Genomic DNA, 288,358 nt, shown 5'->3' on the forward strand with positions numbered 1-288,358 from the left:
TGGGTTTTATCACTCGCTCCAGTGTGGGCGCTCTCGCATGATTTCTCAGGCTACACCCACTCCAGCGACTTTTAATTGTGACGTGGATGCCAAAATACTGTCTTTTATGGTAACAAGTTGTGTTGGTACCTCTATCAACGCTTTCCAGCTGCAGGTTCTTCGTTTGTAGTTGAGTGGTTGACCTTCTCCCTGATCCATCAACCACTGTAGTCTGTTTTACTCTAGTCAACTATTTGCTGTGCTCCTTTTAAGTGTCCTCTATTTTGTGTTACTGCGGTGTTCATTTTATTGATGAAATGATGAGGACAACACGAACACACAAACTCCGGCCGGGAATCGGACCCGGGACCCCATGATCCAGAAGTAGCAACACTAGGAGACTACGAGCTGCGAAGTTGACATGCAGGGTGAAAGTTATTGAACTATATGAAAAAAAACGTAAATTAGTTACAAACTACGGCGTGTATACAGTTTATTCAACATTTAATATTCAAATGTTCAAATGTGTGTGAATTCTTAAGGGACGAAATTGTTGAGGTCATCGGCCCCTAAGCTTACACACTACTTAACCTAACTGAAACTGACTTACGCTAAGGACAGCACACACACACACCAATGCCCGAGGGAGGACTCGAACCTCCGACGGGGGCAGCCGCCCGGACCGTGGCAAGACGCCTCGGACCAAGCGGCCAACATGTAAACGTCACTACATATATTTCCTGTCGATGACCTCTTGGACGGCTGTTTACAGCCCATCAATGGTTTTGGACTTTTTGCTGTACACCTTATCTTTAATATAGCTCCACAATAAGGAGTCGCTTGTGTTCAGATGCGGAGAATATGGTGGCCAATCGAGGCCCGTGGCAGTTGTGTCTTGGTATCCTACAGCCAGAATGCAGTTCCCAAAGTGCTTCTCCAGAACGTGACACCCCTACTTCGATGGGGTCGAGCTCCGTCTTTCGAGAACCACATTTTGTCGAAATCAGCGTCACTTTGGATAATGAGGATGAAATCATCTTGCTAAACCTTCACGTAGTTAAAGTGCCATCAAGGAAGAACGCATCGATTATTCCGTGACTGGACATTGAACGCCACACTGTCACCCATTGAGGGTGAAGAGACTTCTCGATTACGAAATGAGGATCCTCTGCCCTCCAATTGCGCCAGTTTAGCTTATTGACGAACCCATCCAAACGAAAGTGGGCTTCCTCGCTAAACCAAACCGTGTATGCGCAAACTAATTCCCATCATGCCCCGTGGCCAACTGTCACGTTTGAACGTCCTAACGCAAACCGTTCAGAAGTAATGACGGTTTTATTTCATACAGTTCAGTAACTGTCAGCCTGTGTATATCATATGAGCTGACAGGTGCTAGTTGCGCACGCTCGTGAGTTGTCACCATTGGAAGACAAAGAATAAAATATTCCCCCCCTCTCGATTCTAATAACCCTCCAGTGGTTGAACTAGTTGCCATCCTTCCCCTAAAGTATGTGGCAAGCTTTCCTTGGCTCATGACCACATTCAAAAAATGGTTCAAATGGCTATAAACACTATGGGACTTAACTTCTGAGGTCATCAGTCCCCTAGAACTTAGAACTACTTAAACCTAAGGACATCACACACATCCATGCTCGAGGCGGTCGCGCGGTTCCAGACTCCAGCGCCTAGAACCGTTCGGCCACTCCGGCCGGCAACAAGAAGGAATGACTACCACCAAGGTAGAAGAACGCCACCCAACTTACAATCAAGAAGCTGACCAACTTACCCTCCTCACCATACAGCGGCGGCAAGGCGAGTAAATGTACACTGCCCAGGGCAGGTAACTGGGGCGTTAGCGGACACAAGCCAGAAAAATACCGCTGGTTGAACTTAACAATGTAGGAAGCTGAAAATACCAAATAGTAATTAGAAGGTCAGGAAGGCTAATCAGATCCGCCTTCCCCAGGTGCTCCACTCGCCGCTTTTCACCTCGGCGACACTACGAACAGCAACACGACTCCAAGTCACTGGAGAATCTTGAGATTTCACAGTGGTATACATTTCCTCACGAGTTGCTGACTACGGCACACGTACTGCCTGTGCATTACCACCACATACGAGGGTTGGAACTTTAATAGTGGCAACTAATTATTTACAGTTCGTACAAAATACATACGTGCTTCAGTGTTTACCGACTTTCAAAGCAGTCACCAGCATTGTGTACAACCCGTTGCCAGCGATGTGGAAGTCGTAGGATACTCTTAGCAGGGCCAGTTGTTTTGACAGTTCGAGCGGCGCGGCCTATCGCCCGACGAATTTGTAGCAGTTCTGAAGCGAATGCCGTGGAGTGTTTGCTTCAGTTTAGAAATCGAGTTGAACTCAAGGTAGATCAACACCTACAAATAATTCTATGGCGTGAGTCTCCCAAAGAACCAATCAAGTCTTATCGTTTAACAACAGTCACATATGGTAAGCAGCAGCTCCCTTTTCTTAGCAACAACATATCTATTACAACTAGCAGAAGGTGAGAGAACATATGCGAGGGCTGCAAACACACTAGAAAGGAATTTTTATGTAGACGATGTTTTGAGCGGAGCTGACACCACAGCGGGCGCACTCAGTGTGCAGGAAGAGCTTATTAGATTACTTCACAGTGGAGGGTTTCCTATTCGTAAGTGGTGTGCAAACGATTCAAGATTTCTGGCGAACATGCCACCTGAACATCTTGAAGAGCAAATAGCGTGGAGTCTGCGCAACGAGCAGCAAGAAACAGTGGAGACCTAGGGTCTGTTGTGGCATCCTCATAGCGCTACCTTCCAATTCCTACCCACTGATGCAGAAACTGGTAGCGCAAACTGGACGAAACGACATATACTTTCTCGGGTTACCTCCACATCCGATCCACTAGGACTTCTGGGATCAGTGACAATTACTTGCAAGGAGTTCCTTCAACACCTCTGGCAAAGACAAATAGAATGTCACACGCCGTTACCAGATGACCTAAAGAAACAGTGAGAACAGGTGAATAATCATCTACCATCACTGAATAGCATTCATATCCAACGAAGAGTGATCAGCAACGGAGCAAAGTGGCTGGAGCCACATGGATTCTCAGATGCCTCCGAGCAAGCATATGGAGCCTGCGTTTACCTTAGAAGTGTCTATGAAAAAAATAATTTCTCTATCTAGCAACAGACTAGCACCAATGAGTCAAATATCACTGCCAAGACTTGAACTGTGTGCAGCCCTACTACTGGCTAGATTAATGGCGAAGGTTAAATCTGGGCTACACTCGAACATTGCCAAAACTTACTTTTGGACAGTTTCTACTGTTGTCTTAGCACCGTTGGCGAAAGAACCAACGTAATGGAAAACGTTTGTTGGAAATCGTGTCTCTGAAATGCAGCAACTCTTTGCAGTAGAATACTGGAACCACGTATCCTGTAAGAGTAATCCTGCTGACGTCATTTCGAGAGTAATTGCACCAGCTAGGTCACAGTAAGCTATGGTGGACAGGTCCTCTCTAGCTCCACCTGTCGCCATTAGCATGGCCTGTTAACATCATAAAGTATGCAGACGAATTAGTTCACGCACCAGAGAAATGTATTCAACAGGTTTGCTTACTCGCAAATACTTGCATTGTGAATGACATAGCCCAACATTAGTTTTCATGATCAAAACTGCAAAGAGTCACGGCGTATGTGGTGATATATATAGAGAATCATAGGTGGTAACCCGCCGAGAGGCACAGTGGAAACCTAACAGCAGGAGAACTTCACACAGCATCGAAGGCAGTCATTCACACAGTACAACATCAAGAGTATTACGAGGAAACTGAAAAACTACAACATGGCCGACCAATCTCCAATAACAGCAAACTGAACTCACTTCATCCCTTTCTGGACGAAGAACAGTTGTTAAAGGTGGGCAGCAAATTGGAACAATCAAAAGTTTCTTATAGTCAGAAGCACCGCACGATTCTTCCTCCTAAGCATCATGTCGTTGAATTAATAGTCATGAACGAGCATCCTCATTTACTGCATGCAGGATCTCAGCTGTTCTTAGCAAGCCTCAGAGAAAGGTACTGGATACCCAATGGAAGATCTGAAAGCAGACAAATAATCCACAAGTGCCTTCCTTGCTACCGCTTGAAGGCAACCACTGTAACACAGCTCATGGGACAACTTCCTTCAGTCAGTGTAGAGCAAAGAAGACCTTTCCTTAATTGTGGGGTTCACTGTAAAGGGCCGCTACACGTAAGGAACGGAGCAAAAGCAAAACTAGGACAAAGGTCTGCATCGCCTTGTTCGTTTGCATGGCAACAAAGCCAGTACACATCGACCTTGTCACTGATTTGTTCTCCTAAGCTTTCACTGCTGATCTTTGCAGATTCATTTCACAACGACGCGTTTGCACAAACGTATACAGTGGCAAATGGAAGACGCTTGTGGGTGCAAGGAATGAGCTGAGTGAACTGCATAAACTGTTCAGTTGTCAGTTTCACAGAACACAAATCCAGATTTATGCATCGTAATATGGCATACACTGGCGTTTTATCCTGCCTCATGATCCGAATTTTGGTGGTCTTTGGGAAGCAGGCATAAAATCCACCAAGACACATTTTGAAGAGAGTCGTGGAAAACCGAGAAGAATTATATACACTTCTAACACAAATTGAAGCACGTCTGAATTCCCGACCCATTACGCAACTTCCTGACAATCCAGATGAATTCTCATACCTTACTCCATTTCCTTATTTGTGAATCCTTAGCAACTATCCCAAAGCTAGGATTTCTTTCGGAGCCATCATCCAGGTTTTCAAGATGGCAACAGTGCAAGCAGCACTTGTGAAAAAGGTGGTCAAATGACTCCCTATCAGAGAACTAATGGGTCATCAACAAAGGACAATCTACAGCCAGGTACATTGGTTCTCCTGAAAGAAGACAATCTACCATCACTTTTATGAATCATGTACTTTCATTTTCAACCGCCTTTCCTTCACAACGAGTGCATGCTTTCGTTTGGACTGTGGAAAGAGCGAGGCACCGCAAAATTTACCGATCGTTTTGCGGCTGCCTACACAGTATATCTCCTCTCTGTAAGTATTTTTGTTTGTTATTGAGCAAGAAAAACACACTCTTACGACCCCTTAGCGTTAGGTGACGTTTTTGGAATCAGCTGTCAGTTGTTAAGAGCACATTATTGTAAAATACGGCTGAGGACCGCGGCCGGCACACAGGAGTAAGCGGGCCGCAAGTCGACGGCTAAGGATCTGCATTAGGGACCTCTTTCGCTTATTACCATTTTGTTTCCATGAAAGATGACCTTCCTGACTCGCGAACACCAGCTGGCCTTTAGGCAAATACTTACTAATAACGAGTAACTTGATCATTTCTTTTCATGTGGGGTACACAGCCATGTTTAAGGACGTTGCAATGTATTTTATCCGTCTTCTCCAGCAATTGTAGTTGTATATTGTAAGACTACGTGGTCTCCTGACCTTCATTGCTTACATATTCCGCCCTCACAATCATATTCCTCACATCAAGACGCTTCATTCGAACCCGAACTCGATAAGATAAAGTCAATGTTGTATGAATTCATGTAAACGATATGCAAATAACAAGTGTGCACCGGGGTTGAAATACTCGAGGCCGGCATACACACATACATTCCAGACACGACGGTCACAGGAGCTTTTAGTTCGAGAGTGGCAGACCACACACCGGGAGGCTGGTCCCTTCAGAGGACGAGTCAACCTCGGCTGCCCGTGGAGCAGACAGTGTGTGCCCAAGTGAAAGGGAGAGCAACCCTGTGTTTGGCTTAAAAGCAAATTCCGCTACATTGTGTGGGAGGGTCAAAACTACGCATTCTTTACACATAGCATGCAGTTTCAGAGATTTTCGTAGGGAGACAGCAAACGCCAAACGCCAATACTAAAAATTTTTGGATTGGTCGCCTTAAACGAAACATCATTCCCCCATTTTAGAATAGCAATGCTGATTCGCAGATGATATATCTGACGCCTTGAGATGAAGGAGTAATGGAAGAGACCAAAAGATATACCCCTTCACATCTGGTGTGGAGAGGCGCCATTCCGTTGTCGCTCTTGGAGCGAGGAACAAGTCTTTCCTCAGTACTTCACTGGGAGAGCAGCTCTGTCGAGAGTGAATCGGAGTGCGACTCTATATTGAGTCCTAGCGATTAAGCGTTGTTCACTGTGTTGGCCACCACACTTATTGTGCAGTGTGAACGGACAGAGTTATAGTTAAACGCCTGCGAGCGAATTTTTGAGTGGCATCGCGGTGGACTGGTTAACTGACCGGTGTACCACACCAATAGTTTGACTAGCAGCGAATTGGAGTCCTTGACTTCATCAAGGCATAGGGAGAGTTTCATTGGCGAAGGTCAATCCAGCAGCAAGCGGCGCAGACAGCAGTCATCCCAGCTTACGGTATTGTGCGCTACAGCTCTTCCGAGCCCCATATTTCCTCCACAACAGTACACTTCACTGCATTTCACATGCGACAGCCTCGACCGTACCTAGCAACATTCTGAAGGATAATTATTCAAGTTGAGTAGGCGCGCCTCTCAGCCGTTCTGCCAAGTCAGTAACAATCTTAAACTTTGTATAGGAACTTCATTAGCGAATCCTATCCTTGAGAGGTAACTTCACATTCCGAAAAGAACCAAGATATAACTTGTTCAATTCATAACTAAAAGTGCCATTGTGATTTCTCAGAATTTTTGCAAAATAAATAATAATTTTCGTTAGTTTCACTTTTTTCTTACACTAACTAGCACTACTCTAGTACCCAAGTATCCCACTAGTTACGTAAGAAACTTTGTGAATTTTTGTGTCATTTCCTTACAGCAGACGACTCCAGAAGATATTTATTGCTGAAAGTTTTTCAGGCATTTCTCTTTAGAACGTTAAGAGCGTCTATTTGACTTCTGTAGTAGTGTGGGGGTGGGAATTGCATCTTGCAAGAGCCACAGGGTAAAGGGTACATCTCAGATTAATCCGTTGCGCAGAATAACAGAATAGCAGATCAACCCCAAACGCTCGCAATATATCGAATTACACAGCAGCCAGTTGCACAAAAGAAATTTAAGTTCTTAACCAGTTTCAGGCACTTAGTGCCATTCTTGATAAGGTGGTACAGGGAAATACACCACTAATAAGTAGAAGTTAGATAACGGTATTAGAATTAAGGACGAAAAGTTTTTTTTTTTTTTTTTAATTTTAAAATTTTAAGATAAAAGATGGTAGATACTTATACCTATCGCATTATTTGCGAGTGTCAACAATGAGAAGTATGCAGTTTATTGCGGTAGTCCTAAAAATGCAAGAACAGTATGTAATAGAATAATTAATACATTAATACTGTAAGAGCTCGTAAATGCTTACATGTGTTTCATAGCGTCTGTACAAAAATTGTAATAAGAAGCTGAACAACAAGTGCAGACATCGTGTCAGAAGTGGCGGTAATCAGCTAATGAGATGTTTATCTTGAAGTTGAAAGTACGATAAAATAATAAAATAAAACCGTACACAACTATAATTGTCATACGGCATAGCCAAAAACGTAAGTGCTCGTAACCAACGTAATAAGTGATTTTATCGAAAACTATCTGTAATTTGTGACAGAAGACTGATAGTACATATCGACAAAAAGGGCAAACATAATGGAAAAAGGGCACAAAAACTGAACATAGAAACATGTTTATGTTTTGTAAACGGAGCTGTAGTGCGAGCTCCATCATGCGACCAGATGAGAGGAAAAACAAATGCCGACCAAAACGGGAATAACAGTAAGCAGTCACTTATTTACACAAAAAAGAGCCACGAGCTGTTTTAAAATCTGCAAATAATGTATAAAAACAAAACTGCATCATTCTTGATCCCACTGATCATGCCTTTAAGTGAAAAAACACGAAACGCGTCTGGGAGAAGTAAAACACAGCACAGCAAGGAGAGGCAGTTTTTATTTACAAAATAAATATTTTTGTGCTTGCTGCGGAGGAGGACCACGGAAAAAAATCTTGTTACTAATTATATCTTAATCATGACCCTTTTAATATGTGTGTTATCGCTTTCGGAACTACCATGTGTGCAGCTTTACTAGGATTATCACAACGTGTTGTCGGTGAAGATAGCCCTTTAGAATTACCTGTAAGTGCGACATTCGTCAAACGTGCGAAACGTAATGAAGAAAATACTAATAAATTACGCAGCAGCCGGATGGAACTATTACAATCTCCTAGAAAACAGCTTGGAACATCTGGTTATTTTACAAATGAATTAATATATTAAACGTTTGCCGTGAATCATGTAAGCGAGAAAAAGTTGAGAAAACGTTTTACATTAGATTATTGGGTTCTGACAGTAAAATACCAGTAAATTACCCACCTCCCATGTATAAAACTGCTTCAGACGTCAGATTAGTTTACAAAAGAGTTTTTTTACGCACTGAAGTGTTCATGATGCCGAATCTCGTGAACTCTTGTGAACAATTATATAATTTTCCAGGTACATTGAGCAATACATTTGGAGAGCGACAGCAAAATATGTTGCTAATAGAGTTAGTAATGCACGAGTAAAAATGAAGATGTGCCTGACTCTGAAGCTATACTGTGTGATCAGCGAAAACGTATTAAATAATAGCCGCCCGGAGTGGCCGAGCGGTTGTAGGCGCTACAGTCTGGAGCCGCTGCGGTCGCAGGTTCGAATCCTGCCTCGGGCATGGTTGTGTGAGATGTCCTTAGGTTAGTTAGGTTTAAATAGTTCTAAGTTCTAGGGGACTGATGACCTCAGAAGTTAAGTTCCATAGTGCTCAGAGCCATTTGAATCATTTATTAAATAATAAACGTATTTTCTTCGACCATTTTGTGTGGCGAGTCAGAGAGAAAAAGTTTAGAGAATGTTTGAAATTACGTGTAAAGTTTGTTGGCAGTCGCTGTGTGCTGTCATTCTCAAGTACTGGATGCATAAAATCTGGGTGATTTGCGCCCAGTGAGTTACGCTGCGTCACGACACACATACAGTTCTGACTCTACTGCTGCACTTATTGTGTTGAACCTTTAAAACAAGATTACACCTCTTAATGTTTTACATTTGTAAATTCAGTCAGTAATCATACGGAATACTGGAAATGAAATATTTGCTGCCTCTGTGTGCCTTTACCTAGGCAACCAGCAACTCAGACCGTCCGAGAGTTTGAACTGCGGAAATGTGTAATGAAGGGCGCTATCATGACGTCACAAACTTGAAGCCGACGTCCGCCATGTCTGTTGCCCCATACATTGGATTCTGCTGCAGTAACAAAACGCACCATATACGAGTGTACTCAACGTTCTGGTTACAGTCTAAAGAATGAATTATAAAGGATTCACATGTGATTATAATTGGGCTCGTTGAAGCGATATTTTCTTTTATGCAGACGAATTTTGGTTGTAGTGATTTCTTTTACCACAGAGCCTTCTGCCATTCTATTTTAGATTTCCTGTCACTCCTACTCTGAAAGCTTCCTGGTGAATGCTGTGAGATGGAGAGTTTTGAAACCGACCAAACATAGTAAAATATGTTCTCAGTAATTCAACAAGAGGACGTAGACTTAACATCAGTTTCGTCAGTCTGCGTTAAGGAATATGCTGGATGTCGTAAGTAACCTTGTCGCAAATCATACTTCTCTGTATGTTTATTCGAAATGTGTAATAAACACAGAGTTGGAACTTCCTGGAAGATTAAAGCTGTGTGTCGAAACGAACTCGGGACCTTTGCCTTTCGCGGGTAAGTGCTCTAACGACTGAGGTACCCAAGCAAGACTGACGGCCCTTCCTCAAAGCTTTAATTCCGCCAGTACCTCGTCTCCTCTTTGGTAGAGCACGTGCCTACGAAAGGCAAAGGCCCGAGTTCGAATCTTAGTCCGGGACACAGTTTTGATCTGCCAGAAAGTCTCGTACCAGCGCACACTCCACCGTATAGCGAAAATTTCATTCTGGGGACACCAAAAGGCTGTGACTAAGCCATGTCTCCGCAGTATCCTTTGTTCCAGGAGTGTCAGTCCTGGAAGTTTCGCAGGAGAGCTCCTGTGAAAATTATAAGGTAGGAGAGGAGGTACTGGAGGAAGTAAACCTGTGAGGACTGGTCTGGAATCGAGCTTGGTTAGCTCAGCTAGTAGAGCACTTGCCCGACAAAGACAATCGTCTCAAGTTCGAATCTTGGTTCGGCATACGGTTTTAATATGCCAGGATGTTTCAGATCAGCGCAAACTCTGCTCTAGAATTGAAACGCCATAAAAAATCTGAAAACGCCTTCCTGATTCTGTATTAATCGCGAAAGCACAGCTGCAACTACTGTTTAAAATAGTCATTGCGTGGTATAAGGAAACGCTACCGCTACGCTATGGAGGCTGACAATTTTCTATTACTCTACTCTTTAAGAATACCTACACGCTCCCGGGAGAGCTCTGATTTCACTTATTTTATGACGATGATCGTGTCTCCCTATGTAGGTCTGCATCAAAAAAATATTTTCGCATTTGGAGGATATGTGATGGAAATTTTGTAAGAAGATACCGCCGCAACGAAAGACGCTTTTGTTTTAATGTTTTCCATCCCAAATTCTGTATCGCGTGCCACTCTCCCCTATTTCTCGACAGAACTAAAAGTGCTTCCCTCCTTGGACTTTCTTGATGTACTCCGTTAATCCTATGTGGTGAGGATCCCGCACCACGCAGCAGTAGTACAAAAGAGGACGGACAAACTGTCTTCATTAGATCTATTGTATCTTCTAAGCGTTCTGTCAATAAAACACAGTTTTTGGTTCGCCTTACCCACAGCATTTTCCGTGTGTTCTTTCCATTTCAAGTTGTTCGTAATTGTACTTCCAAGATATTTAGCCGGCCAGTGTGGCCGTACGGTTCCAGGCGCTGCAGTCTGGAGCCGAGCGATCGCTACGGTCGCAGGTTCGAATCCCGCCTCGGGCATGGATGTGTGTGATGTCCTTAGGTTAGTTAGGTTTGATTAGTTCTAAGTTCTAGGCGACTGATGACCTCAGAAGTTAAGTCGCATAGTGCTCAGAGCCATTTTGAACCAGATATTTAGTTAAATTTACAGCCTTCAAATATGATTGATTTATAGTGTAACCTAAGTTTAAACGGTTCCTTTTAGCACTCATATAGATGACCTCACACTTTTCATTATTACGGCTAATTTCCAATTTTCACGCCATACAGATGTATTGCAGGTGGTTTTGATCGTCTGATGACTTCACTAGACGATAAGCGGCATGATCACCTGCAAACAAGCTGAAACGGCAGATCGCATTGTTTCCTAAAAAAGAGTGTCAAATCGTACACGTTTCACCGCCTGATTTTGTAGTGCTATACTGCGGCATCCTGAATCCCCCGACCGACATGTAGCACGATCGCAACGTCGGTTCCGACCAGTGTAGGGGACCAGAATTCAAAGACTGCTATCTGCAGGTTTCTGTTTGATACAGCTATCACTTCACACACCTTCTACCGACTGGTTACTAAATCGTTTATGAAAACAGGGAACGGCAGAGGACCTACAAAATAACTTCCAGAATGCCAGAGATCAGTTCTGTTTTACTCGATGAATTTCCGTCAGTTACTACGAACTGTGATTCCTCTGACAGGAAATCACCAATCCAATCGCCTAAGTAAGACGATATTCCATATGAAAGTTAAGTGATTACAAGCCACTTGTGAGGCATGGTGTCGAAACCCTCCCGGAAATTTTACAGTACAGAATCAACTTAAAGTCCCTTATCGATAGCACTCAAGACTTCGTGTGAGTGAAAGTCTAATGGTCTTTTCTAAATCAGAGTTGACTGTGTACCAATAGACCGTCCTCTTGGACGTCATTCATAATGTTGAAACGTAATATGTATTACAAAATATTGGTGGATATCGAGATTAATTATATGTGCTTGTAATTTAGTGGATTATTCTAGCTGCATTTCTTGAATATTGGTGTGACCCGTGCAACTTTCCAGTCTTTCAGTACGCATCTCTTGTGGAGCATGCAGTTGTATACGATAAGAAGTGTGCAAATACTGCATCAGCATACTCTGAAAGGAACCTAACTGATATAGAATCTGGACTGGAAGTGACTTAATTTGCGTCGTTACTAAGAGGATATCACCTTCTGAGTTGCTCAACTTGGCAGCTGTTCTTCATTCGAATTCTGGAATACATACATTGGAACTTAAAAAGTGACATCACTGCTGTGGAGACAGTATGCAATGGAATCTACTATTGTCGTTGATAGCACACGTTGTTGGCATACCTGCCTAACCTGCGAGCAAATGGACTCGCCCGTCCCACGTCACCGGCGTGCGCACAATCGAGGGAAACACAGTCACTTGTGAGCGAGCGGTCTAACGTAGCGGTGTCACTATGTTTTCTAAACAGGAACAACGGAGTTAGGTCAAGGTTGACTGTGCCAGAGGTCCTACAGCAGGACACCGTCATCGAGGTCTTTAAGAGGCGTGCGGGCAATCGGTATTGCCGTACAGAACAGTGACACGATGGGTAAAAGCCTTCAACGAAGGTCGGCAGACTGTGGCAGACTTGCATCGGGCAGGTCGTCCTAGCGTCTCTGAAGAAAAAGTGCATGCTGTTACCGCGTTAGCCGGCCGCTGTGACCGAGCGGTTCTAGGCGCTTAAGTCCGGAACCACGCGGCTGCTACGGTCACAGGTTCGAATCCTGCGTCGGGCATGGATGTGTGTGATGTCCTTAGGTTCTAGGGAACTGATGACCTCAGCAGTTAAGCAATAGGCAGAAAAGATTGGTTAGTTTCTATCAAGTTTATTCTCACCTATACTTATGTGAGGTCAATAATTCAAATCAGTCTTAATCGCATTTATTATTATCATTGTACCGCCAACCGGTTTCAACCAGACGTAGGGGTCATCTTCTGGGCGTTTACACTGTGAAATTATAGATATCCGTCAGAAAGGCTCTATTATACAACAGCTAAAATTACGTAAACTTAAAATATGTTACCTATTGGTCGATTGCTGGCGGTGTCACTCCTGTCTGCATAACGGCACGAAACTATGCGAGACTAACCCTTCGTATGGGCTTAAATAGCGTGCTGAGGTGACGTGAATAGACGGCAACACCCCCAGCGGCGATCAACGGCATTTAATGCAGTTTATTATATGTAATTCCTAGTCACCTTGGTTTAACATAATTTTAACTGACAGTAAATATCAGAAAACGGAACGATTCCATTTAAAAAGTGTTACAATATAGTGATAATTATAAAATACTAACAAATATTCCGTAGTCAACTCGTAAAATTCGTAAAAGTATATTACATTGTGTGCCATAATATAAAGTAAAACAATCTGTGACACACTAAAACTGGTGTCGGCTTTTATTACAATATATCTACTCGTACATTTACGTAGAAGACATTTGAGTCAATTTCCTAAAACGGTTAATATGGAAGGACTACAACGCCCTCTACTCCTTGTGGTGAGGACGCCGTAGCCATGGATTACAAAGCGTATATCAGGCGCCCTCTAGTCTGTGTAGCGAGGACGCCGTCGCCATGGTAGCAGCTGGCGTGTTCAGATGGAGTTATCTTTGCCCAGGCCACGGCGTCCGTTGCCGTAGTAGCGGTATGTCATGGCTCTTCATCCACAGAGAAGTTGTCACTTATTTGAGGTTGTGGAATATCGACAATAAAAAATAACCTAAAAAATCTAAAGATAGGATAAAATACGAGATGTTTGTAGTACCCGTTAAAGGAATTAAAGTGTTAAAACAATAAAAGGAAAAGTAGTATCATTGCGTACAAATAATATTTTCGAATAGCTCGAAACAATTTTTTATCGTGACTATTTGTTCATTCAGCATCGCTGCCGGATTCCGTTTATTATGTATAAAAATTTCCAGGCTCTCTAGAATATCCATCATAGATCCTTTTTGGATTACATGCAGTATATTCATATTTTCCCTTATATTGATTTCTGCATGTTTTTCCATATCTAAATGCTGTCCCAGAGTGATTTATTACGTGCTGTTCCAGTAGTATGTTCTCTAAATCTAGCATTAAAACTTCTCCCTGTTTGCCCGATGTAAATTTTGCTACAATCTTTACAAGTCAATTCATAAATTCCTGATTTAGCAAGCAACTTGTTTCTACCATCTCCTATACTGTGCCTAAGACTATTAGCTATGGCATTTGTAGAGAAAGGAATCGTAACACCCGAGTTCTTGAACAGTTGATTTATCTTATCCCTATATAGGCCCCATATCTTCGCAAAAGTTCTCTTTTCGGGTATTTTCGACTGTCTGACGTGTATTTTCTGTTGTATCGTCTCTATTATATTTGTGTTATATCCCTTAGATATCGCAATTTGCTTTAATATGTTAATCTCCTTCTTTCTCTGTTCTGGTGTTAGTGGTGTTTTATTCAATCTATGTATCATCATGAAGAAGAAAGCTTTCTTATATCTATTTTGGGTGGCATGACTTTGCAGGGATAATGGTATCTGTAATGGTAGGTTTGCGATAGATGCCAATGTTGTGGTGTCCGTTATCGTTAAAAATAGTTAGGTCTAAATAATTGATAGATTTATGTTGTTCATGTTCAAGCGTGAAAGTAAGTTTCTGGCGTATGCTGTTCAACATTTCCCTCAAATTATTTATCTCCTCTATTGTACCGTCAAATAATATTAGAATGTCATCAACATATCGCTTATGGTATATAATTTTTTGGCGTATGCGCGGATGATCTTTCAAAAACATAACTTCTTTATGATTGACGAAAATGTCGGCTATCGTTCCTGCCAGTGAACTGTCCAAAAATTTATGTGAGGTGTTGGATAACAAAACCCTTAGTAAGATTCAGTCTATTTATTCGGACTTGCTACTTCAAAACTAATTGCCGGTACCTATAAGAAACAAGTACAAAGCTATCACTTGTTCTTGGTTAGCACTGAAATCTATCTAAGTAATTGAGACAAAGACTGACAGCCTCTGTTCAACACTATTCCAATGAAACTCTAAAAATCCTACATGACCTGCAGTTCCTGAGCGTCCACCAGACTCTATCACCGTCTTCTCGTAGTTGAAGTCTTTATCAGCTGTATCGGCCCCACTGGCTCTCCAAACTGCCGGCACCAGCTCTGAACCTGCATCTGAATCTCTGCTCCTAGCTACTCCGCTGCCTGGCCTTCTACACTCCTGGAAATGGAAAAAAGAACACATTGACACCGGTGTGTCAGACCCACCATACTTGCTCCGGACACTGCGAGAGGGCTGTACAAGCAATGATCACACGCACGGCACAGCGGACACACCAGGAACCGCGGTGTTGGCCGTCGAATGGCGCTAGCTGCGCAGCATTTGTGCACCGCCGCCGTCAGTGTCAGCCAGTTTGCCGTGGCATACGGAGCTCCATCGCAGTCTTTAACACTGGTAGCATGCCGCGACAGCGTGGACGTGAACCGTATGTGCAGTTGACGGACTTTGAGCGAGGGCGTATAGTGGGCATGCGGGAGGCCGGGTGGACGTACCGCCGAATTGCACAACACGTGGGGCGTGAGGTCTCCACAGTACATCGATGTTGTCGCCAGTGGTCGGCGGAAGGTGCACGTGCCCGTCGACCTGGGACCGGACCGCAGCGACGCACGGATGCACGCCAAGACCGTAGGATCCAACGCAGTGCCGTAGGGGACCGCACCGCCACTTCCCAGCAAATTAGGGACACTGTTGCTCCTGGGGTATCGGCGAGGACCGTCTCCATGAAGCTGGGCTACGGTCCCGCACACCGTTAGGCCGTCTTCCGCTCACGCCCCAACATCGTGCAGCCCGCCTCCAGTGGTGTCGCGACAGGCGTGAATGGAGGGACGAATGGAGACGTGTCGTCTTCAGCGATGAGAGTCGCTTCTGCCTTGGTGCCAATGATGGTCGTATGCGTGTTTGGCGCCGTGCAGGTGAGCGCCACAATCAGGACTGCATACGACCGAGGCACACAGGGCCAACACCCGGCATCATGGTGTGGGGAGCGATCTCCTACACTGGCCGTACACCACTGGTGATCGTCGAGGGGACACTGAATAGTGCACGGTACATCCAAACCGTCATCGAACCCATCGTTCTACCATTCCTAGACCGGCAAGGGAACTTGCTGTTCCAACAGGACAATGCACGTCCGCATGTATCCCGTGCCACCCAACGTGCTCTAGAAGGTGTAAGTCAACTACCCTGGCCAGCAAGATCTCCGGATCTGTCCCCCATTGAGCATGTTTGGGACTGGATGAAGCGTCGTCTCACGCGGTCTGCACATCCAGCACGAACGCTGGTCCAACTGAGGCGCCAGGTGGAAATGGCATGGCAAGCCGTTCCACAGGACTACATCCAGCATCTCTACGATCGTCTCCATGGGAGAATAGCAGCCTGCATTGCTGCGAAAGGTGGATATACACTGTACTAGTGCCGACATTGTGCATGCTCTGTTGCCTGTGTCTATGTGCCTGTGGTTCTGTCAGTGTGATCATGTGATGTATCTGACCCCAGGAATGTGTCAATAAAGTTTCCCCTTCCTGGGACAATGAATTCACGGTGTTCTTATTTCAATTTCCAGGAGTGTATTTCGTTTCTCATGTACTTGGGTGCATGCGAGTTAATTTGTTTCACACGACTCTTTCATTTCTAAGTGATCGGCCTGTGCAAGAATGCCTATGGTTCCACACCACACTCTCGTTTTTAATTGGTCAGGTTGCTCAAGAATGCCTCAGTTCCACACGACACTTTCGTTTCTAGCTGCACACAACTTAATTTGGACATGTTCTGAGGCATCAAGGGATCACCAATTTAGTATTGGAGGGCAGCGTGGAGGGTAAAAATCGCAGAGGGAGACCAAGAGATGAATACACTAAACAGATTCAGAAGGATGTGGGTTGCAGTAAGTACTGGGAGATGAAGAAGCTTGCACAGGATGGGGTAGCATGGAGAGCGGCATCAAACCAGTCTCGGGACTGAACACCACAACAACAACAACAACAACAACATGCCTATACCGGCTTCCTTGGCGCTTCAGTTTAGTGCCTCCACCTACCGGAGCTTCATGAAACCGTAGCGGCTGATGCGGGAATATTGCATGAAATCCCACAGCAAATTCCGAATTTTTTCAACCGAAACTGGCCCAGGAAAAAATTGAACGCCCCTCGCAGAACAAAAAAAGGGAGAGAACGTGCGGTTCCTCAAAAGTGCGCTGATTAGGGCGGGGGAGGCAGGGGTGGGGGTGGTGATGAGCGACGGCTGGGGGCTCGTTAGGCCTTTGTGTGGCCCGCTGCGCTGGCCGCCCTTTCAGAAAGTAATGGGGTGTGGGGGAGTAGCGAGCGCCCCTGTGCGGCCGTCGTAGGACAGTCTCGAGTTAATGAGCCGGCACGTTTCTGGGGCCGGTTTTGTTCTCAAGTCTGCACTTGGCGCGTCAGAGGCTTGGCGCGAAAAGACAGCTGCTGTCAGTTATGCGGAGAGTCTCGTAAGGTAAGCGTACGTCAGGGACACGGCCTTTCAAGGAAGTAAGAGCAGATCTGATTCCAAAAGGAATTTAGTGTGACCAGACCTCAAGCGCAGACATCCAGATGATTGGTTTATGAAGTTTTTTGACACTGAGAATGAGATTTTCTCTCTGCAGCGGAGTGTGCGCTGATATGAAACTTCCTGGCAGATTAAAACTGTGTACCGGACCGAGGCTCGAGTCGTGCTTGGATAGCTCAGTTGGTAGATGACTTGCCCGCGAAAGGCAAAGGCCCCGAGTTCGAGTCTCAGTCCGGCACACAGTTTTAATCTACCAGGAAGTTTTTTTGACATTGTCAGCCAGGTGATAGGCGATCCATTGTAAATTTTTTATTTACGTTACGGACTGAAAACCCATGAAGACGAAATCGTACGTGAAATCGCCTTTATCTGGTCCGATTTCTAGTTCCTTTAACAATCTAGCCATCTTCATATCCTAAAAATTCCTTGAATTAGTGTTGGTGCCATTACGCCTTCACAAATCGTTGAGATATTTCTTAACATGACTACACTCATACATGGCGTAGTTAAAAACAGGTTTTCATCGTTCGTGACCAGTGTAATTGAATGGTCATAAAAATGGTGCTGTGCCGTTACCACATAGTAACTGACTCGATCACTTTTTACATTATCTCATAACAGAGATCACCTCAGCTATGTTGCTGTAGCGTCGTACATGTGAGTAGTATGGCAGTTGATGCCCATTACAACGTCCAAGAAACGCAACATTCGCCATATGCGTAGAGCACACGTGTGTAGCCGGTACTGAAGTGAAACTGAATCAATCCCATACCGGTCACATGTACCATATTACAGCAACATACAGGGTGAAAAGTATTTAAACCGACAAACTCAGTGGATGTAGGGGACATCAAAACAAATTTTTCTCCCTAATGTCATTTTTTCCTATGAGGATTATTTCAACCGTTGGTGGCCGTATTACGCTCGTCAGTTGATAGAGGCCGTATTACACTCTTCAGTTGTAGGCAACTGCTGTCCACCAGTGTAGTAGTGCATTGTCTCTGTTTACTAATGGAGCGATACACCTGGAGTGAGTACACTGATATGGTTGGTGCGTACTACGTAGCGCACCACAACGGACGAGCTGCACTGATGGTTTATCAACAACAATATCGTGATCGCCGTATCCCGCATCACACGACCTTTGCTGCTTTGTACCAACGTCTGCGTGAGACCGGGTCATTTAGCAGATTACCTGGACAGGGACTCCGTCGCACGGTAAGAACGCTGCAATTTGAGGAAGCTGTCTTGCAGCATGTGGAGCGGGATCCTTCAATCAGTGCAGTTCTTCGTTAATGTGTGGGTCGGTGTTGTTGGGGACTGTTTAATTGGGCCGTATCTGCTACCTAGGCCATTAAATGGCAGGCACTATTACAATTTTCTCGCCAGAGCCTTGTCAGAATTGCTGGAAGACGTCCCGCTCCCTACAAGACAACGCATGTGGTTCCAACATGACGGGGCGCCGGCACATTTCGGTCGTCGTGTGCGTCGATTCCTGGACCGACGGTTCCCAGAAACGTGGACTGGCAGAGGTGGTCCTGCACCGTGGCCTACTCGATCCCCAGATATTTCCCCTCTGGACTTTTTTGTGCGTGGCTAGATGCGCAATACTGCTTACGCAACTCCTGTTGCATCAGAAGAGGATCTGGTTGCCCGGATAGTAGCAGCAGGAACAATTCAGGATACTCCTGGGGTTTTGCCCGTGTCAGACAGAACATGATCCGACGGTGTAACCTTTGTTTACGTGTCAATGGAGGCATTTTTGAAAATCTAATGTAACTGAAATTGGGTTGTGTTAATGTGTTGTATCTTGGTCATAAAAAAATGGAAAAGTGTTTGTTGGTTTAGTTAATTCGCGACCAGAGAAATCTTCCTCTACTGGTTTAAATACTCCTCATAGGAAAAAATGACATTAGGAAAAAATATTTGTTTTGATGTCCCCTACAACCTCCCAGAGTTTGTCGGTTTAAATACTTTCCACCCTGTATATGTGGTGATCTCTGTTAAGATATAACATAAAAACTGACTGTGTCACTTGCTAGGCTTCAACGGCATAACGTCTTTTTTTACGACCACCGTTCAATTGCACTCGCCAGGAACGATGAAAAGCTGTTTTAACTATGTCATGTATGGTTGTTCAGATTTTAACGATGTGTGAAGCTATAATGGCACTAATAACAATCAAGAATGTTTTACGATCTGAATATGGTTACGCTGTTAGCCGAATCTAGAAATCCATCCAAATAAAAAGTATTTCCCGCGCGATCCTACTTCGTGGGTTTTCAATGCCAAGAAAAAAAAAAAGAGTTCTTCTGCGAATGTAAAGATGAGAAGTTGTGCGAATTTGGTGAGACCAGTAGAGAAATACTCGGATTAGAGAGTGTGTGAGGCAGGTGTGCAGTGTTATCCTTTTATTGTTCAACCTGCACATCGAAGAATACTCTCTGTCCGAACAGGCTCAACGGTACGGACCGACCGCCGTGTCATCCTAGCCGATGGGCCGTCACTGGATGCGGATAAGGAGGGACATCTGGTCAGCACACCGCTGTCCCGGCCGTTTACAGTTTTCGTGGCCTGGGACCGCTACTACTCGGCTAAGTAGCTCTTCAGACGGCGTCACAAGGGCTGAGAGATCTGAAAGCAAATCACCAGGTCTGTATGGAGAACCAGCTCGATTTTACAAAGAGTACGTCATTTGATCCTCCCTAGATTGCATTTATTGTGAATCTCTGACTCAGCACCAAGTCCCAAGCGACTGGAAAAAAGCGCAAGTGACTCCGGTATATAAGAAGGGTAAAAGAACGGACTCGCAAAATTCCAGACAAATACCCCTAACTTCTGTTTGCAACAGAATCCTTCAACATATTCTCAGTTCGAATATAATAAACTTTCTCGAAACTGAGTAGCTTACGTCCACGACTCACTATGGTTTTATAATGCATCGCTCGTGCGAAGCTCAGCTTGCCCTTGTCCTTGTCTCACATTATATTCTGAGAACTATGGATGAAGGGCAACAGGCAGATTCCGTACTACAAAATTGTTAAGACTTTCGTGGCCACTTGTTGACAAACTGCCTATTTTCTTCTGTCTCGGTGTTTTTCGGCCGACGTTCGTCTGATGATTTTACTGACGTTTCACTAGCACAAGTGGTTGGCATTGTCAAAGCTTCACCCTCCATTGCCGGTGGTGAACTGGAGCCGAGCTCATGGCCGCAGACTATATGCACCTGACGCGCCAACGTCCGAGGGATTCTCCGCGGTCATTTCCGGTGCGGTTCTCCTCTTGCTACCTGCGACGGTGGTTCACTGCAGTACGGGAAACGTCACAGAAACTGGTATACGCATGCATATTCAAATACAGAAAAATGTACACAGGCAGAATACGATGCTGAGGGCGGCAACGCCTGTAGAAGACAACACGTGTCTGGCGCTGTTGTTAGATCGTTTACTGGTGCCACAATGGCAGATTATCAAGAGTTACGTGAGTTTGAACGTAGTGCTATAGTCGACACCCGAGCGATGGGACACAGGATCTCCGAGGTAGCGATGCAGTGGGGATTTTCCCGTACAACCATTTCACGAGTGTAACGTGAATATCAGGAATCCGGAAAAACATCAAATCTCCGACATCGCTGCGGCCGGAAAAAGATCCTGGAAGAACGGGACCAACGATAATTGAAGAGAAACTTTCAACGTGACAGAAGTGCAACCCTTCCGCAAATTGCTGCAGATGTCAACGCTGGGCCATCAACAAGTGTCAGCGTGCGAACCATTCAACGAAACATCATCGGCATGGGCTTTCGGAAACGAAGCCCCACTCGTGTACCCCTGATGACTGCACGACACAAAGCTGTACGTCTCGCCTGGGACCGTCAACTTCGATACTGGACTGGTGGTGACTGAAAACATGTTGCCTGGTCGTACGAGTCTCGTTTTAAATTGTATCGAACAGATGGAGGTGTATGGCCATGGAGACAACCTCATGAATCCATGGACCGTGTATGTCACAGGGGACTGTTCAAGCTGATAGAACTCTGTAATTTTTGGACAACATGGTTGTGGAGAGAAGCAGCGATTAGTATGATTAATCAATAATTCAAGAACAGTTATGTAAACAGGAGTGACACCACCAGAAGTCGACCAATGGTGTAAACGCCCAGAAGATGACCCCTACGTCAGGTTGAAACCGGTTGGCGGTATTGTAACAATAATAAATGCGATTAAGACTGTTCTTGAATTATTGAGCTCTGTATTGGGCGTCTGGAGTTGGAGTGATATGCGACCCCTGATAAGTCTGGATCCGACTCTGACAGGTGACACGTACGTAAGCATCCTGTATGATCACCTGCATCCATTCGTGTCCAATGTGCATTCCTGCGGACTGCGCAATTCCAGCAGGACAATGCGACATCCAACACGTCAAGAATTGCTACAGAGTGGCTCCAGGAACTCTCTCCTGAGTTTAAACACTTCCGCTGGCCACCCGACTCCCCAGACATGAACATTATTGAGCATATCTGGGATGCGTTGCAACGTGGTGTTCAGAAGAGATCTCTACCCCTTCGTAATCTTACGGATTTACGGACAGCCCAGCAGGATTCAAGGCGTCAGTTCCCCCCAGCACTACTTCAGACTTTAGTCGATTCCATGCCACGTCGTGTTGCGGCACATTTGCGTGCTCGCAGGGCCCTACACTGTATTAGGCAGGTATTCCAGTTTCTTTGACTCGTCAGTGTAGTTGCCAAGTTAACATCGATTTGCCAAATGCAGGTAAATGGAGACACGTGGCGTCTCTCAATCAGTGTCAGCGACAGTGTCAATACAGTAGCAACACCACCCCAAGACAGCATAGGGAATATGTGTGCAAAAGGAGTGACTGGACATTCTGTAAGTGATCCTAGTTATCGTTCAACGGATTCGCGACTAGACCAGATTTAAAGGAAGATGAGTGAACGTGAACCTTACACTACAGTCACACTGCAGCTTTATACTAAAGTTAAGTAGTGTTACATTTCTTTTAATAAATTATGTTAAACTGATGCTAACGTGCTTTGCCGTCATTTTACACAGATGTATAGCCGCTGAGTACGACCAAGCCACCTGATAACAGCAACTACTTTCGTTGGCAAGGGGTTCTCTTCATGCCATCTTATTATGTTCGATAGTATACGTATTTGGGGAATACAACAGAATACGTTTTGCGTTTTGTACTTATGTACACATGAACAGATTAGCACAAAATTGAAAACGATGGATAACAGCATCAGACTAAGATTCTCGCAAAAATAAAGACTCATCTGGTTTTAATGGTGCTTTCAATATACTAAAAATTTGTCCCCATATAATAAGACCGTTATTATTTGAAATTTGCAATACACCAATAACTCAATGCATTTTCCCACAGAGATTGAAATATGCAACAATGATGTCCTCAGAACATCACAGTTTCAATTTCAGAAACGTTGTTCCACTGAGAACGCCATTTACATGTTTACTAACCATTGTTTTTACGTACTAAATAACATAACGGTGCCGGTTCGTATTTTCTGCTACCTATGTAAGCCATTTGACTGTGTGACTCAGATTATCCCAGTTAAATTGAGGATTTATGGTATAACCAAACAATGGATAATGTCATAACTAACCAAAAAATGCGGAAAGTTGTACTTAGTAATTCAACCAACATAGTCTGGTCACATCATTCTGAGTGGGGACAAATCACATATAGATCTCTCAAGACTTATTCTTAAGGCCACTATTGTTCCTCATTCATGTAATCCATCTTTCATGTAATATACAACAAGGAGAATTAGTTCTTTTTGCAATATTTTAATCAATCCAAGCATACATACAGAAATAGAAGAAATAGTAAACAATGTCCTTAAAAGTATCATTGGTTGGTTTCTGCAAATGGATTCACCCTCATTTTTAAAATCACGCAACACATTCAGTTCTTGATGAAAGGAGAAAATGCAAAAATGCAGTAAATGAAGCAGGTAAAAAGGAATAGAAACGTCTCAAAAATGAGATCGACAGCAAGTGCAAAATGGCTAAGCAGGGATGGCTAGAGGACAAACGTAAGGATGTAGAGTCTTATCTCACTAGGGATAAGATAGATACTGCCTACAGGAAAATTAAAGAGACCTTTGGAGAAAAGAGAACCACTTGTATGGATATCAAGAGCTCAGATGGAAACCCAGTTCTAAGCAAAGAAGGGAAAGCAGAAAGGTGGCAGGAGTATATAGAGGGTCTATATAAGGGCGATGTACTTGAGGACAATATTATAGAAATGGAAGAGGATGTAGATGAAGATGAAATGGGAGATACGATACTGAGTGAAGAGTTTGACAGAGCACTGAAAGACCTGAGTTCAAACAAGGCCCCGGGAGTAGACGAACATTCCATTAGAACCACTGACAGCCTTGGGAGAGCCAGTACTGACAAAACTCTACCATCTTGTGAGCAAGATGTATGAGACAGGCGAAATACCCTCAGACTTCAAGAAGAATATAATAATTCCAGGTGTTGACAGATGTGAAAATTACCGAACTATCAGTTTAATAAGTCACAGTTGCAAAATACTAACGCGAATTCCTTACAGACGAATGGAAAAACTGGTAGAAGCCGACCTCGGGGAAGATCAGTTTGGATTCCGTAGAAATGTTGGAACTCGTGAGGCAATACTGACCCTACTACTTATCGTAAAAGAAAGATTAAGGAAACGCAAACCTACGTTTCTAGCATTTGTAGACTTAGAGAAAGATTTTGACAATGTTGACTGGAATACTCTCTTTCAAATTCTGAACGTGGCAGGAGTAAAATACAGGGAGCGAAAGGTTATTTACAGTTTGTACAGAAACCAGATGGCAATTATAAGAGTCGAGGGGCATGAAAGGGAAGCAGTGGTCGGGAAGGGAGTGAGAGAGGGTTGTAGCCTCGCCCCGATGCTATTCAATCTGTATACTGAGCAAGCAGTAAAGGAAACAAAAGTAAAGTTCGGAGTAGGTATTAAAATCCATGGAGAAGAAATAAAAATAACTGAGGTTCGCCGATGGCTACGTAATTCTGTCAGAGCCAGCAAAGGACTTTGGAGGAGCAGTTGAACGGAACGGTCAGTGTCTTGAAAGGAGGATATAAGATGAACAACAACAAAAGCAAAGCGAGGATAATCGAATGTAGTCGAATTAAGTGGGGTGAGGGAATTAGATTAGGAAATGAGACACTTAAAGTAGTAAAGGAGTTTTGCTATTTTGGGAGCAAAATAACTGTTGATGGTCGGAGTAGAGAGGATATAAAATGTAGACTGGCAATGGTAAGGTAAGCGTTTCTGAAGAAGAAAAATTTGTTAACATCGAGTATAGATTAAATGTCAGGACGTCGTTTCTGAAAGTATTTTTATGGAGTGTAGCCATGTATGTATGTGACACATGGACGATAAATAGTTTGGACAAGGAGAGAATAGAAGCTTTCGAAATGTGGTGCTACAGAAGAATGCTGAAGATTAAATGGGTAGATCACATAACTAATGAGGAGCCATTGAATAGAATTGAGGAGAACAGTAGTTTGTGGCACAACTTGACTAGAAGAAGGGATCAGTTTGTAGGACATGTTCTGAGGCATCAAGGGATCACCAATTTGGTATTGGAGAGCAGCGTGAAGGGTAAAAATCGTAGAGGGAGATCAAGAGACGAATACACTCAGCTGATTCAGAAGGATGTAGGTTGCAGTGTGTACTGGGAGATGAAGAAGGTTGCACAGGATAGAGTAGCATGGAGAGCTGCATCAAACCAGTCTCAAGACTGAATACCACAACAACAACAACATTCAGTTCTATACATCTAGAGGTATTATACCAGCGATAAAAGTAACCCTTAATGAGGAAATGATAAGTAGAGTGTAAACTTCAAAATTGATATTTGCATTTAGAATCATTGCATAGCGTTAGGAGAGACAAATTAGTAAGTTGACATACTTTCCACATCTCATTCAATAATGTCATCCAAGATAATATCCTTGGGTAATCCATCATTAAGAAAGAAAATCTTTGTTGCCCAAATAGGTGCTCTAACAGTAACATGTGGTGCACAACCACGATCATCTTCTGCACTTCGGCTTAAACAGGCTTCTATGAAGTACGTTGACTTTCGTTATGTTTGCGTGTTCTCTAGTTTATCTCTTCTTTTCACTACACAGAATTTACCACCCAGTTAGTAAACAACATACAGCAAGCAATAAAGAAATTAAAGCGTAATAAGACTTCTGGCGAACACAGAGATAACTGCAATTAGAACTATATTTCTTAACAAATAATGGTAAAAATTTGAAAAACACATACCTTACCTGTAGACATGTACCCGATGTTTACTTATATCTACCTTCATAATCTGCCATTTTATTTGAATCAGATGGAAGAATTCGTCTGTTTGCAGGTGATACAAGCATTGTTGTGAAGGCAAGCAAGGAAGCGAAGCAACCAAAATAGTAAATGATATTTTGTGAAAGTTACTGACGGTTTTGCAAAAATTGGCGAGCTTTAAACCTTGAAAAAACTTAATTCTCCCCGTTTTGTACTGTCAAAAATACCCCTCCCCCTATTAACGTAGTATACCAACAGGAAATAATAAACAGGGTACAACATTGTTATTTCGTAGGAGTGCATTTAAACGGAAATTTAAACTGGATAATCCATATAGCAAACCTATTAAAACGTTTAAGTTAGGTTCGGCTACTTCTTCTGGAGAGTAAATACCAACTTTGGGGATGTGGAGGTAAGTAAATAAATATAATTTACGTATCATTCATTCATTCATGTCTCATGCAATAATATTCTGTGGTAACTCGTCACTTAGGCGAAAAGTATTCATTGCATAAATGAATGTAATTAGAAAATAGGTGTTGATTTCACAGTACTGAATCTTGCACGTGTATGCTTAAGCCGGTGAGAATTTTCACTACAGTCTCATAGTACCTTTATTTACTTACGAAATTTGTTGCCAACGATTTGCCTAAGTCTGAGAGTAACAGAGAGGTTTCTATCTGTTTGAGATATTCACAAGTACAACACTAGAAGCAAAAATCATCTGTATTTTTCTTTAATGAATCTAGCTTTGGCACAAATGCTGAAATATGCAGCTATGAAACAATTTGCCCCTCTAATCATGGAAATAAAATGTCTAACGGATAGAAGCAGTGTTTTCAAAAATAGATTAAATAGTTTTCTTCTTAACAACTCCTTCCATACCATGGAGGAATTCTAGAGTACAAATAAGCAGAAATTTAAACAAAAAAAGCCAGCATGCAACTATGTAATTATTACTTTATATTTCTTATTTACTTGCATAGACTATAAGTATCTATATCTATATTTGTTCTGTTTACACGTTGCACATCATAACGTTTATCGTGAATTTGATCTAGGGAATTAATAGCTAAACGCCTAAGGAAGAGCCGTCCTTTTTGGCCGAGCGGTTCGAGGCTCTTCATTCCGGAACCGCGCTGCTGCTACGGTAGCAGGTTCGAATCCTGCCTCGGGCATGGATGTGTTTGATGTCCTTAAGTTAGTTAGGTTTAAGAGTTCTAACTCTAGGCCACTGAGGACCTCAGATGTTAAGTCCCACAGTGCTTAGAGCCATTTGAACCATTTTTGAATTTAATGAAGACGACTGCCTTGTGTGCGATAACTACAGAGCAATCGTTTATTTGACGTCACATACAAAATACTATGGGTTAGCGTGTTAAATAAGTTCATCCCCAAACTGAAGAAATAACTGGAGTGTATGAATGCTATTTCTACAGAGATTCATGCACGCTCGATCATTTATTGACAGATTACTGAGATGTCGTGGGAATTCAGTGTAGAGACCCGTATACTGTTTAGATATCTTAAAGTGACCCATGGCAGCATACACATCAGACACTCGTAATCATAACGAACGAATTAGAAATCCCCTCGACATTAATTCGATAGTTAAAATGTATATGCCGTATAAATCCACCAGTAGGATAAACTGAAAATTTTAAGACGTACACTGGGCTGATACAAGGGGAAGTCACTTCACATGCACTATTTCGCCTCTTGTTAGAGACGATCGATACAGAAGGCACTACAACTAACTCACAATGGATCCAACTGGACGGTGAGAAGATTACTAGGCTTGCCTGAAGGAATGACGTAGTACTAACAGGTAGTCCCGAAACAAAACTACTCAGAGTGATGGAAAACTATTACAAAGTGCCTGAGAAAACAGGATTACGTGTTGATTAAGTGCGAAAATTGGTAGTAACGCTGCTTAGTTTGCAGATGGCTTCACTTTCAACACAGTTGTCCGCTTCAAGCAATTAATGAGTCTTCAGCAATGACAATAGAACGATTATAGAATAAGTATCGGTCTGATAGCTAACAGAACACTTTAAAATTGTACCAATATCTTAAGAAAACGATCAGATAGTATTAATATTATTTTATATGCATTAGTCCACAGTCACTTTGAATTTATTGAGGGTAGTCGTTTCCTTGCGTGGACAGTATTATTTTTTAAAGAAACACTTTATTTTACTGTTTAGCTATTAGCTAATTTCGCCCCCTTGGGCAATATCAAGCTATCTGTTGGTAAATACAGTATCAGCAGCTACAGAAGCTTAAAGAAGAAATGAAAGTTAAATCAAAATTATGTGCATACAAAAATTTAAACACTCGATTAACTGCGCCACAATCAAAAAAATGTAAGCACATGGCTTGTTACATTCCACACACGTGTGGAGGAAACAGTATGTGATGGTCTGGCACTTGGACCAAGAGTGAGTTGGTGCAGTTACACTATGTGATCATAAGTATCCGGACACCCCCAAAAAACATACGTTTTTCATGTTAGGTGCATTATGCTACCACCTACTCCCAGATACTCCAAATCAGCGACCGGAGTAGTCATTAGACGTCGTCAGAGAGCAGAATGGGGCGTTCTGCGGAACTCACAGACTTCGAACGTGGTCAGGTGACTGGGTGTCACTTGTGACGTATGTCTGTACGGGAGATTGCCACACTCCTAAACATCCCTAGGTCCACTGTTTCCAATCTGATAGTGAAGTGGAAACGTGAAGGCACACGTACAGCACAAAAGCGTACAGGCCGATCTCTTCTGTTGACCAACAGAGACCGCCGGCAGTTGAAGAGAATCCTAATGTGTAATAGGCACACTTCAATCCAGATCATCACACAGGAATTCCAAACTGCATCAGGATCCACTGCAAGTGCTATGACAGTTAGGTACTAGGTGAGAAAACTTTGATTTCACGGTCGAGCGGCTGGTCATAAGCCACTCATCAGTCCAGTAAATGCCAAACGACCCCTCGCTAGGTGTAAGTAGCGTAAACAATGGACGAGTAAACGGTGGAAAAACGTTGTGTGGAGTGATAAATCACGGTCCACAATGTAGCGATCCGATGGCAGATGGCAGATGGCGAATGCCCGGTGAACGTCATCTGCCAGCGCGTGTAGTCCCAACACCAAAATTCGGAGGCGGTGGTGTTATGAAGTTGTAAGTAGGCTGTTTAGGTTTTTTTATTGGTAACGCCACCTCTGTATGAAAATCACTGACTGTGCTGTGTGCAGTCTGTGGCTGCTTTGCATTGTTGTAATACTCGCCATTGTAATGTTAGGCAGCTGGCTGTGAACAGCGCGTAGCGTTGCGCAGTTGGAGGTGAGCCGCCAGCAGTGGTGGATGTGGAGAGAGAGATGGCGGAGTTTTGAAATTTGTCATGAACTGCTATATTTATACATGATGATATCAAGGTAAATACATTGTTTGTTCTCTATTAATATCTTTCATTTGCTAACTATCCCTATCAGTAGTTAGTGCCTTCCATAGATTGAATCTTTTATTTAGCTGGTAGTAGTGGCGCTCGCTGTATTGCAGTAGCTTGAGCAGCGAAGATTTTTGTGAGGTAAGTGATTTGTGAAAGGTATAGTTTAATGTTAGTCAGGGCCATTCTTTTGCAGGGAATTTTGAAAGTCAGATTGCGTTGCGCTAACAAAATATTGTGTGTCAGTTTAAGGACAGTCGTGTAAGAATTGTTCAAAGGGGACGTTTCAAAGTGGTCGTGTTTCTCATGCACCCCGTTCATGCAGGCAATCACATGCATCCCTTGTTGTTTTGGGTGGCACTATCACAGCACAGGACTATATTGATGTTTTAAATACCCTCTTACTTCGCACCGTTGGAGAGCAATTCGGGGATGGCGACTGCATCTTTCAACACGATCGAGCATCTGTTCACAATGCACGGCCTGTGGTGGAGTGGTTACACGACTATAACATCCCTGTAATGGACTGTCCTGCACAGAGTCCTGACCTGAAACCTATAGAACACGTTTGGGATGTTTTGGAACGCCGATTTCGTGCCAGGCCTCACCGACTGACATCGATACCTCTCCTCAGTGCAGCACTCCGTGAAGATCAGTCTGCCATTCCCAATAAACCTTCTAGCACACGATTCACGATTGAACGTATACCTGCGAAAGGGCAAGCTGTCATCAAGGCTAAGGGTGGGCCAACATCATACTGAATTCCAGCATTACCGACGGAGGGCGCCAGGAACTTGTAAGTCATTTTCAACCATGTGTGTCTGCGCAGTACTTGCTGATTAGTATCTAGTGTTGCACAACAACAGAGAGAATTGGCGGCCAGCACGAATTGTCTGAGATGTGCACACGTGTTGAATGGGGCTGGGTTGGGTTGATTTGGGGGAGGGGACCAAACTGCGCGCTCGTCGGTCTCATCGGATTGGGGAAGGAACTCGGCCGTCCCTTTTCTAAGGGACCATCCCGGCATTTACCTGAAGTGATTACTTTTGGATACACTATGAGATTGGCAGTGATCAATGTGTTACAAATATTTACTATTAAAAACAGTCTTGATCACGATTTATTTATCAAGGTGACCGGTTTCGACCACTGCTGTGGCCATCTTCAGACCACTGAGTAGGAACCTATTTCTGTTCGAGAATCAGTGATTCTCCAACAGAAAGAGGTTCCTACTCAGTGGTCTGAAGATGACCACAGCAGTGGCCGAAACCGGTCACCTTGATAAATAGATAGTGATCAAGAGTGTTTTTAATAGTAAATATTTACCTGTAGTGATTTAGGGAAATGACGGAAAGCCCTGCAGCGTGCTCATGCTGAGGGGCGCACCTGCTGATGTGCACGACGTGCCCCTCCTGGACCTGGCGGCGGCGCATGGAGGCCACGGCCTCCCTGGTGCACAGGCAGAGCGCCACCACGTTCACGTCCAGCAGGCGCCGCCACTCGGCCGGGGAACCGTCTGGAACAGTCCCAAAGTGTCCAGTGTGTACTCGTGCTCACAGATTAAGGATAATGCTGATACATGGAGAAACAACGCTCTGGTGGGCGGTTTGCGGGTTTAAATCACCTCGGGGTGTGACCGTGCGGTGCACTTGGCCTGTGGTCGTCGCACGGTGGCGCTGGCAGCAGTCCACATACCCAGAGGTGTGTTGGTGCATGTCGGAGTACGATGCAGCGAGTAAGTGTTTCAGACGTGCTAATGGTGACTGTCTGTTGAAAATGGCTCAAAGAACACATATTTATGACGTTATGAGGTGTAGAATATTAGGGCGACTGGAGGCTGGTCGTACACAGCAGTTCATAGCACGGGCCTCCGTGTACCACAAAGAGTGATCTCAAAATTATGGCAACGATTCCAGCAGACAGGCGCTACAGTGCGGGACGTTCACAGTGTACAACACCATCAGTGCCCACAGACGGCCATGGGGTACTGCAGGTAGCCTTGCTCGGGACCTTACCGCAGCCACTGCAGAAGTTGTCTCCAGACACACAGTCTACGGGCGACTGAAAAGACACGGTTTATTCGCCCAGAGACCTGCAAGGTGCATTCCACTGATTCCTGCTCACAGGAGAGCCCGTAAAGTCTGGTCTGAAGAACACAGTCTATGGTCATTGGAACAGTGGTCCCAGCTTATGTTCACGGAGTCCAGGTATAGTGTGAACAGTGATTCTCGCCAGTTCATCTGGCTTGAACCAGGATCCAGATACCAACCCCTTAATGTCCTTGAAAGGAACCTGTATGGAGGTCGTGGTCTGATGGTGTGGGGTGGGTATACAATTGGTGCACGTACACCCCTTCAGGTCTGACAGAGGAACTGTAACAGGTCAGGTGTATCGGGATGTCATTTGGCACCAATATATCCGCCTTTTCAGGGGTGCAGTGGGTCCCACCTTCCGCCTAATGGATGATAACACACGGCCCCACCGAGCTGCTATCGTGGAGCAGTATCTTGAAACAGAAGATATCAGGCGAATTCAGTGCCCTGCCTGTTTCCAGACCTAAACCGCATCGAGCACATCTGGGATGCTCTCGGTCGATGTATCGCCGCACCTCTTCAAACCCCTAGGACACTTCAGGAGCTCCAGCAGGCACTGCTGTAAGAATAGGAGGCAATACCCCAGCAGCTGTTCGGTACCTGATCCAGAGTATGCCAACCCATTGTGCGGCTGTGTATGTTTGCACGGTGATCATATCCCATACTGATGTTGGCGAAGATCTGTAGGAAACAGTGGCGTTTTGTAGAACATGCGTTTCGGGACGCTTTTCTCAACTTATCACCAATACCGTGGACTTACAGATCTGTGTCGTGTGCGTTCCTTACATTCCTATACTATGAGTACAAGTTTTGTGTAGTGCCACGTTGTGTGGAACCACATTCTGCAAAAATGGTTCAAATGGTTCTGAGCTCTATGGGACTTAACTTCTAAGGTCATCAGTCTCCTAGACACTAGAACTACTTAAACCAAACTAACCTAAGGACGTCACAAACACCCATGCCCGAAGCAGGACTCGAACCTGCGACCGTAGCGGTCGCGCAGTTCCAGACTGTAGCGCCTAGAACCGCTCGGCCACTCTGGCCGGCTCACATTCTGCAGTTATCCTTAATTTATGAGCATGACTCAGAGGGGAGTGCAATGTTGTTGTAGTCCAGAGGTTCCCATTAAAGATTGAGACAGGTTAGGAGAGGCAGTCATAAGAGCCTTATGCAGGGGTGGGGAGGGGGGAGGTGAGGGGGAGATGGTGCGTCTTCCACCCATTCAGTGGTGGCCACGTGCGGCAAGGTTTATGACCAGCCGTTGTTCACCCCTGTGATTTATGGCCGCCGGTGCTGACCAGCTGTCGTTCACCCCTGTGATTTATGGCCCCCGATGCTGACCAGCCATCATTCACCCCTGTGATTTATGGCCCCCGATGCTGACCAGCCATCGTTCACCCCTGTGATTTTGGCCCCCGATGCTGACCAGTCGTCTTTCACCCCTGTGATTTATGGCCCCCGGTGCTGACCAGCTGTCGTTCACCCCTGTGACTTATGGCCCCAGACGCACCACAGATGCCTCGGCGATAGCGCCATTTCACAGTCCACGGTGGTTAGCTAGCAGTGTACAAACTTGGCCGTTTCGAAAATGTTTTCACCCTTAGCCCGAATGCCAATGGTCAGGCACGTTTGGGCGTCAGATAAATTGCTCCGTCTTTGCATTACGACAACAGCCGCACTGTTTTCTGCATTCCCCTGACACACTACAGTACACCCTGCACTGCTAATTCCGCCATCAGCCGTCTATGAATGGTTGTTGCAAGCTGACGTCGAACGTGGGTAATGGTCACATTATAGTGACTTGAACATGGATGCGTAATCGTAAGTTCAATTAATAAAGGCTGTTGCTGTTGTTGTTGTTGTGGTCTTCAGTCCTGAGACTGGTTTGATACTGCTCTCCATGCTACCCTATTCTGTGCAAGCTTCTTCATATCCCAGTACTTACTGCAACCCACATCCTTCCGAATCTGCTTAGTGTATTCATCTCTTGGACTCCCTTTACGATTTTTACCCTCCATGCTGTCCTCCAATGCTAAATTTGTGATCCCTTGATGCCTTAGAACATGTCCTACTAACCGGTACCTTCTTTTTCTCAAGTTGTGCCACAAACTCCTCTTCTCCCCAATTCTATTCAATATTTCCTCATTAGTTATGTGATCTACCCATCTAATCTTCAGCATTCTTCTGTAACACCACATTTCGAAAGCTTCTATTCTCTTCTTGTCTAAACTATTTATCGTCCATGTTTCACATCCACACCACTTACAAATACTTTGAGGAACGACTTCCTGACAAATTTATACTCGATGTTAACAAATTTCTCTTCTTCAGAAACGCTTACCTTACCATTGCCAGTCTACATTTTATATCCTCTTTACTTCGACCATCATCAGTTATTTTGTTCCCCAAGTAGCAAAACTCCTTTACTACTTTAAGTGTAGCAGTTCCTAATCTAATTCCCTTACCATCACCCGACTTAATTTGACTACATTCCATTATCCTCGTTTTGCTTTTGTTGATGTTCATCTTATACCCTCTTTTCAAGACACTGTCCATTCCGTTCAACTGCTCTTCCACGTCCTTTGCTGTCTCTGATAGAATTACAATCTCATCGGCGAACCTCAAAGTTTTTATTTTTTCTCCATGGGTTTAATACCTACTCCGAATTTTTCTCTTGTTTCCTTTATTTCTTGCTCAATATACAGATTGAATAACATCGGGGAAGGCTACAACCCTGTCTCACTCCCTTCCCAACCACTGCTTCCCTTTCATCTCCGTCGACTCTTATGACTGCCATCTGCTTCCTGTACAAATTGTAAATAGCCTTTCGATCCCTGTATTTCACCCCTGCCATCTTTATAATTTGAAAGAGAGTATTCCAGTCAACATTGTCAAAAGCTTTCTCTAAGTCTACATGCTAGAAACGAAGGGTTGCCTTTCCTTAATCTTTCTTCTAAGATAAGACATAAAGTCAGTATTGCCTCACGTGTTCCAATAATTCTACAGAATCCAAACTGATCTTCCCCGAGGTCGGCTTCTACCGGTTTTTCCATTCGTCTGTAAAGATTTCGTGTTAGCATTTTGCAGCTGTGACTTATTAAACTGATAGTTCGGTAATTTTCGCATCTGTCAACACCTCCTTTCTTTGGGATTGGAATTATTATATTCTTCTTGAAGTCTGAGGGTATTTCGCCTGTCTCATACATCTTGCGCAACAGATGGTAGAGTTTTTTCAGGACTGGCTCTCCCAAGGCTGTCAGTAGTTCTAATGGAATGTTGTCTACTCCCGGGACTTTGTTTCGATTCAGGTCTATCAGTGCTCTGTCAAACTCTTCACGCAGTATCGTATCTCCCATTTCATCTTCATCTACATCCTTTTCCATTTCCATAATATTGTCCTCAAGTACATCGCCCTTGTATAGTCCCTCAATATACTCCTTCCACCTTTCTGCTTTCCCTTCTTTGCTTAGAACTGGGTTTCCATCCGAGGTCTTGATATTCATACGAGTGGTTCTCTTTTCTCTAAAGGCTTCTTTAATTTTCCTGTAGGCAGTATCTATCTTACTCCTAGTGAGATAAGCCTCTACATCCTTACATTTGTCCTCTAGCCATCCCTGCTTAGCCATTTGGCACTTCCTGTCGATCTCATTTTCGAGACGTTTGTATTCCTTTTTGCCTGCTTCATTTAATGCATTCTTATATTTTCTCCTTTCATCAATTAAATTCAATATTTCTTCTGTTACCTAAGGATATCTACTAGCCCTCGTCGATCTTGATCCTTTGCTGCCTTCACTACTTCATCCCTCAGAGCCACCCATTCTTCTTCTACTGTGCTTCTTTCCCCCATTCCTGTCAATTGTTCGCTTATGCTCTCCCTGAAACTCTGTACAACCTCTGGTTTAATCAGTTTATCCACGTCCCATCTCCTTAAACTCCCACCTTTTTGCAATTTTTATTCAGTCTTAATCTACAGTTCATAACCAATAGATTGTGGTCAGAGTCCACATCTGCCCCTGGAAATGTCTTACAATTTAAAACCTTGTTCCTAAATCTCTGTCTTACCATTAAATAATCTATAGGATACCTTCTAGTATCTCCAGGATTCTTCCATGTATACAACCTTCTTTCATGATTCTTGAACCAAGTGTTAGCTATTATTAAGTTGTGCTCTGTGCAAAATTCTACAAGGCGGCTTCCTCTTTCATTTCTTCCCCCCAATCCATATTCACCTACTATGTTTCCTTCTCTCCCTTTTCCTACGCTTGAATTCCAGTGACCCATGACTATTAAATTTTCGTCTCCCTTCACTATTTGAATAATTTCTTTTGTCTCGTCATACCTTTCATCAATTACTTCATCATCTGCAGAGCTAGTTGGCATATAAACTTGTACTACTGTAGTAGGCGTGGGCTTCGTGTCTATCTTGGCCACAATAATGCATTCACTATGCTGTTTGTAGTAGCTTATCCGCATTCTTATTTTTTTATTCATTATTAAACCGACTCCTGCATTACCCCTATTTGACTTTGTATTTATAACCCTGTATTCGCCTGACCAAAGGTCTTGTTGCTCCTGCCAGCGAGCTTCACTAATTCCTACTATATCTAACTTTAACCTATCCATTTCCCTTTTTAAATTTTCTAACCTACCTGCGCGATTAAGGGATCTGACATTCGATCCGTAGAACGCCAGTTTTCTTTTTCCTGATAATGACGTCCTCTTGTGTAGTCCCCGCCCGGAGATCCAAATGGGGGACTATTTTACCTCCGGAATATTTTACCCAAGAGGACGCCATCATCATTTAACCATACAGTAAAGCTGCATGCCCTCGGGAAAATTTACGGCTGTAGTTCCCCCTGGATTTCTGTACTAAAGGCTAAAAAGTCTTAAAACCCGATATTCATTTTGAAACACCCGGTACCTTTAAAGCTGTTCCAATTTAGGTCGATCCTAATATCTACTTCCAGATGTTTTACGGTTGAGTGCTTTTCCAGTGGCTCTCCATCAGTCATGTAATCACAAAATAATTGGCCTTCCTGTCTGCTCAGTACATTCGTACAGTCGTTTGTGCTGAGCGTCGATTCCCGACCCTTGCACCAAGCGCCAATCCTCTCCAGGGCTTCCTGCATTCACAACACTTCTGTGAGTTTGGTACTGGCCTATAGTTATGCGAGGTTTTCTCACTTCAGGGGGAACGGCAGGGTGACGGACGAAAATAATGCTAATATTCAGAATTTATTTTTCTCCGTTCTGGAATTTAGTAGACAAATGGCGTTTCCTTTAACGAATAAAGCATACACTGAAGCTTTCATTGGTATTTTTTTATTGAAGAATATTAATATCTTGACTATGTAATTGGGAATTTCCCGAGGCAGCTCTGAAAGGAGGTAAACCGACGGTTGTCGCTATAATTCGGCTTGTGGTTATCTGAAACATGAAATTAACATACCGCCCTGATCCTCACATTTGTAATTTTAGTTCATCGTAGGAGTTTGCGTAAAAAATTTTTGGGTAAAATTTTAGATAATTGAAAAAACTGAAGCGAACTTAATTTTCTTCAAAGGACACCAAAAATCACTGAAATAGGATAAAAATTGTAGCTTGGCCAACGACAACCATGCCGAGAAACATGGTTTTGAGAAAAACGCATTTAAAGTTTGACAAGTATTTATTATACAAAAAAAGGGACAAAGCTTGAAACTTACTGGATATCGTGACGCCCGATGCACAATAATTGTAGCCCCGACAAGTGGATGTCCGCTTTCTGCTACTTTGACCTGTTAAGCCATCATTTTCGTTCTCAAAGCCCTTTTCGTTGCTCAGCGAATCGCCGCCGGCGTCTCTATCTTCACAGAATCAGCGCATTTCATCGCCGGTTTTGCTCTGAAGGGCATCTGCTACGTGCATTAGTGCAGTATGGCCTACACTGAAAAGACATAGAGCCAAATTTGAAGCAGTGTTGACAATTTCGCTTCGGCTGGATGTTACTTTAGGGGCATATCGCCAAATGAAACTACTGAAACTTTCTATCACATTTTGAATAAAACGACCCAAACAACGCTCCAGCAAACCAGGTTTACTCAGATCGGTATAGATAGGCGTGATAGCATCGATAACGTCTTGTGGCAACCGGTTTTGTAACGCCGAGACGTATCGCGCACTCCCGGCTTCAAACGCTCACGGAAGCGTTGATTTTTGCAGTTCGCGCATCTACATCTACATCTACATCCATACTAGGCAAGCCACCTGACAGTGTGTGGCGGAGGGTACCTTGAGTACCTCTATCGGTTCCCCCTTCTATTCCAGTCTCGTATAGTTCGTGGAAAGAAGGATTGTCGGTATGCCTCTATGTGGGCTCTAATCTCTCTGATTTTATGCTCATGGTCTCTTCGCGAGATATACGTAGGAGGGAGCAATATACTGCTTGACTCCTCGGTGAACGTATGTTCTCGAAACTTCAACAAAAGCCCGTACCGAGCTACTGAGCGACTCTCCTGCAGAGTCTTCCACTGGAGTTTATAGATCATCTCCGTAACGCTTCCGCAATTACTAAGTGATCCTGTAACGAAGAGATTTTTGTAAAATACGTTTACTTTCGTTTTTTTGTTGCATGTTCTCTAGTTAATAAGATTTCTGGCGAACACAGAGATAGCTGGAATTAGAACTATGTTTCACATTAAATAATGGTAAAAATTTGGAAAACACATACCTTACCTGTAGACTGGAAAACTGTAGTTATGTACCCGATGTTTATTTATATCTACCTTCATAATCTGCCATTTTATTTGAATCAGGAGGCAGAATTCGTCTGTTTGCATGTGATACAAGCATTGTTGTGAAGCCCAGCAAAGAAACGAAGCAACCAAAATAGTAAATATTTTGTGAAAGTTACTGAGGGTTTTGCAAGAATTGGCTAGCTTTAAACCACGAAAAAACGCAATTTTCCCAATTTTGTACTGTCAAAAACACCCCTCCTCGTATTAACCCAGTATACCAATAAGAAATAATAAACAGGGTAGAAGATTGTTATTTCCTACGAGTGCATTTAAATGAAAATTTAAACTGGATAATCCATATAGCAAACCTATTGAAATTTTTAAGTTAGGTTCGACTACTTTTGCCGATGAGTAAATACCAACTTGGCTCCAGTAACACTCTTCGGAATTTAGACACTTCCGATGGCCACCAAACTTCCCAGACACGAACCTTATTGAGCATATCTGGGATGTCTTGCAACGTGCTGTTCAGAAGAGATCTCCATCCCCTCTTACTCTCAAGGATTTACGGAAATCCCTGCAAGATTCATGCTGTCAGTTCCCTCCAGACCTTCTTCAGACATTAGTCGGGTACATGTCACGTCGTGTTTCTGCTCTTCAGCGTGCTCGCAGGGGCCCTACAAGATATTAGGCAGGTGTACCAGTTTCTTTGGTTATTCAGCGTATGTACCACTATAGATTTTGGTCCTAAATAACAAAAATAAAATAATAAAATAGTAAATATATTCAGTTGATCTCAATTATAACAGGACAGCAAAAAAGATCTTCACTGAATTGCTATAAAAACAACTGCACCCGCGAAACGTTCATTAGTTTGGAATTTGCTGTATACTGAGTTTAACTTAAAGAAAAAATATTGATGGTGTAAAATAGGTACATACAGCTTTACTGTATGATTAAATGATGATGGCGTCCTCTTGGGTAAAATATTCCGGAGGTAAAATAGCCCCCCATTCGGATCTCCGGGCGGGGACTACTCAAGAGGATGTCGTTATCAGGAGAAAGAAAACTTGCGTTCTACGGATCGGAGCGTGGAATGTCAGATCCCTTAATCGGGCAGAAAGGTTAGAAAATTTAAAAAGGGAAATGGATAGGTTAAAGTTAGATATTGTGGGAATTAGTGAAGTTCGGTGGCTGGAGGAACAAGACTTTTGGTCAGGTGACTACAGGGTTATAAACACAATGTCAAATAGGGGTAATGCAGGAGTAGGTTTAATAATGAATAGGAAAATAGGAATGCGGGTAAGCTACTACAAACAGCATAGTGAACGCATTATTGTGGCCAAGATAGATACGAAGCCCACACCTACTACAGTAGCACAAGTTTATATGCCAACTAGCTCTGCAGATGACGAAGAAACTGAAGAAATGTATGATGAAATAAAAGAAATAAGTCAGATAGTGAAGGGAGACGACAATTTAATAGTCATGGGTGACTGGAATTCAAGTGTAGGAAAAGAATGAGAAGGAAACGTAGTAGGTGAATATGGATTGGGGCTAAGAAATGAAAGAGGAAGCCGCCTGATAGAATTTTGCACAGAGCACAACTTAATCATAGCTAACACTTGGTTCAAGAATCATAAAAGAAGGTTGTATACCTGGAAGAATCCTGGAGATACTAAAAGGTATCAGATAGATTACATAATGGTAAGACAGAGATTTAGGAACCAGGTTTTAAATTGTAAGACATTTCCAGGGTCAGATGTGGACTCTGACCACAATCTATTGGTTATGACCTGTAGATTAAAACTGAAGAAACTGCAAAAAGGTGGGAATTTAAGGAGATGGGACCTGGATAAACTGAAAGAACCAGAGGTTGTACAGAGTTTCAGGGAGAGCATAAGGGAACAATTGAAAGGAATGGGGGAAAGAAATACAGTAGAAGAAGAATGGGTAGCTCTGAGGGATGAAGTAGTGAAGGCAGCAGACGATCAAGTAGGTAAAAAGAAGAGGGTTAGTAGAAATCCTTGGGTAACAGAAGAAATATTGAATTTAATTGATGAAAGGAGAAAATATAAAAATGCAGTAAATGAAGCAGGCAAAAAGGAATACAAACGTCTCAAAAATGAGATCGACAGGAAGTGCAAAATGGCTAAGCAGGGATGGCTAGAGGACAAATGTAAGGATGTAGAGGCTTATCTCACTAGGGGTAAGATAGATACTGCCTACAGGAAAATTAAAGAGACCTTTGGAGAGAAGAGAACCACATGTATGAACATCAAGAGCTCAGATGGAAACCCAGTTCTAAGCAAAGAAGGGAAAGCAGAAATGTGGAAGGAGTATATAGAGGGTTTATACAAGGGCGATGTACTTGAGGACAGTATTATGGAAATGGAAGAGGATGTAGATGAAGATGAAATGGGAGACAAGATACTGCGTGAAGAGTTTGACAGAGCACTGAAGGGCCTCAGTCGAAACAAGGCCCCTGGAGTAGACAACATTCCATTGCAACTACTGACGGCCTTGGGAGAGCCAGTCCTGACAAAACTCTACCATCTGGTGAGCAAGATGTACGAAACAGTCGAAATACCCTCAGACTTCAAGAAGAATATAATAATTCCAATCCCAGAGAAAGCAGGTGTTGACAGACGTGAAAATTACCGAACAATCAGTTTAATAAGCCACAGCTGCAAAGTACTAACACGAATTCTTTACAGACGAATGGAAAAACTAGTAGAAGCCGACCTCGGGGAAGATCAGTTTGGATTCCGTAGAAATACTGGAACACGTGAGGCAATACTAACCTTACGACTTATCTTAGAAGAAAGATTAAGGAAAGGCAAACCTACGTTTCTAGCATTTGTAGACTTAGAGAAAGCTTTTGACAATGTTGACTGGAATACTCTCTTTCAAATTCTAAAAGTGGCAGGGGTAAAATACAGGGAGCGAAAGGCTATTTACAACTTGTACAGAAACCAGACGGCAGTTATAGGAGTTGAGGGACATGAAAGAGAAGCAGTGGTTGGGAAGGGAGTGAGACAGGGTTGTAGCCTCTCCCCGATGTTATTCAATCTCTATATTGAGCAAGCAGTAAAGGAAACAAAAGAAAAATTTGGAGTAGGTATTAAAATCCATGGAGAAGAAATAAAATCTTTGAGGTTCGCCGATGACATTGTAATTCTGTCAGAGACAGCAAAGGACTTGGAAGAGCAGTTGAACGGAATGGATGGTGTCTTGAAGGGAGGATATAAGATGAACATCAACAAAAGGAAAGCGAGGATAATGGAATGTAGTCGAGTTAAGTCGGGTGATGCTGAGGGTATTAGATTAGGAAATGAGACACTTAAAGTAGTAAAGGAGTTTTGCTATTTGGGGAGCAAAATAACTGATGATGGACGAAATAGAGAGGATATAAAATGTAGACTGGCAATGGCAAGGAAAGCGTTTCTGAAGAAGAGAAATTTGTTAACATCGAGTATAGATTTAAGTGTCAGGAAGTCGTTTCTGAAAGTATTTGTATGGAGTGTAGCCATGAATGGAAGTGAAACATGGACGGTAAATAGTTTGGACAAGAAGAGAATAGAAGCTTTTGAAATGTGGTGCTACAGAAGAATGCTGAAGATTAGATGGGTAGATCACATAACTAATGAGGAGGTATTGAATAGGATTGGGGAGAAGAGAAGTTTGTGGCACAACTTGACCAGAAGAAGGGATCGGTTGGTAGGACATGTTCTGAGGCATCAAGGGATCACCAATTTAGTATTGGAGGGCAGCGTGGAGGGTAAAAATCATAGGGGGAGACCAAGAGATGAATACACTAAGCAGATTCAGAAGGATGTAGGTTGCAATAGGTACTGGGAGATGAAGAAGCTTGCACAGGATAGAGTAGCATGGAGAGCTGCATCAAACCAGTCTCAGGACTGAAGACCACAACAACAACAACAGTCATAAAAAAGTGAAAAGTTTGTTTTGAAGATGTAAGTAGGTTTAACATCTGTGACGGTCCGGAAATGAACAAAAAGGATAAGAGCGGTGAGCGATACAAAGTAGTACTTCTCGAATGCCGTTCTAAGAAGCTTACGAATTCACTATTTATATGAATCGATAAATAATTGTCATCAGTGTACAGATAAGAGTTTGAAATCGTAAAACTGGTCGACTAATGCATAAAAGTCCATAACAAAATGTGTCGAGCGGAAGAAGTTTTGAGCTGGGTTACTGTATTATCAGAATGTTTCAGTTGTGAGCAAAATTTTACCGCTACAGCGTAGAAAGAGAGCAAATATTATTTTGCTGTTAAATTGTTTTGTGTTGGCGTGAGTGTAACTGGTGTTTCAATAAACACGCAGCGCGAACTAATTAAAATTCTGGTGCCTGCAATGTGCGTGTACCGCCTTACATCCGCAGTTCATTTAATGTAACTCCTGTCCAATTCCAGAAATGTTGTACTGTCAGTTTAGAGAAATGTTTGAAAAACAACGTACTACACTGTCTGCAGCGAGTACACACATCCAGAAAACATTAAATTGATTGAAACTGGGAAATACTAAACCGGTGCGCCATATTGCGATTACTTGTCACGCAACTTGTGGAAGCCGCAAATCGACTTTAGGTAATTGTTTTTGCTGCCATGTGTACAGATGATTCTCGAATCGATTCTCCTAGGCCTATCCAAGAATGGTTTTTCGAGAGTCGGCAATTTCAAATGGATGATGTCAATGAATTACACTACTGGCCATTAAAATTGATACACCAAGAAGAAATACTGATGAGAAACGGGTATTCATTGGAGAAATATATTATACTAGAACTGACATGTGATTACATTATCACGCAGTTTGGGTGCATAGATCCTGAGAAATCAGTACACAGTACGTGTACAGGTACAGCTACCCATGCAGCTTCAACACGATACCACAGTTCATCAAAAGTAGTGACTGGCGTATTGTGACGAGCCAGTTGCTCGGCCAACATTGACCAGACGTTTTCAGTTGGTGAGAGATCTGGAGAATGTGCTGGCCAGGGCAGCAGTCGAACATTTTCTGTATCCAGAAATGCCCGTATTGGACCTGCAACATGCGGTCGTGCATTATCCTGCTGAAATGTAGGGTTTGGCAGGGATCGAATGAAGGGTAGAGCCACAGGTCGTATAACATCTGAAATGTAGCGTCCACTGTTCAAAGTGGCGTCAATGAGAACAAGAGGTGACAGAGACGTGCAACCAGTGGCACCCCATACCATCACGCCGGGTGATACGCCAGTACGGCGATGACGAATACACGCTTCCAATGTGCGTTCACCGCGATGTCGCCAAACACGAATGCGACCACCGTGATGCTGTAAACAGGACCTGGGTTCATCCGAAAAAACGACGTTTTGCCATTCGTGCAGCCAGGTTCGTCGTTGAGTACACCATCGCAGGCGCTCCTGTATGTGATGCAGCGTCAAGGGTAACCGCAGCCGCTGTCTCCGAGGTGATAGTCAATGCTGCTGCAAACGTCGTCGAACTGTTCGTGCAGATGGTTCTTGTCTTCAAAACGTCACCATCTGTTGACTTAGGGATCGAGACGTGGGTGCACGATCCGTTAGAGCCATGTGGATAAGATGCCTGTCATCTCGACTGCTAGTGATACGAGGCCGTTGGGATCCGGCACGGCGTTCCGTATTACCCTCCTGAACCGACCGATTCCATATTCTGCTAACAGTCATTGGATCTCGACCAACGCGAGGAGCAATGTCGCGATACGATAAACCGCAATCGCGATGGGCTACAATCCGAATTTTATCAAAGTCTGAAACGTGATGGTACGCATTTCTCCTCCTTACACGTATCACCAGGCAACGCCGGTCAACTGCTGTTTGTGTATGAGAAATCGGTTGGAAACTTTCCTCATGTCAGCACGTTGTAGGTGTCGCCACCGGCGCCAACCTTGTATGAATACTCTGAAAAGCTAATCATTTGCATATCACAGCATCTTCTTCCTGTCGGTAAATTTCGCGTCTGTAGCACGTCATCTTCGTGGTGTATAAATTTAATGGCCAGTAGTGTAGGTCTCCGATTTAGTCTGTGAGAAGATGCTACGTCAACACTGAGCTGTGGGGGAATCGGTGACGCCAATGATTATCTTTTTAGTCGGGAGAGAAACCCAGGTTGTTCTGGCATGCGTGTTTTCTCTTTGGATTTCCTCTTCTGGCCGCTATTTAAGCGCGGCGCTTCTGCCAATGTGCTACTCTCCCGGATGATTGTCCCTCCATTTATTCCTCCTGTCAACTATGATCCTCTCTCCCTCTGTCCTTTTCCGCAGCTCCCTCTTAGCCCCTCTCACCCTTCCATCCTGTTTTCCCTCCACCTACCCACTCCTTGACTCCATTCTCTGCCCCGAAGTTCTTTTTCTTTCCCCTCCACTGTCTTCCGCACTCCTGTAGTGCTCAGTGGTCGCTCCGGCAGTGAGCAGTGACGTCGTGGGCACGCCCGGAGTTTCGAGGTTCGCTCAGCAGAGCAATGCGTGTGGCTGATCGGTCGTCGGCCCCATCCGACTCCCGAACTGTGACGACTGGAGACGTCGGCGTGGCAGACCGCCGTTCGGAGGAGCGTGCTTCCCTGGCAGTCCCGTCTGAGCCGCCGCCTACAACGACTCGGCCGTCGACAGTGGACTTGGAGTCGGGGAAGAAGAAGACGATGACGTCACCACGAATATAGACGACTTCCTGCCAGGGAAGAGTGCGCAACGGACAGCGGCCAGCGGACTGCAACTCCCTGTTGGCGGGCGTCGCAAACGGCCGATTTCCACGGCACAACACGGCGCTAAAACGGCGCCCGAGAAGAAGAGGCAGCCAAGTGTCTCAACTACCGGAGGCAGAAGACGCGCCATCCCAGGCGCCACCTGGACGACCGACGCGTCCCGACAGGCGGCCAGACCCAGGGCCACGCCCTCCTCGCCTCCCACGTCGACTGCAGACCGCTTCGGCGCGCTCGCAGACGACGAGATGCCGGAGCAGTCAACGTCCTCGCAGACGGCGCCCCTACCGCTGCAGAAACTGGCTGCTCGGACGACGGAGGAGAGGCAGCCCCCACCACCGGGCGGTCTCATCGACGGCCGCCGCCTATCGTCTTTGAGGTGGACGAGACTGCGAGGGCTTCCTGCAGCTCCAGAGACAGTGGACGACTGCAGACTTGAGTTTACGAGCTGCTTCGGGGAACCTTGTGCGGCTGCAGGACTCGAACGTGCTGGATTACATCGAGGTGACGAGCGGGGCGTCGAACCAGGGACTACACTGGTACTCGCACGCCGCCGTCCTCTGACAGACTGCTGAAGGTAGTCGTCGAGGGATTCCCCTCGGCGGCTGAGCCGGACTTGCTAAGAGAAGAGCTGGCGGATCTCTATTTCCGCGTCCGGAACGTGACGCGGGTCGAGTCTGACGTCACACACAAAGAGTCGCCTTCCCTGCTGGTGTCACACCAGAGAACAGGCGGCTCTACGAGCTGAAGAGGGTGGCCGACACCACGGTCACCACTGACTGGCCCAGTGCTTCCGCTGCCAGGGGATGGGACACGTGGGTCGCCACTGTTCCTTTCCCGAGTCACGTGCGAAGTGCGCCGGCGCCCCCGCGAGTAGGCTCTGCCCACTTCCGAGGTCGCACGCGCCGAAGTCTGCGAACTGCGGCGGCCCGCACGTGGCGAGCTATCGTGGCTGCCAAGTGTTGAGAGCCGCGGGCAGCAGCCACACAGGACTGCGAGCCGCTCCCTCGGCCGTCCGCGCCCAGCCCGAAACCGGCGAGGCGGCAGGCAGTGACGAGGGGCGCCTACCCCGATGCGTGGAAACACGCAGAGGTGGTCGCCATTCCGAAGGCTGGCAAGGACCCCAGGCTGGCGCACAACTATCGCCCGATAAGCCTGCTTCCCTCCCTCTCGAAGACCTTCGAGAGGATATTCGCCAAACGTCTACAGCGCCACGTCAGAGAAGAAGGCCTGCTTCCTGACGAGCAGTTTGGCTTCCGCAGTGGGAATTCAACGCGGCGCCAACTACTGCGACTGGTGGAGCAGGCGATGGGGACCCTGGAGCGTCGCGAGTACCTCGGGGCGGTACTCCTCGACGTCTCCAAGGCCTTCTCCAGTCCTACCTGCGAGGGCGCACGTTCCATGTGCGTGCAGACGGTGGCGTGTCAACGGCGCGCCACATACGTGCTGGAGTGCCGCAGGGGTCCGTCCTTGGCCCCCTGTTGTACACTGCCGACGTCCCGAAGACGACGCCGAGGGTTCATGTGGCGCTCTACGCCGATGACACCGCGCTGTACGCGCGCAGCTGATGCGCCGCCGCCTGCAGCTCGCCTGCAACGAGATTGGAGCCTGGGCCACCAAATGGCGGCTCAGGTTCAACGCCGGGAAGAGCCAGGCGGTGGTGTTTACGCGCCGCCGCATACCCGACGCGCTGCCGCAAGTACGGATCATGGGAGGCCCCATCCCGTGGTCGCGTACTGGAAAGTACCTCGGCGTCACCATGGATCGACGCCTGACCTGGGGTCCACGCATCAGGGAGCTGAGGGGCCGGGCGCCTGGACGGATGCGCTCGCTCTACCCCCTCCTCAACCCCACGACGACACTGGCCGCCCACTGCTGCCTCACGCAGTACCTAGCACTAATCAGGCCAGTGCTGGAGTACGCGGCCGTGGTGTGGGTAAATGCCGCAGACACACACATCCAGATTCTGCAACGAGTGCAGAACAAAGCCCTTCAGCTGGCGCTCCACCTACGGAGGGACTACGACCCTCGTACGCTCCACGACATCGCGGGAGTTCCGATGCTGAAGCGCAGCTTCCGCGCGCTCGCAACGAACTTTCACGAGTCGGCGAGGACGTCCAGAAACCCGCTGGTCAGTTGACTGGGAAACCAAATCCACTGGCGTCCAGCGACCAGATGGCCGGACCGGTTGCTGGAATAATTTCCGTGCAGCCAGAGACGATGACCAGCATTCGTGACAACGAGAAGACAAAGAGAGGACCCTATTATAACAAGTGAATCCACGACGCAGGAACAGCAGTTGCTCTGCTTAACCTGCTCCAAACCGTGCAGTGAATTGCACTCGAGTCACGCAGCAAGCGAGCAAGCAAGCAGGCAACGACGAGGTGGACGCTGGCAGCTGCAGGAGCCCACGACGCCCGCACTGCCGAGGGGAACACAAGAACCTCTTCGAGGGGGCACACCAGAGGACGAGCGCGTTGACCCCCTCGAGGGAAACATGCGTGGAGGCAGGAGTGGCAACACGCCAGCCGCCCCCCGACACTCTGCTGCAGCCAGACAAGGCGCCGCAACCGCAGCGCAACAAGCAAGAACAAACGCTGGCTGCAGCCGTCTCTGCGCTCTCTCTGGCCATCGACGACGCCGCACACCTTTCGGACTCGGTGCAGCGTGTTGAAGAGGGAGTGCTGACGGCTACGATACGCAAATTCACGGAGCATCGTACTCCCGTGTGTTGTAGCGCGAGCCGATCGCGCCTTGCGTGCTTCTGCCTGGGTGAGTTGGAAGTTGTCCTCTCGGCAGAATCTTCCTCACGGTTGCGTTTATCCTTTTAGTTCATCTTTCTCATGTTGCGGCGTGCCTTCACTCCAGCAACAGGTCTGGCCACATTGTGGTCGGGCGCCAGTGGACTTGGTGTCCCAAGTTGCGTATCAGATCGTTCTCTGACACCCGGGCGGCCGCGTAAAAACCGTGCGCCCCCTGCCGCTGAGCAGTGGGACTCCCGCTACCCTGTGGAGTTCTCCGGTGCTAATGGCAGGTGAAGCGCTAAGCTGAGCGGCTTGTTCTGGACCGTCTGCAGCCTGGCGATGGACGAGTCGGCCACGCTGCGCCACACCACAGCAGCGTACTCCAACACAGGCCAACGAGTGTGAGGTACAGAGCAATGCCACAGTGCGGGGGCAGGGTCGTCGCTGGGTTGACTAAGGGGTACAACAAGCGGAACATGCCAAGCGCTTTACCCCTCACTTCCCTGACGTGCGCCTTCCACGTCAGGCGTCGGTCCAGAGTGACGCCTAGGTAGCGTCCGGTGTTCGACCACGGGATGGCGCTCCCCGTGATGCTGAGTGGCTGCGTTGAACTTGAGCCACCATTTGGTGGCCCAAGGACGTCGCAAGCCGATTCCAGGCGGTGACGCCTCAGCCTGGCGTCGATGCTTCTGCCGTAGAGCGCCGTATCGTCCGAGTACAGCGCAACGTGCGCCCGCTGCCTCCTCGGGACGTCGGCGGTGTGCAGTGAGTAGAGCAAGGGGCCGATGACGGACCCTTGTGGTTGCGGTTGGGTTGGGTTGTTTGGGGAAGGAGACCAGACAACGAGGTCATCGGTCTCATCGGATTAGGGAAGGATGGGGAAGGAAGTCGGCCGTGCCCTTTCAAACGAACCATCCCGGCATTTGCCTGGAGCGATTTAGGGAAATCACGGAAAACCTAAATCAGGATGGCCAGACGCGGGATTCAACCGTCGTCCTCCCCAATGCGAGTCCAGTGTCTAACCACTGCGCCACCTCGCTCGGTTTACCCTTGCGGTACTGCAGCTGCTATGGGGCGTGCTGTCGACGTCCCGTCGTCGGCGCTCACGTGGGAGGTGCGCCCAGTCAGGTAGGATTTGAGGCGGCGGGCGTGCGACACCGGTAGGCCTCGTGTAAGTACTTCATACACGAGGCTGCCGTGCCACACGCTGTCGAAGGCTCTGGAAACGTCCAGGAGTACCGACCCGAGATACTCGCGACGCTCCAGCGCCCCCATCGCCTGCTCTACCAGTCGAAGCAGTTGCTGCTGCTGCGTGGAGTGGCCCCTCCTGAAGGAGGCCTTCCTCCCTGGCGTGTCGCCACAGCCTCCTGACATACAGCCTCTCGAAGACCTTGGAAACTGCTTGCAACAGGCAGCCGCAGGTCTTTCCCGGGCTCGGGAACAGCTACAACTTCCGCACGTTTGCACGCAGATGGGAAGCTGCAAGTCCCGAGCACGGAGCTGAAGAGCTTCGTCAGCTGCCGCAGGGCGCTCGGCGGCAGCACCGTGAGCAGGTCGCTGCCGATGTCTCCGCAGCCTCCTGCCTTCCTCGTGTGCAGGCGAGCGAGCTGTCGCGCGACCTCGTCCTCCGTCACTTCCGCGATGACGTCGTCCCCGTCTCTGTGCTCCAGCTACACAGGGAGGCGCTGTCCCACCAAACGGACGTGTTCGTCGTCCACGAAGTCCTCCACCGGCGTGAAACTGGCGACGAATGCGTCTGCTAACGCGCCGGCTTTCTCGTCGGGCTCGGTGACGTCGTCACCGCCGACCTGGAGCGGCGGCACTCGCTGGCGTTCTTGCACAGGAAGCTTTCGGTCACCCTCCAGGCGGATCCGTCCTCTGTCCTGAGAGTGGCAATTCTTCCAGCCCAGTCGCGGTTGCGGTGCTTTGCAATTGCTTACTTAATTTCGCGACGCATGCGTTTGATGGTGGCCTTCGTTGCCGGCTGCCGCCTAATGTGCCACTCTCAAAGCTGAGGGCGACGCCAGCGGACGCCAAAGAGCCGCTGCAGTGAGGCGCTCCGTGCGCCGTCCGCGCCGGGAGAAGTACAGGCGGCCCGCCCTGGGCCAGCACAGTCGACCGCACACGCGGGCAACAGACAAGTCAACAAACTGCTGAGAAGGGCAACGCGAAGACAAGAGAGAAACGTGAAGGCTCAACCAACGCAGCAGAACTGAAGACTTGGAGGCGATGCAGGGGGATCCTGCAAGAAGTCCGCCCTTCTAGGGGAAGAGGGGGTCCGTGACGAAGATGCTCGAGCGCGGTCCACTCCTTTCTCGCGTCCGCCCTTCTCCCCCCTCTTTCTGTGCCCTGTCCCTCCATCGGCTCCCCCCCTTCCCCCCCCCCCCCCCTCATTTGTCCGGGTCCTCCTCCCTCCCCACCACCTATACCCGTATCCAATCGTACTCTGCAGTGCAGTGCTTTCTGTGAGAGATCAGTGTTGTGCGCCCTCTTTTCACAGTGCTCTGAACAGAAACCAGACTGTCACTGTTGTGTTGGCGGAAAGCCAACACCGTGTTACTAGCGGAGGCCGAAATGCAAGCGTTTTAGCTCACGCAGGCTGGCGTGAGGAGGGAAGAACTATACTGACGTGGGGTGTGGAACATGACAAGGAACTAGAATTCAGAAAGCGGACGTAATTAGTTTGATACTTAACTTTAATCCATCAATGATGAACGTCGCTCTTGACGGTACATGTTTCACAATATTATCTGTTTAGAATACATTCAGTAACTCAATATGGCGCCCTACTAGGTCGTAGCAAATGACGTAGCTTAAGGCTATGCTGAACTGTCGTCTCTGCAAATAAGAGCGTCTGTAGTCAGTGAACCATCGCTAGCAAAGTGGGCTGTACAACTGGGGCGAGAGCTAGGGGGTCTCTCTAGACTAGAGCTGCCGTGTAGCGGCGCTCGGTCTGCAATCACTGATAGGGGCGACACACGGGTCCGACGTATACCAACGGACCGCGGCCGATTTAAAGGCTACCACTTAGCAAGTGTGGTGTCTGGCGGTGACGCCACAGTCACCGTGTTTTTTCACAGTGCCTGTCTATTTCCTAAGTGTTTTTAATCAGCATCACTGTCCTCTTAGCTTTTTGTTTCCTTCGCAACTTTTCCCCCATGTACCATTTTAAACAGTCACCGTCGCACCCTTTTTTATTGTTGTATCTCCTCATTATGTTTTTTTTTATCTGTAGGCTACAGAGCGGCGTATTACGCTGTTGCCAGCCCGTGCCCTCCTCTGGAGGCAATCGAAATCCAATAAAGGAAAAAAAGGCGATGTGAGTTTTTTTTTTACCGCTCCGGAGCGCTAGAGGTGGTGCTTGTTCGTGGTATAGGCGTAGGTTGTGTTGTGGAGTCTCGCAGTGACCGTCATGTGGAGCGTCGGTTGCTCATGGCGCCGTTTTATGATTTGAGAAGTGTGTCGGCGCTAGTCTGGTGGTGATGGCCTCTAACGTACCAGCTGGAGTGTGTACACAGCAGTACGACACGATGCTGGACGCCTTTGTGCGCCATCTGGAGTCTCATCGCTTGCTGATACTAACAGTGGGCACACGCTATTTCTTTCTTTCTTTTTTTTTAATTCTACATTGGTTCAAATGGTTCTGAGCACTATGGGACTTAATTTCTGAGGTCATCAGTCCCCTACAACTTAGAACTATTTAAACCTAACTAACCTAAAGACATCACACATCCATGCCCGAGGCAGGATTCGAACCTGCGACCGTAGCGGTCGCGCGGCTCCAGACTGTAGCGCCCAGAACTCCTTCGCCACTCTGGCCGGCTAAATCCTCATTCAAATCAATAATATCATACATGATAACCCACCACCCGCTATTGTATTTGAAATGGCATTGGTCAGCAATAAAGTCATGATTTGTGTTCACAGCCAGAAACAGTGTTTGACAGTGATTATCCCCACTGAGGCGGAAATAAGGAATTCACTCTTGCTTCTGGTACACATACATGCTGGTCCATTGATGCTGACCGAGCCAAATATCTCACGAAATGAGCTTCAAACGAAATAAGCTTCAAACGAAAAAACTACAAAGAACGAAACTCCTCTGGCTTGAAGGGGGAAATCAGATGGCGCTATGGTTGGCCCGCTAGATGGCGCTGCCATACGTCAAACGGATATCAACTGAGTTCTTTTTTTTTAAATAGGAACCCCCCATTCTTTATTACATATTCGTGGAAAAAAGAAATATGAATGTTTTAGTTGAACCACTTTTTTCGCTTTGTGATAGATGGCGCTGTAATAGTCACAAACGTGTAAGTACGTGGTATCACGTAACATTCCGCCAGTGCGAACGGTATTTGCTTCGTGATACGTTACCCGTGTTAACATGGACCGTTCACCAATTGTGGAAAAGGTCGATATCGTGTTGATGTATCGCTATTGTGATCAGAATGCCCAACGGGTGTGTGCTATGTATGCTGCTCGGTATCCTGGACGACATCATCCAAGTGTCCGGACCGTTCGCCGGATAGTTACGTTATTTAAGGAGACAGGAACTGTTCAGCCACGTGTGAAACGTCAACTACGTCCTGCAACAAATGATCATGCCCAAGTAGGTGTTTTAGCTGCTGTCGCGGCTAATCCGCACATCAGTAGCAGACAATAACACACCACTGCACTCTTCGTACATAAGTCCATAGGTCTGGTGAAACTTTTTCATAATCAAGTAAGCGTAATTATTGTAATACTATTAAATATTTGTCAGAGATGGAAAAACGTCATTAAAACTGATATTTACAGTGTTGCAGGAACCACTAGCTATTCCAGTCGCTCATTAAAGAGAATGAAGCGTAGCACCCAATACTTCCCAAGGCTTCGCTACCTTGGAAAGCTGCCGAGGGTGGAGAAGAAAATTTTACTTTTAGGTGATATTGCTGAACAAGCTGTCAGGAGACCGAGTCACAATTTCCATGGAGCTCGTGTTTTCAGTTTCATATAGTCAGTACCATAGTACACAGTATTGTCCGTTGCACTAAGTTTTTTTATACACCTTTATTTCACGAGATTTCCTTCGTCAGATTTCTTTTGATTTGGTCGATCTTTTGTTTATACAACTGTTTCTTTTTCAGTATATTGATCAACTACGTAGAAAGGAACTGTGCCTACCTGTCCTCATCGATTTCGTCCCAATTTTCGGTACATGCAGGACTTGGCCAGAAACCAAAGTGACAAATGGCAGCTCCAGACGGCAAAAATCGTCTATTACTGGAGTCGAGAATCTGGACGGTTTTTGCCTGTTATCGAGATGGATACTAGCAAGATATTGCTGCCACGGATTCCAAGACTTTAGAGAACGTCTTAATGTCAAGCTTGAAGTCGGATAACAAACGACAAAAAATATTTTTCCATGTAACAAAGGTTAGCAATATTCTCATTTTTTTTCCTTTACTTGTACTGCGAAATTTTTCTTCTAGCCAACATGCATGATTCTGTGACAAAGTCCAGTACTCTGTAGCTTTTAAGAAGTGAGTTCGCATCAAAGTACGGGACATAAATGGCCATATCTTATGACTGCACTAAATTAGAAACTTCACTTGTTTTTCATCGTCAAGGGACCGTACACCTTAGTATGCGGCACGAATTACAACTTGACACGTGTACTCATTCCTGAGAAAAATGACAACCACCTTTTGTGCGCAGGGCAAGCGAGGCATGAAACATGCACACATCAAAAGAAGTTTTGCAACACCCCGACTCCCAGAGCTCCTGTAGATTGACGTTGACTGTGGATATTGTACCATAGACACAGTCCCTTTGACCGTTCAGAGACGTCACTAAATCCGTCCAAATATGTAAACAACCACGCATGAGCAGCGCCTTTTAGACGGAGGGAGTCCGACTCCCGATCAGTTCCAGCCATTCCCCCAGGGAGGAGGTACACAGATCGTGTTGTCTGTAGTTCAACCACGCCTAGACGGTCAATACTGCGGTTCGATCGCGTCCGCATTGTTACTTTGTGCCAGGAAGGGCTCTCAACAAGGGAAGTGTCCAGGCGTCTCGGAGTGAACCAAAGCGATGTTGTTCGGACATGGAGGAGATACAGAGAGACAGGTACTGTCGATGACATGCCTCGCTCAGGCCGCCCAAGCGCTATTAGTGCAGTGGATGACCTCTACCTACAGATTATGGCTGCTCGGAGGATCCCTGACAGCAACGTCACCATGTTGAATAATGTTTTTCGTGCAGCCACAGGACGTCTTGTGTTACGACTCAAACTGTGCGCAATAGGCTGCACGATGCGCAACTTTACTCCCGACGTCCATGGCGAGGTCCATCTTTCCAACCACGACACCATACAGCGCGGTACAGACGGGCCCAGCAACATGCCGAATGGACCGCTCGGGTTTGGCATTATGTTCCCTTCACCAGTGAATATCGTATATGCCTTCAACCAGACGATCGATGGTGACATGTTTCGAGCCAATCCGTTCAGGCTGAACACCTTAGACACACTGTCCTGCGAGTGCAGCAAGGTGGAGATTCCCTGATGTTTTGGGGTGGCATTATGTGGGGCCGACGTACGCCGCTGGTGGTCATGGAAGGCGCCGTAACGGCTGTACGATACGTGAATGCCATCCTCCGACCGATAGTGCAACCATATCGGCAGCATACTGGCGAGGCATTCGTCTTCATGGACAACAATTCGCGCCCCAGTCGGGCACATCTTGGGAATGACTTCCTTGTGGATAACGATATCGCTCGACTAGATTGGCCAGGATGTTCTCCAGACATGAACCGTATGGAACATGCCTGGGATAGATTGAAAAGGCCTGTTTATGGACGACGTGACCCACCCACCTCTCTGAGGGATCTACGCCGAATCGCCCTTAAGGAGATGGACAATGTGGACAAACAGTACCTTGATGAACTTGTGGATAGTATGCCACGCGAATACAGGTATGTATCAATGCAAGAGGACGTGCTACTGGGAGCCGGTCACGGTGGCCGTGCGGTTCGAGGTGCTTCAGTCCGGAACCGCGCCACCGCTAAGTTCGCAGGTTCGAATCCTTCTTCTGGCATGGATGTGTGTGATGTCCTTGGTTAGTTAGGTTTAAGTAGTTCTAAGTCTAGGGGACTGATGACCTCAGATGTTAAGCCCCATAGTGCTCAGAGGAGGCAAACGTGCGGTATTAAAGTGATTCTTGCCAAACATACACCGCTAGCCCAGCCACGTCATGTCTGTTTTTATCTATCTTCATCAATATTTTGCAAAATGATGCGTTTCGCGTGGATTGCTGCCATACTGTGCGATGAAGGATAACATTTTATGAATGTAATCCTGTGGTGTCACCGCCAGACACCACACTTGCTAGGTGGTAGCCTTTAAATCGGCCGCGGTCCATTAGTATACGCCGGACCCGCGTGTCGCCACTGTCAGTAATTGCAGACCGAGCGCCGCCACACGGCAGGTCTAGACAGACTTACTAGCACTCGCCCCAGTTGTACAGCCGACTTTGCTAGGAAAGGTTCACTGAGAATTACGCTCTCATTTTCCGAGACGATAGTTAGCATAGCCTTCAGCTAAGTCAATTGCTACGACCTAGCAAGGCGCCATTTATCCTTTGCTATGTATCTAATGAAGCATGTACAGTAACAAGACCAATGTTCACCAATTGTGGATTAAAGTTAAGTATTCCAGCAGCTACGTACTTTTCTTTAGAGCATTCATTACGTATCCTGTTTCAGACCTCACGCCAGCCTGCGTGAGTTTAAGCGCGTGCCTTTCGGTTACCCGTCATTGTGGACTGGCTGTCTTGCCAGTCCACAACAGATCCAAATTTGTTTTTCTATAGAATCTTTCAAGCAACTACGTAATCGTAAAAATTTTTGCATCTATAACGTGTGCAAGATGCCGGCAATATTAATGCTACCCCAGGTTCTACGACGAATATCAACCCAGCATACATAAATCATCAGCCATAAAATAATAAAAGTATCTACATGTACATACGAAATTCTCGTGTATAGCTTAAAATTCTTTTTTGGTAATTTAATACTGCTATCTCAAATTTTCATTAGCCTTCCTTTTTCATAGCTCTCACAGAATAGTTGGCAAATACAATATATTGAGCATTATTCTGACGTATCTGCAGTGTAAGTAATGTAAAAGTAGAAAATAAAAAAACAACAATATTTTCGCATTAGGACGCGCTCCACGACGCTCACGTTACGGTTCTGCACTCTTTCCGATGGGCAACCGCTGTCTGCTTCACCTGCCCCATGCCAAAAACTTTCTTTCTAAACGCTTGGAGATGTGGAGCATGCACTTCTGTCAGTTGTCCGCAGCTCGTGGTCGTGCGGTAGCGTTCTCGCTTCCCGCGCCCGGGTTCCCGGGTTCGATTCCCGGCGGGGTCAGGGATTTTCTCTGCCTCGTGATGACTGGGTGTTGTGTGATGTCCTTAGGTTAGTTAGGTTTAAGTAGTTCTAAGTTCTAGGGGACTGATGACCTCCGATGTTAAGTCCCATAGTGCTCAGAGCCATTTGAACCGTTTTGAACTTCTGTCAGTTTCTGTTCTTCCAAAGAGCTGCCAAGACCATAAATTGGGGCGATGTCTGTGATGACCAGTAGGCGCACGCCCGCTATCAGATACATGACTTGTTAACATAATCGTTTGCAGACTCACTAGAAATAGCTTATAGCTGGGCTTCAGTGGTCGCAATGTTCCTTGCCAATTGTGAGGTGTCCGTTCACAGTGTTGCCCCAGTCCGCCCCCCTCCCCCGCCGACTGCCATTGTGACCTCCACTACTGCACCGTCTGCGCAGGAAGGAGCAGTTATTTTGTGCGCAGTCTACGTCATTTGGGACATCTTCGAGTGCTACTGCAAAATATTTTGCTTCAGCACATGTCAGACTTTAAAATCCTCCGATATGTGTATACGTGCGGAAATAAATTATTTTGCAGTACCGCTTGAAAATAGCCCAAAGACCGAAATTGCAATTGTGAAATAAATAATTTCAACAGTCAATGGCAAATATGATGTCCTTTAAAGAGCTGTACTTTACTGTGAACCCCAACCGTGGGAAGTTAATCTGCTGTTTCCAGAATGAGATTTTCACTCTGCTGCGGAGTGTGTGCTGATATGAAACTTCCTGGCAGATTAAATTTGTGTGCCCGACCGAGGCGGGAACTCGGGACCTTTGCCTGTCGCGGGCAAGTGCTCTACCATCTGAGCTACCCAAGCTCCACTCACGCCCGGTCCTCACAGCTTTACTTCTGCCAGTATCTGGTCTCCTACCTTCCAAAAATTACAGGAGCTCACCTGCAAACCTTGCAGAACTAGCACTCCTTCGCCAATATAACGACCGCATCTTCGAAGGAACATTAATCCCGAGGCTTTCGGCAAGTCCTCGCGTAGTAGGAAATTCAAAGTGTTCGTGATAGTAGAAGAACAGAAAACTGGAATGTGTCTCAAGCTGAATATGTGCAGCAGAAGCAAAAAACCACCCGGCAGGTAGACTTCACCTCACGCAACCTGCATCGGAGGCGGGTGCATTCCAGTCAGAGAGTGACGAGTTGGCCAGGGCCTCGCACTCACCCAGGAGGCTGCAGCTGGAGGTGACGCCGGCCGCGTTGACGAGGACGTCGACGCCGCCCAGGGTGTCGTCCGCCCAGCGGAAGGTCGCCTCGACCGCCTCGTCCTCGGTGACGTCGAGCTGGCGCGGCACCAGCTGGCCCGGCAGCGACAGCTGGCACACCTCCTGAGACAGCTCCTGCACCCACCACCACCAGTGCGTGTCAGCGGGGACGGTCCATTTGGACAACGTTTTTGGGTAGTCTAGGCTGGAGACGTGTCAAAGCAAATGAGCACCTCGGGCACCGCCTGACACAGCCCCTGCACCCACCACTGTCTCAGGGACAGTCCAGACTACACTCCATTTGCACAACTCCAGGAAGCACCATATCTAGTCAAGTCTAGAGATGTGTGAGTGCAATGTAGAAGCTGAGAGACGTCCTGACACAGTTATTGCACCCACCATCAACACCAGTGTGTGGCAGCAGAGACAGTCCAGACCATACTCCATTCGGATAACTTTTGGGGACATCATCTAACCTGGAAGTATGCCAAAAAATGAGTGTCAGGTGAACTACCTCCTGAGACAATTCTTGTCCCTACCGGCACCAGGGATACTCATGAGTGCACTTCATTTCGAAAGTCATAAGCAGTTTAAGCCAGAGAGGTTCCCAACAATATGGGGAACCTATATTTGGAAAAACACTGAAGTTAATAGTTTAGTGGGCCCCACTTTTGATATCATTGTTTTGGTGTGCTCTGGAACCGTAAAGGTGGGCGCCATATTATGTTGTCATCTCTTGTCCTATCTCCTCTTAATCACTGCTTAGAGCCAGGCCATCATACTTCTGGAGTTTGAAACATTACATGCAAGAGGAATTCGTAACAGAGAAATAAACAGAGTTGTCCATCCTCATTTGGAATACTGCTGTGCGATCTGGGATCCTTAGCAGATACGATTAACGGAGTACATCGATAAAGTGACGAGAAGAGCAGAATGTTTCGTACTATCCGGAAATGTCACGGACTTGATACAGGATTTGGGGTGGACATCATTAAAACAAAGGCGTTTTTCGTTGCGGCAGAATCTTCTCATGAAATTAAAATCACCAACTGCGTCTTCCGAATGCGACAATATTTTGTTGACGCCGATCTACATAGGGTGAAACGATCATCACAATAAAATAAGGTGTTCGTTTTTTCAGCACGGTGTTCGAGAGTGAAATAATACACAATTATTGAGATAGTGGCTGAATGAACCCTCTGCCAGGCATTTCAGTGTGATTTACAGAATATCCATGTAGATGTAGATGTAAAACCATATACCTTAAAAGAAAGAAAGAAATTTAATTATTGCATGACACATGTCGGAGAACTTGGCCCGGTGCAAGATTTATTGCCTACTACTTATTCGTTTTGGGCCTTAATTCAGTTTCATGATACATTACAAAGTTTCACTGAGTAACTGAGTGAGATGTATCCCTGGTGAAAATGAACAGTTCATCTCTTGTGGTTCTGGTCGGTATTATTCATTGACAACCATGTCCGCCACGATAGCTGACTGGTCAGCCAGCCAGGTTCGATTCCCGACTGGGTCAGGCATTTTCTCCCCTCAGGGACTGGGTGTTGTGTTGTCTTCATTATAATTTCATCCCCATCCGGCGAGCAGGTCGCCCAGTGTGGCGTCTTATGTAATAAGACCTGCACCAAGGCGGCCGGACCTGTCCCGTAAGGGGCCTCCCGACCAATGGCGCCAAACGCTCATGTCCATTGACAACCATGTTGAGGTAAGCGAGGATCTCACAGAGCGATTTCTCAGTGCACTGCCAGTCACACAAGGTCCTGATGAGGTTCATATCTGTCGAACATGGCAGCATGTCAGTGAGTGAGTAGCAGTGGGAGATGGTCCAGAAACCTCATGAGACAGTGCCTACACCAACCAGTAGCTCAACATCTCAAGAAGACACCAGACTGCCCTCCATTTGGATAACATGTCGACTAGGCTTGAGGCATGCGAAAACAATGTAGCAAACTTGTAGTTGGGGATTTATTTTAGTAAACAGTTTAGCAGGATCCAACCTGGTCGCTAGTTATTTTCTGGCAGGCTTTGGAAGTCCCACATTGGACACCAAATTACCTTGTGATGCTGTTATCCTATCAGCGCTTTAATGATTTATCTGAGCCAGGTCACCGAAATTAAAACAAGAACCATCAAATCTTAAGGAGTGAGAAGAGATTATTGAAGGAAACGCTTACCATCGCAAACTACGTACATTAAATGAAAGAAAGAAATTGTAATATTGTCTGGTAAGTCACATATCACTTGGCCAATGAGGGCTTTATTGTATGTTAATAATTACAAACGGACATGAGTGCAGTTGTGTGATACAAATAGTCTCTGGGTAGGTGAGAGAGGCGTGCCCCCGATAAAAACCAAAAGTTCTGCTCTTGTAGTTGTGACTATCAGCCCACGTCCTCCATCTCGTTGAGTTATTAGGCAGCCATATAACTGGCCTCGGAATGTCTTAATGAGACGGGTGTACGTGGAGCATGGCAGAAATTCGGCAAGTGAGTATCAGTGGGTTGTGATACTTGTCATCCACCTCAGATGACTGTAGAACAGCTAAGAGCGACATCACAGCAGACAAGTCATCCAGCCTTTTTTAATTGTGTGGTGTCCCTTCTCCCGTACCTCATCGCTACCTCAAATGACCCCATCATTAATAGGGCTTTAAATCCCAATCTGCACTGCACTCTCTGGGACACCAGATTTCAAGCGTTTGTGTGCGATTCGTAAAAAATAAGACCTTATTGTATCAGTGGCGGCAGCTGGCAGAGTTTGTTTGAATTTCTAGCTTCTCTTCAATTTATCGGCAGTTGGCGTAAAAAGAACAGCCTCAGGCGATTACATTTTCCCAGTAGTTGTACAGCGAACGGGGGATGTGTCTAGTATGATGTCAGACACGTAACTGTAAGGGTTATGTAGCTGATGAAACTGCATGCTGCTTGAATTGCTTCATGCGGCGTCTAGTTTCTTGATATCGACACAGATGACAAGCATTTGTAAGGAAGTACCGAGAAAGGAACACTGATACACCATGATTTTACAGCGGCTTTATTAAGGGATTTGTGTAGAGAGATGTATTGTTGCCCTGACAGTCCTCACACAGTAGGACAGGCAACGTAGTGTTCCTAGGAAAGTCTACACAAACTACTTGGAAAACATCACACATTTTTAATAAGTTCGAATACAAAGTCTGGCACACACAAATGGATAATTCGATGTCTGTAGTTGGGAAACGTCGCCTAATTCATTTGCAAGAATCCGACAATGTCCTTCAAAGACAGCTGCCATAAGAAAGTGAGTAAAGTCGGGAGAAGTGTGGTCACAGTACTGGCCCACACCTCCCAATCGAACAGTTGGGGAAAACAATGTCTAGATGTAAGTTTGCAGGCTTTCGTGGTCGTTGTCACTGAAGTGAAAATTTTCTGGGTTATTAAGCCGCGACATGTATCTTCTAAAATGATCGACGTTTCGACCCCTCTGTGGACACCAGAAGATCCTGAGGGACATCCCAGCAGAGAGGTTGAAACGTCGATCATTTTAGAAGAAACATGTCGCCGCCTAATAACCCAGAAGATTTTAACTTCAGTGTCTAAATGGCTTCTGACGTCAACAGCAATGTAAGGTGGGGTCCGTTATTCTGGAACCTTGACTGACTAACAGTGGAACATTCTCCAGTGTTCCTGGTATTACTTCATGGAGAAGGATGCGGTAATTTCCTCCATCGAACGTGTCTGCCGAATCAGATGGTGTTGAACAATACGAGTCCGCACTCTTATGGTACGAAGGGCGTTTGAAACGTCTGTGCAGAAATAAAAACTACTTACGTGTTTGGGTAAATCTTTTGTATTCTTCGACATAGTCTCCTCGTAGACGTATAGACTTCGTCCAACGCTGTTCTAATTTGTTGATCCCTTCAATAATAGGAATTGTCCAAGTCTGCAATATGGGTTCTGCGATTGCTTACGCTTGACCAAAAACGGAATCGAGTGAAGGAAGAATCCGCAGGCCTTAAGCGCCGTTTCGTCACTGTGGACCAAACATGGATACATTTCTGTACGTCTGAGGCCAAAGAACAATCTAAACAGTGGGTTACTCTTCTGTCATAAATCGCCATATCACGGATTTGAATAAAATCTTTGTCCCGCCAGCCATTTCTTCAAATTGTGCAACAAGCCAAGTCTGGAGAACAGGGGGGATTTCCATTAATTTCCATTAATTTTGCGACTACAACTGCTGAGGTGTGTGCTGGTGCATTGTTGGGTTGGAAAAGCACTTTTTTGCGGTCCAATAGCCGGCGCTTTTCTTGCAGCTCGGTTTTCAAACGGTCCAATAAAGATGAATAATATGCACCTGCAATAGTTTTGCCGTTTTCCGGATATTCGATGAGGACTATGCCTTGCGAATCCAAAAAGACAGTCGCTTTAACCTTTCCGGCCGAAGGAATGGTCTTCGCCTTTTTTGGTGCAGATTCTCCCTTGGTAACCCACTGTTTAGATTGTTCTTTGGCCTCAGACGTACAGAAATGTATCCATGTTTGGTCCACAGTGACGAAACGACGCTTAAGGCCTGCGGATTCTTCCTTCACTCGATTCCGTTTTTGGTCAAGCGTAAGCAATCGCAGAACCCATATTGCGGATAGCTTTCTCGCGTCCAAATGTTTATGCAAAATGTTATGTACCCGTTCATTAGAGATGCCCACAGCGCTAGCAATCTGACGCACCTTAACTCTTCTGTCATCCATCACTGTATCACGGATCTTATCAGTGATTTCTGCAGTCGTAACCTCCACAGGGCGTCCGGAACGTTCAGCATCACTTGTGCACATAAGGCCACTCCAAAAATTTTGAAACCACTTATAAACTGTTCTCATCGAAGGTGCATCGTCACCGTAATCTTTATCAAGCTTCTCTTTAGTCTCCCGAGGTGTTTTGCCTTTCATAAAGTAATGTTTAATCCCCACGCTAAATTCTCTTTCGTCCATTTTTTGACAATCACTCGACTTTCTTGGCTCACACGAATGCCAAACACAAAGAAATAGACCAATATGGCTGAAACTTGGCGCGCGTTCTTTGCAAAGATGCTCCTAACTAAACATGGCCTCGATACGCGCCGCTGGTGCCATCTCTCGGACTTCGCACGGATTTTTCAAATGCCCCTCGTAAATCTCTATTGATGGTGGAACACACGAGTTGCCTTAGAATTTTCCAGTTATCTCGAGGGGTTCGAATGTTGCTCTGCCGGCCGGAGTGGCCGTGCGGTTCTAGGAGCTACAGTCTGGAAACGAGCGACCGCTACGGTCGCAGGTTCGAATCCTGCCTCGGGCATGGATGTGTGTGCTGTCCTTAGGTTAGTTAGGTTTAAGTAGTTCTAAGTTCTAGCCGACTGATGACCTCAGAAGTTGTCGCATAGTGCTCAGAGCCATTTGAACCACTTGAACTGTTGCTGTGGCCAACACACTATCCAGCTCTCTTACCCAAATGGTTGAAATGGCTCTGAGCACTATGGGACTTAACTGCTGTCGTCATCAGTCCCCTAGAACTTAGAACTACTTAAACCTGACTAACCTAATAACATCACACACATCCATGCCCCAGGGAAGATTCGAACCTTCGACCGTAACGGTCGCGCGGTTCCAGACTGTAGCGCCTTTAACCGCTCGGCGACTCCGGCCGGCTCTCTCACCCACTGCAAACACAAACTTACGGGAAAAATTGGAATACCCCAAAATATAATTAATGTAGAGTAATGAACTTTCGGGAATACATTTGTCTAGCTAACATATTTAAGCGATTAACATTGCAACGTCACAGTTTAGCGTAAACGCGGAAAAAGCCATTGCAAAGATGAAATGCCGGTACATTAATTGTGGTGTCACCGCCAGAGACCACACTTGCTAGGTGGTAGCCTTTAAATCGGCCGCGGTCCGTTAGTATACGTCGGACCTGCGTGTCGCCACTATCAGCGATTGCAGACCGAGCGCCGCCACACGGCAGGTCTAGAGAGACTTCCTAGCACTCGCCCCAGTTGTACAACCGACTTTGCTAGCAATGGTTCACTGTCAAGATACGTTCTCATTTGCCGAGACGATAGTTAGCATAGCTTTCAGCTACGTCATTTGCTACGACCTAGCAAGGCGCCATGCTGTAAACATGTACCGTCAAGAGCGATGTTCACCATTTATGGATTAAAGTTCAGTATTCCACAGCTACATCCTTTTTTGCTAGTCTAATTTCCTTGACCTGTTCCAGACCTCACGCCAGCCTGCGTGAGGTAAAACGCGTGCCTTTCGGCTTCCTCTCATTCCGGGTTGGCTCTCTTGCCAATCCACAACATTAATAACCATTGTAACTTCTAGAATGCGTGTGCGAGGACTGTGATAGAGAAGGTGAATGATCGACTTTAATTTATTGGGAAAATTCTGGGAAATAGTGGTCCACCTGTAAAGGAGACCGGATATAGGACGCTGGTGCGATCTCTTCTAGAGGGCAACTGGAGCGTTTGGGATGCGTACCAGGTCGGGTTGAAGAAAGACATCGATACAGTTCAAAGGCAGGCGGCTATATTTGTTACTGGTAGGTTCGCACAAGACGCAGTTGTTACAGAGATGCTTCGGCAATCCCTGGAGGGCATGCGACATTCTTTTCGACGAATGCTGTTGATAAAATTAAGAGAACCGGCGTTTGAAGCTGACTGCACAACGATTCTACTGCTTCCAACACACTGCGCGTAAAGACCACAAAGTTGAGATATCAGAGATCAGAGCTCATGAGGAAGGATATGGAAAGTGGTATTTCCCTGCTCTGTTTGCAAGTGGAACAGGAAAAGAAGTGACTAACAATGGTACGGATAACCCTCTGCCACGCGGCATACGGTGGACTGCGGACTGCTTATGTAAGTGTATGTAGATGTAGCGTACAAGTAGAGCGTGTCGGTTTACAACAGCGGTATTTGGACGAGCGTTATCCTGTTGGAGAACATACCCTGGAATGCTGTTCACATATGGCAGCTCAAAGGGTTGAGTTAGCAGATTTACGTACGTATTCGCAAATCAGAGCGCACGGGATAACCGCGAGAGTAGTTCTGCTGTCGTAGGAAATTACGTGTCGGACTGTCACTCCGGGTGTAGGTCTGGTGTGTGTAGCACGCAGAAGGTTTGGTCGCAGGCCCTCAGCCGGCCCCCTTGTACCATCACAGGCACCGAGGCAGAACCAACTTTGATCAGAGGACGCAACAGACCTCCACCCTGCTCTCCAACGGGCTCTCGCTTGACATCAATCAAGTCGCAAATGGCCGTGGTTTGGGCTCAGTGGAACGTACGCTACAGAGCGTCTGGCTCCGAGCTGGCCTCGAAGTAACCGGTTCGTAACAGTTGGTTGTGTCGCTGTTGTGCCGCCTGCTGCACAGACTGCTGCTGCAGATGCAGTGCGGTGCTGTGCTGTGCTGTGCGCCGGGGCGAGACGCCGGAAACGACCGTCTTCCCTGTCGGTAGTACCACTTTGCCGCCCGGAGACCGGTGGACGTATAACACGTGGCTTCAACACAAACAAAGCAACAGGGGCTTTCGACCGTCTATGGCAAACTCAGCGACGCGGGATTCCCCGACGGGCTGTGCGTCTGATACACTCATACCTCACAGACACGAGTTTCAACACTGACGTGCAGGGAAAACAATCAACACGACACGGTATACACGCGGGAGTACCCCAGGGAAGCATCCTAGGGCCCCTACTGTTTAACCTCTACATAAACGATCTCCCAACCACACACAACACAACGATGGCAATCTACGCGGATGACGCAGCCATCCTCGCGCAAGATTGGAAACCATCAAACATTACGTCACGCTTACAGACTGCACTCAGAGTGGCTGAGCCTCGGTTGGAGAAATGGCGTGTTAGAGTAAACGTCGACAAGTGCGAAGCCGTTCTGTTCACTAGAAGACGGAAGCAACTGCGCAAACACCGCTACTACAGACCAATAACTCTGCATGCACGGCCAATACGTTTCCGTGAGAAAGTCAAATACCTCGGTGTCTGGCTGGACTGGAAATTACTCTGGGGGGACCACATACAACACATGACCAACCGAGCTAGCGCGAGGCTCAAACAGCTCTACCCTATGCTCAACAGTCGTAGCACACTGAACAGGAAGGGTGTCGAGGTCCATGTACACGACACTTATTCGACCCCTGATGATGTACGCAGCTCCCGTCTGGGGATACGCTGCGCCTACACGCCTGCGCCGTCTGCAGTTCATACAAAACAAAGTACACAAAATCATAAGCAATGCTCCACGATACACACGCATCGCGGACCTTCACCGGGAATACCGACTTCAGACTCTCACGGAGGTAATCCACAAACTCACCACAGGACTATACAGAAACTCCAGACATTCGCAGAACCCGTTTATTCTGAATCTGGGGAACTACGACCACAACCATAGATGGAAACATAAAAGACCAAAATACATACTTGTAAGGACCTAACATCTATGGCCAAGCACACGCAAACACAACGGTACAGGTGAGCCCCTGTTAATCAGACGCCATTACTTGATATCCAGCTGGAACACACTGCCGAATAACTGGCACCACGCAGGGAAGCCGTACCGTACACTGCATGCAGACAAGCTCCACACATCCCCCACACAGTGAGATGATCTATGGCCGATCTCCCACTACCATATAACGGTTAGGTTAGGTTAGTGTTGTTTAACGTCCCGTCGACAACGAGGTCATTAGAGACGGAGCGCAAGCTCGGGTTAGGGAAGGATGGGGGAGGAAATCGGCCGTGTCCTTTCAAAGGAACCATCCCGGCGTTTGCCTGAAACGATTTAGGGAAATCACGGAAAACCTAAATCAGGATGGCTGGAGACGGGATTGAACCGTCGTCCTCCCGAATTGGAGTCCACCATATAACGATCTCGATTGTTCCAGGAATGCAGCGGCTGCAGCAACTGGGATACATCGCCATCGCTTGCCACGGTAATGATGCCCGATACCCATACTAACAAATCCAACCTTGCATGAACTATCGCAGCTAGTAAGCCACTACTGCTCTTACTACCCATCCCACTGTCGCAGAGGTTTTTTTACCACGGCACGAGCCTTGGCACTTTTTTCCCCTCTGCTCTTCAAATTGCTACCCTCACTCGCGTCTCGTCCACTATCTGTCACCTGATGGACCGTGTTAATGCGTAGTCTTACCCAGACGCACGGACAACATCACAGCCCAGCATCCTGTGATCCACCTATTAGATAACTAACACGTAGACGGAGGTGACAGTAGAGCTTTTGGTCTGGTCACCACGTTGGTGCGGGCGTGGAGGGGCCCCAACTCTATACAGGTGTTCTTGTGACGGTACATTTTCGTGACCACCGCTGCCAGCAACCATTTACAAATCTAACCATTCGTTATTTCTGCTATTCTGCATACACACAATAAATAAAATTTCGTTATTTGTTATCCCTTGCGTCGATGCAATTTTAAAGGCCATCAGCGCGGAATATCCTTCGCGCTGAGTACTAAACTTGCATGGAAAGGCAACTTCCCCTTAATATGTGTGGGGCTCATTTGTAATGATGAAATTAAAGCAGCGTTTAGAATCTTTGTTTACAAGATAACTGATTTGTCAACTCTGTAAAAAAAAAAGCTTGTGCAGTCAATAATTATTAGTCTAAAAATGATTAACGATTTCAAAACAATAGGTTCAAAAATGGTTCAAATGGCTCTGACCACTATGGGACTTAACATCTATGGTCATCAGTCCCCTAGAACTTAGAACTACTTAAACCTAACTAACCTAAGGACAGCACACAACAACCAGCCATCACGAGGCAGAGAAAATCCCTGACCCCGCCGGGAATCGAACCCGGGAACCCGGGCGTGGGAAGCGAGAACGCGACCGCACGACCACGAGATGCGGGCAAAAACAATAGGTTTTACGAGAAAATCTTTTGTTTATTCACATTCTGATAAGTTGTTTTTTTTTCATTTTTTAAACACAAACCGTGAATATTGTCATTATTTTATATAAATTCTCACCCTTGTATGCCCCATAGCGCAGTCTATAGGCCGAAAATACTGGCAAAACCTAATGCATTTTCACCGTTTTGCCATTGCAATAGCGTAGGATGGAAAGTACTGCATATTAATCTCTGATACAAACTGAGTAAACAATTTATATTTGTCATTGTACGTAACGACAAATTAAGTAGCCGTTCCAAACTTAAGGCGTACATACTCTGATATTTTCGGAGAAGCTTCAGCAAGAGTTGCTATTCCTTCCGTAACATTATTTGGTTAGTCATTAGTATCCGTACTTGTTGAGTTTTCATTCGTTGTTCGTGTGGCATTTTCGTTTATAGGATTCCGTACTATAACCGATAAAATTGAAATCCTTATGAAATCACTTTGCTCACTGTCTGTTTCTTCGACTGTTAAAACCCCTTTTTCTGAGGAATGGGTAGATATAACAAGTTGAAATTTATCACATAATAAGGTCCACGGTTCGTTGGCAGTGTGAACAATATAAGCTTGTAAATCAATGCAGTCAAAAGATACGGCCATGTATGTCACATATTCTGATTCAGTCATCAAAATCTATAGGATACTCCCCATTGACCTAGAATCATTAAATTTGACGAGAAGTAAGATTTCACAGTATAAGTAAAGGGAAAAATCCCAAAATTTTCAATTTTTAATTATATCACATTAAAAAATATTCTTTTCCATTTTCGTCCATCTGTCTTCCTCTCCATCGTGAGGACGCCTTTTTGTCAGGAGCGGGTGGAGGTAAAGAATTGAAATTTATGTCAGGTATGAGTACCGCCCTATGGCAGTTAAGTGCACTGCTTAAAGGATCACTTTTTCGGGACCCCATAATTGTTTCCCATTGAGACGCAGGTATTTAAAATTTGGTTCAAACGTGCCTACACCCATCCGCTGTAACGGTGCAAAAGTGCACCGCCCTGTGACTTCAGCCCCGACCACTCTTCACACAGCAGGGAGTCGACATAGGCGAGAAAAACACCACAGCTGGCAAGTTCATGTAAGGTGGAAGGTGCGTTAATGACGTCACATTGGCACCAAATTTCACCACAATTCTGAACAACGCCACCGCGGACGTGTCAGACAATGGCAAGGTCGTCATACCTCCTGTTACCCACAATTCACCCCTCAGTTCGACGCCTCCGTGGTGGATATCAGAACAGCGTCACCCAGTGTTGAAATCAAGCTGTTTTCTTGCGGGTGGCCGAGGAAAACATTTCCGATACACTGTTACTCAGGTTCGACAGGAAAAGGATTCAGGGGGTGGCATAAACGGCATTATTAAGACCACCGCTTCCCACGAGGCGTTGACTGCCACACATTTAGCTGCCGAAAACGGCAGTTCGCAGTTTGATCAGCAACTAGAAGATGTTTTTGACAATCCTTGACGCTTCAAAGCTTCTCTAAGGACATAGCGGGCCAGCAACGCCACTGAACGTCGTCACACTGCTCTGGAGTGCAGTGTGCCCGCAATGTTTGCTTTCGTGTACATGTCGAAACCGCTAGGAACCGTTCAAAACCGTTTCGATGAAACTTGAACGTGATCTGAAGCCGCAAGGGGCGTTTATAGAATTTTTTGTCCTTTTTCGCGCCCTCCTGTGGCGTGATCATGGAAACGTGTGACAATTAGACAGTCGTGAATAAAACGCAAATGGTTCCTTTAAGGCCTTCGCTCCCCCCCCCCCCCCCCCCCCTCATTTCCATGACCAGCCTAAATAATAGACTGCGTATTGTTAACCTCGTCCATTTGAAGCTCTGAAGTCGATCCATGGTCACAATGTCAAATCCCAGACCTAGGACTGAAACAATGGCCTTTGATCCAGAGTATTCCTACTTCGACTAATACGAGGTGTTGCTGCTTCAGAGGAATCGTTGAGTAATATTAATCTGGTTCAAAATGGTTCAAATGGATCTGAGCACTATGGGAATTAACTGCTGAGGTCATCAGTCCCCTACAACTTAGAACTACTTAAACCTAACTAACTTAAGGACATCACACACATCCATGCCCGAGGCAGGATTCGAACCTGCGAGCGTAGCGGTCGCGCGGCTCCAGACTGTAGCGCCTAGAACCGCTCGGCCACTTTAATCTGGTGACCGTTTTTTTTTTTTTTAATTAAATTCTTGTTCATTTTTAGGCGCAACTTGACGTCTAGCCTCGCATCGAACGAAATAGTCAATTACCGTGGGAAACGCAACTCTGCGCGTTCGTGAAATTTTATCTTAATCTTACCTATCAGAAGAAAACATGCGCACGTATTAATTGAAACGATTGAATGGATAAATACCGCATGAGGCCAAAAAATAATTATATTTATGTAACGCATTATGCAATTTCCGGTCCTGTGGATCTACACTAAAATTCGACTTTTCTTACAGCGTGAACATCGGTATTTTTACCTCTCACGGAATTAACCAAACTTGCTGTGTCCGACTCAGGTGTATTGTTTCAACAGTGTGTTTTTTCACGTCACTTGCATTCGTCCTGCAAGTTCCCAGTACGTTTCAACATCTGCTTGAAGGCAGCTATCTATCGTGGCATCAGCATGGCTTCAAGAAATAAAGGTAATTTATTTTTGTTTTTGCTAATTTTGAGCTAGAATCTATTTATAATATGCTGTAATAAGCTAATATATCCTGCATAATCGAACAACTGATTGTTTATTTCACGACTACAATACGGCTAAACATTTTTTTCGGCATTGTACTGAGTTTACATTCGACAAGGAGTTATACTTTCGCAAGCACAAGGCAGTATTCAAGACGAAGAAGAGAAGGTTGAAGAAGAGAAGGTTGAAGAAGAGGAGATGGAATGTAATGACAGAGAAGATGCAGTTCCAATGAAGAAGAGTCACAGAACACAAAAGCCTGTGCCATCATCAACAGCAAAGAAATCCTATGCCGTCCATATGCCTCAGATGATAAACAAAAGCTAGAAAAGGCGATTCAGATGTAGGCTGCCAATTTTAATTGTTTCACATTTGTATATTGCGCTGAATGCAAAATATATCTCTGTTTCACGTAGGAAACAAACTACTTTCATGCTATTCTATAAAAAATATTAGAATTATGAAAAATTTTCTGATTGCATTTTCACGTAATAACAATAAACAAACATTTTTTGGTATGTACGTAACTGTACGAGGGCTATTCGGAAAGAAAGGAACAATAGGTCGCGAAATGGAAACCACAATGAAAATCAAAACTGTTTTATTTTCAACAATTAGCTACAACTTCCAGCTACTTATCTCCATAGTCGCAGATCCGAATTAGACGTTTGCCGTAACGTTGTGCCAACTTTCCAATACCCTCGTTATAGAAGGCAGCCGCCAGTGCTTTCTACCAATTCTCTATGCTAGCCTACAGCTCGTTGTCTTGCCAAAATGTTTTCTACACAGCCGGCCGGTGTGGCCGAGCGGTTCTAGGTGCTGCAGTCTGGAACCGCGCGATCACAGGTCGCAGGTTCGAATCCTGCCTCGGGCATGGATGTGTGTGGTGTCCTTAGGTTAGTTAGGTTTAAGTAGTTCTATGTTCTAGGGGACTGATGACCTCAGATGTTAAGTCCCATAGTGCTCAGAGCCATTTGAACCATTTTTTTGTTGTCTTCACAGCCAACGGTTCATGTGACCAGAGATGAAAGTCAGAGGTAGACAATTACGGGCTGTATTGTGGGTAATCAAACATTTCCAACTGAAAACGATGCAGGAGCATCTTCATTGCCCCTGCAGAATGAGGCTGAGAATTGGCTTGAAGAAGAAAACGCACGACAGTTACGTAATGTTGGCTGCTAAGCTTCAGGCGAAAATTCTCACCAGGCCCTCGTACAGCTACGTATCTTTATGCGCTCCCTGTGTGCTCAGAACTAAAGAGAGCGACGTAATGCGATCGATGGGCATACTGGGGACACTGCCCAACATACCTGTGCAAAACTTCATCGGATTTTCACTGTGGTTTCCATTTCTCGACCGATCGTATTTCTGTAGTCAGTTTATAAATAAAATCCGCCAAAGCAATCCCTAAAACAATCCATTACTAGGATAAAAACGTATTTGAGACTAGATGCTACCTCTATATTCCATGCCTTATTATAGGGATAATCAAAAAGAACCAATAGTTTTCAAACATTCGTTGCTTCCAAACTACAAAAGATAGAAAAACAATTGCAACTTTCCTGTAAACAAAAACGTTCAAATTTTATGCATTCAATGTTATCGAATTCACAGCTTCAACAACGCGTTGTCGCAGACTTTCAAGAGTGTCAGGCATAGGGGGATAAAAAGTCGGGCTCACTCCACAGATAAAAGTCACAAGGTGTGATGTCTGGGACGCTGGATTTGAAGAAAAGGAGCAAAACATGAACTTCATCGCCGGTGGCTTTCCAGGTCTCCACAGCTCCCACCTTGTGTCTTATCTGTGGGGTTACATAAAAGACGGCGTTTTTATCCCCCCTATGCCTGACACTCTTGAAAGTCTGTGACAACGCGTTGTTGAAGCTGTGGATGCGATGACGAAAGTCCAGCTGCTTGGTGTGTGGAGGGAGATGTGCTGGCGTTCTGATATTTGCCATGTAACACATGGTACTCACATTGAATGCATAAAAATTTGAATATTTCTCTTTCCAGGAACGTTCGAATCGTGTTTCTATCCTTAATAGTTTGGGAGCAATGACTATTTGAATTCTGTTACTTCTTTTTGAATAGCCCTGTAGTTTTGTGAATAACACTAAATGTAAAATGTAGTAGTATTTCAGCCTCATTTTGACCCACAACAACGCACTGACCACCAATGTATACTTTTCATTCATAAATTCCACCCTCGATACTGAGGAGGTTAAATAATTTCTTAAATTGGGTATTAACAAAATCAGTGTTACAGTATACGTATAGAATATTTCAACACAAACAGGTTATTTTCATGAATACAAAATATTTTTCGCCAAGGTAGCTAGTTTACATTGCTTTACTAAGCAGAATTCGAAGAGGAAATGGGTGAGATACAAAGCAACGCAACGTCACAGGTACGTTTAGTGATAGCGAAAGCGTTACAGCTCGCCAGACTCCCGTGGCATACGCCGGAAGAGGCGCGCTCATCCAGGTGAAGTGTACTGTTAAAAATTACAAATCAATGATGTGCTTCTTCCTACACATATCTCGTTGAAAGAGAGTGACGGAACATTAGAAAGAGGCCAGCGAACACTGAGTCGCTCTTACCGTGAATGGGCGCTGATGACCGTGCAGCTCAGCGCCCAACAAAACCAAACATCATCATCATCATCATCATCATCATCATCATCATCATCATCATCTTCTTCTTCTTCTTCTTCTTCTTCTTCTTCTTCTTCTTCTTCCTGTGAAACGTTAACGACTGGTACAGGAAAAGGGGAAAAGTGACAGTGGTATACAAAATATCCTCTGCCACACACCATAAAGTGGCTTGTGGACCGTAGATCCAGATGTATTAATGGAAACAGTCATTTTCCGCTGTCTTCTTACCACTGACCCTTTTGCACGTACAGTGCAAGCTGGTACTGATTTGTTTGACTGATGGGGCTGCTAAGTGCTATACCACCTACTGCACTCCCCTGACTTAAGCCCTCGTGACTTAAACTCGATTTCTAAACTGAAGGAAACACTTCACGGCATTCGCTTCAGAACTGCTACAAATTCGTCGGGCAACAGACCGCGCCGCTCGAACTGTCAACACAACTGGCACTGCTAAGAGTATCCTACGACTTCCACATCGCTGGCAACGGGCTATACACAATGCTGGTGAATACTCTGAAGATCAGTAAAACTTTGAAACACGTATCTATTTTGTACGAGCTGTAAATAAATAGTTGCCACTATTAAAGTTCCAACCCTCGTATATTCGATTTTTACTAATTTCTCTTCTTCAGAAATGATTTTCTTTCCATTAACAGTCTACATTTTATGTCCTCTCTATCTCGGCCATCTTCAGTTATTTTGCTGCCCAAGTAGCAAAATTCATCTCAGCATGACCTGATTTAATTCGCCTTCATTCATTACTCTTGTTTTGCTTTTGTTGATGTTCATCTTATATGTTCAACTGCTCTTCCAAGCCCTTTGCTGCCTCTAACTACAATGTCATCAGCAGACAGCAAAGTTTTTATTTCTTTTCCCTGTTCTCTAATTCCTAGTCAAAATTTTTCTCTGGTTTCCTTTATTGCCGGCCGGTGTGGCCGAGCGGTTCTAGGCGCTACAGTCTGGAACCGCGCGACCGCTACGGTCGCAGGTTCGAATCCTGCCTCGGTCATCGATGTGTGTGATGTCATTAGGTTGGTTAGGTTTCAGTAGTTCTAAGTTCTAGGGGACTGATGACCTCCCATAGTGCTCAGAGCCATCTGAACCATTTTTTTCCTTTATTGCCTGTTCGATGAACGGATTCAATAAAATCGGGGATGGGTTACAACCTCGTCTCACTCCCTTCCCAACCACTGCTTACCTTTCACGCCCATCGACTCTATAACTGCCGTGCGATTTCTGTTCAAGTTGTAAACAGGCTTTCCCTCCCTGTATTTTACCCCTGCAGCCTTCAAAGTTTCGAAGAGAGTGTTCCAGACAACATTGTCGAAAGGTTTCTGTAAGCCTACAAATGCTATAAACGTGGGTTCGCCTTTCCTTGATATATCTTCTAAGAAATTTCGCAGTACTGACACGCTTATCTCTACATATCTCCAGGACTCAAACGATCTTCACTGACCTAAACTATCATTTTTTCCACTTTTCTGTAATGAATTTTTGTCAGTATTTCACAACCATGACTTACTGAACTTATAGGTCGGTAATATTCAAACGTGTCAGCATCTGATTTCTTTGTAATTGGAAATACTATCTTATTCTTGAGGCCTGACAGTATTTAGCCTGTCTCATACATCTTCCACAAGCAGAATGATATTTAACGAACTCTAGAAACCAGGAGTAGCGAAGAAGAAGGAAGACTGATGTTTTTCGGGCTGACAGTTGAATGGGAATAACATTTGCTAAGGAAACAGCATGGTAAACAACAGCGCGATCCGTTCTACAGAACGTCTGCAGTGGTTGGGGTCCTTACTTCTTGAGTATGACAGTAGACACCGTGGGAACTCAGAGATTCGCTGTTAATATCGTACTACGTCAATGGTAGCGGAACAAACACTGGTAGCAGTTACTACTGTAAAATATCTGGGCGTACGCGTACGGAACGATTTGAATTGGAGTGATCGTATAAAATTGTTGGTAAGGCGGGTGCCAGGTTGAGATTCATTGGGAGAGTCCTTAGAAAATGTCGTCCATCAACAAAGGAGGTGGCTTACAAAACACTCGTTCGATCTATACTTGAGTATTGCTCATCAGTGTGGGATCCGTACCAGATCGGGTTGACGGAGGAGATAGAGAAGATCCAAAGAAGAGCGGCGCGTTTCGTCACAGGGTTATTTGGTAAGCGTGATAGCGTTATGGAGATGTTTAACAAATTCAAGTGGCAGACTCTGCAAGAGAGGCGATCTGCATCGCGGTGTAGCTTGCTCGCCAGGTTTCGAGAGGGTGCGTTTCTGGATGAGGTATCGAATATATTGCTTTCCCCTACTTATACCTCCCGAGGACATCACGAGCGTAAAATTAGAGAGATTCGAGCGCGCACGGAGGCTTTCCGCCAGTCGTTCTTCCCGCGAACCATACGCGACTGGAACAGGAAAGAGAGGTAATGACAGTGGCACGTAAAGTGCCCTCCACCACACACCGTTGGGTGGCTTGCGGAGTATAGATGTAGATGTAGATGAACATATCACATGCGAAAGTGTAGCTAACCTTCAAGAAATGAATGACATTGCGCTGTCTGTAGTAATATAGTCTAAGACAACACAGACGACGCACCACGAAGGAATTACCCGAATTGGACGGAAATCGGTAGATGTGCAGACGAAAAGACTATTACAGTTTCACAAAAATTAGATAATTTATTCAAGAGAAAGCTTCAGAAATCGAGCCAGTCATTGATGCTTTGGTCCGCATCTGGTCCTTAAGCAAGCAGTTATTCGGCTTGGAAATGACTGATAGATTCGTTGCATGTCCTCCTCACGGATTCTGTGCCAACACAGCGATTCATTGGCAGAACACTTAGAAGGTGCAACAGGTCTACTAAAGAGAATGCTTACACCACGCTTGTCCTATTCTGGAGTACTGCTGTGCGGTGTGGGACCCGAATCAGGTGGGACTGGCGGATGACATCGAAAAAGTTCAGAGAAGGGCAGCTCGTTTTGTATTATCACGAAATAGGGGAGGAAATGTAGTGGCAATCATTAAAATAAAGGCGTTTTTCCGTTGCGACGGGATCTTCTCACGAAATTTCAATCACCAATTTTCTCCTCCGATTGCGAAAACATTCTGTTGGCACCCACATACATAGGGAGTATTGATCATCAGGATAAAATAGGAGAAAGCATGGCTCGCACAGAAAAATTTAAGTGCTCATTTTTCTCGCGCTCTGTTCGAGAGTGGATCGGTAGAGAGACAGCTTGAAGGTGGTTCACTGAACCCTCTGCCAGGCACTTTATTGTGAACAGCAGAGTAATCACGTAGATGTAGATGCGGATATATGTATCTCTCAGACTTCCGACCCATCAGTCGGCAAGACTCAGCTGAGGGACAACGCCTCTTAAGACATTAGGAGCTGAACAGTTTCGTTGGACCACGTCCTTATACTCCGAACTGTTTACCAGCAGCAATGTCGTACAGTCGTGAAAGACCTCACTGAATCACCTCGTGTTGGTGTACGAAGCGGCCCAGCTGGACAGCGGATGACCAGAAACGGGTGATTTGGTGCGATGGACCACGCTGTACCTTGTGGCAATCCCATGGAAGGATATGGGTTTAGGAAAGCCTGCCGTCATGTCTAATGGTAACAGTGAACTATGGAGGACGTTGTGTTACGATATGCGGTGCTTTTCGTGGTTAGGGAGTGGTCCCCTTATTGCGCATAAGACAACACTAAATACCGAAGTACATGGACACATTTTGCGACATTGTGTGCTGCGTACAGTAGAAGAAAGGTAGTAGGAGTAATGCACTACGTTACAGGCCCATATCATTAACGTCGATATGAAGCAGGACTTTGGAGCATATATCGTGTTAGAACACCATGAATTACATCGAAAGGAACGGTCTATTGACACACAGTCAATATGGATTTAGAAAACATCGTTGTTATGAAACACAATTAGTTCTTTACATACACGAAGTGTTGAGTGCTATTGACAAGGAATTTCAAATTAATTCTTTATTCCTAGATTTCCACAAGGCTTTTGACACTAAAACACAAGCGGCTAGTAATGAAATTACGTGCTTATGGAATATCATCTCAGTTATGCGACTGGATTGGTGCTTTCCTGTCAAAGAGGTTACTGTTCATAGTATTGACGGAAACTCGTAGAATAAAACGCCAGCGGCCGTGCCGCAGTGGTAACACCGGTTGACGTCAGCTCCCTGTAGTTAAGCGCTACCGGGCTGGGCAAGGACTTGGATGGGTGACCACTCGGTCACTGTTGGCAAGTGGAGTGCACTCAGCCCTTGTGAGGCAAACTGAGGAGCTACTTATTGGTTGAAAACAGTCTTGGTTGCAATTTTAGTTTTTTTTAATTTTTCAACGACGCGTTCCGCCTTATTTAGGCATATTCTGGTTTTCTGCAGAGAAAACAGAGAACAAATACATCTATTTAAGAATCGCGATCGCGTTTTGCAGACTTGGATAACCTATAAACATGTATAAACAGATCACCTATTGAAAATACAAACATCTACCTCTACATTATTACTACGTAATTCCCATTTTTAAGTGCTTGGCAGAGGGTTCATCGAACCACAATCATACTATCTACCATTCCACTCCCGAACAGCGCGCGGGAAAAACGAACACCTAAATCTTTCTGTTCGAGCTCTGATTTCTCTTATTTTATTTTGATGATCATTCCTACCTATGTAGGTTGGGCTCAACAAAATATTTTCGCATTCGGAAGAGAAAGTTGGTGACTGAAACTTCGTAAATAGATCTCGCCGCGACGAAAAACGTCTTTGCTTCAATGACCTCCATCCCAACTCGCGTATCATATCTGCCACACTCTCTGCCCTATTACGCGATAATACAAAACGAGCTGCCCTTTTTTGCACCCTTTCGATGTCCTCCGCCAATCCCTCCTGGTAAGGATCCCACACCGCGCAGCAATATTCCAACAGAGGACGAACGAGTGTAGGGTAAGCTGTCTCTTTAGTGGACTTGTTGCATTTTCTAAGTGTCCTGCCAATCAAACGCAACCTTTGGCTCGCCTTCCCCACAATATTACCTATGTGGTCATTCCAACCGAAGTTGTTCGTAATTTTAACACCCAGGTACTTAGTTGAATTGACAGCCTTGAGAATTGTACTATTTATCGAGTAATCGAATTCCAACGGATTTCTTTTGGAACTCATGTGGATCACCTCACACTTTTCGTTATTTAGCGTCAACTGCCACCTGCCACACCATACAGAAATGTTTCTAAATCACTTTGCAACTGATAGTGGTCTTCGGATGACCTTACTAGACGGTAAATTACAGCATCATCTGCGAACAACCTAAGAGAACTGCTCAGATTGTCACCCAGGTCATTTATATAGAACAGGAACAGCAGAGGTCCCAGGACGCTTCCCTGGGGAACACCCGATATCACTTCAGTTTAACTCGATGATTTGCCGTCTATTACTACGAACTGCGACCTTCCTGACAGGAAATCACAAATCCAGTCGCACAACTGAGACGATACCCCATAGGCCCGAAACTTGATTAGAAGTCGCTTGTGAGGAACGGTGTCAAAAGCTTTCCGGAAATCTAGAATTACGGAATCAACTTGAGATCCCCTGTCGATAGCGGCCATTACTTCGTGCGAATAAAGAGCTAGCTGCGTTGCACAAGAATGATGTTTTCTGAAACCATGCTGGTTACGTATCAATAGATCGTTACCTTCGAAGTGATTCATAATGTTTGAATGCAGTATATGCTCCAAACCCCTACTGCAAACCGACGCCAATGATATAGGTCTGTAGTTCGATGGATTACTTCTAGTACCCTTCTTAAACACTGGTGCGACCTGCGCAATTTTCCAATCTGCAGGTACACATCTATCGGTGACCGAGCGGTTGTATACGATTGCTAAGTAGGGAGCTATTGTATCAGCTATTGAAAGAGCAAATACCTTAATTTGGTATTTCTTAAGAATCCTTTAGTCAGTGTAGTCAAAGGGCATCGTCGAATATATCAGGCCAACACCGCCTTCGTTAAGCTCAGTAAAAACTAGAAATATAAAATAGTAAAATCATTACCTTTTCTAGATGGACGCGAGAGGCATCAAGATCTGCATAACGCGTTCCCGTTCACAGGAGCGAGTAACAGAGTAAGATGGGGGGCTCTGGTAGTAAGCATAATGCGCCACAGCGTCGTGTGCCAGTACTGAAGCCTAATACCGAATCACCTCAAGAGGTGGCGCTGCGACGCAGCAGTAATTAAAAGTGAGAGATCGTAAACTGGATATACATACTCACTAAAACTTTATAAATGTAACACACATAAAACGTTGATAAGATGGAATTACTAGGGGCAACACCTGTGCTTAACTTATCCTAAAATTTTGACGAAGTAAAATACAAATGAAGGCGGTAAATTTAAAATGAGAAAACGACTTGCATAATACAACACACAGATGCAGTACATAAACAGATTTTTCGTATCATATACCACTAGAACGAGAACATTAAAAACACAGGACCGTAATTTCAAATAAAGAGGCCGCCCATATAACAATACTGCGTCATTCGGAGCTAGAAGGTCTAGCAACATCTTTTTTATAAAATACAAGTAAAATTATTAGGCTTAAAAAACACACACCAACGTGGAAGACGGACGTCATGCGGGTACACTCCCCCCCATTTTTATATAGCTACATTGAAATGTGTAAAATGCATCATCATTTAAAGCGACATCTTAAATAGATGTATTTGTTCTCTGTTTTCTATGTCGATAACCAGAAGATGCCTAAATAAGGCGAAACGCGTCGCTGAAAAATAAAAAAACTAAAATTGCAACCAAGACTGTTTTTAACCAATACTGTTAAGCACTGGTTTGCTGTTATGCCACACATGGACTGAAATAATTTCTGAGGAGCTACTTGATTGAGAAGTAGCGGCTCCGGTCTCGTAAACTGACATACGGCCGGGAGAGCGGTGTGCTGACCACATGCCCCTCCATATCCACATGCGGTGACGCCTGTGGGTGAGGATGACACGGCGCTCGGTCGGTACCGTTGAGCCTTAATGGAATGGGAGGGTGGAGTTTAATTTTTTTTAGAGTAAAACAAAAGTGATTTCCGGCGATCGGGACAGTGTTCTAGGCGCTTATCTACAGTATGTAAACGATTTGGGATACAACCTGTGCAGCCGTCTTAGGTTGTTTGCAGATGATACTCGTTTATCGTCTAGTAAAGTGATCAGAACAAATTGCAAAATGATTTGGAAAAGATATCTACAGGGTTATTACAAATGATTGAAGCGATTTCACAGCTCTACAATAACTTTATTATTTGAGATATTTTGACAATGCTTTGCACACACATACAAAAACTCAAAAAAGTTTTTTTAGGCATTCACAAATTTTTGATATGTGCCCCTTTAGTGATTCGGCAGACATCAAGCCGATAATAAAGTTCCTCCCACACTCGGCGCAGCATGTCCCCATCAATGAGCTCGAAAGCATCGTTGATGCGAGCTCGCAGTTCTGGCACGTTTCTTGGTAGAGGAGGTTTAAACACTGAATCTTTCACATAACCCCACAGAAAGAAATCGAATGGGGTTAAGTCGGGAGAGCGTGGAGGCCATGACAACGCATCCTCTTCCATGAGCTGTTGCAACCGCGCCGAAAATTCAAAGCGTTTGACTTTGTCATCGGGTGTCAAGGCTTGTAGCAATTGTAAACGGTAAGGCTTCTGCTTTAGACTTTTCCGTAAGATTTTCCAAACCGTCGGCTGTGGTATGTTTAGCTCCCTGCTTGCTTTATTCGTCGACTTCCGCGGGTTACGCGTGAAACTTGCCCGCACGTGTTCAACCGTTTCTTCGCTCACTGCAGGCCGACCCGTTGATTTCCCCTTACAGAGGCATCCAGAAGCTTTAAACTGCGGATACCATCGCCGAATGGAGTTAGCAGTTGGTGGATCTTTGTTGAACTTCGTCCTGAAGTGTCGTTGCACTGTTATGACTGACTGATGTGAGTGCATTTCAAGCACGACATACGCTTTCTCGGCTCCTGTCGCCATTTTGTCTCACTGCGCTCTCGAGCGCTCTGGCGACAGAAACCTGAAGTGCGGCTTCAGCCGAACAAAACTTTATGAGCTTTTCTACGTATCTGTAGTGTGTCGTGACCATATGTCAATGAATGGAGCTACAGTGAATTTATGAAATTGCTTCAATCATTTGTAATAGCCCTGTACATGGTGCGAAAATTGGCAATTGCCCCTTAATAATGAAAAGCATGAAGCCATCCACATATCCGTTTAACTTCGCTTACACACTCACTCAAATCTAAAATCTGTAAATTCAGCTAAATATCTAGGCGTTACAATTACGAGAACTTCAATTGCGAAGAACACACAAAAAATGTTATGGGAAAGGAAAACCGAAGACTACGTTATATTGGCAGAACGCGTAGAATATGCAACAGATCTTGTAAGAGACTGGCTACACTACGCTTGTCCGTCCTCTTTTGGAGTGCTGCTGCCCTCCCCGAGATTCTTACCAAATAGGATTAACGGAGCACCGAGAAAGTTCAAAGAAGAGCAGCTCGCTTTCAGTTATCACGAAATGGGGGAGCGAGTGTCACTGACATGATACAGGATTTGGGGTGGACACCATTAATACAAAGGCGTTGTTCGTTGCGGCGGAATCTTCTCATGACGTATCAATGTACACTACTGGCCATTAAAATTGCTGCACCACAAAGAAGACGTGCTACAGACGCGAAATTTAACCGACAGGAAGAAGATGCTGTGATATGCAAATGATTAGCTTTTCAGAGCATTCACACAAGGTTGGCGCCGGTGGCGACACCTACAACGTGCTGACACGAGGAAAGTTTTCAACAGATTTCTCATACACAAACAGCAGTTGACCGGCGTTGCCTGGTGAAACGTTCTTGTGATGCCTCGTGTAAGGAGGAGAAATGCGTACCATCACGTTTCCAACTTCGATAAAGGTCGGATTGCAGCCTATCGCGATTGCGGTGTATCATATCGCGACATTGCTGCTCATTGTTAGCAGAATATGGAATCTTTGGGTTCAGGAGGGTAATACGGAACGCCGTGCTGGATCCCAACGGCCTCGTGTCACTAGCAGTCGAGATGACAGGCATCTTATCCGCATGGCTGTGACGGATCGTGCAGCCACGTCTCGATCCCTGAGTCAACAGATGGGGACGTTTGCAAGACGACAACCATCTGCACGAACAGTTCGTCGACGTTTGCAGCAGCATGGACTATCAGCTCGGAGACCACAGCTGCGGTTACCCTTGACGCTGCATCACAGACAGCAGTGCCTGCAATAGTGTACTCGACGACGAACCTGGGTGCAAGAATGGCAAAACGTCATTTTTTCGGATTAATCCAGGTTCTGTTTACGGCATCGTGATGGTCGCATCCGTGTCTGGCGACATCGCGGTGAACGCACATTTGAAGCGTGTATTCATCATCGCCATACTGGCGTATCACCCGGCGTGATGGTATGGGGTACCATTGGTTACACGTCTCGGTCACCTCTTTTTCGCATTGACGGCACGTTGAACAGTGGACGTTACGTTTCAGATGTGTTACGATCCGTGGCTCTATTCTTCATTCGATCCCTGCGAAACCCTGCATTTCAGCAGGACAATGCGCGACCACATTTTGCAGGTCCTGTACGGGCATTTCTGGATACAGAAAATGTCCGACTGCTGCCCTGGCCAGCACATTCTCCAGACCTGTCACTAATTCAAAACGTCTGATCAATTGTGGCCGAGCAACTGGCTCGTCACAATGCGCCAGTCACTACTCTTGATGAACTGTGGTATCGTGTTGAAGCTGCATGGGCAGCTGTACATGTACACGCCATCCAAGCTCTGTTTGACTCAATGCCCAGGCGTATCAAGGCCGTTATTACGGCCAGAGGTGGTTGTTCTGGGTACTAGTTTCTCAGGATCTATGCACCCAAATTGTGTGAAAATGTAATCAGATGTCAGTTCTAGTAAAATATATTTGTCCAATGAATACCCGATTATCATCTGCATTTCTTCTTGGTGTAGAAATTTTAATGGCCAGTAGTGTAGATGTAGATAAAAGTGTAGATGTTGATCAAGAACCGTTCGGAGAACGACCGCTTAAATGGGCATGACAACACACCTTGTCATAAATCAGCCTGTGTGGTTTGTGGACAGCAACATTCGTGAAATGGAGTGGCATGTCTACAGTCCCGACGTGAACCCAGCGGAACAGATTTTGGCAGAGTTAGAAGTCAGACCCCAGAGTCCAACATGACAACCTCCTCCGGTTTCCCCGGTGTCTTCTTTTCAGGAAGAATGGGCTGACATTCCTATATATTCAGACATTTCATCGAAGCTTCCTGGCAGATTAAAACTGTGTGCCCGACCAAGACTCGAACTCGGGACCTTTGCCTTTCGCGGGCAAGTGCTCTACCAACTGAGCTACCGAAGCACGACTCACGCCCGGTACTCACAGCTTTACTTCTGCCAGTACCTCGTCTCCTACCTTCCTACTGGCAGAAGTAAAGCTGTGAGTACCGGGCGTGAGTCGTGCTTCGGTAGCTCAGTTGGTAGAGCACTTGCCCGCGAAAGGCAAAGGTCCCGAGTTCGAGTCTCGGTCGGGCGCACAGTTTTTATCTGCCAGGAAGTTTCATATCAGCGCACACTCCGCTGCAGAGTGAAAATCTCATTCTGAATTTCATCGAAGGTTGGTTGCTGTGTTGGTTGGTAGATTTTGGGGTGGGGCCAAACAGTAAGGTTATCGGTCCCATCAGATTAGGGAAGGATGGCGAAGAAAGTCGGCCGTGACCTGTCAAAGGAATCATCCCGGCAATTGCCTGAAGCGATTTAGGGAAATCAAGAAAACCTAAATCAGGATGTCCAGACGCGGGTTTGAACTGTCATCCTCAAGAACGCGAGTTCAGTGTGAAACCACTGCGTCATCTCGCTCGGTCATCGAAGATGTCTCCAGTAGAGTTCAAGCTATCATGTAGGGCAAGGGTGGACACAATCTACATCAATGTCCATACTTTTGATCAGATGCTGCAGGTAATCTTTTTTCCCGTCGCTCAGTATGAGAACGAAGTACGACAAGAGTGGCAGTAATTAGTTAGCAGTACCAGCAATCATGCACTACGCGATGGATTGTGAAGTATATATGTGACGACTGCTGAGTAGTGAAAAATACTTTGTCATTTTGTGATTAGCTGACAACTGACAATTTTTGTCTGCTGCTACTAATTAGTGAGAAGATACAATCTTAAAAGCAGAGAATAATTAATAAGAATTTCAATACTGTAATGGTTTTGGTTTATCGCTATACTCGACCAAATATTTGTTTCATCACGATATTGTACCGAAAAATTCCGGTCGAAAGAGCACTGAGAGCATTAGCTTGATTGTACGGAGCGTGGCTTACACAGTCAGAGAAATGAAAGCCGTCCGTTCTCTGAAGCCTACATTAGATCTTCTGAGGCACGAGATCTCTCTGCTGACTGGCGCCACCAGCGAGTTTGCGATGAGGCCCAAAAAGTATTTGTTACTTGGCACTGACTCCTGTAAGTCTAATGTTTCTCTCACTGTCTTTTCTTTCGCTGAAGTTATGGGGTGAAATTTCTCTTCACTTTTCTCGAAAATTTTCTTGCACGAGGGTTGACCAGAACGTAATGCACTACTTTTTTTTCAGACGAAACCACTGCTACGAATGCGAAACGTTATGTATTATTTCTAGTCCCGTGAGTGAGCGGGCCAAGTTTCTGTCACTTCCGACAGATAGCGTAGCTGCAGGATCGTTTCAAAATGGTGATGTACGTTACAAGCAACGTGCCGTCATTGAATTTCTCACTGCAGAGAAAGAAACTTTGGGGGATATTGACAAAGGCTTGTGGAAAGTCTGTGCAGCATCTGCAGTCGACAGAAGTACAATTAGTCGCTGGGCACGAAGGGTGAGGTGATGAGAAGGGGATTCGGCGGTTCGGCGGAGCTGTACGATTTGCAGCGGTCGGGGAGACCATCCACGGCTGTCACACCTGGCATGTTGCAGCGAGCTGGTGTCATTCGCGAGGACAGACGCATTACGACTCGGCAGCTGGCGCTGCATCTGTCAATCAGCAAAGGAAGTGTGGGTGCAATTATCAGCTCTCTTGGATATTCAAAAGTGTGTGCGAGATGGGTATCGCGGTGTCTAACGGTGGATCACGAAACGTACAGAAAAAGCAGTTGTCTTAATTTGTTGCAACGTTTGAAGCTGAGGAGGAGGCCTTCTTGTCCAGATTATGACAGGTGATGAAACCTGGGTTCACCATTTTTGAGCCCGAAACAAAACGACAGTCGATGGTATGGCGCCATTCCCTCTCCCCACAGAAGAAAAAAAGCCAAAGCAACTGCTTTCGCCGGTAAGGTCATGATCACAGTGTTCTGGGACTCTGGAGGTGTGATTCTCATTGATGTGGTGCCAAGAGGCGGCGCTATTGTTCAGGAGCACGTGTCAACACACTAACCAAACTCAAGACGCTCTTCCGGCGACTTCGGCGCCACAGCAACCCCAGGAGATGTTTTGCTGAAACACCATAACGTTCGGCCCCAATGAATCTGAGGACTGCTGAACACATCGCAAAAGAGGATTGGACAGTGTTTCCCCATCCACCCTACACCCCTTACCCAGCCCCCTCGGCCTTCCAATTGGCTGGTCCATTGAAGGACATTTTGAGGACGATGAGGAGGTGATTCACACAGTGAAGCACTGGCTCCGCCACCAGGACGAGGATTGGTACCGACAGGCCATACGCGCCCTTGTCCTGCGCTGGAGGAAGACCATAGAACGGTATGGAGATTACGTGGAAAAACAGGGCGCGTAGATGAAAGACCATTCGGAAGAAAAACGTAATTGTAAAATCGAACATACTGTATACGTTTGGCAATATTACAAAAAAGGAAACTGCACTTATTTGAGATTCTTACCCTGAACATTAATGAGAGCCCATCAGTCGAAAAAATGGCCAGTAAGATAGAGATAGCATTCACGCCGTGACGATGCACTTACAAATCCAAATGACTATTTCTTCACGTCTAAGGAAGTAAGGGCCATTGTGTTTTAGCGTCTCGTCTGCGAGGACGCCACTAGGGTAGCACAGGGTGGCCGCACGAGAAACCGGCCCCTGGTACTGACTACTCGCCAGTTACGCACGAACTGTTGCCCGCCACGAGCAGGTACACCAACAGATAGATAAAAAATGTAATAATTGTATAATAATGTAATAACAACTAAACTAATGCAAGGAACAACTTAGAACCAGTAGGTGACAATGAGCAGTCTAGTACTCGGGGCCGGATTTAGTGTGCCATTCTTTGTAAGGGCCGATCAAAACGATTCAGTTTGAAAGCGGTGCTGCAGCACATATATGCAATATGTGGGCATGTTAGCACTGACGTGTAGGTAAGGCATTCGTGTCTTTCCGGCGTGATTGCGGTGAATATGGAAACGTTAACTAGAGCACAGTTATTACCAATGCCGTTATTCTTTCCTTCGCTGCCGAAGGACGAACACCGGTAGCACCCATTGGAGAATGAAAAATATGTAAGAGACGAAATGGTTCAAATGGCTGAACACTATGGGACTTAACATCTGTGGTCATCAGTCCCCTAGAACGTAGAACTACTTAAACCTAACTAACCTAAGGACATCACACACATCCATGCCCGAGGCAGGATTCGAACCTGCGACCGTAGCAGTCGCGCGGTTCCGGACTGAGCGCCTAGAACCGCGAGACCACCGCGGCCGGCGTAAGAGACGACATGTCTCTCGAAAAGCACCGCTGTGTCTGCTGTTTCACGATAAACGCACGTTCTCATATCACAAATCTTATACTGATGTTACACTAACTAAAGGGGAAGATACTCTCCCGATCGTCCTGATCTCTTCCCATGCGATTATCGCGCCTCCGTTTCCTTAGAAAAGGCCTCGAAGGGTCGACGATCCCTATGGGATGCACAGCAGGCAGTTGCGGACTCATCTATGTAGCAGAACCCGGTCTTTTACCAAACGGTCATCTTCAACCTACAGTGTCGGTGGAATATTGCCTCTGTGCTCACGGCGATGTTGTCTGATTGGCATACCGTCTGCGGACTGTACGTCCCTCGAACGGGTACTTTTTTTATTGCCGCTTATACTCGCAGTTAAAAGTAATTTTTGCTGTTTTCACTCTGAAAACTGGTTTAATCCAGCTTCTAACAACCCTACCACAAAAAAGTTCAAAAATTAATTATGATTGTAGAGTTGCTCACGCTGCTAAATATTGCATTTTCTGGCAACAACTAAGTTATATTATGTGGCAGGTGTCATTAGAGCACAGTTAATAAAGTCATTTCTTGAAATAATGGATAAACTAGGCACTCATCTTTTCGTGTTTCCCACGCTGGTCTCGTTGTGAACTCATGGCTCAATCGTCGAAAATCTAGGTAGTGATGATTCCAAGCTCAGATGCAAAGAAGCCTAGGTGTTATTCTGCGATATTCAAAAGTTTTAAGGATGTGTTTCATAAAACATTCTTGAAGATTAAACTTTTGCCAGTTAGGACAATGGTGATGTAAAAAAGTAATCAGCACTCCGAATTTAAGTTACGCTTCTTTTTTATTACTTTTGTTGCAATATCATGTAACTCGTTCCAAAACATCACTTCACAATATAAAACATACTTGAAAATATCTTCCTGACTGTTAGAGCTCACATTTCATAAACTGACTACAATTTGCGTCTTTTTAACATGAGGACCAAAGCTTGACTCCCTAATAGCCGCTTACGCGCCTAAAAATCAGAGTTACGTCAAAGATCATAGTGACAAAACAAAGATTACACATAAGAATAATATCATTGCAATATGTACATATCGATGTATCGAAATCCCTCTACGTTAATGAAATCAAGTCTGAATGTTGTCACAGAAATATGTTAACTATTTTACAGAAAAACAGTAGAATATTGCTGGTATCGAGAGGTTGAGGTGAGGTGCCGTAATGGTTACGTAATTCAAGTACCATTACAAGCTGCCCAAATTATTAAAAGCAAAAACATTAAAATCTTCGTCTTCCAGTCTGCCCTGAGCACACCTCCTCGTCACAGCTTAAATATTGTAACCTACGTCCACTTTAGCCTTTTTTTTTTTTTTTTTTTTTGTGGTTTTAGGGCGCACAACTTCAATGGTCATTAGCGCCCTGACTACTCTAAGAATGCATCGCGAGGCACAAGTTGACCACAACAACTAAAAGGGAAAACGCGATAAAAGACAGACTGACAGGCATAGGATTAAAAAACAGCATCATCAAATGTCCTTAGCGAGGTTTGTCAAATTGATAAAACGAAGAACACGAGCAGCTGCTCGTGGGTCATCCGCTAAAATGGCATCGAAAGTATTTGGCAGGTTAAGATCGAGGCGCAGTGTGTTAAGATCTGGACAGGACATTAAAATGTGTCTAACCGTCAGCAAGTGCCCACATGGGCAGAACGGCGCCGGCGCAGCCGTCAGCAGATGGCGATGGCTGAACCGGCAGTGTCCAATTCTCAACCGGGCCAAAACGACCTCCTCCCGCCGAGAAGGGCGTGAGGAGGACGTCCAAGCCACGGGAAGAGGTTTTAAGGCCCGAAGCTTGTTGTCGGTAAGTGCAGCCCAATCGGCATGCCACAGAGATAAGATGCGCCGACAAATCACCCTGCTAAAATCGGACGAAGGGACGCAACAAGAAGCTGTCCGAGGCTGGAGGACCGCAGCCTTGGCCGCGGCATCTGCAGCTTCGTTCCCAGGGATACCGACATGGCCAGGAACCCACATAAAGCTAACTGGAGAACCGACGTCCACCAGCTGCTGAAGAGAGCGTTGGATCCGGTGTACGAAAGGGTGAACCGGGTACGGATCACTGAGGCTCTGGATGGCGCTCAGGGAATCTGAGCAGATGACATAAGCAGAATGTCGGTGGCGGCAGATGTAAAGAACAGCCTGGTAGAGGGCAAAGAGCTCAGCTGTGAAGACCGAACAATGGCCATGGAGCCGGTATTTGAAACTTTGTGCCTCAACAATAAAGGAACACCCCACCCCGTCATTGGTCTTTGAGCCATCTGTATAAATGAAAGTCATGTCGATGAACTTCGAACGAAGTTCCAAAAAACGGGAGTGGTAGACCGAACTGGGGGTGACCTCTTTTGGGAGCGAGCTGAGGTCAAGGTGAACGCGGACCTGAGCCTGGAGCCAAGGTGGCGTGCGGCTCTCGCCCACTCGAAAGGTTGCAGGGAGTGAAAAATTAAGGTGTTGAAGGAGGCGACGAAAGCGAACTCCAGGGGGTAGCAGGGCAGAGACATACAACCCGTATTGACGGTCAAGAGAGTCGTCAAAAAAGGAACGATAAGACGGATGGTCGGGCATTGACAGTAGCCGACAGGCATACCGACAAAGCAGTATATCGCGCCGGTAGGTGAGTGGCAATTCGCCAGCGTCAGCATGAAGACTCTCTACGGGACTGGTATAAAATGCTCCGATCGCAAGTCGTAAACCCCGATGTTGTATGGAGTTGAGGCGGCGTAAGATGGATGGCCGTGCAGAGGAGTATACGAAGCTCCCATAATCCAGCTTGGAGCGGACGATCGACCGATATAGACGAAGTAGGACGGTTCGATCCGCTCCCCACGACAGACCACTGAGAACACGGAGGACATTTAAAGAACGGGTACAACGGGCGGCCAAATATGACACATGTGGAGACCAGCTAAGTTTCCTGTCAAATGTAAGGCCTAAAAATTTTGTTGTCTCCACGATTGGGAGAGCAACGGGACCGAGTCGTAAGGATGGTGGGAGAAACTCTTTGTAGCGCCAGAAGTTAATACAGACCGTCTTCTCGGCAGAAAAACGAAAGCCATTGGCGACACTCCAGGAGTAAAGACGGTCAAGAGAACGCTGAAGACAGCGCTCCAGGACACGTGTACACTGCGCGCTGCAATAGATGGTAAAATCGTCCACGAAAAGGGAGCCTGATACATCAGCTGGGAGGCAATCCATTATTGGATTGATCGCGATGGCGAAGAGAGCGACGCTCAAAACTGAGCCCTGTGGCACCCCATTCGCCTGGCGAAAGGTGTCGGACAGGACAGAACCCACACGTACCCTGAACTGTCGATCCATTAAAAAGGAACGAATAAAAAGAGGGAGGCGACCGCGAAGGCCCCATGTATGCATGGTGCGGAGAATGCCCGCCTTCCAACAGGTGTCGTAAGCCCTCTCCAAATCAAAGAACACAGCCGCGGTCGGGCGCTTCCGCAAGAAGTTATTCATAATGAAGGTCGACAAGGTAACCAGATGGTCAACAGCAGAGCGGCGCCTACGAAATCCACATTGTACATTGGTAAGTAGGCGTCGAGACTCGAGCAGCCAAACCAATCGAGAGTTAACCATTCGCTCCATCACTTTACAGACACAGCTGGTAAGCGAGATAGGTCGATAACTGGAAGGCAAGTGCTTGTCCTTCCCCGGCTTAGGAATCGGGACAACAATAGACTCGCGCCAGCATGCGGGAACATGTCCCTCAATCCAGATGCGATTGTATGTACGAAGAAGAAAACCTTTACCCGCAGGAGAAAGGTTCTTCAGCATCTGAATATGAATAGAATCTGGCCCTGGAGCAGAGGACCGTGATCGGCCAAGTGCGTTTTCGAGTTCCCGCATGGTGAATGGGGCATTATAACTTTCACAATTCGAGGAGCGGAAGTTAGGTGGCCTAGCCTCCTCTGCCTGTTTGCGGGGGAGGAAGGCAGGGTGGTAATGAGCGGAGCTCGAAACCTCTGCGAAAAAGCGGCCGAAGGCATTGGAGACAGCATCAGGGGCCACAAGGACGTCATTCGCGACCTTCAAGCCAGAAACTGGTGAGTGGACCTTAGTGCCAGATAGCCGGCGCAGGCTACCCCAGACAACAGAAGGAGGAGTAAAACTGCTGAAGGTGCTTGTGAAAGCAGCCCAGCTGGCTTTCTTGCTTTCTTTAATAATACGACGACACTGAGCACGTAATCGTTTATAATTGATACAATTCGCCACTGTAGGGTGGCGTTTAAATGTGCGTAAAGCACGTCGACGAGCACGTAAAGCGTCTCTACATGCTGCGGTCCACCAGGGGACCGGTACGCGACGTGGAGATGAAGTAGGGTGAGGGATGGAATATTCAGCAGCAGCGAGAATGACTTCCGTGAGGTGTGCGACCTGACGATCGCAGCTTGTAAAGGTTTGATCCTGAAAGGCCGCCCTGGAAGAGAAGAGCCCCCAGTCTGCCTTGGAGATGGTCCAATTAGAGAAGCACGGAGAGGGGGTATGCTGCAGGAGATGGATAACACACGGGAAGTGGTCGCTCGAATATGTATCAGAAAGTGCATACCACTCAAACCGGCGTGCAAGTTGGGGAGTACATATAGAGAGGTCTAAATGGGAATAGGTGTGAGATGTGTCCGAAAGAAAAGTAGGGGCGCCAGTATTGAGGCAGACAAGATCGAGCTGGTTGAAAAGGTCTGCTAACAAGGAGCCCCTCGGGCAGGATGCTGGAGAGCCCCAAAGGGGATGGTGGGCATTGAAGTCTCCAGTTAACAAAAATGGTGCAGGTAGCTGAGCAATAAGTTGCATCACGTCTGCCCTGGTAACGGCAGATGACGATGGAGTGTAAACGGTACAAAAGGAAAACGTAAAAGTGGGGAGAGTAATGCGGATGGCAACTGCCTGCAGGCCGGTGTGCAACGTGATGGGATCGTAGTAAATATCATCCCGGACCAGCAACATAACCCCTCCATGAGCTGGGATACCTACCACAGGGGGTAGGTCAACACGCACAGAGGTGTAGTGTGCCAAGGCAATTTGATCGCATGGGCGTAGCTTCGTTTCCTGGAGGGCTACGACAAGCGGACGGTGCAAGCGGAGCAGCAACTTCAAGTCCTCTCGGTTGGAGCGAATGCTGCGAATATTCCAGTGAATAAGTGCCATCGTAGGAAAAGGAAGATGAGAGAAGTGGTCACCTCGACGGCCGCTTAGGGCCTGGCTTCGAGCGAGCACTGCCGCCGCTATCAGTAGGCGGACAGTCATCGTCCATTGGGTCTATAGGGTCATCGGCCATCTCGGGAGGATGGCCGGGAGGGGGAGCTTCCTCCGCCAGTGAACGGCCAGATGTACGGCGACCAGCGGTGCGGCCAGGCGAAACGGATGACGGCCTGGGGCGGCAACCGCTGGGTGGCGCAGGAGAAGAAAAGCGCCGTGGCGGAGAAGGAGAACTGTGCTTCCTATGCGCCTTTTTGGAAGGACGTGTAGTGGAAGTACCGGTCGAAGGCTGGGAGGTCGAGGTACGGAGGAAGTCTGCACGGGATGGTTCCTTCTTGAAGGCCCGTGCATCTGACTTCGATGTCTTCGTCTTAGCAGAAGCTGAGGAAGGTGCTCGTGTCTGTGGGGTGATGGGAGGAAGAGGAGACGTCGACCGCGCGATCTTAGCACTGGCCGAACGGACGACCGTGGTGCTGAAGGTCAGATCGCATGTCTGGGTTGCTACCTCCCGGGTAGTCCGAGGAGAGGCGAGGACAGTACTGTATTTCCCCGCTGGGAGCAGCGTGGGCTTCCTACTAGCCAATAGCTTGCGAGCAGCCGAAGTGGACACTTTCTCTTTGACCCGAATTTCCTGGATACAGCGTTCTTCCTTATAGACAGGACAGTCGCGGGAGGATGCGGCATGGTCACCCTGACAGTTCACACAACGAGGAGACGGAGGTGGACAGTCACCCTCATGGGCATCCCTGCCACAAGTGACACATTTAGCCGCATTGGAACAAGACTGTCGAGTGTGATTGAAACGCTGACACTGGTAGCAGCGCGTAGGTGTCGGGACATAGGGGCGAACAGAAATAACCTCGTAGCCCGCCTTGATGCGCGATGGCAGCTTAACACTATCGAAGGACAAGAAAATTGTCCGGGTCGGTACAAGGTCATTGTTGACCTTTTTCATGACCCTATGGACAGCCGTCACGCCCTGCTCAGCGAGGAATGATTGAAGCTCCTCGTCAGTCAATCCGTCGAGGGAGCTAGTATAGACTACACCACGAGACGAATTCAAAGTTCGGTGGGCTTCCACCCGGACAGGGAACGTGTACAGGAGGGTGGCCCGAAGCAGTTTTTGTGCCTGAAAGGCACTCTCAGTTTCTAGTAATAAGGTGCCGTTACGCAACCTGGTACAAGATTTGACAGATCCGGCTATGGCATCTACGCCCTTCTGAATAACGAAAGGGTTGACAGAGGAAAAATCCTTTCCGTCCTCAGATCGAGAAACTACGAGGAACTGTGGGGCAGGCGATAGTACTTTTGTCACTGTTGGCTGGTCACGTTTCCGTTTTTGGGTCGAAGTCGAAAGAGATGGATTAGAATCCATTGCGGAGGAATCCCCCATGATTGCCAGCGTCTCCGATGGCGCGCTCCTTCCTTGTGGGGACCCTCTCAGAGGGCACTCCCGCCTTAGGTGAATGTTTACACCTCAGGTCACACCTCCCGAGAAACAGACGGAGGGACCAATCGGCATGGTCAGAAGGTATCAGCTCAGGCAATCACCCCTCCCCGGGCCTGGCCTTTACCAGGGGGTACGCGCGTGCCTTACATGTCTACCCAGGGCGGGGACTTACACGTTACCCCGTCACCGGCTACGCGTGCGAACGCGTGGGTCGGCCTTCAGGCACGCACAGGGAGGAAGGAAGAAGAGGAAAAAGAAGAGAGAGAGGGAGAAAGAGGACAGACTGTCTCAAACGCCGAGGCGGAGACCAGAGAAGGCAAGGAGAAGAAGGCAATGAGAAAGCAAGGAGAAGAAGGCGATGAGAAGGCAAGGAGAAGAAGGCGATGAGAAGGCAAGGAGAAGAAGGCGATGAGAAGGCAAGGAGAAGAAGGCAATGAGAAGAAGGCAATGAGAAGGCAAGGAGAAAAAGGCAATGAGAAGGCAAGGAGAAAAAGGGAATGAGAAGGCAAGGAGAAAAAGGCAATGAGAAGGCAAGGAGAAAAAGGCAATGAGAAGGCAAGGAGAAGTCAAGGGAAAGAGTAAGGAAGACAGTGAGGTGGAGAAGAGCAAAGAAAGGAACCAACAAAAGGAAGGAAGAAACGAGAAGTGAAAAACCAAAAGGACCACGATGATAGGTCGTGGAACCGTCCGTCTCCGGACGCAGGCGCTAACTACCCCCATGAGGGGGATGGACTCCTTTTAGTCGCCTCCTACGACAGGCAGGAATACCGCGGGCCTATTCTAATCCCCGGACCCGCAGGGGGTAACACTTTAGCCTGCTTCCTGTACTGAAGCCTTGGTCTCCAATGTTAGCCCATCCCCCGACCCCCTCCCCCACCCCCCTCCCCCGCCCCCCCCCCCCCTCTCCCGCCCCACAAACCCCATCTCCACTTCTCCCATAGCCAAACTGATTATTCCTTCATACTGCAAGAGGTGCTCAACAAACCATTTCCAATTTTCAGTTAAGTTGCGCCATAACTTTATTTATTAAGCATTTCCAGTCAGTAATTCTTCGCTATGTCGTTGTCTTTTGCCGTTCTTAAATATAAAGATAAACGAATATTTAAGAGCTACAAAAGATAATCAACATACTCTGGGTATACCAGGTTCTATAAAATTCCCTATAGTAGCGGACTAGTATATATCTGTGCCACGAAAATAAGTGTTAAAATCCGTTTAACTGAATGTAAGAGGAATTGCCCTCTGCGATTTACGAATAAATCAGCCGTAACAGAATATGTATTCCCAGAGGGTAATTATGAAATGTAATCCAGTGAGAGTAAAGTTATATCGAAAGCTTGTATATAAAGAGAGTCTACGGAGATTTATAAACAACGTAATAATATTAACAGAGAAGAGGAAGGTGCCAAATTAGATAAAATACGGATGTCGTCTTTCCACTGACAGAATGGCGATCGATTACTTTCAATCGAGAATGTTGGCACGAACAGAGGTTGTCTCGTAGCCGACGTCACGTGACAGGCTGTGGTGCCCTCTGTGCTGCCTATGAGGGCAAGTCAGAGAGTCTTTGCCCCTATATTTTACTAACCAAAGTAAGGTACCTATAGTTAATGAACGTATACATCGTATTCTTTGTGCCTTACACTATTTTTCCACGTAGTTACCACACGAGTTCACACGTTTGTCCCATCCCAGCACCAACTTCGAGATGCCCCAGTGCTAGATTTCGTCTGACTGATTATGCAGACATCATCGGGCTGCTGTCTTGGATTCATCGTTATTTTTGAATCACTGTCCTATCATGAACTTTTTCAGCTGTTCGGAATCGTGGAAATCACTGGGGGCAAAGACTAAACCGTATGGTAGGTGGTCCAGGATCTCTCAGTGAAACGCCCGGAGCTTTTCGGCAGTTGCGATTGTCACATGTGGTCTCCAGATGTCGTGGAGCAGAATCACAGTGTCCACATCGAGAATCCCTTGGCATCTTCGCTTGATGGCAACCCTCAGACGTGATGTGCACACACCGATCGGCCGTGTAGTGCTGAAATTGGAACAGGGAAGGAGGTAGATGGGTAAGGACAATAGCAGGATTAAGACCAGATGGGTTACGGAAACATAGGATATATTGCAGGGAACGTTCTCACCTGTGCAATTCAGAAAAGCTGGTGTTGGGAAGAATGGCAGAGGCTATGAAGCAGTCATTGAAATGAAGGACGTCGTGTTGGGCAGTGTGCTCGGCAACAGGGTGGTCCAGTTGTTTCTTGGCCACAGTTTGTCAGTGGCCATTCATGTAGATAGACAGCTTGTCTTGTTGGTTGTCATGACTACGTAGAATGCAGCACAGCGGTTACACCTTAACTTGTAGATCACATGACTGGCTTCACAGGTAGCCCTGATTTTGAGGGGATAGGTGATGTTTCTAACAGGACTGGAGTAATTTGTGGTGGGAGGATGTATGTGAGAGATCTTGCATCTAGGTTTATTACAGGGATATGAGACATGAGGCAAAGAGTTGGGAGCAAGGGTTGTGTACGGATGGACAAGAATATTTTCTAGGGTTGGAGGGTGGTGGAATACCACTATGGGAGGAGTAGAAGGGATAGTGGGTAGGACATTTCTCATTTCAGGGTAAAATGACATGTAGTCGAAACCCTGGCAGAGAAGCAATTCAGTTGCTCCAGGCCTGGGTGGTACTGAGTCACGAGGGGAATGCTATTCTGTGGCTCGATGTTGGGACTTTGAGAGATGTTGGGCGGCTGGAAAGATAAGGCACGGGAGATCTGTTCTTGTACAAGGTTGGGAGGGTAATTACGGTCTGTAAAGGCCGCAGTGATACCCACAGTATATTTCGAGAGGGACCACTTGTCACTACACATGCCACAGCCACAGATGCCTAGGCTGCATGGAAGGGAATTCTTGGTATGGAATGGGTGGCAACTGTTGAAGTGGAGGTGTTACTGGTGATTGGTAAGTTTGATATAGACAGAGGTACTGATATAGATCTTTGAGGTGGAAGTCAGCATCGAGGAAGGCAGCTTGATGGATTAAGACCAGGTGAAGCTAATGGGGGAGAAGTTGTTGAGGTACCAGAGGAATGTGGATAGAGTGTTTCCTATCACACAGATGTCATCAATGAATATGAAACTGTGAGGGGTTTGGTATTTTGGGTGTTTAGGAAGGATTCCTCTAGATGGCCCATGAATAGGTTGGCATAGGATGGTGCAATGGGGGTGCCCATAGCCATATCTGAGATATATTTGTAGGTAATACCTTCAAAGGAGAAGTAATTGTGGGTGAGGACGTAGTTGGTCATGGTGACTACAAAGGAGGTGGTTGGTTTGGAATCTGTCAGATGTTGAAAAAGGTTGCATCCACGCTAGGAATGTTGTCGTCAGTCAGCGACGAACCCGGCGTCTCCGATCGCTCATTGTCATGCAAGACTTCGCCGTCTTTGTCGAACTCACAACACCACCACCTCGCAGCTCTCGTAGCGAAACAGTTTTCCCCACACTTAGGCAGCATTTCCCTGTAGATCTCGATGAGCGTCCGTCCCTTGCTCCATAGAAAACGAATCACACTTTGTTGTTCTAATGCTGTAAATGTGTGACACACAACCGCCATCTTTAACAACTGACAGCAGCGCCTTGCAGCACATCTCCCTGCAGATAAGGCTGGCACGAACCGGTTCACTTCTTATTTACAGCTGTAATTTGGCTAAAAAAAGATAGGGGCAAAGACTTTCTGATATATACTGCTCCCTGGAGTTCTGACTGCAGTGCGCTGCTTCACCTCCGAGAATTTCTACCGCAGCCGGAGACGAAACGCCACGAGAAAGTTTTACACATCGACCATGGTCTGTCTGCTGGAAGTCTTAAGCGAATTTTATGCAGGCTGTGAAAGTCTATATTGTACAGGGTGTCCTGCTGGAAAGAGGCCCACAAACATATGTAGTAATCCGCTGAAGTTACGCCTTGTAATATGTGACGTTTGATGTGGCAACACTGCACTCTACAACATCGCTTGACGCAGCAGTGTGTTTCTGTGCGTCCCTGTGGCTGGAGCTCAGTGTTCAGTATTTGGTGAGAATGCATCGCTGTTTTGCTGGAGGGCGCGTGTTTCTTGCGAAACAATATTGGATTACTGGTTCCATTACGTCAGGTCAGCGGATGTTTTTTGAATGTTTTGGTGACCAGCATATACCGTCTAAATGCTGCATAGAAAAGTTAGTGAGTTAGATGGAGAGCAGTGGAACGGTGTTGGATCTTCGTACGGCCGCCATTATCGGAAGAAAAAGTGACTGACGTGAAATAACGATTGTTGGCCACTCCTCCAAAGTCTGTTCGATGTTTATCTCAGGAATGTGGAATGGCACAGAGCTGCAAACAAATCCAGTATGAATCCATTCAGGTTTACAGTTGTTCAGAGACAGAATGTCAATGACGAAGACGAACACATTACATTTTGCCGTTGGTTTCAGCAGTTCATTGCACAGAGACCAGAAATATTGCAGTACACATGGTTCAGTGATGAGACGTGGTTCCACTTCTCCGGTTATATAAACTCTCAGAATACACGTTTGTCGTGTAATTGAAATCCAAAATGGTTCCGAGCACTATGGGACCTAACATCTGAGGTCATCAGTCCCCTAGAACTTAGAACTACTTAAACCTAACTAACTTAAGGACATCACACACATCCATGCCCGAGGCAGGATTCGAACCTGCGACCGCAGCGGTCGCTCGGTTCCAGACTGAAGCGCCTAGAACCGCTCGGTCACAACGGCCGGCAATTGAAATCCACATGTACTGGTCGAGCAACCCCTGCATTCACAAAAGATTGGTATGTTCTGTGCAATATCACAGCGTCGCATCATCGGACCAATTTTTTTCGGATCTAACGTGACAAGTGCAGTGTACAATTAAATGTTTCGGGAATTTGTGAACCAGTTGGACGATGAATAACTCACCCTCGGCTTGTACCAACAGAATGGCCCCACATGCCACAAGTCTTGAGTGACCGCGGCTGAGGTCGAATCATTTTTCCCTGGCAGAGTGATTTCGAAAGGATGGGGTTACTTGATTTAACACCACACGACTTTTTTCCTCTGGAGTAGCCTACAGGAACAAACCACACAACTTGGACAGTTTGCGAGAGATCATCATCCGTAAAATCGAGGCAGTGACACCATATATTCTGGCCGCAACATTCGAGAATCTTCAGCATCGTGTTGAACAGTGTTTGCAAGTCGAAGGCGGTCACTTCTAGCACCTTTGTGATTCGTCTTCATTTCCCCATGAACAAGGTATGAAATGTTCATTTCATTTCCAGATTTTTATGCAAAGCCATTATGTCTAATTTAAGCAAATGGTTGTTTGCGGGGTCACCATGTATAAGCTCTTTACGTTCATACAGCTATTTCATTAGAGGCGGCGCACCAAGTCGGAATGTGGAAAGTATGAAGCCTGTCCTTTTCCAAGGAACCATGTCGGCACTCGCCTCAAGAGTCGTTGGGAAACCACGGAAAACCTGAATGTGGAAGACCAGACAGGGACCCGAATCGCTGTCCTGACGAATACAAGTCCAACTCGTTCGGTCTCATTAGTGTAGCGACTTCTCGCTACATACAACAATCTCTTAACCGCTACCCTAGCTTTCAGGCCGAATTCAGTTTTTCAAATTCCGTAACGTTTTGCTCACATGCAAGGCCTCTGCATTAGCCGTCACCTCCCTTTGCGAGATGTTGCTGCCGCCGCGACCAGAGGGTTTACTGATGCGCGCTTGCATTGTTAGCCTTTGATGTATTTCCGCTCCGTTTATATCGCTCAACACAGGTGCGGCGTAGCGGTGGCAACCACACGTTTATTTTAGCCCTGTTGACGTCACGCCTAAGAATTTCAACACCAAGCAGGCGTGTAAGTCCTGCCTTCAGATAGACCCTGTACACCATTTAATGGCATAACAACCACCACCAAATAAAACACAGGTCTCCACAGCCTACGTAACGCTAACTCCGAAAGTGATGTGTCGATCGCGACAAAACAATTTTAGAACGCTCAACAAAGCACAAATAAGCTACGTAAATACATACAAGGCCTGCAACAGTCTGTGTCAGTGGAAGGAGGACCCATTCCAAACAGGAGTCAGTTTCAAGGGAAAAAATGGTTTCACTAAATTTCAGTTTTTGGCAGACACACTTTCTAAACTTTATTTTCGACATGACATTACAATGACGCTAACAAGCGTTTTACAAGCAAATGCGCTAGAGGCCGAGAGTGTTCTTTTTGAGATTACTCTTGGTTTCCAATCACCTTCCAGATCTCTCACACGTAAGTGGACTAATGTCATGTGGTGTAAGGGTTTAGCGACTGAAAATTATGCATTACGACTCAGTCCTTTTGTTTTATTTTAAAAAGGACACACAAGAATAAAGATAGTATGAATAACGGAAATCAGAAAACTTTTTTTTTTACATTAGTTTCTTCTTCGCTGCAGCAACGACCATCCTAAATCTTAGAAGTTTCTTCAGTTTTTTTCTTTGAGATTCCTGAATATCTGATGAACAGGACGCATAAATTTCATGGGATCATATTTACAGACTTTTATTGATCTTTCTCTTTATGTGAATTAATGTGTTTATTGCCACGGATGCACCAAATAGCTGCTTACAGTAACTAATTTTTATTCACCAAGGACTGTCCAGGCATTTATCGCCATTGTTAAGTACCTGCCATTACAATTTTGGTGAGAACGTGTATAAATGTGAGAGTCGTTTGTATTAAAGTGACTGTATTGTACTCCCGTTTAGACTGATGTGACGTTCGTATTACGTCGTTAGTGAACTGTCTTACAACTGTCATTTTTATAATATAGTTGTAAACGATATAAGTATATTAAAAATAAAATGTTAATTACGGTGTGACAGTAGTTGGGTTTGATCTAACACAGGTCATAGTGTGGTTAATATAGCGGAACTAAAGTTTACAATAACATTACAGAACTGTTTTGAGTATATCAAGATACGTAACTTTGGGTTTCAGTAACGTTCTGTCCGCTGGAGCCATTAATTATATTGGCGACTGGCGGTATGGTACACTTGGAAATATTGTGACGAGTGACTCACATCTAATTGGTTAGTTAAAGGGAAAGTTTCTGAGTAGCGCCAGCTCCTGAAGAGATACAGCTTCGCACAATTTGTAAAGGTTAAAGGTCTAAAGTGGCGGTGGCAAAACAGGCCTTTCTTTCCAGCGGAGATATCTTTGTCACTTTCTTTACGAGGTTATCGTCGTAACCAACGCACCGCGTATTGTATTTGAAGAAAGAAATGAAAAGAAACGAGCTTGATATTCATGCGTAATCTGAAAATGAAGTGTTGGTCTATTCCTTACACATCTACCTTCAAACGTTGAGAAAGTTTTATTCGAAACAAAGGTATTATAAATAATTGAGACGAAAAGCATCAATAAAACGGAACTCACTGTTATATGCAGAAAAGTCAAGTTTTGTTTACTGAATATTTATAGATGCAAAGTGCTTGATTTGAAAAGAGACGATTCGATTGCTCTTCATAAATAAAAATATAGAGAAAAGTTTAATTGAAATTACGGGTTCTGAACAAATCGAAATAGAGATAGCAGTCAATTGTAACGTCTGCGGGTGACTCAATTATTTAATAAAATCAATATAAACTGAAGAGCCAAAGAAACTAGTACAGCTGCCCAATATCTTGTAGGGCCCCCTAGAGCACGCAGAAGTGCCGCAACGCGACGTGGCATGGACTCGACTAATGCCTGAAGTAGTGCTGGAGGGAACCGACAGTACGAATGATGGAGGGCTGCCCATAAATGCGAAAGAGTACGAGGGGGTGGAGATCTCTTCTGAACAGCACGTTGCAAGGCACCCCGGATATGCTCAGTATTGTTCATGTCTGGGGTATTTTTTGGCCAGCAGAAGTGTTTAAACTCAGGTGAGTGTTCTTGGAGCCACTCTGTACCAATTCTGGACGTTTGGAGTGCCGCATTGTCCTGCTGGAATCGCGCAAGTCCGGCGGAATGCACAAAGGACATGAATGGATGCAGGTTATCAGACAGGATGCTTACATACGTGTCACCTGTCAGAATCGTATCTAGACGTATCGGGGGTCCCATATCACTCCAACTGCACACGCCCCAACACCATTACAGAGCCTCCACCAGCTTCAACAGTTCCCTTTCGACGTTCAGGGTCCGTGGATTCATGAGGTTGTCTCCATACCCATGCGCGTCCATCCGCTCTATACACTCTGAAATCAGACTCTTCCGACCAGGCAACATGTTTCCAGTCATCAACGGTCCAATGTCTGTGTTGACGGTCCCAGGCGAGGCGTAAAGCTTTGTGTCGTCCAGTCATCAAAGGTACACGAGTGGACCTTTGGCTTCGAAAGCCCATATCGATGATGTTACGTTAAATGGTTCACACTCTGACACTTGTTGATGGCCCAACACTGAAATCTCCAGCAATTTGTGGAAGGGTTGCACTTCTGTCACGTTGAACGATTCTCTTCAGTCGTCGTTGGTCCCGATCTTGCAGGATCTTTATCCGGTCGCAGCGATGTCGGAGATTTGATGTTTTACCGGATTCCTGATATTCAAGGTACATTCTTGAAATGATCATACGGCAAAATCCCCACTTCATCGCTACGCCGGAGAGGCTGTGTCCCACCGCTCGTGCACCGACTGTAGCACCACGCTCAAACTCTAGTAAATCTTGATAACCTGCCATTGTAGCAAAAGTAACCAACTGCACCAGACACTTGTTGTATTATATAGACGCTGCCGAATCCTGCCTGTTTACATGTCTCTGTAACTGAATACCCTTGCCTATACCAGTTTCTTTGGTGCTTTAATGTAAATTATAAAATTAAGCGTACAATGTGCGTACCGCATAAACTCATAAACGACTCCCGGTACGATCAAGGGAGTTACATGGTGTGGTAACCTTCCATCCCCTATTCATGAATAAGGTAACCGTTCTTACCTGAAGGACATGCTTTTGAATATATAAGAATATTCGTAAGTATTCTAGAGCATTCCACAACATTCTAGAATATTTGGGAACATTCCACAATGCCACAATGATCTTGGATGTTCTGGAATGTTCGGGAATGGTATGGAACGTTCAGGAAGATTCCATAATGTTCGGGAACATACAGAAAATCCCAGTTCATTATAGAACAGTCTAGAATACTCTCGAATGTTGTGGAATGTTCTGGAACATTGTGGGTCATTCTAAGTCTTTTTGGTATGTTCTGGGATTCGCCACTGGTGGAGGTATATAAAGCAAGATCCATCAGTGACGAAGGGAGGAACCGACAAATTAGTGCAGTGAGTGAAGAAAAACAAACAGTGAAGTGTGGTAGTCGAGTGATACACCGACTGAATATAAATCGAAAATCAAGTGTGAAAAGTGTGTAAAGTGTACTTAGTGTATTTGTTAATAATAAGTTGATTTGATTTATATTTTAGACACAGCGCAATCGTAAGAGAGGAGATCTTGCCAGTTTTAAAGCGAAACGGCGAAAACGAAAAGAACAGCGAAATATCGAAACAGACGAAGAGCGCGAAGCGCGTTTAAGTTCCCAACGAACGATATTGAGCACCGCGAGAAGCAGAGAAATAAAACAACAACGAAATGAACGGATCGAAGAATCAGGAGTTGCGACAAAATCTTATAATAAAAGATTGCGAACGCAAGCCGGCCATGAAAATATCACCCTCCGAAAAGCGCTGTGAACAGTGAAGAGTACACCCTATCAAATGAAACATTCCACAACGACCCGACGAAAGAATATAACAAACACAAACACATCTTAATCGGGAAAATGGATAACATCTGCCAGTTTTGCAACTCGAAAAAATTCAGTGGAAAAAGACCAGTTTTCTCTTGAGATGTAAAAATTCGGTTACTAACTCCCAGAGCGAAGCCAGGTACCGCAGTTATTATTTAATATTTTTAGGGCAAATATTTTTAATTTCTAGGTGCTGACTTAAGCTGATATCAGTTTGTTTCAAAAATCGTAACAGCTGTTAAGAAATTGTTACCATCACTGACTTCATCGCTAGGATAATCTCTACTCGCGTTAATCGCTAAATTATACCCGAAAGGAGAATCGCTGTCCTTGAGGATTTGCTTTTACATAAGTTATTCGCAATATTAATGTCTTGTGGATTTAATTTTATTAGATTTTGAACCATAAAGGAGATAGAAATGTTGTAGTTTGTCGGAAGGCTAAATAACGTGCTTAAAGGAAATAATCGAAGTCAGTGTTGTATTTTAAATGATTGTACGATTAACCATATCCCCATCGTGGGTAATACTGTAGAAAGAGATTGTAAACTTGGGTAGCAAGCTATTATTCAGAACATCAAAACTCAGTTATTGAGGAGAAGTAGATAAGTAATTCCCACATATATCTAAATATTAATAATATCACAAACTTTTACGAAGTGCAGTGTAATTTCTTACGCTTTGCAGGTAACGGATTGTCATCACAGTATTCAAAGTAATAGACCTAAAGATTTATTATAACATTTTAAACAGTATTTAATTTAAATACGGGCAGTTACAACCCAATGTACTGTGCAGTTATCCCACTGCAATACTTTTACATCCCTACTGCTATAATTCATAAGCGTGTGACTGGTCATACAGAAACCCAGAACCTATGACTCTTACTTGAATAATTTTCAACGCAGTCAGACATAATAGTTCATTCACTGGTGAGATTAGAGAGTCTTTGCGATGAACGTGAACGCTTAAGCACCAGCTGACAGGCACATGCTGTCTAGTTTACCGGTTCATTAAAGTCCCGTAACTGCTGTCATCTACGAGCTGTAGTAAAACATACACTACTGGCCCATAAAATTGCTACACCAAGAAGAAATGCATATGATAAACGGATATTCATTGGACAGATATATTATACTAGAACTGACACGGATTACATTTTCACGCAATTTGGGTGCATAGATACTGAGAAATCAGTACCCAGAACAACAACCTCTTGCCGTAATAACGTCCTTGATACGCCTGGGCATTGAGTCAAACAGAGCTTGGACGGCGTGTACAGGTACAGCTGCCCATGCAGCTTCAACATGATACCACAGTTCATCAAGTGTAGTGGCTGGCGTATTGTGACGAGCCAGTTGCTCGGCCACCATCGACCAGACGTTTTCAATTGGTGAGAGATCTGGAGAATGTGCTGGCCAGGGAAGCAGTCGAACATTTTCTGTATCCCGTACAGGACCTGCAACATGCGGTCGTGCATTATCTCGCTGAAATGTAGGGTTTCGGACGGATCGAATGAAGGGTAGAGCCACGGATCGTAACACATCTGAAACGTAACGTCCACTGTTCAAAGTGCCGTCAGTGCGAACAAGAGGTGACCGAGACGTGTAATCAATGGCACCCCATACCATACATTAGTATGGCGATGACGAATACACGCTTCCAATGTGCGTTCACCGCGATGTCGCCAAACACGGATGCGACCATCATGATGCTGAAAACAGAACCTGTATTCACCCGAAAAAAATGCCTTTTTGCCATTCTTGCACCCAGGTTCGTCGTTGAGTACACCATCGCAGGCGCTCCTGTGTGTGATGCAGCGTCAAGGGTAACCGCAGCCACGGTCTCCGAGCTATTAGTCCATGCTGCTGCAAACGTCGTCGAACTGGTCGTGCAGATTGTTGTTGTCTTGCAAACGTCCCCATCTGTTGACTCAGGGATTGAGACGTGGCTGCACGATCCGTTACAGTCATGTGGATAAGATGCCTGTCATCTCGACTGCTAGTGATACGAGGCCGTTGGGATCCAGCACTGCGTTCCGTATTACCCTCCTGAACCCACCGATTCCATATTCTGCTAACAGTTATTGGATCTCGACCAAGGCGAGCAACAATGTCGCGATACGATAAACCGCAATCGCGATAGACTACAATCCGACCCATATAAAAGTCGAAAACGTGATGGTACGCATTTCTCCTCCTTACACGAGGCATCACAACAACGTTTCACCAGGCAACGCCGGTCAATTGATGTTTGTGTATGAGAAACCGGTTGGAAACTTTCCTCATGTCAGCCTGGCTCATAAACACCTGCTGGAACGTACGATGTCTATGCAGGATGGAGTTCCTCCCCATATTGCTGGACACGTGAAAGATCTCTTGCACGCGTCATTTGGTGATGATCGTGTACTCAGCCGCCACTTTCATCATGCTTGGCCTCCCAGGTCCCCAGACTCAGTCCGTGCGATTATTGGCTTTGGGGTTACCTGAAGTCGCAAGTGTATCTTGATCGACCGACATCTCTAGGGGGTGCTGAAAGACAACATCCGACGCCAATGCCTCACCATAACTCCGGAGATGCTTTACAGTGCTGTTCACAACAATATTCCTCGACTACAGCTATTGTTGGACATATTGAGCATTTCCTGTAAAGAACATCATCTTTGCTTTGCCTTACTGTGTAATGCTAATTATTGCTATTCTGATCAGATGAAGCGCCATCTGTCGGACATTTTTTGAACTTTTGTATTTTTGGTTCTAATAAAACCCAACGTTATTCCAACCATGTGTGTCAATTTGTACCTCTCGATCTACATTATTCCGTGATTTATTCAGTTTTCAAATTTATACTGACTTTTTGATCACCCGGTACATGATCGAAGTGACTGTGTCAACAAATACACTACTAACGCTGTATTCGAACATGACGGGATAGTTTTTATACTGATTTGCATTAACCTACATTTTTCTACTTTTAGAATTAGCTGCCATTCATCAGACCAACTAGAAATTTCATCTAAAGTCATCTTGTATCCTCCTACAACGACGACTTGTTCCCGCACACCAGTAAACAGCTGCAGATTGCTGCTCATCTCGTCCGTCAGATTATAGCGGTCCTCCCACACCTCCCTGGGCCACTCCTGACGACACCCTCGTCTCTGATGGACACTCGCCGTCGAGGGCAGCTTACTGGCCTCTATTACTTCGAGCCACTCGCATAGCTGGGAACCTATTCCCTACGCTCGTACCTTAGTTAACAGTCTGCAGTGGGGGCAGTCAATAGTGAATGAATTTGGAACCATGCGAGAAAAAGACACGCCGAGTTTCACACGATCGATGCTTCCTAATTCTGTGCTCATTTTTGGACAGCACTTCTTCTGTCTCAAGCGAATTTATTATATTCGATCTGAGAATATGTTCTTCTCCAGATTCTGCACGGATTACAACAATGTTCGATGTAATTTGAAAGTAGTCGTCTGAAACCAAATTCCTTGACATGAGTTGTATAAATCTACATCAACATCTACATACATACTCCGCAATCCACCATACGGTGCTTGGCAAAGGGTAGCTCGTACCACAACTACCATCTTCCCTCCCTGTTCCATTCCCAATCAGTTCAAAATGGTTCAAATGGCTCTGAGCACTATGGGACTTAACATCTGTGGTCATCAGTCCCCTAGAACTTAGAACTACTTAAACCTAACTAACCTAAGGACATCACACACATCCATGCCCGAGACAGGAGTCGAACCTGCGACCGTAGCAGCCGCGTGGTTCCGGACTGCGCGCCTAGAAGCGCTAGACCACTGCGGCCGGCACTCCTAATCAGTACGAGGGAAAAATGACTGCCCATATTCCTCTGTACGAGCCCTAATCTCTCTTATCTTATCTTTGTGGTCTTTCCCCGAAATGTAAGTTGGCGGTAGTAAAATTGTACTGCAGTCAGCCTCAAATGCTGGTTCTCTAAATTTCCTCAGTAGCGATTCACGAAAAGAACGCCTCCTTTCCTCTAGAGACTCCCACCCGAGTTCCTGAAGCATTTCCGTAACACTCGCGTGATGGTCAAACTTACCAGTTGAAACACGTATGTAACGTAGCAGCGATGGTGAGGCACGTTAAAATCTTTGACCAGAGAGCCTATTATCGTGGTTAGTATGCGCTTGACCGCGCGAGTGTTACGAGCAGTACTCTGTCAGTAGTCATTGCGAGCAGTAGCTCAGTTCAGTTGCGTCCAGCAGTACAGTAGTAGTCGTCGTGCAGTTCGCTAGTTGTCGTCATGCAGAGCAGTACAGTAGTAGTCGTCGTGGTGTACGCTAGTAGTCGTCATGCAGAGCAGTCGGTCAGTAGTAGCAGCCCAGTGCGGTTGTGTGATGTAGTCTGTCGGCAATACTGGTCAAGATGCTGAATGAGGTATATTGTTAATGTAGGTTATCATCAGATAATGTAAAGTTTATTTATTGTAATTAATTTCCAACAAGTGCCCCAATAATAATTTTGATTTCAAAGCAATTTTTACAAAAAATTTTATTGAATTGAACTAACGATTTCGTTCCACTTCCTTTAAAGAAAAGTTTCAGTTAAATTTCAAAAAAAAAATATATTATTTGCAATGCAGTTCCTCCAAGCCGTGGCTAACAATAAAAGCAGAAATTTGACAAGCAGTTTCAATGAGGTAGGAATTTAATTCTGATTTTTTGCACAGGGCCAAAGACCGATATTTCGGTTTAATTGAATTTTCATTGTCACTGAAGTTTCATTAGCACTGAATTGTTTATCATCATTTTCGTGACAGCTTATACTTTGAGTCAGATTGCGGTTCTCATTTTTATTGTCATTACATTTCATTGCAGGGAGGTTATTCTTGGGTCCTATTTATTATTATATATTTTATTTAAATATTTCTGTGGGGACGATATTGCTTCTTGGCTCCATTTCTATATAATATTGTCTTGTAAATTTTTGTGGGGAGGTTACACAGTAACAAATCTAGCAGCCCGCCTCTGAATTGCTTCTATGTTCTCCGTCAATCCGACCTGATAGGGATCCCAAACGCTCGAGCAGTACTCAAGAACATGTCGTTTTAGTGTTTTATAAGCGGTCTCCTTTACAGCTGAACCACATCTTCCCAAAATTCTACCAATGAACCTAAGACGACTATCCGCCTTCCCCACAACTGCCATTACATGCTTATCGCACTTCATGTCGCTCTGCAATGTTACGCCCAAATATTTTATGGACGTGACTGTGTTAAGCGCCACACTGCTAATGGACTATTCAAACATTACGGGATTCTTTTTCCTATTCATCTGCATTAACTGTATTGATCTATATTTAGAGTTAGCTGCCATTCTTTACACCAATCACAAATCCTATCCAAGTCATCTTGTATCCTCCAACAGCCGCACATTGCTATCCACCCTATCCGATATCATTTATGTAGATAGAAAACAACAGTGGACCTACCACACTTCCCTGGGGCACTCCAGATGATACCCCCACCTCCGATGAACACTCACCATCGAGGACAACATACTGGGTCCTATTACTTAAGAAATCTTCGAGCCACTCACATACTTGGGAACCAATCCCATATGCTCATACCTTAGGAGTCTGCAGTGGGGCACCGAGTCAAACGCTTTCCGGAAGTCAAGGAATATGGCATCCGTCTGATACCCTTCATCCATGGTTCGCAAGATATCATGTGGAAAAAGGGCGAGTTGCGTTTCGCAGGAGCGATGTTTTCTAAAGCCGTCCTGATACACGAACAGCAACTTCTCTATCTCAAGGAAATTCATTATATTCGTACTGAGAATATGTTCGAGAATCCTACAACAAACCGATGTTAAGGATATTGGTCTGTAATTTTGAGGATCCGTCCTTCTACCCTTCTCATATACAGGTGTCACCTGCGCTTTTTTCCAGTCGCTCGGGACTTTACGGTGGGCAAGCTAAGGTACAGATCTTCGAAGGTCGTTCAGAAAGTAAAGCTTCTTATTTTTTTACGGTGACTTCGGATATCCGCGCCAGATGCCATTGATGTAGTGCTAATGCTTGAACCTTTCTCCTTCATTTGCAGGTGGTTCCGTTGTTCTGCGCTAGTTAGCGCCAGAAGAGGAGTGTTCCAAAATGGAGTGTGATACGGGCACCCCTATAAAACTGCTGAAGAATAACGCTTGCTGGAGGTGTATGAAGCCGATACAAAAGACGTGAACAATGTGAGGCGACGGGTGCGGCATTTTTCAGGTGGTGAGAAGGGTGTGGATGACAAACCACGGCCCGATCGACCCCGCAAAGCTGTCATCCCTCGCAAAGAAGAGCGTCTCGATCGACTCATCCGCGCTGATCCGCGTATAACGACCAGAGACTTGTGTGCGAAAAAGCTGAATGTCGGCTGTAATGCCTCGCAAACAATGTTGGAAGATCTTTGTCATCGCAAAGTCTGTGCGAGATGGGTATCGCGGATGCTTACAGTAGAACGAAAAAACTCATCGAACGGAAAACTGTAGGGACCTGCTGGACCAACATGAAGCTGAAGGTACCAATTTTCCGAGTAGCATCGTCACCGGAGATGATAAATGGTGTCACCACTACGAGCCGGAATCCGAAAGACAGTCCACGGAACTCCGATATACGAAATCTCCCTCGAAGAAGAAAGTCAAGACACAGGCGTCTGGGGGACTGACGACCTCACATGTTAAGCCCCATAGTGCTCAGAGCCATTTGTGGTTTTTTGTATGTCCTGGTGCCTGGAGAAACTGTCAGTTCAGTACGCCACAAGACGAAATCGACTAAGCTGAAAGACCGAATTTCCAGGGTAAGGCCAGAGAAGAAGACCAACTTTCACCTGCAGCGTGATAACGCTAGGCCCCACAACAGTTAAGCGACCACGCAATTCATCGCAAAATTAGACTGGACTGTCTTACCACATCCATCGAACGATCCCGATTTAGCGCCTTCAGACTTCCATCTGTTTGGGGCTCTGAAAGATGGAAAACGTGACGAACATTTTCGAGACTCGGATGCTGTTGTCAAAGCTGTTGCATTTCGGAAACATTCCGCCAATTAATCGTACACCTTATCTACATGATGGTTCCAATTTAAGTTATTCGTAATTTTAATTCCTAAGTATTTAGTTGTATTTACAGTCTTTAGATCTGTGTATTTGTCGTGCAGCTGAAATTAAGTGGATTCATGATTTCATTACCACTTTCGCATCTTACAGACACCTTATCTAAATCATTTTGCAATTGGTTGTGATCGTCTGATGACTTTACAAGACGGTAAATGACGGCATCATCTGCAAGCAATCTAAGAGGTCTGCTCTGATTCTGTAATGTGTCATTCATATACACTGAAGAGCCAAAGAAACTGGTACAACTGTAATATCTCTTTACATTCTACTAATTATCCTTGCACAATTCTGTGAGTGAATTACGTTTACTACTTGACCATCTATATAATCGCAGAATCGATGCGCAAAGTAGTACAGTACTATTACTATTCCATGACCCCATAACTACTCTTTGTAATATTCTCTCTGGTGTGTTTTGAGAGGACTTCTAGGATTTTCTACGTGCCGAATAGCCGCATTGAATAATTGTAATTTTGCTATCGAGATTACTGGAAGAAAGAGATTGAAAATATATTGTATCCTACTCAAGAAAATTTACACTGAGCATTTACATCTAAGGTGTGCACTATTTTTTTTTTTTTTTTTGTCATCAGTCTACTGACTGGTTTGATGCGGCCCGCCACGAATTCCTTTCCTGTGCTAACCTCTTCATCTCAGAGTAGCACTTGCAACCTACGTCCTCAATTATTTGCTTGACGTATTCCAATCTCTGTCTTCCTCTACAGTTTTTGCCCTCTACAGTTCCCTCTAGTACCATGGAAGTCATTCCCTCATGTCTTAGCAGATGTCCTATCATCCTGTCCCTTCTCCTTATCAGTGTTTTCCACATATTTCTTTCCTCTCCGATTCTGCGTAGAACCTCCTCATTCCATATCTTATCAGTCACCTAATTTTCAACATTCGTCTATAGCACCACATCTCAAATGCTTCGATTCTCTTCTGTTCCGGTTTTCCCACAGTCCATGTTTCACTACCATACAATGCTGTACTCCAGACGTACATCCTCAGAAATTTCTTCCTCAAATTAAGGCCGGTATTTGATATTAGTAGACTTCTCTTGGCCAGAAATGCCTTTTTTGCCATAGCGAGTCTGCTTTTGATGTCCTCCTTGCTCCGTCCGTCATTGGTTATTTTACTGCCTAGGTAGCAGAATTCCTTAACTTCATTGACTTCGTGACCATCAATCCTGATGTTAAGTTTCTCGCTGTTCTCATTTCTACTACTTCTCATTACCTTCGTCTTTCTCCGATTTACTCTCAAACCATACTGTGTACTCATTAGACTGTTCATTCCGTTCAGCAGATCATTTAATTCTTCTTCACTTTCACTCAGGATAGCAATGTCATCAGCGAATCGTATCATTGATATCCTTTCACCTTGTATTTTAATTCCACTCCTGAACCTTTCTTTTATTTCTATCATTGCTTCCTCGATGTACAGATTGAAGAGTAGGGGCGAAAGGCTACAGCCTTGTCTTACACCCTTCTTAACACGAGCACTTCGTTCTTGATCGTCCACTCTTATTATTCCCTCTTGGTTGTTGTACATATTGTATACGACCCGTCTCTCCCTATAGCTTACCACTACTTTTTTCAGAATCTCGAACAGCTTGCACCATTTTATATTGTCGAACGCTTTTTCCAGGTCGACAAATCCTATGAAAGTGTCTTGATTTTTCTTTAGCCTTGCTTGCATAATTAGCCGTAACGTCAGAATTGGCTCTCTCGTCCCTTTACTTTTCCTAAAGCCAAACTGATCGTCACCTAGCACATTCTCAATTTTCTTTTCCATTCTTCTGTATATTATTCTTGTAAGCAGCTTCGATGCATGAGCTGTTAAGCTGATTGTGCGATAATTTTCGCACTTGTCAGCCCTTGCCGTCTTCGGAATTGTGTGGATGATGCTTTTCCGAAAGTCAGATGGTATGTCGCCAACTCATATTTTACACACCAACGTGAATAGTCGTTTTGTTGCCACTTCCCCCAATGATTTTAGAAATTCTGATGGAATGTTATCTATCCCTTCTGCCTTATTTGACCGTAAGTCCTCCAAAGCTCTTTTAAATTCCGATTCTAATACTGGATCTCCTATCTCTTCTAAATCGACTCCTGTTTCTTCTTCTATCACATCAGACAAATCTTCACCCTCATAGAGGCTTTCAATGTATTCTTTCCACCTATCTGCTCTCTCCTCTGCATTTAACAGTGGAATTCCCGTTGCACTCTTAATGTTACCACCGTTGCTTTTAATGTCACCAAAGGTTGTTTTGACTTTCCTGTATGCTGAGTTTGTCCTTCCGACAATCATATCTTTTTCGATGTCTTCACATTTTTCCTGCTGCCATTTCGTCTTAACTTCCCTGCACTTCCTATTTATTTCATTCCTCAGCGACTTGTATTTCTGTATTCCTGATTTTCCCGGAATATGTTTGTATTTCCTCCCTTCATCGATCAACTGAAGTATTTCTTCTGTTACCCATGGTTTCTTCGCAGCTACCTTCTTTGTACCTATGTTTTCCTTCTCAACTTCTGTGATGGCCCTTTTTAGGGATGTCCATTCCTCTTCAACTGTACTGCCTACTTCGCTATTCCTTATTGCTGTATCTACAGCGTTAGAGAACTTCAAACGTATCTCGTCATTCCTTAGTACTTCCGTATCCCACTTCTTTGCGTATTGATTCTTCCTGACTAATGTCTTGAACTTCAGCCTACTCTTCATCACTAATATATTGTGATCTGAGTCTATATCCAGTATCTGATTTCGGAATCTCTGTCTGACCATGATGTAATCTAATTGAAATCTTCCCGTATCTCCCGGCCTTTTGCAAGTATACCTCCTCCTCTTGTGATTCTTGAACAGGGTATTCGCTATTACTAGCTGAAACTTGTTATAGAACTCGATTAGTCTTTCTCCTCTTTCATTCCTTGTCCCAAGCCCGTATTCTCCTGTAACCTTTTCTTCTACTCCTTCCCCTACAACTGCATTCCAGTCGCCCATGACTATTAGATTTTCGTCCCCCTTTACATACTGCATTACCCTTTCAATATCCTCATACACTTTCTCTATCTGTTCATCTTCAGCTTGCGACGTCGGCATGTATACCTGAACTATCGTTGTCGGTGTTGGTCTGCTGTAGATTCTGATTAGAACAACCCGGTCAACTGAACTGTTCACAGTAACACACCCTCTGCCCTACCTTCCTATTCATAACGAATCCTACACCTGTTATACCATTTTCTGCTGCTGTTGATATTACCCGATACTCATCTGACCAGAAATCCTTGTCTTCCTTCCACTTCACTTCACTGACCCCTACTATATCTAGATTGAGCCTTTGCATTTCCCTTTTCAGATTTTCTAGTTTCCCTACCACGTTCAAGCTTCTGACATTCCACGCCCCGACTCGTAGAAAGTTATCCTTTCGTTGATTATTCAATCTGTTTCTCATGGTAACCTCCCCCTTGGCAGTCCCCTCCCGGAGATCCGAATGGGGGACTATTCCGGAATCTTTTGCCAATGGAGAGATCATCATGATACTTCTTCAATTACAGGCCACATGTCCTGTGGATACACGTTACGTGTCTTTAATGCAGTGGTGTCCATTGCCTTCTGCATCCTCATGTCGTTGATCATTGCTGATTCTTCCGCCTTTAGGTGCAATTTCCCACCCCTAGGACAAGAGAGTGCCCTGAACCTCTATCCGCTCCTCCGCCCTCTTTGACAAGGCCGTTGGCAGAATGAGGCTGACTTCTTATGCCGGAAGTGTTGGGCCGCCGATGCAGATTATTTATCAAAATTTAGGCAGTCGCGGGGATCGAACCTGGGACCGAAGACGTATTGATTATGAATTCTCTAATTGGAAATTTGCACGGATGTGTCGTTTCGTTGGTAATCAGAAGGGAACTTCCGATGAATTGGAAACGAACCTGCAATTATTAGATCCAAGATCTCCATTATTTCATCGGATAATTACACTCTATCAGAGCAAATTTTTCGCTTGATCTGAGGTTTCCCGACTGACTACGCAACGCAAGAAAATAAATACATTTTATTTACGCAGGATTGCAGATCGCTTCGCAACATCGAGACTGCGGACAAGCAGAGTGATCGTCCGATTCTTATTAAACAAGTTAAGGTTAAGTATAACTTCCTTGAGCGACTGTGATGGCTGTGATGTGGCTGCTTATGAATGAGATTAGTAAAATACTAATATCTAAATTTCCTCCTCACCAGCAACCAGTATAAATATAATAAAATAATTAAAATTTCACACCAGCCTAATATCGTGTAGGGCCCCCCCGAACACGCAAAAGTGCCGCAACACGACGTGGCATGGACCTGACTAATGTCTGAAGCAGTGCTGGAGGGATCTGACACCGTGAATCCTGCAGGGCTGCCCGTAACATCCGTAAGAGTGGAGATATCGTCTGAGCAGCACATTGCCAGGCATACTAGAAATGCTCATGTCTGGGGAGTTTGGTGGGCAGCGGAAGTGTTTAAACTCTGAAGAGTGTTCTAGGGGCCAGTGTGAAGCGATTCTGGACGTGTGGGGTGTCGCATTGTCTGCTGGAATTGGCCAAGTACGTTGGAAGGTACAATGGACATACAAACGATCAAAGGGGAAACGTATGTACGTGTCACCTGTCAGAGTGGCATCTAGACGTATCAGGGGCCCCACATCACTCCAACTGCACATGCGCCACAGCAATACAGACCCTCCACCAGCTTAAACAGTTCTCTGCTGACATGCAGGGTCCACGCATTCATGAAACTGTATCCATACCCGTACACGTCGGTCCTCTCGATACAATCTGAAACGAGAGTTTTCCGACTAGAAAACATGTTTCCAGTCATCAGCAGTCCAGTGTCGGAGTTGATCGACCCAGGCGCGGCGTAAAGCTTTGTGTCGTCCAGTGATCTAGAGTACATGAGTGGCCCTTTGGCTCCAATTCCATATCTGTGATCTTTCGTTGAATGGTTCGCACGCTGACACTTGTTGATGGCCCAGCGTTGACATCTGCAGCAATTTGCGGAAGGGTTGCACTTCTGTCACGTTGAAAGTTTCTTTTCAATTATCGTTGGTCCCGTTCTTCCAGGATCTTTTTCCGGCCGCAGCGATGTCGGAGATTTGATGTTTTTCCGGATTCCTGATATTCACGTTACACTCGTGAAATGGTTGTACGGGAAAATCCCCACTGCATCGCTACCTCGGAGATCCTGTGTCCCATCGCTCGGGCGTCGACTATAGCACTACGTTCAAACTCACTTAACTCTTGATAATCTGCCATTGTGGCACCAGTAACCGATCTAACAACAGCGCCAGACACTTGTTGTCTTATACAGGCGTTGCCGCCCTCAGCATCGTATTCTGCCTGTGTACAGTTCTCTGTATTTGAATACGCATGCCTGTTATACCAGTTTCTGTGGCGTTTCAGTGTAGATCAGAACAGCAATGTGGCTATAACGCTTCCTTGGGGAATGCGGGAAATTTATTGTACTCGTATGAACTGTGATTTTTCCGACAGGAAATCACGAATCCAATCCCTCAACTGAGGCGATATTCCATTGGTACGCATGTCGATAAGGAGCCTTTTGACAGGAACTGTCTCAGTAGCCTCCTGGAAATCTATAAATAAGGAATCAGTTTGACCGTCCATGTCGATACCACTCTTTGCGTCTTGAGTATAAAGAGCTAGTTGTGTTTCACAAGAACGACGTTTTCTAAATTCATGTTGACAACGCTGTGAGTACGTATGTTCGATATCATACGTCTCAACTTGCAAGGGGAGGTCACGACGCTGGGATCACAGATGTACTTCAGACTTTAGTAGACCATTAAAACAACATAATGTGCACTACTCCGGCAGTTTAGAGAAAATCGCAAGTGAAGTTTTACTCCTCTCTTGTTGTTGTTGTTGTTGTTGTGGTCTTCAGTCCTGAGACTGGTTTGATGCAGCTCTCATTGCTACTCTATCCTGTGCAAGCTTCTTCATCTCCCAGTACCTACTGCAGCCTACATCCTTCTGAATCTGCTTAGTGTATTCATCTCTTGGTCTCCCTCTACGATTTTTACCCTCCACGCTGCCCTCCAATACTAAATTGGTGATCCCTCGATGTCTCAGAATATGCCCTACCAACCGATCCCTTCTTCTAGTCAAGTTGGGTCACAAATTTCTCTTCTCTCCAACTCTATTCAATACCTCCTCATTAGTTATGTAATCCACCCATCTAATCTTCAGCATCGTCCATGTTTCACTTCCATACATCGCTACACTCCATACAAATACTTTCAGAAACGACTTCCTGACACTTAAATCTATACTCGATGTTAACAAATTTCTCTTCTTCAGAAATGCTTTCCTTGCCATTGCCAGTCTAAGTTTTGTATCCTCTCTACTTCGACCATCATCAGTTATTTTTCTCCCCAAATAGCAATACTCATTTACTACTTTAAGCGTCTCATTTCCTAATCTAATTCCCGCAGCATCAACCGATTTAATTCGCCTACATTCAATTATCCTCGTTTTGCTTTTGTTGATATTCATCTTATATCCTCCTTTCAAGCCACTGTCCATTCCATTCAGCTGCTCTTCCAGGTCCTTTGCTGTCTCGGACAGAATTACGTCATGGGCGAATCTCAAAGTTTTTATTTCTTCTCCGTGGATTTTAATTCCTACTCCGAATTTCTCTCTCGTATCCTTTACTGCTTGCTCAATATACAGATTGGATAACATCGGGGAGAGGCTACAACCCTGTCTCACTCTCTTCCCAACCAATGCTTCCCTTTCCTGCCCCTCGACTCTTATAACTGCTATCTGGTTTCTGTACAGCTTGATAAATCGCCTTTCGCTCCCTGTATTTTACCCCTGCCACCTTCAGAATTTGAAAGAGAGTATTCCAGTCAACATTGTCAAAAGCTTTCGCTAAGTCTACAAATGCTCGAATCGTAGGTTTGCCTTTCCTTAATCTATTCTCTAAGATAAGTCGTAGGGTCAGCTTTGCCTCACGTGTTCCAACATTTCTACGGAATGCAAACTGATCTTCCCCGAGGTCGGCTCCTACCAGTTTTTTCCATTCGTCTGTAAAGAATTCGTGTTAGTTTTTTGCAGCAGTGGCTTGTTAAACTGATAGTTCGGTAATTTTCACATCTGTCAACACCTGCTTTCTTTGGGGTTAGAATTATTATATTCTTTTTGATGTCTAAGGGTATTTCGCCTGTCTCATACATCTTGCTCACCAGATGGTAGAGTTTTGTCAGGACTGGCTCTCCCAAGGCTGTCAATAGTGCTAATGGAATGTTGTCTACTCCCGGGGCCTTGTTTCGACTTAGGTCTTTCGGTGCTCTGTCAAACTCTTTACGCCGTATCGTATCTCCCATTTCATCTTCACCCACATTCTCTTCCATTTCTATAATATTGTCCTCAAGAACATCGCCCTTGTATAGACCCTGTATATACTCCTTCCACCTTTCTGCTTTCCCTTCTTTGCTTAGAACTGGGTTTCCATGTGAGCTCTTGATATTCATGCAAGTGGTTCTTTTTTCTCCAAAGGCCTCTTTAATTTTCCTGTAGCAGTGTCTATCTTACTCCTAGTGAGATAAGCCTCTACATCTCTTATATAGTGAATGTATCTGTGCATAGGTGCTGAATGTTAGTGTTCTTGGTGGTCAAGTGTGAACGTGTCTGACGCAACGGCTCGACTCCCACTCAGTCAATTTTTAATCTTTTTTTCACCACTGGTAATATTTAATTTATACGACATTTTACAGGTATTATAATTTTTAAAAATCCATATGTATTTGCATGAAGTTTTAGTGAATTTCATGTTATCCGACTATTTACTATTTTAATTTAATTTAATAATTAGAACAAAGATTTATTACTATCGACAAATAAATGAAGAAACCTATAGTTTTTTTGAAAATGTATGGCTGTCGTGATTTGCAAAAATCTCTTATACGGTGTGTTCAAAAAGTCTCTCCGCAGTGCCGTATGATTGTTAGCCGCGCGTGCCGCATGCCGCAGTGGATATACCGAAATGAAACTCAGTGAAATACAAGTTATTTATTTATTGAATATTCATTTTACTCAAGTTTTCACATTAAATGTTGAAAGTGTCCCACCGCTGTTGAATACACAATACAATTCGTCTAATCATGTTTCCAAACACAAGGCGTAACATTTCTTCTCTATCAGAGGCAGTGAAAGTGGATATGCATTTCCAATTCATTGATGGATTTTGTACGGTTTTTATAGACAGTTGCTTCCGCTGCACCCCAGAAGAAAAAGTCAGATGGTGTTAGGTCAGGCGACCGTGGAGGTCAAAGTCACTGTGAAACTATGCGAGCACCAAAAACATCAACAAGCAGTGACATTGAAAAGCGAACTGTATGCGCGGTTGCATCATCTTGTTGAAAATAACCGTTCAGTATTTCACTTAACACAAGTTCTCCTATGAATGGGTACAGAATATCACTGCAGTATCGTTGGGCGTTTATTGTTTCGTTGAAAAATATGGGACCGACAATCCGACGTCCAGAAATTGGGCGGCTACCAATCATACGGCACTGCGGAGAGACTTTTTGAATACACCATACTTGCAATCTGGTAAGGTACCCGAAACTATATTACTCGCCATTAAAATTGCTACACCAAGAAGAAATGTAGATGATAAACGGGTATTCATTCGACAAATATATTATATTAGAACTGAGATGTGATTACTTTTTCACGCAATTTGGGTGAATAGATCCTGAGAAATCATTACCCAGAACAACCACCTCTGGCAGTAATAACGGCCTTGATACGCCTGGGCATTGAGTCAAACAGAGCTTGGATGGCATGTACAGGTACAGCTGCCTATGCAGCTTCAACACGATACCACAGTTCATCAAGTGTAGTGACTGGCGTATTGTGGCGAACCAGTTGCTCGGCCATCGTTGACCAGACGTTTTCAATTAGTGAGAGATCTGGAGATCTGCTGGCCAGGGCAGCAGTCGAACATTTTCTGTATCCAGGAAGGCCCGTACAGGACCTGCAACGTGCGGTCGTGCTTTATCCTACTGAAATGTAGGGTTTCGCACGGCTCGAATGTAGGGTAGAGCCACGGGTCGTAACACATCTGAAATGTAGCGTCCACCGTTCAGAGTGACGTCAATACGAACAAGTGGTGACCGAGACGTGTAACCAATGGCACCCCATAGCATCACGCCGGGTGATACGCTAGTATGGCGATGACGAATACACGCTTTCAATGTGCGTTCACCGAGATGTGGCCAAACACGGATGCGACCATCATGATGCTGTAAACAGAACCTGGATTCATCCGAAAAACTGACGTTTTGCCATTCGTGCACCCAAGTACGCCGTTGAGTACACCATCGCAGGCGCTCCTGTCTGTGATGCAGCGTCAAGGATAACCATAGCCTTGGTCTCCGAGTTGATAGTCCATGCTGCTGCAAACGTCGTCGAACTGTTCCCGCAGATAGTTGTCTTGCAAACGTCCCCATCTGTTAACTCAGGGATCGAGACGTGGCTGCACGATCCGTTACAGCCATGCGGATAAGATGTGTGTCATTTCGACTGCTAGTGATACGAGGCCGTTGGGATCCAGCACGGCGTTCCGTATTACCCCCCCCCCCCCCCCCCCTCAACCGACCGATTCCATATTCTGCTAAGAGTCGTTGGATCTCGACCAACGCGAGCAGCAATGTCGCGATACTATAAACCGCAATCGCGATAGGCTACAATCCGACCTTTATCAAAGTCGGAAAGGTGATGTTACGCATTTCTCCTCCTTACACGAGGCATCACAACAACGTTTCACCAGGCAACGCCGGTCAACTGTTGTTTGTGTATGAGAAATTGGTTGGAAATTTTCCTCATGTCAGCACGTTGTAGGTTTGACCACCGGCGCCAACCTTGTGTGAATGCTCTGAAAAGCTAATCATTTGCGTATCACAGCATCTTCTTCCTGTCGGTTAAATTTCGCGTTTGTAGGACGTCATCTTCGTGGTGTAGCAATTTTAATGGCCAGTAGTGTACTTCGCACCTCGACGCTTCGACCTGCTGACAATGAGGCTGGCCCCATTCGGTATTTCACCTGCGTAGCCGGTAGGCGTTGCTGTTGTAGCAACAGCGAACAGTGTATATGCAAATTTTTTTAGTATCACAGAATTTACATTTGTACTACAAAAAGGAAGGTTTGAGCGGCCGTCGCACAGTTGCGTAACGCACGTTCGTGTTACGAAACTGGAACGCTAATTGTTGAATCCTGTGTAGTTGTCAAAGATGGGATGTCTAGGAAACCTGCTTCTCGGATCGCTAGACAACAATTCAAGCAAATCTTATTAATAAGTTTTGTTACAAAACAGACGACATTACAGTACTTAAATTTGTATTAAACAGATGTGCACAAGGAAAGGGCGACAAGCAAAATAAACAACGTTATTCAGTATATAGAATGCCTAACTCGCTGGTCTTGTAGCGCCTAATCTTGATGCTGCGGTAGAACTCGGCCGAGACAAATGGGCGCGGCCCTCATGTCCTCTTCGCGTAGAGGCCGCTGCTGCCGTGTTGTCGTCCTGAAGAGGGGTCGGTCAGCGTGCCATTGGGTGACCTCTTCTCCACAGCCGTCTCCGCTCTGTGGTTCCTGACTGGCGTGCCGGCGACCGACTATGCGCCGTAACAGTAATCTGATTTTGTTAGTTATTGTTCACAGCATTTGTTTGGGCTGGACGTCCCGTGACACCTGTTCAAGTACATAGTTGATCCATTCAATATGATTTTTTTGTTTTAATTACAGTGAGCAGCTGACTCTCTGATCGAAAACGCTGAGGTACTGTCCCCGCTATCCACTTGACCACCACGAATTAGCGTCCAGCTCCTACGCACAGATACACCACGCACGTAACAGATTCCTTCAACTTCTCGTGCTATTTTCTCGAAAATGCCAGAGTAGTGCACCTTGCTACACACATCAGAAAAAGTTTTCCATCAACACGGTTCCCAGAACGCCTGAAGATAGACTTTGACTGTGGATATTGTATCACAGACACAGTCTCTTGGACTGTTCAGAGATGTCACAAAACCCGCCCAAAGATCTAAACCATTAGACGGAGGGAGTCGACAGTCGATCAGTTCCAGTCATTCCACCAGGAAGGAGGTAGACGGATCGTGTTGTCTGTAGTGAAACCATGCCTAGTCGGTCAATACCGCGGTTCTATCGCGTCCGCTTTGTTACTTTGCGCCAGGAAGGGCTCTCAACAAGGGAAGTGTCCAGGCGTCTCGGAGTGAACCAAAGCGATGTTGTTCGGACATGGAGAAGATACAGAGAGACAGGAACTGTCGATGACATGCCTCGCTCAGACCGCCCAAGGGCTACTACTGCAGCGGATCACCGCTGCCTACGGACTATGGCTCGGAGGAAACCCGACAGCAACGCCACCATGTTGAATAATGGTTTTCGTGCAGCCACATGACGTCGTGTTACTATTCAAACTGTGCGCAGTAGGCTGCATGATCCGCTGCATGTTCATGGCGAGGTCCATCTTTGCAACCACGACACCATGCAGCGTGGTACAGATGGGCCCAACAACATGCCCAATGGACCGATCAGGATTGGTATCACGTTCTCTTCACCGATGAGTGTCGCATATGCCTTCAACCACACAATCGTCGGAGACGTGTTTGAAGGCAACCCGGTCATGATGACCGCCTCAGACACGCCGTCCAGCGAGTGCAGCAAGGTAGAGGTTCCACGCTGTTTTCGAGCCCCCATCTACCACATCCTGTGAATGAGTTCAGGATAACGTCATCGCTCGACTAGAGAGGCAGCACGTTCTCCAGACATGAACCCTATAGAACATGCCTGGGATAGATTGAAAAGGGCTGTTTATGGACGACGTGACCCACTAACTACTCTGAGGCATCTACGCAGAATCGCCGTCGAGGAGGGGGACAATCTGTAGCAACAGTGCCTTGATGAATTTGCGTACAGTATGCGACGACGAATACAGGCATGTAGCAATGCAAGAGGACGTGCTACTGTGTATTAGATGTACCGGTGTTTACAGAAATCTGGACCACCATCTCTGAAGGTCTCCTGTATGGTGGTACAGCGCGCAATGTGTGATTTTCGTGAGCGATAAAAAGGGCGGAACCCACATTTATTCTGATCTCTATTCCAATGTTCTGTACAGGTTCCGGAAGTCTCGGAACTGAAGTGATGCGTAACTTTTCTCGATTTGTCTACCTGTACACGGTCTTGTTTTAATGGCCTACTAAAGGTCTGCAAAGTAAACGTTGTGCCCCCCCCCCCCCCTTAATAGCCCAACGGCGTTATCAAATCCGATAAAAATTCAAGAAAAAATAAATAAGGAAAGAGGAGTAAGATGAGGGGCCAGATCGGTGCACTGATGAAGGGGTGAGTTTCCAGCGCTGGAGCAGCTTCTGGCGCGGAGCAGGTCCCGCGACCGCTCTGGAACTTCTAGAATCCGCACTGCTACAGCCGGGACGCGGCGACAAACGCCGTCATAGGCGAGAGAGGACGGCGACGTACGAGAGGGGTCGCGCGCTGCCTATCTAAAGCCCCCCCAGCGACACTTTTACAGCTGCGGCGCCCGGCGGTGAAGGCAGAACGAGCACCGCCGCGGCTGCAGCCTGCCTACCTGTCTCGCTGCCTCCCACACAGCGCCTTACTGGCAGCAGCACTGACGCAGTTACTTGCGAATGAGCTCTACTAATCAACAGCGTCAGGAGAACTGTCATCTGATGTCGAGATTTCTCGCCGTGATCGATTAATGGTGTGCTTCCGGGTGTTCAGTCGGGTGTTTGTTTCCACCATACAATGTAACCTTTCAATGCTGGTTCCGACATGACTCAAAACTTCCGGGCTAATAGGCCGTGGTCGATGTATCAAACTTTCTCCCAACGTTTCCTCTCGGACTGCGGGAGACATATTCAGAGATGAAGTGGCGAACTGCATCCAGCAGTCGAGGGAGCGCCGAACATATGGACAGCGTAGAGGGTACCACAAGTGCCGTCGGCTACAAGGTTATCTCTGGTAGTGCCAACATTCTGGACTGAAAGTAATCGATCGTCAATCTGACGCTGCAGTATTAACATCCAAACTTTATCTAATTTAACACCTTCATACTTTCTGTTAAAATTATTTCGGTGTTTATAAATCTCAATAGACTCTCTACACACACGGGCATGATAATGCTAAGTTTTCGATACGGCATTTGTGTCAGTGAGTTTTATTTCATGATCACCTTCTCGATAAAGATGTTACGCTACGCCCGATTTATCCATATGTTCCGAGCCGCAATTCCTCTTGTGTTCAACCACACGCGTGTTAACACTTCTTTTCGTGGTCCCTATATAAACCAGTCCACAACTACAAGGAGTTTGTATAGGTAGCACAAGAAGAAGTGTTAACACCCCTCTGGTCGAACACAAGAAGAATTGCGGCCCGGAACATACGGATAAATCGGCCGTAGCGTAACATCTTTATCGAGAAGGTGATCATGAAATAGAATTCACTAAGAAGCGTGTCACATCGAAAACGTCGTATACTCATGCCTGTATGTATAGACACGCTATTGAGATTTAAAAACACCGCAATAATTTTAACAAAAATCTGAAGGTATTAAATTAGGTAAAATTTTGATTTCAACATTGCAACGTAAGTGTGATGATCGATTACTTTCAGTTCGGAATGTTGGCACTACCAGACATAATCTGGAAGCCGACGCCACGTGATAGACTGCGGTGCCCTGTGCACTGCCCGTATATTCAGCGCTCCCTGGAGTTCTGGTTGTAGCTCTCCACTTTGCCTCTAAAGATGTCTCACGCAGTCGGAGAGGAAACATCAGGAGACACTTTCATAGCTCTTTCACTGTTTATTACGCATTTTACGCGAAATACCCTGTATAAACAGAACTAAAGAAAACAAAACAGCCCACCACTGATGTACACTACTGGCCATTAAAATTGCTACACCACGAACATGACGTGCTACAGTTGCGAAATTTAACCGACAGGAAGAAGATGCTGTGCTATGCAAATGATTAGCTTTTCAGAGGATGCACACAAGGCTGGCGCCCGTGGTGACACCTACAATGTGTTCACATGAGGTAAGTTTCCAACCGATTTCTCATACACAAACAGCAGTTGACCGGCGTTGCCTGGTGAAACGTTGTTGTGATGCCTCGTGTAAGGAGGAGAAATGAGTACCATCACGTTTCCGACTTTGATAAAGGTCGGATTGTAGCCCATCGCCATTGCGATTTATCTTATCGCGACACTGCTGCTCGCGTTGGTCGAGATCCAATGACTGTTAGCAGAATATGGAATCGGTGGGTTCAGGAGGGTAATACGAGACTCCGTGTTGTATGCCAACGACCTCGTATCACTAGCAGTCGAAATGACACACATCTTATCCGCATGACTGTAACGGATCGTGCAGCCACGTCTCGATCCCTGAGTCAACAGATGGGGACGTTTCAAGACAACAACCATCTGAACGAACAGTTCGACGACGTTTGCACCAGCTTGGACTATCAGCTCGGAGACCATGGCTGCGGTTACCCTTGACGCTGCATCACAGACAGGAGCGCCTGCGATGGTGTACTCAACGGCGAACCTGGGTGCACGAATGGCAAAACGTCATTTTTTCGGATGAATCCAGGTTCTGTATACAGCATCATGATGGTCACATCAGTGTTTGGCGACATCGCGGTGGACGCACATTTGAAGCGTGTATTCGTCATCGCCATACTGGCGTATCTCCCGGCGTGATGGTTTGGGGTGCCATTGGTTACACGTCTCGGTTTCCTCTTGTTCGCATTGACGGCACTCTGAACGGTGGACGTTACATTTCAGATGAGTTACGACCCGTGGCTCTACCCTTCATTCGATCCCTTCGAAACCCTATATTTCAGCAGGATAATGCACGACCGCATGTTGCAGGTCCTGTACGGGCCTTTCTGGATACAGAAAATGTTCGACTGCTGCCCTGGTCAGCACATTCTCCAGATCTCTCACCAATTGAAAACGTCTGGTCAATGGTGACCGAGCAAATGGTTCGTCACAATACGCCAGTCACTACTCTTGATGAACAGTGGTATCGTGTTGAAGCTGCATGGGCAGCTGTACCTGTACACGCCATCCAAGCTCTGTTTGACTCAATGCCCAGGCGTATCGAGGCCTTTATTACGGCCAGAGGTGGTTGTTCTGGGTACTGATTTCTCAGGATCTATGCACCCAAATTGCGTGAAAATGTAATCACATATCAGTTCTAGTATAATATATTTGCCCAATGAATACCCGTTTATCATATGCATTTCTTCTTGGTGTAGCAATTTTAATGGCCAGTAGTGTAAATCGTTACGTGGGATATACATGTACAGACGAACAAATGACGACAGTTTTAGAAAAACTGGACGATTTACTCAAGAGAAAGTCAATAACTTTTTGGCTTTACGCAAGCAGTTATTCGGATTGGCATTCACTGACAGAGTTCTTGGATGTCGTCCAGAGAGATATCGTCCCTAATGCCGTCCAATTGGGGCGTTAGATCGTGAAAACGCAGGGCTGATTGGAGGGCCCTGCCAATAATGCCCCAAACGTTTCCAATTTGGAAGAGATCCGGAGACCTTGCGGGCCCAGGTAGGGTTTTGCAAGCACCAAGACAAGCAGTAAAAACTCTGGCCCTGTGCGGCAGGCCATTATTTCGCTGAAATGTAAGCAGAGGATAATTTCCCATGAAGGGTAACAAAAAGGGGAGTAGAATGTAGTGGATGCGCCACTGTGCTAGAAGGCTGTCTCGAATGACGACCAAGGGGTTAAAAAAATTGGCTCTAAGCACTATGACAACATTTGTCCCTTAGAACTACTTAAACCTGGGACCTGGATAAACTGGCTAAACCAGAGGTTGTACAGAGTTTCAGGGAGGGCATAAGGATACAATTGACAGGAATGGGAGAAAGAAATACAGTAGAAGAAGAATGGGTAGCTTTGAGGGATGAAGTAGCGAGGGCAGCAGAGGAGCAAGTAGGTAAAAAGACGAGGGCTAGTAGAAATCCTTGGGTAACAGAAGAAATATTGAATTTAATTAATGAAAGGAGAAAATATAAAATTGCAGTAAATGAAGCAGGCAAAAAGGAATACAAACGTCTCAAAAATGAGATCGACAGGAAGTGCAAAATGGCTAAACAGGCATGGCTAGAGGAAAAATGTAAGGATGTAGAGGCTTATCTCACTAGGGGTAAGATGGATACTGTCTGCAGGAAAATTAAAGAGACCTTTGGAGAAAAGAGAACCACCTGTATGAATATCAAGAGCTCAGATGGAAACCCAGTTCCAAGCAAAAAAGGGAAAGCAGAAAGGTGGAAGGAGTATATAGAGGGTCCATACAACGGCGATGTATTTGAGGACAATACTATGGGAATGGAAGATGATGCAAATGAAGATGAAATGGGAGATGCGATACTGCATGAAGAGTTTGACAGAGCACTGAAAGACCTGAGTCGAAACAAGGCCCCAGGAGTAGACAACATTCCATTAGAACTACTGATGGCCTTGGGAGAGCCAGTCCTGACAAAACTCTACCATCTGGTGAGCAAGATGTATGAGACAGGCGAAATACCCTCAGACTTCAAGAAGAATATAACAATTCTAATCCCAAAGAAAGCAGGTGTTGTGAGATGTGAAAGTTAACGAACTATCAGTTTAATAAGTCACGGCTGCAAAATACTAACGCGAATTCTTTACAGACGAATGGAAAAACTAGTAGAAGCCGACCTCGAGGAAGATCAGTTTGCATTCCGTAGAAATGTTGGAACACGTGATGCAATACTGACCCTACGACTTATCTTGGAAGCTAGATTAAGGAAAGGCAAACCTACGTTTCTAGCATTTGTACACTTAGAGAAAGCTTTTGACAACGTTGATTGGAATACTCTCCTTCAAATTATAAAGGTGGCAGGGGTAAAATACAGGGAACGAAAGGCTTTTTACAATTTGTACAGAAACCAAATGGCAGTTGTAAGAGTCGAGGGGCATGAAAGGGAAGCAGTGGTTGGGATGGGAGACAGGGTTGTAGCCTCTCCCAGATGTTATTCATCTGTATATTGAGCAAGCAGTAAAGGAAACAAAAGAAAAATTCGGAGTAGATATTAAAATTCGTGGACAAGAAATAAAAACTTTGAGGTTAGCCGATGACATTGTAATTCTGTCAGAGACAGCAAATGACTTGGAAGAGAAGTTGAACGGAATGGATAGCGTCTATAAAGGAGGATATAAGATGAAAATCAACAAAAGCAAAACGAGGATAATGGAATGTAGTCGAATTAAGTCGGGAGATGCTGAGGGTATTAGATTAGGAAATGAGACACTTAAAGTAGTAAAGGAGTTTTGCTATTTGGGGAGTAAAATAACTGATGATGGTCGAAGTAGAGAGGATATAAAATGTAGATTGGCAATGGCAAGGAAAGCGTTTCTGAAGAAGAGAAATTTGTTAACATCGAGTATAGATTTGTCAGGAAGTCATTTCTGAAAGTATTTGTATGGAGTGTAGCGATGTATGGAAGTGAAACATGGACGATAAATAGTTAGGACAAGAAGAGAATAGAAGCTTTCGAAATGTGGTGCTACAGAAGAATGCTGAAGATAAGATGTGTAGATCACATAACTAATGAGGAGGTATTGAGTAGGATTGGGGAGAAGTTTGTGGCACAACTTGACTAGAAGAAGGGATCGATTTGTAGGACATGTTCTGAGGCATCAAGGGAACTTAGCATTGGAGGGCAACGTGGAGGGTAAAAATCGTAGAGGGAGACCAAGAGATGAATACACTAAGCATATTCAGAAGGATGTAGGTTGCAGTAGGTACTGGGAGATGAAGAAGCTTGCACAGGATAGAGTAGCATGGAGAGCTGCATCAAACCAGTCTCAGGACTGAAGACCACAACAACAATCCTAACTAACCTAAGGACATCACATACATCCATGCCCGAGGGAGTATTCGAACCTGCGACTGTAGCAGCAGCGCGGATCCTGACTGAAGCGCCTAGAACCGCTCGGCCAGAGCTGCCGGCGAGCAGACCAAAGGGGTTCTGCTATGAGGAAAAATGGGACTCCGGACCATAATTCCTGGTTGTCGGGCCATATGGCGGGCTTCTCCAGACACGCCTTCGGCCCGGAATCTCACTGACTGGAGTAGAATTCTCTTCAGTGATGAGGCCCGCTCCGAGGTGAGCCCCGTTGACCAGCACAGAATGTCTGGAGGCGCCCCACACAGTGGTGGAATACCAACTTGACTGTTGCCCTCCATACGCCGCGCTATCGTTTGGGGTGCCATTTCTGTACACGGCAGCATCGCTTTGGTGTTCATTCGCGGCACCGTCACAGCACAGGGCTACCTAGACGATATTCTACGATCTGTTTTGTCGCCCTTAATGGCGGACCATCCTGGGCTTACATTTCAGCATAATAATGCCCGACCGCACACGCTGGGAGTTTTCTCCTGCCTGTCTTCGTGCTTGCCAACCTTACCTTGGGCAGCAACGTTGCCGGATCTCTCCCCTGTTGAGAACCTTTGGACGATTGTGGGCAGAGCCCTCGATCCAGCTAGCGATTCTAACGATCTAACTCACCAGTTGGCAGAATTTGGCACTATTCCATCAAGAGAACTTTCAACTACTCAGTGAGTCAGTTCCAAGTTACATACCTGCTTGTGTAAGGGCCAGGGGTGGAGACCATCGCGTTATTGACTTGCTCAAATTCTGAAGCTCTTTCTCTTGAATAAATCATCGAATTTTTCTGAAATTGTAATCATTTTGTTTGTCTGACATGTGTCGTACCTACCCATTACCCTCCCATTCGTGTAATTCCTTTATTGTGCGTCAGCTGTTCTTTTCTTTTTTCTTAGAGTTTTTCTGAAGACGACCCAGATATGTGTACGAAATACCATGTACTGAAATACTCTAAATTAATTGAATATATACATGAGCAGGGTATTAGTTAAAAAAATTTCCTTTCATCTGAAGTGATATTAAAAATGTCAATTAAATCCTGCTTTGATACACATAAGAGTCAAATGACGATAGTTATCCTCACTGCAGATCTAGTCTTTTTTTTATTTTTTTTTAGCAGTACTGCGTGTATCTGCGATGAAAAATATTCTTGTCTTAGTGAGTTCTCTCTTTCGCAGAAATACCATCATACGTGCCCTGCCACTAATGTTATCACAATGAATAACGTAACTTAGTCATAACAAACAACACTCAACAATGACTTCTTCCAGTATTAACTCAGTCCACCAAATGATAAACAGAAATCATTAGTTTTACACGAACCATTTCCGTTAGGTGCCACCACAATAACTCTCTTACATAAACGCTTGTGTTCCTGACGCACCAGAAAATTAAGTAGGCGTATAGCAGTAAGTGAGACCAATGGCCTACAGCGTCTCGTGCGTCCGGATGTCTACGCCAGAAGAAAGACGACACATGGCTAAAATTCTGCACATCAGTTAATAAAAACATCTGAGAATCGAAATTAAAGGTAAGTTAAACTATCTACCCCGCCGATTAACTACAAAGATACCATTTTGAGCGATAATTGCATCATTGTTTTGTAACAATAATGACATTTTCGGATTCTTACATTAAAGTCTTCTTGAGGTGCTGCGAGTTTTGCCATTACTCTGAACTGTTGTCGTCCTTGCGCGGCTGTTTTAGCCGAATTCGACTCCGAACGCCCTTCGACCCTCTTCTGTTTCATCAGAGCCCGCACCGATATTCCGTGGAACACATATCATTCTCTCATTGTTTTCCAACTCTGGTGGATGTAATTAATAAACTGAGTGCCCCAACCCAAGTCCTGTTCGAGCAATAACCTTCGTCCTGTTTATTCGATTTTCTAACAATTATTTCTATAGACTCCTTAATCACGCACTCGCCAGATTTCTGGGTTTGCAGCACCTGAAGAAGACAGGTGGATCGGTCGTCGAAAAGATTACGCATAAAGTGGAAACAACACACGTTGGCAGAATACCGATGGCCACACCATTAAACAGAATTATCACACTGTTCGCTGATGAGCCTGTTGCCTACAGGGAGTATCATCGTTGGCCGATGGTAAGGAAATACAGAAGGGCAAAATTTACACTTGTAACGAGAGGCAGGAGTATGACTACTAGATAGCTCATGTAACCTAGAAGAAGTAAGCGATTGTCTCCTACTGGAAGATCAGAAGCGAACATCTGAAGCTCCCCCTCCCCTCTTAAGTGCGTCAGTAAGCGATTAGAAATCGGAACACAAGACCGTCATCATCACAGAGTTTTTATTTTACAACGAGGAGCGGCTTCTGGAAGCGCATCTTGCGGTATCTTGACACTTAATAGTGACCTATCTCCTAGAGGTGAAATGCTTCAGTTCTGTTATTACGTTTCTTATCTTTATATATATAATTCTACTGTACGTGTGTATGCCACTGAACTCCTCCTAAACGGCTGGACCGATTTGAATGATTTTTTTTTTTTTTTTTTTTTTTTTTTTTATGCGGCTGGGTGCCACCGTGGATGGTTTAGATTCACAAATCAGCCAGGCAGATGGCGCTGCAGTCGGTATCTAGGTTATTTATCTGTACTGCAACTAAGCGGCTGGGTCGACTTGAATGGATTTTTGTGTATCCGTCCAAGTGGGGCCTGGAACATTTACATTCTTAAATCAGCACGGTAGGTGGCGTTGCATTTTTGTGTGCAATATTGAGCGTGTTATATTCAGATATAAGTTACGTGCATACGATTTCGTTTATTTTTCGACATTTTAATTTGAGTCTATCATATTATGTGTGTCGTTATTCTGACATTTTAATTTTTTTGTACGGTGTCTTTTGATACTTCAGGTGTCGCATTTTAGTGAATATTAAGTGTATTATATTCACATATAAGTTACGTACATAAAACAATGCCACGTCTTCGTGGACGAGGAGGAAATATTGGTCGACGCACTCGGAATTCACAATTTGTCCAGAACCGTCGGTTAAATAGATCGGCAGAAGATCAATTGACGGACAATGAAAATTTAAGAAACCAGGCTGCAATCAGACGTGCTAATGGAAGTCAAGAGCAACGCAACGAACGCCTTCGAGCTCATGCATTGAGACAAAGACTGGCCCGTCAACGAGTCACCGACACACTCAGAACACGTGAACAGCAGAGTCTGCAAGTGTATCGCGCATTGACACGTCCATCACACTTCGCCTTGCGTTTGAATACGAGTCGGACATCGACTATTCGTCACATTCACAAATTGTAATCGGTGCTATGAACAAACAATGCCAACACTGTCATGCACTCAAATACAAAGGTGAATCGGCAGGTTTCTGCTGCGCGTCTGGAAAAGTTGTATTGCCACCACTGAATTCGCCGCCAGAACCACTGAAAACACTATTGGATGGAGCTACTTCTCAATCTAAATTGTTTTTGTGTAAAATTCGCCAATTCAATTCGTACTTTCAAATATCATCTGGAGCAACAAAAATCGTTCAGAATGAGGATGATCGCAATTTTCAATCAACATTTAAGATTGAGGGCCAAGTGTATCATCAAATTGGTTCTTTAATGCCGATGCCTCATACCGATTCAAAATTTCTGCAAATCTACTTCTTGGGTGATGAGGAGCAGCAAATAAACGCACGGTGCCAGTACAACCATATCGAGCAGATGGAGGAGCGAGAAATTGTGGGTATTTTAGAACCGTTCTTACAGAACCACAACCAGTTGGTCCAGTTGTTCAACACCGTTTCAAACAGACTGCAAAAAGACAACTATACGATCGTCATCAAAGCAGACAAAGTACCAGCTGGGCAGCACGCGAGCCGATATAATGCATCGACCATTAATGAAGTTGCAGTTGTTATGGTTGGCGACGCATTTGAACATCGAGATATACGAATCCAACGCAGAGATAACACAGTGCATACGATTGAAGACAATCATCGCTCTTATGACGCTTTGCAATATCCATTGATATTTTGGGAAGGAGAAGATGGATATCATTTAAATATCAAACAAAGAAATTCAGTAACAGGTACAATCTACACACGTCATTACCTAATATTTTATTTTTATGCACGATTAACTTCTTTTTGTCTTAATTATATTTTTACTTCGCAGGTGCAGAAACCAGCAAGGAAGTGAGCGCGGTGAACTTGTACGCAAATCGGTTGATGATTCGAGCCAATGAAGACAATAATATTCTCCGATGCCGCCAGTTGTTTCATCAATATAGCGTTGATTTGTATGCGAAAACTGAAAGTGAGCGATTACGACACAGCAGGTGTAATCAAGCGCTACTTCGAGCCGAGGAATAGATTCATTTTCGTGATTCTATTGTTGGTAACGTAGATGGAATAACTAATATCAATGACATCGTTACTTCATATATTTTTCCATAACCATATATTGGTAGCCCACGTCATATACAAGAATATATTCAAGACGCCATGACTTTTGTGCGCGTACGGACTACCAGATTTGTTCATTACATTTACGTGTAATCCAAAATGGGATGAAATTAAAATTGCGTTATTGCCTGGTCAAACTGCAATAGATCGGCACGATATCACTGAACGTGTCTTCAGACAAAAGTTAAAATCGTTGATGAACTCGATTATACATTCCTCTGTATTTGGCAAAACAAGTTGCTGGCTGTATTCTGTTGAATTGCAAAAACGAGTTTCGCCACACGTGCATATTTTGATTTGGTTGGTCGACTAAATACAGTCTGAAGAAATTGATAAAATTATCTCAGCAGCAATTCCGGATCGAAATATCGATCAAGAATTGTACGGATTGTTACTGCTATCATGATCCATGGTCCATGCGGTGCTATAAACATGACGGCGCCGTGCATGGACAATGGAAAATGTACGAAACATTTTCTAAAAAATTGTATAAATGATACAACCGCTAATATCGATGGTTATCCATTGTATCGTCGTAGAGACACTGACCATGGTGGTCAGTCGCATCAGTTACGCATGTCAGACGGTACAACACTTGACATTGACAATCACTCGGTGGTTCCGTATTCACCATTGCTGTGTAAAATCTACAAAGCACGCATAAACATTGAGCTCTGCAGTTCGGTGAAGTCCATAAAATATATATGCAAATATGTCCATAAGGGTAGTGATATGGCTGTATTTGCTGTTCACAATGTTAACGAATACGATGAAATAACGCGGTATCAAATGGGCCGATACATCTGCAGCAGTGAAGCAGTTTAGCGTATTTTTGGTTTTCCGAGACACGAAAGAGACCCTGCTGTTATACATTTTGGCATGCACCTTGAAAATGGACAGCGTGTTTATTTCACGGAAGAGACTGCTCTACAACGTGCATCAATTTCCCCAAAAACCACATTAAATGAGTTTTTCGAACTGTGCAACCGACCAGGTATTACTAGTCAGTTCGTAAAGACAATGTATACTGATGTGCCACGATATTTCACATGGAACAAACAGTCAAAAAAGTGGGAACCACGAAAGCGAGGTGATCCGGTTGAAGGATACAACGGCATATTTATGGGAAATACATTAGGCCGATTATACACAGTCCATCCAAAGCAACGCGAATGTTTCTTCTTGCGTTTATTGTTGGTTAATGTTCCTGGACAGACGTCCTTCCAATACTTGCGAATAGTCAATGGCATTTTGTACGACACGTATCATGATGCGTGTCGCTAATTACATTTGCTGAAAGATGACAACCATTGGGATATTACACTTGCAGATGCAGCATTGAGTTCCTCTCCTCATCAAATTCGACAATTATTCACCATATTATTGACGACATGTTTTCCATCTCAAGCTTCTGTGCTCTGGGACAAATATAAAGATTCCATGAGCAACGACATTCTGCGGCACATTCGGATCGCTGATCAAGATCCCAATATCGACTTTCGCCGGAAGTATACAACGAGGCGCTAATAAAGATTGAAGATATTTGCATTCTGATTTCGAATATGCCACTCATCCATTTTGGTATGCCTCACCTAACAGCTCAGCGACAGACATCATTAACAGCGAGATTTAGCGCGAACAACAGTTCAGTACGGTCTCTTTAATTAATTTAGTTGAAAATAATGAGCAACTACGCACTGATGAACAAAAGAATGTATACGATCGAATTAATTTGTCAAAAAGGTGGATATTTTTTTGTTTTTGGGCGCACCGGGTGGCACTGGAATAACGTTTCTCATCTCACCAATACTCGCGCGCATTCGATCACAAAATCACACTGCGTCAGCAACTGCTTCATCAGGCACTGCAGCCACTTTGCTTGGTGGCGCACGGACTGCACATTCAGCACTCAAGTGGCCGTTCAACATTCACACAAATCCACATAAAAAAGCATGTCGGTATGGCTAAAGTTTTGCAAAAATGCGAAATTATTATGTGGGTTGAATGCACTATGCCCACAAGCATTCATTTGAAGCTCTCAATAGATTAATGAAAGATCTAAATAATAACACCAGGCTTTTCGGTGGTGCCTTACTGCTGCTGTCCAGTGATTTTAGACAGACGTTGCCGGTGATTCCACGCGCTACATATGCGGATGAAATTATATAAAACAATATTATCCGTGGCGAAATGTCAGTGCATTACGTCGTAACACAAATATACGTGTTCAACTGCAAAACGATCCGTTGGCACTATCATTCTCCGAGCAATTGTTCAACACTGGAAATGGAACAATACCATTACACGGAGACACCCAACGCATCAAATCGCCAGACATTTCTGCAACATGGTAAATACGATAGATGCTTTGATTAAAAGCATATTTCCAGATTTAAACGCTAATTATATTAATCACGGGTGGCTTCGTGAACGAGCTATTTTAACCGGAAAAAATATCGATGTTGACGCTATTACGTTCAAAATACAGTAGTCATTGCCCGTCAATGAGATATTGTTCAAATCGATCGACACTGTTACCGATCCTGACGAAGCAGTCAACAGTGCTGTTGCATTTTTGAATTCGCTGGATTTACCAGGAATGCCACAACACAACTTGCTACTAAAAATTGGCTCACCTATCATTTTGCTTCGGAATTTAAATGCACCTAAGCTGTGCAACGGTACAGGATAAGTCATAAAAAAAATTATGGCCAATGTTTTGAAGCTACAATTTTGAACGGCAGATTTGAAGGTGAAGTTGTACTCCTGCCACGAATCCCAATGATCCCTTCAGACTCACCCATTCCATTCAGACGTCTGCAATTTCCAATTCGCTTGGCATTTGCCAAGACTATTAATAAGTCACGAGGTCAAACAATGTCGATTTGCGGATTGGATCTAGAAAATCCGGTCTTTTCACATGGCCAATTATATGTGGCGTGTTCTCGCGTTGGAAAACCGTCAAGTTTATTCATTTATACTCCTCAGGAATCGACTAAAAATATTTTTCATCAACTCGCATTAAGATAAAATTAAACAAACATTATCGATTATAACGAAATGTTTTTAGAAAAATTGGTGTTATTTCAAAATAAAGAATAGTGAAATTAGTATATCATATGTCTTTCATTTCATACTTTGTTCAATATCCTAATCGCTTAATATATCATGCAGGACAAGGTCTGTCGGGTCCGCTAGTTAATTTTATAATTCAAAAATGGTTCAAATGGCTCTAAACACTATGGCACTTAACATCTGAGGCCATCAGTCCCCTAGACTTAGAACTACTTAAACCTAACTAACCTAAGGACATTACACACATCCATGCCCGAGGCAGGTTTCGAACCTGCGACCGTAGCAGCAGCGCGGTTCCGGACTGAAGCGCCTAGAACCGCTCGGCCACAACGGCCGGCTTCTGTTGGCACTGCTATTAATTATTGCTGTTATGAAGATAAACGTTATACAAAGAAGATAAAGGTTTGTGGTTGTGTAGCTACTATAATTGGCGTATGGTTAATCATAAATAGAAATGTGAGAGACAGTTACTGTGAACAGTTCAGTGATTAGCGTATTCACAACAGAAACGACAGAAAACTAACGTCAAATATTAGATAAATATGTTGACGGCACAAGACGAAAATTTACGGTCGCAGGTTCGAATCGTGCCTCGGGCACGGATGTGTGTGACGTCCTTAGGTTAGTTAGGTTTAAGTAGTTCTAAGTTCTAGGGGGCTGATGACCTCAGATGTTAAATCCCATAGTCCTCAGAGCCATTTGAACCAAGACGAAAATGAAGAGATAAAGTTCACGATGACATTGGATGGGTAACTCAATTTGTATAATGACACGAAAATCTAATAATCAGAACTGGAAGGCAAGAAATAGAAAACGTATTTACAGGAGGGTACGGGGTTGGTAGTAGGAATAAGAAAGGAGGAAGACGAATTGAGTTATGCAATAAATTTAAGCTAGTAACATCTAATACAATACTTAAAAATTGCGAAACAGGAGATATACTTTGAAAAGGCTGGAGATACGAGAAGACTCCAGCTAGATTACGTCACAGTCAGAAAGACGTAAGATATTGAATTGTAAAGCGTGCCCACGAGTAGATACAGACATCACAGTTTACAAAAAAAAAATTGTTCAGATGGCTCTGAGCACTATGGGACTTAACTTCTGAGGCCATCAGTCCCTTAGAACTTAGAAGTACTTAAACCTAATTAACCTAAGGACATCACACACACCCATGCCCGAGGCAGGATTCGAACCTGCGACCGTAGCGGTCGCGCGGTTCCAGACTGTAGCGCTCAGAACCGCTCGGCCACCCGGGCCGGCCACAGTTTACAACCGGCAATCAAATAAAAACCAGATACATCAAATGAAGCAAGTAAAATGCTTATTATTTCAAAAGTAATGCCCTCAACTGTTAACACATTTATCCTATTGCGAGACAAGCAAGTGTCTTCAGGGAAAAGTGTTTGCAGTTGCCTGGGGAAACATGATAATACACCAGGGCTTACCTCTTCATCGGAAGCATATCGCCGATCACAGGTGTCTTTCACCGGTCCTCCACGAATATGGAAATCAAATGGGGAGCGATCGGCTGTCTATGGAGAATACGTAAGACCTTCTGAGCGAAACTTGTGTAGCGCAGTCCAAACAACAGCTACCCCTAGTTCTTTGACTGCGAGGCCCGTTGCTCACTGAATTCTTGGAAGACGGTGACGCAATTAACGCGCAGTCCAAACGGCCGAGTATGTAGACGGACGGCATCATTCTGCTGCATGATAATGCCCGCTCATGTGGCGACGAGGTTGTCGCTGCAGAAGTCTCGCCCTCGCACATCCTCCATACAGTCTCGATCTCTCCTCGTGCGATTTCCACATTTTTGGAGCCCTGAAGAATGACATTCGAGTCCGTCGATTTGCTTTGGATGAAGAGGAGCACGCCGAGATACAATCAAAATTCTCCAGGCAACTGCAAGTCTTTTTCCATGAAGGCACTGATTGTCTTGTCTCACAGTGGGATAAATGTGTCAACAGTTGTGGGAATTGCTTTTGAAATAATAAACAGTATACTTACTTTTTCCATCTGTCTCGTTTTCATTTGACTGCCCCTTATAGTAGTGACGAAGAGTTGGGCTAAAGCGTAATAGATCTTTAGGGAGGATTGGTACGCAAATTACTCGGATTCTGTCGTGTGTATTGCGTATTTAAATGGGGACCTGGAAACGACGGAGACGCTTCGTCTCGCCGTAGCTCTCAGTGGTTCACAACCCCACAGCTGGCCACAGCAGTCCAGCCACCCCATCGCCGCCCCACACCGAACCCAGGGTTACTGTGCGGTTCGGCCCCCATTGACAAAGCCCCCTGCCCCTACCCCTCCCACCGCGAACGTCTCATACCAGACTAGCGTAACCCCAAATGTTTGCGTGGTAGACTAATTATGGTGTACGGATACTTGGAGACTGTTTGCGCAGCAATTGCCGATATAGCGCAAGTGAGGCGGCATAAGGGGAACCAGCCCGCGTTCGTCAAGGTAGATGCAAAACCGCCTAAAAAACCATCCACAGGCTGACCGGCACACCGGATCTCGACACCAGTCCGCCGGGCGGATTCGTGCCGGCGACCTCTCGCTCGGGAAGCAGCGTGTTAGACTGCGCGGCTAGCCAGGTGGTCTGGGATTCTGACGTACTAAATAATGATGAAGTGCGTCTGAAGCGCTAGATACTGCGATAGTGAGACTCATAGTAGGTAGATCAGTTGAAGAATAATGGACATCCCTAAAAACGGCAGTCACGAAAGCTGGATTGACGAACATAGGTTCAAGGCAGGTAATTGCGATGAAACCTTTCGTAGCAGAAAAACACTTCATTTGACCGACGAAATGCAAACATAATCAGGAAAAGACAGGAATGCAATAATATGAGTCTCTAAGGAGTGAAATACAGGAAGAGCAGCGAAGATAAAGCGAAATGGCTGCAGAAAAAATGTAAAGAAACCGGAAAGAAAAAGGTAGTCGAAAGGAGAGATTCGTCATACCGAAAAGTCAAAACAGCGTTCGGTGTAGTTAAAAACAAGGGCGTCAACATTGACAACACAAGAGGAATTCCAGTGTTAAACGCAGAGAAGAGAGCAGATGGGTCCAAAGAGTACACTGAATGCCTATGTGAGGCGTAAGAACTGTCTGCTGATGTCGCAGAGGGAGAAATGGAAGTTAATGTGGAATCACTAGCGGGTCCAATATCAGACTTTAAAAGAGCTTTGCTAGAATTCCGAATAAATAAGTCGGAAGGCGTAGATAACGCCCCTTCTGGTCGCAAAGGTATTTGCGGCAACTAACAGAACGAATTATTCCACACCGAGACATTGGGAACCAATGGCTCTGTACATTAAAACACTCAGCAAACAGTGGTGTCTAACCTATGACAATTTGTCGGAATATCTTGGTCTCACCGCGTATTGTCTCTGTGTAGTTCGTACATCAGATGCCACCTGATTTATATTCAGGAGTACGTAATCATCTTTGGAGGCTGTAGCTCTTATTTATTCGTCTCCATTGAGAACCGCTCGACCGTTTGGGATCCCTATCAGGTCGGATTGACGGAGAACATAGAAGCAATTCAGAGGCGGGCTGCTATATTTGTTACTGGTAGGTTTGATCATCACGCGAGTGTTATGGAAATGCATCAGGAACTCGGGTGGGAGTCTCTAGAGTAAACGAGGCGTTCTCTTCGTGAATCGCTACTGAGGAAATTTAGAGAACCGGCATTTGAGGCTGACTGCAGTACAATTTTACTGCCGCCAACTTATATTTCACGGAAAGACCACAAAGATAAGATAGGAGAGATTAGGGCCCGTACAGAGGCATATAGGCAGTCATTTTTCCCTCCTTTTGTTTGGTAGTGGAACAGGGAGAGAAGATGCTAATTGTGGTACGAGGTACCCCCCGCCACGCACCGTATGGTGGATTACGGAGTATGGATGTAGATGTAGACTAAGGAAAATAGGAGGGAAACTTCTCCTTATACAACAGGCTGTTTGATTAGTTTTCTTTCACACAAACATGTTTCAGTTTCTTTGTTTCTTTCTTTCCGATAATTATTATTACACATTAACAACTTGTGATTATGTGAAATTTTTGCTTCAAAATTATTCTAATGTAGTAAAGAGCAACGGATAGGCGTCAGGTTTGTATATTACTTTGCATATATACACTCCTGGAAATTGAAATAAGAACACCGTGAATTCATTGTCCCAGGAAGGGGTAACTTTATTGACACATTCCTGGGGTCAGATACATCACATGATCACACTGACAGAACCACAGGCACATAGACACAGGCAACAGAGCATGCACAATGTCGGCACTAGTACAGTGTATATCCACCTTTCGCAGCAATGCAGGCTGCTATTCTCCCATGGAGACGATCGTAGAGATGCTGGAACGGCTTGCCATGCCATTTCCACCTGGCGCCTAAGTTGGACCAGCGTTCGTGCTGGACGTGCAGACCGCGTGAGACGACGCTTCATCCAGTCCCAAACATGCTCAATGGGGGACAGATCCGGAGATCTTGCTGGCCAGGGTAGTTAACTTACACCTTCTAGAGCACGTTGGGTGGCACGGGATACATGCGGACGTGCATTGTCGTGTTGGAACAGCAAGTTCCCTTGCCGGTCTAGGAATGGTAGAACGATGGGTTCGATGACGGTTTGGATGTACCGTGCACTATTCAGTGTCCCCTCGACGATCACCAGTGGTGTACGGCCAGTGTAGGAGATCGCTCCCCACACCATGATGCCGGGTGTTGGCCTTGTGTGCCTCGGTCGTATGCAGTCCTGATTGTGGCGCTCACCTGCACGGCGCCAAACACGCATACGAACATCATTGACACCAAGGCAGAAGCGACTCTCATCGCTGAAGACGACACGTCTCCATTCGTCCCTCCATTCACGCCTGTCGCGACACCACTGGAGGCGGGCTGCACGATGTTGGGGCGTGAGCGGAAGACGGCCTAACGGTGTGCGGGACCGTAGCCCAGCTTCATGGAGACGGTTGCGAATGGTCCTCGCGGATACCCCAGGAGCAACAGTGTCCCTAATTTGCTGGGAAGTGGCGGTGCGGTCCCCTACGGCACTGCGTAGGATCCTACGGTCTTGGCGTGCATCCGTGCGTCGCTGCGGTCCGGTCCCAGGTCGACGGGCACGTGCACCTTCCGCCGACCACTGGCGACAACATCGATGTACTGTGGAGACCTCACGCCCCACGTGTTGAGCAATTCGGCGGTACGTCCACCCGGCCTCCCGCATGCCCACTATACGCCCTCGCTCAAAGTCCGTCAACTGCACATACGGTTCACGTCCACGCTGTCGCGGCATGCTACCAGTGTTAAAGACTGCGATGGAGCTCCGTATGCCACGGCAAACTGGCTGACACTGACGGCGGCGGTGCACAAATGCTGCGCAGCTAGCGCCATTCGACGGCCAACACCGCGGTTCCTGGTGTGTCCGCTGTGCCGTGCGTGTGATCATTGCTTGTACAGCCCTCTCGCAGTGTCCGGAGCAAGTATGGTGGATCTGACACACCGGTGTCAATGTGTTCTTTTTTCCATTTCCAGGAGTGTAGTTAGACACACATGAGCAGAGCTGATACGTCATATGTTTTAATCTTAAGCAATGATGAAAAGTTGTTAGGTCTCTGGCACTAATTTGGAAATTAGACCACTACACAGTTCTTCACACACCTCACATGGCGCTATAAGTTACATTATGTGTACTGGTAGTTTTATGTCTGCCTTGCATTCCAAGGAGCACCACTATCCCCGCAAAAGTAGCACGATGGCAGTTCTTCCTGACGGATGTGATGGAGGTTATGGTTCAAAAATCGAGCTTTTATGCTGATTTGTCGCGGGAAGAATACCGGGAATATTGTATTGAATGACGTCGCGAGAAATGTCGTTCCCATGATACCAAGAAAAAAATTGGATCTTGATGGCCAAACAGAAGTTTAGCTCATCTCCTACTGAACGCAAGTTCAATGTGCGAACCGCTCCGTTCGCTGATTTTTAAGTAGGGCATCCTACATACATAGCTTTCTCGACGTCGGCTGTACAGACTCATAAATTACATTTGTGATATCAGCGCGTATTTAGTGCCTGCTCCTTTGTTATCTGGTACAGATAGTTGTAAATTTGTCTCGCGCTCCTTAACATGTAATGTACGTGTTGCAGCGACATTCTCGGCTGTGCGAGAACTCGTGTGGGATTCAGAATCCTCTGGTAAAATGGAGAGGCAGAGACAAAAGCAGACAGGCTCATGCCGCCTTCGTTAACTTCAGAAAACCACTTGATACAGTTCCACACTGTGCAGCTTATTTATTGATCTTTCGGTCATTGGAATATCTTTGAAGCCAAAAATTCATGTAACCACATATGGTTAATACGTAATAATAATTATCGGAAAGAAAATAAACTAAACTCCTGATGACGATAGTACATAAAAGTGTTGAAACATGTTTGGGCAAAAGAAAACTAATCAAACAGCGTGTTGTATAAGGAGTACTTTCTCTCCAATTTTTCTTAGCAACCATGAAGGCAAAATAAAGAAAATTTTGGAAATTTATGGTAAATTCCTATGGGACCTAACTGGTAAGGTCATCGAACCCTAGGGTTACAGAGTGCTTAACTTACGTTAAGGATAACACACCCACCCATGCCCGAGTCAGAACTCGAACCTCCGGTCCAGCTTGTGGGCTCGAGGACGCGTTCTCGCTTCCCGAACACGGTGTCCCGGGATCGATTCCCGGGGAGGTCAGGGATTTTCACGTGCCTCGAGATGACTGGATGTTTGTGTTGGCCTCATCATCATCATTCATGAAGGTGGCGAGATTGAGCGGATCAAAGTTTGGGAATTTGTAAGGGTGCTGTTAACCGCGCTGTTGAGCGCCCCACAAACCAAACATCATCATAATCATCATCATCATCATCATCATCATCGAACCTCCAGGGGGGGGGGGGGGGGGAGGGGGTCGCGCGAACCGTGGCAAGACGCCTGAGATCGCGCGGCTACACCGCTCGGAAGAAAAAAGAAATTACGTACTTCTGAATATAAATCGGATGAGACCTGATGGACGAACTACACGAGGAGAAAATACACGGTGAGACCAAGTTTTCCAACAAGCTGTCATAATTCAAACACGACTGTTTGCTGAGTGTTTAATGTGTAGAACAATTGGTCCTCAGCGGCTCGTTACAGAATAGTTCGTTGCGCTAGTTACCGCGAATACCCTTGCCACTGAATTGCACTGATAATACCTGCACGCCAGAGCAGGAATCGACCTGAAGACGTAGTTAGCTTCTTCTGTCAGATAAATGAAAATATGAATGTACAAAACAGAACCCCTCACGTTGACAGCAGACAAATGTATCATGTATGAAGATATTTATGGACCAGTATTGGTATGAGGCTCGTTGTCGTAGAGGAATATATTTTTCCTTATGGTCTTCGTATCTTGTATTGTTATTTCTGTCTTTTCTTTGGCAGAACAAAGTTGGGCCAACGAACCTCTTTTATCCACGCCACAGTATGATCAGAGTAAGGCGAGGGAAGGGGAGGGGAAAGGTCTCCATGAACGTCACTACTCCCAACTAACCCATTTGACAAGCAGAGGGTGTGGTAATAAAAACAAACTAAGCTAGATATAAGAAAAAGTGTGAGTAGTAGTTCACAATGCCGTTTGGGATAAAGCGAGAAGAGATGACGCATATTTCGACAACATTGTCTAAGTCCTGTAAAAGTGCATGTGTGAAGGCATAAATTCTTGCCAAATGTCTGGCATACATTTCTCGTCTTTCATAAAAAGATAAACGAAATTGGAATTTTAAACAGTATCCAAAAAGACTATTTTGCCAACCATCCTCCTACGGTAGGTAAGATAACAGACCATGGGTAATATGACTTATAATTGTACACTGAAGCGCCAAAGAAATGGTATAAGCATGGGTATGCAAATACAGAGATATGTAAACACGCAGAATACGGTGTTGCGGGCGGCAATGCCTGTATAATACGAAAAGTGTCTTGCGTAGTTGTTAGGTCGGTCACTGTTGCTACAGTTGCACGTTATCAAGATTAAAGTGAGTTTGAACATGGTACTACAGTCGGCGAACGAGCAATGGTACACAGCAAAAATTGGTTCAAATGGCTCTGAGCACCATGGGACTTAACAGTGGAGGTCATCAGTCCCCTAGAACTTAGAACTACTTAAACCTAACTAATCTAATGACATCACATACATCCATGACCGAGGCAGGATTCGAACCCGCGACCGTAGCGATCGCGCGGTTCCAGTCTGTGGTACACAGTATCTACGAAGAAGCGATGAAGTGGGGACTTTCCCGTACGCCCATTTCACAAGTGTACCGTGAATATCAGAATTCCAGTAAAACATAAAAATCTCCGAAATGGCTGCGACCGGAAAAAGATCCTGCAAGAACGGCACCAACGACGACTGAAGAGAATCGTTCAACGTGACAAAAGTGCAACCCTTCCGCAAATTGCTGCAGATTTCAATGCTGGGCCATCAACAAGTGTCAGCGTGCGAACCATTCGACGAAACCTAATTGACATGGGCTTTCGGAGCCGAAGGCCCACTGGTGTACCCTTGATGACTGCACGACGTCAGAGCTTTATGCCTCGCCTGGGCTCTTCAACACCGACACTGGACTGTTGATGACTGGAAACGTGTTGCCTGGTCGGACGAGTCTCGTTTCAAAGTGTATCGAGTGGATGGTGGTGTACCGGTATTGAGACAACTTCATGAATCCGTGGATCCTGCACGTCAGCAGGAGACTGTTCAAGCCGGTGGAGGCTCTGTAACGGTGTGGTTTTGTTCAAATGGCTGAGCACTATGGGACTTAACTTCTGAGGTCATCAGTCCCCTAAAACTCAGAACTACTTAAACCTAAGGATATCACACACATCAATGCCCGAGGCAGGATTCGAACCTGCGACCGTAGCGGTCGCGCGGTTCCAAACTGTAGCGTCTAGAACCGCTCGGCCACTCAGCCCAGCAGTGGTGTGGGGCGTGTGTAGTTGGAGTGATATGGGACCCATGATAGGTCTAGAGATACGACTCTGACGGGTGAAACGTATGTAAGCATCCTGTCTGCTCACCTGCATCCGTTCATGTCCACTATGCGTTCCGACGGACTTGGGCAATTCCAGCAGGACAATGCGACAGCCCACATGTCCAGAATTGGTACAGAGTGGCCCCAGGAGCACTCTTCTGAGTTTAAACACTTCCGCTGGCCACAAACTCCCCAGACATTAGCATTATTGAGCAAATCTACGATGCTTTGCAACGCGCTGTTCAGAAGAGATCTCCACACCCTCGTATTCTTACGTATTTATGGACAGACCCGCAGCATTCATGGTGTCAGTTCCCTCCAACACCGCGTCAGACGTTAATGGAATCTATGTCACGTCGCGTTGCGGCAGTTCTGCGTGCTTGCGGGGGCCTACACGATATGAGGCAGGGGTACCATTTTCTTTGGCCCTTCAGTGTACGTTTGGAACTGGTTCTTGTAATTGTAAAGACAAGACTTGCCTACTAGTTTCAAACTAGCATCAAAAGCCTTCATTACAATTTGAAGCGAATGTAAACAAGGGAGCAGTCCAAATAACACTTAACCTTTATAAATGCTTGTGGTAACTGATATAAACGTAAAAACTGAATGTAATTGGTGATAAATAGGTGACTAAACAAAAACAGAAATTTCGAGAGAGAAAGTGTTATTCTCCTTTCGTATAACAGTAAGTTTTGGCGCTTATGCTTTTCATGTCTTCCACAAAGGGCACACATGTTGTAAACTGGACAACACACTAGACACTGTAACCTGTCAACTTCAGATCGGGTTCGAGAGTAAATCTCCAGACATTCTAGCATTCGTCTTCAGAGAATTCCTCTGAGTCGTTAAAGCGTTGACCGCATTTCTCAGACCATTTACACTCCAAGAAGCTCGATTCGACAACCGATTATATGTATTCATCGTAGTGTACGCAGCCTGCAGGCGTAAGACTGGTGATTTAGACAAACTATATTATTTTAAACATAGCTGCACAACAGCAACGGTTCCACGTAATAAAATTATAAACAGCCGACCAGTTGCAATGTATAAAGAGATTCTTTACCCAGGTTTCGACTAATATAAATTTGTATTCATCAGAAGGTAGCCTAAGGACAATGAACATCATAACTTACATTAGGAAAGTATGAAACTTAAGTCAAGAATAGATTTTAACACAAATTAGAGAGCTCTTGCATTACAGAAATATGAGAACGACGACTGGTACTTACAATTTTACATTAGTAAGGACTAATGTACCATCGCCGTTTTTACAAATGTCGGCATAGATCCATTTGTCAAAAATGAAATATATCCCTAGAATTAGGGATTGTCATGTAAATATAAAATAGTACATGCATCTTGCAGAGCTCACAACCGACTGAGTGTAATCGGCGAGCGTGGTTACTCTGAGACCAGGGCGGGTGGCGCTCGTGACGAGAAACATGTGCCAATTGGCGTACAAAGGCAACCTGTGAATTATCAGTATTAAAGTAACAATAAAAAGGAAGGAAATTAGCACTCCCGTTATAACAGTATGGGAGCATTGGTACAAATAATATAGTTATACATAAAAAAAAAGAGGTGGCGCTTACGCCGAGAAACTTACGACCAGTGGCATATACAGCCAAAATATAAAAAATTACATTACTATATTAGTGAAGCCCACAAACAGTATATATGTCAGAACTTTAAAATTGACATTAATGGCTCTTGTCAAGAAAGAATTACGAACACTGGTACACGATCCTGTTAATACACATTCACAGGGAAAACCAAAATTTTAGAGCCGGACAAAAATCACATAAGGATCGATGTAGTAGCAAACATACATCGTGACAAAACCACCTTACATAAGGGGTAGTGAGCTTAAAGCATTGAAGGTGCATCATAGCTTCCTGAGGAAATAAACCACTAAGGTTACCAGCATTAATGTTATACCATAAACAGTACAGGTTTAAAGCCTTCGAAAAATTGTCTCCAAGCAAGGTTCAACTGGTCATTCAGTATATTACCGTCCTTGAGCTCAAGATGTTTGAAAATTTGTAACTCTTCCCACAGATCTAATCTACGCCCTTTGACTTTTCTGTGTAGGATAACAGTGTCTTCTAAATGTTTAGGCGTATGACTGGCTATCAGGAGGTGTTCAGCAAAAGTAGAACTGTGTATATTCGCTCTTTTTTTACCTAACAGGTGTTCTTTATATCTTGTTTTCACAGCTCTGCCTGTTTCACCAGTATAATATGAAAGACAGTTATTACAGGTTAGTTTGTAAACCCCTGAATTGGAAAACCAATCGCAGGCAATCTCTACTGAATGTACAAGATTTCTCTTTAAACTGTTATCTGTAGAGAAGGAGACGTTGCAGTTATATTTTTTCATTGAAGACGTTTTATCCTATATGAAGTTGTGTCGTTGAGAGACAGGTTCACAAAGACTTCATTTAAATCAGAAAAGAAATATTTACAATTTCATCAAGTAGCCCAGTGGACAGACCCTCTAACCAATGCCATATGATATTTTAAAGACTTCAGTATCGGTGTAGGAACACTGCTGTTTAAACTCTCTGCATTGATGGTTTGTTAGGTTTAGTCGAGGTTTGGTCCGAGACGTTTCAGTACGATGGATGGGGCGGTTATGGATAGTGAGGCGGAAATCAAGGAGTCAGGGATAGCTGGTAGTGTGCGACACTATCCTTTATCCTTATCCTTACTGGCACTTCCTCCACTCATTACTTTCTCTCTCTTGTGTTTACTCTCAGCTCATAATGTGTGCTCATCACGCTGTTTACTCCATTCAACTCGTCCTGCAGTTTTTCCCCGGATTCAGTAAGGATAGCAGTGTCATCTGCGAATTTATCATTTCTTTAATTTCCGTCCTTGCTTGTTCAATGCAGATGCTGGAGAGCAGGGGAGAGATATAGTATCTTTGCCTTACCTCATTTTTAACCCAAGTACTTTCATCTACGACAATTGTTATTGGTTCTGCATGGTACTTCCACATGCTGTTTCTTCGTGCATTAATTTTGGAGTGCCATATCCTCATTACGAGCGGCATTCAGTAAGGTAACACATTTTTGTAAAAGAAAGTTCATTTTATTCGGGATTGCAATAAACCACATCATTGCCTACTCTTTTTGCTACAAAGTCCTGTTATCCAGCATAACCTCCGTTGAATGTAACGGCATTACTTCACCTTACTGGGAGAGTCTGTATGACCACGTGGTACAGCTCCACTGGTCGACGACTGAGCCAACACCTTGCTGCACGAGTAACCTCCCCATCGTCCACGTACTGCTTCCCGAGAAGATGGGAGCTGGAAGACGTGGGATCTGGACTGTACGGTAGATGAGGAAGAACAGTCCAACGAAGTTTTGTCAGTTCATATCAAGTGTGCAGACTTCTGTGTGGCCTTTTGTTGTTATGGAGAAGAGCGATGAACACGCTGAAGTCGTTTCTTCAGTTTCGTGAGGGTAGCACGGTGCACTTCAGAGTTGATCGTTGCGCTATGAGGGAGTAAATCGAACAGAATGACCCCTTCAAAGTATCTTTACCGGCTGACGGTGCGGCTTCAAACTTCTTCTGCAGAGGAGAGGTAATGTGGCGCCACTCCGTGAATCGCCGATTTGTATCTGGTTCGAAGTGATGAACAAATGTTTCATCCCCTGTAATAATGGTGGACAAAAAATTGTCACGGTCAGCCTTGTGACAGCACAGATCGTCTTTCTTTGCTCTGTATGGTCTTCAGTTAGGTGGCGAAGAATGCAGCGGTCACAATCTTGAGTACCTCAACGCATGTTTCAGCGCTACCAACGAAGACATCCAGTTGAGCAGAGAAGCGTCTGACTGTGATACGTCGATCACCTCGAACGAGAGTTTTTTTTTTTTTTGTGGTTTTAGGGCGCAAAACTTCTATGGTCATTAGCGCCCAACCCGTGACGTAGGAAACAGGAAAAAAACGAAATTTAAAATCAGCAGCAAGGGGAACAAAGTCATAAAATTTGAGAAACGAAAGGCAGAAGGAATGCTTAAAAATCCACTATAGAAAGGGGTTGGTTGTCCCAAAAAAAAAAAAAAAAAAAAAAGAAAAAAAGAAAAAAAAAAAAGAAAAAAAAAAAAGAATCAAATGACTGACGTCATTTCACTGTCACTAATAAACTGTAGAACGCGGTCAGCTGAGCGCGTGTCATCTGCTAAAATCAACGATAGATCAGGCGATAGCTGTAGACGGGAGCGTAACGGATTAAAATAGGGGCATTCAATTAAAAGGTGTCTGACCGTCCACAGCTGAGAGCAGTGGGGACAGAGTGGGGGAGGATCACCGCTTAAAAGATGTCGATGACTAAAAAGACAGTGCCCTATCCGGAGTCTAGCTAAAATTACCTCCTCCCGACGACGCGTTCGGGAGGAAGAGGTCCAAGCGGAAGGAAGGGCTTTCACTTCCCGCAATTTATTGTGGGGAAGTGTTGACCAATGCGCATGCCATAAATGAGCAACTTGGCGACATAAACCGCTCCGTAGATCGGTAAACGGAAGAGAGTGAATAGCTGGCCGAGGAAGAGAGACTGCAGCCTTGGCCGCTATATCGGCCGCCTCATTCCCACAGATACCAGCGTGTCCCGGGAGCCAGAGGAACGCCACTGAGACGCCCCCCAGGTGGAGCAAGCGCAGACAGTCCTGAATCCGGTGGACCAGAGGGTGCACAGGGTAAAGAGCTTGGAGACTTAGGAGAGAGCTGAGAGAATCTGAGCAGATTACGTACTGTATCCGCTGATGGCGGCGGATGTAGTGGACAGCCTGGAGAACAGCGTAAAGCTCCGCAGTATAAACCGAACACTGGTCGGGAAGCCGAAAGTGATTTGGGGTGTCGCCAACAATATAGGCACTCCCTACACCTAACGATGTTTTCGAGCCGTCGGTGTAAATAAATGTGGCTTCCGTCATTTGTGCACATAGAGCAGCGAATGCCCGACGGTAAACAAGTGTAGGGGTACCATCCTTGGGAAATTGACATAGGTCTCTGAGCAAGTCGATCCGGGGACGGAGCCAAGGCGGTGCTGTACCCCAAGTTGTCAAGAAGGTTTTAGGAAAGCGGAAGGAGAGAGAATGGAGCAGTTGACGGAAGCGGACTCCTGGGGGTAGTAGGGAGGAGGAGCGGCCTGCATACCCGACATCAAAGGAGGTGTCGAAAAAAAGTTCATGGGCTGGATTAGCAGGCATGGAAGACAGATGGCTAGCATAATGACTCAGAAGGACTGCCCGCCGATTGGACAGCGGAGGTTCAGCAGTCTCAGCATAAAGGCTTTCCACAGGGCTGGTGTAAAAAGCTCCAGACACTAAACGTAATCCACGGTGGTGGATAGAGTCGAGACGCCGAAGAATAGACGGCCGAGCAGAGGAGTAGACTATGCTTCCATAGTCCAATTTCGAGCGCACTAAGGCGCGATAGAGGCGGAGAAGGACCACTCGGTCCGCTCCCCAGGAGGTACCATTCAGGACACGGAGGGTGTTAAGGGAACGCAGACAGCGAGCCGAAAGATAGGAAACGTGGGAGGACCAGCACAGTTTTCTGTCAAACATAAGACCCAAGAATTTAGCGACGTCGGAAAACGGAAGGTTGACAGGACCTAGATGTAAGGAGGGCGGAAGAAACTCCTTACGTCGCCAAAAATTAACACAAACGGTCTTACTGGGTGAGAAACGGAAGCCGGTTTCGATGCTCCACGAGTGGAGGCGATCGAGACATCCTTGAAGACGTCTTTCAAGCAGGCTGGTCCGTTGAGAGCTGTAGAAGATCGCAAAATCGTCCACAAAGAGGGAGCCCGAGACATCAGGAAGGAGACAATCCATAATTGGATTAATGGCGATGGCAAACAGTACAACACTCAGCACGGAGCCCTGGGGTACCCCGTTTTCTTGGGAGAAAGTACGGGAGAGAGTAGTGTTCACCCGCACCCTAAATGTGCGCTCTGCCATAAATTCGCGAAGAAAAAGGGGCAGCCGGCCTCGAAAGCCCCAAGAGAACAGTGTGCGGAGGATGCCTGTCCTCCAACAGGTATCGTATGCTCTCTCCAGATCAAAAAATATTGCTACCGTTTGGCGTTTCCGGAGAAAATTGTTCATGATGTAAGTGGAGAGAGCAACAAGATGGTCAACTGCAGAACGATGCTTTCGGAATCCGCATTGGGCAGGTGTTAAAAGACTGCGGGATTCCAGCCACCAAGCTAAACGGTAATTCACCATACGCTCTAAAACCTTACAGACACTACTCGTGAGAGAAATGGGGCGATAGCTAGAGGGGAGATGTTTGTCCTTTCCAGGTTTCGGAACGGGAACGACAATAGCTTCCCGCCATCGCCTGGGAAAGGTACTGTCGGTCCAAATTCGATTGTAAAGGCGAAGGAGGTAACGCAGGCTATGGGTTGATAAATGCAGCAACATTTGGACATGGATACCATCCGGTCCTGGGGCGGAGGAGCGAGAAGAAGAGAGGGCATGTTGGAGTTCCCGCATGGAGAAAACAGTATTGTAGCTTTCGCGATTTTGAGAGGAGAAAGCAAGATGTCGCACTTCCGCTGCACGTTTCTTCGGGAGAAACGCTGGTGGGTAATTTGAAGAGCTCGAAATCTCAGCAAAGTGCTGACCCAACGAGTTAGAAATTCTGACGGGGTCCACTAAGGTATCATGCGCGACAGTGAGCCCAGAGACCGGGGAGGAACTAGGCGCGCCTGAGAACCGTCGAAGCCGACTCCAAACTTCCGAGGAGGGAGTGAAGGTGTTAAATGAGCTAATAAAGAATTTCCAGCTTGCCTTCTTGCTATCGCGGATGACGCGACGGCATCGCGCACGGAGCTGCTTATATCGGATACAGTTTGCCAAAGTTGGATGGTGACGGAAAATGCGAAGAGCACGTCGCCGCTCACGTATTGCGTCACGGCATGCCTCGTTCCACGCCGGGGCGCCGGGGCAATTCGGAGGTGCGTGGTATTGAACGTTCCGCAGCTGTGAGAATAACGTCGGTAATATGTGTGACCTCATCGTCGACGCTGGGAAAGCAACGGTCATCGAATGTCGCTAGAGACGAAAAAAGTGTCCAATCGGCTTGGGCAAACTTCCAGCGTCGCGAGCGCATATATGGCAGTTGAAGCTGCAGTCTAAGAACACATGGAAAGTGGTCACTCGAATGTGTATCATCAAGGGCGAACCATTCGAAGCGCCGAGCTAGCGGAACAGTACCGACCGCAAGGTCCAAATGAGATAAATTTGTCGTGGAGGCAGACAAAAATGTGGGGACCCCAGTGTTGAGGCAGACTAGATCCGCTTGGTGGAAGACGTCTAGCAATAGTGAGCCACGTGGACAAGGATGTGGAGATCCCCAAAGCGGGTGGTGGGCATTGAAGTCCCCAACCAGCAAATAGGGGGGTGGAAGCTGATCAAGAAGATGAAGGAGATCAGCTCGTGCCATTGGTGTGGACGATGGAATGTATACCGTACAAAGAGAGAACATGTATCCAGAAAGGGAAAGACGGACGGCGACAGCTTGGAAGGAACTGTTTAAGGGGATTTGGTGATAATGGAGAGTATCGTGGAGCAGAATCATGAGTCCTCCATGGGCTGGAGTGCCTTCAACAGAGGGGAGGTCATATCGAACGGACTGAAAATGAGGGAGAACAAAACGGTCATGGGGACGCAGCTTTGTTTCCTGAAGACAGAAGATGACCGGCGAGTAGGATCGTAAGAGGATCGACAATTCATCCCGATTGGCTCGAATGCCGCGGATATTCCAGTGGATAATGGACATAGGGTGAACAGAAAATGGAGGAACGTGACCAAGGGTGCTGTCAACTCAACGACTGCTCGAACGAGAGTGTCCGCACGTTCCAACATTGCAGGAGTCCTGACAGGTTTGCGCGACCTTGTGTGGTGTCACCGCCAGACACCACACTTGCTAGGTGGTAGCCTTTAAATCGGCCGCGACCCGTTAGTATACGTCGGACCCGCGTGTCGCCACTGTCAGTGATTGCAGACAGAGCGCCACCACACGGCAGGTCTAGAGAGACTTACTAGCACTCGCCCCAGTTGTACAGCCGACGTTAATAGGAATGGTTCACTGACAAATACGCTCTCATTTGCCGAGACGATACTTAGCATTGCCTTCAGCTACGTCATTTGCTACAACCTAGCAAGGCGCCATTACCAGTTATATTGAGCTTATATTAATGTATCAACAAGAGCGATGTTCTACAATTATGGATTAAAGTTAAGTATTACAGCAACTGCGTCCGTTTTTCTAAGTTCTCATTTCCTTGTAATGTTACAGACTTCGCGCCAGCCTGCGTGAGCTTAAGCGCGTGTCTTTCGGCTTCCTCTCATAGTGACTTGGCTGTCTTGCCAAGTCACAACACCTTGCTGCGATTATGACAGACGCCTCACCCAACGACTCACCGTGCTTTTGTTCACTGCCAAAAAGAGCTACACCTCTCTGCTAGAACCGCATCCCCGTTACAGACGCCATTTTGAAGGCTAAGTATAGTGACGGCACCAATCGGAACTTCAGGAACCTACAGGGGCTGAAGCGAGAACATTCGAAAATGTCCCACAACAGATTCCGCATTTTTTCAACCGAAATTGTCTGAGAAAAAACGTGTTGCATTACGCCCCTCGAACATCTTGTGGAAGTGTGTACCGTAAGTTCCAGAACACCCTACATCTGATCCTTGTCCTAGTGCTGTATCCAGCTCGAGATGCACATCCGTTATTGATTCGCCTAACACCTTCCTCTCCTTTCCTCGCCGCCGCTCCTCCGCGCTATTCATCTCTGCGGTCTTGGTGTCTGCCTTCTCCATTAACACGGCGCGAAGCAGCCTGCGACTCTTATTTGGTCTATTGTGACCGGCATAATACCGCTTTCCGGAAGGGGAGCTTTTTCGCCGTAAGTGGTCGGGATTCACTGTCTTGAAAAGTGTTCCAGCTCACGATTACGCCTGGAGCGCCTCGCTGCGCCCGTATTGTATCCACCGTCGCCTTCCAGCGCTTCTCATTGTCTCCACCCCTCCAGGCGAAGACTTCCGTCCCCTAGCCACCAGCCCCAACTCACTGCGCGGCAGCCCCCGGAGAGCTGTTGCACGAGATGTTGTGAACACGCTAGTCTCTAAACCTCATTTCCAGCATTAGCGATCCTACTTACCATCAATGTACTGACCCGGCCCCTACTATAATACAGAGCAGCTGGACAGTGTCTTGAAAGAAGGATATAAAATGAACATCAATAAAAGCAAAACGAGGATAATGGAATATAGTCGAATTAAGTCGGGTGATGCTGAGGGAATTAGATTAGGAAATGAGACACTTAAAGTAGTAAAGGAGTTTTGCTATTTGCGGAGCAAAATAAATGATGGCCGAAGTAGAGAGGATATAAAATGTAGACTGGCAATGGCAAGGAAAGCGTTCCTGAAGAAGAGAAATTTTTTAACATCGAGTATAGATTTAAGTGTTAGGAAGTCGCTTCTGGAAGTATTTGTGTGGAGTGTAGCCATGTATGGAAGTGAAACATGGACGATAAATAGTTTAGACAAGAAGAGAACAGAAGCTTTTGAAATGTGGTGCTACAGAAGAATGCTGAAGCTTGGATGGGTAGATCCCATAACTAATGAGGAGGTACTGAATAGAATTGGGGAGGAGAGAAATCCGTGGCTCAACTTGACTAGAAGAAGGGATCGGTTGGTAGGACATGTTCTGAGGTATCAAGGGATCACCAGTTTAGTACTGGCGGGCAGCGTGGAGGGTAAAAATCGTAGAGGGAGACCAAGAGATGAATACACTAAGCAGATTCAGAAGGATGTAGGTTGCGGTAGGTACTGGGAGATGAAGAACCTTGCACAGGATAGAGTAGCATGGAGAGCTGCATCAAACCAGTCTCAGGACTGAAGACCACAACAACAAACAGACATATCCATTCGTACTCTGCAAAGCACTGTGAAATATGTGGCAGAGGGTAAGTCCCATTATACCAGTTATCAGGGTTTTTCCCGTTCCATTAACGTATGGAGCATGGGATGAAAGTTTAAACGCCTCTGTATGTGATGCAATTAACCCAAACTTCTGCTTGCGATCGATATGTGTGCGCTATGTTGGGGATTGTGTATTTCTCTCGATCCACCATTTAAAGGGGTTCTTGAAGCTTTGTAAGCACGCTCTCTCTTCTTCAGAAGCCTGCTCTTTCATTTGCTTCGGCATCTATATGACACTCTCGTACTGTTCAAGCAAAACTGTAACCACTCATGCTTCTCTTCTCTGTATACAGCGTGTAAAGGGGATAAGTGCAGATATTTCTATTGATGACTGAGAACTGTATACTGAACAACATTACATCAGTATTTCTGTCGTTTGCAGAATAATAATTATACTTGTTAGCAGTAGTATGTTTTCAGGTTTGTTACCACCTCCAAGTACACCTGTGGGAAGAGCAAGACAATCCTTATTTTTTCCTCGGCAGTAGGTCAGATGTTGAAGTGTGGACACGTCGAAGAAAAACGGTTAGTCTATACTGACAGGTGTAGTCCTAGGCACAGTGCGACCGCGCAGGAAACGTCTTGTGAAGTTTTGTGACGTGTTTGTGGGAAAACTGTTCGATGCAGGGAAAAACAACCAACATACGGATATGAGAAAATATTAAGGTAAGACATATATACATATCTGCACTTGTTCTCGTTACACACTGTATGTTTAATACGCTCTTTCAGTCCTATCTCGTATGGATCCCACAAAATTTAGCAATATTCTAGAGTGGGTTGCACGACTCTTTTGTAGACACTGCATTTTCCCAGCGTTCTACCAACAAACCGAAGTCTGCTACCTCACTTTCTAAAGATTCAGCCTATGTAATCGTTCTACTTTGCATTTCTAGATAGAAAGTGTTGCATCCAAGTATGTATATGAGTTGTCCGATTGACAAGTTACAGTCATAGGATGTTACGTTTTTCTTATTCTAAAGTTCACAATTTTACATTCCAGAACATGTAAGGCAAGTTACCAATCGTTCTAGCAATTTGAAATATTATCAAGAACAGATCCAATATTTCTTTCACACTGTACTTCATTATAGATAACTGCGTCATCTGCGACGATTCTGAGGTCACTATTAACATTATTCTGAGCTCAGTAATACACAACATGAACAGCAGGGGACCCACATCGCTGAGCCACACCGCAAGTTGGTTGTAATTCTGTCGATGACTCTCGCCTTTCTAACCAAAAAATCCTCGATTCACTCAGAAATTTCCCTTGATACCCCGCGCGTCCGTACTTTTACTAAGAAACATAGGTATGATATTGAATGAAATCGTTTAGCTGAGAGTCCTATTCGAGGGCTTTCAGTATGTCATCTGAGAAAAGCAAGAGTTGGGCTTCAAAATGGTGCAAATGGCTCTGAGCACTATGGGACTTAACTTCTGAGCTCATCAGTCCCATAGAACTACTGAAACCTAACTAACCTAAGGACATCACACACATCCATTCCCGAGGCAGGATTCGAACCTGCGACCGTAGCGGTCGCGCGGTTCCAGACTGTAGCGCCTAGAACCGCTCGGCCACACCGGCCCTCAGTTGGGCTTCACGTAATTATATGTTTCGGAACCAGCGCTGGGTACCGTGGATGAATTCATTCTGTCCGAGGTATTACCGCACTACGTTTGAACTCAGAGTACCCTCTGAGATTCTACATCAGACAGACGTCAAGGACGCTGGACGACAGATTTGCGGATCACTTCTGCTATCCTTCTTCCAGCTGCTGGGCACGGTTTTCTGTTCGAGGGCTCTGCGATGATTTATAATTAGAAGGCTGTCTAACCTCTGCAAATTGGATATAGAGTCTTAATACGGAGTTGGTCCACCTTCGGAACGCAATACAGTAGCGATTCCACGTGCCATGGATTCGATAAGTCCTCGGTACATTTCGAGAGGTGTGTGGTGGCACAAGTCTACGCACAGGTCACGCAATTCCCAAAAAGTGCGGTCCAGTGGTTTGACGTCGCAGAGTTGGCGCGCTGTGGCGTCCCAGATGTGATCCCTCGGGTTCGGATCAGACGAACTTCTTGGACGAGTCATCAACGTGAGTTCACTGACGTCAATTAATCTACCTGTCCTTATACCTTTTCGATATGAACAGATTCCAGTACTCGTCTACTGGCCTAAGGTATTTAAATGTGGACAAAGTGAAGAACGCGTAGCTGAAATAATTTGTACTTAGCCTTTGGTGTTTTGTTAAAGTTTTCGGCGATATCTTCCATGCTCCTTCTGCTTCTTGTGCAGGGTTCTAAAAATAGATTCTGGTAAGGGCTTCGACGTTTGTCTTTAAATAAAAGGTCTTGGCAGTGACGTCATTTTCTACCAGATGGTTTACTTCTAAATTCTGATTACACTTTCATTACTGGTTACATTATTCACAAGTATTACTGATGACAACAGTTTTTAAAGCGACCCTCAAAACACGTCCGTTCCTACAATACCTAACAACCAAGTGTGTTGTTTACCTCGAGAAATCAAAGACCTCGTGAAACCTCCAGGTTCAGGCTGAAGTTATTATTCTGGATTTCGTTTGCAAGCTTTTGACACAGAATGCCAAAAACTTGAAAAATGTCAATCTTACAGGTTGAGAATAGTGCTTAGAGTAACTATTATTATTTGAGAGAGTATGATGTCTATATTGTGTTGCCAGTGGTATACTTAATTTGACTTCGGCGTGTTTTCCACTCTGATGGTCAAACAGACGTTTCGCAGTTCAAAAATGGCTCTGAGCACTATGGAACTTAACTACTGAGGTCATTAGTCCCCTAGAACTTAGAACTACTTAAACCTAATCAACCTAAAGACATCACACACATCCATGCCCGAGGCAGGATTCGAACCTGCGACCGTAGCGGTCGCACGGTTCCAGACTGTAGCGCCTAGAACCTCTCGGCCACTCCGGCCGGCGTTTTGCAGTTTTGTGTTTTTCTGGAAGTAGATTACATCTGTTTTATGTTCTATATCAGGATTTACAAATAATAAAAGTAATTTTAGTGCCAACAGTTTTGTGAATCAATGATGCTTTTTAATTCAAAATTACGACGCAGTTTTCATATTTCAAATTTAGCTATTTTCTATTTGGGATAGAACTAACAACAACTAGGAAGCATTTCAGTGTCTGTCTTCTATATTTTCGGATGAGACGTAAAGTTCCAAAAGATGATTTAATTAATAATTTAACAGTATTGCACAATTTGTTATTTTCGTCTTTGGATCGTTATTGAAATTAACATGGCTATATGTATGATGTCAGTGCTCAGAGGTTTGTTTACAAGTCATATGCATTTTGTCTATTCAAAAATTTGTTTTCTTGATAAGCGTGTGGTTGCAAATTTGGTTTAAAGTCTACATTCAAGATAATTTTCGATAAACTGTAAAACCCATCCTTTATTTCTTGTCTACAGAACTTCTAGTGTGTCTGCAAATATTAGCTGTCGAAATATTGTGTGAACAGTTTGAACAGAGTGTAAGGATGAGCTAGAAAGTTTTACTGAATACCGATACCATCTCCATAATGTTACAACTATCATGCTCCTCAAACAATGTAGCGCGAATTTGGCCTTACGATACGGACAGTTATCCTGCTGAGAAGATGCCATCGCTGATTGGGAACAAATCAAGCACGAGGAGGTGTAGATGGTCCGCAACGACATCCACACTGTCCACAGCTGTCGTGCAAGCCCATGACCCAATACTACTCCAAACGGCCTGTGCCCGTCGCGCACGATAGTTTCGAGTAGCCTTCGCCTGGGTGAAGCCGTATCCAGACACGACCATCGACCTGGAGTAACATGGAACGTGAGTCATCCCACCAGGAAACACATTTCCAGTGATCCCCTGGACACATCTTCGACGCCAGTTGCCAGACTGCAGGCGCTTAAGGCTACTTGGCTGGTTTTCTCTGTAAAGGCATATATTTAAAAATCCCAATGAACGTGGGCCAGTGTCACCGAGAGTAGGGCTGAACTGGAGGGGTCTTCTAGGGGACCTCTGCTGTTGTGTTCACGCTTGTGTCAATGTAGCACCCCACTGGGACCACGCCACACGAGTGCTTGGAGCAGGAGTACCGAAAAAGCGTGAGCACCTTTAGCTGCTTCGTAGCGCGGTCAAAGTTCGTCGAAAGGTTTTCAACGGTCCCTGGCGGTTCCACCTATAACACCCCAACGACCCCCTTAAAGTCAGTTATGACAGAATATCATAATATGAAGTAGGGAAGAGTTATCTTGGTAAATACGACATGCTTGCCGAGAAGCTGACACCAAGAAGTTTTGATAACAACAACATTATACATCACCGAGAGTTTTTGTTATGAAAAGAGGAGGAAGACACCTCAGATTTAATAAATGGACAAATATCCAAGTGATAACTGCAATTAATATCTTGAAAGCTAAGTCCAAGCTGATGTTAGTCAGAGATAACTTTTATGTGGAAGACAGTTGTAAGCGCAACGAAGAAATTCAATGCGCCTACAATACTCTTTTACAGAAGAAGTCGCTTGCTGGCTCTCGTCCTGTAAAGACGTGCGAGAACAGTTCTTGTCTTAGTTATTGAGAGTACGGAACGCGACGAGATTGTTTTGCGTTCAGAAGTGTTTCTTGCGTGACGTGATCCATGAACTTCGGAAACTGATTTTCTAAGCAGAGACAGGAACTGATAGACGCGTTTAACCGTGCATAACGGGTTAATTGAACTTTATTGACGACACTAGTGAATACTGGACTTGAGTTTCAAATAGTTGGAACTAAGAGCAGAGTGGATAGTATATCAAAGGACTACACTGAATTAGTCTCGAGTAGGACACAGTTACACGACTTCACGAAGATAATACAATTACGCTGTAGAGTCAAGTTTTCGTAATTGTCAAGAAACTTAATTTTAATAGAATTGACTTTACCAACCAACTGCGTGTGCGTGTGGTGCGAAAGTTATAAAACATTTAGTGGCCAAGGAACAATACACTGTTCGTTCCAGGTGAAATATCAAGCGTGGACTACATTATTAAGTGATTTAATCAATGATAGTTAACCAACGACTGTTCACCAGGGACAATTTAATCTGGATATCAAAATACTTACTTCATTATTTGAAAAGAGAACTTTTGAACATTTTTTTTTTACATTACGGCGTAGGTTCACTCAGACGTGATCAAAGAGTATCTGTGGATCTCGCTCCATACAGCTTCAACAACTCCATAGCAACGAGCCAACAACGTACGAGATGACAATGTTTCCTCGCAATTGTTGCTGTGTACGATGCGGATGAGATAAGATTTAACAACTACTGCATATCCGGGCAATGAATCATTCAGTCTTAAATCAGAAGAAGCATCCATCGTACGAGTTCGCATTTCTGTCTCCCGTTCACCAACGGTGACCTACGTCATCGCGCATCGTGTCTCAACTCCACTGCGAGAGCTGTGGCAGCGGCAGCTCTACGGCGTCGACATCATCAGCACGCGGTTGGAGTGCGGGGACGCCATACACACCCTGCACATCAAGCCAAAAATTGCGGTTCCAATGTCCCCCAAAGGGGTGATACTATGTTCAGTGGGGTTGTTACCCAACGATATTCTTGGAGAAGGTTTGAAGTGTCAGGGAGATATCAGCAGTATCAAAGATTGCCAGGAAGCTCTCCCAGTGGCTTATGAAATGCAACTGTCGTTTTCAACAATGAAATCAATGGGAATCAACACCCCAGTGACAGGGGTGATCACATTAACGCCCTTTATGCTAGCCCAAGAGACCTTTTTGTGTCGATTCTGATCTGAAGTGTGTCTCAAATGTTTTCCTCGGTCACTCATAAGAAAATCGCGCGATTCCAATGCTAGCCGTCGCGGAGGCGTCAAAAAGAGGGGTGGGATATGGGTAGGAGAGGTATCGTGACACGTCCACGGTGGGGTTGCGTACAATTGTGGCGAAAACTGGTACCAAACTGACATCGTTAACCCACCTTACACCAACTTCCGATCTCTGGTTTTTTTTTCCACTCGTGTTGACACCTTGCAGTTTAAAGCGTCGTCGGCCCCACGATGTCGTCGCAGGACGCCACACTTTTCTGCGAGTACAAAGGAAGGTTGTACGCATCTTTGAGCCACCAACTGAGGTCGCACTGTAGTTAGCACACTAACTCGCATTCGGTAGGACGACGGTTCAAAACTTCGTTCGGCCATCCTGATTTAGGTTTTCCGTGATTTGCCTAAATCGCTTCAGGCAAATGCTAGGATGGTTCCTCTGAAAGGGCATGGCCGGCTTCCTCCCCCATCCTTCAGTAATCCGATGGGACCGATGACCTCGCATTTTGGTCCCCTCCCCCCATGTTACCCAATCAACCATCTTCGAGCCATCTGCGTCACAATGGGAGACAGTTATGAGTTTTCAAAAAAGTGATCCTTTAATTCTGTTGTGCGGAATATACACACATCAAAAAAAAAGGTTTTGATCACCCCAGGCCCCAGAACTCCTGAAGATAGACGTTTACTGTGGATGTCGTATAACAGACACAGTCCCTTTCAATGTTCAGAGATGTCACTAAATTCGCCCAAAGATGTGAACAATCATGCATGAGCAGCAGGGGGGGGGGGGGGTGGAAGGCTCCGACAGCTGATCAGTTCCAGTCATTCCACCAGGATACCAGGAAGGGGGTACAAGGATCACGTTCTCTGTTAGTAGAACCATGCCTAGACGGTCAATACCGCGGTTCGATCACGTCCGCATTGTTACTTTGTGCCAGGAAGGGCTTTCAACAAGGGAAGTGTCCAGATATCTGGGCGTGAACTAAAGCGATGTTGTTCGGACATGAAGGAGATACAGAGAGACAGGAACTGTCGATCACATGCCTCGCTCAGACCACCCAAAGGCTACTACTGCAGTGGATGACCGCTACCTACGGATTATGGGTCGGAGGAACCCTGACAGCAACGCCACCATGTTGAAAAATAGTTTTCGTGCAGCCACAGGACGTCGTGTTATGACTCAAACTGTGAAAAATAGGCTGCGTCATGCGCAACTTCACTCCCGACGTCCATGGCGAGGTCCATCTTTGCAACCACGACAGCATGCAGCGCGGTATAGATGGGCCCAACGACATGCCATATGGACGGCTCAGGACTGGCAGTATCGCATATGCCTTCAACTAGACAATCGTCGGAGACGTATTTGGAGGCAACTCGGTCAGGCTGAATGCCTTAGACACACTGTCCAGCGAGTGCAGCAGGGTGGAGGTTCGCTGCTGTTTTTGGGTGACTTATGTGGGGCCGATGTACGCCGCTGATGTTCATGGAAGGAGCTATAACGGCTGTACGATACGTGAATGCCATCCTCCGACCGATAGTGCAACCATATCGGCAGCATATTGGCGAGGCATTTGTCTTCATGGACGACAATGCGCGTCCCCATTGTGTACATCTTGTGAGTGACTTCCTTCAGAATAACGACATCGCTCGACTAGAGTGGCCAGCATGTTCTCCAGACATGAGCCCTATAGAACACGCCTGGGATAGATTGAAAAGGGCTGTTTATGGACGACGTGATCCATCAACCACTCTGAGATATCTACGGAGAATCACCGTTGAGGACTGGGAGAATCTGGAGCAAGAATGCCTTGATAAACTTGTGGATAGTATGTCACAACGAATACAGCATGCATCAATGCAAGAGGACGTGTTACTGGGTACTAGAGGTACCGGTGTGTACAGCAAGCTAGACCACCACCTCTGAATGTCTCGCTGTATGGTCGTACTGCATGCAATGTGTGGTTTTCATGAGCAATAAAAAGGGCGGAAATGTTTTTGTTGGTCTCTATTCCAATTTTCTGTACAGATTCGGGAACTGTAGAAACCGAGGCGATGCAAAACTTTTTTTGATGTGTGTAGAAAAACAGGAGAAACATCGGATAGCCATAATAAGATATGAACAGAATACAGAAGTAATGAACAATCCTACCTTTGGAAATCAAGTCGCGGCACAGTCACTGAAAAGTCTTCAAATGCCCAAGAAGGCAAGGACGTCACGGAAATGGAAAAGGACACTACAGAATTACAAATGCAATTTCACCAAAAAGATGATATAATGACGCTATTTTTGGATAATCAAGTTTTAGTCTCGAACAGCGAAGATGGACTACAGTAAGTTGGTTATGGACTATACAGCCGGACATGCAGGGTGAATAAGAACTCCGCCGTCAAACTTTGTGAGCTAGTGATATGCACCAAAATAAGAAAATACACTCCTGGAAATTGAAATAAGAACACCGTGAATTCATTGTCCCAGGAAGGGGAAACTTTATTGACACATTCCTGGGGTCAGATACATCACATGATCACACTGACAGAACCACAGGCACATAGACACAGGCAACAGAGCATGCACAATGTCGGCACTAGTACAGTGTATATCAACCTTTCGCAGCAATGCAGGCTGCTATTCTCCCATGGAGACGATCGTAGAGATGCTGGATGTAGTCCTGTGGAACGGCTTGCCATGCCATTTCCACCTGGCGCCTCAGTTGGACCAGCGTTCGTGCTGGACGTGCAGACCGCGTGAGACGACGCTTCATCCAGTCCCAAACATGCTCAATGGGGGACAGATCCGGAGATCTTGCTGGCCAGGGTAGTTGACTTACACCTTCTAGAGCACGTTGGGTGGCACGGGATACATGCGGACGTGCATTGTCCTGTTGGAACAGCAAGTTCCCTTGCCGGTCTAGGAATGGTAGAACGATGGGTTCGATGACGGTTTGGATGTACCGTGCACTATTCAGTGTCCCCTCGACGATCACCAGTGGTGTACGGCCAGTGTAGGAGATCGCTCCCCACACTATGATGCCTGGTGTTGGCCCTGTGTGCCTCGGTCGTATGCAGTCCTGATTGTGGCGCTCACCTGCACGGCGCCAAACACGCATACGACCATCATTGGCACCAAGGCAGAAGCGACTCTCATCGCTGAAGACGACACGTCTCCATTCGTCCCTCCATTCACGCCTGTCGCGACACCACTGGAGGCGGGCTGCACGATGTTGGGGCGTGAGCGGAAGACGGCCTAACGGTGTGCGGGACCGTAGCCCAGCTTCATGGAGACGGTTGCGAATGGTCCTCGCCGATACCCCAGGAGCAACAGTGTCCCTAATTTGCTGGGAAGTGGCGGTGCGGTCCCCTACGGCACTGCGTAGGATCCTACGGTCTTGGCGTGCATCCGTGCGTCGCTGCGGTCCGGTCCCAGGTCGACGGGCACGTGCACCTTCCGCCGACCACTGGCGACAACATCGATGTACTGTGGAGACCTCACGCCCCACGTGTTGAGCAATTCGGCGGTACGTCCACCCGGTCTCCCGCATGCCCACTATACGCCCTCGCTCAAAGTCCGTCAACTGCACATACGGTTCACGTCCACGCTGTCGCGGCATGCTACCAGTGTTAAAGACTGCGATGGAGCTCCGTATGCCACGGCAAACTGGCTGACACTGACGGCGGCGGTGCACAAATGCTGCGCAGCTAGCGCCATTCGACGGCCAACACCGCGGTTCCTGGTGTGTCCGCTGTGCCGTGCGTGTGATCATTGCTTGTACAGCCCTCTCGCAGTGTCCGGAGCAAGTATGGTGGGTCTGACACACCGGTGTCAATGTGTTCTTTTTTCCATTTCCAGGAGTGTATGTGCAGTAAACGTGGGCTCTAAGGTGCAAACCTTAGGACCTATGTGTACTTGTCCGTCTTAGCTACAGCGAAACCATTCGCTTCAACTGAAGAATTGGTGATAGCTTTTAAGGTACACACTGCAGCCCATGTCAACTGGACATTTTTTTCTTGATTTGGTGCATACTAACTCCTCTGAAAGGTTGTCGGTGCAGGGCTGTTTCACCTTGTATATGACGATATTAATACAAAAATAAAAATCCATTTCTCTTGTAGGAATCTCCATAAGGTCAAAGGTAGTAACACAAACAAGTTCATATCGCATATTTAAATTTCTAGGGACCATGCTAACATACAGAGGAGACCTCCAACAGAAAGACAAAACTGATAATTTCAAGTACTTTAAGAGTACCGATAGAAGATCTCTCCAAAATAAAGTAAAAAACAGAAACCTACTTTAAGTTCTATAAAGTTAAGTCGGTACCAACATTGCTGTACGGGAATGAATCTTAGGGGATAAAAAAAGAAAGATAAAATAAGATTACAAGTCAATGAAAAGAAATTCCACGGGGACATAGCAGGATGTAGAAAATTAAGATTAAAATATAAACCCGGATATTAGGAAGGAATTTAAAAACTTTAACATAAAGAAACATTTTGAAGAAAACAGGCGAAAATGGATAAGCCGTATGTTGCGAATGGAGGAGTTCACATTACCACTATATTTCTGTCAATATATTCCGCAAGTTTAAGATGCGTATGAAGATCAGCAAAAAGATGGCACGACGAAATTCAACTGCATCATGCCGAGGAAGGTCTAACGCATGACAGATAAGAGGATGATGAAGAAGAAGAAGAAGAAGAGGAAGAAGAGGAAGAAAAGGAAGGAAGAGAGAAATGTTAGGGTTTAACGTTCCGTCGACAACGGGGTAATTGGAGACGGAGAAGAAGAGGAACTGGAATTCTCTGGAGTCGTCGTAGCTGGAATCTGGTCGTCATTACTGAGGCCTAGCCCGAGGGGAACAGGCCAAACAGAAAGGCCTGCCGCGTCGTTCCGCATAACACGGGAGCTAATAATTAAGCAGAGGACCGGAGAGTGGCTGAACAGTGAACTTCCAACAAGCCACCTGACGCTTAATTATCTCGCTGCACGCAGCTCACAAGTCTCTCTCTTAAGTAAGCGGGAAATATTAACTATAAATGAGGTAGCAGTGTTTACACAATGAAAATTAAAGCATCGACGCGCTGCGCTAACCTAGAGCTAAACAGGCATTTAAGAGCAATTGCTGGAACTTTGAATCAAATTGTAACAGATACTCACCTATTTTTACTTTAAAGTCAGTTATGTTATAGAGCTTTACCAAAGGACACGATGAAGCTGGTTTAAGCAGCAAGCATCCGTGAGACTCAAATATGGTGTAGAGACAAATGCGTGATGGTGAATGAGAAGACAATTCTGTAGATCTTCCTTTAGAGGCATAACAACAAAAGCCAGAAGTAATAGAGCGTGTAACGGTTATAAGTGCAGACATTTTTATTGGCGACGGAGGGCGGTGTACTGCATAACATCGCATCAGCATTAACATCATTTACAGTCTAATAATTATAGCTGTTATAAGTTGTATACTTTAAGGTTGGTTCGTAGCTCCAAGAACGTGTGACAAGTGCAAACCATTAATGTTTATTTTACCCTGGCCAGCAGGTCCGGTGTTGAAGTATGCGCAGGTCTAGGCAAGACACGTGGTGTATACTATCGTATGCAGTCCACTTAGTGGTGCAGATATGTCCTTGCAGAAAACATCAGGCAGTAAAGTTTGTTATGTGTTTGTGGGAAGACTGACACCGAGAAAGAACAACGAACACACTGAAGTGTGTACATACTAAGAAAGGTAAAGCACTCCGTCTTCAGGCCACAAGTGGCCCGTCGTGACCATCCGACCGCCGTGTCATCCTCAGCTAAGGATGTGGATAGGAGGGACGTGTGGTCAGCACACCGCTCTCCCGGTCGTTACGATGGTTTTCTGTGACCGGAGCCGCTACTAGTCGGTCGAGTAGCTCCTCAGTTGGCCTCACGAGGCTGAGTGCACCCCGAAAAATGGCAACAGCGCATGGCGCCCCGGATGGTCACCCATCCAAGTGCCGGACAAGCCCGACAGCGCTTAACTTCGGTGATCTGACGGGAACCGGTGAACACACTGCGGCAAGGCCGTTGCTAAAAAAAGTACCACATATTAAAAAAAAAAAAAAAAAAAAAAAAAGCTGAGCGGTGAGGCGCAGTGGTCAGAACACTGGACTCGCATTTGGGACGACGACGGTTCAAACCTACGTCCAGCCATCCTGATTTAGGATTTCCACGATTTCCCTACATCACTTCAGGCAATTTTTCGGACGGCTCCGATGGGACCGATGACGTTGTTTCATATCTTCAAAAATGCTTCTGTACTACTGTAACTTTTAAACAGTACTGTATGCTTACTGTGCATATGTGCAAACCCTGCTACACTGTGATGTGACGTTTGGAGGAAATAGCAGTGATGCTAAACAGTCATTTAAAGACCAAATACGAATATGAAATCATGAAGTGAGTGTTCATTGCTAAACAACCAAGACCAGAATTATGAAACTAGAAGTTGGAATGAGTTTGATGGAGAAGTGCTTAGATGGGTCTTACAACACAATAGTCCTATAGTATAGCCTTCTGAAATAAACTATACGAATACATGAAATGCATTTTGCAAAGAGTTTAAACTCATGACAATTTCTAAAACTCTCTACATTCCTAGATAAGGATTGCGGGAGAATTATAATTTAAGATACGCGATGATTCTGTACACAGTTAAGAAACAAACTTGGTTCCATGTGATACTGTGTATATTCTGTACATCGTCAACGTCGTTATGAGCATATTGCCGACATAATTGTACAAAACGATCAAGGAATGAGGAACATATTATATTGTCATTATTATTATGTACTTATAAAACTTCTGTATTTAATCAGCAATATAGTTTTCCGCCAATTTTTGTGCTCTAACGACTGTTCTTTACGAGTTAAGGGGCATGAAAGAGAAGCCGTGGTTGGGAAAGGAGTGAGACAGGGTTGTAGCCTATCCCCGCTGTTATTCAATCTGTATATTGAGCAAGCAGTAAAGGAAACAAAATAAATATTTGAAGTGGGAATTAAAACCAATGAAAAAGAAATAAAAACTTTGAGGTTCGCCGATGACATTGTAATTCTGTCAGAGACACCAAAGTACCTGGAACAGCAGTTGAACGAAATGGACAGTGTCTTGAAAGAAGGATATAAGATGAACATCAACAAAACCAAAACTAGGATAATGGAATGTAGTCGAACTAAATCAGGTAATGCTGTAGGAATTAGGACTAGGAAATGAGACACTGAAAGTAGTAGATGAGTTTTTCCACATGGGAAGCAAAATAACTGATGATGGTCGAAGTAGAGAGGATATAAAATGTAGACTGGCAATGGCAAGGAAAGCATTTCTGAAGAAGAGAAATTTGTTCACATCGAGTGACAGTATTTGTATGGAGTGTATCCCTGTATGGAAATGAAACATGGACGATAAGTAGTATAGACAACAAGAGAGTAGAAGCCTTCGAAATGTGGTGCTACAGAAGAATGCTGAAGATTAGATGGGTAGATCACATAACTAATGAGGAGGTATTGAATAGGATTGGGGAGAAGAGAAGTTTGTGGCACAACCTGAAAAAAAAGAAGGGATCGGTTCGTAGGACATGTTCTGAGGCATCAAGGCATCACCAGCTTAGTAATGGAGGGCAGCGTGGAGGGTAAAAATAGTAGAGGGAGACCAAGAGATGAATACACTAAGCAGATTCAGAAGGATGTAGGTTGCAGTAGGTAGTGGGAGATGAAGAAGCTTGCACAGGATAGAGTATCATGGAGAGTTGCATCAAACCAGTCTTTTGACTGAAGACCACAACAACGGCTGTTGTTACGAAAAGTACAATATATCGATTGCTGCAGTAATTTCTTTATATTCACAATCCTAGTTAGAATATGTACCAGTTCTAAGCAGTCAGCTCTATGAAGTTAGTATAATATTCTAGTTTTTGAGCAATACACATATCATCTATCTACGTACGTCTCTAGAAATCCTTACGAGTTACTATTTCGGGATCAACATCACAATGCAAGAGTGGGTTCCGCTGTGTTGTGTATGAGCTGTGGCAGCTAATAATTGATTTCTGTCATCAGTGAGGCTTATAAAATGCCTGCAGAAGTCACACCCGATCTTCAGTCTTTGAAGTACATGCAGGACGCCACAGCAAAAAATATTGCGATTGCAGAAGTTTGCTCCAAAACAGGCAGACGCAAGTACTTATCAAGGAATGTAATTAGCCACTAACAGACGCCACGAAAGCAACACTGTAAACAAAAATTTCCGGAAACGGTTGACACTTATATGGATCTAGGGACACGTTAACATTAAACACCACAAAATAGCCGCTGACGCAGTGAAGAAACAACTAAAATACTACCCCAATCAGACCTAAAGACTACTTCATACAGCGTAAGGCAGATGAGACAGGAGACACACATATACAGGTTGTAACGGGTATAAGTGCGCTACCTTAACATGTACACACTGTTCCTTGTGGCGAAGTCTCCTCACAAACACATCACAAACTTTCAGCACGGTCGTAGCTACACCACTAAGTGGACTACACCTGCTTGTATAGACTACTCATTTTGCGTCCACACTTCAATACCTGACCTGTTGCCCAGAGAAGATGCCAAGATATGAGACTGCAGGCTTTCTCAGCGAATCTCTTCGCCTGAAGATGGCAAGTAAGAAACTTGCTGAAACGTTGCTGGAGATCAACACATTGACTCGGCTGTCAACCTGAGAAGATTTCATCATCAAGATTCCAAGATGCTACTCCAGGCGGGTGTAAAAATGAATGTGAGCAACGGAAAATAATAAACGCTGAAACGATGAATTGGCCCTGTCTGACTACCCCCTGAAGCAGATCTTAGAATCTCTTAACGCTCTTTTTAACAAATAAATTACAATCTAAACATAAATGAATGATGAAGTCAACTAATACTACTACATGATAAACGTTTTTGTTCAATATATATTTATTACAGATTAAAATCAACCCTTTAAGTACAACTATCTATTTCCTAACTAAAATTATTAATCAATTGTCCAAGTCTGCCCCTTATTATGACTGCACAGTCTAATATCAATAACAGGAAATGACTGACATCATCTACGTACCAAACACTAGAAGACACTACGTTCAGAGATGCTCTACGGTGGTGTGGAACCTCTGTGGAAATAAACTAACGTGATCACAGCTGTTCAACTTTATAGCCCTAGTAAGCTGAAGCAATCTGCGATGTCACCGCATGTTCTGCGTCCGGTGCGCCGAAGTGATGGTTCTCGTACTCGTCTGCGACGATGGAAGAACTCCAGCCACAAAATAAACTCTTTCGAAGAGTAGGGCGGCTGAATGCTGTCCTCTGACTACTATAATACTGTCTTCTCCTCTCTGTGTTCTACAGATGAGAAACGCGAATTCCCAGCCACAAGGACGGAGTTCAGATAACGTCTCAACGTAAGTATAGGCAGAAGAAGTGCTCTCAATCACTGAACGCTGCGTATTCAACGACGACCTCCAACCCGGGGGCGAAGTCCAGAATCGTATGGATTCGCAACAGTGCCTAACCGTTCTGACTATAAACTCTACTGAGAGCAATGACAGCAAGTCCGTCTCTACCAACAAAGGCTGATGTCGGGCGACCGTCACACACGGGCGCTCACAACGGAAGACCTCGTCTCTCCACCGTTGGCTTCCCAGCAAGGATCGGCTCCCCACCATCGTCACGAATCACATTCCCGAAACCACGGAATATTCTCCCTCTCTACAGATTCTTCCGAACGCTGGCCAACCATACTTTAGTCTTTTGTCTTCCAGCACGGAAAGCTTGCGAGGAAAAACGTATACTCGTACAATAGTACGCATCTGAGTAAATATCAACGGAAATAACCCACCCTCCGTGGTTTCCGAGGTGCCGCTTCATCGTTCCTCTCACTTGCGTCCAAGATTTGCAGAGTTCCCGGTTATCCTTCCGGTCCTGCTACAATAGCGGGCGGCCGTCACCCTATCGTGCTGAAGAGCCCAGGTTCCACGACGTCCGTCAAGCTACTTGCTGTGTTTAAGCAGGACCAACACCTGTGCGGGCCTTCCAGCCAGGGCTCGAGTTCTGCGTGACGTTTCATCGCCACTGGCGTTCCAACCTCTACTAGTACAGGCGCCGTTCTGTTAACAAAGACACGCCGCCACCTTTCATGCAATAAGCGTTAACAAATGGTTCAAATGGCTCTGAGCACTATGGGACTTAACATCTTAGGTCATCAGTCCCCTAGAACTTAGAACTACTTAAACCTAACTAACCTAAGGACATCACACAACACCCAGCCATCACGAGGCAGAGAAAATCCCTGACCCCGCCGGGAATCGAACCCGGGAACCCGGGCGTGGGAAGCGAGAACGCTACCGCACGACCACGAGATGCGGGCTAAGCGTTAACAGTTATTGACAAGGCGTACGTGACAATATCAGTCTCCTTTAAATATTCGTATATGCGATGTACAACCTATCAAATGATACCTAATTGTGGTTGTAGTTCACGGCAAAGTATGTGGATGAGTGCTTGTAAGGTGCGAAACTATAGCCACCTTACAAGATGAGTGTTAAAGGCTTTCTCTTGCCATATGTACTTGGAGGTACTAAGCAACGAAAAAGCGTACAACTTGTAACAATTATAATTACGAGGGACGCTTAATAAAAACGATGATTTTATTCAGGCTTCCAATATACCATATTAATCCCCTCACATCTGGCTACAGACCGCTATTTTTCAACATAATCACCGTTCAATGTGACGGCCTTATGCCACCTTTCTGGAAGGGCCTGAGCCAAGCAGATGGAAGTTGGGAGACGTGAGATGCGGACTGCACGATGGGTGAGGAAGAAAAGTCAGACGAAGTTTTATGAGTTCCTCTCCGTTGGGTAGACTTGTGTGAGGCCTTACGTTATTATGCAGAAGGAGAGTTGGTCTGCATGTTTGTAGTGAAGAATCACCCTGAAGTCGGTTCTTCAATTTCATGAGGGCAGCACAATGCATTGCAGAGTTGATCGTTGCACTGTGAGCGAGATCATGAAAGAGAATAACCCTGTGAGAGTTTCAGAAAACCGTCGCCATGATTTTACCGCCCAAGCCTGCGGCTTTGCACTTTTTTTTTTCAGAGGAGAGGCAGTGTGGCGCAACTGCACGGACTGGGGTTTTGTTTCCAGTTCAAACTGATAAACCAATGTTTCAGCGCCTGTGATGTTGTTGGCCAAAAAATTGTCACGGTCAGCCTTGTAACGGGCAAGCATTCCGCACCCCACAGATGGCCCTTCGTTGCTCTTTATTGTCTTCAGTTAGGCAGCGAATAACGCAACTGGCACCCACTGTATGAAAATCATTGACTGTGCTGTGAGCAGTCTGTGGCTGGTTGGACTTATTGTTGGAATATGCGTAATTGTAGTGTTGGGCAGTTGGCTGTTAACAGCACGTAGCGTTGGGCAGTTGGAGGTGCGCCGCCAGCAGTGGTGGATGTGGCGAGAGAGATGCCAGAGTTTTGGGAGGTTGCTATAAGCAGACGACCTGGACGTGTGTCCGCCAGAAAAAGGAAATTTGTAAAGATATATATATATATATATAATGACTTTTGAACATTATTAAGGTAAATACATTGTTTGTTCTCTATCAAAATCTTTCATTTGCTAACTATGCCTATCAGTAGTTAGTGCCTTCAGTAGTTAGAATCTTTTATTTAGCTGGCAGTATTGACGCTCGCTGTATTGCACTAGTTCGAGTAACGAAGATTTTTGTGATGCGAGTGATTCATGAAATGTATAGGTTATTGTTAGTCAGGGCCATTCTTTTGTAGGGATTATTGAAAGTCAGATTGCGTTGCGCAAAAAAAATATTGTGTGTCACTTTAGAGATGATCAGAATAAGTAAAGAGAGAAATATCTGAGTATCTTCAGTTTTGCTCAGTTGTTTGAAAAACAACTGACATAGAATCTTATCAGCACAGTCATTCGTAATTTTTTGTAAGGGGACGTTTCATAACAAGTTTGAGTGCCCCAGCGAGAGCTGCGGCGCTGCCAACAGATACGTCTAGCCGAGCAGCGAGGTGTTTGTTTGCGATCAATCGATCACCTGGAATGAGAGTGTTCGCACGTTCCAACATTGTAAGAGCCAGAGTTGTGTGTGGCTGGCCGGCACGCGGCAGACTGGACAGGTCTCCGCCACCTTGTTGCAATGGTGACGGACGCCTCGCACAACGACTCAGCCTGCTTTTGTTCAGTGCCAAGTCTCCGTAGACATTACGCAAGCGCCTATGAATATCTGGTTTTCCGACAAAAGAAACTCAGTGAGAGCTCTGTACTTGGAACGCATTGCAGACGTCATACCGCTGCCACATATTGGAATTTCACGAGAGCACTTCGTGATAGTCTGTAAATGACGTAAATAGTGGTGTAATGTTGTTCAGTCCTCAGTCCCCGATGGAAATACCTGCACTTTTATCCGCTACATAGTGTACATACAGTCTCTCTTCCCAAGCATTTATCTCGACTTGCGGGGTCTGCTGTGTTATCGACTGATTTGGCGAGGTTAGTGTGAGAAGTGGCCGGATGCCCTTTCTGTCACCACCCACGAACGACGATGAGGATGATGAGGATGAAAGGATGAGGACAACACAAACACTGAGTCAACTCGAGGCAGGTGAAAATGCCTGACCCCACCGGGAATCGAACCGTTGGCCCCGTGCTCGGGTCTCACCACCCGAACCACACGCCACTGTTAAGCACTGATGAAGGACTGGATCCCTTACTTCGATTGCACGTAATTAATTAAGGTCAATCCAACACATTTATTTCAAATAACATACATGAAATTACATTTGAACCTGTCTGACATTGAACAGGAATTAAAAAAAAAAATTTCAGTATCAGCTGATTTAGTGCTTGAAGCGCGAGTTAAGCCAATAACCAGATAACTAAACAATTCACCGTAATTCAAAAGAAAGAGAAAAACAAAATTGAATCAATACACCCCACTGACAAATATCCAAAAAACCTTACAATACTACTCAAATGAATACACTGAAGTGGGGAGCAGTCATTCACCCGACAGAACACTTCGAAATGAGTTCCACAACACAGCTGCGTGCCCCAGAAAACAGCAAGACATTAAATACACTTCATTTGACAAATACTCTTTAACATTACGCCACTCCTGTTTGGACTACAGTGTCCCAAAGAAACAGGCGCTTATTTTGAAAGAACAATTTTCTTATATGTTTAAATTATAGCATTAAGGAGTTCCAAAAGATGTCCAATCGAAGCCGCCCCCCTCCCCCGCCCCCCTTTCAGTTGAGGCACAAATCTTTCCCCTTCTAGGCGGAGGCTGAGCCAGAAACACAGAACGCCACCAAAACCCAGTTTTGCTGTGAAATCTTACAGGACACCCGGAAGCAGTAACAGACAAGGGGTCGGCACCCACAAGTAACACAGGCTGAGAGTCAGGCTGGGAGCACATCCTACGAGAACTTGTTGACACTGTGCTCACCACAAACTGTAGACATTCCGGCCGAACATCCGCTTGCGGTGACCGCCAGAAGGACGAAGCAACCGACAGGCCCACGCCGTGCTTCTCACACAGACACCTCAACACCAACTCCGGACTCCCCTCTCACTGCCAGGCTCGGCACAGTTTATACGAAACCAGTGACCGCCGCAGGAGTTTCACGATTAGCAAACAGCCCCGGCGTAACAGACATCACACGTGTGGTTACGCCCGAGCCACGACGCCGCCCCAAACCGACCGCCTCTCGCCGTCCCGCGCGCTCCAGCCGAAAACCCAAAGATGTTCATGCCCGGGGACGCGCCAAAGATAACAACCCGATCGATGATGATCGACCAGCGATCTGGCTCAACAAACACCCAGTCATCTCTAGACAGATGAAAATCCCTGCCCCAGCCGGGAATCGAACCGGGGGCCCCGTGCTCGGGAAGCAAGAATGCTACTGCGAGACCACGAGCTGCGGACATAGTGTACATACAGTATCTGGTCAAAAGTATCCCTATGTAATGTGGAGCTGAGGAGCAGACGTCACGACCGGCGGGTCCGACAGTATAAAAGGAGACAGGGAGGATTGTGTTGTCAGCAGAGAAGCGGTAACGGCAGAGTGGATGGGTCTGGAGAGCTCAGTGCCTTCGGAAGTGGACGTCAGCTGAGCAACGAATCCATCAATATTAATCCTTGTACAGCTGCCCGTGTCGGTGTGGCTCATGTGATTTTCAAGTCGAAACACGAAAGAACGACCACAGCCAAACCGTGACACGGACTGCCAAGCAATGCGGAGGATGTTCGTTAAAAAAAATCGCATCAAATGAGTGGAATCACTTCTGAGTGTAAAAGTGCTACCACAGTGGCTGTGCGTAAGGAGTTAAAAAATGAGTTACCACGGTCGAGCAGCTTCTCATAGACCAGGCATTTCTGGAGTCAGTGCTAAACGACACTTCAGGTGTTGTACAGTGGACAGCGGATGACTGGAAACAGGTGATCTGGATTGTTCAATCACGTTGTGCCCTGTTGTGTCCTGACATAGGTGGGAGAGGGAGAAAAGGGGTTACTGGTCAGTCTCCTCTCCCTAGCAGTACAGAGCGAAGGCCGAAGGACAATTCCCAGTGAGGGCATTTGATTGCTTTCGTCTATCTGAATGACACTGGTACAGGCATTGACCAGAAATGCAGGAGGTGAGACTTGGTAGGGAACTCGTTGTGGAGACTCTTGGACGAACAGGGTTTTGAAATGGTTGTTTATTCCAGACTAACTAATACACTGGAGGCTAGTTCTAGGGTTAGGAAAGCATGAATAATACTGTTACAACAGAAGCCAGTTCACAAGTCCCAGGAGTGGATGCTAACCACACTAGCGAACACTAGCAGCATCTTAAGCCGACAACTTAGTTGCATAACAAAACATAGTGAATGTGACACTGTTCACTGAGGCACTCCAAGTGAGAGAGCAGACTTACGCGGAGCTGGACAGAGGCTGGCGTCGACGGACGCGGATTCGGCGCCCAGATCGTCTGACTGAGAACGCCGCCAAAATGCGGAATCTAGGGGTTTTAAAGAGTCGCGTGGGGACACTGTTTTTCCGACTTAAAGCCACACAGCCAATCCCGGTCTCTTGCAGTCGCCTTCCAGTCACGGTTTAGTTAGGTTCCCTCTACTTCTCCTAAGGCGGGATGTTAATGCAGTTGCACTAAGTCCGTATTTGGTATCAACATTGTTCAGCTGAAAGCTAAACGTAACTGCTCTGCCAAACAAGGCTTGCAACATTATTATTATACGTCATTTAGCCCCGCCCCCTCAGGCTCCCCGGAGTAGGGACTGCTAGGACAACAGTTTTTGGCGTTTTCGCTCTCTTTCTAACCATTGTGAGCCTGCTGACGTTGCTGTTCTCAGGGCTGGTATCAGGCTGGCTTTATAAGCTACTATGTGCCTGTTGGTTACAAAGTTCTACGGTGGCAACCATACCACAGAGTCAAGACGACATATGAATTCCTTGAAGAGTAACTAGCGCCCTGGGACAGCGTCTGGGGGCGTCTGCATTTTCGCAAGGCTCTCCCCTTACGGTTTACTTCATGTAACAATATCTCTCCTAGTTTCGTCTGCCCTCAGCATCGTCTCTGCTTCCGCGCCTGGGAGTGCCTGTCCTCCTTCATCTACATCTACATGATTACTCTGCAATTCACATTTAAGTGCTTGGCAGAGGGTTCATCGAAATACAATCATACCATCTCCCTGCCATTCCACTCCAGAACAGCGCGCAGGAAAAACGAACACCTAAACCTTTCTGTTCGAGCTCTGATTTCTCTTATTTTATTTTGATGATCATTCCTACCTATGTATGTTGGGCTCAACAAAATATTTTCGCATTCGGAAGAGAAAGTTGGTGACTGAACTTTCCTAAATAGATCTCTTTGCTTTAATGACTTCCATCCCAACTCGCGTATCATATCTGCCACACTCTCTCCCCTCTTACGTGCTAATACAAAACGAGTTGCCCTTTTTTGCACCCTTTCGATGTCCTCCGTCAATCCCACCTGGTAAGGATCCCACACCGCGCAGCAATATTCTCACAGCTTCCAGATAATGTTGTGTCTAGACAAGACAGCCTAGACACAATGAGAGGAAGCCGAAAGGCACGCGCTAAGTTGAAGTAGGATGGCGGGAGGTCTGAAACAGGATACGTAATGAATGCTATGAAGAAAAGTACGTAGCTTCTGGAATACTTAACTTTAATCCCTCCTTTTGGTACATCTGAAGATTGTGGCGATACAAGTGAGACTCTTTAGATACATGCAATGTTACTAATGGCGCCTTGCTAGGTCGTAGCCATTGACTTAGCTGAAGGCTATTCTAACTATCTGCTCTGCAAAAGAGCGAGGCTTCGTCAGTATAGTCGCTAGCTACGTCGTCCGTACAACTGGGGCGAGTGCTATCCGTATCTCGAGACCTGCCTTGTGGTGGCGCTCGGTCTGCGATCACACAGTGGCGACACGCGGGTCCGACATGTACTAATGGACCGCGGCCGATTTAAAACTACCACCTAGCAAGTGTGGTGTCTGGCGGTGACACCACAGATAACACTACAGTAGCAAGTCAGAATCAATATATTACACTGTGACAATCAGATGAAGTACGGAGGAGGTGTTGTTATGGTATGAGTGTGTTTTTCGTCGTTAGCGTGTGGTCCCATTATTGCGCTTAAGAAAACACTAAATGTGGAAGTATATGAGGAGGTTTTGCTGCACTGCATACTGTGTACTGTGTACAGTAGAGGAACAGCTTGGAGACTGCGATCGTTCGTACCAGCATGACAATGCACCGTGCCATAAAGCAGCGTCTGGGACGCAATGATTTGTGGACGATAGCATTTCTGAAATGGACTGGCCTGCGTGAAGTCGCAACCGGAACCGTATGGAACGCTTTTGGGGTGAGCTGGAACGTCCACTTCGCTACGAATCCCAGCGTCCTACATCGCTTCTCCGGCTTTGACTCTTGAGGAAGAATGTCCTTCCATTGATTCGCAGTCATTAAGACAGCTCACTGAAAGTGTCCCCAACAAGTTCAAACCGTTATAAATGGGAATGGTGGATATGTTACCGTAAACTTGTAAAGTAATTGGGAAATCCGAGAATTAACCGGTGAAACCTAAGATTTACCACCGCGGTGAGGTAAAAGTCCGAAATCTCTCATTATATGCATAGATTTCGAACTTTTACCAAGAGACATTGGTAAATCTTAAGATTTACCAATGCAAACTGGCAAAAGCTAGATCGAAGACTCCGCCTCCGTCGTGCAGACTCAGAGAAGTTGCCAATTTTGTGTTCAGATAAGTTTCTTTGTCGGCAGTTGTGAGTTCTCTCCGCATAATACAGAACCTACGTTACCGGGCGGCGGGCGAGCTAATTAAAGTTCTAGGCAATATGGACTACTTCCGCAATTTGTACTGCAATTCCCAGTTTACTCGAGAACGGAAATCGAACTGTAATTGTTTTGTGTACTGTGTGGCGTCAGCCACTCAACTCTGATTGGTTGCCACAGGGCGAATCAGAGCAGTGGGAAGAGCGCGGGTGGAGGCGCCGTTACTGAACGTCCTCCAGCGGGTGTGCCCGTAGTCCGGTGTACCGCACAACATTTCCGAAGATAGCCAAACGGATAAAATGGTCACCCAGTTGCAGACTGACAGTCTAACAGCTTCCAGAGAGAACAACCGTTTGATTTCCAGCATTTATAGAATCACTGACTGCTTATTAGGAAGTATAATCCTCTGTTAAAGACTTAACACAGTACGAGATGGCTGGAATTCAGTAACCGTACAAATTTTAAAAAGTTGAAAAAAATCAACCAACTGGTTGCAAACTTAAGGTTTATTTATCCCTTGTACTGAAAAGGCCACATTTCCCTACAGCTGGAATGACAAAAAAATTCTGCTGAGTAATTTTTCTATGTAAACCTCTGTACGGTTAAGCAGAAGGTTATAATTTTTATGTTGTGATTGTAACTTTAGCCATTTTACTTGTTCCTCCACTATTTTGTAATGTAAGTATTTTTTTAATATAATTGTTATCTTCTAAACGATAAATTTACGTGCAGTCTCAGACTGCAACATAACTCTTTTACAGATAATTTTACATTTAATGTATGCTTCTAAAATTATTTCATTTGTAATTGGCTTTCTATAAGAGACTGTCATTCCGCTTTAATGTCAAATTATTTCACACAATACCGGCATGAAGCAGTGCTTACGTGCATTAAATAGCTCCCAATGTAGTCCAGTTTTTCCTTATCGCTTAAGCTTCCGTAGCGTTTGGCGGAAGTTTCTCTAATGACGTTGTTTTAACTCATAGTTGTTCTTTCCCCCTGTATTTGTAATAATGGTCCTTTGTAAACGGGACCCCCTAGCTTCTGTACGCTGAATTTACGTACAGTATTACTCTGTCAGCAAATTATTAGAGACTGCATATGTAACGCGAACCAGTAAGTTTGTTGCATTATTAGTAGCCTTGCAGAAGAAATTTTCATTTTTACTTTAATGTAAAATGCTGTCAGTTAACACAAAAGCGTTGTTCTCACGCGCGTGTATTTAGAGCCCTCTGCATCCCAAATTTTGCTTACCGCTGGAGCCTGTACCTTTGAAAAGTTGGCCCTTTTCTCTGACATGGTGAATACTTATTCTTTGGGCTCTTGTTTTACGTTTATGTAGGCAAGAGGCTTTACTAGTGGATGAATACAGCTGTGCATTTATTCTGACGTACACTGAGTGTAATCTTGCAAGTGTCTCAAGCCATGGCGTGCACTGGTTCCGGTTTCCATATCAGTTTTATATATGACTAGAGTCACTTCGCTTGAGCTAATGTAATTTACCACCATTGATGGGAATATAAGGAGATGGGACCTGGATAAACTCACTAAACCAGAGGTTGTACAGAGTTTCAGGATGCGCATAAGGGAACAATTGTCACGAATGGGGGAAAGAAATACAGTAGAAGAAGAATGGATAGCTCTGAGGGATGGAGTAGTGAAGGCAGCAGAGGAACAAGTAGGTAAAAAGTCGAGGGCTAGTAGAAATCCTTGGGTAACAGAAGAAATATTGAATTTAATTAATGAAAGGAGAAAATATAAAAATGCATTAAATGAAGCAGGCAAAAAGGAATACAAACGTCTCAAAAATGAGATCGACAGGAAGAGCAAAATGGCTAAGCAGGGATGGCTAGAGGACAAATGTAAGGATGTAGAGGCTTATCTCACTAGGGGTAAGATAGATAGAGCCTACAGGAAAATTAAAGAGACCTTTGGAGAAAAGAGAACCACTTGTATGAATATCAAGAGCTCAGATGGAAACCCAGTTCTAAGCAAAGAAGGGAAAGCAGAAAGGTGGAAGGAGTATATTGAGGGTTTATACAAGGGCGATGTACTTGAGGACAATGTTGTGGAAATGGAAGAGGATGTAGATGAAGATGAAATGGCAGATACGATACTGCGTGAAGAGTTTGACAGAGCACTGAAAGACCTGAGTCGAAACAAGGCCCCCGGAGTAGACAATATTCCATTGGAACTACTGACGGCCGTGGGAGAGCCAGTCCTGACAAAACTCTACCATCTGGTGAGCAAGATGTATGAAACAGGCGAAATACCCTCAGACTTCAAGAAGAATATAATAATTCCAATCCCAAAGAAAGCAGGTGTTGACAGATGTGAAAATTACCCAACAATCAGTTTAATAAGCCACAGCTGCAAAATACTAACGCGAATTCTTTACAGACGAATGGAAAAATTAGTAGAAGCCTTGGGGAAGATCAGTTTGGATTCCGCAGAAATATTGGAACACGTGAGGCAATACTGACCTTACGAGTTATCTTAGAAGAAAGATTAAGGAAAGGCAAACAAGTTTTTAGCATTTGTAGACTTGGAGAAAGCTTTTGACAATGTTGACTGGAATACCCTCTTCAAATTCTAAAGGTAGCAGGGGTAAAATACAGGGAGGGAAAGGCTATTTACAGTTTGTACAGAAACCAGATGGCAGTTATAAGAGTCGAGGGGCATGAAAGGGAAGGAGCGGTTGGGAAGGGAGTGAGACACGGTTGTAGCCTCTCCCCGATGTTATTCAATCTGTGTATTGAGCAAGCAGTAAAGGAAAGAAAAGAAAAATTAAGAGAAAGTATTAAAGTCCATGGAGAAGAAATAAAAACTTTGAGGTTCGCTGATGACATTGCAATTCTGTCAGAGACAGCAAAGGACTTGGAAGAGCAGTTGAACGGAATGGATAGTGTCTAGAAAGGAGGGTATAAGATGAACATCAACAAAAGCAAAACAAGGATAATGGAATGTAGTCGAATAAAGTCGGGTGATGCTGAGGGAATTAGACTAGGAAATGAGACACTTAAAGCAGTAAAGGAGTTTTGCTATTTGGGGAGCAAAATAACTGATGATGGTCGAAATAGAGAGGATATAAAACGTAGACTGGCAATGGCAAGGAAAGCGTTTCTGAAGAAGAGAAATTTGTTAACATCGAGTATAGATTTAAGTGTCAGGAAGTCGTTTCTGAAAGTATTTGTATGGAGTGTAGCCATGTATGGAGGTGAAACATGGACGATAAATAGATTGAACAAGAAGAGAATAGAAGCTTTCGAAATGTGGTGCTACAGAAGAATGCTGAAGATTAGAAGGGTAGATCATACAACTAATGAGGAGGTATTGAATAGGATTGGGGAGAAGTGGAATTTGTGGCACAATTTGACTAGAAGAAGGGATCGGTTGGTAGGACATGTCCTGAGGCATCAAGGGATCACCAATTTAGTATTGGAGGACAGCGTGGAGGGTAAAAATCGTAGAGGGAGACCAAGAGATGATTACACTAAACAGATTCAGAAAGATGTAGGTTGCAGTAAGTACTGGGAGATGAAGAAGCTTGCACAGGATAGAGTAGCATTGAGAGCTGCATCAAAGCAGTCTCTTGACTGAAGGCCGCAACAACAACACCATGATGAAACAAGTGAGTACGCTTTCCTCACAAATATTTTTTGTATTATTAATATTTTGTTATGTATGTAAAAATATTTCATATACATTTTTAGGGCGTACTACTCCTGAAAAACAACTTTTTATAAATATCGAGACCTACATCAAGGCTAAATAAACCTGTGTTTTGCAACTGGCTGGCTGATTTTTTCCATCTCTTCAGAATTACAAAGGTTTGTACACTGAACAATCCAGATGAAGGGTTACTTTCTCGAGATGGCGTAATTGTCTCGTACTGCAAGACAGAAATTTGAAATCTGGCTCAAAGGTGGCTTTAATAATGCAAGCGAACTGCGCCGACACCTTTGCGCTCGCCGGCGCTTCAGACGGCGAGATCTCGACACACGGGTGTCCGCAGCCCGTGGTCAAGTGGCTGGCGTTGCTGCCTGTGCATCGCGGGGTCCCGGGTTCGATTTGCGGCCGGGATGGGGATTTTCTCCACCCGGGGACTGGGTGTTTGTGTTTCCCCTCATTTCGTCATCACTGATGGAAGTGGCGAAACTGGAATCAGTAAAGATTGGGAAATTGTACGGGCGCCGATAACGGCGCAGTTGAGCGCCCCACAAATGAAACATCATGGTCATCATCGACACAAGAGGAAAACAGGCCAGGGCTCAGAAGTTGATGTGAGCTGTAAGGTGCGTTAGTGTCACGCTGGCAACAAACTTCAACACAATTAATTTTGATTTGATTTTAACAGGAGAGCTAAAACAGCTTAGGTCTAACCCGCCATTGTTCGAATCGAAACTAGGTTTACTGTGCGGTATCGCTCCCTGTATATCTAGTAAAACCAACCAGCGTCCTTAAATAGTGCAAGGAGTCCCTATACCAGTTTTTGTCAGACAATTTCTTCAGGTCTAGTTGTCCCGAAGAGTCTGACCTTTTACTGTCCAATGCCAAGCATTCAAAGATTAGGTGTGATGCAGTTTCTTCACCCTCATCACAGATCCTACATTTAGGGTCCTCTTCCATTATACCCATTGTGTGTATCTGTTTTTTTGAAGTTCCCATGGCCGGTCATCAGTCCAGTCATGAGTTTGATCTCTTTCCTGTTCAATCCCAGGATTGCAGAGCTTCTTTTAAAACATGGCTTCGGCATCATTACCTTACAATGTTTTTCTTTATGGACCTTGGTCCAATATCCTACGTGCTGTTTCCTAAGCCAGTTCCGTAGTTCTAATCTGATCATAGCCTTGTTGATTGTCAAGACAGGTTCCAGTCCAATAAATGGAGCTGTTTACCCATCCTAGCCAATCTATCGGCTTGTTCATTGCCATAGATCCCTGAGTGGCCAGGAACCCACACTAGGTACACCCTATTGCTTCCCCCTAGCTCTGGCAATCTGCAACAATCTTAGATCTTGTTGCAGGAGCTGCCAATGATATCATGGCTGCCTGACTGTCTGAATAGATGTAGATGTCAACACAATTCTTACCAGCACTACCGCGGCGCGATGGCAGGGTCGCCACACTCGCCTCTCACCCACATAACGCACCTTCTCTGGACGCCTCAGCGATGCAGCTTAAAGCCGCGATACGCAAGGTTCGGATAACGCTGTTTGCTTGTGGGTAGCCGAGGAAAACATTTCAAACACACCTCCTCTGAGAATCAACACGAAAAGGATTCAGAGCGGCATAAAGGGCGTCGATGAAACCATCCCCTTCCCTGAGGCGTTAATCCTCACTCATTTCACGGTCCAAAACGACATTCGTACTGAGGTGAGGAAGAACCTCCGGCACTGCTGACACTCCCTTCACGATCCAACCCTCCTATTTCGCTGCCGACACCACTCAACGTGATCGTACGCCTCTGAGTGTAGCGCGACCGCAATCTTTTCTCCTGTGCACAGGGTGGAACCATTGGGCACAGTCCAGAACCATTCGACGAAAGCTAAACGTGATCCAAAACAGAAAAGCGTGTTTAGGCTTTTTGGCTGGCTCTGAGCACTATGGGACTTAACTGCTGTGGTCATCAGTCCCCTGTAACTTAGAACTACTTAAACCCAACCAACCTAACGACATAACACACATCCATGCCCGAGGCAGGTTTCGAACCTGCGACCGTAGCGGTCGCTCGACTCCAGACTGTAGCGCCTAGAACCGCACGGCCACTCAGGCCGGCTATGCTTTTTGAACCCTCCTGTTGTGCGCTCTCCTTTGGCATGATCACAGAAGGGTTTGACACTGATACACGCACGGATAAAGTGGCAAAGGATCCCTGAAGGGCCTCCTCCGCTCTCCCCCCTACCACCCCCCAACAACCCCCCCCCCGCCCCCGCCCCCACCACCACCACCACCACCACCACCACCACCACCACGCACTCCTCCACTCTCCAGCAACACCTCTGCGCCACCTGCGCTCCTGTGATGGGCACTTCAAAAACGTGATCCCTACAGAGACATTAGCTCAATCATCTGTAGTCGACGATGTCACAGGCCACTATTTCGATACCCTTCAGAGGAGCCGTCCTACGTAGCTGATCCAGCACTTGGTGGTCGCATGCGAAATGCACACATCAAGAAAAGCTTTGCATCACCCCGGTTCCTAGAACTCCTGAATATAGATGCTGACTGTGGATATTGTATGACAGACATAGTCCCTTTGAATGTTCAGAGATGTCGCTAAACCCACCCAAAGATGTAAACAACCATGCATGAGCAGCGCCTATTAGACGGAGGGGACCTGACAGTCTATCAGCTCCAGTCATTCCGCCAGGAAGGAGGTATGCGGCTCGTGTTGTCTGTAGTTCAACCATGGCTAGGCGGTCAGTACCGCAAATCGATCGCGTCCGCATTGTTACTTTGTGCCAGGAAGGGCTCTCAGCAAGCGATGTTATTCAGACATGGAGAAGATACAGAGAGACAGGAGCTGTCGATGACATGCCTAACTGAGGCCGCCCAAGGGCTACTGCTACTGTGTATGACCGCTGCCTACGGATTATGGCTCGGAGGAACCCTGACAGCAACGCCAACATGTTGAACAATGCTTTTCGTGCAGCCAAAGGACGTCTTGTTACGACTCAAACTGTGCGCAATAATCTGCATGATGCGCAACTTCACTCCAGACGTCTATGGTGAGGTACATCTTCGCAGCGTGATAGAGATGGGCCCAACAACATGCCGAATGGACCATTCTGGACTGGCATCATGTTCTCTTCACCGATGAGTGTCAACCAGACAATTACTCGTTGGAGAAGTGTTTGTAGGTAACCCAATCAGGCTAAACGCCTTACACACACTGTCCAACGAGTGCAGCGAGGTGGAGTTTCTCTGCTCTTTTGGAGTGGCATTACGTGAGGCGGAAGTACGCCGCTGGTGGTCGTGGAAGACGCCATAACGGCTGTACGATACATGAATGCGATCCTCTAACCGATAGTGCAACCATATCGGCAGCATACTGGCGAGGCATTCGTCTTCGTGGACGACAATTCGCGCCCTCATCGTGCACATCTTGTGAATGACTTCCTTCAGGATAACGACATCGTTCGACTAGAGTGGCCAGCCTGTTCGCCAGACGCGAACACTATCGAACATGCCTGGGATAGATGAAAAGGGCTGTTTATGGACGACGTGACCCACCAACCATGTGTAGTTTTCATGAGCAATAAAAGGAGTTGAAATCATGTTTACGTTGGCCTCGATTCCAATTTTCTGCACAGATTACGGATCTCTCGGAACCGAAGTGATACAAAACGTTTTTTGATGTGTCTAAGGAGTTTTGAAAGGGATGCCTACCACGCCAGCACCCAGCAATAAGTGAATGGCCGTCACTGTTCGGGGACATTTTTAAAGTGTCCAACAAAGCTGCACAGTGCCGCCGAGATTGTTGCCGGACTGGGGGCTCCCAGAGGGACACTTTGCCGTTTTATTCGTGCACATCACCCCAACGGAGGGCACCAAAGAGAGGGGCTGAAAAGGCATAAACACCCTTTGCCGCTGCTTTGGCTCACGCCCATACTTCTCCCAACAGTGTTCAACCGTTCCTAATGGTTCCACCCTACACACAAATTACGATCGCGCTACTCTCCAAAGGTGTTGTAGCGCCGGAAATACATATCTTCCTGTTTCCATCTATTGTACTATAATTTTTTTTCCTCATTTTGTTACCTGTAGATATGACATTTCTGTGTCTTAATACATTGTAATTGTTTTACTATTTGTATATACATAATTTATGTCGATGTATAATTGGTTTGTTTTGTAAATATTATTTGTATTTTCACGCTGAGTCTGGCCTAAGGAAAACTATGCTGTCGAACAATTACATCGATAGTGTGGTGTCACCGCCAGACACCACACTTGCTAGGTGGTAGCTTTAAATCGGCCGCGGTCCATTAGTACATGTCAGACCCGTGTGTTGCCACTGTGTGATCGCAGACCAAGCGCCACCACAAGGCAGGTCTCGAGATACGGGATAGCACTCGCCCTAGTTGTACGGACGACATAGCTAGCGATGCACACTGACGAAGCCTCGCTCATTTGCCGAGCCAATAGTTAGAATATCCTTCAGCTAAGTCAATGGCTACGACCTAGCAAGGCGCCATTAGTAACCTTGCATGTATCTAAAGAGTCTCACTTGTACCGCCACAATCTCCAGATGTACCAAAAAGGATGGATTAAAGTTAAGCATTCCAGAAGCTACGTACTTTTCTTTATAGCATTCATTCTAGACACAACAGATAGGTCGTGTGGAGAACCAAAGTGTTTAGGATCTTTGGTAGTGTTAACTCTGCCGCATGGAGCGCGGGCAGAGAGGGTCTCTGCGAGTTGGCAGCATGTAATTGCGCTCGACTTGCTATGATAGTTTCTGACACGGTGTCGCGGATGAGAAGCATTAGCCGGCGCACATCAATAGCCCGTTTCGCCTGGTGACCGTGTCGAGAAGAAGGCGAGCCAACATCCAGCTTCTGCAACAGCGACGGCTGACAATGAGTGACTGTCGCCACCTCCTCGATCGACGACTTCAAACCTTCAATCAACCAACAAGGAAGACTGGAAGCACGTAAAGTTTTAGAACCATATGGCAGACCTCAGCTTTTCAAACTGTTCGATTTGCCTCACAAAATTACAGCAACGTAGCATGAACCATTGTTGCTCATTGTCCCAATTGCATTACCAAGCAGGGTCCCTTCCTTTTCCGGTATGAACCCGAGTGTCGTTGAAATTCAAACGCCAGCATTTAAGTAATATCATTCCATTTCACTGCTTTAATTTCAAAGTTCACGTAAAGTATTCATAGCTGGCTACAATATTTAGATTACACAAGTACAAATTAAGAGTGCGAGTTTTGTTACCATATTTTAGCTTACCTGTGACTGCAGCTCAGCTTGGTACGTACTAAATTTTACAATTGTTAATTGTTCAGAATCATTTAATTCAAGTTCAAAGTTAAATCTCTTATTTCTAAATTGCGTAGATTCAAGTAGCTTTTGGAATGATTGTTGAGGTAGCCCAAGACTAACCTTATTTTACTGAATTTCGTAGTGCTTCAGAAACAAAGCTCACTATTAATTTCAGTCACTAAATTAACTTTCAATTTTCCGGTTTTATTAATTCTTTTGCTAAATTAAGTCAGAGTGTAGCGAAATTTATTACTTCTGACAAATATTCAGTTTTCACACAAGTGTCAACCTTCAGTTGCCACGGTTTTAGTGCTAATTATATGTGCAGTAACCTTTCTTTTTCAGTTATTATAGTAGTTGTCCATAGGACTGGCGACCGTAATTTTCCCCAAATCTCAAACATCTAATTAACGCCAGTTAATTGTTAACGTAACGACCGCACATTTACTTTCTTTATTAACTTTACCCCTTTTCAAAATTAATATCCACCAATTTCATTTGCATTTTTCCTTTCATTTAGATGTAACCCTTTCCTCCCTCTTTACCGACAAATTAACTTCGGTGACGATTGCTTTTCCCAAATTTCCATTAGGTGCACGCGGTTTAATTTTTCACTGTCATTAAGGTCGATAACTGAGGGGGAGGTTACAGTGTGCTATCACCTTCTCTCGAGTTGCAGTTCCACAATGTCCTAGATTGTCTAGAACGTCCTCCTGTTGACCATGGCACTGCGAACTGTCGTTTTCGACGGCGAAATGTGTCAGAATCAAAGTCCCAAGGGATGGGGTGGTCCCATTGACGCCTTTTATCCCACTTCCTGAGTCCATTTCTTCTCGGTTGTGTGTGGCGGTGAGTCTGAAATGTTTTCCTAGGCAACCCATAAGAAAACAGCGCGCCTTCAACGTTGGGCGTTGTTGTTCTAACCTCCACCGCAGAGGTGTGAAGAGAAGGGGGCGAAATGTGTGAGACAGGGGCGTGGCGACCTCCCCATCTTGTGACGTGTCCACGTTGGCGTTGGGCGGAATTGTAATGAAATATGGCCCCAAACGATGTCATTAACCGACCTTACACGTCATATGAACTTCTCAGCTGTATCCATTTTCACATGTGTCGGCAAAATGACGTCACAGTGCGTCAAGCTTTAGCAGCATTATACAGGGAGATTGTAGACACCTTTGAGTCAAATTTCAAATTTCTGCCCCGCAACAAAAGACAATTACTGGGTTTCGAAAATTCGCCCTTTAATTGTATTGCGCAGTGTGTGCGCCCAGACGCAGTATGACTCATGGCAGGCAAATTACCCAGCCTATATTCAGCCACAATACGAGAATACGTCTTCCAACAAAGTTTATACGTGATGTCAAACACTTAAATTTTTCTCGCTGACACCACTCGCGAAGCAATGAAAGGAAATAAGTTTATCGCTGACTGCATTTTTGCTGTTCTTTGGTCGGTACTTCAGTGTAGTGACTCATTTTAAGGGCGCATGGAGCAATGCCCGCTAGAGACAGCCATAAGGAGTTTCCTCCATTTTCCACGGTTTTTGTTGTGTTTAGCAACAGGTTGTGTTTTTCGAAGCATTTGTAAATATTTCGCGTTCTGCACGTTAAAGTGCTGTATAATATATTAGAACTATTTGGAATAAATTGTTAATTCTTCAGGTAGAGAATTTTGTCGTTAGTACGATGATATATATTTTTCGAACTATTTATATGGCATGTGAACAGTCAGGCCTTACTTCGTACATCTTACAGCATCTCGTACCTTCAAACAGAAGGAAGTTTCTTATTATGGAACAAATGATACTAGCAATTGAACTGAGTTCCTTCGATATCTCAACAATTTTACCTGTCTTGAAAGTGGAAATTTGTGTTAGTTGCCTATAGCTTCTATTTCAGAATGTATTTAACTTGTAACTGGTTTATGATAATAATTCCGGTTAATTTTATTCCACTTACTGACTACCGGATGCAGTAGAGTAATACTATAACAGACAGACGACTAAATACAGTATTGATAAGATTTTCCCGATTGCAGTTTTCAATTTAAATCAAATACTTGTTCCTAGGTATGTCGGCATATTGTACCTTGGAACATGTTTTCACATTTGGAGAGACTTTAATATTCCGGACGAAGGCTTGTAATTTCAGTTAAAGATTGTATCACAGAAAATATGAATTCTATCGTTTAAAAATGGAATGAGAAAATATATTGGGTGTCCGGGTTAAACATATAATAATATAAATTCAGAAGGATGTAGGTTTCAGTAAGTACTGGGAGATGAAGAAGCTTGCACAGGATAGAGTAGCATGGAGAGCTGCATCAAACCAGTCTCAGGACTGAAGACCACCACCACCACCACCACCACCACCACAACAACAACAACAACAACAACAACAACAACAATGTAAAATAAAATAATTTGAGACGTAATTGAGATACGAGTATTTGATGATGGTAAGCTTTTATAATCACGGGAACTCAAGGTATTTTTTACACACCTAATGCACCTCGGTATGTCCACTATTAATAGCGCGACAGACATCTAATCTGGACCCCACTTCTCTCCAGGTGTTTACCTGCATTGCAGGCGTAACATTTGCGATAGCTGCACTAATGTGATGGCGCACATCTGGTTGAGCACGAACTGGTGGCTGGTACATTTTATTCTTGATACACCACCCCAGAAAAAAAAATCAAGTGGCGTAATTTCCACGCAACTAGTGAGACAAACATTCGATGGAGTACCTCTTACAACCCAGCGATCTGGCAGCTCATGATCCATGAAATCCCTCACAATATTCATGGTGCGCCGTCTTGTTGAAACATCGCCTCACGAAGGAGGCACACAACTGCAACTTGTCTACGTACGCTATTGTATCTAACTGTAGGCTCTGCGAAGAATGGGCCTATAACGCTGTCCTTCAACAGTCCAAACCAAACATCTACTTTCGTTGAGTCCCGTTCACACTAAATCATTATGTAGGGGGTTCAGTTCCTCATGTGCGGCAATTGTGCGTGTTTATCTTGTCAGAAGTACGGAATGCAGCCTCGTCTGAGAAACAAGTGAAAGCCCTGTTATCATTCATTTTCGCCACAATTGGTCTCTGCGAATGCGACCAGACCTCAGGCATAATTTTGAGACAAATCTGCAGTTCGTACACCTATAGGCATAACCTTTTGTAGACATCTTCGAGTACTGTCGAACGAGGTAACTGTAACTGCCTACTTGCTTAGTGGATTGACTTGTGTATTTTGTATTGAACCAGAGACCTACAAACGACGAAGTGGCTTCGTCCCCGCCGGAGCCCTCAGTGGTTCACAACCCCACAACAGGCCACAGCAGTCCACCCACCCCACCGCCGCCTCACACCGAACGCAGGGTTATTCTGCGGTTCGGTCCCCAGTGGATCCACATAGTGTAACTGAGGCGGAATAAGGGGAACCAGCGCGCATTCGCCAAGGCAAATGGAAAACCGCCTTAAGAAACACCCACAGGCTGGCCAACACAGAGGACCTGGACACTAGTCCGCCGGGCGGGTTCGTGCCGAGGACCGGCACGCCTTCCCGTTCGGGAAGCAGCGCGTTAGAGCGCGCGGCTAGCCGGGCGGGCTGCGGATTGACTTACTAGGATTCCGTCGGAAGGACGTACAGATTAATTCGACAGTAGCCTTTGCAACTGCGTACTTGGCTTGGTAGCCTGACATCGAAAAGAAATTACAAGTTTCTCCAAACCACTTGTCCCGTTTCTTGATCTTTACGTAAGTGGGAACGTCGCCAGTTGATCGCTGTCCATACCCACGTCCGAAGCGACAGTCTACCAGTGTGGCAGACTAACTCCGCGAGGTGAAACACACAAAACAACTTTTGCTGTGGCTTCCACATGGCTATAGACGTGCACATGTCAGTTGCAAGCATGCGCACGCGGTACCAACTGCCGCAAGCAAACGCAGAAAACATTTAAAGTTAGCATATTTGTAGCAGCAAACTTCCATCAATCATCTCAATTACGTCGCAGGTTATTACAAATATTTATACTATTATAAGTTTAATCCGGACACCCTGTAATAATCTCTATCGCTAGAGGCGAAAGTCTGAACAGTCTACCAAGGTACAACACTCTCTGCTACTTGCAAAATAGTATCATTGTATGATTCGTACTTCAGGAGGTATGACATCATAACAATTTATGTGCACGAGAAACTAGCTTTTCGGTAATCGTTGCACAAATTACCCAGTATTGGTTTCGAATTTTGCGCAACTCTAGGCGTAACGTCTTTGATTAGTAAATCAAAGCTTCCTGGATATCGGGTTCGAACCACGTCAGCGCTTAGATTTTGAATAAAAATCGTCATCAGTGATGGCCGAAGATTCTGGCGTAGTCACCTCTTTCTGCCAGCGGCCTTGTCAGAGAGGGCGGAGGAGCGGCAAGAGGTCCAGGACACTCTGTGAAACTGCCCCTAGAAGCGGAAGAATCAGCAACGATTAACGACATGAGGATGAAGAAGCAATGGAAGCCACTGCATCAAAGACATACACTGTGCATCCACAGGACATGTGGCCTGTAACTGAAAAAGTGTCATCACGATCTTTCCTTGGGGCAGAAGATTCCTGACTGCTGCCCCATTCAGATCTCCGGGAGAGGAATGCAATGCGGGTGGTGACCATGAGCAAAGATTGCATAACCAACGAAGGGATAACGTTCTACGAATCGGGAGATGGAACGTTAGAAGTTTGAACGTGGTAGGGAAGTTAGAAAATCTGAAAGGGGAAATGCTGAGGCTCAGTCTAGATATAGGGGGAGGGGGGGGGGGGGGGAGGGGGGTCAGTGAAGTGAAATGGATGACTATTGGCTAACATCAACAGCAGCAGAAAATATAACAGGAGTAGGATTCGTTATCAAGACGAAGGTAAGGCTACCATGTATTCTGCAGTGGTAGGGTTGGTGTCATCACAATCGACAGCCAAACACCGACAACAATAGTTCAGTTACACATGCCGACGTCGCAAGCAGACGACGAAGAGATAGAGAAAAGATTTAAGTATACTCAACGAGTAATTCAGGGAGATGCAATCTAATAATCATGGGGGGCTGGAGTGTGGTTGTAGGGGAAGGAATAGAAGAAAGGGCTACGGGAGAATATGTGCACGCTACTAGGAAAGAGAGAGGAGAAAGATTAATTTAGCTCTGCAATACATCTCAGCTAGTAATAGCGAATACTCTGATCAAGAATCTCGAGAGAATGGGGTATCGTTGGAGAAGGCCGGGTGATACGGGAAGATTTCAGTTGGATTCCATCACGGCAGGAGCAAATATAAATACAGATCACAATTTAGCAATGTCGAAGAGTGAGCTGAAAGTTAAGAGACTAATGTGGAAGTTTCAACGCGCAAAGAAGTGGGACACAGAAATACTAAGGAATGAAGAGAGACGCTTAAATTTCTCTGAGGCTATAAATACCGCGATATGGAATAGCTCAGCAGGCAGTCCTGCTGAAGGGGAATGAACATCTCTGAGAAGGGCTGCTACAGAAATTGAAATGAAAAACGTACATACAAAGAAGGTAACTGCGAAGAAATCATGGGGAACAGAAGAAACAATTTGATCGATGAAAGAAGGAAGTTCAAAAAAGCTTCAGGGAAGTTCAGGAACACAGAAATAGAAGTCACTTAGGGATAAAATAAATACGGAGTGCAGGGAACCTAAGGCGAAACGACCACATGAAAAATGCGAAGAAATCGAAAAATAAATAATCGTTCGAAGTACTGACTCAAGATACAGAAAAGTTAAAACAGCCTTCGGTGAAATTAAAAGCGAGGGTGGAAATATTATTAGTGTAATGGGAATTCCACCCTTGAATGCAGAGGACACAGGGAACAGGAGTTCAAGCCCTCTATAAGGGAGAAGATTTGTCTGATGTGATAGAAGAAGAAACAGGAATAGATACAGAGTAGATAGTGGATCTTTTATTAGAATCAGAATTTAGAAGAGCTTTGGAAGCCTTGATGTCTAATAAGGCCAAAGGGCTAGATAACATTCCGTCAGAATTCCTAAAATCATTGGGTAAAGTGGCAACAAAACGACTATTTACGTTGGCGTGTACATTATACGAGTTTGGTGATAAGCCATCAGAGTTTCGTAACAGAACCGTCCACACAATTCCGAAATAGCAAGAGCCGACAAATTCGAGATTTATCGCGCAATCAGCTTAGCAGCTAATGCATCCAAGTGGCTGACAAGAATAATACACAGAAGAATGGAAAATAAAATTGAGGACGTGTTAGATGACGATCACTTTGGCTTTAGGAAAGATAAAGGCAGTTCTGACGTTGAGTTCGGTAATGGAAACAAGTCTTAACAAAAATCAAGACACGCCCATAGGATTTGTTCATCCTTAAAATGCGTCCGAAAATGTCAAATAGTGCAAGATTTTCGAAATTATGGAGAAAATAGGAGTAATATATAGGAAAAGACGGGTAGTATACAATATTTACACGAGCCAAGAGGGAAAAATAAGAGTGGAAGACCAAGAACGAAGTGCTCGGATTAAAAAGGGTGTAAGACAGGGATGTAGTCCTTCACCTCTATTGTTCAATCTATATACCGAAGAAATAATGACGAAAATAAAAGAAAGGTTCGAGAAACTCACGGTTTCGCTGATGACATTATTATTCGAAATGAAAGTGAAGAAGAATTACAGGATGTGTTGAATTTAAGCAACAGTCTAATGAGTACAAAATATGGATTGCGAGTAAGTTGGAGAAAGACGAAAGTAGTAAGAAGCAGCAGATATGAGAACAGCGGGAAACTTAACATCAGGATTGTTGATTACGAAGTAAATAAGGTTAAGGAATTCTGCTACTTAGGTAGCAAAATAATCCATGACGGACGGAGCAAGGACATAAAAGCCAGACTAGCACTGGCAGTAAGTGCCTTCCTGGACAAGAGAAGTCTACTAGTATCAAACATAGGCCTTAATTTCTGAGAATGTACTTCTGGAGTACAGAATTGTATGGTAGCGAAGCAGGGACTGTGGGAAAACTAGAACAGAAGAGAATAGTAGCATCTGAGATGTGGTACTACAGAACAATGCTGAAAATTAGGTGGACTGATGAGGTAAGAAATGAGGAGGGTTTCCGGAAAATCGGCGAGGAAAAGAGTATATGGAAGACACTGACAAGAAGAAGGAACAGGATGGTAGGACATCTGTTAAAACATGACGGAATAACTTCCATGGTACTAGAGGGAGCTATAGAGCCAAAAAACTGTAGGGGAAGACAGAGACTAAAAAATAATTAAGGACGTAGGTTGCGAGAGGCACTCTGAGATGAAGATGACGGCACGGGGTGAGAATACGCAATATGTTACATTTACTTACGTGCAGGGTCAACTGACAGAGTGTGCGCCTTTCTTTAATCCACTGCAGATCTTTCTGCAAATCTATACTGTCTTCTGGCCTTGCTATCCTGTTACTGACAGCCCTATCATCTGCAAACAGTCTTAGCTTACGACGTTTTTCATCATTTATGTGCTCTGTAGCCAGTAACGGCCTTATCACACTTCCTTGGGGTACTCCGGAAAATATCTTTACATCTGTTGGTTATGTTCCATGAAGAGCGATGTTTTCGAGTTGTATCGGCAAGGAAGTCTTGCAGCCCGTCGCAAATGTGGTCCGCCACTCGGTAAGCTCGCACCTTTTCACTAAATGGCAGGGTCAGATGCCCTCCTGAAGACGTGCGACACGGCATCATTCCCAGCGTCAGAGTCTACAGTTCTGTGGATCTCATGGAGCAACGGGGCGAGATTTTTTACGCAATATCTCTGTTTGAGGAATCCATGTCAGTGTTGGGGCAAAGAAATGAAAGAGGAAGCCATCTGGTAGGATTTTGCACAGAGCATAACTTAATCATAGCAAACACTTGGTTCAAGAATTATAAAAAAAGGTTGTACACGTGGAAGAACCCTGTAAATACTAGAAGGTATCGGATAGCTTATATAATGGTAAGACAGAGATTTAGGAACCAGATATTAAATTGTAAGACATTTCCAGGGGCAGATGTGGACTCTGACCACAATCTTTTGGTTATGACCTGTAGATTAAAACTGAAGAAACTGCAAAAAGGTGGGCATTTAAGTAGATGGGATCTGGACAAACTGATTAAACCAGAGGTTGTACAGAGTTTCAGAAAGAGCATAAGGGAACAATTGTCACAAATGGGGGAAAGAAATACAGTAGAAGAAGAATGGGTAGCTCTGAGGTATGAAGTAGTGAAGGCAGCAGAGGATCAAGTAGGTAAAAAGACGAGGGCTAGTAGAAATCCTTGGGTAACAGAAGAAATATTGAAAGGAGAAAATATAAAAATGCATTAAATGAAGCAGGCAAAAAGGAATACAAACGTCTCAAAAATGAGTGACAGGAAGTGCAAAATGGCTAAGCAGGGATGGCTAGAGAATAAATGTAAGGATGTAGAGGCTTATCTCACTAGCGGTAAGATAGATACTGCCTACAGGAAAATTAAAGATACCTTTGGAGAAAAGAGAACCACTTGTATGAATATCAAGAGCTCAGATGGAAACCCAATTCTAAGCAAAGAAGGGAAAGCAGAAAGGTGGAAGGAGTATATAGAGGGTCTATACAAGGGCGACGTACTTGGGACAATATTATGGAAATGGAAGAGGATGTAGATGAAGATGAAATGGGAGATACGATACTGCGTAAAGAGTTTGACAGAACACTGCAAGACCTGAGTCGGAACAAGGCCCTGGGAGTAGACAACATTCCATTAGAAGTACTGACGGCCTCGGGAGAGCCAGTCCTGACAAAACTCTACCATCTGGTGAGCAAGATGTATGAGACAGGCGAAATACCCTCAGACTTCAAGAAGAATATAATAATTCCAATCCCAAAGAAAGCAGGTGTTGACAGATGTGAAAATTACCCAACAATCAGTTTAATAAGCCACAGCTGCAAAATACTAACGCGAATTCTTTACAGACGAATGGAAAGATTAGTAGAAGCCAACCTTGGGGAAGATCAGTTTGGATTCCGTAGAAATATTGGAACACGTGAGGCAATACTGACCTTACGAGTTATCTTAGAAGAAAGATTAAGGAAAGGCAAACACAAGTTTTTAGCATTTGTAGACTTGGAGAAAGCTTTCGACAATGTTGACTGGAATACTTTCTTCAAACTCTAAAGGTAGCAGGGGTAAAATACAGGGAGCCAAAGGCTATTTACAATTTGTACAGAAACCAGATGGCAGTTATAAGAGTCGAGGGGCATGAAAGGGAAGCAGTGGTTGGGAAGGGAGTGAGACAGGGTTGTAGCCTCTCCCCGATGTTATTCAATCTGTATATTTAGCAAGCGGTAAAGGAAACAAAAGAAAAATTCGGAGTAAGTATTAAAATCCATGGAGAAGAAATAAAAACTTTGAGGTTCGCCGATGACATTGTAATTCCGTCAGATACAGCAAAGGACTTGGAAGAATAGTTGAACGGAATGGACAGTGTCTTGAAAGGAGGATATAAGATGAACATCAACAAAAGTAAAACGAGGATAATGGAATGTAGTCGAATTAAGTCGGGTGATGCTGAGGGAATTAGATTAGGAAATGCGACACTTAAAGTCGTAAAGAAGTTTTGCTATTTGGGGAGCAAAATAACTGATGATGGTCGAAGTAGAGAGGATATAAAATGTAGACTGGCAATGGCAAGGAAACAGTTTCAGAAGAAGAGAAATTTGTTAACATCGAGTATAGATTGAAGCGTCAGGAAGTCTTTTCTGAAAGTATTTGCATTGAGTGTAGCCATGTATGGAAGTGAAACATGGTCGATAAATAGTTTGGACAAGAAGAGAATAGAAGCTTTCGAAATGTGGTGCTACAGAAGAATGCTGAAGATAAGATGGGTAGATCATATAACTAATGAGGAGGTATTGAATAGAACTGGAGAGAAGAGGAGTTTGTGGCACCTCTTGACAAGAAGAAGGGACCGGTTGGTCGGATATGTTCTGAGGAATCATGGGATCACCAATTTAGCATTGGAGGGCAGCGTGGAGGGTAAAAATTGTAGAGGGAGACCAAGAGATGAATACACTAAGGAGATTCAGAAGGACGTAGGTTGCAGTAAGTACTGGGAGATGAAGAAGCTTGCACAGGATAGATTAGCATGGAGAGCGGCATCAAATCAGTCTCAGGACAACAACAACAAGTCAGTGTTTATACAGGAAATTTTCCTTTGCCAAAAACATCATGCCACCTGAACATAAGACATGATCCATAATTATACGACAGATATACAGTCGTATAATTACGTGCAGGGCCCTTCTCGAAAACTGGAATGACCTGCGATTTTATCCAGACTCTAAATACGCCGACCCAATGTAATTTCATAGCAATTGTCCTATCCATAGTGCCCCTGACGTCGATAATTGACGTGAAGTCTTCCGCCCTTTTTCGTCTTTCTGTATAAATCCCAACGTAGACTTTTCTATGCCTCAATGTGAACTCATAAGTTTCCGCCTTGTATATTCGTGTACTGTCCAGGTTCTAAAGTGGTAAGTCAATTGAGGTTAATAATAATTTTTTCTGTTTTATTACAATGTTTGACATGAAGATAGTTTAACCCTCCTAGTACCACTGGGAATAATCCGATTCCATAAGCACTTGGAAAATAGTATCTCCCTTATTTTCAAACCAATTTTTTCACAATATTTATCTCTCTGTGTCAATTGCATCCAATGACTTGTTCCGTTTTATATTTACAACAAATTAAAATTAACTCGTTTTTTTTTTGCCCACAGAGTAACACTGGGTTCAGTATGACCCTAATCTAAATTTATTTGTGCTACTTCAACGTAATATTTACGAAAGCGGAATCATTACTGATACACTGAACAAGTGTAATGTATGTTTTTATGTTAGTTCATTACAATACTACCCATACCCCACACGTAAGTTACTTGGGGTCTATACTATCACAGTGGCACTCAGAGAAACAAAATAATCCTGGTGCGAGAGTTGTCCAGAAAGTAATGCACCGCATTTTTTTCTTCAACAGTTCTTTATTGAACATAATGAGAATTACACACACGAAAGAATGGTGTTTTATCCACACGCCCTATTTTTCCACGTAATCTCGATCTCTACGGCCTTCCTGCAGAGCGAAACAAGGGCGCGTAAGCCCTGTCGGTACCAATTCTTGTCCTGGAGGCGGAGCCAGTGCTTCACTGTGTCGGTCACCTCCTCATCGTCCGCAAAATGTCTTCCACGAATGGCATCCTCTAATCGTCCAAACAAGCCGAAGTCCGAGGGGCCAGGTCAGGTGTGTAGGATGGATTGGGTAACACTGTCGAATCCTCTTTTGCGATGCGTTCAGCAGTCCTCCAACATGTGTGGGGCCGAGCGTTATCGTGCTGGAGCAAAGCATCTCGTGGGTTGCTGTGGCGTCAAAGTCACCGGAGCGCGTCTTGAGTTTTGTTAATGTGTTCAGATATGCTCCTGAATTAATGGTACCGCCTCTTGGCTTCACATCAATGAGAATCACACCTTCACTGTCCTAGAACACGGTGCTGATGGCCTTACCGACGGAATCAGTTGCTTTTTTTTTTTTTTTTTTTCTTCTGTGGGGAGTGGGAATGGCGCCACTCCATCGACTGTCGTCTTTTCTAAAGCTCAAAAAATGGGAGCACTATGGAACTCAATTTCTGAAGTCATCAGTCCATTAGAACTACTTAAACCTAACTAACCTAAGGACATCACGCACATCCATGTCCGAGGCAGGATTCGAACCTGCGACCGTAGCGGTCTCGCGGTTCCAGACTGTAGCGCCTAGAACCGCTCGGTCATCCCGGCCGGCCTAAAGCTCAAAATGTTGAGCCCAGGTTTCATCACCTGTCACAATCCGAGACAAGAAGACCTCCGCCTTCACCTTCAACACGTTCTAACAAATCGAGACAAATGTTCTTTCCGTGCGATTCGTGATCCACCGTTAGACACCACTGGACTCATCTCGCACACTCTTTTGAACATCCAAGAGTGCGGATAATTGCATTCATTGACAGATGCAGCGCAAATGCCGAGTCGTAATGCGTCTGTCCTCGCGAATGACGACACCAGCTCGCTACAACAAGTCAGGTGTGACAGCCGTGGATGGTCTCCCCGACCGCTGCAAATCGTGGAGCTCTGCCGAACCGACTTCTGATCACATCACCCTCCGTGCCCAGCGACTAACTCTACTTCTGTCGACAACAGATGCTCCATAGATTTTGCACAAGCGTTTCTGAATATGCTCCACAGTTTTTTTTCTCTGCAATCAGAAATTCAATGACGGCACGTTGCTTGTAACGTACATCAGCCACAGACGCCATTTTGAAACGATCCTGCAGCTACGCTATCTGTCGGAAGTGCCGGAAACTTGTCGCGGTCACTCAGGATATTTCAAATAATACATACATAACGTTTCACATTCATAGCACTGTTTTCGGCTAAGGAAAAAAGTGCGGTGCACTACTTTCTGATAAACCCTCGTAGTAGCAAGGTTAAATGCCTTGCAAATATTAGGGCTATTCGAAAAGTAAGTTCCGTTTGATCGCGAAATGGAAACCACTGTGAAAATCAGAAATATTTTATCTGCAACAGTTAGAGACAGCTTCCAGGCACTGCTTTACGTAGTCACCACTCCAACTTAGACATTTGTCGTAGCATTGTACCAACTTCCCAATACCCTCGTCATACAAGGCTGCCGCCTGTGCTTGCCGCCAATTCTCTACGCTCCTCTATTGCTCGTCGTCTCTGCAAAAATGTTGTCTTCATAGTAGTTAATGTGAGCACAGATGAAACACAGAGGAAGCCAATTACGGGCTGTAGTGCGGATGATCAAACACTTCCCATCGAAAACGCTGCAGGAGCATTTACGTTGCCCGTGCAGATTGCGACCGAGAATTGTCACGAAGTAGGAACCGTATGACAGTTCTGTAATGTGGGCTGCATAACATCAGGCGTAATCTCTCACCAGGACCTCAAACTTGCGGCAGACACTTTTTTCTGCACAACTTTATGTTCTCACCATGCGCTCATGACTAAAAACAGCGAAGTGATGCAACCGACAGGCATACTAGGGACACTGTCGAACACATATTTGCAAAGCTTTATTAGATTGTCACAGTGGTTTCCATTTCTACACCGATCGAAACTTACTTTCCGAATATCCCTCATACTTGCCAGCATAGCTTGATACGTCGAAAGATCTTTACCCTCCCGCGATATTTACAAGCTGGCCAAGATAGATGTATTGTCTGACAGTCGCCAGTAACGTGTTTTTGAGTTATACGTTTGCCATCGTTCTTTTGCATACCACCCCCTACTTTCATTCACGACATTTATTTCACTCTTCAGCCTCTTTAAAACCCAATGTGGTTTCCAAGCAGTTACTAATCCGTTTAGAAAACACGTTGTTTACTACGGAGAGGAGGTTTCATTACACACTGACATGAATTTAGGCCACTCGAGAAAGATGACGTGGCGATTGGCAGGGTTACAGCTCTGGAGCGCCTAACTCATTCCGTGACGACGCCGTGGCGGGATTGGATTTACGGCTTAGTTAGGGCAGACGCGCGAGTTGAGAAGGGAAACCCGCGGCTGCGTAGCGCGGAGGTCAGACGCCAACTTCTGCCGGGCTGCGAATTAGATCAACAGGTGTTGCCATGGCAACAGGCTAACTCGTGACCCCTGACCTTACTGCTCGCTGAAAGGCCCGTTTTCTGCTTGTCGGCCACTCTGTGCAAAATTGACTCGTCCGCCGCCCGAATGGCGGACCAGATGGGATTAACCGGCCCAAAATGACCACCCGGGCAGAGCTATTCAACATCTGACAAAAACAATAAAGCAGCTTCAATGTTCTCTCATGTTTAACGAAAGCTACCCCCGCTTTATTCCATTATTTCTGCGTTAACGACGATGAAAGCTGAAACGCGCCCGCAGTTCGTTTCATAGAGTTTCACATAGCTCTTTATTCTCACAAAGTAATAAGTGCTATCGACACTGGACGTCAAACTGATTCCATATTTTTACATTTCCAAAATGCTTTTGACACCGTTCCTCACAATCGACCTCTATCTGAATTGCCTGCGACTGGATTCGTGATTCGCTATCAGAAGGGTCACTGTTGGTAATAACTGACAAAATACGTCGAGTAACACAAAAATAATATCCGGCGTTTCCCCAAAAATGTGTTATAATCCCTCTGGTGTTGCCGATCTACATAAACGTTTTAGCAAACAATCCGATTAGCCCTGTCAGATTGCTTGGAGATGATGGTGTCAATTACCGTCATGCAGAGCCATCAGATAATCAAAATTATCAAAACGAATTGCAAAATGATTTAGACACGATATCTGTACTGTGCAAAAAGTGGGAAATTGACGCCAAATCTTGAAAAGTGTGATGTTATCCACATCATCAACAAAAAAAATCCGCCAAATTTCAACTACACGATAAATTACACACATCTGAAGGCTGTAAATTCGACTAAATACTTAAGGATTACAATTACGAATAACTTATACTGGAACGATCACATAGATAATATTGTGGGGAAAGCAAACCAATGAATTCGATTTATTGGCGGAACATTTAGAAAACGCTACAGGCTACTAAAGAGACTGCTTACACAAGTTGTCTGCCCTCTTCTGGAGTACTACTGTGCGTTGTGGCATCCAGATCAGATAGAATTGACGGAGGACGTCGAAAAAGTTCAAAGAAGGACAGCTCGTTTTGTATTATCGCGAAATAAGGGAGAGACTGCCACAGATATGATACACGCAATGGGTTGGCAGCCACCAGTACAAATGCGTTTATCGCTACGGCCGGACCTGCTCATGAAACTTCAGTCATCAATTTTCTACACAGAGTGTGGAAACATTTTGTTGGTGCCCACCTACACACGGAGAAAGGATCAACACAATAAAATAAAAGGAATCAGAGCTCGCGCTCTTAAGTGTTCGTTTTTCCCCCGCGCTGTTCCAGAGTGGGACGCTGGTGGAGAACCTCAATGGTTATTCGATAAACCCTCTGCCAGGCACTTAATTGTGAATTGCAGGGAAATCATACAGACGTAGCCGTAGATGCAGATGTAAATTTGTCAATGTCGCCTCACGATTGCTGCGTCGCGTGGAGTCTGCCACGGTAAATGCTTATCCTGGCAAGATTGTATTGAACCTCCATAGAGGTGATGCATCAAACCAGTTGTTTCGATGTCATAATCCATACATATGATATTTCACTTTCCTGTAACGCTTAAATAGATGTCACTGTCGTTGAACGAGTGTGTGGGTATTTGGAAATTAATGTCGCGTCGAGGCTACGGATTACGTAATCATACCACGAGCTCCCCCTGACGTACGGTACTGACACTGTCAAAAGCTCAGCAGTGTGCCCGTTGACGCGGGCGATACTGCTCGTACAATTTACAGCAGTCTCCCTCGTCTATGGAAATTCGTACGAGCTTTACTCTGAGGTGATACAAGTCGTGGGACACCTCCCGATATCGTGTCGGACCTCATTTTGCGCAGTATAGTCCAGCAGATCGACGTGGCGTGGACTCCCTGGTACTCCCCTGCAGAAATGCTGGGCTATGCTGCCTCTATAGCTGACGATGATTGTGAAAGTACAGCCGCTGCAGGATTTTTTGCACAAATTTACCTCTTAATTTTGTCCCATAAATGTGCGATGAGATTCATGTGAGTGGACCCAGATGGCCAGGTCACTCGCTCCAAGTGCCTAGAATGTTTTTCAAACAGCTGACATGGCGCTTTGTTATCCATAAAAAATCAATCGTTGTTTCGGAACATTAATTCATGAACGGTTAAAAATTACACTACTGGCCATTAAAATAGCTACACCAAGAAGAAATGCAGATGTAAACGGGTATTCATTGGACAAATATATTGTACTAGAACGGACATGAGATTACATTTTCACGCAATTTGGGTGCATAGATCCTGAGAAATCAGTACCCAGAACAACCACCTCCGGCCGTAATAACGGCCTTGATACGCCTGGGCATTGAGTCAAACAGAGCGTGGATGGCGTGTACAGGTACAACTGCCCATGCAGCTTCAACACGATACCACAGTTCATCAACGGTAGTGACTGGCGTATTGTGACGAGCCAGTTGCTCGGCCACCATTGACCAGACTTTTGAATTGGTGAGAGATCTGGAGAATGTGCTGGCCAGGGCAGCAGTCGAACATTTTCTGTATCCAGAAAGGCCCGTACAGGCCCTGCAACATGCGGTCGTGCATTATCCCGCTGAAATGTAGGGTTTCACACGGATCGACTGAAGAGTACAGCCACGGGTCGTAACACATCTGAAATGTAACGTCCACTGTTCAAAGAGCCGTAAATGCGAACAAGAGGTGACCGATGGCACCCCATACGATCAGACCGGGTGATACGCCAGTATGGCCTGGACGAATACACGCTTCCAATGTGCATTCACCGCGATGTCGCCAAACACGGATACGGCCATCGTGATGCTGCAAACAAAACCTGCATTCATCCGAAAAAATGACGTTTTGCCATTCGTGCACCCAGGTTCGTCGTTGAGTACGCCATCGCAGGCGCTCCTGTCTGTGATGCAGCGTCAAGGATAACCGCAGCCATGGTCTCCGACCTGACAGTCCGTGCTGCTCCATACGTCATCGAACTGTTCGTGCAGATGGTTGTCTTGCAAACGTCCCCAGCTGTTGGCTCAGGGATCGAGACGTGGCTGCACGATCCGTTACAGCCAAGCGGATAAGATGCCTCTCACCGCCACTGCTAGTGATACGAGACCGTTGGGATCCAGCACGGCGTTCCGTATTACCCTCCTGAACGCACCGATTCCATATTCTGCTAACAGTCATTGGATCTCGACCAAAGCGAGCAGCAATGTCGTGATACGATAAACCGCAATCGCGATGGGCTACAATCCGACCTTTATCAAAGTCGGAAACGTGATGGTACGCATTTTTCCTCCTTACACTGGGGATCACGTCAACATTTCACCAGGCAACGCTGGTCAACTGCTGTTTGTGTATGAGAAACCGGTTGGAAACTTTCCTCATGTCAGCACGTTGTAGGTGTTGCCACCGGCGCCAACCCTGTGTGAATGCTCTGAGAAGCTAATCATTTGCATATCACAGCATCTTCTTCCTGTCGGTTAAATTTCGCGTCTGTAGCACGTCATCTTCGTGGTGTAGCAATTTTAATGGCCAGTAGTGTATCTGCAAGCAGCCGAACATAACCATTTCCAGTCAATCATGGGTTTAGCTGGACCAGAGGCCGCAGTCCGTTCCACGTAAACACAGCCCAGACCATCATGGAGCCACCACCAGCTTGTACAGTGCCTTGTTGGCAACTTGGGTCCTCGCCACTCTCGAACCCTACCATCAGCTCTTATCAACTGAAAGTGGGACGTATCTGACCAGGCGACGGCTTTCCAGTCGTCTGGGGTCCAACCGCTGTGGTCACGAGCCCAGGACAGGCGCTGCAGGCGATGTGTCCCGCTGTTAGCAGAGGCAGTCGCGTCGGTCGTCTGCTGCCACCAGCACATTAATGACAAATTTCGCCGCACTGCCCTAACAGATACACTCGTCATACGTCCCACATTGATTTCTGCGGTTATTTCACGCAATGTTGCTTTCTGTTAACGCTGACAACTCTATCCAAACGCCGGTGCTCTCTGTCGTTAAACGAAGACCGCCTGCCACCGCGCTGTCCGTCGCCTGGCGCAATGCCTGGGATCTGGTGTTCCCGGCACACTCCCGGCACTGTGGACCTCGCAATACTGAATTCCCTAACGACTTCCGAAGTGGAATGTTCCACATATATCTAGCTGGAACAACCGTTCCGCGCTCAGAGTGTGCTTAATCCCGTCGTCCGGCCATAATCACGTGGGAAACGCTATGCTTGGATCACCCGAGTACAAATGACACCTTCGCCAATGCACTGCCCTTTTATAACTTCTGTACGCCATACTATCACCATATTTATATGTACATACCGCTATCCTAAGATTTTTTTTCACTTCATTGTATAATGGATAGTAGACGATTTCCTAACTGCAAACCATCAGATTCAAGAATATTAACTCGTGTTTTCACTAAATTCCGTGAAATTTCTGCAATGCCGTGCAGTCATATCTTATGTGAACGTGCAAATGAGGAGAGCGTCTATCAAGTAGAGTATGTTATACCGTTGCTACTACGTAGTTCTTCAATAAGCACATGCACAACTTCCACTCGTATCAGTTTTACACATATAGGAATATAGTCACCGTTGCGTTACCATACAAGGCCTGCATGCTTATCATTTACAGTGGATTGAACACCTGCAGGAAGAAGTTGAATGTAGACGATTGGAATTTCGTCAATGAATAATTGCAAATCACCAATTAAACCCATTAGTACTGTTTACTGATGAAGCTTCTTTCAGCCATGATGTTATTGTTAACACTCGTAATTCACATGCTTTCGTCGAGACAAATACTCAAAATGTCTGCTCTCTAAATATATGGTGTGAAGAGTTCGATAGTTTTGGTACAGCAAATAAATGACATACTAAAGAGAAGCATTACCGTTAGTATTGGTAGCACTGATAGGGAAAGACACATTAATGAATGTGTGAGGGAGAAACCAGGACCAGACGATTTTTCTTTGATTTTTGTTTCTTCGTTTCCAAATAACTAGAAGCACACGTCGTTCAGCGTTTGTCCATTTTGTGTTTTATATCCTTATAAGATTAGATGGGTAGATCACATAACTAATGAGGAAGTATTGAATAGGATTGGGGAGAAGAGAAGTTTGTGGCACAACTTGACCAGAAGAAGGGATCGGTTGGTAGGACATGTTCTGAGGCATCAAGGGATCACCAATTTAGTATTGGAGGGCAGCGTGGAGGGTAAAAATCGTAGAGGGAGACCAAGAGATGAATACACTAAGCAGATTCAGAAGGATGTAGGTTGCAGTAGGTACTGGGAGATGAAAAAGCTTGCACAGGATAGAGTAGCATGGAGAGCTGCATCAAACCAGTCTCAGGACTGAAGACCACAACAACAACAACATCCTTATAAAATACGAATTACATTTTGCAAGTAACAAAAATTAGTTGATCACACAACTTCTGCACATGGATGTAACCAAAGCAATTACTTTTGATGCAAGTACCATTTAAATGCAAAAACATAAAAAAATCAACGTAATTATTGTTTTTATTTTGTACTGAGTGCAACGTTCTTCAGCATGATCAAAGGCAAGAGTTTCTTGTTGTTATTGCTAAGTGTGAAAGTTGTTTGTGAAAAACAGAAACATGTTTTATATAAGCTCGACAAAATAGTGAAGCAAGATTTGGTATGTTTTGCTTTGCGTTTCTTTTTTAATTTTACCTTTTTTCGAGTAAACTTTTCCAGAGCTACATGATGCTCTATAGCCTCTTTCATGTCACAGATCAACAATTTTCGAATACAACTTAATTAATGAATGACAGTTTCAACTTTGCTACAAATGCTGCTTACTTTTAAGTAACAGACAGGATGATAGCTATGTAGAACAAAACGGTTCTCTAGGTTTATATATCCTCAATCAGTTTCTAGACAGTTCACCATTTCTGGTATCTAAGGGAATCTAGTGAGATACTGATTGCATACACAAACAAAGCTATCGACATGAGGTAACCCCTGATAGATATACAACACACCAAGTGGATAGATAATGCGGATTCTATCTTAAATGACCAAGGTTAGTATCAAAACTACCAGTGTCTACGCTCACTGATGATATGTACAGTAGTCTACTGTAGTTTCACAACTCTGCATATGATATAGAAGAAGTACCATCAATGAACATACAAAAATATCGCTTGTATCATATATTACCCAAGGATTAGGTCGTAAGAAATAGGAAAGGGAGGAATGAAAGTTACCAGCTCTTAGGGTCTTGGTGATATTTGTATTTATCGGCGTTACCGATGCAACTGCTCAGCTCATTTTACCTAGAAAACGAGGTTAGTAAAACATGCAGTAGAATCACAGCATGCAGTTGGCACTGCATGACCAACCTTGCACAAAATGTGTGGACACGTTTCATTTAAGCGGACATTGAAAGTCCTACGACGCCAATGTTAAATTATCAAATTATGTGACCCATTATCTTGGAAAGTTCTTAAGACACCAACTTACAATTTTCCATAATTATTGAATACACCTTCCTAGATATATTGAACTAGAATTATTACTAGAATTGTATTGTGCAGCATATTACCTTTTTTTAAAAAATTGTAAATTTTGTAAATAAATGAACATTGAATCAAAACAAGTCAGGCTATTTTAATTATTCTAGTTCCATGTGTGTTGAATCTCACACTTGGCATGCTGTGAAAATGTCCTGTCTCTACCATCAGCACTTTTAGAAAATGGGTCATTTATTGCAGAAATGTAATTTAGAGATTTTGAGGTTTAAAAATTTTTATTACAAATTATACAGACTTATATTTCTGCGTCTCTTATGCACCAGAATTGCCCTGGCCCACAGTCTGTGTCTTCTTCAGTGTCACAACAGCCCGGTGCTTGCCTCCTCCTCCTCTTTCTTGCTACTTTGGTCATTTTCTGAACAGCTAACTCTGCTTCAAGTACACAAAGCTCATCCAATTCTCTCTGGCCTTTTGCTGTGTTCTGTCCAGAACCTTAAGTCTTTCATAGTGTAAGTAGGCTGTTTATGTTTACTGTATGTAAGTAGGCTGTTTATGTTTTCTTATTGGCAACGTTACGTAGCGCTCAATATGAAAATCACTGGCTGTGCTGTGTGCAGTCTGTGGCTAGTTGCATTGTTGTCTGCCATTGTAGTGTTGGGCAGCGGCAGCTGGATGTGAACAGCGCGTAGCGTTGCGCAGTTGGAGGTGAGCCGCCAGCAGTGGTGGATGTGGGGAGAGAGATGGCGGAGATTTGTAATTTGTCATGAACTGCTATATTTATATATGATGATATCAAGGTAAATACATTGTTTGTTCTCTATTAATATCTTTCATTTGCTAACTATCCCTATCAGTAGTTAGTGCCTTCCATAGTTTGAATCTTTTATTTAGCTGGCAGTAGTGGCGCTCGCTGTATTGCAGTAGCTTGAGCAGCGAAGATTTTTGTGAGGTAAGTGATTTGTGAAAGGTATAGTTTAATGTTAGTCAGGGCCATTCTTTTGTAGAGAATTTTGAAAGTCAGATTGCGTTGCGTTAACAAAATATTGTGTGTCAGTTTAAGCACAGTCCTGTATAAATTGTCCAAAGGGGACGTTTCATATGTCGACCCTTAGCCTAGGATACCTCACTGGAATCTTCTGATTTTTTTCTTGTAGTTTGTGTAATTAGTGTAGCTATTGTTTATTGCTAGCGCGTAATTGTAGAGAAAATCTCCTTTGTAGTTGCAGTCTTTCACTGTTGTACAGTAAAACAGTTTTGGCATGCTTGTAGATTTGCACCAAGTATTTCGCAGCTGCAATTAACTAGATATTACTTTCAGTGCTATTTTAATGTGTTCTCTTATTTTTGATCTTCAAATTGTGCTTTTCTTTGTTGTCGTGTGAAATACTGTGACAATAATGGCGTGTGAAAAACGTAATACTAGGCTCCAAAGTAAACTGACAAATGACAGTGAAAATGAAAGCAGTGTGTTAGCGCCACCGAGTAATGAATTAACTGATGTTCAAAGTAGTAATTTGGTAACTGTGCACAGGGAAATGGAGCGGGCGTCAAACAATGGCGTGGACAGTGAAACAATTAGTGAAGAGGGAAGCATTATCGATCGATCGGTCGGCAACAGCTCGCCTCAGGAAGCCGAAATGACACGACACGATCTCGCAAATACTGTAGATTCAGGTTTTGGATCCTCACCGTTTTCTCAAATAAGTCAAGACACATTTTCTGCTTGTCAAAATGTGAATGTTTCCGGTGTAAATTCACTGCCGAAAAGCACTGAGGAACATGTTTCAGACACCAATGCATTGTTATTACAATTAATACAACAAATGGGACAAACACAGCAAAAGCTTCAAAAGTTAGACTCATTGGAACAAACTCTTGAACAAACGCGTGAAGATTTAACTACTGAGTTACATAACATTGAATCGAAATGTCAAAAAGTCTGTAATGACGTAAAAACTCAAATTTGTGAGCATTTTCAACCTATTTTTTCACGGCATGAAAAGGCATTACAGAATCACGAAGCAGCCATAAAAGAACTGCAAATTATTGTTCATGAAAATCATGAGACCTTGCAAGCTAAATTTGACTCAGTTGCATCTACCGATTCGGTTACGCAACTTGCAAAAACTCAGGAAAACTTAAAGAACACAGTAGATTCGATTTCAACACAAATGGACAATCTGAAACTTGGTTCAGAAAAACACATTGAGGAAATGTGTTCACTATCGGAGAAAGTAGCCGAACTTTCGGATCAGTTCACTAACTTATCTACGAAGGTAGATGATAATCTGAACGACACAAAACCGGTAGTCTTTAATGACACAGAAGAGTGCGAACAAATTAGGAAATTCAAACAAAATCAGAATCAAATTAATACGCAACACCAAAGAGAAATCCGGGAAGTACAAGATCAGCTGACTCAGGTAATACAAGAATTACGTATTTCAGAGGCCACTCGCGCTCCAATACGGGAAGAGGGACTTAGAAATACGGAACAACCACAAAATAATAACACAGGACACTTCGGAAGTTATGAAAGAAATTGGCAAGGTGCACCGAATTTTGAAATGGAACCGCCGAAACGACATAACAATGACCGATATGCGACTCGCCGACATGATGACTTTGACTATAAGCTGTTCATTACTACACGTAAATTCAAAACATTTAAGAATTCTGGGAACGACATTCATCCACAAGCATGGCACCATCAATTCTCTCATTGTTTTCCTCCCAACTGGTCGTTAGAACACAGATTAGAATTTATGTGTGGCTACTTGGAGAATGAACCAGCTGTAAGAATGCGATCGGTAATTCACGATTGCCACAGTGAAGGAGAATTTTACCATGCCTTCCTCTCAGCATATTGGTCTCAAGCTACACAAGACCGTGTAAAACATGGCATCATAATGATGAAACATTTCGAACAATCTGAATTCTCCAGTCTTGTGAAATATTTTGAAGACATGTTGCACAAGAATCAGTACCTGTCAAACCCATACAGCCCCTCAGAACTCATCCGCATTTGCTTACTCAAATTGCCTGAACATTTACGACATATTATTTTGGCAGGACGTTGCAAAGACGACTCTTACAAGAATTAGAAATTGACACTGACAGTCGCCGGATGCGAAAACAGGAAAACAATCACTACAGGTCACATACGTCACAGTTCCGTGACGACAGAAACAATAACTGGACACGACAAGGCTATTCTTACAACGCAAATCGTGACCAAAACAGACACCACCCATATGACAACCACTGGCAGAGTAATAATAGTTACAGAGAAAGATCGCATTTCCGTAGTAATGAATATGACAGAGATAACCACAGAAACAGACAATATGGGAACCAAAACAATTATTACCAGGGGAGACAGAATAACTTCAGACGCAACAGTTCAGCGCAGAGTTACGATTCAGGGAGAAATTCTCCACCACGTGACCGACAAGGAAGAAACTACGGATTCTACCGAAATGACGACAGACGATATGATCGTAACGACAGACCTGAATTGCATCAGAACTGGCGAGATTTAAACAGAGCAGAGCACTCTCGTCACGATGAATTTGTAGAAGTTAGGTCTCCAAATCCCAATAACGACGCGCGCCAACAAAGGAACAGACAATGACTCGCACCGCAGGCAGCCGCGTGCGCCAGGTGGCTCAGAGAAAAATAACATAGACGCTAACCTTGAGAAAAATTCCAGTATTCTTTACCGACGTATACCGCATGACAATTGCATTCAAGTTCAAACTCTGCGTACTAGGAAGAGTAAAGGTTTACACCACATTTCACATGTAAAACCGTTTATTGAAAGATAATCTGCTTTTTAACTTTGTCTTTGCCATAAAACTTTTCACTTTACATTACTAGTATGCTTTGAAAGACTTAAGAATCTGTTAACATACAACAATGTTTGAAGTTAAATATCCAATCAAGAACCAAGAGAACTTATTTAAACAGAAATGACGAATGCATTGTTATAGTAAACAGACGTCACAGTGTTATTGTGTGTGTACATTCTTGCTTGTTTGTTGCACGATTACGTAACGACTATAAGGCTCACATACTTAGAACATTTACCAGTACTGCTAATGAGATTTTAATGCAACATTTTGGTTTATTTGAAAATACATTCTGAATTTAAAGTGCTTTCTGAGAGATACCAGATGACACAGAGGTTAGTTTATGTGACAGCTACACGATTTTTATCACGACGCTACTAATGAGTGACAATTTACAATGTTGCTTTTGCAGTGTATCTGTTTTATATCTGCACAGTTTTCTGAATCCTTCTAGGAAGAAAAACATGTTTTAGTAGTAACTTTTGTGGTATAGCAACAATGAGACAGCCTTTTTCATGGCACAACATTACGTTACTGTACAGTACTTTCTTCATCACGCCAATAAGCATAATAACTACGATATCGATACGCAAAGCATTTCACTTTTGTTTATCATGTGGTAAGTACATTGACTTCTGCAGAACTTAGCTTTCGGAGGACGATAACTACGACACTTCCACAGAATTATCTTACAGCAAGACGCACATTTAGCGCTACAGGACACGCATTTGAGTGATCAATTTTATACTTAAAACATTTATTTTTAAAGATTTTTGAATTACAAAGAAAGTTTTCCGTGATACATTTCATTCCATTGCTGTAATTTGTAACACCTGGGAGTATAATTACATTTATCCTCAGGGGGGTACACGCCTACTTTGTGTAACATGTGTTTGGCAAGCACAAGGAACCCTAGCTAATATGGTATTTGCTTATACAACTTTACACATCGGTACCATATTTCTCTAACACACAAATTACACAGCTATCTGATCATTTAACTGAGAGAGACAAACATTTATTTTACTATATCAGTGACAGATGTTTACGTAATTACACAGTTGGATAACTTCACACTTATGAAACTGTATTTTGTCTGTACTTTGTAAACTGTTCATATTTTTTCGGAATCATTGTGATACTATGAGAGCTTTGAATGATATATTTGGTATGGATTCATGATTTTTAAAGTACGTTTGAGGTAGATGACACTATTGAAATGAGCAGAGAATTTTTTTTAGGTTTTGAAATTATTACAGAAAGCTACGACGTTTTTGAGATTTGACTGAGGTGTTATGATGTTATTATTACGACGACGATGTGTACTATGCTGTTGAGATATGTTTATGATCAATAAGATGATGCTACCGTATATGAGGAATAAGAAGTATGTTGGAAACCAAGAATCGTACTTTAAGAGTTATGAAATGTGCGTAAATGCGTGACTGTATCACAATGCTGACGAATATTTTATTTGGACACTTATATTTATAGGATTTTCTTTCTACAGATTTGCAACGCTAATTCTTGACCTGTGAAATATTTTTATGTGAGACTGTCACTGTAGCGGAAACTGGTGTCGTCAATATTTCCGTAAGAAAGTTAAGTGACCACCTGCACGTAATGCGTTGTGGGCACGCAGCTGTGTCAAACACCTGGAGAACAAGCCATTATTGTGAGCCCTTTTCAGCGGCACAGGTAGAAAAAAAAGGGGACGCCATTAACCTCGCTTCTGACATTCCTTTGTAGAAAGCATCGCAAAAACGACACGGTCGAACTTGAAAACATATGATTACACTAGCTCTTAATTTACGATATTTACTGAAATGCCTAATGAAATGACGAGAAATATTTTTACACCTGATTATGACAAGCGTCTTTCTACGAGAGTTGAGAGAGTTTCTACTAACTTATGAAATGTCACATGACTACGGAATGATATTTTTATACTTTGCTTTTCGTAGTTGCTTATTTCACTTGATATCTGGCTTCCAGCTGTGTTGCAGCATTGCTTTTATAAAATAAAATGCATTTGCTAATGTGAACACTTTCTGTCAACAGATCTATTAAATAATTATTTTATGATCCACATTCTTTAAAAAAGGATCACTTGGAAAGGGAAGAACAATAAGAAGGAACTAGTAACAGTAACACATAATTTTCTTTTCAAGTACATGGTAATATTTTTTTTTACAATAAGTTGTTGTGGTGCACCACTTTAATTAGTTAGACATTAAGATGTGATTATACATTTCTCTTATCTGCATTGTTATCTTTAGTGCACTATTTTTTCTGCTTGAGCTATGTCATGTTTAGATATAAGTTATTTCTGCTGCTATTTGCCAGGCATAGTGCTACTGAACTTTAATTTGTGTTACTCTGCTAAGCCAGACTTATTTTTTTGTTGCTGCACATTGGCTCATATTAGTTGTATGTTACATTGCTTGGTAATTTAGATTTACTGTAGCTTGCTTTGCAATTTTCCAATTTTTTGGTCATTGCTGTTTGTGTTACTTATTTTGTGCTGCTGCATTGCCTCGTCCCTTAGTTTAGCATCTGAGCTCAGTAGATTTAAGTTAGCTTAAGAGGGGGTAGACTATATAAGAAACGAACTATGGAGACTAGGGGAAGAATGCTTTGAAAGTTACATGAAAACGGTTTGGGCCTAAATGAGTATTGTACAATGAGCCATATTTATTTTGAAAGAAATATGAATAGAATACAGAAAGCAGGTATAGATAGGACTTTTTGGGAATAATGACGAATGAAGGGAGATCTCCGAGAAATAATGCAAAATACTGCAGTACAACAAACCCTGTCCTTTCTTTTTGTGTTATCCCACTATACGTTTGTGTACCCTTGTGTATTTGTTTTCTTCCTGTCTCTGTGTACTGTTTCATAGAACTTTTTTCTCTTTTAATATTAAGCTACATTCACTATGATGAGGAATACTGTTATCCTCGAATATAATTGGCATTAATAATATGTTATTTACTTTGTAAAGATGTTAGACATTATTAATTCTGTTCTGTTCAATGCTCATGTGTGAAGTTGATGTTTCAAAAGTTATTGTGATCCTTTATGTATGTACTCATGTCATAATTCCACTGATGTATATGTTTATTTCTATTCTTTTGTAAAGCCTGTGTTACTACAAATGTTATCTGTATTGTTATGTTCTTTAATGATGTCTTTTGTACCTTTGTAATTGTATTTTCATGTTGTAAATTTATAATTGTACAGACACCAGTTCTTCAATTTAAGTTACATTTCACTGCACACGTTTCTGTTGGTCATAGTATATGGACAATATGTGAGAAGTAGGGACTGTTCGTGTTTGCACGTGTGTTAATAATTCTGCAAGGGACTGGATAACAGCATTGCTGGTTCTAAGGACAATTCCAAAAACGTTGTGAGTGCACAAGTGGTGGTTTATGGACTTGCTATATTCTCTGCAAGACTCTTCGATGGTGATTGTGCACCTGCACAGTCGCAACAGATGGCTGCTGGCCATTTCTACAAGGACTACAGTGGGTCTACACCTTTGCTGACTCACCAGTACCATTATTTCTACAAGGACTGCAGTGGGTCTGCACCTCTGGTGGCCCACCAATACCACAATCTCTACCAGGACTCCAGTGGGTCTGCTCTGTGATGACCTACCTACCAATATTCTTCAAAACTTCGAATGACACTGCTGTGGGTTTGCTCCATTGTGGCCCATTACCTGTCTGCATGTCGAGTCAGCACTGTCTTTCCGTTGGAAGGACAACACTACTTCTTCAAGACTGCATGGAAATCCACTACTTCTGTGTGCAATTTCTTTTACTAATGAGACTTTGTGAAAAAAAACCTGTAATTACTATTATGATGGATGATCTGGACTATCTTTATGGACTGAGAAAATTTTAGCTTCTGACCAACATTGTATCAATAAGTGTGTGCATTTGATTTCTTCGTTATTGTAATTATGAAAAATTTTATCAAATCATTATTGGCCACTGCCCAAAAAAAAAATTTGTAAAATTTTTTGTGGGGAGCATGGGGGCTATGTAAGTAGGCTGTTTATGTTTTCTCTATGTAAGTAGGCTGTTTATGTTTTCTTATTGGCAACGTTACGTAGCGCTCAATATGAAAATCACTGGCTGTGCTGTGTGCAGTCTGTGGCTAGTTTGCATTGTTGTCTGCCATTGTAGTGTTGGGCAGCGGCAGCTGGATGTGAACAGCGCGTAGCGTTGCGCAGTTGGAGGTGAGCCGCCAGCAGTGGTGGATGTGGGGAGAGAGATGGCGGAGATTTGTAATTTGTCATGAACTGCTATATTTATATATGATGATATCAAGGTAAATACATTGTTTGTCCTCTATTAATATCTTTCATTTGCTAACTATCCCTATCAGTAGTTAGTGCCTTCCATAGTTTGAATCTTTTATTTAGCTGGCAGTAGTGGCGCTCGCTGTATTGCAGTAGCTTGAGCAGCGAAGATTTTTGTGAGGTAAGTGATTTGTGAAAGGTATAGTTTAATGTTAGTCAGGGCCATTCTTTTGTAGAGAATTCTGAAAGTCAGATTGCGTTGCGTTAACAAAATATTGTGTGTCAGTTTAAGCACAGTCCTGTATAAATTGTTCAAAGGGGACGTTTCATAATAGTTTCCACCATTAAAAGTTACTACAGCATCAGACACTGCCAACTTCAGAGTCATAAGGCCAACAAATACATTTTTAGGCACACAGCACCACACAACATTATTGATGGACTCTTTCACATTCTGGGTCTTCCCATGTAAACACTTCTTTAGTGGCTCAGGATTTGCCAAATCCTTGTACATAGGTTTGATTGCCTGCATTATTGCCAAAGGAAGAGAATGTTTATGTGTAAATTCATGCAGGGTGCCAGAAAATTCAGCTTTACACCAAGTGTTTGGTGAAGGTGGTCACAAAGCATGACATGGCTTTTCATCGGTTGACATTCGATGAAAGAAAGTGTTCCACACACCCTTTTCATCTTATCTAAATCATTTTATTTACGTGTAAATAGCAATAGAAGTAAGCTTACTACCAAAATAGCCGATAATCACACTACTTTCAACGAAAACTAGTATAAGAAGGAAAGGGCTGATTTGTTTAATCGTAATGCCAACTTCTGTGACGTAGCAGTAGGCACAAAACAAAGCAATTTACAGCCTTCTAGATCGTGTAGTTCCCAAGATATGACTGCTCAACTGTGGCAGTATACATGCGTAGCCGCGAAATTTGACAGTCACAGGTCACCATTCAAAATATTATTTCAAGGTCTCACAATTGTCTGATTTTAATGTATTATACACCAAAAAGATCAGGAAAGTCCAAAGTACATTATGGAGTAGAAAACAGAAAATTTCAAATTTCAACGAATTTGACATACAATGCCCCCTTAATTTACGTCCAGTCGCCAAACGTAGAACGGAAATGATGACATGATTGGCGTGGGAGAGAATAAATCTCACTTCTCCGTAAGAATCTAGGCGGAATTACGAAAGCGAACTCGAACCTACATCCTACCCATCTAGGCACCGCCTTCCAAACCAGAACCGTGCGCCAGCGCGTGGAGACACGGTATGCGCCACCCAGAGTCTGTTACGTCAGAGAGACAGACCATCTGCCTCCGACGAGATTTTACACCACAGTCGGCATACCTGCTTCCCTCGAAATCTAACATCAGAGGGTCTCATAGGCTCCCTTTCTCTGCTTTGCCGATGCGTCCCGCAAAAGATATTCTCCAATTTACGTTACGCAATGAAAATCTATAACAAGCAATTAACCAGTGGTGAGGGGAGACCGAATGTAGGAGGCCCTCTTCCTTAGAAAATCTAGAAAATAGTCGGCTGGCCAATCCCACGCAAGAAGGGAAAGCTTCCAGCGTCAGTTCGATCTGTGTGTTCTATTATTCAGAAGGACTTGAAACGCCACCGACAATTATTTTCTTTCAAACGAGGGAAATGTCCGTGGGCTAGGGTTGCCAGCTCCCTTGCATTTCCCAGGTTGTCACGTATGTTGGACCTTATTTTTTTTTTTCAGTCTCGCGTACTTAACAACTTTTCTTCCGTATTGCATTCTAATGTACTACTGCGTGCCTGAAATGCAGTATCTTTCCCATTTAGGTAACTTCGATTATCGAAATACTCTGAGCGAAAGGTCGAACTGTACCTTGACATCATAGCAATAACGAACCTACTGCGCAGCGCATTAGTGTCCCCGCTGTCATTAAATTAGTTTTACAAGCATATACTCAAACGTGCGTGTATGTAGGTTTATGTTGGTATTTAGTTCTAGAACTGATGCTTAGAACACCATTACGCGAACAAAAATGCCACTGGATTCAGCAAAGCTAAAAATTCAAATACTATAGCAAAATTCGATAGTGTAGTGTTACATCCTGCATCGTATAACGTGTTAGCAGTTTTCAGAAACCCTTATTTTAAATTAGAAAGTCTGGCACTCCTACCCTGGTGGAGAAACTTGCTAGCCAACACCCGCCACGGTGGCGTTCGATCAGGACACTCTGGCTTAAAAAATTCGCACAACTGGTAGCTCTAAATTTGTACCTCACAATTAGACTTGCGCAGAGGTGGGAGGGGGGGGGGGGGGCGTGCCCAGACAGAGCGACTGCACCAGCAACCCTTACGCCACCCAACACGCAGTCAGTGTCCGTGTTCTGTGAGTCTCTTACTGTCCTTTCGTAAGAGAAAATACAGAGGAATAGTCGCCCATCCCTCGTGGCCACACCCTGGACACGAGAGACACCCCCGCGCAGAGTGTGTGGGACCTCTGCACTCCTGGCTTGTGCTGGCCGGTAAAAGACTGAGTTCAAGCGAAATACTGTTTACTGACATTTATTAATGTACGATTAAAAAGGCTGCTTATAATCTGACACTACCGCAACGCAAGCGATAATCGAAGGATTGCTGCGTTACGAAATCTACGGGTACCAGTCACTGAATGCTGGCACTATTATGACTGGACCAGAGGTGGGATTCTTCCAACGTATCCGTTAGGGGGCCTGAAGATGACGTAATGCAGGGCTGAAACTCGTTGCCCACTGGAAATAACAACCGGAAATTTAGACGGCTGAAGATGTTTCTATTTGACAGTTCAACATAGTTATGTGGTTGAAGGTGGTTGACACAGTACTGATTATGCAAAAAGTGTACTAAGGATTAAAAGGCAGCCAAAACAAGAAATGTGCGAATACCTTACACTGCAGTTCAATCGCCAACAAACAAACACACATGTGCACAGGATACGTTTATGTGCTTTGTACTGTTACCAGCTCAGATGTAAATTATAATTTCAACCCCCACCCCCCAATGTCAAGCCAAGCGAGGTACCGTGACACAGTTTACTTGACTGCGAGGCAAATACTACATATAGTAATTCTCCCTCTTATCTTAGTTTATCTTAGATAGCAAATTACCTCCCCTATCCCTACCCAACCAGAACACTCGGTGTTCATAATGTTACAGTATATTTTTCCATACACTAAGTCGCGTACATATCACGGTTGGTTGAAATTGTCCCAAACGTTTCAGAGTTTAGTTCAAATTTCACTACTTTCCGACCCTCACCCCAACAAATAGAGCTGCTTTACCCCATGGTAACTGGATCGTATTGCTAAACATTTTTTCTCGTTAGACTTTTTGGTTCCAGAATAATGTGTAGATAACAATACTTTCCCTCCACCATCTCCCCTATTCCCATGGAAACTGGTGGTAGGGATGTATTATCGACACGATAATTGTCTTCTGGTACTACGCCATTGTACTGTTTCTGGCTTTCCAGCCTTCATGTTCAGCTAAAAGAAGCTCTTCTTAGAGGAGTTGAGAAGGCAGCTGTGGCGAGATGACATAAGATGGTGTGAGGTATCGATCACAGATAGTGAGAAAGACCACCTAAATTGTGTCTTCGTACATCCATATTTAAGCTGGATGAAGGTGGAACACAGCTGGTATAATTTTTATTAAAAATGAAATTCCTCCATCTGTACTTAAGATTTTTTATTTACTTCGCTACTAGTTTCGACACTGCGTCAACGCCATCTTCATGCCCGTACACTTTCATGAAAAAAGTATGGCACAGAACTGATTTCATGAAAGTGTACGGGTCTGAAGGTGGCGTTGACGCAACGTCGAAACTACTAGCGAAGTAAATAAAAAATCTTAAGTACAGATGGAGGAATTTCATTTTTAATAAAAAAAAAGCCTAAATTTTGGTCCTTCTCCGCGACTGGTTGCTGCGTTCGGAAGTAGCACGCCAAAATGATACTCTTCTGTTATTAATATTAGACAAACTAAACAACATATTTACTTGCATTTCAAATTAAAACATCTCTCAATCGCGTGCTATCATTCCATTATTTCATAAGTATTAATAACAAGCAGAATAATAAACAAATGGTAATCGTAAAGGCAGAGGAAGCACTTCGGTAATCTTCAGAACGCGCCTAAGTTTGCTAGCGGGCGAAATGGTTCGGCTGTAATATCAGAGCTAGTCTCGGCAGACGGACATATTGTCCGCCGCGACATCAGTTAAGACTTAATTTGCAATGTCTAATTTGTAAATGTGAAAGCTGGTTCGGCAGTGTCGGAAGACATAAGTGTAGTCTTCCGCTATCTGTGTTAGTTAAGAATTTATTAGCAATGTGTGGTTATTTGGACATATAGTTGAGAACAGTCTGATACTAATTATGGAAATATACAGTTCATTAATTCGTTGAAGAATGAAAATCATTTGTAACTCTAAGGTAGAATGTCAGTTTCTCGTGTTCTTCTAATAAAAAGCGAGTTTAATCCCATACAAACAAACGGATTAGAAATGTAATCATTTCTAAAACAACAGTTCCTCACTAAGAGTTTCTCACAGTCTCAAGATTACGAATTTCACGAGCGCGAGTTTAGTTTTCTGCGCAGGGGCAACAACTATAGAAGACTGCAGGTTGCTGAAAATTTGTTGGAGCTCATGCATTCCACTCAGGGTCGTGGAATCAAATAACCACCTCGCGTCTACGGCAGTCTTAGTGCAAGTGAGATCAGTGGCACGCCATCTGTGGTAACACAATGGAGGTATGAAGAAGAGAAACATTTTTGAGGGGAAGTGTTTGCCATACGCACGTACATATCACTTCTCTCTAACAACTTGCCCTACCATGTGTGTGTGACAAGTTTGGTTCAAATTGCTCCAGGCATTACGGAGCTACGCTAAACATAAAACCCCTTCCTGATCACTAAAATTTCAGACCCTGTTGATTAATATTTTCTCATTACGAGGGTTGTCTGAAAAGTTCTCGGAATCACCAGGAGAGGTCAGCGCTAGGGTAACGAGTTGTTCGCGTGGTATTCACTGGACTGTTGCCTGTAAACACGTGGCACGTGAGCGCTCTTGGAAGAGACATGCGGCGGTGACGTGGCTGTGTTGCTGCTCCCGTGTAGATGGAAAAAAAATTGAGATTCGAACAGTGGTTAAGTACTTCGTAAAGAAAGGTATGAAAGCAAAGGACATTCATCCCGATTTCCAGAATACACAATGGGACTGCTCCTTCATATTCAACTGTTGCCAAGTGGACAAATGAATTTAAATTTGGTCGGAAGAGCTTAGACGATGAAGCTGTGTGCATAAATAATTGGAAAAGTGCACAAAATGGCCATGGAGGATCGCCAGTTGAATGTGCGTCAAATGGCTCACGCATTCAGGTGTCATCTGAATGGGTATATCACATTTTAAATGAAGAATTAGAAATGAAAAAATTATCTACAAAATGGGTGCCACGACTCTTGATGCACGCCCGCACACATGTTCCGTCGCCATAGGAAAATTACACGAACTAAAGTATGAATTGTTGCCACTCCCACTTTATTCACCTGATAATGGCTCAGTCAGAATTCCATCTCTTCCCAAAATTGAAAATTTTTCTCGCTGGACGAAGATTCACTTCAGACGAAAAACTCATCACCGGAGTTGACAACTACGACGGTTGGAACTTAAATACTGACAAGTATTTATTCACAACCGATACAAAAAGAGTTACATGTTTGCACCTGCTACTGTCCTTCAAAGCAGTCACCAGCGTTGTGTAGAACCCGTTGCCAGCGATGTGGAAGGCGTAGTATACCGTTAGCAAAGCCTGTTCTGTTGATGGTGCGAATGGCGCGGTCTACTGACTGTCAGATCTCTAGAACAGTTCTGAAGCGAATGCCACGAAGTGCTTCCTTCATCTTCGGAATCAAATCAAAGTCACAAGGACTCAAGTCCCATCGACCGAACAGAGCAGCCACAGCTTGCGCTGTATGCGTCCGCGCATTGTCGTGCAAAATGATGGGTGGGTTGCGAAGAAACTGTCACCGGTTCTTTCGCAAACACGAACAGTAATACTGTGCATTGACGGTCTACTGTGGAGGAACGAAATGCGTTAGGACAACACCATCACAGTCGTAGTCCGCAGCTCGTCGTCTTGCGGTAGCGTTCTCGCTTCCCGCACACGGGGTCCCGGGTTCGATTCCCGGCGGAGCCAGGGATTTTCTCTGCCTCGTGATGACTGGGTGTTGTGTGTCTTTCATCATCATTTCATCCCCATCGACACGCAAGTCGCCGAAGTGGCGTCACCTCGGAAGACTTGCACCAGGCGAACTGTCTACCCGACGGGAGGCCCTAGCCACACGACATTTCCATTTCCATCACAGTCGTACACGAGAATCACCATAGCTTTAGACCGCTCCATTCGCACCATCAAGGGAACAGGCTCTGCTAACGGTATACTACGCCTTCCACGTCGCTGGCAACGAGTTCTACACAACGCTGGTGACTACTTTGAAGGACAGTAACAGGTGCAGACATGTAACTCTTTTGTAAAAGTTGTGTATAAATAGTTGCCACTATTTAAGCTCCAATCCTCGTACTTTGCAGGCCTGGAGCAAACTGATTTTCGAGAAGGTACCAAGGCACTGGAACATAGTTGGACCAAGTGCATTAATCTACAAAGATACTACATCGTAAAATAAAAAAGTTTTAGTGATGTAAGTACATTTTTTTCTATTCCGTTCTGAGAACTTTTCAAACCACTATATTTTTGTATCAGCGTTTCGTAGTGACAATTGAGTCTTTACAGCGTAGAAATGTAATTATGATTGAAAATGGAAGTTTTTTTGCGTATGGTGCCGCGTCATTTTGTGAAAAAAAAAGTTTCGGCCACGGTTGTAGTGGTCCTCTTCTGGGTCTGCTGGTGTATTTTTGCTGTCGGGAGTCAGCTGTATTTTTGTCTTGACTGCTCTGACGATCATGGCATTATGTTACAATTTTTAAAACGTTGATATTGTTGGTCTCATGAGGCTGAAGTAGTGAGAAACTTTATTGTAATAGATTTACTGACAAGGAGGGAGTGTGCTTCTCCTATTGCCTCTCATTGTGTGTCGTGATTAATCGTCAGAAGGCGTGTGGACTCCTCCCTCTTCTCATTCTGAGCTCTGCCCGCGCGGCAGCAGTTACTCTCCGGTAGCGTCACGTCACACGGGTTGCTGGTGCAGTCCGTTGGGGTCTAAGGGCTGGCAGCCAAGACGAGACAGACTAAGTCTATTCACCCTGGTCATGTTGTTAGGTTGCTTCGGTACTTCAGTGGCCTCTCTAACCTTCCGTGTCACTATTCCAGGATGCTAGTCAAGTGCGCAGGTTTCGAAGAATCCTGTTTCCCCGCCGCAGTCTTTATGGTGTTGGGCCACTGAAGATTCGCCGCGCTGCCAAAGTCGAACGCAGCGCTCGTGCTCCCGCAGGGGCGTTGATACTGGCCCGCCGGTCACGCCCACGTATACTCCTCCACACCCACAGTCCACCTTCCACACGCCTGCAACATGCACAGGATCTTCAGGGGTGGACATTAACATGAAGGCACCAAAACACATTACTGTGCCTAGTACGGTCCAGTATAACCGTTGGCATTCAAAACAGCTTCCAGTCGTCTCGGAATGCATAAATACTGTCCTGTGTGGTTTTCTGGGAACTCTCACACCGTTCTTCCTTCAAGATCAGGTAGCGATGATAGAGGTCGATACAGTCACGTCCCCCACCCCCCCCCCCCCCCCTCTCCAAAGTAGACCAGGAACGCTGGATAATGTTGAGACCTGGTGACCACGCGAGATGCCACAGTTCACAACACAAAACCAGTCCTGGACGAAGCGTGCAGTGCAGATGGGGGCCCTGTATTCTTTTAGCGCAGCGTCACGATTGTGGAACAAACAATGTACTATGAGACCGAGCTGGTCAGCCAAAATGGTCACATAATCTTTGGCAGTAGTGCGACCATGCATGCAGAGCAACATTGGCGCCCGTGCTGTGTCCAGATAAGGCTGCCCCAACTCATCACTGGATTCCTTCCCAGTTTCACACTCGGTCAGAAACGAGACTCATCCGACCAAATGACTTCCTTCCATTGTTTCACAGTCCAGATTTAATGGCTCCACCAACACGCTTTTATGTTCCGGGCATTTACATCCCTGGTTCAAATGGCTCTGAGCACTATGGGACTTAACATCTGAGGTCATCATCCCCTAGAACGTAGAACTAATTAAACCTAACTAACCTAAGGGCATCACACACATCCATGCCCGAGGCAGGATTCGAACCTGCGACCGCAGCAGTCACGCGGTTCCAGACTGAAGCGCCTACAACCGCACGGCCACACCGGCCGGCAATTTTACATCCTTGATGGGTGCTTTTGGAATTCCAGATCACCCTCCAGTTCCCTGCCTATGGAGTCCCCCTGGAGTTTTGGTGCTTTCAGTGTTCGCGAGCGTGACATTCAGTTCTGCAGTGACTTTTGCAGCTGCCATCCTCTAATTTTTCGTCACAGCTCTCTTCAACGACAGCTTATCACGATCTCTCAACACATACTTCCGTCCAAGTTGTGACTTAGCGGACGGTGTTCTTCCTCTTTCCCTGTATGCGGCATAAATCTGGTGCCCCTTGAAACACCAAATACTTCTGGTGCCTTGATTGCAGAAGCATCCACCGTACGATCACCGACAATCTGGCCACGTTCGAAAGCACTTAACTCCTGCACGATGCACTCACACCAACACACAACACTGTTCTGACCTCGAATGACACTTGCGACGTATAGAGGACATCGCACAGTCACTGTTCGTGGCCAAACCTGCAGGCGTGCTAGCATTTGCGTTTGTATTCATGTATGCTTTCTCGCTTTTTTTCCAGCCCTTGTATCTTGTCACTTATTGAGCTTAGCCTGGATCTTGCGGATGCAGTGGAAAGACGGCGTGGACAGCAACCTGTCGATGGCATTTACCAGTTCAGGCAGTGACATTGTAAGGGGTCACTACCCTGGTGGAGCAAATGTAATTTCGATGTACTTCTCACGCGCTGCCTGCGACAGAAAATGTCTTTGCTCCAATAGAGTCGCAGGTGAGAGCAGTCCCGGCAGCTGTTGGAGTCGCTCGCTGCTACAGCGCACTTGTAGTCTGTCTCTGGTGCAGTGCAGTTCATAGCCTTGTATTGTAAGGTAAATTGCATTATTTTTATTGGCATGCGCGTAGTTAAGTCATTTGTCTGAGATGTTAATATGAAATTGTTTCAACCTTTTTGTGATTCGTCAGCACCAGTTGATCCAGATTTGTAATATTCAATTTTTCATACAATGGATTGCAGATCTTCATCAACAATGTAAAGGATTTTCAGAATATAACGTTACCAGTTAACAAAAAAGGAATAATTTTGCCTTAAGTCATTACCAGTCCCGATCCAGTCATTTATTTAACTTTAAATATTTCAGAATTTTTGTCAGATCATAGTCATGTGTTCTTTAGTAATCAGAAGACCACCTGTGCACCAATGTCAATAAGCCAAGTCAGTTTTTCTAATAATTCAGATCTCAGACAAATCTGTCCAGCATTAGTACTTAGGCCAGCATTGCACTAAGCTGTGCCATTCGCGAGCAGATATATAGACAGCGTTATCTGGCGACACCATCACGAGGTAAGAATTTTTCAGTTTATTCAGACTGATTTCACAGGGCCATGGCGTCGCGCTGCTTACGTCAGATTTATCAGTTTCCACGAGATATTTTAAAAAAATTATCATTTTTATTTTTATGTGGGAAGGTTACAACATTGTCTAGACACCGTAAGCGTGCTGCTGGCTGCGCTTTGTCGATGTCCTGTCTACCTGTCTACCTGTCTACCTGTCTACCTGTCTACCTGTCTACCTGTCTACCTGTCTACCTGTCTACCTGTCGTTCTGTTATTGGTTTCCACGGCTGTGCGGATCGATATGGGGTTGGGACCGTTCGCTGTGAGCTTTGTTCACTCTCTCTTAAGCTTTGGTGTTATAATGTGATCACTACATAGACGCTTCTCGCCGATGGTCAGAGAATTGATAACTGAATTCTTTTGCGCTGGGTGGTGGTGTGATTCGGCGTTTAAATATCTGTCCTAATGTGTAGGCTTCCGGTAAATTCTGTTCCGCGGCATGCCATCTAGAGATGTGCTCTACCAAAACTACGGTTCGGTAGTTTTGGTACAGTACATAAATGACCTACTAAACCATAGAATCACAGGTAGTACTGTTCGCATTGGTTGGAAAAGAAATGAATGTAAGAGAGAAACTGGGAACCGAAGACTTTGTTTTTTGTTTGTTTAGCAAATAATTAGAACTGCACTTCGTTCACTGTTAGTCCACGTATGGCGCTGATGGCCGGGATTTCGCACCTAGAGAAGTTCGGCCGCGAAGTTGTAGATATTTTCAGTTGCCGCCACATTGAGCGAATTGTTTGTCGACGAACTGGTGAAGAGGACGACACAACACTTATCCATCAAGCAGAGAAAATTCCGGACATGGCCAGCAATCCAACCCGAATCCACTGCATGGGAGTCAGACGCAAGCAACAAAAATTAGTTGATCGCGGAACTTCGCGGCTTTTATGTAAGCTAAGAAACTACTTTTAATGCAAGTACAGTTTACATACACAAACATAAAAAGATCTACACATATCAAAACAAGTTTTGCATCACCACGGTTCCCAGAACTCCTGAAGATAAACGTTGACTGTGGATATCGTATCACACACACACACATTCCCTCTGACTGTTCAGAAATGCCACTAAACCCGCCCAAACATGTAAGCAACCACGCATGAGAAGCACCTATTAGACGGATCAGTTCCAGTCATTCCACCAGGAAGGAGGTACACGGCTCGTGTTGTCTGTAGTTCAACCATGCTTAGACGGTCAATACCGCGGTTCTATAGCGTCCGCATTGTTACTTTGTGCCAGGAAGGGCTCTCAACAAGGGAAGTGTCCGGGCGCCTCGTTGTGAACCGAAGCGATGTTGATCGGACATGGAGGAGATACAGAGAGACAGGAACTGTCGATGACATGCCTCGCTCAGGCCGCCCAAGGGCTGCAGTGGATGACAGCTACCTACGGATTATGGCTCGGAGGATCCCTGACAGCAATTCCACCATGCTGAATAATGCTTTTCGTGCAGCCACAGGACGTCCTGTGTTACGACTCAAACTGTGCGCAGTAGACTCCATGACGCGCAACTTCACACCCAACGTCCATGGCGAGGTCCATCTTTGCAACCACGATACCATGCAGCGCGGCACAGATGGGCCCAACAACATGCCGAATGGACCACTCAGATTGACATCACGTTTTCTTCACCGATGAGTGTCGCATATGCCTTCAACCTGACAATCGTCCGTGACTTGTTTGGAGGCAACCCGGTCAGGCTGAACGCCTTAGACACATTGCCCAGCGAGTGCAGCAAGTTGGAGGTTCCCTGATGTTTTGGGGTGGCATTATGTGGGGCTGACGTACGCCGCTGGTGGTCAAGGAAGGCGCCATAACGGCTGTACGATGCCTGAATGCCATCCTACGACCGATAGTGAATCCATATCGGCAGCATATTGGCGAGACATTCGTCTTCATGGACGACAACTGGCGCCCCCATCGTGTAGATATTGTGAATGACTTTCTTCCGGATAACGACATCGCTCGACTAGAGTGGCCAACATGTTCTCCAGACGTGAACCGTACCGAATATGCCTGGGATAGATTGAAAAGGGCTGTTTGTGGACGACGTGGCCCAGCAACCACTCTGAGGGATCTACGCCGAATCGCCGTTGAGGAGTGGGACAATCTGGACCAACAGTGCCTTGATGAACTTGTGGACAGTATGCCACGACGAATACAGGCATGCATCAACGCAAGAGGACGTGCTACAGGGTATTAGAGGTACCGGTGTGTACACCTCGGAAGGTCTAGCTGTATGGTGGTACAACATGCAATGTGTGTTTATCTTGACCAATAAAAAGAGCGAAAATGATGTTTATGTTGATGCCCGTTTCAGTTTTCTGTACAGGTTCTGAAACTCGCGAAACCGAGATGATGCATAACTTTTATTGATATGTGTATATAATTCGATCTGTTATTTTGTACTTGATGGAACATGCTTCATTATGATTAAAGGCAGGTCTTTGCCGTTTTTACTGTTAAGTGCGAAAGTTGTTTGTGAATAACAGAAACATGTTTTACATTAGCTCGACGAAGTACGAAACAATGTCGATATGTTTCTGTTTTGCTTTCCTTTTTAATTATACCTTTATTTGAGGAAATTTTGTTTCCTAGCGCTACACGATACACCTGTAAAGCTTTTATTATTTTTGCTACTACATATCTCAGTTTCAGGTTACAAATAAATAATTTTCGAATAAACCCTGAATCAAACATTGACAGTTTCAATTTTCCATAAATTCTATTAATTTTTAAGTGACAGGTAGGAAGATAACTAGTTTACGTGGTCCTTTATATATCCTCACTCAGTTTGCAGACAGTGGAATCTGGTAAGACTCCGTGTAAAGAAGCTATCGAAATGTGGTAACCTCTTACAGATATACAACACAAAGTATGAATAATATGGTTACGATATTTACTGACCACGGCTACTATGAAAACTACCGTTTTACTTATGACAGACAGCGATAGCCTATGGTAGTTTTACAACTCCTTCGTCCTATATACTTCTATGTCTAGGGTTGCTCCGAACGTGAACTGGATCTTCTCGTGCATTTTTTCAAGTATTCGTGAAACCTGTCTAGCTTCACCTCACCAAAGGGCCATAGAGCGAAGGGGTCTTCCACGTATGTGAACTAGCAACGTGAGTATAGAGAAGCGGAACAAAGTGACGTTTCCTCGGAGGCGTCCATGAATATGTCGGTTAGTAACAGGGATAGGAGGGAACCCATTGCTACACCGTCAGTTTGCTCGTAGTATTTTTATTGAGATATGAAGTACGCTGATGACAAACATAAGTAAACCAGAGTGTGGCACAGCATGCTCTCTTAGGATACAGCTTCGTCTACTCGCAAGCTTGTGGATAGTGACTTTACGTCGAAACTGACCATGACTGATTCTCGCTATCGAAGTCTACGAAATTAAATAGTTACGAGTTATTTGAGTTGTTATCCCAGTTACCTTCTGCCTGTAAAAGTACCTGCACAACAGTAAAAACAAGGTCTGTAATATGCAGTCACCAGAACGTGCGCCGGTCGGGGTGGCCGAGCGGTTCTACGCGCTACAGTCTGGAACCGCGCGACTGCTACGGTCGCAGGTTCGAATCCTGCCTCGGGCATGGATGTGTGTGATGTCCTTAGGTTAGTTAGGTTGAAGTAGTTCTAAGTTCTAGGGGACTGATGATCTCAGCAGTTAAGTCCCATAGTGCTGAGAGCCATTTGAACCATTTGAACCAGAACGTGCAACACAAAACAGAGACCGGTGTAACAAGTCTGAGATGCATAAATACGATGACGAGAGAACAGCTGAGCGTAAAGTGTTGTTCCGCTCTTCCATTGCATTCACTGAACATATACACTAGGTAAATACTGGCCAATTCTCCATCAGTAAATCTATCGATACAACTGTGCACCACTGCTACCAACTAACAATGCCGCGAAACCAAACTCGAGACACGTAAATAGGACAAGAATTCTAACAAAAGTAATATTTGTTGTCTGTTTTTTCGGATGTGTCCGAAAGCCGTCCGAAAGAACAGACACCATTTTTGATCCCGCACCCACTCTGAATCAAGACATGAAGGGACTAATGCCAGAGGGGAAACCACTGGGGAAAATTGAAAATTAGTGCCGGACCGGGATTAGAACCGAGGTCTCCTGCTTACTAGGCGGATACGCCGCGATTGCACCATCCAGACACAGTGATCACGACAACTGCACGGGTAACCCAAGCACACCTCCAGTCAAACCCAAATTCTCAACTTAACCACACACTACTTACGTGGTAACACACAATTAGTTGAGGACGACCACTTCAGTGTGGATGTGCACAATCCTTGACTGTTACGGAAATCGGCGACATGCCGCGAGTTATGAGGATAATGGGCCAGGGGCGCTACATCACTAGTGTGTTGATGAGTTGAAAATTTGGGTCTGCCGGGTGGTATGCTACGCAGCTGCGGTGATCACTGTGCCCGGATGGCGCAGTGGCAGCGTTATGTGCTCAGTAAGTGCTGCACGGTACCTCAGCGTGTTAGTTCAGAGAGTTAGCTGCCCTCTGTAATAAAAAAAACTGAGTGAATGGCTCAACAATGACCTTCAAGTGGTGTCAGGGGACGTCCGCAACGAACAGATGCAACGAACAGTATCGAACAAAATGAGATCACAAAAAAAAGTAAGCAGGAAACCTAGGTTCGAATCCACGTCCAGCAAAAATTTTCGACTTTCCCCATTGATTGAAATCAATGCCTGCTGGCGGACAATATCATCAACTCCTTTGTGTCTTGACATGTAATTACTCTGTAATGAGGCACAGGTGACCACGGCTACCAAAATGCTCGGACAATATCCTCTAACAACTTTCGAAGTTTTGCCAGTGAACTTCGGATGCTCCAGTATATAGGTTGGAAACCCCTTCGTCCCATTTTCCTGGGAGCTGACTAAAGAGAACCACGAACTCAGAATAAAAGTAAGATATCCCCTTTCCGACCGAACTGACCGACCACCGTGTCATCCTTCGACCACAGGCGTCACTGGATGCGGATTTGGAGGGGCATGAGCTCAGCACACCGCTCTCTGGGCCGTTGTCAGCTTTCATGGCTGGAGCCGCTGCTTCTCAATCGAGTCGCTCCTCGATCTACCTCACAGTGGTTGAATACACCACGTTTCCAACAGTGCTCGGCAAACCGAACGATAATCCACCCAAATGCTAGCCAGGCCCGACAGCGCTTAACTTCGGCGATCCGACGGGAACAACCGGCAAGGCCATTGGTAAAAATAAGAAACAGAGGGCGCTAACTAGCCCGCCCTACCCAAATGGCCAAAATAAAATTTAAAAGAAGAGACGTGCATATCCGTCATGACGCTATAGCTAACCGACAGAATAGAGCAGTTGTCGGTAACACTGCGTCGTTCAACCTCATAAAAATATTTCTGAACGTATCCCCACGTCATTCTATTAAATTTGGCCATGTTTTAGACAGTCTACACCCTGAGAAAGGCGGCTGCTACAGGGCTGAAACGTCGGATATTTTAGTAAGTTTCCTTTAATTTACGTCTATGGTCACAAACTTTTTGTTGACAGATTACCGGTTTCGGTCTATAATGACCATCATCAGATCTGTTTGATAAAAACAAAGTCCTAATGAACTGCAGCCATAGTGGCATCGTCAAATGTTCAATGCCACTATAGCTGCAGTACATTAGGACTGTTTTTTTATAAAACAGATCTGATGATGGTCATTATAGACCGAAACCGGTAATCTGTTAACAAAAAGTTTGTGACCATAGACGTAAATTAAAGGAAACTTACTATATTGAAAGGAGGATATAAGATGAACATCAACAAAAGCAAAACGAGGATAATGGAATGTAGTCGAATTAAGTCGGGTGATGCTGAGGGAATTAGATTATGAAATGAGACACTTAACGTAGTAAAGGAGTTTTGCTATTTGGGGAGCAAAATAACTGATGGTGGTCGAAGTAGAGAGGATATAAAGTGTAGACTGGCAATGGCAAGGAAAGCGTTTCTGAAGAAGAGAAATTTGTTAACATCGAGTATAGATTTAAGTGTCAGGAAGTCGTTTCTGAAAGTATTTGTATGGAGTGTAGCCATGTATGGAAGTGAAACATGGACGATAAATAGTTTTGACAAGAAGAGAATAGAAGCTTTCGATATGTGGTGCTACAGAAGAATGTTGAAGATTAGGTGGGTAGATCACGTAACTAATGAGGAGGTATTGAATAGGATTTGGGAGAAGAGAAGTTTGTGACCCAACTTGACTAGAAGAAGGGAACGGTTGGTAGGACATGTCCTGAGGCATCAAGGGATCACAAATTTAGCATTGGAGGGTAGCGTTGAGTGTAAAAATCGTAGAGGGAGACCAAGAGATGAATACACTAAGCAGATTCAGAAGGATGTAGCTTGCAGTAGGTACTGGGAGATGAAGGAGATTGCACAGGATAGATTAGCATGGAGAGCTCCATCAAACCAGTCTCAGGACTGAAGACCACAGTAACAACAACAACTATATATACGAGTCACTGTTTTATTCGCGACAATGTCACAGTTTTTGAAAAATCTGATATTTTAGTACTTTATAAAATGACGCAGAGGTACGCCCGAAATCACGATACTCAGCTTGATACCGGCTGCGGAAGCCTACGCTCTCGTAGCGTGGAGTGCGTACCTCCAGCAGGTCGAGCCTCCTGGCTACGCCCACGACGACCAGCCCCTGCTGCACCAGCTCCTTGGCGACGGCGCGTCCGATGCCCGCCGAGGCGCCAGTCACTAGAGCGACCTTGCCTCGCCAGCGGTCCATAGCACACTGGCCGCGCCGGCCGCCGCGCCAACAGGTCGATGTTCGAGCGCGCCGCGCGGGGCACGGCGCATGCGCACAGGCCGCTGGGGGCACGGCGCATGCGCCGTTTGCCACACGCTGCAGATAAGATTGGCGCTCTACTGTGTTGGCGCTGGGGCCACGGCGCATGCGCGGATGGTGTCGTGTGGCAGGCTAAGGGACTGGCGCCATTTATAAACGTTTCTTCCGATGTATTTCAATTTTCCAAAAATAAACTTGATACATCATATATTTCCTGATTGGTATAATTATTAGAATGGGAAAGAAAATTGAGGATCCGTTAGAAGACGACCACTTGGCTCTTTTTTTCTTTTAGTGTTCAACCCTGAGGTTGGTTTGCAGCAGAGCACCATTCCTCTCTTCTGTCTGCCTTCCTCTTCATTTCCACGTATGCGTTACATCCAACGTCATTCATGATCTGTTGCATGTATGATATCCTCGGTCACCCCCGCCGATTCCTTCCCTCAGTAGCTCCTTCTGCTATTGTGCCAATGATGTTGTTGTGTCGTAGGATGTGCCCTACAAGTTTGTCTCTTCTTGTTTGGATGTGCCTCCACAGAGATCTAGTTTCCTGTGCTCTTCTAAGCGCCTCTTCATTTGTTACTTTCTCTCTCCAGCTGATCTTCATCATCCTTCTATAGCACCACATCTCCAGGGCCTCTAGCCGTATTCTCTCTCCTCTTCCAATCGTCCAAGTTTCACATACATATAGGGCCACACTCCAACCGAAAGTTTTCTTGATACATTTCCTTATTTTCAGACTGATGTTGTTGCTGGTGAGTATGTTCGTTCTCCGATTAAATGAAATTTTGGCATTTTGTATGCTGGTCGCAATTTCTTTCCGCCTTCTACCATCTCTTGTGATTTTGATTCCGAGGTAAGTAAATTCCTCTAGCACTTCCAGCTCCTCTCTTCCAATTCTCATTCTCAGAGGTTCATATTCTGCTGTTGTGTGATGTCCTTAGGTTAGTTAGGTTTAAGTAGTTCTAAGTTCTAGGGCACTGATGACCATAGATGTTAAGTCCCATAGTGCTCAGAGCCATATATTCTTATTCTGCTCCTGTACTGCATACCATCACTTTAGTCCTTTTTCTTCTTTATTCTCACTCCATACAGATTGCATGGAATTTTTTCCATTGTTCTGAGGACTTTAGATCATCTTTTTTCTCCGTGACTATAGCAATATCATCTGCATAACGTAGCATTAATTTTGATCCTCACCTCAGTAGTTTCTCAAACTTGGTCTATAGGTTCCTGGATGTAAGCACTGAATATAAGAGGAGAGAGAGCACATCCTTGTCTTACCCCTTTTCTAACATTTGCTCCTTGTTCCTGGTGACAGTTCCTAATCACTGCCACCTCATTCCTATAGAAACTGAGTATCACGCGGATGTCTTTGTACTTTATTCCACTTTTCCTCAGCACTCTGAGCATCTCTTGTCAGATAACGTTATCGAATGGTTTTTCCATGTCTACAAAGGCAATATAAGTTGGTTTATTTTTCTGTAATTGCTTTTCGATAACGAGTCTCAGTGCCAGAATCGCCTCTCTTGTCCCCTATCCCCTTCTGAAGCCAAATTGATCTACACTCAGGATATCCTCCACCTTCTCTTCAGTTCTCTTCAGAACTATCTTTATGAGAATTTTTGATGCATGTGATATTAGGCTTAGAGTTCGGTACTGCTCGCATTTTGCAGCTGCTGCCTTCTTTGGTACAGGAACAATGATACGTTTCTGGAAGTCTGTCGGAATCTCTCCTGTGTTATAGATGGACCTATTAAGTTTAAGCAGCATCATTTTCATGCTGTCACCAGCATTCTTTATTAGTTCTGCAGGGATGTCATCAATACCCGTTGCTTTGTTGTCCCGTAGTTCTCTTAGCGCTCTGTCAAATTCTTCTTGCAGAATGTCATCTCCCTTGTCATCTTCGTCTACTTGCTCTTCTTCTCTTCCTGTGACTTCCTCCGAAAGAGGTGTTCCGGCATACAACTCCTCTATGTATTCTTTCCATGTCTTCACCAAACAGCATTTTCCCCTCTTTATTTTCTATTGTGCCTGAGAGTGGTGTTTTACGTTTGTTAAAAAATTGATTTGCTGTTCTGTAGGCTAAATCAGTTCTTCCGTTTTGCATATTTGCTTCCACTTCTCTGCGCATTTCTTTAAGAAAATTTTCTTTTGCTTTCCTAGCTTCTCTATTAACTAAATTCCTTAGTCTTCTGTATTCAGCTTTTCCTTGTTCATCAGTTGCATTTTTTTATAATCTCATTTTTCCTATGAGCTCAATAATATCTGCTGTAATCAATTTCCTCTTGTTTTTGGGTTCAGTTCTTCCAACTATCTTTTCTGCTGCTTTGTATATACCAGATTTAATTTGATCCCAGTCTTCATTTACTCCACCATGTTGAAAATTCTTAGCTAGGTTATCTGTTTCATGAGCGTAACGCTTTGCCAATCCCTCAGTTTTCAGTTTTTCTAGTTCCCCTTTAAGTTTTACTGGCTTCTTCTTCAAACGTTTTAATCTCAGTGAACTTTTCATCACGACCAGGTTATGATCACTGCCTGTGTCTGCAGGTGGACAGCTCCTGCAATTTTTTACCTGGTTCCTAAAACGTGCTTTCACTAGAATGTAGACCTAATCAATCTGTTGTCTCCTCAGGTCTCCAGGGGCCTTCCATGTGCACCTTCTTCGTTTGTGATGTTGGAAAAGTGTGTTTGCAACAACTAATTGGTGCATCGAGCAGAACTCGATTAGTCGGTGTCCTCTTTCATTTCTTCTTCCAAGTCCATATTTGCCAACAATTCCTTCCTCCGGTTCTTCACCCACAATCGCGTTCCAGTACCCCATGGCAATCAGGTTTTCATCTCCCTTAACATTTCTCATCGCATTACTTATTTCTTCGTATACTTCGTCAATGACTGCACCTCCTTCTTTGGATGTTGGCATGTATATTCGCATTATCACAGTGTCCTTTGGTTTGACTAGTATTATTCGAGACATATCCTTTGACACGTGAGTCATAGTTTTTCCTCACAATTACTCCAGGTCCTCCCATTTCTGGTCTATCTTGGTCAGTTCCGGTGTGAATGACTCTGTATTCTCCAGACCAGAAATCACCTGGCTGGGGCCATCTCATTTCCGATATGCTTAGAATATCGATTTCCAGTCGTTCCATTTCAAGTTTTACATTTTCTAGCTTGCTACACTGAAGCATTTTCTCACATTCCAAGTGGCTATGTTGAAATTGGGATTCTTTTCCTTCACGTTGTCTGTATCCTTTGCAGTCCCCCCCCGGAGATCCGACTGTGGGACTATTTTATCTCCGGAAAATTTTACAGAAGATACTGACATGGTTTACTGCTGATGCTTGGGATAACCGTCGTTCTTTAATGTGGTGGTTTCCCGTTGCCTTCCACATCCTATGCCGTTGACCATCAACTGGTTCTTCCGCCTTTGGAGATGATTTCTCATTTCCAGGGCAAGAGGGTGCCCTGTCCGGCGCATGCTAGGGTGATGACTTATCCCGGCCATCCCTCGGTCCCTGTCTACGTTAGCCATCACATGAATTGAGGTTGCCCACTTTCTATCGCGTGGAGGTGTAGATCAGGAGTTTCCCTTCATTTGGTCTAGGACCTTAACGCCATTTCCTAGTGCCCTCCAGTACTTCGGCTCTAGGAAAGTTAAAGGCACCAGAGTTGCGGTTCAAAATGGAATTATAACTGAAGATAAATTAAGACAAAATGGCTCTGAGCACTATGGGACTTAACTGCTGAGGGCATCAGTCCCCTAGAACTTAGAACTACTTAAACCTAACTAACCTAAGGACATCACACACATCCATGCCCGAGGCAGGATTCGAACCTGCGACCATAGCAGTCGCGCGGTGCCGGACTGAAGCGCCTAGAACCCCTCGGCCACCCAGGCCGGCTAAATCAAGACATGTTCAGAGGATTTACCAAGCTCGAAAATGCGTTCGACAATGTGATATCGCGCAAGATGATGGAAATTCTGAGAAAAAATAGGAGTAAGCTACGGGGAAAGACTGCTAACGAACGATATGTGCAAGAGGAAAGTGAGGATAATAAAATGGAAGACCAAGAACAAAGTGTTCGGATTAAAAGGGCGTAAGACAGTGATGTGTTCTTTCGGTCTTACTGTTAATCTATGCAACGATGAAGCGATAACAGCCAATAAAAGTAAGTCTCAAAAGTGGGATTAAATTTAAAGGTGAAAGGATATCAATGATAACATTCGCTTATGATATTGCTATCATCAGTGAAAGGGAAGAAGAATTACAGGATGTGTTGAATGGGATGAACAGTCTAATGAGTACAGAATACAGATTGAGAGCAAATGGAAGAACGACGAGAGTGATGAGAAGTATCAGAAACGAGAGCAGCAAGAAACTCAGCATAACAATTGGTGAGCAGGAAATAGATGAAGTTAAGGCAGCAAAATAACCCAAGGAGCGAGGAGGGCATCAGAAGCAGACTGGCACTGGGGGTTCCTGGCCAGGAGAAGTCTACTAGTATGAAACAAAGGCCTTAAAATGGACAAAGAAATTTCTGGGAATGTACTGAATTGTATGGTAGCGAAATGTGGAGTCTGGGAAAACGAGAACGGAAGATAATCCAAGTATTTGAGATGAGGCGCTATAGACGTGTCTTGACAATTAGGTGGACTGATTAGGAAAGGAATGAGGACCTTCTCCGCAGAATCGGAGAGGAAAGGAGTATATGGAAAACACTGACAAGAAAAAGGGACAGGATGATAGTACATCCGTTAAGATATGAGGGAATGACTTCCATGGTACTAGAGGGAGCTGTAGAGAGTAAAAACTGTAGAGGAAGACAGAATACATCCAGCAAATAATTGAAGTCGTAGGTTCCGAGTGCTACTCTGAGACGGAAAAGTTGGCACAGCAGAGGACATCAAACCAGTCAGAAGACTGACGATTCAAAAAAATCGTTATTATTCCGTATGACTGAATGATCGGGTGCTAGAATTTCAGTAGGACGCCACTTTGCGTGTCCCCGAACAAACCCAGTTACCAGACAGGGAAGGGGGACCTATAATTTAATGAGAAATCCGAACCGCGTGTCGATCCTGGATAGTATTCGCATCTTCGAGAGGTGTAAGCTAGATTAAATGCAAATGTTCTGTGGTCCGGAAGAGATTTTATCCAGAAATCTCTCGGTTTCCAGTACGCGCTACACCGTTGTGCTTTCAGGCGTGACGTCTTGACTGGTACGCACCGATTGTAAACAATATGTAATTTTGCCCAGTGTAACAACTATCATAGATTTGTATATTGCTCTTAGGAGGAATTTTCTGAGACATACTAACAAGGGGACTGAACAAATGTCCCATTATCAGTTTTATTAATATTGACAGGGCGTGTAGTGCACGATTAGCACCTGAACATTTGTAAACTAGAAGACACAACTCTCAACCGTTTTCGAGAAAACAGAGTTTGAAAATTTTAGGCGCGTTTATATACTTTCTATGGCCACTTGCTTTCGTAAACATGAGGTCTCTGGATCGAATCTCGCTGCTGGCATTTTGTTTCATTCTCGCGTAATTCAAACAATAGATTTATTATGACTCTAATAATTATCAATATCTAATAATCATTTATTATTGTCATTATCTTTATCCTGAAAAAATGTAAGTAGACTGAAAATGAAAAATTAGTCAAACAAGATCTTTCAATCAAATCAGTATACTACCTTTATTTATATTATTGTGCCTACGTTTGTGAAAAATATAATTTGTAACCAACGGAGCAGTGCACGAATCAGAATGATGCTGATCGTAAAAATATGGAAAACAATAATTGTTGTGACATACAGCACACGTAATGAGGGAGGAATTTTTGCAGGCGCGAACGCACGCGTTCCGTAAGAGGTGTACAAGCGCGCCTAAGGGTTTCGGACTCGAATTTCTCGAGAACTGTTGAGAGTGGCGTCTTCCTGTTTACATGTGTTGAAGTACTAGTCATGTGCTACATTAGTTGTGAATACGAATAAAATCGGCGAGGAGAAGATAGTACGGTTTCCTTGTGAGCACTTTTCAGCATGAAAATTCATGGCAGATGAAAACTGTGGCGGACCGAGACTCGAACTCGGGACCTTTTTCAACATATATTCACACACTTATGATACACCAGCAACATCGCAAGGAGACAGGCTTGTTTTGCCACAAGATTCACCCCATGGGCAAATAATGCAATTCACGTAGCCTGACTCACGTATACACAGAAAATAAATGGCTGCCATTTAAATAAAATTAATATTCTTTTAAAATTTGTGTCTAGAAAAGGAAGCAAGGAATTTAGATGTTTAATGCCCCATTGACAACGAGGTCATTAGGGATGGAGAACAAGATCGGATTGTTTTGTTAGGCACGTGCCTAGAGCGATTTAGGAGAATCACGGTAAACCTACATGTCGATGGCATGGCGCAGATTCAAACCGCCGTCCTCCCGGATGCGAAAATTTATGTTAAGGACCAGTTCAGATGTCATTAAAGTTGCGCTACACCAAAACTACGGTTTCGTATTTTTGGTACATTATATACATGACGTGACAAATGGTAGTTTATCGGGAAAGAAATATGAATGAATGTCTGAGAGAGAAAATGGGTTCAAATAATGGTTCAAATGGCTCTAAGCACTATGGGACTTAATATCTGAGGTCATCAGTCCCCTAGACTTAGAACTACTTAATCCTAACTAACCTACGGACATCACACACATCAATGACTGAGGGAGGATTCGTACCTGCGACCGTAGTAGCCGCGTGGTTCCGGACTGAAACTCCTAGAACCGCTCGACCACAGCGGCCGGCCGATAAACTCGCAGCCAAAGACTTCTCTTTGTTTGTTTGTTTGTTTTGTACATAATTAGAACCACACATTGATTAGTGGCAGTCAATTGTGTATTCTATATCCATAATCGTGGTGTTTCTCTACACTCACCAGGACGAATATTCTTCATAAAAATTGGTTTTCTTGTCGTGACAATGGAATTAATCACTTGGAGTCTGGACAAATCTGTCCTCCATCAAAAAGAAACTGCAAAAAGGTGGGAATTGAAGGAGATGGGATCTTGATAAACTGACTAAACCAGAGGTTGTAGAGATTTTCAGGGAGAGCATAAGGGAACAATTGACAGGAATTGGGGAAAGAAATACAGCAGAAGAAGAATGGGTAGCTCTGAGGGATGAAGTAGTGAAGGCAGCAGAGGATCAAGTAGGTAAAAAGACGAGGGTTGGTAGAAATCCTTGGGTAACAGAAGAAATATTGAATTTAATAGATGAAAGGAGAAAATATAAAAATGCAGTAAATGAAGCAGGCAAAACGGAATACAAACGTCTCGAAAATGAGAAGTGCGAAACTGCTAAGCAGGGATGGCTAGAGGACAAATGTAAGGATGTAGAGGCTTATCTCACTAGGGGTAAGATAGATACTGCCTACAGGAAAACTAAAGAGACCTTTGGAGAAAAGAACGACTTGTATGAATATCAAGAGCTAAGATGGAAACCCAGTTCTAAGCAAAGAGGGGAAAACAGTAAGGTGCAAGAAGCATATAGAGGGTCTATACAAGGGCGATGTACTTGAGGACAATATTATGGAAATGGAAGAGGATGTAGATGAAGATGAAATGCTAGATGCGATACTGCATGAAGAGTTTGACAGAGCACTGAAAGACCTGAGTCGAAACAAGGCCCCCGGAGTAGACAACATTCCATTAGAACTACTGACAACCTTGCGAAGGCCAGTCCTGACCAAACTCTACCATCTGTTGAGCAAGATGTATGAGCCAGGCCAGATTCCCTCAGACTTCAAGAAGAATATAATAATTCCAATGATGAAAGATGCGAGAATTACCGAACTATCAGTTTAATAAGTCACAGCTGCAAAATACTTACGCGAATTCCTAACAGACGAATCGAAAAACTGGTAGAAGCCGACCTCGGGGAAGATCAGTTTGGATTCCGCAGAAATGTTGGAACTCGTGAGGCAATACTGACCCTACTACTTATCTTAGAAGATAGATCGAGGAAAAGCAAACTTACGTTTCTAGCATTTGTAGACTTAGAGAAAGCTTTTGACAGTGTTGACTGGAACACTCTCTTTCAAATTCTGAAGGTGACAGGGATAAAATACAGGGAGCGAAAGGCTATTTACAATTTGTACAGAAACCAGATGGCAGTTATAAGAGTCGAGGGACATTAAAGGAAAGCAGTGGTTGGGAAGGGAGTGAGACAGGGTTGTAGCCTATCCCCGGTGTTATTCAATCTGTATATTGATCAAGCAGTAAAGGAAACAAAAGAAGAATTCGGTCTAGGAATTAAAATACATGGAGAAGAAATAAAAACTTTGAGGTTCACCGATGACATTGTAATCCTGTCAGATACAGCAAAGGACTTGGAAGAGCAGTTGAACGGAATGGACAGTATCTTGAAAGGAGGATATAAGATGAACATCAACAAAAGCAAAAGCAAAACGAGGATAATGGAATGTAGTCGAGTTAACTCGGGTGATGCTGGGGGAATTAGATTAGGAAATGAGACACTTAAAGTAGTAAAGGAGTTTTGCTATTTGGGGAGCAAAATAACTGTTGGTGGTCGAAGTAGAGAGGATATGAAATGTAGACTGGCAATGGCAAGGAAAGCGTTTCTGAAGAAGAGAAATTTGTTAACATCGAGTATAGATTTAAGTGTCAGGAAGTCGTTTCTGAAAGTATTTGTATGGAGTGTAGCCATGTATGGAAGTGAAACATGGACGATAAATAGTTTTGACAAAAAGAGAATAGAAGCTTTCGAAATGTGGTGCTACAGAACAATGCTGAAGATTAGATGGGTAGATCAAGTAACTAACGAGTAGGTATTGAATAGAATAGGGGAGAAGAGGTGTTTGTGGCACAACTTGACAAAAAGAAGGGACCGGTTGGTAGGACATGTTCTGAGGCATCAAGGGATCACAAATTTAGCATTGGAAGGCAGTGTGGAGGGTAAAAATCGTAGAGGGAGACCAAGAGATGAATATACTAAGCAGATTCAGAAGGATGTAGGTTTCAGTAAGTACTGGGAGATGAAAACCTTGCACAAGGTAGCATATGGAGAGCTGCATCAAACCAGTCTCGGGACTGAAGACCACAACAACATCATCAACAATCAAAAATTAAAGCGAAAGCATTTGAAGGGTTGTACTTATCTGTTACAACAACGTAAACACGCTGACATGCAGCGTTGTGCAACATGGTGCCCATAGCATGGTGGTTACGTGCCTCGTTGCGAGTACGCGATGAATGGGAAGCTCTCCTCCAGTATTGGGTCTCCAACGTGGATGACGGGTCTCCTGAAGCATGAACAGCTCTCGTGACGACTTAGTCTACGTCTTTGTCAGAAACTGTTGTAGGAGTGCCCAATGAAACTGATGATGTGCCTTCAAGAGACTAGACTGTTCATCAGGTGGGGTCGCACACATAGTTGACATCGACGTTTATCTAGTTGTTTCAGAAGTGATCCTCGAAATGTTTCTGACCTCTGCAAACATTCCCAGGGAACACGTTTGATAAAATTGTGAACAGAGTCCACACTTCTGGAGGTTATCTCGTGGACGAGTAGCCACTGCACTGTGATATACCTAGGGTTCCACAGTCCTCACACGCGGCTTCTGTCTTGTTTTCGATGGTCCTAGTATTCTACAATCCCCACACTTCCAGACGAAGACGCAAGCAGAACAACGTTGAGTGCTTACAAATGTTCTGTAGGTTATGCGGTCCTTTATATATCCTCACTCAGTTTCTAGACAGGTCACCACCTCTGGTATCTGGGGATTCTAATAACCGCGTACGTAAAGAAAGCGCACGTTATGAGGTAGCGCCTGACAGGTCTGCAACGCACTTAACATACAAGCAATGCGGTTATGAACTCAGTTGACTAAGGCAACAAGGAGAACTACTGTAATGAACGCTTACTTATGATAGTCCACTCTATCTAGTTTTATAACTATTGATGTGATTTACACTGAAGAGCCAAACAAACTGGTACACCTGCCTGATAAAGTGTAGGGCCCCCGTGAGCAAGCAAGGGATGGAACATGGCGTGAAATGGACTCGACTGATGTCTGAAGTAGTGCTGGAAGCAACTGACACCATGAATTCTACAAGGCTTTCCATTAGTCTGTAAGAGTACGAGGGGTGGAGATCTCTTTTTAACGGCACGTTGCAAGATATGCTCAAGTTATTATCAGTAACCAAAGCTATGCAATAATCACAATAACTCAATAATAGAGTTATTTTGATCGTTATATAGCTTTGGTTACTGATAATAACTTGACACCAGTGCCTAAGAGTTTAATTTGTACACTACAGCACTGATGATGAACACTATGTGATTGAAAATCGATTTTTCTGTCACTAAACAATCAAAATTACGGCCAACGTTGACCCTCCTTCTAATTTCACGCATATTGTCGTTGTGCACGCAGCACTCTATGGAGTCGCCAATCAATGCTCAATAATGTTCATGTCTGTGACGTTTGGTGGCCAGAGTAAAGTGTTTAACCTCAGAAAAGTGTTCCTGGAGCCACTCTGTAGCAGTTCTAGCGTCTGGGATGTCGCATTGTCCTGGTCGATTTGCTCAAGTCCGTCAGAATGCATAATCGACATGAATGGATGCAGGTGATCAGACAGTATGCTTACGTGCGTGTATCTACACGTATCAGGGGTCCCGTATCATTCCAACTGCACACGCCACACACCATTACAGAGTCTCGACCAGCTTGAACAGTCCCCTGCTGATATGTAGGGTCCATGGATTCATAAGGATGTCTCCATACTCGCGCACGTCCATCCGCTCGATACAATTCGAAACGAGACCCGTCTGACCAGGCAACATGTTTCCTGTCATCAACAGCTCAGTGTCGGTGTTGACGGGACCAGGCGAGGCGTAAAGCTTTGTGTCGTGCAGTCATCAAGGGTACACGAGTGGGCCTTCAGCTCCGAAAGCCCATATCAATGATGTTTCGTTTAGTGGTTCGCACCCTGACACTTGCTGATGGCCAAGCATTGAAATCTGCAGCAATCTGCGGAAGGGTTGCACTTCTGTCACGCTGAACGATTCTCTTGAGTCGTAGTTGGTCCCACTCATGAACGATCTTTCTCCGACCACAGCGAGGTCGGAGATTTGATGTTTTACCAGATTCCTAATATTCACGGCTCACTCGCGAAATGGTCGAAAGGGAAAATTCCTACTTCATCGCTACCTCGGAGATGCTGTGTCCCATCGCTCGTGCGCCGACTATAACACCACGTCCAAACTCATTTGAAATCTTGGTAAACTTCCATTGCAGCAGCAGTAACCGGTCTAACAATTGCGACAGACATTTGTTGTCTTAAGTAGGCGTTGTCGAACGTAGCGCCGTATTCTGCTTGTTTACAAATCCTTGTATTTGAATACGCACGTCTGCACGACTATCTTTCGCGCTCAAGTATATATAAGCTTCTCATTAAATTACGATTTATAATAGATTGTTAATCTTATACGCCGACGAAGTATCGGTGTGAAGTAGCTGGCAAGTACTTTGCAATCAACAATTAAAAATTTCTTACACGTATAAGACTTCAAAGAACATATTCTCGAAAAGCGGAACAAAAATCGTAACACACTTGTACTTTCGGGAACTGCTGATTCCATTTTTACGCACTATAATTCGACGACAGACCCATTCATGTTATTCCCGCGCTGCAGGTTGTGTTATTGTGCGTACTCGATGACTGCATTCCATCCAGTCAGCACCTGAGCGAGATCGCTGGGTCGATCGTCGAAATCTCGTACAGAAATACGGAATAAATATCTCGGTTGTACACCTGGCACCATACCATTGATCAGACACGCATAGAGAACGTGAGAGAACAAAGCCACAACAGTTTTGTAATGTGAAGAACACCGAAAGCTTCACGCACCTGTCTGTACATAATCACCACCTATTCAATAGCTCGTTGTTCCACTTTTCCAACGAAAAACAGGAGCGACTGTATGTGGCGTTTATTAGACCGGTCCTTGGTAGGTTTTCGGGTATGCAGGGATTGCACAAAAATACGGAAACACAGTGAGAAATGGATGCCCGGACACAAACGGAAATGCTAATCAAGCCCGCATGCTGCGCTGTTGTATTAAACCATAACCGGCAGCTGTGCAATGTCGTCAATACGTTGCAAGTAACAGCATCGTGCGTTCTTGTTACTGCATTATGTCGGGGCTAAGTGAGTTCTGACGCTTACGTCGGAGCTAAGCGAATTCTAATGTGGCCAAATCGTTGGTTCTCGCGTGGTAGGTGATTCCTTAAACAATGTAGCCGAACGGTTTGGTGTTTCAAGAGGCACCGTATCTAGGATTTGTGGCACATACAGCGACAGCGGAAAAACATCATGTGCTGAGCTACAACACAGACGAAAGTTTGTTGAATGATCGAGGCACACGCCCATTGATGAAGATTGTGGCGGAAAAATAGATGGACCATAGCTGCAAAAATCAATGCAGAATAATGTCGTATTCGCGAACCTCGTCAGCACCAAAACAACACCACAAGCTGGGAAACGCAGGGCGAGCTGCAATTCCAGATCAACTCGTCACTGATGCAAATGTCCATACAAGGAAAAATGGCGCCGATATCATAAGACATAGACTGTGGAGCAGTGGAAGAAAGTCATTTGGTCAGATGCGTCTTGTTTCACACTGTTTCCAAGTTCCGGCCGAGTTTACGTACCAGGAGTGAAACACGGCGAGTGTTCGGTGGTTTGAGCAGCCACATCGCGGCGTTCCATACGCCCCCTGCTTTCCCTGTAAACTGTCTTTACTGACAATGGCTGTGTGACCATTTCAGCTGATGTCTCGGATGACGACCAAATGGTTAAAAAATGGCTCTAAGAACTATGGGACTTAACTTTTGAGGTCATCAGTCCCCTAGACTTAGAACTACTTAAACCTAACTAACCAAAGGACATCACACACATCCATGCCCGATGCAGGATTAGAACCTGCGACCGTAGCAACAGCGCGGTTCCGGACTGAAGCGCCTAGAACCGCTCGGCCACAACGACCGGCCCAGCTCTAGGTAGGAAATTAAGCTTTTTCTTCTCTTGTCCAGCTGAACCATTGTCTTCAGCTAACTTAAGGGTTTACAGCAGGCTGACGGTTGGTTTTGAAACCGATATTCAAGGTTTTTTTTTTTTGGTAACATAACAAATTACGAGGCTGACTTTTGACCTTCATTGTACACCCTTAAGATTTAATTACGCATTTTGTAAGTAAAAAGAAAAAAACTTGGAGGCAGAGGATACTACATGACATCGACGAAGCTCGTGCGTAGATTCCGACGGCAGTTGGGGAAGCTCTGAACGCCACAATTTTCAACCAACAACAAAATTTCAAGAACTGCATAGCAGCTGATGATATTGTCTAACGTAGTACGTAGGGATACTTAAAAAAACGGTTTTTAAGAATATCCTGAAATGAAAATCAACCTTTTCGACCAAAAAGTCATTACAAAAACATGCCCCAAAACTCGGAATTAAAACATCTCGCAAAAATACTACTTACTACAGTAGAAAAATCGCCGACTCAAAAGTTACAGAAATGTATAATTGCAGGCATGTTACATGAGTTATAGTTCCCGCCTAATTGAAAAATGTTGTTTTGAAAAAAACAAGCCTTTTAAGTATCTGCTTGTTTTTTGTTAAAATTGAACAACCCTTTAATCGGCAATGCTAACACCGTACAGTTGGCCTTTTTTCCCGATGTCGAAAGATTGTCATATTCACGAAATAATGCCGATTAATTGGCTTCCGGTTACCAATCGAAGCATTTGTTCCACGATTGGGATTACTTTTCGAACATTTTCTATCCGTATAAATACGTTTGTTTGTCATTTTCAAGCAGTCGCATTTTACTTCGTGATCGACGAAATACGTTACGAAGAGAAGCCTTGTCTAGAACAGTATTTTAGTTGATGCTAATGCCCTCTGTGCCGGCCGCTGTGGCCGAGCGGTTCCAGCCACCTCAGTCTGGAACCGCGCGACCGCTACGGTCGCAGGTTCGAATCCTGCCTAGGGCATGGATGTGTGTGATGTCCTTAGGTCAGTTAGGTTTAAGTAGTTCTAAGTTCTAGGGGACTGATGACCTCAGATGTTAAGTCCCATAGGGCTCAGAGCCATTTGAACCATTTAATGCCCTCTGTGATACTACCCCAAACTAACAGGATCCCTATTCCGTCGGTAACTACTGTATTATTATTTTATTTTAATTTTAATTCCTCTCGTGACCACAGAGTGTGAGATGTAATAATAATATTGAATCAGAATGCTGATAAATCTACAGAATGAAACAACATCCATTATAGCAGCATTCTGGTTCAACACTATTTTTACAATTACAGTACTACACTGATTTCATTTGATGCGCCAGAAATAGCGCTTTTAACATATTTTAACATTTCTGGCACACTTTATGTGAATTAAAAATAGACTCCGTAAGGAAAAAAAAACAAAATAAAACTTTTATCCATTACGAATGTGGAACACTGCGACTGCGATGAATAAAAGTTTTCACAAAATACTGCAACCTATCGCCATTTGTTTTATTCTATTTTTATTTTTCGTTACCGGTTTCGAATCAGCTACCCATTCATCGTCACATGGTACGTATTTATTGCGTGTTTGCAGCGTTGTTCGGATCATTTAGGCCTTGCAAAATATGTAAACGAAACATGTAAGCACTGAATGTGGTGAGAATTATTGATATCCGATCCAATAATGTGAATAGCTGTCACCACATCCAGTGCTTACATGTTTCGATTACAATTTTGCAACAGGTAAATTACCCGAACAACGCTGCAAATATGCAGTAAATATGTACCATGTGACAATGAACTGCTAGGCGATTCGAAACCGGTAATGGAAAATAAGAGCTGAAGAATAAAACAAAAGGCGAGTGATTGCTGTTGTTGCGGTCTTCACTCCAAAGACTGGTCTGACGCAGCTCTCCGTGTTATTCTGTCCGTTGCGACCCTCATCACCTCCGAATAACTACTGCAACTGCAACTGCAACATCCTTCTGAATCTGCTTACTGTATTCATCTCTTGGTCTACCGCTACGGTTTTTACCCCCTCACACTTCCCTCATGCTAAACTGGTGATCGCTTGACGTCTCAGAACGTTTCCTATCAAACTATAGCTTTTTTTGTTCAGGTTGTGCCACAAATTTCTTATCTCCCCAATTCTACTTAGTACCTCGTTATTAGTTACGTGATCTATCCATCTAATCTTCAATATTCTTCAATAGGACCACATTTCAAAACCTTGTGTTCCCTTCTTGTCTAAACTGTTTATTTTCCATGTTACACATCCATACATGGTCACAATCCAGACAAATACTTGCAGGAAAAACTTCCTGGTGCTTAAATCTATAATCGACGTTAACAAATTTCTCTTCTTCAGAAATTCTTAGGGGGCTCTGAGCACAATGGGACTTAACATCAGAGGTCATCAATCCCCTAGACTTAGAACTACTTAAACCTAACTAACCTAAGGACATCACACACATCCATGCCCCAGGCAGGATTCGAACCTGCGACCGTAGCGGTCGCGCGGTTCCAGACTGACGCGCCTAAAACCGCTTGACACCACACCGGCCGGCAGAAATTCTTATCTTTCCTCTGCCAGTCCTCTCTACTTCGGTCATCATCGGTTATTTTGCTGCCCGAATGGCAAAAACCCATCTACTAGTATAAGTGTCTCGTTTCCTAATCTAATTCCCCCAGCATCAGTTGATTTAATTCTACTGCATTCGATTATTCTCATTTTGATTTTGTTGGTGTTCATCTTACATCCTCCTTTCAAGACAATGTCCATTCCGTTCAACTCTTCTTCCAGGTCCTTTGCCGTCTCTGACCTCAAAATTTCTGCTTCTTTTCTCTGAATTTTAATTCCTCCTCCAAATTTTTCTTTGGTTTCCTAGTTTGTTCAATGCACTGTACTGGTTGCTGTCATTTGTGAGAGTTTGAGGAACATTTTAAACCAATAAAAGAAATTCAACCCTGGTCTACCCCTTCGATTAGTAAACGCACTCTTCAGCGTAGCAGGTATTTGCTTGGGCAAGTTAGTTGGAAAGGACACTTTCCCACATGCTTATCTCCGATTGACTGTCGTTTTATGGTCATAACTCCACAACGGTGCGTCTCCTGTCGGTGGTTATGTGAAAAATTTTACCGGATCCGACGCCCTCTACCCTCCTATGACTTTATTAGGAGGTTGTTTTAAGCCGTCCCGCATACACAACCGCATCATCTGCGAACGGCCCCGTGGAGCTTGTGACACTATCCACTAGCCTGACGCTTTCGCCTTTCACAGTTTGTGATTACAGTGGAGAACACACAATCGATTTCGCCGCCGCCGTACTGCGACCGTGCCTTCCCATTCCACCCCCCCCCCCCCTCCCCCCTCCCTTTATCCCTTTTGTGGGGCAACTGCTCCGCCGGCTGCTCCTCGAGGTGGTGTTTGGGTGCTCGCTGCCGGCCTCTTGCCTCCAGCTGGAGAGCCCTCCTACAGAGTTGAGTTCTCGAAGCTGATCGAACCGAGCGGCGCTCCAGCGTCCCGTCCAGAAGCGAATCAGGGCACTCTGTGTCTCCTGTTCCATGGGACGCTGCACGCCTCGCAGAGGGCGATATTTTGACATGAGACGCTTTTTATACTTCGACGGGTACTTGCTGCACACATTCACCACAGTAATCGGAACAGTCACACGTAGAGTTCTAGCATTCCTGGCTCTGAGAGCCACAGTATTCACTCACGAGCGAAGAAAAACTGAGTAAGAAAATCTTAGATGCAATACGACGTAAGAGGTGCAGTGAGGTCACATATTTATTAACATTTCTTTAATAACTATTTCTTTAATATTTATTTTATATTTAATTCATATTTATTAACATTTCTTTAATACCTACAGGATGTTCCTAAATTATTCGCACACATTAATACACGAAGTGGACAACATCGAAACAAATACATTTAGTGTACATAGACTGAAGCAGCGAGTAAAAATTTTTATCAAGGCCCTGAATCGAACCCGTGTCTCCTGCTTCCTAGGCCTTAGCCACTAAGCCGCCTTCGCACAGCCGTTCACGGATCATTCTCCTCGATGCGAGCAACTGTGTGAATCGCTGTGCCAACGTGGCTTAGTAGCTAACACACACGACTCTTAAGCATGGGGTCCAGGTTAGATTCCCGGCCTTGACACAAATTCTCACTCGCCGCTTCAGTCTAAATACACACATAAAAAAAAGTTTTGCATCACCTCGGGCCGCAAGGGGTAGCCGTGCTGTCTAGGGCGCCTTGTCACGGTATGCGCGGCTTCCCCCGTCTAAGGTTCGAGTCCTCTCTCCGGCAGGGGTGTGTGTGTTGTTCTTAGCGTAAGTTACTTTCAGTTACATCAAGTTAGATTAAGCAGTGCGTAAGTCTAGGGACCGATGACCTCAGGAGTTTGGTCCCATAGTCCTTACCACAAATTTCTAAATTTCCATCACCTCGGTTCCGAGAGTTCCGGGACCTACACAGAGAATTAGAACAGAGATCAACATAAACATCATTTCCGCCCTTTTTATTGCTCATGAAAACCACGCACTGCATGTTGTACCACCATACAGCGAGACCTTCAGATGTCGTGGTCCAGACTGCTCGCACACTGGTAGCTCTGATACCCAATAGCACGTCCTCTTGCATTGACACATACCTGTATTCGTTCTGGCATACTATCTCCAAGTTCATCAAGGCACTGTTGGTCCAGATTGCCCCACTCCTCAACGGCAATTCGGGATACATACCTCAGAGAGGTTGGTGGGTCACGTCGTCCATAAACAGCCCTTTTCAACCTATCCCAGGCATGTTCGATAGCGTTCATGTCTGGAGGTACATGCTGGCCACTCTAGTCGAGCGATATCGTTATCCTGAAGGAAGTCATTCACAAGATGTGCACGATTGGGGGTGCGAATTGTCGTCCATGAAGACTAATGTCTCTCCAATATGCTGCCGATATGGTTGCACTATCGGTCTGAGGACTGCATTCCCGTATTGCACAGCCGTTACGGCGCCTTCCATGAGCACCAGCGGCGTACGTCGGCCCCACATAATGCCACCCCTAAACAGCAGGGAACCTCCACCTTGCTGCTCTCGCTGGACAGTGTGTCTAAGGCGTTCAGCCTGATGGGGTTCCCTCCAAATAAGTCTCCGACAATTGTCTGGTTGAAGGCACATGCGACACTCATCGGTGAGTAGAACGTGGTGCCAATCCTGAGCGGTCCATTCGGCATGTTGTTGGGCCCATCTGTACCGCGCTGCATGGTATCGTGGTTGGAAAGATGGACCTCGCCATGGACGTCGGGAGCGATGTTGCGCATTATGCAGCCTATTGCGCACAGTTTGAGTAGTAACACGAATTCTTGTGGCTGCACGAAAAGCGTTATTCAACATGGTGGCGTTGCTGTCAGGGTTCCTCAGAGCCATAATCCGTAGGTAGCCGTCATCCACTGCAGTAGTATGCCTTGGACTGCCTGAGCGATGCATGTCATCGACAGTTCATGTCTCTCTGTATCTCCTCCGTGTCTGAACATCGCTTTCGTTCACTCCGAGACGCCCGGAGAGTCCTTCCTGGCACAAAGTAACAATGCGGACGCTATCGAACCGCGGTATTGACCGTATAGTCATGGTTGAACTACAGACAACCTCCTTCCTGGTGGGATGACTGGAACTGATCGGCTGTCGGACCCCCTCCGTCTAATAGGCGCTGCTCATGCATCGTTGTTTACATCTTTGGGCGGGTTTAGTGACATCTATGAACAGTCAAAGCGACTCTGTCTGTGGTACAATATCGACAGTCATCGTTTATCTTCAGGAGTTCTGGGAACCGGGCTGATGCAAAACTTGTTTTCATGTGTGTGTATAAAGTCACATCTGTGTGAGACCAGTAAAGTCTCTGAAATTGTGTTATTTCATTTGTATAAATATATTTAGGTATGGCACATATGGTCTCTGATGGCAGTTTCTGATTCTAGGGACGGTTTATACAAAATGTAGTTTAGCATGCTAATCAACGCAGTGGCACTCACAGCAACTGCTCATATGCTCAACCAAGGCGTGTGTGCGCGCAGTACATCGTCGGACCATTGAGTGACCCGTAACTGTTCCGTTGAGCACCGTAAGGTGTCGAAGTTGGGCGGCTAGCCCTAAATGTGGAACAATGTAAGTTGATGCGGATGAGTAGGAAGGTCAAACCTGTAATGTTCGAATAGAGTATTACTAGTGTCCAGCTTGACACAGTCAAGTCGTTTAAATATCTGGACGAAACATTGCAAAGCGATATGAGGTGGAAGGAGGATGTGAGAACTGTGGTAGGGAAGGCAAATGGTTGATTTCGGTTTATTGGAAGAATTTGGGGAAAGAGTGGTTCACCTGTAAAGGAGACCGCGTATAGGTGGCTGGTGCGACCTATTCTGAGTCCTCTTAGAGTGTTTGGGATCCGTACCAAGTCGGACTGTAGGAAAACATCCCGTAGGTTCGAACAACACGTAAGTGTTACGGAGATGCTTTTGGGATCTCAAATGTGAATTCCTGGAGGGAATGAGACGTTCTTTTCGAGAAACACTGTTGAGAAAATTTAGAGAACCGGCATTTGAAGCTGAATGTCTAACGATTCTGCTGCCGCCAACACACATTGCGCATAAGAACCACGAAGATAAGATACGACAAAATTAGGCACATAGATAATCGTTTTTTCTTCGTTCTATTTGCGAGTGGAACAGGAAGGAAATGACTAGTAGTGGTAAAGTGCACCCTCCGCCACGCACCTTACGGAGGCTTGCGGACTATCGATGTAGACGTAGAAGATTCTGGCGTGCCCGCAATGGTTCCTGCAGCGATGGGGATCGTATCCACCTGTACCGCACCAAAACAGCCTGAAGATGACGCAATGAAGCGTCGAAACTGGTAGCGACGAAATAAAATAAAATCATAAGGACGCCTGTAGGTGTTTTTATTTTTTGTCAAGATATTACCGAGAATGCCGACCCCACTTTCGCTGTTGATGAGCAGGAGTCGAGTGTGTCGAGGATTCACAGGTGACAAAACTTGCGAATAGTGCATACTGAAACAGCGTTCCCTAGTAAACAAAGCCTCGTCGATGTATAGGACCACAGAAATAAGGGGTGTGGGGTAGTCTGTGGTATACACCACTGCGCGAACTGATCTTCAGGTATTAGTGCTGCCACGCACTGAAGATGGGAAGGATGAAGCTGCTAATCATGTAACACATTCCACACAAGGCTATGTCTGACGCCAAGGATGTGTGCAGTGTATTGTGTGCTTGCAAACGGAGTGTCTTCAACGTGTCGCACAATCTCGCCTTCCATTTCGGGAGCTCTCATTATTCGATTCCGACCTGTGTCACGCCTACTTGTCTCTTTCACGTATCAGGCGATGCAGGCGTCCGAATGTTTGGTGTTTGCGGAAGCCGTCGGCTTGGAAAGGGCTGTCCACACACTCTCACTGCAGCTCGTCCTTTTCCATTCACAGACCTTGTAATCTTACCCTTCCACACATCACATTTCTCTTAGTCTCTCCATTACTTTTAAAAGTTTCGAGAGGTGTAAGATACACAAAAGAAAAACTTTTTACTTATCTTCGTTTTCTCTTCTTGTTGTTGGCTCCAGTTATTGTGACTAGGGGTACATTCTTGCGGCTGAAATTTTGATTTAACGTTGTGGGCTGCTGATGACTAAATAACTGATGATCTGCCTATATATTTCTTGAATTTTATTCTTTGTCACATTATCAAATATCACGCCGATTTTACAATTTCCTCTTCTATTACACCACAAATTACATGAATAGTGACACAATCAAAGACACGTCTGATTCCATCAGAAGCATGCCCACTACTGCTAAAATTCTGCGGTACTCACAACCTTAGAACGAGTTTACAAAGCAAAAGAGTTTACATATTTTTTGACAAAAAAAGAATCTTTACTAAGCTACATAATTATTTTATAAGAAATCCATAAATAATTAGCTCTAGATTGTGCAATTAATAATATGAAATTTAAATTTCATAATTTCAAATGTTTCTAAAAGGCTATGGGCATGATTCAGAAAGAAGGCAGTTAATGCGTCTGAGCAGAGCATTAAAAGACAAACGGCCGCAATACAGCGAGAGGCACGATAAAGTGATCTTGCAGCACGACAACGCTCGACCCCACCTTGCAAAAGAGGTCAAAACGTACTTGGAAACGTTAAAATGCGAAGTGCTACCCCACCCGCCGTATTCTCCAGATTTTCTTTATTTAAACTTACGATTTGTCGCCTGAATATGTTTCTTATATTTCATTTTATCTGTTTTTACTATCGTGTTATAATTTCATGTATTGACTCGTTCTATGACTATGGAGACTTCTCCTTAATTTGGTCCCACGGAACACCTGTTTAGATTAATGGCGCATGGCCTGGCTGACCAACACTTCCGACCTCATGAAGAAATCACAAATTGGATCGATTCGTGGATCGCTTCAAAAGAGGAACAGTTTTTTCGACGCCGGATTCGTACACTGCCCAAAAGATGGAAGAAAGTTAATATTTCTTCATAATGCGGGGCGACAGTCACAATATATTTCTTTAAAGTCAGTACCGCATTGTCTAATAGTGTGTAATACATTACCTTATTTTTTTAAATTTATTTATTTATTGTTCCGTGGGACCAAATTAAGGAGAAGTCTCCATGGTCATAGAACGAGTCAATACATAAAATTATAACACGATAGTAAAAACAGATAAAATGAAATATAAGAAACATATTCAGGCGACAAATCGTAAGTTTAAATAAAGAAAATCAACAATGTAACATTGGAATTTGCTTAATTTTTCAGCTCTTCCAGGAGCTCCTCGACAGAATAGAAGGAGTGAGCCATGAGGAAACTCTTCAGTTTGGACTTAAAAGTGTTGGGGCTACTGCTAAGATTTTTGAGTTCTTGTGGTAGCTATTGAAAATGGATGTAGCAGAATACTGCACTTCTTTCTGCGCAAGAGTCAAGGAAGTGCATTCCACATGCAGATTTGATTTCTGCCTAGTGTTAATTGAGTGAAAGCTGCTAACTCTTGGGAATAAGCTAATATTGCTAACAACAAACGACTTAAAGAAAATATGTACTGTGAGGGTAATGTAAAGACTTCCCAGACTATCGAATAGGGGTCGACAAGAGGTTCTCGAACTTACACCACACATAGCTCGAACAGCCCGTTTTTGAGCCAAAAATACCCTTTTTGAATCAGAAGAATTACCCCAAAAAATAATACCATATGACATAAGCGTATGAAAATATGCGAAGTAGACTACTTTTCGTGTTGAACTGCCGCTTATTTCACATACTGTTCTAATGGTAAATAAAGGAGCATTTAGTTTCTGGCCGGCCGGTGTGGCCGTGCGGTTCTAATCGCTTCAGTTTGGAACCGCGTGACCGCTACGGTCGCAGGTTCGAATCCTGCCTCGGGTATGGATGTGTGTGATGTCCTTAGGTTAGTTAGGTTTACGTAGTTCTAAGTTCTAGGGGACTGATGACCTCAGTAGTTAAGTCCCATAGTGCTCAGAGCCAGCCATTTAGTTTCTGAACAAGATCCTGAACATGGGCTTTCCACAACAGCTTACTATCTATCCGAACGCCTAGGAACTTGAACTGTTCCGTCTCGCTTATAATATGCCCATTCTGTCTGATCAAAATATAGGTTCTTGTTGAATTGTGAGTTAGAAACTGTAAAACCTGAGTCTTACTGAGATTTAGCATCAAATTATTTTCCACAAGCCACGAACGTATGAAATACATTATTTGATACTGTTTCAATATTACACACAACATCTTTCACTACCAAGCTGGTGTTATCAGCCAACAGAAATATTTTTGAATCACCTGTAATACTAGAAGGCATATCATTTATATAAATAAGAAACAGCAGTGGCCCCAGCACCGACCCTTGGGGAACGTCCCACTTAACAGTACCCCATTGGCCTCTTAAAGTAAGAGGCGAACCAATTGTAAGCTACTCCCCTTACTCGATAATGGTCCAACTTCTGCAGTAATATTTTGTGGACAACACAGTCAAAAGCCTTCGTTCAATCAAAGAAAACACCTAGCGTTCACAACCTTTTCTTTAATCCGTCCAAAACCTCACAGAGAAAAGAGAATATAGCATTTTAAGTTTTTAAACCATTTCTAAAACCAATCTGTACATCTGACAGCAAATTATGTGAATTTAAATGCTCCAGAAACCTTGTATATACACTTTGTCTAATAGTGTATTTTAAATACTATAGTATGCCATAAGCACTGCATAACGCTTAAAACACTTGGTAGTGGCACTTTGAAGCCGAAATCATGATCGTGTAAGTGTAAATGTAACACTGAAAATATGCAACAGTCTAATGGCGGTACTGACTTTAAAGAAATGGGAGAAAGTGGAGGCCAGCGACAGAAAATACTTTGATTGATACATGTGAAACCAATTTGTTTCATTAAAGCTTCAAATGTTGAGGGAAAAAAGGCGGAAGCAATGTTGTACGCCTTGTATAAAAAAAAGGTAATGCTAGGAAAAGTGTTCCATTACAACCTGTATACCAGATGCACGTCAGCCGTTTCAGCATACGTAACCCGCTCCATGTTCACTGTTGTTATCACAAGGGGGTGATGCTTGCGAATGAATCGATGTTTCTCCAAGCAAACCTGAGAGCCAATCATCCGTACACGAGCAGTTTTGAATGCCAGTGAGCATTCGCAGTGAGCGACACCAACGCAGCAGCTTACGACAGCGTCACTAATAAATTGTTATCTAAAATTAAAAGCTGAATTCAGAGACCATGTGTTCCTTATCGCAATACACCGGGTGATTCAAGAGGAAAGAACAGACTTCAATTATTTATTAAGGCTCTTTTACGCTGGGGCAACGTCTTGCAACATTATGGCACGCCACGGATATGTGGAGTGCATCGTGTTGTGGCATGCTACAAAAGGCAACATCTTGCAACGTATGTTGCATGCGGCAGGGTAATTTATAGCAAAACGACAGGATGTGCGCCACATTGGGCGGTAAAGTAAATGTGTGGCTAGGGCCTCCCGTCAGGTAGACCGTTCGCCGGGTGCAAGTCTTCGATTTGACGCCACTTCGGCGACTTGAGCGTCGATGGGGGTGGAACGATGATGATGACAACACAACACCCAGTCCCTGAGAGGAGAAAATCTCCGACCCAGCCGGGACTCGAACCCGGGCCCTTAGGATTGACATTCTGTAGCGTTGAGGCGATACAGTGATTGCGGAGGCTGCTCACTTCGTCACCGCACATTCAGCTAAGAACAGAAATGAAAATCAACGGAAAATGAAACGATGGTGGTAGAGAAGAATATTTAAAGAAGGTATACGAACTAATATACCGGAGCCCTAACAGCAGATGATAGTGCATTACCTAGTAATTTTACTAGAATGTCCAATGAAGATTTCAATTATTTATTGCCGTTAACTGCACCTCTTATTCTAAAGAAATACCAAGACAGTATTTCATCAAGAATTCGATTGGCCATCGTATTTCGATTTTAGCCGCTGTGGATTCGTACAAGTCACTAATGCTTTTTCATCGTGTAAATACCGACTTTCTCGGGCACGAGGTACTGTCGGAAATGTTTTCGGAATAATGTCGTCGGTTTTTAGAGTGTTTAGTAAGTCAGTGTTACTTCAAGTTGATAATGCTGAAAAAGTTAAAAAAGCCTGTACGTATCTCCACAACTTTTCAAGGCAAAGTACAATTTGCAGAACTATTTATTCATCTGCAAGTAGTTTGGACACGGAAGACGTAGATAATGGTGTAATTACTCTTGCTAGTCGCAGCATTACCGGTTTAACGAATTTATCAAAGATACCTCGAAGACTTTCCAGTGGCGGACAGGCAGTACGAGAGCAAATCAAAGGATATTTTATGACACCACAAGAGAAGGTTGAGTGACACGACAGATACCAATACTATCATCCTGTATCAACGTTTATTAATTATGTACGTACTACATTGTATCAATGTATAGGCTCTTACGTAAATAAATAGAGTTATATAAATGAAATCAAACTTTTTAATTACTTTTTGCTACAAGCTGTTTTGTGTGGTCTACTGTAATAAAATTAATTTTGAAACTACTGCCTACATTTATAGATTACATATTCGAATGAATTTGGTAGAAGCTGGTATGTGTAGCCTATTTATTACAACAGTTTAAAACGTTGGGACTTCACAAGCACAGAATAAAATTTCCTACTTTACAAATACGCTTATTGACAATTTCATGGCCATGGATTGGTATAGTACAGTTGTTGGGTTGGCAGAAGAGCCAACACCGTCTTACTAGAAGAGACCAAAATGCACGCGTTTTAGCTCACGCAGGCTGGCGTGAGGAGGGAAGAACTATACTGACGTGAGGTCTGGAACATGACAAGGAATTAGAATTCAGAAAGCGGACGTAGCTAGTTTGATACTTAACTTTAATCCATTAATGATGAACGTCGCTCTTGACGGTACATGATTCACAATACTGTCTGTTCAGAATTCATTCTAATTACTGAATATGGCGCCTTGCTAGGTCGTAGCAAATGACGTAGCTGAAGGCTATGCTAAACTATCGTCTCTGCAAATGAGAGCGTATGTAGACAGTGAACCATCGCTAGCAACTGGGGCGAGTGCTAGGAAGTCTCTCTAGACCTGCCGTGTGGCGGCGCTCGGTCTGCAATCACTGATAGTGGCGACACGCGGGTCCGACGTATACTAACGGACCGCGGCCGATTTAAAGGCTACCACCTAGCAAGTGTGGTGTCTGGCGGTGACACCACAACAGTACTTAGCTAAGAAATACGAATATTTATGGAGATAGAGATATTTACAAATGAGCTGCCCATTCTTGCACATGGTTCCGTCGCATCTAGAATGAATTTTAATGGTTCATATATGCGAACTGTTTTCTTTCGGTATTACGCGCTGAGCCGCTTTTTTTACTCGTCAGTCATGTGTGTTGGCAAAGAACTGCACTTTTCAAATTTTTAATATTCTTCCTCACAGCGTTCTCATCGACTTCATATTTTGAAACGAGATTCCGTACAACGTCTCTTTTCATTACTTTTTTTTATAATTACTTTCACGTACGTTCCACAATACCTCAGACTGTCTGTAGTCCTCTAAGAACGCTAAATACTACTCTTTCCACCGCTCCATGTCTTCCAATTTACCACTGCCACACAGAAAACGTCGCGCACGAACCCACTCAGCTTGGGAGCTAGCTATACCACACTGTTGCAACTTGCGACATGACGACTGGTGCTGTCTGTGTCGCATGATTCATGCGACAATGTGCCTCATGTAGCATGTGGCACCGTTGAGTGCCACAATGTCGCAAGATGTTGCCCCAGCGTAAACAATGCTTCACACACAAAGTGTCGCGCGGAGTGGCCGCGCGGCTTGAGGCGCCATGTCACGGATTGCGCGGCCCCTCCGTCCGTAGGTTCGACTCCTCCCTCGGGCATGGGTGTGTGTGTTGTCTTTACCGTAAGTTAGTTTAAGTAGTGTGTAAGTCTAAAAACCGATGACCTAAGCAGTTTGGTCCCTTAGGAATTCACATACTTTTGAACAGAAAAACTGTTATTGTTGTTGTTGTCTTCAGTCCTGAGACGTTTGATGCAGCTCTCCATGCTACTCTATCCTGTGCAAGCTTCTTCATCTCCCACTACCTACTGCAACCTACATCCTTCTGAATCTGCTTAGTGTATTCATCTCTTGGTCTTCCTCTACGATTTTTACCCTCCACGCTGCCCTCCAATGCTAAATTTGTGATCTCTTGATGCCTCACAACATGTCCTACCAACCGGTCCCTTCTTGTTGTCAAGTTGTGACACAAACTCCTCTTCTCCCCTATTCTATTCAATACTTCCTCATTAGTTATGTGATCTACCCATCTAATCTTCAGCATTGTTCTGTAGCACCACATTTCAAAAGCTTCTATTCTCTTCTTGTCCAAACTATTTATCGTCCATGTTTCACTTCCATACATGGCTACACTCCATACAAATACTTTCAGAAACGACTTCCTGACACTTAAATCTATACTCGATGTTAACAAATTTCTCTTCTTCAGAGACGCTTTCCTTGTCATTGCCAGTCTACATTTTATATCCTGTCTACTTCGACCATCATCAGTTATTTTGCTCCTCAAATAGCAAAACTCATTTACTACTTCAAGTGTCTCATTTTCTAATCTAATTCCCTCAGCATCACCCGATTTAATTCGACTATATTCCATTATCCGTGTTTTGCCTTTGTTGACATTCATCTTATACCATCCTTTCAAGTCACTGCCCATTCCGGTGAACTGCTCTTCCAAGTCCTTTGCTGTCTCTAACAGAATTACAATGTCGTCGGCGAAAATCAAAGTTTTTATTTCTTCTCCATGGATTTTAATACCTACTCCGAACTTTTCTTTTGTTTTCTTTACTGCTTGCTCAATATACAGGTTGAATAACATCGAGGACAGGCTACAACCCTGTCTCACTCCCTTACCAACCACTGCTTCCCTTTCATACCCCTCGACTCTTATAACTGCCATCTGGTTTCTGTACAAATTGTAAATAGCCTTCCGCTCCCTGTATTTTACCCCTGCCACCCTCAGAATTTGGAAGAGAGTATTCCAGTCAACATTGTCAAAAGCTTTCTCTAAGTCTACAAATGCTAGAAACGTAGATTTGCCTTTCCTTAATCTATTTTCTAAGATAAGTCGTAGGATCAGTATTGCCTGACGTGTTCCAACATTTCAGAAAAACTACAAAAGACACAACCACACTCCGCATGTCACTGGATAGAGAGAGGTTCAAAGTTTTGACACGGCTGCGGTGTCGTTTGTTCGTAGCAACGTGGCGGCTGTACCACAAGAGAAATCAGTTTGTGTGATGGAATTTGCACGAAATCCATCCATTTTTCAAGCGTAACGTGCATTCCGCTGTCTGTTCAGCAAGAAGCCGCCTCTGCGCAAGCAGATTTGTGGTTGGCATACAAATTTCTAGGTTGCATATGCAAAGGGAAGAGCACTGGTCGTCCACGCATGTCTGATGAAAATGTCGAGCGTAACCGAGATGCGTCCACACGGAGACCTCGGAAGCCAACGTGTTGGGCAGGCCAGGAACTTCAACTTCCTCAAACAACGGTGTGGCGTGTTCTGAAATGACGCTTCCATATGAAGCCTTGCAATTAGCAGTTACTGCAGCGACTGCGTCCCGGCGACCATAACAGAAGGTAGGAATTTTGCGTTTCACCTCTCTGGGATGTGGCACAGTACACTTTTTCCGAACGTCTCATCTTTTTGGACGAACAGACTTTTCATCTATCGGGAAAAGTAAATCGTCATAATGTAAGAGTTTGGGGATCAAAAAATCCTCGCGTCTTCGTCGGACATGAAAGAGACTCACCAAAATTGAATGTGTTTTGCGCCGTTTCTGTTCACAAAGTTGTCGACCTTTCCTTTTTGCGGAAGAAACTGTGACAAGAATGTCATACCTGGACACGCAGCAAAATTTGTTGTTTCCTCAACTTTACGAATGTGCCAATGATTTCATTTTTATGCACGACGGCTTCCCGCCTCACTTTCGTCTTGGTTCAAATGGCTCTGAGCACTATGCGACTTAACTTCTGAGGTCATCAGTCGCCTAGAACTTAGAACTAATTAAACCTAACTAACCTAAGGACACCACACTCATCCATGCCCGAGGCAGGATTTGAACCTGCGACCCTAGCGGTCGCTCGGCTCCACGCTGTAGCGCCTAGAACCGCACGGCCACTCCGACCGGCTTTCTTTTTGAGGTGCGACGTTATCATAACACCATCCCACAATGTTGGACTCACAGAGGTGGACAAGAATATCTTGGTCATTGCATTTGGCCTCCCAGATCACCTCTTGAAGAGTTGAGAAATCGAACTGTTAAAGCTGTCGATTCAAGAAACATGGACCTGTAGACTGGTGTAGGGAATGAAATGCACTACCGTCGCTTCTCATGCAACACATGGTGATCACGTTGAGGGTATTGTATAGTGCCTGAGAGAACAGAAAAATCTGAACCTTCCTCCAACCAGTGACATGCGCAATTTGTCTGTATCTTTCATAGTTTGTCTTTAATAAACAATTGAAACTTGCTCTTTCTGTTTGAATACCTTGTATTCGTTTTGAAGTTTTTTACCTCTTGGCCGGCCAGAGTGGCCGAGCGGTTCTAGGTGCTACAGTCTGGAACCGAGCGACCGCTACGGTCGCAGGTTCGAATCCTGTCTCGGGCATGGATGTGTGTGATGTCCTTAGGTTAGTTAGGTTTAAGTAGTTCTAAATTCTAGGGGACTGAACCCCTCAGAAGTTAAGTCCCATAGTGCTCAGAGCCATTTGAATCATTTTTACCTCTTGTTTTAATTTGAACGAATAGTTTCGCAACAACCTCCACACCAAGCTACGCTCCAGACAAACAGCTTTAGAAAAACTTCGTTACACTTAAACTTATATTTCATACTCATGATTTGCACTAGTAGAAGAATTCTACGAATTCTACAAATACCTTCGTGGCTCCTAATGGCTCTTTCCTGTAACACTCTACGTCATCGGAAAAATACAAAGATATCTTTATACATCGAATCGGAAATCAGCGCGAGTTGTTGCCGTCCTACTGTGAATGAAGCTGCCATTGAAAGAAAAATTAAATGTCCTGTTCTTGAAGGTATTTCGATTATTTCATGGAAATCCAGAACTCGGTCAAGTTCGCCCCAATATTCGATCAGATGATCTGATTAACGATTCCCATACATTCTGAACTCATCCATACCTACTATAAACTCCAGTCCCCCCCCCCCCCCCCACTCACCCTTTCATCTGTATCTAAAGACTAAGGACCTACTGCAAGGATTTTGATACAGATTCCACTAACGCACAGACTGGATGACGAGGAAGGTTCAACACATTTTCTCATATTAGGAGGCTTCAACACAATAAGCAGGTTCATACGGGTGTATGTTGTAGAGCTACACTATGTGATTAAAAGGATCTGGACGCCCCCAAAAACGCATTTTCTCATATTAGGAGCATTGTGATGCGACATGCTGCCAGGTACTCAATATCAGCGACCTCAGTAGTCATTGTATGTCGTGAGAGAGCGGAAAGGGGCGCTCCGCGGAACTCACGGACTTCGAACGTGGTCAGGTGATTGGGTGTCACTTGTGTCATACGTCTGTACGCGAGATTTCCACGCTCCTAAACATCCCTAGGCCCACTGTTTCCGATGTGATTGTGAAGTGGGAACGTGAAGGGATACGTACAGCACAAAAGCCTACAGGCCGACGTCTGTTTACTGACAGAGACCGCCGACAGTCGAAGAGGGTCGTAATGTGTAATAGGTAGACATCTATTCATCACACAGGAATTCCAAACTGCATCAGGATCCACTGCAAGTACTACCACAGTTAGGCGGGAGGCGATAAAACTTGGATTTCGTAGTTGAGCGGCTGCTCATAAGCCACACATCACGCCGGAAAATGCCAAACAATGCCTCGCTTGGTGTAAGGAGCGTAAACATTGGACGATTGAACAGTTGAAAAATGTTGTGTGGAGTGACCAATCACGGTACACAATGTGGCGATCCGATGAAAGGGTATGGGTATAGCGAATGGCAGCGTGTGTGGTGAAAACAGTAAAATTCGGAGGCGGTGGTGTTATGGTGTGGTCGTGTTTTTCAGGGAGGGGGCTTGCACCCCTTGTTGTGGAACTATTACAGCACAGGCCTACATTGATGTTTTAACCACCTTCTTGCTTCCCACTGTACGAAGTGCAGTTCGGGGAAGGCGAATGCATGTTTCAACACAATCGAGCACCTGTTCATAATGCACGGCCTGTGGTGGAGTGGTTACACGACAATAACATCCCTGTAATGGGCTGGCCTGAACAGAGTTCTGACCTGAATCCTATAGAACACCTTTGGGATGTTTTGGAACGCCGACTTCGTGCCAGGCCTCACCGACCGACATCGATACCTCTCCTCAGTGCAGCACTCTCGAAGAATGGGCTGCCATTCCCCAAGAAACCTTTCAGCACCTTTTTGAACGTGTGCCTACGAGAGTGGAAGCTGTCATACAGGCTAAGGGCGCGCCAACACCATATTGAATTCCAGCAATACCGATGGAGGGCACCACAAACTCGTGAGTCATTTTCAGTCAGGTGTCCAGATACTTTTGGTCACATAGTGTATCTAAATTTGCATCTACATCCATACTCCGCGAGCCACCTGACGTTGTGTGGCGGAGGGTAACTTGAGTACCTCTATCGTTTCTCCATTCTATTCCAGTCTCATATTGTTTGTGGAAAGAAGGATTGTCGGTATGCCTCTGTGTGGGCTCTAATCTCTCTGATTTTATCCTCATGGTCTCTTCGCGAGATATACGTAGGAGGAAGCAATATACTGCTTGACTCCTCGGTGAAGGTACGTTCTCGAAACTTCAACAAAAGCCCGTACCGAGCTACTGAGCGTCTCTCCTGCAGAGTCTTCCACTGGAGTTTATCTGTCATTTCCGTAACGCTGTCGCGATTACTAAATGATCCTGTAACGAAGCGCGCTGCTCTCCGTTGGATCTTCTCTATCTCTTCTATCAACCCTATCTGGTACAGATCCCACACTGGTGAGCAGTATTCAAGCAGTGGGCGAACAAGCGCACTGTAACCCACTTCCTTTGTTTTCGGATTGCATTTCCTCAGGATTCTTCCAATGAATCTCAGTCTGGCATCTGCTTTACCGACGATCAACTTTATATGATCATTTTAAATCACTCCTAATGCGTACCCCCAGATAATTTATGGAATTAACTGCTTCCAGTTGCTGACTTGCTATATTGTAGCTAAATGATAAAGGATCTTTCTTTCTATATATTCGCAGCACATTACACTTGTCTACGTTGAGATTCAATTGCCATTCCCTGCACCATGCGTCAATTCACTGCAGATCCTCCTGCATTTCAGTACAATTTTCCATTGTTACAACCTCTCTATAGATATGTAGAGACGCAGAGGTTTACACAGGATAGCGTGGAGAGCTGCATCGCACCAGTGTTCTGTATGAATATTAGGTCAACAACTACGAAATTCAAACATTACGAAAAGTGTGCAGTGAGAGTAGATGACAGCTGCGCGCACATGGCACATAGCAGAGGAAAGAAGTGTCACGGGGTGCAGTGCGGGGTGCCTGCCTGCCCAGGCGCCGCTCACAAGCGGACCGCACTATTTTATTCAAACTGACACGGTGTGTAGGGCATTGCTACGACGTCAACATAATTACGTAAGCAGGAAGAAGCAACTCACAGTTTTCGAGAAAATCGAGTTTGAAGATTATGCTCGTGCTTATATACTTCACATGGTAACGATTACGCAAGGAGCCCGCAACCGAGCGAGAAATCGCTTAGTTTCATGAGCACGAGCTCATTGTATCGAATCTCGCTGCCACCTGACGACAGATTCATTATGACTGTGGAGGACAGAGAGATACCTTCCAGAGAAGATTGCATAAAAAATTCAGTCAACCGTGCACCATCAGATTATGTGGAATGATTTATACTGCTAAAGTCACTTTTTACCAATGTTTTATTAGCTCAATGCACTTCGACAGCATGCTGTCATCATCAGGTGCATTATACAGTTACTTATACATCAGCTGATAGGTTATGTACACTCGACAGCAAAAAAAGTGGGTCACCCCTGAATTCCAACGTGTAGGCTGCACCTGAATGTATGCAACCAACATAGCATATCTGTGTTGCACATCGTCGCAACTCTCCACAGTAGAGTCGTTGTAAGATACACGATGGGTACCGCTAGAGACTACTAGAGAACACCGGTCTTTATGACAGTCCGTCCAGATGTAAAGTAACACCACAATAGTACGGAAGAGATCAGACAGTCCTTAACATTTGTAAACTAAACTTAATTACAATAAGGGACATTTCAAATGTTATGGGACAACTAGTTTTGTCACAAAAATCGTTCAGTAATCCTTAGGCACAATTAAATATTTGAGACAGTATATGGATTTATAAAGTTGTATGGCAATTGGAAACAAGTTCTTTGCTGTCTAAAAGGTTTACCCAACACATGCTGAATGTCGTTCAACATTCAACGGAGAGTGGATTCGCATCAACTTGTTGTAATACTCAGAAGTTAAAAGAAAACTTGATTAACGGCGGCAAGCACTCTACGGAAATCCCAAAATTAACAGCGAATCACAAGTAATATCATTGTTCACACTACTTATCAACAGTTACTTGTAGACGAACTTGTACTTTAAATGACATGACCAACGTCTTCGTTCTGGATCCGGATGCAAACCCAGAACGTAAAGCCATTGTTAACCAAGCAAAGCTTTGTGCCTTATCGAGACTCGATCACTAGGCAGAAAGACACGTCAAATATTGGCGTTTGCTTCAGTATCAGTTATCAATTCTCAACTTGAACATAAATGACGATAATGTTTGTACGAAAGCAATAACCCTAACATGACAATTACCTTTTTGGTAATTAACCTGGAAAGACGTTGTATAATGTTGCATTGTCAAGGAATAAAGGATGCACATGTTTAAAATTGAAATGCCATCATGTAATGCTGGGGACAAGGATGCGGACCCAGCACCTAATCGGATTGTTGAATAAGTACGTAAGATCAGAATGTAGATATCACAGTTTGACACCAGTAGTGGGGTTGGAACCTTAAAGGATGACTGAAGTTGTATTGGCTGACCGGGATTCGAACCCGGCGCCTACCGCCGTCGTTGTCTAACCAGGAACAGACGAGAAATGTGGAATGTTGGTCCACCATCAGCGAGATGTGCACACGTTTAACTAGAAATAAGGTGACGAAAACGTCTATGCTGACTGAGAGTCGAACGCCGCACACATGGTTATGAAGACACGTTCATAATCAACTTCATATTCAGTAGAAGCTAGGAGTAGCATATTTAGTTGCAAACCTAAAGGTCTTACTCATACCTAGTAACGCGTCATATCTGCGATATCATGGTGTTAATTTACAAGTGGATTGACTGCCGTAAAGAGCAATGTTCTCTAGTAGTCGTGTATCATTGAGATGTAAATGAAGTGCCTCAGCAGAAAGTAATTTCCGTCGTACAGCACGTATTGTTTCAGAGACACTGAGTACATGTTATAAGTGCACAAAAAATGTATTATATACTAAGTATATACTATTATTTGGAGAAGCTGCCGCCAAACCTGTTTACTTTTACATTCCGCTTAGTTGTCGTGGTTGAATACAGGTTTTCTTAAGGCTACATCTAATGCACAGCGCTTACAAGAAAGTATAGTTTCCTGAGTCATGCTATTGCTAGCTAGGTGAAATATTTTGTGGTAGCTATGTTTAAAATGAACGTATTTTTGAAAGTATTGTTCGTCAAATATTTGAATAAATCGTGAACTGTAGGTGTGCCTGCACATGTTATAGCGTAATAGCTGTAGCTGTAGCTGCGTTAGTTTACAATACAGACTTAGGTAGGTTACGTGTAACTTTTGGGCCGGGTCTGTACTAGCCGCGGCTCGCGAGCTACGTGCCAGCCAGGCTGGCCGAGGCGAGACGGAAGTGAGCGAGCTGGCGGTGGCAATGGTGGGCCTACAGCCCGGGACGAGCCAGCACGGCTGCGCCGCGTGCCTCTGCCTCTGCCGCTCCGTTTGACGTAAATATGTTTACCTCCTCTCCTGGCATCAGTATAAGAACGGCAAGCAGAAATACACATCAGGCTGTCTGCCGTAATGGATCACTGGGAGAGGTCTATTCGAGATAGAGTAGTCGCTCTCATTGAAAAAGGAGGATGTTCCACCAGAGAAGCTGGCAGACGGTATGGCGTACCACATACCACTGCAACGAGATGGTGGAGGATCTGCCTCGAAAGAGGCACCACCAACAGGGCTTCTGGCTCAGGCAGGAAGAGAGTGAGCTCACAGCAGGAAGACAGGGACCTAGTGTCTAGGAGCAGAGAAAATCCCTTTCTGAACGCGAAACAGTTGCGGCGGAAGACCAACTTCCTCCGCTCCAGTGACACGATTCGCCGAAGGCTGAGGGACGTTTGACTGCATGCACGACGATCTGCCGTGAAACAAGAGATCAGCGAAGACAACGTTTTATACCGGCTAGCATTTGCGGAGCTCCATCTGAGGGCGTCGTGGGACAACGTCATTTTCACTGATGAGAAAGTGTTTTCCACCAGTAACGACGGTCCACTAATCGTTTACAGGCCGCAAGCGACTCTCCATCGACGCGAATATGTAACCACGACGAGAAGAAGTGGCCGGCTATCTGTTACCTGCTGGGGTTGGATTTCTGCGAGAGGGGCGGGAATTCTTCACAGAATAGAAGGAACTCTGGACAGCGCGTAGCATTCCCACATATTGGAAAATTGTGATGCTTCCGTCAGTGCGAATGCTGTACGCAGAAGGGGACGTCACATTGCAAGAGGACCATTCTCCCATTCACAAGTCTGCATTTGTTCAGCAGCGGCTCTCCACGATTGGCGTCAACGTCATGGACTGGCCGCCACGGGCGGCTGATATGAACTCCATGGAAAACATGCGGGCTGAGGTCGCCAGAACATTAACAGAGAACTGGCCACGAAACCAACCAACTACTGCGGACGCTCTTTGGGACTGCGTCCTGGAAACCTGGAAGGAAGTCCCTTCTTCAGGCTGTTACGTCCGACGGCTTATACATTCTATGCCAAGACGCATGATAGAAGTACAAAATAATGAAGGATCCTGGATAAAATATTAGAGTCCTTAAACTGTTTTGTTATGTCTTCTTTTTCGTCATTGGGAGCTAGTGGAAGATCGCGTGGCAACAGAAAAGATACAATATGAGTTAGTTTTCCTTTGAGGTGCCTTTTTAATACAATTGGGTTTCTTTTGAATGAACAGTTTGTTAAATATTCTGTTTTGATTTCATTATATCCTGTCTAGATACTTACACTAATCAGCGTAGATGGACTGTCACAGTAGTTTTTGTTATTTCAAATACATCTCTCTCTTCCCCTCCACCCATGAATACCCCTCCGTCCTCCACACAATACGCTAACGATTTCCTATTATGTTTACTCGTTGTTAATATCTCCTCTATTCTCTCTCACAGTCTCTCTCTCTGACACTATCACCGCAAGTGCCCTTCTATTCCATTCCCCTAAAACTTTATAAACAAATCTAGCGGTTTCCATTGACGCAACATTTTCTCTTTTAATTTCTGCTGTCTTTACTCTCTATCATTCCTCTCAACATCTATGAAACCATATTCTTTGATCTCCCCTTCCCTATAACCCATTCTTCGTTCTGAAAACAGTCCTTCCTTATCTCTCAGTCCTAAGATAAAACGAACTGTGGCACACATCTAAGCAAGCAATAATTTGCAAGCATTTCACGCTTATATTTTGCACTTCTACACTTCTATCCATTCCCAGATCCCGCCCTCCTTCCTGTTATCCGTCCCTTGACATCTGCATCTACATCTAAGTGAATACTCTGCAGTTCATAATTATGTGCTTGGCAGAGGGTTCTGTGGTCTGGTGGATCAGCTTTGTATTCATGTGTAAAACGTGTAGGTTCACATCTTACGTCAGGCGTAGATTTTTAACACACACAAGTAACTCTCCTTCAGCCCTAGTACCGCCAAGTGCAGAACGTCAGTAAGCTCCGTAGTTCAATATCCGCAGTAAAGATAACATCCTTTCGCTGCCGACTGGGGCAGAGTGGCATTCGTTTGAGCTGTGACACATGGAGAAACCCCGGAAGACAGAGACTCTGTCACCAGCAAGCCGTCGTAAACTAGAAAACATATTTCATTTAATGAACCAATGGCCATTTAAGTTCACAAGGCTCTTACTTTACTTGAAACTGAGACGTTGAAAATTGTGGTGCTGGACTGAGATCCGAATTCGATTTCACTGTGTTCCCCAAGATTGCAAACTCTTCTATGGCTCCTCGTAAGGCACCTATCTGATTTCGAATTCTGATCAGCACAAAATATTCATTATTTCATTTCAAGCCCCAGCATGTGTACTCCGAACTACTAGTGAAAAATTGTTGCATTTTCAACGTCTCTTCGTGCGTTGTCAGCTGTGACGTCTTCGTTTCAACTCACAGCCACATGATGAGCTTTTTATCACAACATTACAAGATCAAACGTTTCTTTACATCTTTTCAAGTTCAAACATTCCTCTCCATCCTACTAGCGAAAACGGATTTGGGTTTGACGTTGTGTTCGTTGTGATCATCAACGACAATATGTTGTGGATTCAACTTCTAGCCAGCAGAGTATTTTCCATCACATCATTGAAAGTACAAACATGCCACTCCTAGCTATTATTGGAAAAGAATTTGATAGTCAAAGTGTCTTCATGACCACGTGTGCGGGGGTTGAATTCCATTCAGCACAGAACTTTTCGTCGTCTGATGTCTAGCTAAACATACGCACATCTCGCTACTAGTGAACCAACAATAGCTATGTATAGTCTGTTCCTGGCTAGAAAACGACGGCGCTAGATGCTGGATTCCAATCCCAGTCAGGCAAAAACAGTTCTACCGTCATTTAAGGTTCCAACACCTTGCTATTGGTGAAAACATTTAATATTTAGATTCTGATTTTACGTACTTCGTTAACAATCCTATTAGGTGCTGGGTTCGCATCCCTGCCACAAGCTTTACAAGATGGCATTTCAATTTTAAACATGAGCATACCTTGTTTCTTGTGAATGACACCATATTAAACGTCGTTGGGGGTAGTTCCCAGGAATGTAACTGTAATGACTGGATTCCCAGTTCAGTACAAACATTTTCGTCATTAATTTTCAGGTTCTGAATTGATAACTGATACTGGTGCAAACGTCTATACTTCATGACTCTTTATGCCTAGTGATCGAGTCTCAATAAGGCACAAAGAAAGATTAGCATAGTTAGCAATGGCTATAGGTGCTGGGTTTGAATCCAGGTCCAGAACGACGACGTTGGTCATGTCATTTAAAGATCAAATTTGTGTACACGTAGCTGTTAATGTGTTACGAAAACAATAATATTACTGGTGATTCGCTGTTAATGTCGAGATTTCCGTAGAGTGCTTGTTGCCGTTAATCGCGTTTTTTTACTGGTTCATACAATATCCAGTTTCCAGAGCCACTCGCTGTTGAGCGACGTTCAGCACGTGGATGGAAAACCTTTTCGAGAGCGAAAAATTTTTTTCCAATTGCCGTACAGCTTTATAACTCAATATATTGTCTCAAGTATTTAATTTTGGCTAAGGACTATTGTACAATATATGTAAAATAATCTGTTTTCTCAGAACTTTTGGAATGTCACTTGTTGTAATAAAGGTTAGTTTATGAGTGTTATGGGGTGTCTCATCGCTAAGAACGCGCTTTCTAATATGGTTTGTATGACGATATTAACTGACGCTTTGAGTGACTTTCATAAAGACCTTTGGTCTCTAGTAGTCTTTTGCAGTACCCATTGTGTGTAGTCAAACGACTGTACCCCACAGGATTGTGGTGTTTAGAGGACCTGCAGCACAGCTACGTTATTTTGACTGTATTTGGCAGTGACCCACTTTTTTTGCTGATGTATAAGTAACTGTATAATGCACATGATGATGGCAGTATGCAGCCGAACTGCATTGTGGTAATAAAATATTAGTAAAAAGTGACTACAGCACTATAAATCATTCCACATAATCTTATAATGCAGTCGCAGACCTCAAACAACATCCATATAACATGGATAAATTTAAATGCAACATTCTATGTGAGGCAAAGAGGTTAATATACAGTTAGAAAAACATGGAAATGAAGCTTCTCAAAACAACAGCTAACTTACAGTTCAACAAGGAATGCAAACAACTAAACATCAAGATTAATATTGGCAACAACACCTCTGCAACAAGCTGAAAAACAAAACAAAAAGCCGAGAAATACTGTCTGGAATCTGAAATCAAGCATCTTCACAAAAAGAAAGACTTACTCAACAGGAAACTTATGAACATACACCTAGCATTAGCCAGTTATTTTAACAACTACACTCCAATAATAATTATAGATGAAATAACCATTCCTGTAACTACTGAATATATGGAGACGACTCGTAAACAGTCCTAAAAAATCGAAAAATTCAAAAATGAGCAGTTACACAGGTATAACAAAAGTAATAATGCAATGCACACATAATTTTTACGATAGAGTTATCAATCAGACAGAGATAATATTCACAGACAGAGAAAGCAACATGCTAAACAAAGGGCTCAAATATAATATACAACCTGAACTAAACCCTAAAATCATAAAAGATATTATCGTTGCAACAAAAAATGCCACAGATATAGCAGAGTTAAACAATAACAAAAGACAGTTATAGCTCAGAAGGCTATGAAAGCCATAAACAATGAACTAAACAAACAAGAAACAAGTTATAAAGTTCACGAAGAGGACAGAAAAACACACAGAGATATAAACGGAATGCTAAGTAACCATAACGCATAATAATTAAAGCAGACAAAGGAAATACTTTATGTATATTGAAAGAAGTAGAATACATAACTAAAACACTAGATTTCTTTACTGAAAACGGCATCATTGAAATACAAAAATACCCAACAAAAGCATTCCATAGAAAACCCAAATCACATCTAAAAATCACACAATTCCTGCTAACTGGCAGTGAAAAGAAATATAACACTATCATGAATCCTTGGGCACCAAAGTTAAGATCACAACCAAAGATACATAAAGAAGGCTGTCCAATTCGCCCAATTGTCAACTCAAGAAACAGCTCAGGTTACAAAATAACAAACAAAAAAATCTTAACCAGATTTCAACTAGGACATACATGTACACTAGAAACTACTCAGTAAAAAACGATCAGCGGCTAACAGACCAAATTAAAAATGTCAACATTCCCCATTTAGCCCAACTTGTATCTTTTGACATTACAAACCTATACACTAACAACCCCATCTCTGAAACACTCAAAATCATCAGGTCAATCCTCATAAAACATCAAAAACTGTCATTGCCCGAAATTATTGAATTCATGGACCTCCTTGAACTAGTACTAAACTACAACTATTTTACATTTAATAGTAAAATCTACGTGCAACATAGAGGTCTTGCAATGGACTCAAGCATAGCTGATACAAAAGCCAACATACATATTAACCACTTTGAGCAAAAGACTCATGCTAAAAAATCTAGCTCTATGGATAAAATCATTTACTATGAACATTATGTTCATGATACGTTACTCCTGGTAGATGGTGACAGAAATGATATTAACTACATACTCGACACACTCAATAAACAAGATCGAAATATAAAATTCACATTGGAATACGAGAGCAATAGTAGCATCAGTTTCCTTGATATAAACATCAGTAAAGAAAACAACTCACACATCTTCAAAGTTTACAGGAAGGCAACAGAAACAGATACCACCATACACAGCTCATACTGTCACCCCATAGCACACAAACTTGCTGCATACAGAGCACTAGTTAACAGAGCCAACAATATACCAATGGATAAATATGCACATATTGATGAGCTAGCATAATAAAATAAATGCCCTCAGCAAATGGCTATAATGAAGTATTAATTGATTACCTTATGCAAAAAAGGAGAAACAATAATAAACCACCTTCCACACATGAAATGAAAAGGAAACCCACGGCTTGCATACCTTTTACAGGCAAACTCTCCTACAAAATAAGAAACATTCTCAGACCACACGGCATTAACATTGACTTTGCAACGCATAACAAACTGCAACACACACTGAGACACAATATGTACACAAAGACGGATACACTCACAATCAAGCACCTATAAAATAGTATGTAATACCTGCAGATCCCTCTATATAGGCAACACTGGGAGAGACTTCCAAACAAGATATAATGAGTACATAAATGCTTACCACATTAACAATTACAATAGATCAGCAATAGCCACCCACATAAAAGACACAGGCCACCCATTCCATGATATTATGAATGATCATAATTACATAAAAAGAATAAGGGACACCAAATGGACTTGTATGAAGAACTGGAAATTTTCATTCATGGCACAGCACATGGAGATGTATTATTGAATGATAAGTTTGAAAGTAATAACGTTAACTTCTTCAAAAACTTCTCCAACATTAAATGTTTATTTCATTGACAGTTTCCATTAAACATCCACGTAACATCCTCCATATTGCCAATACATCTAGATAAAAGTCGTCACCTTCACTACAGGTACATTTTACTGTGTTTGAAATTGTAAATAGTTTAGTTTAGATCTTATAATTGTCTGGAAAGACGTTAAAAATCTTTGAAATTGTAAGTGGTATATCTTAGATTTTAAAACTCTTTGGAAAGATGTAAGCAGATGTTTGTGAAAATGTTAAGTTGTGATTTACCTGTTACTGTGCTCTGTGTGCCAGAAAATGAAATCGCCAACAGAAATGTAAGTAAACATAGTAATATATTACCTAATCATGCTATTCACATAATGTACACACTGTAACAGATTTATCCTTCCACACAGGTTTATTTTTCAATTCTTGACCCCACTGGCACACACAGTTAATGTACATAACCTATCAGCTGATGTATAAGCAACTGTATAATGACCCGAATACGGCAGCATGCTGCCGAAATGCATTATGCTAATAAAATATTAGTAAAAAGTGACTGCAACACTATAAATCATTCCACATAATCTTATAATACAGTTGCAGGCCTCAAACAACGTGCATATAACATGGATAGATTTAAATTTAGTACACCATCAGTTGTCTGCTCCAATATTCAATGATACGATATGTGGCTGTATTGTAATGGGACTGATGCCGTCATAGAGTAAGTAGGCATGCGTCGAAGATGAAAGAACGACATCAGTGAAGCGTGAAGCCTTTTCAGTCGAATGCAGTATCTCTGGTGGGTATAAACAAGTCAATGGGGCCGTCGCCTTCGTTTGAGTAACACATGTTGTATTGTTTTGCTGGAAAAATGGTAAGTGTAATAATAGAACAACGAATTTTCGTGAAGTTTCACATGGAAGTTGGTGATAATGGTACTGATAGCTATCTTTAACTAAAAGAAGCGTACGGCTAAGGCATTTTATTACGGACACGAGTGTTTGAGTGCTTCAAGCGTTTCCTAAAAGACGATGAAGATCACGTGCGAGACGATCTTCGACATCAAAAACATATGAAAATATCGAAACGTTAGGTAGTCTGATGCAGCCTGACCGTCGGTTGAGTATTCGATCGTCTGCTGAAACTGTATGAGTTAACAAATAATGAGCAAGACAAATATTATATAACATGTTAACATAAGAAAAGTGTATTCAAAACGAGCGAAAATTCTAACGATCGGACGAAAAGAAGCCCGTGAAAATGTTTGTACTGACACTTTGAATAGCACTGAAGGTCATCCTGATTCCTATAAAAGAACGATAACATGTGACGAATCTTGGTTTTTCACTTATAATCCAGAAACTAAGCGCCAGTCAATGAACTGAACGGGCCAATGTCACTAAAGCGAAACAAGTTCGAATGAGCAAATCAGGGTTCAAAGAAATGATGATTTCTTTTATATTCATGAAACTGTATATCTTCACTGGGTTCCAAAACGTCAAACTACTAATCAACGTTCCTACCTTGAGGTTCTTGCTTAGTTCCATGAGAAAATAAGAAAAAAGAACAAATCATGAGCTGTGCATCAAGGCAATGCAGCGGCTCATACTGCACTGTCTGTTACGAGGTTTCTAGCGAATTACAGCATCCCAGTGTTAGAGCAGCAGCCTTATTCGTCTTACCTAGCACCACGTGACTTTTATCCATTAACCAGAATATGTTCTAACATTGTACAACTAATCGATGTCAGAGGTAATGGAGGGTATTTTTGTGGATCACTTCTACTACTCTTCTTGTAGATAGTTGAGACCTGTCATTTCTTCCAGTTACTGAACACCGTTTTTTGTTCGAGGGATCTGCGACACACAGTTTGTATGAAAAGTTATGAGAATGAGCTTTTGAATCAAAATTTACTGTAGGTATCGCTACAACCACCTGTTGTTGTTGTTGTTGTTGTTGTCGTCTTCAGTCCTGAGACCGGTTTGATGCAGCTCTCCATGCTACTCTATCCTGTGCAAGCTTCTTCATCTCCCAGTACTTACTGCAACCTACATCCTTCTAAATCTGCTTAGTGTATTCATCTCTTTGTCTCCCTCTACGATTTTTACCCTCCACGCTGCCCTCCAATACTAAATTGGTGATCCCTTGATGCCTCAGAACATGTCCTACCAACCGATTCCTTCTTCTTGTCAAGTTGTGCCACAAACTCCTCTTCTCCCCTATTCTATTCAATACCTCCTCATTAGTTACGTGATCTACCCATCTAATCTTCAGCATTCTTCTGTAGCACCACATTTCGAAAGCTTCTATTCTCTTCTTGTCCAAACTATTTATCGACCATGTTTCACTTCCATACATGGCTACACTCCATACAAATACTTTCAGAAACGACTTCCTGACACTTAAATCCATACTCGATATTAACAAATTTCTCTCCTTCAGAAACGCTTTCCTTGCCATTCCCAGTCTACATTTTATATCCTCTCTACTTCGACCATCATCAGTTATTTTGCTCCCCAAATAGCAAAACTCATTTACTACTTTAAATGTCTCATATACTAAACTAATTCCCGCAGCATCACCCGACTTAATTCGACTACATTCCATTATCCTCGTTTTGCTTTTGTTGATGTTCATCTTATATCCTCCTTTCAAGACACTGTTCATTCCGTTCAACTGCTCTTCCAAGTCCTTTGCTGTCTCTGACAGAATTAAAATGTCATCGGCGAACCTCAAAGTTTTTATTTCTTCTCCATGGACTTTAATACCTACTCCGAATTTTTCCTTTTGTTTCCTTTACTGCTTGCTCAATATACAGATTGAATAACATCGGGGAGGGGTACAACCCTGTCTCACTCCCTTCCCAACCGCTACTTCCCTTTCATGCCCCTCGACTCTTATAACTGCCATCTACTCTCTGTACAAATTGTAAATAGCCTTTCGCTCCCTGTATTTTACCCCTGCCACTTTTAGAATTTGAAAGAGAGTATTCCACTCAACATTGTCAAAAGCTTTCTGTAAGTCTACAAATGCTAGAAATGTAGGTTTGCCATTCCTTCATCTATTTTCTAAGATAACTCGTAGGGTCAGTATTGCCTCACGTGTTCCAACATTTCTGCGGAAAACAAACTGATCTTCGCCGAGGTCGGCTTCTACCAGTTTTTCCATTCGTCTGTAAAGAATTCGCGTTAGTATTTTGCAACTGTGACGTATTAAACTGATAGTTCGGTAATTTTCACATCTGTCAACACCTGCTTTCTTTGGGATTGGAATTATTATATTCTTCTTGAAGTCTGAGGGTTTTTCGCCTATCTCGTACATCTTGCTCACCAGATGGTAGAGTTTTGTCAGGATTGGCTCTCCCAAGACGGTCAGTAGTTCCAATGGATTGTTGTCTACTCCCGGGGCCTTGTTTCGACTCAGGCCTTTCAGTGCTCTGTCAAACTCTTCACGCAGTATCGTATCTCCCATTTCATCTTCATCTACATCCTCTTCCATTTCCATAATATTGTCCTCAAGTAAGTCGCCCTTGTATAGACCGTCTGTGTACTCCTTCCACCTTTCTGCTTTTCCTTCTTTCCTTAGAACTGGGTTTCCATCTGAGCTCTTCATATTCATACAAGTGGTTCTCTTTTCTCCAAACGTCTCTTTAATTTTCCTGTAGGCAGTATCTATCTTACCCCTCGTGAGATAAGCCTCTTCATCCTTACATTTGTCCTCTAGCCATCCCTGCTATTTTCTCCTTTTATCAATTAAATTCAATATTTCTTCTGTTACCCAAGGATTTCTACTAGCCCTCGTCTTTTTACCTACTTGATCGTCTGCTGCCTTCACTACTTCATCCCTCAGAGCTATCCATTCTTCTTCTACTGTATTTATTTCCCGCATTCCTGTCAATTGTTCCCTTACGCTCTTCCTGAAACTCTGTACAACCTCTGGTTTAGTCAGTTTATCCAGGTCCCATCTCCTTAAATTCCCACATTTTTGCAGTTTCTTCAGTTTTAATCTACAGTTCATAACAAATAGATTGTGGTCAGAGTCCACATCTGCCCCTGGAAATGTCTTACAATTTAAAACCTGGTTCCTAAATCTCTGTCTTACCACTATGTAATCTTTCTGATACCTTCTAGTATCTCCAGGATTCTTCCATGTATACAACTTTCTTTTATGATTCTTGAACCAAGTGTTAGCTACGATTAAGTTATGCTCTGTGCAAAATTCCACCAGGCGGCTTCCTCTTTCATTTCTCTCCCCCAATCCACATTCACCCACTATGTTTCCTTCTCTCCCTTTTCCTACTCTCGAATTCCAATCACCCATGACTATTAAATTTTCGCCTCCCTTCACTACCTGAATAATTTCATCAATTTGTTCATCGTCTGCAGAGCTAGTTGTCATATAAACTTGTACTACTGTAGTAGGCATGGGCTTCGTGTCTATCTTGGCCACAATAATGCGTTCACTATGCTGTTGGTAGTAGCTTATCCGCACTCCTATTTTTTTATTCATTATTAAACCTACTCCTGCTTTACCCCTATTTGATTTTGTATTTATAAACCTGTATTCACCCGACCAAAATTCTTGATCCTCCTGCCACCGAACTTCACTAATTCCCACTATATCTAACTTTAACCTATCCATTTCCCTTTTTAAATTTTCTAACCTACCTGCCCGATTAAGGGATCTGACATTCCACGCTCCGATCCGTAGAACGCCAGTTTTCTTTCTCCTGATAACGACATCCTCTTGAGTAGTCCCCACCCGGAGATCCGAATGGGGGACTATTTTACCTCCGGAATATTTTACCCAAGGGGACGCCATCATAATTTAATCATACAATTAAGCTGGATGCCCTGGGGAAAAATTACGGCTGCAGTTTCCCCTTGCTTTCAGCTGTTCGCAGTACCAGCACAGCAAGGCCGTTTTGGTTAATGTTACAAGGCCAGATCAGTCAATCATCTAGACTGTTGCCCCTGCAACTACTGAAAAGGCTGCTGCCCCTCTTCAGGAACCACATGTTTGTCTGGCCTCTCAACAGATACCCCTCCATTGTGGTTGCACCTACGGTATGGCCATCTGTACCGCTGAGGCACGCAAGCCTCCCCACCAACGGCAAGGTCCATGGTTCATGGACCACTTAGTACTCTTCAATGTATTACCCTTGAGAGTCAACAACACGCTGCATGCGAGATTTCCTCGCTTCAAACGCTGCTGTGAACGGTGAGTCCGGGATGGCCTTCAGAGCCCTCATCATCGCGGCTTGTACCTCCTCCAGTTTCCACGACACAGTCCTTTCAGGGAACGTTTTAGTGTGGGCAACAAAAATAGTCTGGTTGGGCCACATTGGGACTATAGGGGAGTTGGGGAATTGTTCGAACTGTAGCTGTCCATTGTGAAGCAGGTGTGAGTGTGTGTGTTGTCATGATGCAGCTTCCAATCATCGGCGGTGGCTGGCCTCACGTGATGGACCCTGGTTTTGAGTCTCTTGAGCACTTCGCGTCAAAAAGCACCGTTGACAGTTTTGTCTCGGGGCACAAACTCACGACGAACCACGTCCCTGACGTCGAAAAACACAATCAGCATGGCTTTCACCTTCGATTTGCTCATGCGAGCTTTTTTTGGACGTGGGGATGCTGCATAGTGCTTTCGGTACTCGTGCACTTTGTCTCCGGGTCGTACTGTAACACCCAGGTTTCGGCTCCGCAGATAACGTTATCTAAAAATTATCTTCGTGGTCTTTCCGTGAAATATAAGCTGGCGGCAGCAAAACTGTACTGCAGTCAGCCTCAAATGCTGGTTCTCTAAATTTCCTCATCAGCGATTCACGAAAAGAACGTCCCTTTTCCTCCAGAGACTCCCACCCGAGTTCCTGAAGCATTTCCGTAACACTCGCGTGATGATCAAACCTACCAGTAACAAGTCTAGCAGCCCGCCTTTGAATTGCTTCTATGTCCTCCCTCAATACCACTCCCAAACGCTCGAGCAGTACTCAAGAATTGGTCGTATTAGTGTTTTATAAGCGGTCTCCTTTACAGATGAACCACATCTTCCCAAAATTCTACCAATGAACCGACTATCCGCCTTCCCCACAACTGCCATTACATGCTTGTCCCACTTCATATCGCTCTGCAAAGTTACGCCCAAATATTTAATCGACGTGACTGTGCCAAGCGTTAGACTACTAATGGAGAATTCAAACATTCAGGGTTCTTTTTCCTATTCATCTGAATTAATTTACATTTACCTATATTTAGAGTTAGCTGCCATTCTTTACACCAATCACAAATCCTGTCCAAGTCATCTTGTATCCTCCTACAGTCACTCAACGACGACACTTTCCCGTACACCGCAGCATCATCAGCAAACAGCCGCACATTGCTATCCACCCCATCCAAAAGATCATTCATGTAGATAGAAAACAACAGCGGACCTACCACACTTCTCTGGGGCACTCCAGATGATACCCTCGCCTCCGATGAACACTCACCATCGAGGACAACGTACTGGGTTCTATTACTTAAGAAGTCTTCGAGCCACTCACATATTTGTGAAGCAATCCCATATGCTCGTACCTTAGTTAGGAGTCTTCAGTGGGGCACCGAGTCAAACGCTGTCCGGAAGTCAAGGAATATGGCATCCGTCTGATACCCTTCATTATTCATTGGTGATGATCATGATGTGCAGTGTCATTTTATCAAGTCCGAGGTCGTCTGCTGTCATCCTGACACTCATCTGACGGTCGGTGTTTAATAAAACTCGCACACGTTCGATGTTTTCGTCAGTTTTGCCGGTTGACGGGCGTCCGGAGCGGGCCTCGCCCTCAACGCTGTCCCGGTCCTCTTTAAGGATTTCACCCACCTGAAGAACTGGGCTTTTGACAGGAAATCATCGCCGTATGCTTGCCGACACATATCCAATGTTTCTGTAGCCGATTTTTCTAGCTTCACACAAAATTTGATGGCGAAACGTTGCTCGATCGTTTACAGCGTGCTGCGCCATGACCGACGACTTTGCGACGCGTCTACTCAACGCACGATGCTGCCGAGACAAGAGCCCTGAGACGCCGCGCGTTTTCGGCCAGACACCGCCCACCACCGAGCGCGCGCTGCGAAGTACAGTCGCGTCAGAAAAAAATCAGTCTCATTACTTTTTATACGAACCACGCAGACCACGGTTAAAAGAGGGATAACTCAGCTGCAAATTCATTCAGAATCTGAAAGGAATTTAATTTCAAATATAGTATTTTTCAGAAAATACAGATACGGACATTTTTTATTTATTGAGAAGTTCGACAGGATTCTTGGGCCTGTGTCGCTAGGTGAAAACATTTTACATTCAGTTGGTATACCAGAACATCCCACCCGCATAGTCTACAAATTTCATGACCAATTCTCCACTGGGAATTTCTTCCATCGTCACCATCCACACTTCATCAACACTGTTTGATTCAAGATGTGCCACAGCAGCATACATACAGCAAACCAGTGCTCTCTCAGTATTACTCCGTTAGTCCCAACAGTTGTATTTCTTCGACAGACAAATACTAGAGAACTCTCCTCTCTGTCAGTTTATTGCGAGTTGTGTCCAACATTTAGATAAAATAAAAATCTGTTATACTAAGACGTGTTTTAAATTTCAAGATCCTTTAATTATTCCGCAACTTTATCATGGTTGGGCGACCAATTAAAAACAAATACAACCTGTTGTACATCCAAGTTTATTGTTCTCATCGTGATGGTGTTGGTGTTGTGCACAGTGGCCAAACTCAATTACTACTTACTATTCCAGCAGGTGTTCCAGATGTAAGAGACAGCAGATACCCTCAGACTTCAAGAAGAATCTAATAATTTCAATTCCACAGAAATCAAGTCCCGACAGGTCCGAATACTACCGAAATATCACTTAATAAGTCATGATTACAAAATACTAACACGAATTTCTTACAGAAGAATGTAAAAACTGGTAGAAGCCGACCTGGGGGAAGATCAGTTTCGATTTCTGAGAAATGTAGGAACACATGAGTCTATGCTAGCTCTACGGCTTCTCTTACAAGATAGTTTAAGCAAAGACAAATCTACACACATAACATTCGTAGCGTCGAGAAAGATTTTGACAATGTTGACAGGTTGACAGGAACACTCTTTCACAAATTCTGGTTCAAATTTATGTGAAATCTTATGGGACTACACTGCTACGGCCATCAGTCCCTAAGCTTACACACTACTTAACCTAAAGTATCCTAAAGACAAACACACACACCCATGCCCGAGGGAGGACTCGGACCTCCGACGGGACCACCCCCACAGTCCATGACTGCAGCATCTTAGACCGCTCGGCTACTTCCGTGTGGCTTGGTTTTTCACTTTATAATTCAAGTATTTTATACAATGACGCGGTACAACACCTAGAAGAACGTTAATGATCATGACACTTGCCGCGGAAGCTTACGTATGCATGACAAAAACCTTGAGGCTTGCCGATTACATTTAAATTCTGTCAGAGACAGTGAAGTTTTTGGGGCATCAGCTGAACGGAATTGATAGGATCTTGGTAACAGGACATAAATGGATACAAATAAAAGCAAACAAGGATAATGGAATGCGGTAGAAATACATCAGGCTATGCTAACGGAATCTGAATAGGAAGCGAGACACCAAAAATAGTATAACTTTTGGTATTTGGGCAGCAAAATAACTGATGACCATCAAAGTAGAGAGGATATAAAACGTAGACTGTAAATGGCACGAAAAGCGTTTCTGAAGAAGATACGTCTGTTAACATCCGATATACACTGAGGAGCCACAGAAACTGGTTATTGTGTAGGGCCCCCGCGAGCACGCAGAAGTGCCACAACACGACGTGACACGGACTCGACTGATGTCTGGAGTAGCGCTGGAACGACACCACGAATCCTGCAGGGCTGTTCATAAATTCGTAAGAGTACGAGAATGTGGAGATTTCCTCCGAACAACTCGTTGCAAAGCATCCCAGATATGCTCAATAATGTTCATGTCTGGGGCGTTTGGTGGCCGGCGGAACTGTTTAAACTCAGAACAGTGTTCCTGGAGCCACTCTGTAGGAATTCTGGACGTGTGGGATGTTGCATTGTCCTCCTGGAATTGCCCAAGTCCGTCTAAATGCACAATGGACATGAATGGATGCAGATGATCAGACAGGATGCTTACGTACGTGTCACCTGTCAGAGTCGTATCTAGACTTATCAGGGGAACCACATCACTCCAATTGCACACGCCCCACACCATTACAGAGCCTCGACCATCTCGAACATTTCCCTGCTGACACGAAGCGTTCACGGATTCATTAGATTGTCTTCATACCAGTACACGTCTATCCACTCGATACAATTTGAAACCAGACTCGTTTGACCAGGCAACATGTTTCCAGTCATCAACAGTCCAATGTCTGTGTTCACGGACAGGGACCTCGTGCAGTTATCAAGGTACACGAGTGAGCCTTCGGCTCTGAAAGTCCATATCGATGATGTTTCGTTGAATGTTTCGCACGCTGACATTGGTTGATGGCCCAGCACTGAAATCTGCAGCAATTCGCGGAAGGTTTACACTTCTGTTACGTTGAACGTTTCCTTTCAGTCGTCGTTGGTCCAGTTCTAACACCATGTTTTTCCGGCCGCAGCAATGTCGGAGATTTTAGGTTATTTCGGATTCCTGATATTCACGGTACACTCGTGAAATGATCGTACAGGAAAATCCCCACTTCATCGCTACCTCGGAGACGCTGTGTCCCATCGCTCGTGCGTGCGTGTGTAACGCCACGTTCAAACTCACTTAAATCTTGATAACCTGCAATTGTAGAAGCAATAACCGATCTAACAACTGCACCAGACGCTTGTTGTCTTATATCGGCGATGCCGACCGCAGCGCCGTATTCTGCCTGTTTACATATGTGTGTATTTGAATACGCATGCGTATGCGAGCCGGCCGCTGTGACCGAACAGTTCTAGGCGCTTCAGTCTGGAACCGCGTGACCGCTACGGTTATGATTCGAATCCTGCCTCGGGTGTGGATGTGTGTGATGTCCTTAGGTTAGTTAGGTTTAAGTAGTTCTAAGTTCTAGGGGACTGATGACCTCACATGTTAAGTCCCATGGTGCTCAGAGCCATTTTTTTTTCCTATGCAAGCTTCTTTGGCACTTCAGTGTAGAGATAAGTGTTAGGAAGTGTTCTCTGAAAATATTTGTATGGAGTGTAGCAATGTCTGTAAGTGAAACATGGATGACAAACAGTTTAGAAAACAAGTGAATACCGGCTTCTGAAATGTAGCGCCATAGACGAATGCTGTATATTATGTGGGTCGATCACGCAAGTAATGAGGAGATACTGAATAGAATTGTGGAGAAAAGAAATTTGAGGCACAACTTCACTAAATGAAGGGATCGGTTGATAGAACACATTCTGAGACATCAAGGGATCACCAATTTAGTACTGCAGGGAAGCGTGGGCGGTAAAAGTCATGGAGATCAAGAGATGAATACAGTAAGCAGATTCAGGAGGCTGTAGGCTGCAGTACTTATTCGTAGTTGAAGAGCCTTGCACAGGAAAGAGCAGCGCACAGAGCTGCATCAAACCAGTCTTTGGACTGAAGACTACATAAACAACATTCAGAGAAGATAACGAACATTGCTCTTGCTCGTGTTGTACGATTATACATTTGTTTATTGTCTAGGGAGGGTTGCGTCAACTTTTCCGAGAACTATATGTAGTGTCGGCAGACTTGCCAACACTACGCACACTAATTGAAAGAGGCGGCCAAGATGCACGCGCTAACTCACGCAGGATGGAGTGAGGTCTGAAACAGGATACGTAATGAATGCTATAAAGAAAAGTACGTAGCTTCTGGAATACTTAACTTTAATCCATCCTTTGTATACATCGTTCTTGATGAGACATGCTTCATACGATACAAGTGAGACTCTATAGTTTCAGACAATATACTGCTAATGGCGCCTTGCTAGGTCGTAGCCACTGACTTAGCTGAAGGCTATTCTAACTATCTGCTCTGCAAATGAGCGAGGCTTCGTCAGTGTGCATCGCTAGCTACGTCGTCCGTACAACTGGGGCGAGTGCTAGTACGTCTCTCGAGACCTGCCGTGTGGTGGCGCTCGGTCTGCGATCACTGACAGTGGCGACACGCGGGTCCGACATGTACTAATGGACCGCGGCCGATTTAAGCTACCACCTAGCAAGTGTGGTGTCTGACGGTGACACCACACTATAGGGGTTCTGTGACTTGTTTCACAGTAGTTTGGCTACCGCCCTTGCAGTATTTAGGCACAATAAGTAACGATATTTTCATAGCAAGGTCATGTCGCAACGCAAGTCCAGAACACGATACCTACACAACAAACAGACACATCACTGTCAGTGGTGTCCAGCGACTTCGTCCGGTGTCCCCGGATGACGAATGCATAGCGTCGCAGGCAAAACTAGCTAGACGATGAGGAGATCTTCCTGAGCAGCTATCTGCGGCAGAGGCCTTCGTCAAGTCGTCCATCGCTGCAATAACTTGTTGCACTGCAGGGTGAATAAGTAAAGTGACTAACTCCATCACCAGTTTTCGTGATAACGGCTTGATTTTTTCGAGGTAATACACTACTGGTCATTAAAATTGCTAGCTGGCCGGAGTGGCCGAACGGTTCTAGGCGCTACAGTCTGGAACCGCGCGACCGCTACGGTCGCAGGTTCGAATCCTGCCTCGGGCATGGATGTGTGTGATGTCCTTAGTTTAGTTAGGTTTAAGTAGTTCTAAGTTCTAGGGGACTGATGACCTCAGAAGTCAAGTCCCATAGTGCTCAGAGCCATTTGAACCATTTGAAGCCATTAAAATTGCTACACCACGAAGATGACGTGCTACAGACGCGAAATTTAACCGACAGGAAGAAGATACTGTGATATGCAAATGATTAGCTTTTCAGAGCATTTGCAGAAGGTTGGCGCCGGTGGCGACACCTACAACGTGCAAACATGAGGAAAGTTTCCAACCGATTTCTCATTCACAAACACCAGTTGACCGGCGTTGCCTGGTGAAACGTTGTTGTGATGCCTCGTGTGAGGAGGAGAAAAGCGTACCATCACGTTTCAGACTTTGATAAAGGTCGGATTGTAGCCTATCACTATTTCGGTTTACCGTATCGCGACATTGCTACTCGCGTTGGTCGAGATCCTATGACTGTTAGCAGAATGTGGAATCGGTGGGTTCAGGAGGGTAATAAGGAACGCCGTGCTGGATCCCAACGGCCTCGTATCACTAGCAATCTAGACGACACGCAACTTATCCGCATGGCTGTAAAGGATCATGTAGCCACATCTCGATCCCTGAGTCAACAGATGGGGACGTTTGCAAGACAGCAACCTTCTGCACGAACAGTTCGACGAGCGCCTCCGATGGTGTACTCAACGACGAACCTGGGTGCACGAATGGCAAAACGTCATTTTGTCGGATGAATCCATGTTCCGTTTACAGGATCATGATGGTCGTATCCGTGTTTGGCGACATCGCTGTGAACGCACATTGGAAGCGTGTATTCGTCATCGCCATACTGGCGTATGACCCGGCGTGATGGTATGGGGTGCCATTGGTTACACGTCTCGGTCACCTCTTCTTCGCATTGACGGCACTTTGAACAGTGGACGTTACATTTCAGATGTGTTACGACCCGTGGCTCTACCCTTCATTCGATCCCTTCGAAACCCTACAATTCAGCAGGATAATGCACGACCGCATGTTGCAGATCCTGTACGGTCCTTTCTGGATGCAGAGAATGTTCGATTGCTGCCCTGGCCAGCACATTCTCCAGATCTCTCACCAACTGAAAACGTCTGGTCAATGGAGGCAGAGCAACTGGCTCGTCACAATACGCCAGTGACTACTCTGGATGAACTGTGGTATCGTGTTGAAGCTGCATGCGCAGCTGTACCTGTACACGCCATCCAAGCTCTGACTCAATGCCCAATGGTTGTTCTGGGTACTGATTTCTCAGGGTCTATGAACCCAGATTGCGTGAAAATGTAATCACATGTCAGTTCTAGTATAATATATTTGTCCAATGAATACCCGCTTATGATCTGCATTTCTTCTTCGTGTAACAATTTTAATGTCGAATAGTGTAATAACTTTTAGACCATCCCTCCTACTTATCCTGGAACCTACATTTTCGTAAAACTCCTGACGCGTGCATTAGTACGGGTTACCTCACCATGAAAGAAAGCTGACAGTGCAGAAAAGAGTACATAACGTCGGTATTAAGGAAGGCGACATTGGCGACCCTGGTTTACTTAAAAAGGAGGAGGAGGAAGAGATTAGTGTTTAACGTCCCGTCGACAACGAGGTCATTAGAGACGGATAGGGTCACGTAAGAGAGGAATGGAAAAGAAAATCAACCGTGGTCTTTAAGGAATCATCCCAGCATTTGCCATAAGCGATTTAGGGATATCAGGGAAAACCTAAATCAGGATGGCCGGACAGGGGTTTGAACCGTCGTCCTCCCGAATGCGAATCCAGTGTGCTTACCACTGCACTGCCGCGCTCGATCCCATTTATGAAAAGAGACCCCGTATACTACTCCAGTGCGACTTATTATTGAGTACTGCTCGAGTGTTTGGGATCTCCGCCAGAACGGATTAAAGACAGACATCGAAGTAGTTGCGAGGCGTGCAGTTAGAGTTATTACCGGCGGGGAGTGTTGCAGAGATAATTCGTGGACTCATCTAGGAATCCGTGGTGTAAAAATGACGTTCTTTTCGCGGAAGAGTATTGAGAAAATTCAGAGAACTGACATTTGCTGATGACTGCAGCCAAAGTACATTCCGCCTAAGGACCGCGAGGAGAAGGCAAGAGCAGTTAGGTTCAAATGGCTCTGAGCACTATGGGACTTAACTGATGAGGTCATCAGTCCCCTAGAACTTAGAACTAGTTAAACCTACCTAACCTAAGGACATCACACACATCCATGCCCGAGGCAGGATTCGAACCTGCGACCATAGCGGTCACGCGGTTCCAGACTGTAGCGCCTGGAACCGCTCGGCCACTCCGGCCGGCGAGAAGTTAGGGCTCGTGTGGAAGCACTCCATTTAAAAGCGGAACTGGAAAGGAATGAGTTGTAGTGGTGCATGGTACTCTGTGCAAGGCGCTGTGTAGTGGCTTGTAGAGCTGTGGTACCATCAAGAGATTGCAGTGTCACACGATAGTCGGCAATGCGAATCGATGCCCGAGTCACCAGCAAGGACTCGCTGCAGTCCGAAAGAACCAACGGGAGACATTCCAGACGACACAGCTCACCTCTCAGCACAGCAGCGCCCTCCTGCTGAGGTCAACACAGTGGGGAGCACGCAAGAGCTCAGTCTCAGTTTGTGACCTCTGCTTCGTCTAGTAGGACAGAAATTGTAATGTTTCAGATGAACATGTACTTTGATTAAAGCTGAACATTGTACTTCGGGAGAACAGTATGCGGGTCTAAGCATGAAGTGATGGTTTCATAGTCAATAACAGTTGAAAATATTGTACCCTCTCCTGTGGCATAGGACTGTCTCAAACTAGGTAAATCTTTTTATTTATTCACACAGTGGTAACACCAGTTCCTGTCGGATCACTGAAGTGCTTTCGGGCTGGCTCAAATGGGTCACCATCCGGGTCTGCCGAGTGCTGTTGTCGAGCGGGGTGCACTCAACCGTTGTGAGGTGCTAATTGAGGAATTACTTGATTGAGAAGTAAGATAGTGGTCACAAAAACTGACAATGACCAGGAGAGTAGTGTGCCGAACACAAGCCCCTCCGTGTCTGCATCCGGTGACGCCTATGGCCCGAGGATGACACGGCGGCCGGTCGGTTGCGTTGGGTCTTTAAGGCGTGCTCGGACGGTGTTTGCTATTTTGTGTAATAAAGTGTACTAATACTTCATTTGTTGTAGTTAAAAATGAACCATCTCCCAGTGCACTCAAAGAATCCACAGCTGTGGCCGGACGAGTGTAGTTTCGTCTGGTGGATGGAGGGATGAAGGGATGAAGGGATGAAGGGTATCAGACGGACGCCATATTCCTTGACTTCCGGAAAGCGTTTGACT

The 288,358-nt window shown here is 44.6% G+C and overlaps 1 protein-coding gene, 1 non-coding gene and 1 pseudogene across 2 annotated transcripts; 1 reads left to right on the forward strand and 2 right to left on the reverse strand.

Moving 5' to 3' along the window:
* Positions 1-49,652: 49,652 nt before the first annotated feature.
* Positions 49,653-231,887, reverse strand: LOC124550830 (farnesol dehydrogenase-like). The gene is made up of 3 exons (XM_047125556.1): positions 231,756-231,887; positions 57,188-57,430; positions 49,653-49,811 (listed from the first exon to the last, which is right to left on the reverse strand). Exons 1-3 carry the CDS (start codon positions 231,885-231,887, stop codon positions 49,653-49,655), a joined length of 534 nt encoding a protein of 177 aa, XP_046981512.1.
* Trnas-cga lies at positions 83,205-83,279 on the forward strand. Its single transcript has one exon. It is a non-coding gene; the product is annotated as a tRNA-Ser (tRNA).
* Positions 166,497-166,614, reverse strand: LOC124551580 (annotated as a pseudogene).
* Positions 231,888-288,358: the final 56,471 nt, after the last annotated feature.

This window comes from Schistocerca americana, chromosome 9 (genome assembly GCF_021461395.2).
Source record: "Schistocerca americana isolate TAMUIC-IGC-003095 chromosome 9, iqSchAmer2.1, whole genome shotgun sequence".
NCBI lineage: Eukaryota > Metazoa > Arthropoda > Insecta > Orthoptera > Acrididae > Schistocerca > Schistocerca americana.

What these genes read in the sequence shown, in the direction of transcription:
- LOC124550830 (XM_047125556.1), bottom strand. Translation starts at nt 231,887, where the DNA reads ATGGACCGCTGGCGAGGCAAGGTCGCTCTAGTGACTGGCGCCTCGGCG. An exon ending in GGAGGCTCGACCTGCTGGAG is followed by an intron (nt 57,431 to 231,755) that starts GTACGCACTCCA and finishes TGGTGGGTGCAG; the next exon opens with GAGCTGTCTCAGGAGGTGTG. An exon ending in CCGCCTCCGATGCAGGTTGC is followed by an intron (nt 49,812 to 57,187) that starts GTGAGGTGAAGT and finishes CCTTCTCAGCAG; the next exon opens with TTTGTTGACTTGTCTGTTGC.